The sequence below is a fragment of the Hesperophylax consimilis genome, chromosome 21, assembly GCF_061612785.1.
Source record: "Hesperophylax consimilis isolate HC1 chromosome 21, BYU_Hcon_1.0, whole genome shotgun sequence".
Classification (NCBI taxonomy): domain Eukaryota; kingdom Metazoa; phylum Arthropoda; class Insecta; order Trichoptera; family Limnephilidae; genus Hesperophylax; species Hesperophylax consimilis.
In genome coordinates, this window is record NC_142856.1 from 24,041,398 (window position 1) to 24,284,090 (window position 242,693).

At 35.8% G+C, this 242,693-nt stretch overlaps 5 protein-coding genes, 1 long non-coding RNA gene and 1 pseudogene across 7 annotated transcripts in view; 3 read left to right on the plus strand and 4 right to left on the minus strand.

Moving 5' to 3' along the window:
* The window catches only part of LOC149413766 (uncharacterized), a 2,444-nt gene extending 1,350 nt beyond the window's left edge, over nucleotides 1-1,094 (plus strand). Inside the window, exons 1-2 of the long non-coding RNA XR_016304224.1 lie at nucleotides 1-145; nucleotides 587-1,094. The exon at nucleotides 1-145 is cut by the window's left edge and continues 1,350 nt beyond it. This is a non-coding gene — a long non-coding RNA (uncharacterized LOC149413766). The remainder of the gene's footprint in view (nucleotides 146-586) is intronic.
* Nucleotides 1,095-10,237: 9,143 nt separating this feature from the next.
* POSH (SH3 domain containing ring finger posh) lies at nucleotides 10,238-41,003 on the minus strand. Its single transcript, XM_089644462.1, has 12 exons — nucleotides 40,301-41,003; nucleotides 27,530-28,071; nucleotides 26,546-26,660; nucleotides 25,695-25,933; nucleotides 23,925-23,991; nucleotides 23,088-23,458; nucleotides 22,527-22,747; nucleotides 20,641-20,895; nucleotides 17,966-18,033; nucleotides 16,264-16,421; nucleotides 14,552-14,722; nucleotides 10,238-13,161 (listed from the first exon to the last, which is right to left on the minus strand). Exons 1-12 carry the CDS (start codon nucleotides 40,412-40,414, stop codon nucleotides 12,792-12,794), a joined length of 2,691 nt encoding a protein of 896 aa, XP_089500588.1. The 5' UTR covers nucleotides 40,415-41,003; the 3' UTR covers nucleotides 10,238-12,791.
* Nucleotides 41,004-67,802: 26,799 nt separating this feature from the next.
* Nucleotides 67,803-69,561, minus strand: LOC149413768 (uncharacterized; annotated as a pseudogene).
* A 14,189-nt stretch (nucleotides 69,562-83,750) lies between these two features.
* Nucleotides 83,751-127,194, plus strand: LOC149413769 (transient-receptor-potential-like protein). The gene is made up of 21 exons (XM_089644463.1): nucleotides 83,751-83,780; nucleotides 84,449-84,564; nucleotides 85,243-85,480; nucleotides 86,261-86,403; nucleotides 92,937-93,117; nucleotides 95,076-95,267; nucleotides 96,493-96,727; nucleotides 96,872-97,024; nucleotides 97,444-97,699; nucleotides 98,055-98,188; nucleotides 101,009-101,132; nucleotides 101,267-101,462; nucleotides 101,623-101,790; nucleotides 102,317-102,542; nucleotides 103,381-103,600; nucleotides 108,187-108,443; nucleotides 112,893-113,167; nucleotides 115,878-116,001; nucleotides 118,401-118,636; nucleotides 125,186-125,305; nucleotides 127,009-127,194. Exons 1-21 carry the CDS (start codon nucleotides 83,751-83,753, stop codon nucleotides 127,192-127,194), a joined length of 3,810 nt encoding a protein of 1,269 aa, XP_089500589.1.
* Nucleotides 127,195-132,825: 5,631 nt separating this feature from the next.
* On the minus strand, nucleotides 132,826-142,767 carry LOC149413770 (putative protein phosphatase 2C T23F11.1). The gene is made up of 8 exons (XM_089644531.1): nucleotides 142,580-142,767; nucleotides 142,226-142,416; nucleotides 139,374-139,624; nucleotides 139,093-139,273; nucleotides 137,062-137,153; nucleotides 136,498-136,674; nucleotides 136,313-136,407; nucleotides 132,826-136,232 (listed from the first exon to the last, which is right to left on the minus strand). The coding sequence occupies exons 2-7, from the start codon at nucleotides 142,410-142,412 to the stop codon at nucleotides 136,324-136,326; spliced, it is 972 nt and encodes a 323-aa protein (XP_089500657.1). The 5' UTR covers nucleotides 142,413-142,416; nucleotides 142,580-142,767; the 3' UTR covers nucleotides 132,826-136,232; nucleotides 136,313-136,323.
* A 3,901-nt stretch (nucleotides 142,768-146,668) lies between these two features.
* On the plus strand, nucleotides 146,669-184,199 carry Pcf11 (Pcf11 cleavage and polyadenylation factor subunit). Of its 2 annotated transcripts, none has more exons than XM_089644617.1 (12): nucleotides 146,669-146,833; nucleotides 147,111-147,350; nucleotides 155,875-156,000; nucleotides 156,480-156,830; nucleotides 156,914-157,319; nucleotides 171,105-171,366; nucleotides 173,702-173,871; nucleotides 174,137-175,948; nucleotides 176,160-176,645; nucleotides 177,576-177,838; nucleotides 178,650-178,968; nucleotides 183,856-184,199. In XM_089644617.1, the coding sequence occupies exons 2-12, from the start codon at nucleotides 147,162-147,164 to the stop codon at nucleotides 184,194-184,196; spliced, it is 4,725 nt and encodes a 1,574-aa protein (XP_089500743.1). In that variant the 5' UTR covers nucleotides 146,669-146,833; nucleotides 147,111-147,161; the 3' UTR covers nucleotides 184,197-184,199. The 2 variants fall into 2 exon arrangements, with proteins under 2 accessions (XP_089500743.1, XP_089500744.1); XM_089644618.1 differs by lacking the exon at nucleotides 146,669-146,833 and adding an exon at nucleotides 146,850-147,021.
* Nucleotides 184,200-186,194: 1,995 nt separating this feature from the next.
* AsnRS-m (asparagine--tRNA ligase, mitochondrial) lies at nucleotides 186,195-187,963 on the minus strand. Its single transcript, XM_089644619.1, has 3 exons — nucleotides 187,707-187,963; nucleotides 186,617-187,612; nucleotides 186,195-186,467 (listed from the first exon to the last, which is right to left on the minus strand). Exons 1-3 carry the CDS (start codon nucleotides 187,836-187,838, stop codon nucleotides 186,210-186,212), a joined length of 1,386 nt encoding a protein of 461 aa, XP_089500745.1. The 5' UTR covers nucleotides 187,839-187,963; the 3' UTR covers nucleotides 186,195-186,209.
* Between the last annotated feature and the right edge of the window lie 54,730 nt (nucleotides 187,964-242,693).

Consider the following 242,693-nt stretch of genomic DNA (forward strand, 5'->3'; position numbering starts at 1 on the left):
AATGCCAGACCAAAACAAACAAACTTAACCATTAAATCAACTCGTTGGAAGGCCTTCTACACACGCCATTTTTGTTTCACACGTCTCACTCCGATCAGCGTTGCGTGTGACAAGTGTTTCTGAAGCATCTATTTTCATATAAAAAGTATGGATAGTTGTACAGATATCTTAATGCGTTGAGTACATTGCATACGTGGGTGGGTGCCCTTACCTAAAGAATACTAGTTGAAATGGTCAAACCTCTGCATCAAAACTGACCAAAATGGATTTGATGCTATTAAATTACCAAGAATTTGTTATATTTTCATGAAAACGATAAAACATATATTTAAAAAGTTAATAACGATAGAAAAATCAGATTTCCGATATCTCGACGTCATTGTGATATCATGTCATCGAATGGCAGTGCTGCAGTACTGCCGCGCATGTACCGTGGTGTCACAAGTTTTTCAGTCGGCCACAAATATGTATCGACAGCTTATATCTTCGGTATTTTCCAAAAGTCTGTTTTTCTAAAGTTCTGTCTTCTGCGTGCTCTAATAAATTAATGTGATACATTTATAAACAACATGAAATTTCATTTCAGGAGACAACCGTGTTGGATGTGATAAGGGCTCGGTCGGAGAAGATGATTGAATACGACGAATAATGAATTTTAAACACTACCAGGTAACACTATTGTTGTTTTACTTGGTTCAATTTGTATAAAATATACATATGACCTTTGCAACAAGAAAAAAGATTATATATTGAGTGTCTTCAAAGTACGGGGATTTAATCAGACCAAAACGCAGAGGTATTATTGTGTACTCAGTAAATTGAGTGAGATTGTTGCTTGAACACAAATAGGAAGAGCAGTTGTTGTAACAAGGAATTGGACCCATAATGATTGGTCATGAAACTATGGCAAGACATGTAGGAGCCGCACTACAATCTCAAAACATTGTTGCAATTAAATGCACAAAAAAAATATGCTTTGTGCAAAAAATTTGTGAATATGGGTGAGTGAATTTAGACATTATACATGTATATAAATACATAGTGTGTTACCATTATTATGATAATGAAGATAAAATGTTTGCGTTGAAAATGTCTACTATTGTTAGTTCATATTTCACAGCCCAATTGTTCCTCTTTATATTAACTCTTACTAATGGTTCGCATACACTACGACTGGACACTTGACACTGTGTATACACCGGGTTATACCGCTGTACACTCTAGAGGTAGAGTGCCGAGAAACCGATGTCAGTATCACGTTATTCGCTGCATTCCGACAGCACGGGTCTCAGAGTGCGGTCGCAATGTCTCCCGCGTTAGCTAGACTTGCTAGATCAAAATCAAGTCCGTATTAAAAACATAATTTAACATGCAGAAGGACTTGCATAGCTTTGGAAATCATTGAATTCTGTCCACAAAGACAGTCTTCAATAATTTGAAATTTGACAGTCTTTACAATACAGAGATAAGTACATAATTTGAGGATGCAATTAAATAAATTAAGGAAAAAAAATAAACGTGGACAAAGTGCAGGTGAGAGTTATATGTATTTGAATGTGGGAATTTTTCGAAAGACTGAAATAATTTATGATACCAACAGCGAAACCCAATGAAACAGGAAGCTTGGTAAGTTAATTATTTATTTAAATAAATTATATTATAAACATCTGTTGGATAGGAATGCTGCGACTCAACGTCTGTCCATAACTGACTTTACAATAGAGAGTCTAATGATTTCTAGCGAGAGTGGCTAATGTAGTAGTGAATGCGAAGCTTAAAAGGGTCGTTGTGGTTGCAAAAAAAATAAAATGCCAGTGACACTTGCGAAAACCGTTTTTTTTAAATAAAAAATATTTACTGGAACAAACGTATGGGCGCAAACAAATAATTTGTCTGAGGATGGGTTGTTTCGGAGAATTTGAACGATTCATCAAATTTCAACGTTCATTTTCGGGTTCTATTCAACTTCTGTTACAATATCGTTACAGGCTAGTCGCTTGACAGAACTAAAAAAAATAACAGAACTTTGATAATTAACCTTAAAATTTGAAGAATTGTTAAAATTCTCTGAAACAACCCGTCCTTAATGTTTTAAAGTAAACTTGCAAAACCTGTGTTTTAATAAAATAATTAAATTAACACTACGTATGAGTGCGTAGATTGTAACGTACGTTGTGTTTAACCTTGATAATAAATAATGGTGAAAAGTTTTAACTATGTACATGATGATTATGTCAGTTATTTGTATGTTGAAAACTGTTTTCATTGGAAGAACATCACCTCAACGTTATGGAAGGACATTGATAAAATAATATTATGAAAAAAATATATATACAGGGTTTTCCAATAAGAGGTGTCATTTTTTGACATTTGACAAGTAGAAACTACGCCATTATTAAAAATGGAACGATACACGCTTCAACAAAGCATTTAAATTATTAAAATTCACTTGGGTGAATCAAATGCAAATCATCTTGAGTGATGGGGCCCATTTCCACCTCGGTGGCTTCGTCAACAAGCAAAATTGTCGCATGTGGAGCTCGGAAAACGCAAGAGTTATTGTTGAAAAGCCTCTCTATCCTCAATGTGTGACTGTTTGGTGCGCTTTATGGTCCGGCGGAGTGATTGGACCTTACTTTTTCGAAAATGAGGCTGGAGCAACAGTTACGGTGAATGGATTGCGCTATCGAGAGATGATTAATGATTTTTTATGGCCGGAATTGGATGGTATTGATCTGGACAACGTTTACTTTCAACAAGACGGCGCTACGTGCCACACAAGCAACGAAACCATTGATCTTTTACGATTGAATATCAAAATAACACCTCTTATTGGAAAACCCTGTATTTATAGGATAGTATAGGTACATGAAAATTTATAAATATTTATGTAGACAATGATTATGTAAGTTATAATATGTCGCCAAAAAAATTATTTATGGGAAAACATCACCGCAAAGTCATTGCCTATATTACATGCAATTTAATCAGCTTTTTAGGTAAATAATACTGTAAATATGTAATGATGCAACATTCTAACTGATGATTATGTCAGCTGTTAGTGTGTTGAGAAAAATTTATATTGTAAAAATATCATCTTCAGCTGTTCAACTGTTCAACGGTTAAACAAGCAAGTTCTAGCAAGAAAGCTGGGTATCATTTTGACGAGCTGAAGGCAAACTATGTGACCATATATTTGGCATCAGGAAGGTTTAAGAATGCTTTGAATAAACTACAATATCAGTTGTACGTAGACCGCCGAAAACCTCACATTGAAATAATCGGACCATGTGCAGAAATGTAACGTTTGCTAATGTAAGGCAAATTTGCAGCGCAATCCACTGTGGGACTTTTCTGTGCAGGATCTGAATGTTCGTTTTTAAACAAACCGCCTGGCGTAGCAACGCTAAAAATGAGTGAGGTGATTAGGTTAACTAAATAGTGTAACAAAATATTCGATTTTGGAAACAATTCCAAACTTTTGTTTACTCGATTTGGGATTTGTAGTAAAGTTTTTGTACGCAGCCAGCAATTTGCGTGCCATCGTAAAAAAGACTAGTAATTCGTAAGATTTTATTTTCAACGACTGAATAGTGATATTACAATGTGAGTTGCCTGTATACTGACAGATTCATTTATTGACAAATCACAGAAAGGAAGACGGTCACGCCACCTCAATTAGAATGTTCATGGTGTGAATAGAGATGAAATATTCTAACTTTACAAAAAATTTATGATTTTGTTTCATGCAACAAAAATTACTATATAATTTTTGATGCACTGAATTATGTACTGTGTGATGATTATGTCAGCTGTTCAATATTATTGAACAATTTTTATTGAAAGAACATCATGTTCTGTCGCAACATAGTCAACATTGTCGATGTTCGTGTTACATAAAATTTCATCAAATGACGTATATAAATAATAAATGGTGATGAGAGGTTATAACTACAGGTGATGCTTATACTTGTTCCAGGCAGTCAAATCCCGCCAACCCGTTTGATTCAAACATTACAAAACTAACTTAGTTCATTTGACCGTATAATTATCACAATAGGAAAATTACAATAAAAACCAACATACTTCTACATAATATGAAATCCAACCCAATTAAGTTAACATTACTTTAATTAACCTTTTAGGTGCGGTATGTCCATACATATGCATGACACTTTACGCCCCTTGAGTACGGGCGTGCCGATATATAGGCCTGTCCATAGAAAAAATCTTGCAAACTTGGTCACTTATTAATTTCGGCTGTCTGTGATGTGAATTTGTCCTGCATGAAATCTGGTTAAATGAACTAAAATCTGCTTTGAATTTAAGCGTCATTGTCAAAATTGGAACTGATTGTGTGAAAAATTCAGACAACTGATAAAGTACCTACCTACTTAGATAATATTTTTAATAAAAAAGTATTTTTATTTGCATTTTCAAATTGGAACTGATTTTTCAAGAATTTAGACTAGCCCGTGATTTTTCACAGGATTATTTCAATAATAAAATTTCATAAAAATAATAAACATGATTATGTATTTTTTCATTTTTGGAATAACTTTTTTTTTATTTTTCCATTGATTATTGACACTTCTCATTATTAGGAACAAAATAATAAACGCACCTAAAGAGTTAACCTGGATGGGACAAAGGTGTCCCCCACATAAAATCAATGAATTTTTTTTAAGTGATTTTAACCCTCATGTACAAAGGAACTATATGAAGAATAAGTTCAGAATCACTTGCGCTAAATATTGCTTTAGAAAATACTTTTTATTTGATGTATGCAGATTCTGACAGCTTTGAAATAAATAATCAAGGTCAAAATCAACAAATTTTATATTAAATTAAATCAACCAATCGCTTCTATTTGTTTAATTTGAGCGATACCAAACTGACCACATAATACAGGGTTTTCCAATAAGAGGTGTTATTTTGAATAGTCCGCTATTTCGGTAGATGTTACTTTTGAAGCTGTAATTTTTTTACATTTGGCAAGTAGAAACTACGCCATTAATAAAAATGGAACGATACACGCTTCAACAACGCATTGAAATTATTAAAATTCACTTGAGTGAATGAAATGCAAATCATCTTGAGTGATGAGGCTTATTTTCACCTCGATGGCCTCGTCAACAAGCAAAATTGTCGCATCTGGGGCTCGGAAAACCCACGAGTTATTGTTGAAAAGCCTCTCTATTCTCAACGTGTGACTGTTTGGTGCGGTTTATGGTCCGGCGGAGTCATTGGACCTTACTTTGTCGAAAATGAGGCTGGAGCAACGGTTACGGTGAATGGATTGCGCTATCGAGAGATGATTAATGATTTTTTATGGCTGGAATTGGATGGTATTGATTTGGACAACGTTTTATTTCAACAAGACGGCGCTACGTGCCACACAAGCAACGAAACCATTGATCTTTTACGATTGAATATCAAAATAACACCTCTTATTGGAAAACCCTGTATAATTGATTGAAATTTATCGGAATAATTCGATAGGGATATCTCTCTTCGAGAAGAAAACAATGGGGGGATTCAAGCAACATGTATAGGAGAAACACTTTCACTGGGCATTACAAAAAATGACTAATAATTATGGTGTAAGTTAATCTAACATGGCCAATTGAGAAGAATACAATATCAAATGATTTCTTATTACATTTTTCCTACTATATTAGTATTTACCTACAACTGATGTCAGATTGAATAAATATTTAGCTAGCTACACCTATACACATATTATTTTGTACAGACATTTGCTAAACATACGGATCATAATCAAGACAAGTTATACATAATACTAAGAATATGTTTTGTAAAAAAAGTTGTAAATAAAGAGGATCAAAAAATTGTATGTGGATTCAAAAATCTTTTAAAACGATCGTCAGAAACATATGTATGATAAATATACATAAAGCGATTTTATCTTATTTATTTTATTAATCGTAAAATAAAATTTCAAGTATTTTCTAGATGAAACTAGAATTTGAAAAGGTTGTACATAATGAATCGTAACACTTGCGTTAAAAATAAACAAATGATACATCATAAATCAAAAATCTATTTTTTATATTATACTTAGTACATAGTATGGAAATGACCTTCAGAAATTGAGCCCTAAGGCTTAGCACGCACTGAGTTTGAACCTAGCGGTTTTGGAAAAGCTGAAAATGCCAAGCCGTGTACAAACACGCACTGCGGCTAGTGTTTTTACTCAATTCGATTTCATGGTGATACATTTTCAGTTATTACAAAACCGCTGCGTTTAATCGCAGTGCGTGAACCCACTTGTGAAGAAAAACAGCTTTTTTTTTTGTGTCTCGACAGTCTGGAGCCAGTGAGACTATAGCATCCCCAAATATGTTGTGAGAATTGTGGTCTTAGATCAGGGCAATACTGAGAGTATCTTCCACTCTGGAAATCCAAGATGCATTCAAATTACAGGCCATATATCTAACTAAGTTCCAGAGATGTGCTTTATTTCAAATAAATCCATCTAAAAACTTACCAAATCCATTTCAAATGGAAATGCAAAATGGGTATTTTCCGTTTTGAATTTTAAATGCTTTTCTAAAAACCATTTTGCATTTTAAATGCTTTTCTCAATGCATTTTTCATTTTGAATGCTTTTTTGAAACATTCTTCTTACTATCTCCACTCATCTTTTTTCATAAGCCCCAAATATCAGTCGGTCCTCAACCTCGCTACGAGAGATAATTTACATTTGTCAAGTTGCTCCCTGGTAGGAGCCCTGGCAATTGAGTGATACCATTACAAAAAATACTGATTCAAATACTGAACATGGGGCCATGACGCTGTAATATTAAATTTTAGATAGCAGTTTCTATGTTTTTACGTTTGCAACATTAGTCCCGCGCAAATTTTTTGTGGTTTCATAATCTGTAGTCGTGGTGTTTTTGGATTTACCATCATGGAATATGTTTGTTCTACATTGATGTCCATTATTAAATAACAAAATTGTTTAAAAATTCAATAATTATTTTAATTCTTTGACCTGAGAAACCATTTTGCATTTTCAATGCATTTTGAAAATAGGTATTTTGCATTTTGCATTTGAAATGGTTTTCTAAAAACCATTTTGCATTTTCAAATGGAAAAGTTTTGACCCATTTCCATTTTGCATTTCAAATGGTTTTGGGTACCCATTTTGCACATCTCTGCTAAGTTCACATCAAAATTGTTTTAATATCTGAATTACAGTTGACAGTACAAGGCCTATAGTGACAATGGGTAGCATACTCTCAAGGCAAATATGCCATAACTCAATTGAAACTAACGGGTTTTTACGATCGGCGCTTGGTATATTATATGTCATTATTATGGTGATACATATGAATGAATTGATTAAAATACATAAAACGTATTCTCTATTAATTGAAATACCTTATTACATATAAATTTATTTGACTTTCAATGGGTATGCACTCATTACAGTCGAATGAAATCTTTAACAGCCCATATCTAAGAATTCACTTATTCACATAACGCTGTTTTTCCGCACAAGGGCTCAATTATAGATAGGTAATATTATTGTAATACATAGTTTAATTTGTGATGTATAAAATTATAATAGTAAAGATTAGTAGTTGAGTAGAAAACATTGCAGGATATAGTTTTCTAACAAAAGAGATCGTAGTTTACAAATTATTATGTAACTCAGTGGCACAATAAGTTAAATACTAGTCATGGGGAGTTAGAGAACGAAGTACACAGTACAACCTCAGTCATTGGAACTTCCAACGTGAACGAACGTATAGTAGTATATACATATATACGTACACGTTGATAATAACGAAAGCCAAAATGCTAATTTTTTAATGTTTATCAAACTTGAGACAAATCTCAATACCCAAACAGAAATAAACCAATACGATTTGAGATATTCACAAAGTATTATCGTGTACATCTATCCTGATGATGGACACAGCAACGCTGTCCGAAACGTTGGCTAAAGGAGCAAGCACGACAAGGCCCAAAAACCCAACCCAAAAATTAATCAAGATAATGTTTAAACTGTGGGTTTCTTGTGATTTTTCCGCACACATGAACTTTTGCACATTTTTACATATTTATGAAAACCTTTAAATAATTTATATCTAGCTAGGTTCATCAAAGAAGTTGTACTTTAAATTAGGGGCAGCTGGGGATTTTAGTTAAAAATTATTCATTCATTTATAAAAAGTCAAAATTGTATTAAAAATTTATTTTTGATTTCTCACGAAGAGGGTGCTATATGAATTAGCCAAATATACATAATAATGTTTTTTTGTTCATTCTTAGATTTGTAGCAGAAAAAAGGGTTGAAGGCTTCCCCATTTATCAACAGAACCTTTATTTCTGTGAACATTTAGTTAATTTTAATTTTAATTAGTTCTATAGATTCTGAGAACAAGGATAGCACCGAAATGCTTCATGAATCTCCAGATAATCTAAAAAATTTCGTTAATAAACATCAATTTATTTAGTCAAATTTGAACTTAAGAGTCTCGAGTCTCGTATGTTGAGCTGAAGTGACTAATATTTTATTTATATATGTATTGGCATTTCCTAACAAACATATCAAGTTCACAACTTGTTATTATAATACAATATACAATTCACCTAAACTATGACTAAATATTTCATTTATAATATTACCTAAATTTAAAATATCACTTATGATAACTATGTAAATAAAATAAACAACTCTATTCTATGCGTTTGACTCGTGTCAGACTTGAGTATAATATTTTAGTCAAAATAATAAATAATACGTCGCATGTCATAGGATTGCACACAGTTCAAAATATTGCCTTTAAATGTATCTGTTAATGTTACATATGTACATATTACATTTCCACAGTAGAAACCATTGTGAAAGTATGTAGTAAGTTTTTTTCTGAAAAATGCAGATATAAAGTGAAACCTGCATAAGGTTCCCAAATCAGAAGTTTTCATGTACAAGAAGTATAGTTTTTTTTCAGTCCCACAGACTGAAATTAAAAGGTAACCTAATTTATCCCACATACAAGGTTTTCCAAGGGATTGGAAAACCTTATAAGAGGGTTTCACTGAAATATCCACTTGAGCGATCGATTGTATATATACATATATCATATTATTTATTTCGTATCATTCTTTAAAATATTAATATGGAAACATATGAAACTGCTTACTGCGGTTTAAAGCCAATGAATCCGGCTAGATTTCGCCGTTAATCCCATCTTTTTAGGTTCTTTAAATTTGACACAGTTCGACAAGCAGCAAACTTGCCGTAATATGCCAAAAATCGCTCAAGTGAATATGGAAGAACCACAAATAAAATTACTATTTCCATATTGCTAATTTAAAGTTCGATTGAATGAAAACCAAGTGACGGAGGAAGAGGAACCTGGCCACACAATCTTTAATTATACCATAGAGTGGGTATATAGATTGCACCAATAAAACTCATTATATTGTGCATTATATTTCCTGGGTGTACTTTTTTCCAAGGCTGTGATGTAGATGGATTTACGTTTTTTTGGGACACAATTTGACATTCTTTTGTGATAATCATGATGAGCAATCCTGACAATTCCAAGGGGATTTTTATTGGTATATTCACTTGTTTCAATTATTTTAATTTAATTAACAGTCTTCTGTTTTTCACCGACACACATAGAGCAAAGCTTGCTAACACTGTCCAATTTATGATTTTGCAAACATTAATTCTGCAGTTCTACAAAGAACTATATAGCTTTCTCAGAAACCGGATAATGATTGGTACCTGGGTGGTATAAGGGTGGTCCGTATCTTTTGCGTTAGCTAATACAGGTAAAATCGGCGTTATATGAGTCGCAACATACATACCAGGCTCACCTTTATTTATTTATTTATTTATTATTGGATAATTTGTATAGCGCCGCTTTTGTGAGATATCACCTCAGGGGCGCTTTACAGTTGATGCAGGTATTACAGAAAATATAAATATTACAAAAATAGAGTGAGGTTAAGTTAAGTAAAATGAAGTAAAAAAGTTTACCAGGAGTTCATACGTACGTAAGTTACATGCGACTCATTTGTCGCCACGTTAGGTAATGCGAAAGATACAGTCTGGCCCCTTTGATGAAAAGGCCCTTAAAAGCAGAATGAATTAATTAAACTCTGCTTGCAATAGAGTTGGAGAGAGCTGATGATTGATATTGTACTGTATATTTTCTCCATAAATAGTTAAGTAATAACACTGTAGAAATGTATTACAGTAGAACCCCGTTAATTCGAACCCCGATAATTCGAAAAAACGCGTAATTCGAAATTTTCGCAAAAAAAATTTCCGCTGAAAAATTTTTTCATACAAAATTTTTTTTAATTCGAAATTCGTTAATTCGTAATTCGAAATTTATTTTTGTCCGCGCACGAAAATTTGTTCGTGTAATTCGAAAAAATTTGATTTTTGCGAAAATAAATCATAATATTTCGTAAATCTGAATCTAAAAGTCAGCCGTGGCGGTAAAACGCCGAAAAATGTATTTTTACGTGGTTATACATCGTCCTAATAAGTATTATTATTTTGTAAATCTGAATCGATTTACACTGGAATGTCGTATTTTTTCAAATTTATTTCGAATATCCGAGTTTAAAGGGCCGAGAAAATGCATTTTACGCGGATATATGTCGTAGTTTTACGAGTTTACGCCAAATATCTGCACTTAAAGGGTCGGCCGCGACGAAACTCGGCCGCGTAATTTCGATTTACGCGTAAATATATCGTATTTTTAATAACTTTACTTCGAATATCCGCGTTGAAAAAATACGGCGCGACGGAAATCGGCCGAAAATTTTCGATCCATGCCGAAATATGACATATTTTTACGAATTTACTTCAAATATCTGAACTTAAAAGGCCGGCCGCGACGAAAAACTGCCGACAAAATTCGATTTACGCGGAAATATATCTTATTTTTACGAATTTATTTCGAATATCTGAATTTGAAGAGCCGGCCGCGACGGAATACGGCCGCGAATCTTCGTTTTACGCGGAAATATATCGTATTTTTACGAATTAAAATTCAGATATTTGAAATAAAGGGCCGGCCGCGACAGAAAATTACCGCGAAATCTCGATTTACGCGGAAATATATCGTATTTTTACGAATATCTCAATTTAAAGGGTAGGCCGCGACCGAAATCGGCAGCGAAATCTCGATTTACGCGTAAATATATAGCATTTTTATGAATTTATTTCGAATATCTGAATTTGAAGAGCCGGCCGCGACGGAATACGGCCGCGAATCCTCGTTTTACGCGGAAATAAATCGTATTTTTACGAATTCAAATTCAGATATTTGAAATAAAGGGCCGGCCGCGACGGAAAATTACCGCGAAAACTCGATTTACGCGGAAATATATCGTATTTTTACGAATATCTTAATTTAAAGGGTAGGCCGCGACCGAAATCGGCAGCGAAATCTCGATTTACGCGTAAATATATAGCATTTTTACGAATTTATTGCGAATATCTGAATTTACAGGGCCGGCCGCTACGGTAATCGACCGCGAAAATAAAGAAATAATTGGTATTAATACGAATTTACAGCTAAAATACCACCCGGATTTGAAGAGGCAGCTGAGAAAATCGATTTTCGGCGTATTTTTTTTTTTTTTTTTTTCATAAAATTTCGAATTACGTGGGAATTCGTTAATTCGAAATTTGATTTTTGATGTCCGCTGGATTTCGAATTAACGAGGTTCTACTGTATAAGTTTGTACAGCGCCCTTGAGGTGTTTTTGCACAAAAACGGCGCTATAAAAGTCATCCAGGTATTATTATTATTATTATAGGTACTCCAAGCATTAGGAATTTGGTTTGTTTCAATAAATCCTACAAACAGGTTTTAAGAAAGCCAAGATTGCATTGTACACACTAAACTTGCATATTATATTCATCAGTGTGGTGAATTTTTTTGATGCATTGTACTGGAGGGTGTCTGTAGAGATATTTTCATTTTGAAAATACGACAGAAACACCTATTTAATTTACGAATATGTAAAAGCAACTTTTGTTAAAGTTACTAATATTATTTCATATCCGAGATCACATTTATTTAATATATTTTGTTGCATTGTTTTCTATGGAGTTGTATTTCCTTTATAAAAAAAAAAAAAACAGTACGCTATAACTTTAGTCACAATAACTCAGTACAGTTCCCTAGTATTTGAACATCTTTGAAGTAGATTATGAAATAATATATCCAACAATGGATATAGCACAGTTCCCTAATATTTGAACATGAATGAAGTAGCTTCTCTCAAATGCAACAACGGACAACTCAGTACAGTTCCCTAGTATTTGAACACCTTTGAAGTAGAGTATGACATAATATATCCAACAATGGATATAGCACAGTTCCCTAGTATTTGAACATGAATGAAGTAGTTTCTCTCAAATGTAACAACAGATAACTCAGTACAGTTCTCTAGTATTTGAACACCTTTGAAGTTAATTCTCACATAATACAATATCCAACAATGTATGTAGCACAGTTCCCTAGTATTTGAACATCAATGAAGTAGTTTACAACAAATTCAGCTGTGGAGATCTCAATAGTTTTTTAGTATTTGAACATCAAAGTAGTTTTTCTCAAACCGAACAACGGAAAACTCCCTAGTACTTATTTTATTATATAAATGAAGTGGATTCTCACAATGGACATAGCACAGTAGTTTCTCACAAATGCAGCCGTGGATATGTCAATAGTCCCCTAGTATTCTCACAAATGCAGCCACGGCCATCTGAGGGGCGTATGCTAATGAAGCAAAGGGGGGGCCGGCTCAACAAAGGAAGCAGGGAACAAGCCGGTCCTTCCCGTCCTCTCGAGGGTTCCTTTGTACCAGCCGTCCCCCCACTTGCGGTGCACCAGCACGGTGTCGTCCACCTTCAGCTCCAACTCGTACTCCGAGTTAGGCGGGTAGGCCACGATGCAGCGGAAGCGCTCCCTCGTCAGCACCGAGTCCTTGCTCCGCAGCTGGTGGCCGGAGCTGACTAGCGGGTCCTTGCTGCGCGCCTGAAGCTGCGCCGGCTGACTGGACAGCAGCTGCTGGTTGGTGGTGGCATCCAGGGACTGAGACTTGCGGTGTTGTTGGGGCGGGCGCGGAGTCCACACTACCTCGTTGGATCTGCAATACGAGCTACAGTTAACTTGGAAAAAAACAAATTTAAATGAAATCAAAAAAATACGTTCTTTCAGATAATATTAGTAAAAATAAAGTTAACCCTAGTGTTTTTGAAACTATATTGCATTTGTTTACTGATGGTTAAATAATTTTTTTAATCAATAGTAATATATTAATCTCTACAAATCAGTTCCACTTGCAAGAAAAAATACTATGGTTCATAGTTACATGACATTTTCAAGAAGCTAAGTGCAGTTTTTATTTCTTTTTTCTAACAATGTGCATGCCGCTAAAACTCAAAAACGAGTCCCGGTACGCTCAAGTGAGTTATATGTTGTGGTAGCCCTCTATCCCTCATCCATGAAGAAGGTTCCTGTTTGTACCTGAAGGGCGTGCTTTTGAAGATATAAGGGCTGGAAGTTTCGCCCTCTAGAAATTTCTAGAACAGTCCAGAACATTTGAGAGTATTCGAGAGCATTCCACAACATTCCAGAACATTCCGGAATGTTTCCTGATAAACTTTTAGTAAATTCGTAATCGTGACAATAGCTGTACCGATTGGTATCTCTAAATAGTATAAAACCAAGTCTATCTGCGTCTGTCTGTTTGTGTGCTTAGTTCTTCTAAACTATACAACGGAGTTTGATAGGGTTTTCACCATCATTTAAAGAATTTCTTCCAGAAGGTTTATATAATATAATACATGGATATTATATTTATTGAAAGTAGAGAAAAGTCGAGCAACGCCATGTACCCGTCAGCTTAGTATATTGTGATGTTTCGTAATAAGTTGGTTTTTCAAGCGATAGATGGCACCAGTCATAAAGCTTACTTCAGAGTCCGACAGATGTCGCTAGAGTGTAGCAATTGCCTGTGGGATATTATTGACAGACAACAAGCTTCTAGAAACAGAGAGAATTACCAACCCTCGGGTAATGAACAGTGTAGCTAAATCCAGACTTATTTATTGTAACGTAAATAAACGCAATTATTGTAAAGAACCTATTACTTTTCACAAGAGTTCCCAACACTAAATCTGCAAGTAAAACAGAGATATAACATATATGAATAAAACAAAAAAGTTAAATTCCCACAAAAAACGCACATAAAAGCAGTTGAAATAGATAAATAAAAGTGCATTTAAATAAATTTATTGTAATTATTTCAGCTGGGATATAACTGATAAAGGTAGCTAAAACTTTAAAGTCAATTTTCTCAAAATCAACATTGTGTCACTTAATGAATTCCGGCAGTAAACTGACGAAATAAGAATTGATAAACTCATGTATAAGGATATCTGTTAATGTTTGAGCTGTCACGATACGTACTATAATATATACTAAGTACTATAAAACGTGATTGATTTTGGATTTGATAATATTGAAGAGCCTACCTGTCAATCTGCGCCAGGGCCGCAATGCTGGGTCGAGGGCGAGCTCGGGGCCCGGCCCCCAGCGTGTGGCGCCCGCCGGGGTTCTGGCGCAGCCCCCGCGCCGGCCCCACCGTGCCCCCCCCGCCCCCACTGCCCACCTCCTGCAGCAGCTGTGACGGGCACGAGCCAGACCTGCCAAACACACACAGACTGAACATACAACACACAAACACCAAGCACAAACACGGTTAGCTGATGCGGTTAGAACACACGCTTTCTGTTAACAACACAAAATTATTTATAATAGCTGTATTTATTTTATTTCATCAGGAACAAAATATTACAAATCATCACTTTAAGACGCCACCTGACTAATAAAGGGGGTTGGTTCGAGGCTCACACTTTAATTGATTCCAACGAATTCGTAACTACAATATCTTTTTTATCAGACGGATGTAAATTATTTATATTGTTACATATAAGATTTGTAACAAGGTGTGTATGCATCACTTTACTTACATCGCATCTATGGTCTTGGTGTATGGGACCTTTAACTACCTACACATTGTCATTTTGCTATTGGTCAAATTGACAGCCCTGGAATTCTGACTTGGAGAGTTGCCAAACCTGAGGGAGCAAGGATCTGTGATTTGCATTGGAAGCAGTCGCGATTCTTTGATCACCAGCCCAGAGCAGCGGGCATTCCTCTTGGCTGAGGTTCGACGAACACATTCGCCAATTTTTGTGAGCATCAGCTTTGCATATGGAGCATTGACCATTGGATTGATGGAATCAGATGGCATCTGCCGATCCTCATTGGTTAAGAGGGACCCTTTAGGAGACCAGCAGCGTGAGGCTGTTTTGCATTGGACTACAAGATTATTTTTTGGATAAATTATAATCTACTACTTCTCATCAAGAACGAACTGGTATCACACCTTCATTTTACCTATGCAAGCCCTTTACCAGAAAGATTTAATAGTAGGATGCTAATTAATTTCTTTTTTATTATGTCTTTTTTGTGGTAATACATTTTTAGTATTCTTAAATATTTTTTATTTCTAGACAATAAACCAATCCTTACTTTTATTTGTTGCCACTTAATACTTTATTTTTTTAAAGTTGTTTCCTTTATGCGTTCATACATTTCTATTGAAAAAATATTTTTTTCAGTAGTTTGCATTTATATTTTTTATTGAGTAATTTATTATTTTATTTGTATTCCATTCAAGCGAAGCGATAGGAAAACTTTCAATTTATCTGAAACATATTTATTGGTATTCATAACGTACACTAATTCGTTATAAAGATTAATCAAAAAAGTGTTTTGGCATTAAGCTTCGCCTTAAGGATTTAATTGAACACATGCACCTAAAATAATTTTCATAACTAAATGTCGAGATGATTTTGGAAATAACATCAATAATTATAAACAGATTGTATAACAGTTGATGATGACGCATTTCACCACAAAGCGACATTACACTCAAATCAAATAGTATTTAATTAAACATACTTTCATAGTTAGAAAAACATACAAAATGCATAGAAAAACACAGGCCCTTCTCCCAATAAAAATATAGTACTTGCATAATATCCACCCATGAAATCAAAATGCACAAACAGCAAGACATCTGCAACCGTGGTGGTAACGTTACCTCTCTCTTCACGAGGCCCGAGCATGTTGGAGCGCATCTTGTCCCCACCCGTTCTAGTAGTTTAGTGTATGTTACCTGACGTGTACGGGGTGCGGGGGCGGGCTGTCGCTGAAGACGGGGTTGTCCTGGCAGACGGGGGCACTAGGGGGGCTCTTGCTGCGCTTCATGGCAGCCAGACGCTTCATCAGGCTCATGCTGGAGGGCATCTTGTCACTTTTGCTTTTGTCCTTCACCTGGGGACGCGATACAAAAACGAAAAAAATATTTTATCGAAAGAATTTGTTAGAAGTCGATTTGAGTACAATTTTTCTGTCAGGAACGCACTACAATTACAAAGCGTTGAAAGAATACAAAATAAATTCTTACACTTTTTAAAATGGGTATTCCAGAAATTTTTTGAACTACAAAACACTCTGATGATCTGAATATGCTTACATTGTCAGAAAGAAGGATTTATACTGACTTGCTGTTTGTACACAAAAATCTAAGGACGGGTTGTTTCGGGGAATTTGAACAATTCATCAAATTTCAACGTTCATTTACGGCTTCTGTGAAAGTCCTATTCAAATTCTGTTATTATATCATTATAGGTTAGTTGCTTGACAGAACTGAAATAAAACAGAACTTAAAAATATCTTTCACAGAACTTGAAAATTAACTTTGAAATTTGAAGAATTGTTCAAGTTCTCCGAAACAATCCGTCCTAAATGATGCATTTGATAGTTCAGAATTGCTTGCATCGATAAGCTTCCAGATTGCACTACGTAATAATAGAAGTCATGATTTATTTCAGTGAAGAAATTCTGGAACTACAGGAGTTTTCCAATAAGAGGTGTTATTTTGAATAGAGCGCTATTTCGGTAGATGGTACTTTTGATGCTGTCATTTTTTGACATTTGACAAGTAGAAACTACGCCATTAATAAAAATGGAACGATACACGCTTCAACAAAACATTGAAATTATTAAAATTTAATTTATCAAAATGCAAATCACCTTGAGTGACGAGGCCCTTTTCCATCTCGGTGGCTTCGTCAACAAGCAAAATTGTCGCATCTGGGGCTCGAAAAACCCAAGAGTTATTGTTGAAAAGCCTTTCTATCCTCAATGTGTGACTGTTTGGTGCAATTTATGGTCCGGTGGAGTCATTGGGCCTTATTTTTTTGAAAATGAGGCTGGAGCAACAGTTACGGTGAATGGATTGTGCTATCGAGAGATGATCAATGATTTTTTTATGGCCGGAATTGGATGGTATTGATCTGGACAACGTTTACTTTCAACAAGACGGCGCTACGTGCCACACAAGCAACGAAACCATTGATCTTTTACGATTGAATATCAAAATAACACCTCTTATTGGAAAACCCTGTAGCTACCATTATGTAATGTACTCCACATTGCCAGAATAATAGAGGGAAATATGTATGCAATAATGAGTCAGTGAATTTTTCAATTTATCACTAAATATGTAAATAGAACAGATTGTTACTGGCGCAGTTCAGTTATGTATCAAAAGAAAAAAAAACTATAAAATTTTACTATTCCAATGTAAAAGCCCCCAAAAGGGGTGTATTAAATCAAAATAAATATTGTTGAGTAAGCGCACTAATATTGTTGCGCACTAATATTGTTGCGCACCAATGGGCTGATGTCTATGATGATAATGTGACGGCACTAACTATTCAGGGTACAAAGAAGGTGCAAGCAGAGGCGCTTGGAACTCCCACACTGAATGGGTAGGAAATTAGTTTTAGTGTAGTCACTTATAGTAATGTTACCTTCTCGGAAGATTTGGCTGCAGAAACTGCCTTGGGGGTGGAAGACCAGGGGAACATGGGAGATGTATCTGAAATATAACAATAATACTAGATAACAAAATCAATCTTAACCCCTTGAGCAATTTGAAACATATTTCTTCCACACGTGTTTGACATACACAGAGTCTTTTCGGGAGATATTTCTCCCAGCCTGATACGGACTCATAAAATTCATGCCATCTTATTTTGTATTACAGTGAGATATATGATTTAAACAGTGTTAGAAAGAGAGAACAACACGCTTTCAGTCTGCATAGTAAAGTTCATCATAGACACTCATAGAATAAACATTCTTTAAAGTTGATCTCTGGAACTGTTCACCTATTTTGAAAGAGGTTAGCTTATATTATGTGCCTAACAAATACACTTGTGGGAGATCCCATGCACTTTTTTATGCTCCGAAAACGGGGACTTCTGCCTATCAGAATGCCAAAGAACTGCCAATCAACAGAGCGACTCAACTGCTTAAGGATTCTGCATTAACCATTGACATTGTCAACGACAATGTTTTTGTGGCATATATCTTTTGATATATGCCACAAAATAGTCAAATTGCCCCTGTGACCTTTTTATACTTACACATGCACCTCAAATTTGTAATCTTCTCTGTAATATATTGGTGAATAACCATTTAATGGAGAACATGAAGAAATAAAAAATATGTTGTGTGTCTGAATTAAGTCACCCCCATAGACATATGAATATTAGTAGACCTGCCCTAAGTGATTAAAAGCGTATTATCCCCACTCCCCATACCGGTTCCATTGGAGCCGGCTGTGCTCGCGTATGGCCTCAAGTGAAATTTGAAAACGTGACGTCATCATTCTTGTGCGAACTATGGTCGAGGCATCATCGGTTCATTTTACGAAATAACACGGCAAAATGTTGACTTGTACTATGAAAACTTGTAAAAATAGATTTGAAAAAGAGAATAAACCCAATTGTCGTATTACATTCCATATATAAGCATTATTTTACTTTATTTTAAGCATATTCACATCGTATAATATAGATCAGTTTTAGAAACATATATTATCACATCGAGAAACGTCTGGACGCGAAACACAAAGCTGGTTGGTTGCTGGGAAGTAAATTATGAACATTTATAAAAGTGTCTTAACTAAATACTTAAACGAAATATTCGACTCTGAAAATAGAACCGAATTTTTTTGCCGAATTCGGACTTCGCAAATTTGTTCATAACGTGGCGAGTAATTTGCGCTCCCATGTAAAAATGTCTATTCATTCAAAAGCAGATTTTACTTTTAAGAAGTAAATGGTGATATTATAATGCGAGATGCCTATTTACTGTCAGATTGATTTATTGACGAATCACAGTCAGCCTTACTCCCTTCGTTCTTCAACAGTTGATTTTACCCCTCGCCATTATCTTCTCGTCTATTAATTCCTATGTCTGTGGTCACCCCTTATTTCTTTTAGTGTAGGTAATGGTTGTTCAAAACTCTCCGTATTTTTGTGAAACATCTCTCTCTCTTTGCGTACATACATATCTATCTTCATATCCGGCAATATCGACTCAAGGAACTAAGATTATCAAAGTTAAAAGAAATGAGAGAAAGGGGTGACTTGATTGAGACTTTCAAAATTTTACATCTGGACATTATAGTTGCCCTGGCATCTGACAAATCTTTACCACCAACACAAACGTAAATCGCAGTGGACACTCGAAAAAAATTAACAATACACCTTTTGTGTGCAATTCAAGGAAACACTTCCTTGCAAGCAGAGTAGTAGATGCAAGACAGAAACTTCCACAACATGCCATCGATGCTATGTACTAATATAAACCAATTTAAACTGGATTCTTATATGGAGATAAGAAAGGATTAACATAAAATTTAAAACAACTCAATTACAGTGAAATCAGATATGAGCCATCAGCAGAATGCTGTCCGCTCATTAACTCTTTGCACGCGGCCGTATCAACTGTTGTTACGGCAAAAAGTCTATACTCACACGCGGCTGTATCAACAGTTGATACGGCAACTTTGACGGCCGATATTCCCGCTCTCTTTTGTCATAAATGTATTTCTTGCTCACTTGGACATTTGTAGAACTATCACGATGCTGACATCTACAAGAATTTCTCAAAAATAAAATTGTATTTCATAAAAAAAGATCGATAACCAAGTGCGCCTCTTCGCGCCTTTTAGTCCTTTAGTTTACATTTTTGTCAACGGATGGCGTTAGTACTAGTTTGTCATTCACAACTTTTCATAACTAAGAATGATAAGTGATCATGGTGTCCCACTTGTGTCTATAAACACAGTGGCCTAAGTACACACACACCGAGAGTGGTTTATTTATGACGCCGAGTGAATGGCGGGACCACATTCAAAAGATATGGTACGTCTTTGTATGAAATTTTATGTTTTTGTTTTTATAAACATCTAAGAGTGTTGACACACGAGGATTTGTTTTCATATTGTGGAGAATAATCTGTTCTGTCTATATAGTCCAATAAATCATGCCAGAATGCTATAATTTGACATTTAATTGCATGCATAGGTATTTGAAAAGATGTACCGCGTACGGGTATAGATAAAACGGAGCAAATTAACGCGTTCAAAAGGTTAAATAATAACAATAATACTGTCTGATAAGTGATTACTCACTGGCGATGGGACTGGCGGCTCTGGGGGGCAGGTCGGGGGGCGCAGGGCCATTGAGGGCCCGCTGAGAGGGGCCCGCCACACCGGGGCCCGGCCCGTTGGGGCTGGCGGGTGGCGGGACGGCCCCAGGCCCGGGCGGTGCGGGGGGTCGAGCCGCCACGGCCACGTAGTTGCCCGGGAACACGCCACACTTGTTGGTGCGGTTGGAACATCCCTTGTACCAGCCATCTTGGCAGCGTTCCAAGACCATGTAGACACCTGCAATTATTATAAGGTATTATTGTAGAATATATATAATGCGCTACTTTGTCATAATACGGGCCCATTTCTGAATACATCTTTATAACAATCGGACAATTTCAGAAAAAGCCTTTTAGTAAAAACACCATCTCCAAGGGTGCTTAGCATTTGTTTTGTAGGTTGTAGTTCTCTGACAATTAAATTACTGCAATAACAGTAACCCGCAGACACTCTTCGTTTTATATACAGTGTGTTAACCTCTGAAATGCCGAGCTATCGTGACCTAAACCTCTGTATTGCGCCGAGGGTAAGAATCCCACAAACAGAAAGTATTGTTTTCAGATTACTACGGTTCTCAACGGATACAATTTTTTTGTATCCAATGGGTACTTTTGGCACTAAGCTATCATACCCTTAAATTAAATATACCATTCCTGAGAGAAAGTCCAGTTATATCCAATTATGTCCTAAATCCTGTATCTAAATTTCGCTAATAAACAATTAGTTAATGTTAATTAAGTGTTAATCTCAAGTGACGTACCAGGTAAGTATTGTACTGTATATTATCTCCATATATAGTTAGTAATAACATAGTAGAAATTTATTATATACTTGTACAGCGCCCTTGAGGTGATTTTGCACAAAAACGGCGATACAAAAATCATCCAAATATTATTATTATAATATAGCTCACTCTCCTCTCAACATATTATTATTAATCTTGGGTCGATCATGAACTACCTGATCGTTGGTACCTACTCAGGAACCAATGAGGTTACCTTTTCAAAAAAGATTCGATTGTCAGTACCATAGACATAGTAGACAAACAATACAATAGACGAGCCAATCAGGGAAAGGGAAACAAACCAAGTAGGGGCAGCGTGACCATCTCACTTACAGTGATTTGCCATTAAATGAATCTGACAGTGTACAGGCAACTCGAATTGTAATACAACCATATGGTCCTCTAAAATAAAATCTGCTTATGAATTACTATTCCTTTTTACAATGGCGTGCAAATTTCTATTAATTTGGCTGTCTATGGTTAACACCCATGTCCCGTGATGAATACCGGGTGTGGGAAGCAATAATAGATGTATAAATTTCTATTAATTTGGTTGTCTATGGTTAACACCCATGTCCCGTGATGAATGCCGGGTGTGGGAAGCGATTAGAGATGTATAAATTTCTATTAATTTGGTTGTCTATGGTTAACACCCATGTCCCGTGATGAATGCCGGGTGTGGGAAGCCATTAGAGATGTATAAATTTCTATTAATTTGGTTGTCTATGGTTAACACCCATGTCCCGTGATGAATGCCGGGTGTGGGAAGCGATAATAGATGTTTAAATTTTGCAGACCAGGCATCTCGTTCTCACGACAGCCAAATAGAGATGGTAGACACCTGAAATCCCTGAAATCTAAAATAGGCAATTATTTACCTAGGTCAAAATAAAGTACCTGACTACATCTAAAGTTTCAAAATATTCTGGTAAAAAACATTTTCAATACCTTCTTATTGCCCTCAGTCCTTTATTACTTCCTGTTGCCCCCAAGGCCACCACCGCCCCGTGGATGTCTGGAGCGGCCCCAGGGGGGGTAATATAACCAACTATGGAAATCACTTGAATATATAGCTTTTACTAACCGCCTTTCTTTAATTCCAGTTCATCGGCCTTCTGGGGTTTGTAGGGGTAGAGAGCCACATAGGCTGCGGGCAGTTGGCCCTCCGCACTGCTCGCCCTCCTGTGTCTGTCCAGGGGGGTCTGGAGCCCCCCCCGGCGGGCCCCCTGACCCCCCTCCCCTTCACCCAACCGCAGCAAGTCCTGCACCTCGGGCTCCACGGCTGTCAGTATCTCCGCAGAATGTCTGGAATAACGATTATAATACTAAAATGAATACGTAATATATCATCTAACAAAGGGGTTTAGAAGAACAACCTCAATTATTACAAAAACATTAAAAAATTTAGAGTAGTTAATTAAGTATTAAATGTACATACATAGTAATAAATGTTCACTGGCGTATAAAGTAAACAGAAGAGGACCTAACCCAGATCCCTGTGTTGCACCATAACGTAATGGAAATTCCTAAAGATCACTTAAACTGACATCTTTCAGCCTCGAAAAGACTGCACAACCCAGATGTACATATATAAATGGCATTAATATAAAAATATCTTATAATTTGAAAGCAATTTTGAATATACCTGTTCTGTGCAGTGGCCTGAGGGGTCTGTTGGGGTGTGGTGGTCAAACTGTGCCTCTTGGTATCACTCCTATGGTGGGTGGTATGCCCCCGGGCCAGCCCGTCCTTGGAATGGCGGGGGGACACGTCGGCACCCAGCTGCGCCAGCTGGCGGCTGCTTTGGTACGTGTTGTGCATGTTGCGGTGTGTGGTGGTGTCGGAGGGTGGTGGAGACGCGGGACTGGAGCTCTCTGAGGAGGTGTCCGGGGCCGAGGAGCTGCCGCCCGGAGTGGTGGTCGAGGAGCTGGAGTCTGACGGGTAGTTGGATGTGACCAGCTGGATTAGATCGGGGGCAGTCTGAGTCGTCTGCTGCTGGCGGTATACGTTGTGGATCTGAAACATTGTTTATTGGATTTCATTGGAACGGTAAGCAGACAAAATAGAAAACTACTCTTGTTTCAAGCTCACATATACATGTAAGTCTGTTTTTATACACGGTGTCTGGACACTCGTAGCACAAGCAGGAATCTGGTGAATCTACATGACGTAGAGAACCCAAAAAACCTTTTTTTGTCAAGGTCTATGCTTCAACGCACTTTAAAGAGATTAAACAGTTGATATTACCCCCTAGCGAAAGCATTTCCCAAATTTGGCTTAAATAATTGCTTCAGTATCGACTGAAGAAATGTATTGTCACAAAATCAACTACAAAATTCCCGCTTATATTACGAGCTTCCGGACACTGTATACAGTAAGATGAACAAATTGAACACATTTGATAGTGCAAAAATAAGCACTATTCGGCCTTACGATAGTATTGCAGTAGATGTGCGATATAAAGAAGATGTGCGAAGGTTACCTGATCAGTTCTCTGCACGCCGTGAAGTGAAGACTCTACAGACGGCAGGATAGGACCGCTGCGTAAACTGAAAGGGCAACAAAATGCAACATTAACAAAAAAAATAGGCCAAAGAAATTTTAGATACCGTGTACAACTTGGCGGTTGCATACGTTGGCCGCTAACGTTGGTCGGCCAGCCAGATTATTGTCAGTTTTCGTGCACACATCAAAGTATCTTGGGGCCAGCCCGCAAAGAGCGTTCACATGCGCGGTCCTCAGTTTGCTACACGCGTTCAGCGCAGACATTTGTCTTTATTTTTGCGTGAATGATCATTTACGTTTACAGAATTCGATGACTAATAATTTAACGTGCCATACAAAAAAATTGCAGATTGCAAAAATTGATAATTTCTACATCCTTCCAGATTTGACGGCCTCCGTTATTGAGGGGTGAGAATCTCGACTAGCAATCTGAAGGTTGTGGGTTCAAATCCCGGCGTGCTCAAGTAAATTCTTTTTGATGAATTAGTGTTATTTCACAATCCATTCAATTCAAAATAATATAGTATAGGTACTTGCGGCATGTTCCAGAGTGGAAGATACTCTCAGTATCGCCCTGGTGTAAGACCACCATTCAGAATTGAAATGTTTAAATGGCTTTATCCACTATTCGTTGGCTTACTGCCAGAAGTCATTAACTAACAAAATATTGATTCTGAGATTTACGACTTTAAAGTTTCATCTACCTTCAATTAACAGTGTTTGCAATTTAACACTGTTAATTGACACATGTAAGTTTTTTTTTTCTCTAAGTCGCTTATGTAAGTAAGTGACTTATGGAAAAATTACCAATGTAAATGACATTGGAGAAGCAGTTGATTTAAAATTTCAAATTTAATTTAAAATTAGTGTGAATTAATTTTTAAAATACATATATATGAATTAATTAATATTTAATATATATAATGGACAAAAGAGACATCTCTGGTCATTTTTGGATGGATTTTGCTCTGCAGGTGAATGGTAACGGATTACCGACACCTTTTGCATTGATCAGTTGGATTCATCCGGATTGTATCATTTGTCAAAAGAGGTCTATTTAAGACAAAAATAATTGAAATATTTTTTTGTCACAATAATGTGCAGTGCTTATTATTACAATGTGCTGATTCACCATCATTAATATTCTACTCTCTTGAGAGCTGGTTGATCTTATAATCTCGTAGTGCGAATTCAAATATATTTGTGCTGAGTTGCCGTCTGCCGCAGAATTGAAGATCAAGGAACAAAACTCATTGCAAGAGGGATTCTCTGGTGAGTCTTTCTGTTTTTTATGTATTCGGTGGCTGGTTATAAGTTGTCTTCTCCTGCAGAGTGAATTCATTGATCAATCCATTTTTTTCATAGGGATTTAGAATATTCCCTGATGATCTGTGCTATTTACAAGCCAGATTATCACCAGACATTGAAAGTTACTTACTGTAATTTATAGCAAGTTGCATGCAAGTCGTAAGAGGCATGAGTTTTTGACCGGTCTAATCGTGTCCACGCAAACTTACAGCCTTTTCACAGCTTATGAAATCAGTTTGAGATACTTACCGTAAGAAATAGTACCTAAACGCACCGATGGGAGATGCCAAAAATTTAAAGACCATTAAAAAGGTACGTTAAGTATTGTCTCGAAAACAATATTAAAAAATAACATTAAAACATTGAAAATTTTTTTTTTTAACAGGCTGGCAGGGAGTATAGGTGGAGCATTCCAGAATAAGTCGGTAAACAATCTTACTTGCTGGAGAGCTTCATGAGTGCCCGCGCCGGTGCGTTCATGTCCACAAAGGCGATCGGGAAGATCCCAATGCGCTCGTGCAGCCGCCCCTCGGCCCAGTTCTCGTCCACCCGGCGGATGACCCCGATCATGGCACCCTTCTGGAATGCGAGGCAGCCCTCCTCGTCAGGGGGGGCCATGTGGAAGTCGTACAGGGCCTTGCACTGCGGGCTGCCCGACACGGGGAGCGGCACCACCACCTGACAAGATACAACCAACGGGTTAGATTGATAAGCAAGAACATCATAGTCATTGACTAATTTATTGCACAGATGCATGCGCAAACTATCTTAGGTTGTATTCTGCTTTTCCAGTGTCACCCAAGAAGAGGTAATCGAAATGTAATATTACCTTAGCATAGAGGTCGTGGGAAAATAGCTTATTAGATTACCTTAGCACAGGTGAAAGGGAAAGTTTGTTAGTTGTGCTTAGCATAGGTCATGGAAAAGTTTGTTAGGTGACCCTAGCATGGGTCACAGAAAAGTTTGTTGGGTTAACTTAGCATAAGTCATGGAAAAGTTTGATGGGTTACCTTAGCATAGGTCACGGGAAAGTTTGTTGGGTTACCTTAGCATAGGTCAAGGAAAAGTTTGTTGGGTTACCTTAGCATAGGTCACGGGAAAGTTTGTTGGGTTAACTTAGCATAAGTCATGGAAAGGTTTGATGGGTTACCTTAGCATAGGTCACGGGAAAGTTTGTTGGGTTACCTTAGCATAGGTCAAGGAAAAGTTTGTTGGGTTACCTTAGCATAGGTCACGGGAAAGTTTGTTAGGTTAATTTAGGATAGGTCATGAGAAAGTTTTTTAAGTTACCTTAGCGTAGGTCATGGGAAAAGCTCCTTGTTTGCCCCCGCACTCCCCGTAGTACCAGTGGGTGTCGATGCGTTTCTTCAGCAGGATGGCGTCTCCCTTCTTGAAACTTAAATCCCTGGAAAGCCAATCACATTATATTATTTTCATTTATTATTCCAACTATTAATGTGATTTTGTTTATGTATGGTAACTAACTAACAAACACGTAGTTTCACCATACAACTCTTCCTTGACACACACCTCTTGCTTCATTCACATCAATACATCTATTCATACATACAATTCTGTAATTCTGACTCTTGACATGACCCGACTCAAGTATTTGGTTCACTTGATCGTGCCATGTCTTCCTCGGGCTTTCCCGACTTTTACTTTCGAGTCATAATGTACAAACCATCTAAGCGTCCCTTTCTTAATTTTATTCAATTCACATTAGCCTTGCATTTTTTCCAGATCTCCACATAAGTAACAATACATTAAATGCCTCAAGGACTGCATTTCAGAAGCATTCAGTCATGTCAATTTAAAGTAAGAGAAAATTTATTACCGAGACGAGGTATTTTGGCAAAGCCAGAACTGATATGGAATTAAGTTATTTGATTGATGTCATATTGTATGTTTGATTGGATTAGTTTTAACGTACAAAGTGCTATCACTTTGTATAATACAGCAAATTTTACTTTAATTTTGTTGCCTAAATTAACAACTAATAATTTTTATTTAATTTTACATGTTTCGAGTATATAACGTAAAACTACAAAGCGATTGCTTTCTACGAAAATGCTTTAAATATTTATTGTTAACGGAATAGAAGTAACATTAAAAGACATTATTTGGAGTAACCCAAAAGAAATAGGTTTGCTAGAAGGCTTTTAATTGTTCCTTCAAAGTTCTCTCAAAGTATTCTCACAGATAGCATTGACCCAGAGGGAACACTTTAGTCCCTTTTGAAACGTGAAATAACTAAACCAGGAAAGCACTTACCCTGGCTCCTTTGAGAGATAGTCGTAAACGGCACGTGCGTGTGGCGCTCGGCACTGCGGCTGATGTTGTGGTGTGGGATTGGAACTGGGCTGATGTTGTGGCGTAGGATTAGCACTGGGCTGATGTTGCGGCGTGGGATTGGCACTGCCGGGCTGATGTTGTGGCGTGGGCTGATGTTGCGGGGTGAGGGAAGGGTTGACTTGATGCTGTGGGTTGGGGATAGATTGATGTTGTTGCGTGGGATTGGGTTGATGTTGTGGATTAGGATGATGTTGTGAATTAGGATGATGTTGTGGATTAGGATGATGTTGTGGATTGGTATGATGTTGTGGGTTGGGGTGATGTTGTGGCGTGGCAGCGGGGGTGGGCGTGAGCGCGGGAGTTGGCGTGGGGGTGAGGAGGTGAGCCTGCTGGGTGCGAGAGGAGCGCATTCCCTCGAGGATGCGCATGAGCAGAACATTGGGCGGCAGCTCTTCCAGACGTATCTCCACCAGGACCCGACACTCGGGACATCGTAATTCTTTGTGGGATTGCAGAATCTCCTGGAAATACATAATAATAGTATTTATTTATTAAAGCATAAAGATTAAAGCATAGTTTTAAATTCTATGTTACTCCAAAATTTTAAAAGAAAGCAGAAATGAAAAGAAAAAGTTTTTGTTTAAATAGTGTAAGTGAAATCATTAGAGTATTTGAAAAGATTCATGCTATTTTGGTTATATCTGCCTCAGAGGAAATTCGAATAACAGAAGAGCCGTCACTTTTTCTCATAAATATATCACAGTTTTTTGTCCACAGGTATTGATATTTATTTTTCAGCTTTAAGATCCCTCGTTTTCTTTATAAGAAGATTGTTAGAAGGTGTGAGGTGGTCGTTGAGGAATGTGCGGCTTGCTACTCCTGGAAGGCCGATGACTGCTGAAGTCGAGGTCCAATGGTGATGAGCAACTGCCAACAAAACTTTCTTGCAATCTTACCGAAGATGTACAATAATATTGGACGTGGATGGAACTTAGGGATTTGCCGTTGGCCATGACCGCACTCTTTAAATAAAATCTATGTCCCCTTTTTGCAGTTGAAACCCAACCTTCTGCGATATATTCGACATGATATCATGAAGGTTTACACCTCTTGTAGTTGGAACTCCGTAAATTTCAAAATTACATAGTCAAATTGTTCTTGTTGATTAATTTTAATATTGACGTCCTCAAAGCTAACATTTTGTTGTTTAACATTTCAATTTGTGAAGATAAAAATTCCACTGACTTTATGATAACTTGATAAGTTAATGGTGAATGGTAACAAGGATTTATCGAATATTTATTTGATAAACTTGTCACAATCTGTTGTAGCTTAATACGCAAAAAAAATATAAAAATAGCACTTGATTTCAACATAAGGCGAAGCTGAATGCTAAATCACTATTTTGATTAATCTTTATAACGAATTGGTATACATTATGAATACCAAAAAATATGCTTTTGATAAATTGAAGGTTTTCCTATTGTTTCGCTTGAGTAGAATACAAATAAAAAAATGAATTACTCAATTAAAAATATAAATGTAAACTACTAAAAAAAGTATTTTTTCAATAGAAATGTATGAACGCATAAGGGAAACAACTTTTAAAAAATACCGTATTATAGCTAAGATTATCTGTGAGAGTTTCACTTGATTAACTTTTTTGCTTTCTTATAAAATTATTTACAAAATAATTAAAAACCAGTTTTGTGCTTGAAATCGAATGTTTCTAGTCTACGTTTGTCAAGCGACGATAATGCCTATTACCTACAATATAAGGTATACCAAGAATATACACATTTTTGTCTTGTAGCTTCCTCTTAATTACTACAGTAAATAACTATTTATGTGGTAGGAGATGGTAAAAGATGCATTAAAGTTCAATTTTTTTATCAATCAAAGAAATACGCATAAATTATTAAAATAACTAAACCCTCAAAACCTATTTTGTGAAAGTGCAACTCAAAACCCTGACTTAAATACTTGTAAACATTAGATAGACAAGTTGAAATCAAGTGTTGTTTTTTAAATGCAGCGGAATTCAACAAGTTTACCATTTATTTTGTTATTAATGTTTTATCAGTGCTTTTATATCAGATAAATAATTACACTTTGTAGATTGAGAAAAAACTGTAACGATTTAGTACCGGAGTTTTTGATTCGGATATTTATTTTTATTGATAGTCACAATAATCACAAAGAGCAAAGTTTATAAACTGTTAAACGTTAGTAGGTAAAAAAAAAGTATCGAAGAGTCCAGAGTTTTGTGTAAAACTAAATAGATTTAAAAACAAACCTATCGGTGAATATAAAATTATACTACAAATTATTATTGGACAACAGATTGCTGGTTAATTCTATCCCATGTTTCAAATTTGCCCATCTTTCATTGCATCGGTGAGGGTAAGGAAACAGTAAGGAATCAATATAAACTAAAGACCCCGCGCAAAAAGTCCCACAATGGCTGCGCTACAAACCGTAGCGAACTTTTCTGTACAGGGTCTTACAGCACTCGGTCAGTGTAGAATCGTTACCGGACCGTGAGACAGCAAAAAAAAAATTGAACAATATTGTTATTAAATACATTATTAACCCTTCAGTACTTTATCACTTTTGTACAGTTTGCAATGATTTCTGTGTATTTCAAATGCGTTATATACATGGAATTTTTCAATTTTCGGTAAAAAACCAATACTGTTTTAGAAACTAGATAAAATTATCTTTCCGGTATGCATTTAAAATAAACATTACTATTTCAAAATGAAATGAAAAATGTTGTCAAATGCTAACATATTTACTTAAATTTTTACTCCAATCATGAGAGAACTCGATATTTCGAAAACACATTCATTTTGTTTGGGGAATTTTTAAGAATACTGTACCTTTGGTTTTATCACGTTCAAATTATTTATTTATTTATTTATTTATTTATTTATTTATTTATTTTAGGAACATTAACAGTCTTAGTAATATAATATACATAAGAGAATAACAAAAAACAGACCAATTATTAATGTTCACAGATATATATAGAAACATAAAACTAACCTGCAAACGATAAACCTATAATATGCCTACCATAAACAGCAATAAATAAAAGTGATTTTAACTATACTTAAATAGACTTGGGTTGGAACGGGAAAGGGGAGGAGAGGGATGAGGAAAAGTTGCCACGCAGGTAATATTAAAATATTAGGTACAATCATTTTAACAGTGGTTAATATGAGTTAGAATGTGATACAATGAAATTCTGTAGTGATAGTAACTAGCAGTGAATATGTCAGCACGAGTGTCTATATTTGCAAATTTATTATTATAGTAGTTACATGTCCTTTGCATAAATTCATTTTGGTTGGAATTGGTATTGCATCTATCAATGTAGAAAAGGGTATTTTGTCTGCTGTATCGAATTGGCGCATGGAAATTTATTTTGTTCAGCAACTCCGGGCAGTCAACTTTAGAGTTAATAATTTTATACAAGAGCATCTGATCAGCGACAATCCTCCTGTTGAGTAGTTTCGTGATTCGAAAATGTTTCTCGATTTCGTCGTAAGAGTTGTATATGTTAAATGATTTAAAATTGAGGAATTTGAGAAATCGTTCCTGAACTCTTTCTAACCTGTTAACATAAACAATATAGCGCGGGTTCCAAACCGGTGAACAGTACTCCAGGTGAGGACGAACATGTGAATTGTAGAGAGTCAGATATGTCTTAGTATTTTTGAAAAATTTGCATGTTCTCAGTACAAAACCTAGACTTTTTGATGCTTTGGTGACAATGTTATCAACGTGTTTATCAAAGGTAAGTTTAGAGTCCAAGAAAACCCCGAGATCACGCACATAGTCTTTATTTGTTAAAATCGATCCAGAAATGGTGTAATCATGCAGTATTTTCACACGGTTACGTGTGAATGTGACTTTGCAACATTTAGAAATATTGATAAAAAGCTTATTTCTGAGACAGTAATCCGTCAGTCGATCAAGATCTGCTTGTAAACGCGCAGAACAGTCCGGGGAGCTTATAGGAAGGTATATCTTCATATCGTCAGCAAATAGTAAAATTTGAGCGTTGTGAAAACATGTCGTAATATCATTAATATAGATAGAGAAAAGCAAAGGACCCAAAATGGACCCCTGAGGCACACCGGAAGTAATGATTTTCCAGACCGAGGAAAATCCACCCACTGTCACAGCCTGGGATCTGTTTGTTACGTATGAGGATAACCAACGAAGGAGATCTCCATGAATACCATGATTAGCAAGTTTTCTAAGCAGAATGTTGTGGTTGATCTTGTCAAAAGCCTTGCTATAGTCGGTATAGATTGTATCAACTTGCACACGTTTATCCATGGAGGCAGACAAGAAGTTTGTAAAAGTTATAAGATTAGTAGCAACAGAGCGACCTGCAAAGAATCCATGCTGAAATTCGTTGATCGAATTCTTTACCACAGGGAATAACTGGTCATAGACTATGTTTTCGAACACCTTTGAAAAAATGCAAAGCTTGGAAATGGGTCTATAATTATCTGCTTCACACTTATTTCCCGATTTATGAATTGGTGTGATGTAGGCTCTTTTCCATATATCTGGAAATGTACCAGTCTTGATCGATATATTAAACAGTATTGATAGCGGGAGTGACAAATGATTTGCGCACTCGGTAATGAACAGTGGTGGGATACCATCCGGCCCAGCTCCCTTGCTAGAATCGAGCCGTTTTAAATATTTGGACACGAGGTCAGCATCGATAAAAACTGATCCCATCGCACAAACCTGCTTAACTACAGAGTCATCGCAGGAAATCCCCAGAGGGTCAGCCGGTTCGTAGACAGAATGAAAGTAATCAGCAAATAAATCACAGACTGCCTGTCCACCCTCGGCTGTTACATCCTTAAGATTTAATACGCTAGGAATAGATGCTGATAGTTTTTTTGATTTAACATATGACCAGAAATTATCTCGCTTATGAAGGCCCAGAAATCAATAATTAAAGTCATAATGCGCAAACCATTTAGGTTCTCTAGCGATGAGCTCTTTAAACAATTTAACGTACTTGATGTTCGTCAAAACTATATAAAAAAGGTTATTATCCATGTGCATAAAAATCTAGACAATATTAATAAAATTGACCATAAACATATCACAAGAAGCCACACCAGAAATGACCTTATGATCCCAACGAGCAATACGGCAAAGTATCAAAAGACACACACATACTTGGGACCTAAACTGTACAACAAAATCCCCCCTGAATTAAACATAAAAACTTGTAATATTTCCTACATAGGCCCAATAATAACTAAATGGTTGATTGGACTGGGTAGAGGAGAATCTGAAAAAATGTTAAAAAACGTCACATAATAAATAGACATAGACTAATCACACACTATATATATCTTCCATTATTCTAATTATTGCTCATACACAATTGAAACATACACAACACCTCAAGTTCGAATCTATTATAAGATTGTAACGATTAAACATCACAAATTAAAACATTAATGAGATATATTATAGACATAGACAAATCACACACTTACTTTCACATATTTTTGGTTCCTTGGAACGGGCAATTTGCCTAGTTAGGAACCAATAATTTCGACCTGATAAGGTACAATAATTTATAATCACTAAAAATATTTTAATTATATCTTGTATCATATTGTACTGTGTGTAAATCTAAAGGAATAAATAAAAATAAATAATAAAAAATAATTTTTACAGATTTTTACGATATGAAATACATATGCGAAATATGAATTATTCATTTTGGCTATTTTTTTGTATTTTATTAATGGATTCCAGTATAAATATTTGAGGCCAACTGGTATGAATTATTTTTTTCTTTCTAATATCAAAAAAATTAAGCATTTCAGCATAATAGAAAAAAAAAGAAAAAAAACTTTTATAAAATATTTACACCCGGTCATATATACGACCCTCAAACGCAGGAGGGGTTAAGTGAAATTGTTATGTTATGTCTCAATGAGATGAAACAATGAACAGATTTTTGAAATTCACATATAATATTGCTTTTGAATAGGAGAAAGGAATTGAAGAACAAAATTGAAAAGAAGAACAAAATAAATACTTGTATGACAGGAATAATTTAATTCCTTTTAATACATAAGTATGACTCATATTGCGTTAATTTTATTTTGAATATCTGCTAGAATCAATCGCGCAATATTCAATAACAATTAAATTTGAATAGATAATATTTTTAAATTTTTATGCATAATTTTATACTTCAAAGACAGAAACAGTTCTGATGTAAGCTTTTTAACTAAATAACCATCACGCCGTATCATAGGCAGAGAGTATGGACCTCCAAACAACTCTGTCTTGGCACACACTCCTCGCTTCATTCACATTCATACATTGTCTTGTAGCGATCGATACTACTGGTATGTTCCAGAAAGAACGCCCATATTAAAATGCACAGACTTTGAATCTTCGAGACCTTTTTTCGCAAAACACATTTGGTTACGTAGTGTTACTACTGGCCGCCGCCGTATACGAGTACCTACTTGCGACGTCCGAAGCGAACTACCCACGACAATAATATTGCTGGTTTGGCGAAGTGCATTACGCGCACTCGCCAGAAGTGTCTAGACAAAGGGTCTAGGCATAATCCAATGCTGCAGAAACAACTAGAAGAATCTAGTTCCAGCTCATGCCCGTAGTTTAACAGCGGTCTCACACAGCTACTACGACCGCTGGCCTAGCTATATAAATAGGCCCGACGCAGCGAGTAGTCAGTCTTCAGTCAACTACCTCGCGCGCTTGTAACCTTGACCTAGATAAAGCCTGCATTCCACGCTAAATAATATCGTGCCTACACGTATTTATCCCATAAAATAAATGCATTATTATTGTGAACTAATTGCTATTGTGCATTCTTAAATAAACGCTCCAACTGAGTAAAACGAGACATTCATTTAGTACACCGAGATAACTACAGTCTCATACATACTCTTCTATTGTTCTGACTCTTGACCTGGCCCGACTCAAGTATCTGATTCACTTGATCCTGCAATGTCGTCCTCGGGTGTCCCCGACTTCTGCTACCATTTGCGTCAAATATTCTGCTTAAACTCCTTTCTTCGCTCATTCGATATACTTGCCCAAACCATCTAAGCGTCCCTTTCTTAATCTTACTCACTACGCAAACATCAGCCTTGCACTCTTTGCGGATCTCATTCATTGCGATCTCAACAATCAGTTATAATTTGTTTACGCCAATAATGGCTAATTGTAGATTCATAGAGAATTAGTTTACTGACAATGAATTTTGTTCCCGACCCCAGTTTTTCCACTCCTTCATACCTCTCCCCTGTGTCCGGGATTCAGTCTAAAACCAACAGCCGTGACGCAAAGTGAACGTCATACCACCTATAAAGCATCGCATATCAATCAGAAAATCATCACAAACGCATCGCAATAAATAATAGTTGCTAAACCAAAACTATAGTGAAAGTAGCATCCCAACAAGTGGATGTTCCTCAACCTCTGGTACCTTCTACCTTATAAAATTTATTGCACAAGTAACGATATCAACATAGAATAATTGATTTGTTTATAAGAAGGTCCACGGCTTGAGCATAATTATTGAAGATTGCATTATGATACTCTTCTATTGTTCTGACTATTGACATGGCCCGACTCCAGTATCTGATTCACTTGATAGTGTCATCTATGCCTCGGGCTTCCCCGACTTCTCTTACCATTCACATTTGCGTCATATTTAATTTGAGAGGCGGGTTAATCATTTATTGGATAACAAACACCCTATGCCATAGGTTACCCCAAGTGATTCGCTACATTTGAATGATTTTGCAGGGGTGCCCGGGTTCATCGGAAGAGGTTTGTTCAGGATGAGCCCGCACGCAAGCGACATATTAATGTAAAAAATATATATTCTCCTTCACTCCTTTCCTCGTTCATTCGCTCTATATGCCCAAACCACCTATTCAACTTTATTCAAAGAAATTCATGTTAACTCGCTTCCAACAGACAATTGTTCATTAAAAATCAACCGGACGTAACAGCACACAACCTAACACAATGCAGGTGGCAGACAACAAACCTAAAATGGAGGTAACAATCCAAACAAACATTAAATTATACAATTAATATAATATACACTGCATATACAGCACACTTCATGCAGCAAAGAGTATGTTGTCTCTTATTATTCGTGGGAAACATTATATGTTTCGAGGGCATCATATCAAAAAGAACAGAAAAGGTAATTCAAGATTGGTTTATATAATTGAAGACGTTGCACAATCAACAATGAATGGCATATTTGCAAAAGGATAAATAAAATTGTTAATAAGCGATTTTGTTTACGAATTTTAATTCAAAGATGCAGTTATTCATCATTACAGGAAACACAATTAAATAATCAATATTTATTATAAAAGTAAGTGTACAATGTGCATCCTGCTAAAACTCAGAATTTAGTACCGGCAGATCATGGAGTTATATGGTGTGGTAGCCCTCTATCCCCCATCCATAAAGAAGGTTCCCGTTTATATCTAAAGGGCATGCGTTTGAAGATATGCTGGAAGTTTCGCCCTATAGAAATTTCTAGAACGGTCGAAAACATTTGAGAGTATTCGAGAGCATTTCACAACATTCCCGGAACATTCTGAATATGTGCAGAATGTTCGGGAATAGTCTGGAACGTTTGGGAGCATCCCAGATCATAATGAATTAAAAACGGGATTACATGTCGTTTTCCTGATAAACTTTTAGTAAATTCGTCATCGTGACAATACATTGTATCTCTAAGTAGTACAAAACAAAGTCACTATCTGCGTTTGTCTGTTTGTTAGTTCTTCTAAACTACGCAACCGATTTTGATAAGGCTTTTACTATCATTTAGAGAATTTCTTCCAGTGTGTTTATATAAAATACATGCATATTATATTTATAAAAATTAGAGAAAATTCGAAAAATGCTGGGTACACTTCAACTAGTTTTATAATAAACTAGCGGACGTGTACCCAGCGTTGCTCGGGGACTTATGAATGGTTTGGGGTAAAGTTTTAGTGTTGTGATGATTGTTAAGATTTGTTTGGGCTTGATGAAGTCTTCAATAACAGACGCATGGTTTTTTTTTTTGTTTTTACTGCACAAAACTGCATTTCACCTTATTTAATGTTACAAAGAGTTAAATTATTCCCGACCCGGACAAAACACTTTTACAAATGGTATGTAGACCATAATGACTGCTTGTTACTATTTTATAGGAGAGAAGAAGAAGGAATCCAGTCGGCGAGGCTTTTTATAATCTAACCAAGTAAAACACATTGACAAGCTAATTGTAAACAAACACTGTCAAAGAAAGCCAATTGATAAGGCAAAACATCTGTTTTATCTGTTAGCCCTAGTTTTACCTCTGACCGCTAGGTGCTAGGGAGGAGCCTGTAAAGTATCTGGTGGTGAACTTTGCTAATGGTTCGTACATTTTTAACAATGATGAAATGAGTTCATTTTTAATAAAATTATATTTGGTATCTGTATTCCATTTTATTTCAGATAAAAAAGAATGGGTTCTATTTTTTTTTTAAATCTATATTCTTCATATTCTGTTTCATTGTATTCAGATAAAAAATAGGGTTCCATTTTTTAAAAAATTGATATTAGGTATTCAGAATTAGCATACAATATTATTATTATGAATCTATATAAATAAAAATATTAATGTATGTTTGTCACAAGCGTGTGTTTTCATGTACCCATATTATACAGATATCACTTATGAAGGTAAAAACGTGCTTTTTTTTAAAAAAAACAGCGCAAACACTTGGACAAAAATCTTAATTTTTTTTAAACAGCGCCATCTGTTAGATGTAAAAGCAACAATCATTGGTGGCGTCCCCATTACTGGCGCCGCCTGAAGGATGCATTAGGAACTAGCAGGTGACATTGGCGGGAGATTTAAACTAAGAATTACACACGAACTTGGTAAGAAACGTCGATTTGGCTGCAAAATGGTAATGTTTATCTCCCACTTTATAGGTTTTAAATAAAGCTAAGTACATAATATAAGTTTTATTGTAAGGTAAAACTTTTTCATTATGAATCTATATAAATAAAAATATTAATGTATGTTTGTCACAAGCGTGTGTTTTCATGTACCCATATTATACAGATATCACTTATGAAGGTAAAAACGTGCTTTTTTAAAAAAAAAACAGCGCAAACACTTGGACAAAAATCTTAATTTTTTTTAAACAGCGCCATCTGTTAGATGTAAAAGCAACAAGTGCTATTGTTTTCTATCTACATAGACAGACTGAGCCACAGTAACGCGTTGCGGGGACAGCTAGTTACAAATAGTTATCTATGTTTTAACTGAAAAAAAATTGTGCACATATTCTGTTTATTTTAAAATTTTAATATGATTATCTGTAATATATAAGATGTGATAAATCAATGTAAACAACATTATTTTGAATTTCCGTTATGCTTTTTCCGTTTCCTTTTGTGGTCATCGTTAGGGTAGGCAGAGAGGATGAACTGTCACATACATCCTTGACTCTTGATACACACTCCATTAACATTCATACATGCACATTTAATAATGACTCTTGACATGAACTGACTCTATCATTTGCTTCATCAGTGCCATCATGTCTTCCCAGGAGTCCCTAACTTCTTCAATCGTTAACTTGCACGTCACATATTCTCCTGGCACTCCTTTCTCCGTCCATTCGCTCTACATGTATACATTTTCCAGAAAATATATTTAAAATAGGCAGAGTAAATATTTATTTAACCGCTGCACTTTTCACAGGCAAATGCTATGGAAATTACATTTCGTTTCACCTTAATTACCACAAGAAACAATTATTTAAGTCAGGGGACATTGCAAAAGATGCGTTAAATTTCCATCTTTATTCAATCAAAGTTCAAAATTTCCAATAACCAACACACGTTTCTCATGGTACTAACTACCAGAATAGAACACGTCCCGATTAGACAAACTGGATGAAAAAAGGTGTCATGTAAAACGGGCATAAGTAACTACGAAACTAATAACCTATTTTTTGCATGTCTACTGACGTAAATGGTTGTTTCTTGTAATAATTAAGTTGAAACGAAACGTAATTTCCACAATTTGTGCCTTTCAAAAGTGCAGCGGTTAAGTAAAAATTTACTGAAGAAGGTATAACATATACACGGTGTCCGGAAACTCGTAGTACAAGCGGGAAACTGGAGAATCTACACCACATGGGGAACCCAAATAAACATCAAGTTTTTTGATTTGAGCATTTTCACAAAAAAAAAAAAAAAACCAAAAAAAAATATTTTTCGGCTATTTTAGGGTTAAAGTTTTTTCTGGTGTTTAGGGTTGAACAACAGATGTTTTAACCCTGCAGAGCAGAAATATTTTATGATTACACCGGATTAAATGAAGGGTGATTTCAAAATAATGCTTCAAATCCGAGTTTCTTCATTTGTTTTACTTTCAAATAGTTTTAATTAGTTGGGTACTTTGATCTTCAGTAATAATTTATAAGAATTTGATTAAAAAAAAAATTTAAAAAAATCAACTTCTAACTCGATTTACTCGATAACGAAAGCTCAAATCAAATATATACTACAAAATCGACTCCAAATGTGATGTAGATTCACCAGTTTCCCGCTTGTACTACGAGTTTCCGGACACCCTGTATATATATCATGTGGGATAGTATATGCAAATCAACCGTTTTGTGGCAGATTGGTCCAAAGCCTCGGGTTCGCATCCAGGCGCCGTCTGCAAGCTAAATCCTTTATCCATTGCACAATCAAAGTTTATCGCTTTTAATGACAGTAGTAGGGAGAATAAAAATATTTTCAGGTTATTCAAAACCCGAAAATGTTTGCAATTCTTTAAAAAAAAAAATTATATCCAGAATCAAAATAAATCCTAAGATTTGGACGGTGAATTCATATATCTATACCGATGGTTGGCTACAAAATAAAGTCACTTTTGGACCTTTTATTATGATATTAGTATGATTAAGTGACATGATTAAGTATTAGACCAAGCCTACATACCTACTTATAATTACTCAGAAATATACGCAAAAAGAGAAGTTTATCAAACATTAACAAATAATTATCTAATCTAGAAGCATCTACAGATATTATTTGGTATTTGAAGATTCCATAGAACTAAACACCAAAAATATCAGGAAATAATAAATTAATGTCAGAGAAACAACAATTAAGATATTTTTTATAATTTTAAAAACACAAAATTCCAGGGTACGAATAACCTGACAATATTTGAAAAACTCCTACTACAATCATTATAAGCGGAAATGGTTGTATTTTGGTATTTTGTTTATGCAATGGTGGAGAAGTTAGCTAGCAGAGAAATTGAACCCACGACACCAGGAACCCGACGCATTTGTCCAGTGAGTTACCAACCAGTCGATAGGAAGGATAATACATGAAAAAATGTGTTGCATGTTAGACGTGTCATGATAAAGCGAATCATATACTTTAAATGGATCTTGCCGATATTATAAAAAGACAACATATTCAGATCTACTAACTTATTTACGCAGGCAGCCGAAATAGGAACTAATGATGAAGGAACATTTTTTTGAATCCCAGTATCTAGTTATCTTGGCAATGTTCAAGGAATGATTCTAAAGGTATGTTTACCTTACTCTTGATTGTTTGATTTGGAGAAGATGCATCACAAACAGATGGGAATATTTTATTGGGTGAACAAACCTTGAGACACTTGATGCAGAAAGTGTGCTGACAGGGCAGGACCCGCGAAGAGGTGTCCAGCCTGTCGAGGCACACGGAACATTCCAGAAGATCGTTCAGTAATACCTCATCCATAGTCACTGAACTAGCGCGAGCACTTCCTTACACTTGCACAAACACTTCACAACATGACATCACTTTACTGCACAGGCATATCATCCCCGAAGAAACACGCGCAACACACTTCCCGCCCATCTGATGTTGCAATCAGTCAAGTGCTACAACTACTTCACTCCCGAACTGTCAAATTCTGGATATATCTTTAGTCAGGAAGGTTAGGACACTTCCTCTCCGAAAGGATGCGAGATTACTCACTCTAGACAATTCATGTCGGCTTCATTGGCAACAGGAAACAAAACACAATTCTCTACTCATCGCACCAGTCAGCCAGTGTCACATAGAGCAATAATAATAAATTATCTCGATTCGTCGAATCCTCAGGAAACTACAACAGCGGCAGGCATCTCGCGTGGTCTCGCCTGTCACTTTTCTCGCAAGATTTACAATTTACAACGCGAACGCAATAAAGATACTGTAAACCAATGTCACACAGACTTATCTCCAGATTATGGAGATGTTATTATTCAGAGAGAGACAAGATAGCGCTCGTATTACGCCAATCCCACAGGATATTTCGGACATATTTCGCCGCCTACCAGTGCAAACGCTTTGCGCAATTTGTTGCGCCGATTCGGTACTGCCAGAAGCGCCGTAGCAAGATCGGACAAGAACGAACCTTTTTTTTCAAAGAATACTCACTAAATTGTCTATGGAATACATTGGGGTACTTTTCATAATATTGTGTATTGTCTATTATGTGCATAATTTTGACAGTTTGTTGTTGACATTTCGTATGATTATTTTGATTTTTGACGTTTGCGTATTACATGACAAAGGGTTGGTAAATCAGTTGCTCCACTGCCGTCTCTATTACGTTGCTCTCATAAATTATCAGTTCTCTGAGAGATATTGACGTTCGTCAAGTTGCACTCTGGTAGAAGCCTAAAATATTTAGTTAGATTTTTCTATAGTGTAAAATACAAAATTTGATGTTCAAAATCCAAACTCTAGTCAATTTTACTGCAGCGGAGAATAGTATGCTAACAGTTTTTCGTTAAAAACTCAAAATCTTACCCCACTTTACTCGTTATTTTTTGCTCGATGTCTTATATTTATATTTTGCACATTTTAAAAATATGGTTAGGGGTTATTGAAAATATTATAATGCGTGTGAACATTGAGTTAGTATTCAAACATCAACGTATGCAAAACACTTTTTTGTTGGACATTTTTTAAATTATGGTGTATCCTTATTTTAAAGTCTTTATTTGTATAAAATTAAGGCTCATTTTCTGCTCATTCAAACTAATTAGAATGACCCAGGATTTGCAAAATAATTTCAACTCGAATTTCAGGGTATGTTTTAATAATTGAGCGAAATTAGTGCTATAAATAATAACGTTATATTATTTTTCTCCAATAATTAATCAAAATGACTAGTGTACAAATAAATATCTTATTATTATTTTTTATTTTGGCTTTCACCCATTAAGGCGAAGCTTAATGCTAAATCACTATTTTGATTAATCTTTATAACGAATGCGTGTACATTATGAATACCAAAAAATATGCTATAGATAAATTGAAGGTTTTCCTATCGTTTCGCTTGAGTAGAATACAAATAAATTACTCAATAAAAAATATAAATGTAAACTACTAAAAAATTATTATTTTTCAATAGAAATGTATGAACGCGTACTGGAAACAACTTTAAAAAAATACAGTATTATAGCTAAGATTTTCTGTGACAGTTTCACTTGATTAACTTTTTTGCTTTCTTATAAAATTATTTACAAAAAAAATAAAAACCAGTTTTGTGCTTGAAATCGAACGTTTCTAGACTAGTCAAGCGATTTTAATGCCTATTACCTACAATATAATGTATACCAAGAATATACACATTTTTGGCTTGTAGCTTCCTCTTAACAAATAAATAATATAAATACTAAACATAAAGTAGGTACCTAATTAATTATGTTTTCGGCCGCATAATAATAATTTAACTAGCCTTCTTGTTCTTAGAGTTGTAAGTAAATCTGGTACTAAAGTGCTTATCTAAAATTTCAAATTAGGAACTATAATGCTTGGAACAGATATACTTCTACTACTACTTCCTTTATTTTGATTTTAATTTATGAAATATAAGCCATTAAAGAATTCAATTTTTTGTGGTTTAAAAGGCAATTTTGACTTTTTTTGTCAATTAATGGTTATAATTAAAAAAATATATCTTTCCCAACCTGCTATGCAAGTATAATGAAATGTAAAATAAAAATTAAGACATCGTAAAAGAAGCTTTTTTGGATCAAAATTTTAAATTTATGTGCTATAAATTTGCGTTCCAACGTAAATCAGTCGTTTATCATTTAAAACCTCCTCAGGCCCCGCGTCTCCTGGGAGCGACATAAAAAATCCATAAAAGTGGTGTGATTCCAAGGATAATATCAATTGCAAACTAGTTTCGAGTTTGCAGTGTTGCTCATAGATGTCAGTAACTGTTTTAAATTGACATATTTTTCAAATAAATGTTTACACAACGGTTTTTTGACAGTTTAAAAATGGCAGGTCTGGGGAAAGGACGTTTCGCTGGTTCAGAAATTGGTAAGTTTGTTATATTTACTATATTTGCAGCTCAACTGATACTATGTGCACTTTTTGGTGTTCTATTATGTTTATTTTATAACATCGAATTGATAGATTTTCAATGTTTTGTCATTCATGTCTGTGAAAAATGGCCAAAGTTGTATGTCTCCAGGAGGAGACGTCGGGTCTTAGTGTCAAAATTTTTCAGACCTTAACCATTTAGATATATTTGGTATTATTCACGCATTTCTTTCATAAATATTTAATAACTTTTACAAGTTAGTTGAGAAAACAATTCAGATAACACGTTTTTAAACACATTTTCGTATGCTAATTCATATGATGTTTTCTATTTCCAGATTCTGATGCATTTATTAATTTTGTCAACTTAGAGATGGATGGAAATATTTCTGAATGTGACCTCAGCGATGATGAGAGTAACGACCCTGACTTCAATGAAACTACTGCAGATGACGTGATGATATCTAATGATGAAGAGTTAGTCAACAATATTGAGGAAATTAATACAACGGAATCCACGACCCTCAGCAGGCGTGAATTTTGGAAGAAATCTGGTTATTTTTTTCCGCTTCCTCCAGCACCAGAGTACGAAGAATTGCCTTCCAATGCTGTAAATTTGACTCCATTCGAATACTTCAGTAAGTACATCCCCCACAATATGTATATTGACTTGCAAATACATACAAATCAACGGTTTTTGGCTGAAAGGGGAATACCATTGAATTGCTCTTTGGCTGAAATGAAAACATTTTTTGGGGTAACCTTAATAATGTCATACCTAAAATATCCCAGAATTAGAATGTATTGGGCAGCTAAGACTAGAGTTCCAATTATAGCCGATAACATGACGAGGATTAGGTATTTTAATATCCGAAATAATTTAAAAATACGTGATGACGCTTTAGCGTTGCCAGAAGAAAAGGAAAGTAATAAATTTTGGAAAGTTCAGCCATTAATTAAAACTATCCAAAATGGATGCAGACTGAATCCACGCTCATCAGCGGTATCCATTGATGAACAGATGATACCGTTTTGGGGGCACACATCAGCAAGGCAGTTTGTGAGAAATAAACCGAACCCATGTGGTTTGAAAAATATGGTGGTAACTGCTTCTGATGGTCTACCATTTGATTTTTTTATATATCAAGGTAAAGGAGATTCAATCATTGTCGGCGATGAATATGAGAAATTGGATATTGGAGGCAAGACGGTTATACGCCTTTCTGAGACTCTTCCACCAGGAGTTACCATATACTATACATGGACCGTTACTTTACTTCCATCAGACTTTTGGATTTACTTCACATTAAAGCTGAATGTCAAGGTACTTCAGGTGAACAGAATTCCGAAAGACTGCAAATTAAAAACAGACAATTAAATGAAAAAAGAAAATCGAGGGTCCATTGACCAGTCCGTGAGAAATGATGGCCAAATAGCTATTATTAAATGGTTTGACAACCGCCCAGTTACATTGATTTCTAGTAAAGAGGGGAAAATTCCTACCGATCTATGTCGCCGGTGGTCGAAAAAAGACGGTCGATATATAATGGTCAATAGACCAGCACTGGTGAAAGCCTACAACACAAACATGGGCGGTGTTGACATGTTAGATCGGATAATAAGCACCTACAGAATAAATGCACGAACCGAAAAATGGACAGTCCGATTATTGATGCATTTATTTGATTTTTCCATAGCTGCATCTTGGATAGAATACAGACGAGATCAGATAGCATTGAAAACCCCGAAGAAGGATATTTTGGATAACTTAGATTTCAGAGTTCAAATCGAAGAGCATCTAATCCACAATCATTCACAAGCACCTGATCCTAACTCTGATTCCGAATGGGAGCATGAACCAGCACCAAAGCGTTCCAAAGCTGCTGTTCCACACCCGCCAGATTCTCTAAGGAAGAAAAATGTACTTCACATGCCAATTTTCCCGCATCCACCAACCAAAAATCGTTGTCGCTTCCCTGGGTGTAGCTCTAATGCAGCCCGCGTACAGTGTTCAACATGCAAAGTTTTTTATGTGTGCAGGATAAAAGAAATTTTTACCAACTGTACCATGAAATTTAAATAAATTTATATTATTTTTTTCCCTTCAAATTTATAACTTTATTTTGCTTAGAAAGGTAGGAATTCACTAGAATAACTAATTAAACCTTTTTTTTAATATAAAATACTTATAATATGTCCCTCAACTTTAATAAACGTTTTGCAAATTCATAATAATGTTGTTTTATTAGATTTGTGAACTAATATCAAATAAATAAAAAAAAACAAATTTTACATGCTAGAGACCCCGCGTCTCCTACAGGACACATATGATTTTGGAAAAACTATACATAGTTTTTTTTTCCAAATTTTATACATTTCTGTTATTTTTTTGAAAAACAAATACACAAAATAAAAATTAAATTTTAAACAGTTTTTTCCCTGGGCCCGAGGAGGTTAAAATTAAGGCCATCGCAATGGTCTTACAAATTGTTTTTTTTTATTTTTTTTTCACTATACGAGTATTTTAATATAAAATTATAATTTTATATTAAAATTATTTTCTTAAATAATTATCATTGACTCGCAAATAATTTCCATTGCTTCTAAAATCGTGAATAATCTAATTCTTTGATGGTCTCTATTATATAATTTGAAACACCATTTAAAAAATATATCACATATCCGTATTAGATATTTTTTTTCATAAAAAAAATATATTATTCGGTTTGGTTGGGTATTTTGGACTCAAATCAAAATTTAACTTTTGTATAAAAAAGCCTAAAAGCTAAGCGCCTTCTAAATGATTTTGCTCTAAAACGGTGCTGAAAGGATGAGCCGAGAATGTAGTACCTACCTCCTACATTAGTAATTATCTGTCAGATTTCCCTAGATAAGTTTTTGTATTGTAGCAGAGGTGGACTAGTAAAAACAGATAATGTTAGCCGTCGTATTTTCTAAGAAATTTTAATAATTAATTAATCACAATAATTAGACCCGGAAGATTGACGGAAGGAAGACTAATTATTTGCGAGAATGGCTGTAGGCTGCAGAGGGATGATCCATTCAAAGGATTTCTTTTTTTATTTGACACATTCATCATGCCGGATGATACTATTTTTAAAAAGAAACGCGGGCGCCGAGAAATTTGAATAATATGTATTTTACATAACCGTTTCTGTCACTGTCGCTGTTACCCTGTAACAAAGATATTAGAAGAACGAGATGTGCTATGAGCAGTTCATAATACTGTTAGTCCAGTCAAGATGTACATCCGTGCTTGCAAAAGGTCCAGTCATTCTGAATTTTTTATATGTTGTTAGGACCTAAACCAGTATTAAAAAAAAAATTTTGCAACTTCGAAAGTGCTGTGCGAGCGGCGGTGGACCTAAAAAACCAGGAAATTTTCGGATTTTTTTCAGTTTTTGCTCAATATCTCAGTAAAGGAAGGGTCTGACCGGTAAAGTCGGTTAGATACTTTTAAAGAAGACTAAATTTGCTATAATTTGAGACCAAAGCAAGCTATATAAAGCCATTGGTTTTCAAGATACAGTTCTTCAAAATTAGGCAATTTTTTCCAAAAAGTGAAATTTTTTCGAAATGGTCACTTATTTTGTAAAATAATTTCTAAAATACGCATCTCACGTCAAATATTGTATCAAACAAAGTTGTTGTAAATTTAATAAGCTTTTATTTAAGACTAGATTGATATCTGTAGACTAAACGGTTCTCTCAAAAATGGCAGATAACCAAAAACAGTCAAAAGTGGATTTTGGGTGAAATGCAAATTAACTTTTCTCGCGTCTTTTTATGGTTATATTGTGCTGTGAAGTAAATCCATTAATCATCGTAGGTTTATCCTAGGGTTATAATACAATTACGACTATTTCAAATTTCAAGTACCCATTAGTACCTATACCCATGGGTACCCATATGAATGGGCACGCATATTCACGAGCTGTTCGAGCCCACATTTTGGCAAACCTCACACTGGCCAGCATTGTTTTTTATGAGGTTGACATAACTCCTGAGGAGCGAGACGAGACTGAAAAATTGCTGCGAGACACTGAAAGGTCTCTCACTATATCAGCAGAAGAAATTGATACCTACCAAATACTAAAGGCAAAATTTAAAAGTGCCTTGGATAAAATTAAAGCGAATGGTCCAACATCACAGTTGTGGGTCCAATACTTTCGTATGACCACTTTGATAAAACTATTCATCCAGGCAGAGCGTGCTTGTGATTGGAACCTTCATTTGTACACTGTCCACAAGATGCTCCCTTTTTTCCACGCAGCTGGACATTTTTTGTATGCTAAGAGCGCGCACCTCTACCTTCAGGATATGATAGCTCTACAAGATCGGATGGATAAAAGTGAATACGACATGTTCACAAAAGGATCCTTCACCATTTGCCGGTCTGACAAGTTTTTGTCTGGGTTGTGGTCAGACCTAACAATTGAGCAGAAGCTGATGCGATCCATGAAAACCTACGGTGGGTTGACCCAAGGAAGAGGAATCTCCCAAAGTGTTCTGGCAAGGTGGACAACAGGAATGGTGTTTATGTTGAACATTTGTGAAGAACTGGAAAGTTTTTGCAGCTTATCATGTCATACTGGAGAGCAGCATGTAGACATGAGACCTTCTCGAATCATCCGAGATAATAGTGATATGGAAAAACTAAAAAACTGGTTTGCTCTCCACCCTCCATTTCCCAAAACTGACAGTTTAATTTCTATCAGTAGTGGTTTACTGGCAGGTCCTGAAATTAATTGCCACACAGCCCAGAGAGTTGGAACGGAAGGAGTAACGAAAATTGTGGTAAAATGTACGACAAGGTAGTAATAAAACAGAAAAATAAAGTAACCACGCTGGCATCGATCACCTCAACGGTTAAACTGCCCTACAAAAACAGAAGAGTGGCTGTGGATCCGCTCACAATTTTTCAGCGAGTGTGTATTGTAAAGAAATCTGGAGGATTTACAGGATGACTTCAAGTATGAGTTGGCCCCGTTCCCGATGTCTCTGTTCAATGAACAAGGGATGCGCAAGGGCACAAAATCTACTCTGTACTCTCCCTTCACTCCTCTTTCCAGCCACACGCCGATAGATGCCAGCACTCACGTCATTTTGGATGTTGGCTACCTCTTGCACAAGGTCGTGTGGCAGCGGAAAAGCACGGTTCGAGCACTTTTGGCGCGTTATACCACCTACGTCCGAAACCACTTTGGGAAGAACGTCTCCATCGTTTTTGACGTCTACCCGAAGATGCTACAAAAAAAAACCACCAAAACAGCGGAACGACTCCGGCGCTACGCAGCTCATTCCAGCTACGAATTGACTTTCGATGAAACCACAGTAATTCAAATTGCTCAAGAGCATGTTTTGGGCAATGAAAACAATAAGAGACGCCTTATAACTCTTCTCTGTGACGCCTTTCAGAAGGAGGGAGTAGAAGTGGCTGTTGCCGAAGAAGATGCTGATCGATAGATCGTCATGATGGCGTTATCAAAAAAAGCAGATGCCGATCGGGTCGTCATAGTGGGAGAAGATGTCGACCTGCTCGTTCTTCTCAATGGTTTAGGCGCTGAAGAGACAAACGTCTATCTTTAGAAGAGCACGAAGGGAGAAGCTGGTTGCTGTCACTACTCTACGACCTCCTACAACAACCAGGACTCCCGACAATTACCAGCAACGGTACTATTTACCCACGCGTTTGCCGGGTGCGATACCACCTCAGCACCGTTTGGCCAAGGAAAGACCAAAATCAGCACACTTCTGAGCAAGAGTGAACCACTTGCTGAGCAAGTGGAGGTCTTCCTTCGGCCAGACTCTACCTAACAAGCCGTGAGTGAAGCAGGCATCAAGTGCTTCATGGCTCTATATGGGGGTGACATCGCGAGGGATACTTTGGATTTCCTGAGGTATAAGACGTTTGTCACTTCAACAAACATAAACCTCGCCCGTTTGCCACCGACGGTAGATGCTGCAGGCCACCATGCAGCAAGGTGCTACCTCCAAGTGCAGAAGTGGCGGGGAGTCAACTTGAATCCCACTGAATGGGGGTGGAAGCTGTCTTCTCAAGTACTCACCCCCATCCCCACCACGATGGATCCCGCACCTCCTGCCCTTTTGCGAAAATTTTCGTGTAAATGCAATAAAGGATACTCTGGGAGCTGCTCGTGTAGAAAGGCTGGGCTCCACTGCTCAGTCCTCTGTCAGTCATGCGGTGGCAAATTTTGCATTAACGTCCCGGATGTGGAGCTGAAATGCTCGGACGATGAAGATGACCCGACTACAGACTGGGCGCCTCTCCCAGCTAAGATAAAAAGAAAGACATGATTTGGCAACCAAGACACAATACCTACATGATTTATATTAGTTTTATTTTTTTGTGTACATGTAGTTTGTCCTTATAGTAGGTACCATGATGTTTGTACAAGCATTTTGGTATGTAGGTATATAAAACAATGTTTGAAGATGACGTAATTCCCGATAGATGTAATATCTTTTCTTTTTTTCATCAAATATCTGTTAACTGTTTGATAAATAAAACCATAAAAAGACGTGAGAACAGTTTATTTGCATTTCACCCAAAATCCACTTTTGACTGTTTTTGGTTATCTGCCATTTTTGAGAGAACCGTTTAGTTTACAGATATCAATCTAGTCTTAAATAAAAGCTTATTAAATTTACAACAACTTTGTTTGATACAATATTTGACGTGAGATGCGTATTTTAGAAATTATTTTACAAAATAAGTGACCATTTCGAAAAAATTTCACTTTTTGGAAAAAATTGCCTAATTTTGAAGAACTGTATCTTGAAAACCAATGGCTTTATATAGCTTGCTTTAGTCTCAAATTATAGCAAATTTAGTCTTCTTTAAAAGTATCTAACCGACTTTACCGGTCAGACCCTTCCTTTACTGAGATATTGAGCAAAAACTGAAAAAAATCCGAAAATTTCCTGGTTTTTTAGGTCCACCGCCGCTCGCACAGCACTTTCGAAGTTGCAAAATTTTTTTTTTAATACTGGTTTAGGTCCTAACAACATATAAAAAATTCAGAATGACTGGACCTTTTGCAAGCACAACCCCCTTTTCATGTTTAACTTGACTGGACTATGTGTGGAATTGTTTTGCCCAGTGTCGCCGGTTTTGTTCACCAATACTACTGCACACCTTCGCTTACGCTAAGGTATCCGCCCCTTTTCAAACTTACACAAAAAACGAAAAGTGTCAGCTACACTACTCGCTTCGACGCTTCGACGAAGTCCTCGACGAAGTTAGCCGAAGTTCGAAGTGCGTGCCCACACACTCGTGCAACTTCGCGAGTAACTCAGTCCAACTCAGTCTCTCGGACTCGAGTCCTTTGACTCGGGCGCATTTACCGACAACAATCGGAAGTCGGGCGAAGCGAAGCGAAGTTGCCCGAAGCGAAGTGAAGTTCGTGCCCACACTATCGTATTCGGTCAACTTCGATCAACTTCGCGAGTAGTGTAGCTGGGCTTTATCGTTTAAGCCCAGCTACACTACTCACGAATTACTTTTCATCACGAATTGCGTTACTCGCGAAGTTGCACGAGTGTGTGGGCACGCACATCGAACTTCGGCTAACTTCGTCGAGGACTTCGTCGAAGCGTCGAAGCGAGTAGTGTAGCTGACACTTTTCATTTGGCACTAATACATAGAACATATTTCTGTGTGCGTACACGTCCCGATACCATTGGCGATTAACAATACATACAAATGAAGTCTAATAGGGATAGCAATAATACAAAATCGCAATGTCGATATTTAAATGAAAAATTTTTTCAAGTTAAAACTTTTATTTGATGAAAAGTTCATATTCTCACAACAGATAAATCGGAATAAGTGCGATACATAACAATTCTCATCATTTTTTTTTGCATCTAATCTATAATTAAATTTTGTCCGTACAGTTTTTTGGTTTTGTTCAACAATTTAATCACAATAATACTCACAGTGTGTTTTTGTTGTTGTGAAAATCCAAAAAATGAGATTCTCAGTTGTTAGTTTATTTTGTATTTGAGTACTTCACAAGAGTCCCATCTGCTCCCAACCATCTGTAGCTAGTGAGCCTAGGGCTTCCGCAATTGGGGTATGTTGTGAAGCTTCAGGTGATGGGGTGGGGAAGAAGCTGAGTAAAAGGAAGGTGGGGAAGTACCCGGTTATTCAGATCTAGTCGCCAAACACGGCTTAACCATTCAAATCATTGTTTCTATTCTCAATGGTGGTCTTTAACTAGGATTATACTGATAATATTTACATTTCTGTTTCATAGTTAATAATTTTACAATAATAATGACAAGTATTTAGGGCAACGCTAGGTGCTCTACCCGTGTTAGGGCCTTTATTTCGCGATTTCATATTTTGTTTCAAGAACTATTATTTATTACCCGTGTTTTAAAGTTAGTTTTTTTTTAAATAAGATGTAAACAGTTGTTTTCCTCCTCTTTTGAATGTCAAGTGTGTTCAACAATTCCAACAAATTAACAAAAATATATACACATATCGTCGCATTAATTCGTAGAATGCGTAACTCCCAAATGTAAAATTTTACAGGAGGCATAAAAAACCTCGTAGTGAAAAAAAATGAAAGACGGCTTATTCTTTTTATTTATGTTTCGAACATATAATATATTTGGAAATTTATTTTCAATCATTAAACTTTTGTAAGTTAAGGCTTTCTATTTCAAATCGGAGTTAGGAAGTTTACGTAAAAACCGAGAATGGAGATACGCATTTTACAAAAGATACATACTTTTCTGCGAACAGTTTTATGAACAACCTAGCGGAAAATTTGGGAGATAGGAATTTTACATTTACAAAATAAAACACAACAATGTATGTGTATGTCGAGGCAGTCTATTTAGATGCATTTTAATGATGCGGAAGGTTATCGTTAAAGGAGTGGTAATCCTTTTCTAATGTCTGTTTTAAGTCTTGTAAATGCTGGTACTTTTCCTTCCTTAAGGGATTAAATCTGACTCTCAAGTGAAATCTTCAAACTCTGGAGATCATTACAGATTCGGCGACGGTTTTGTGCTGGGTGAGATCTACACTGACCGGGAGTAGTCGTGTCAGAGATGATCGTTAAGTGACGCTTGGAGTTGATGAAGGAGATTGTAGAAGAATTTGATCTGACATTGTCGATCACCCTTGTTGTCCTGTAGAAATAAAACTGATGTACTTACTAGGGTTTGCAAGACCCGGGCAAAGAGTAGCCATGACAGGAAACGTTGTGAAAGAGACTCCTCACAGTGTGAAGATAGGTGGGAGAGACTTGAAAGTGGAACTGGTGAGCAAACATGTGCTTTAAGCGTAGAAACTCTTCATGCTCAGCATCACTTTGGAGTAAAGTGAACGCTTCATCTTGCCCGGCTGGTCGATCCCGAGGCGAGAAGAAAGGACGTCGATAGATGCGTGCGTTCCTGTGTACAATGCAGGACAATTGACCCTCCACCATCATCCCATGAAGCGGGTAATCTTAATGTTGTGACAACCTGGAGTCGCTTGGCAATTGATGTTACTCATTTCGGTAGGAAATGTTTACTCACATTTATCGATTGCGGTCCAAGTAGATTTGCCGTGTGGCGGGAAATCGAGTCAGATAATGCAGCTTCGATTATCAGACATTTGGAAGAAGTGTTTCGGGAAAGAGGCCCGCCCAAAGTAGTTCTCATGGACAATGGTACTGCATTTTGTTCCTACAGTGTTACAGATAAGTGTAAGAGATGGAATGTTCGTCAAAGATTTTGCGCGGCATACCGACCAGCTGGAAACGGTATAGTTGAACGACATCATCAAACAATAAAGAGAACTGCAGCCAGAAGTGGAAGCGATCCCCTGCAGGCAGTGTTTCGGTACAATCTTTGGCTGCAAAAAGTCAGGATGATCGAGGTATTGCGCTGTCTAGTATAGTTCACACTTCACACTCGTGGAGACACCCTTCTGCGCAAGTGAATATAGAAGAGGAAGTATTGACTGAGCTCTAAGTGGGCGATCTTCTTGCGGTTAAACCAGTAGATGGGAGATGCACATCGTGCATGGAAGGGTGACAGGACTTACTTCAGTCAACAACATCGAAGTAGATGGCATACCAAGACATGTGCTTGACCCGCGGAAGATGCCTGACAGAGAACGGACTGTGTCTGAGGAGAGACGAGATGGAATTGCCGCACGTTCCACCGTCAATATTTTGGGTTTGTTTGAAGAGGACAGTGAAGAACCGGATCCGGATATGCATCAGGAGGAGATCCATTTGCAAAGAGATGGTGACCTTGAAGAAGAGATAATCACAGAACAAGGACCTATTAGGTATTTACGAAACCGCAGAGGCACATAAAACAAGAGAGCTACGGCAGAGCGTCACACGGTGCAGAAGACGTCAGTTTAGACTACAGATACAAAACACTATTCGTGACTTCACAATTAAACTAAGGTTATAAAATGTTCAAAATTGATTAATCAACTTATCTCAGTTAATTTCACGGTAAAACTATTACACCGTAAATAAATTTCCTCAGTCAAAAACACAACAAGCGTGCACGGCTCACCGGCCAATACTGAATTAAGGAGTTACGAAGTATTCGCGAGTAAAAATGGCACCATAATTTTACGCAGTTTTCTAATTTGTGTTTATCTAAAAGGTTAATTTTTTTTTAAATTTTCGAGTTTTACTAGTCGATGCGGGTCTAATTTTAACACCAGATGGCATTAAAAACGTATTTTCGAAAAATTTGGAGTTACGCAGTCTACGAATTAATGCGACGATATATATGTACGAGAGGTATTTCATTTAGTTAACAAATATTTTTTAAATATATATTATTGACCGGTAAAGTGGAGATATTTGTTTAATGCTTGTCGCTTCGACAATTTTGCTGTTACGTTTTTAACTAAGTAATGTAAACGGATATCAAGGTATTTTTCGAAAACGGCTTTAGCGAGTTGAACTCAATGATTGTCCATTGGTGATTGGTCATATTGATGAAAATAAATATTTTCAAAAACTTTCATTCCAACGAAATGACATGGCTTTGTTTACTAGTTCCTGTTTAATATTATTTTTTGATTTAATTTTCAGTTTATTTTCATCTAAAATGGCGTTCTTTATTATCACTTCCATTGTTTTGCAAATGTTTATAACATCAATGGAAGGGAAAAAAGGCCACCTTTATCTTTTAACTTTATAAATCCATGATGACTTGTAATTTCGTTTGCAATCAATGCACCGACACAAGTATCACATTTTAATTTTCCACATAGAAAACGAACAACAAAGCCAGCTATATAAGCTATCACCTGAGAACTAAATTGTGAAGTATCTCTTACCAGAAAATCAACTTCATCATCAAACAATGCCTGTTCGTGGAGTAATTGTACTTCATCATCAAAGTTCTCTAAGAGATTTGTTTTATCAGTGGAGATATTAATTTTTTCAACAGCAGACGAGCAGTGGCGTAGCTAGGTAACCAAGGGCCCTGGGGCAAATTAAAAAATGGGGCCCCACTGCTATGTAAACTGATTAGGTTTTATCAAATAAAAATATGAAATATACAAACACTTTAAAAATGCTAAGCTACTTAAGCTCTGTTTTGTGCACTGCAGACTGCAGGGTAGGTAATAAAAATATTAAACAGTAACAACATAAATAACAATTAATACTGGGTGTAGGTTTGGTTAATAAAACGAAACAGAGAAGATTCAAGGGTTTTATTTTACAAAGGTCGGGCCTACCAACTGACTAAATAACAATTATATTTACAATTTTTTCGTAGCTTTAGTTTTCGCAAAAGTATCAATGACTTCGTTTAAATCCAGGCTTGATGCGGTTTTGTTTTCAATTGCTATTAGCGATAAATGTCGGAGTCGAGTTTGGCCCATCTTATTTCTAAAATAATTAATTTTATTTTTTTGGTAAACTAATGTTTAAGACAAGATTTTTTATGCATAGCACAAAGGGTAACAATTATTTTATAAGCAATAATTATTAGCCTGAAACACTCATCCACATTGAAAAATCTCCTGATAAAAGATACATGACGCCAACGGGACTTGACGGGTTCAAGTCCCGTTGGCGAGATTGCGAGATTTTTCAATGTGGATGAGTGTTTCAGGCTAATAATTATTGCTTATAAAAAGTGACAGGAATTGTAAAGAATAATAACATTGCTGTAAATACTTCCGTTAGGTCGCATTCTAGCACTCCATATTTGCTCATTATTTCCTTACATAATTGATGAACAGTCCATGCTTGAGTTAGTTGAGGTAAAACTAGATGGTAAATATTAATAAATTGAAGTGAAAAACTAGGTCCTATTATATCTGAATATTTTTGGAATTCGTCACACTTTTTTAATAAAGTTGCTTCATCAACATGTAATAAAAATTTGGTGTTAGAAAATCAAATATATGACAGACTGCACTCATACCAATAAAACGTGTATCTAATTGAGATATTACTGTGTCTAGTACATTATTGAAAATCTCAATTTTAAATTTTTTTCTCGGTTTAGAAATCGATGATCAGCAGCTAATTCATCAAAATGTTTTTTCTTTGAAAATGCCTTTTTTTCTTGAAAATGGGAATCAATACCATATTTTCTTGCAGTTTCAGTGGCTTTGCACTTGAATAATTCGAAATCATTTCTATAAATTTGCAACTTTGCTTTGGTCTCCGCTAAAACTTTACTCGCCTCGCCCAAATTGATGTCGCATTTTTGTAAAGTTTTGGATGCATAATTGATGTCGTTCAATACACTGTGCATGAATTCGCAAAGCAACACGAACTTGAAATTTAGCATTTTTGTTTTAATACTCTCTGCTTCACTACGCTCATCTTTATTAGGACTCTTTAGAACTATTTCTGATAATGCTTTGATAATATCAAAATAACGAAGTTTTATAGCAGATATCGTATTGACCCAACTGGACCATATAGTCGGATTTAGTTTTTTTAGAGTGGTGTCGGATTCGCCAGTGAATTTTGACAGTAGATCCCAACGTTTGATGCTGTTTCCGAAAAAGTTATACAAATCTTGCAACGTTGCGAAAAAATCTGTATTTCCACACAACTGCTAACGGCATCGTTTATCACCAAATTTAAATAATGAGTGGAACAATGTACGTACTCTACTTTAGGCAGAGTCTAGTATTTTGGAATAACACAACCAAAAACGATTAACTGGCCCATATTTAGAACAAGAAAAGTAGTAGGATTTTGAAAAACACCTATTGTTCTGGTTGATGTCTGTTGGAAAGGGGCCTGAAGGCTGTAAAGCCCCCATATCAAGAATTTGACGTTTTTCGTTATCACTTAATATTTTGTTCGTGAAGTTTCCCAAGTCATAGAAGATCGTACACATTTTCGAAAAATGTAGAGGTCTGTGGTTCCTCCAAACTGCTCCAAACTCTCCACTCTTATGTGTGTCATGCACGTTCACATGATCGGCGGCGGAGGTATCTCCAACTGCAATAATTGTCGAATCTTCTTCAGTAGGCTTCTCAACCAACACTGCAGTTACCACATTATTTGAGTCACTATCAATGGAAATATTTTGGCCAGATGTACTTGCAGAAGGCTGACTATAAAACTTGGCAATTTTGGGCAATTTTTGTTTACTATCTTCTCTTGCTTGGCGTTGTTTGCGTTTAAATGCACCACTGGGTTTCTTCTTGTTATCCATATTTTAATACGCTACAAGTGTCGTTGGGGAATGACGCACATATCACTATCACTGCCAACCTACAGAAAGAATTTAGGGGAATTCCCTAGGCATAACTTTGGAATTTCTCTCAACTGAGTTGTCATGATTAAAGTGGGGTTGCAAGTTGCAACCTGTCATACTTATTTTGAAAATGGGAGATATTTCCAAAAGTTCAGTTTGGTCAAGATTTCTGGTAAGGATTCGAGGGCCCCCTGAGCTTGAGGGCCCCGGGGCACTGCCCCGCATAGCCCCAAGGTAGCTACGCCGCTGCAGACGAGCAACATAATAAAGATATATCTTCCAATTATTTACAATTTCCTGTTTGGAAATCTATCAGTTCTGACTTCACAATTTTTTTTGTAAATTGCTTGGAATTGCCGAGGCGTCGGGTTTGTATTACACCCCCCGTGGGCACGTATATGGCCAAACATCAGTTCAATATGATCTTGGCTCAATTTATATGTTGGAAGATACTGCAACTTTTTCTCCTTTTCGATGAGTCTTAGATATAGCTCTTTCAGACTTTTGATGCATATTAAGAAACCTAAAAACCCTCTCTTTCTACTAGAATTTATCACCTTAGATCCGTCAAAAAGAGTTAGAGATTTAATATACATTTCTGCATTCACCAAAAATTCAAAAACATAATGTTTATTAAACATATTTAGTGGCTTTTTGAAATGAAGTTGACTCATGTTGCGCGAATTAAGAACGTCGAATAGATTGTTGATAGTTCTTAAAAAATTAACGGTACCTTCAACGTCTTGAAAGTCACAATTGTTTAGACCCGTACAAAATGTTAGAGCATCTTCGACACTGTTGCTAAACAATTGAGAAGCCAAATTAACTTTCATTTTTTGATTAAAAAAAAAAATGTGACCATGTCTAACTTTGTTAGCCAAATGAAGGTGTTCTTTTTCTTGTAGCTTATTTAAATTTTGTAAATGAGACCACTTAATAGACCTGTTGTGACAATCTTTAAATACTCCAATTGCTTCAAACGCATTTCGAACTTATTTTATCATGTGACATGCATAAAAAAAACATAAACAGGCTGTTTTGAAACAGGGTGGTCAAAGCTAGTTGTCATTTCACCAGTATCTAATAAACACCCTAGCTGTTTTGCCATTGTAGTATTGGCTGGGCATCCATCAAAAGTCAATGATACTATTTGGACTCCTGTTGTACGGACCAGTTCTAAGCACTGCTTAACTAAATTAGCGCGCTGCTCACCTGATACACCGTTAACTAAAAATACCCAACTGGAAGTTTCCAGGCACCATTGATTGCAGTTACTAAAAAAACTAAGGCGTCTTTGGCCTCAGGTAGATAATCGTATTTCCGATATCTACATATTCATGCATCTGTGTACCATCCCACTCTGAATGTTGCCTAATAGCCATCTCATCCATTATCAAATTGCATACCATACTATAGTCGGTAGAGTTAACTTTTGCATTTAGTGCGTTGAGAGACTCTCTTGTAAAGCCTGGACGTGCATCAACAGACATGTACCACCGTTTTATAGTACGTGTATGAGGCAAACATGCCTCGAACTTTTTTCTGGCATATTCATATGCCTTTGGCTAATAAAAGTGAAGTGTTAACGCAAACGTTTTGAGTCCGGCAGTATATTTTGTTTTAATCGTACGTCCTGATGTTAGCCTTGTGTTACACCGAGTCATTAGGTCTCTGACTCCAACGTCGGAGCTTTCTATCAACGATTGTTGATCTGCATTAATCAATTTTCTTTCTTTTAATGCATTCATAACATCTGTCATTGACATCATTTTCTTTTTATATCGCCTCTTGGTTGCTTGAAGACGTTTTATATGCAATTTTTGAGATCCAATTATACTTTTATATTTTTCAATCAATAACAGCAACTTTTTTTCTCGAGATGAATCAATTGTTGATGCTTGTCCTGCAGTTGTAATGTGCGTAGATGGTGTTTGCGCTGCAGCTGTAGTGATCGAAGTAGATGTTGTGGGTTCACTTGAAAGCTGTAACTAACCAAAATTACTGGTTAAAAAGGCAGAAATTGTGCATTAATCAATTTTCTTTCTTTTAATGCATTCATAACATCTGGCATTGACATCATTTTCTTTTTATATCGCCTCTTGGTTGCTTGAAGACGTTTTATATGCAATTTTTGAGATCCAATTATACTTTTATATTTTTCAATCAATAACGGCAACTTTTTTTCTCGAGATGAATCAATTGTTGATGCTTGTCCTGCAGTTGTAATGTGCGTAGATGGTGTTTGCGCTGCAGCTGTAGTGATCGAAGTAGATGTTGTGGGTTCACTTGAAAGCTGTAACTAACCAAAATTACTGGTTAAAAAGGCAGAAGTTGTGCATTAATCAATTTTCTTTCTTTTAATGCATTCATAACATCTGTCATTGACATCATTTTCTTTTTATATCGCCTCTTGGTTGCTTGAAGACGTTTTATATGCAATTTTTGAGATCCAATTATACTTTTATATTTTTCAATCAATAACAGCAACTTTTTTTCTCGAGATGATACAATTGTTGATTCTTGTCCTGCAGTTGTAATGTGCGTAGATGGTATTTGCGATGCAGCTGTAGTGAGCGAAGTAGATGATGTGGGTTCACTTAGCTGTAACTAACCAAAATTACTGGTTAAAAGGGCAGAAATTTGTACAAACGGAGAAAAAATATTTATTCTTCTTATGCTTTGTAAAAACTAAATAGAAAACACACCGAATCATAAATAAGTGGCAGTTTAAATGTAGGAACAGCCCACGCAAAAAGGGTCCGAATTTTTGTTGCTGATTTAAAATCATTTTGGCCAAAGTGAGACGAGCAAATGATGCTACGGCGAGTCGGAAACCAGTTTCCCCTTTTCCCCGTTGCGTCAATCCATTTTTCTTTAATTTTTCCGTCCTTCGGAAATCTGAAACAATTAAAATACTATATGTTACAACATCTAAATACGGATATAAATTATACTGTACCTAAGATAAATAAATTATCACGCTTTTTTGTTATGCTTCTCTCTGTCCGCGGAACCCCCCCTCATCCCTCTCTCACCCCCCCCCCCCCCAACCCTCTTCTTCGTTTCCCTCCCCACCCAAATAACCCTCCCCTATCAGATCACTCGTCCCGGATTCTCCTTCCCTTCCTGCCGTTAAACTAGATGAAATACAAACATTTTTCAAACTGATAATGCGCCAAGAAATATACATATTTCATAACGCCAGAGCTCACCATAATATTTATAGAAAACTTCACGGGCATGCCCATAACTATACACCAAAATTTCATCCCAATCGGATGAAAGGTATAGGAAATAATTTCATAATGCTACAGCTCACCATTATACTCGTATATAGAAACCTCCGCGGGCTCGGGTACAAAAAATCACCAAAGTTTCATTGAAAATCGGATAAATGGTACAGGAACGCATGCGAAACACGAAACAAACAAAGAAACATTAATTTTAATAAATAAAGATTTTAAAAGAAAAGCATTGCATTTGTTTCTACCACCAATCAGCATCTACAATAATAATTATCTACAAAAAAATTCAAAAGAAATAATAAGTTTCTATGTATTTTTATATGGCCCTGCTAATGTTACGAAAAATCGAATCGATATTAAAAAAAAAATCACGTCCCCATCACTAGCCTCTAATGGCGGCGAAGTTAGCTTTCACGGGGCCTTACGTCAATAAAAACTTTGAATAATCATTAAAAATTTACAAAGTACTCTAATTTTGTACTTACCGGTGAAATGAAACTCCATTTATCTTAAAGTTAACATTACTTGTCGCGTTTTTGCATAGTTCCACTGAACAAGACGGCATTTTGAATAAAACGGGCACAAACTTTACACGGTTACGACATAAAATCAACTAAATGAACGAATTCTTCCCGTATTCAAAGTACCCTAATTAGGTAGCAGTGTTGCCAACGAAGGCGCTTTATCGCCATTTAGGCTACTTAGAACGAGAATCGGCGACGAAAAAATCTAACTGGTCGCCTATTAGGCTACTTCAGAGACAAGTTATTTAAATCAGCCAAATCACAAATAATAATTTAAAATAAAACAAAACATAACAAAAACCTTTTAAACAAAAATACACCGGTATTTGTTTGGCTGTGCGGAATTTTTTCATTCTGTAACAACCCCCCCCCCCCCATGGATTTCAAATATTTTGTGGGGAGCACTCAATTTGAATTTTCTTTGTGGGTAATTATGTTTTACAAAAATTCTCTAACAACCCCCCCCCATGAATTTCGATATGCGAGTTCATTAGAATTACTGCAATTCGGCTACATTAGGCTACTTAATGTTTGAAAAACGACGACATTATGCCAAGATCCGTTGGAAACACTGTTAGGTGGTACTCCGCCAGACTCCGCCTACGGTCCGGCGGCCAACATAGCATATCTCGTTCTTCTAATATCTTTGCCCTGTAACATATAAGAAATAACTAATCAAAAAGCAAAAGACATGTCAGTGATTTATACCTATATTGTATTAAAAAAGTATTGGCACTGGTGTCAAAATCGAGAGAGGAAATAGGGGAATACGTTTGTATGCATAAAACGATACACGAACTGCCTCTTAAGCCCTCTTCACACCATACTTATTTTTCATCAAGTTTGTATATTTGACAAGGTTGTGACAGCTATTGTTTTGGCCTTTGCGTTGCCGTGTTTTGGTGGTTTCACATATTACACGAATTCATATTACACGAATCAGTACCGATCAAGATACGGTGTCCAGGTAGGCAATTTCACCAAGGCATGGTTACCTATAAAATCATTATGATAAAAGGGTTTCATGATAACTCAACACACTGCTGGCTCTAAACTCGCGCGCGAAGTCGCGCCGTGAATTCACGCCGTGAATATACGCCGCGATCCGCGCGTGAACTGTGTCCATCCACACTCGCAAAGCTTCAGTCTTGTTCGCGACTTTTACGAAGATGGACGACGATATGATTTCTGCTGCTGCCGTGTCACTGCTTGCCATTGCGTTTTACAATTACCTTTGTGTTAAAGAAAAGAAACATATAAGAAAGAGATGGAGAAGAAGACGTTGGTGGATGACACGAATCCATCGCAATAGAACCAGGTAAATTTATCATTTTGGAGCATAATTAGCGTAGTATTTAGGCCATTTGATTTGGTGTATATTTTTTATTATGAATACCATACCCATATACTTTACTTTTTCAGTGCAACAATGGATAAACAGTTGAGCGAATTATTTTTTTTATTTTTTTTATTTTTTTTTATTTATAATGTATTACAAAAAACATGGTAAGTAACACATTATTCCCAATGAGTTGAGATAAAACTCATTACGGGAAGTACAGGCACATAAAATACATTTTACAAGGATATTACACTTTTAAAAAAATACAACATATTGAAAAGGAAAAGAAAAATAAATAAAAAAGGAAAAATACATTGTTAAGAATAGATATTTTAGAAATACTGAGAGACATCTATACACATGAAACATAGTAAACCAACATATGAAAGCGAGCGAAAATTCACTGGTTTAAAAACATTTTCAGGAAATAATCTTTAAGCGTTTTAACTAATATTTTTTTGTTAGTTACTGATTGCTTTATTTCATTAGGTAATGCATTGTATTGTCTATATGCAATATATTGTAATGAGTTAATACCAAATTTTGTTGTGTGGGTAGACGATGCTAGGTGTATTAGATTTTGGGACCGTGTTTTGTGCTGGTGTATGTCTGAATTAAATGCTGGTTTGATGTTAGCGTGTGAGGATCTATGTATGATTTGTAATATTGTACAAGTGATATTGTATTTAGTTAGAACCGTAAAAGGAAGTATGTTTGTCTTTAAATATATATCTTTGATATGTGTATCCCACGGTAGACGGTAGATATTCCTTATTGCTCGATTTTGAATCACTTGTATTTCTGATATTTGTTTTTTAGTAATAGTGCCCCAGATACTAACTAAATAACTCAGATGGGAGTGAATCATCGCATAGTATGTGGCCCGTAGTGGAGATGTAGAGAGAAGACCTTGGAGTCGGTACAGTACGCCGGTTATTGGGGATATTTTAGATTTCACATGCTCAACATGGGAATTCCACGAAAGTTTAGAGTCTATTAATAGCCCTAAATATTTCGTGACTTCTATATTTTGGAGCTTCTCAGTTCCAAGTGTGATATTCATGGGCACATAATCCTTATTACCGAAAGTTAGGTAGTGCGTTTTTTATATTGAGGCTCAATTTATTAATACGCAGCCAATTAACTAGAATTGAGACATCTACATTCATTTGAGACTCCAGGTCACTCAGGCTTGTACTGTGATAATAGATTACAGTGTCATCCGCATAAAGTTGGAGGTTTCCAGAGATACCACATTTAGTTATGTCATTGACATATAGCAAGAAAAGCAGAGGCCCAAGAATTGATCCCTGTGGCACTCCACATGTGATTTTACCTAAGCCACTCGAGACACCTTTGACTTCAACAAGACAAAATCTATCACCTAAGTAGCTTCGGAGGAGATTTAGGGGCTTCCCAACAATTCCCAAATATTCCAATTTCTTTAAGAGTATTTCATGATCGACCGTATCAAAGGCTTTTTTGAGATCTATAAATATGGCTGCCACATATTCACCCTGGTCTATATACTGTTGAAGGTTGGAGATAAAATCAAAGGCGGCACATTGAGTACTAGAATTTTTCCGAAAGCCATATTGTTGTAGTGTAAGGATATTATTCGCAGATATGTATTTTAGGAGTCTATCTTTGATTATGGTCTCAAATACTTTTGAAAAAACCGATAGAAGTGATATAGGACGGTAGTTAGAGATACATGTTTTACGGTCTCCTTTGTGTATAGGTATTATCTTCGCTAACTTTAATTCATTTGGAAACTTTCCCGAGGACAGTGACCAATTAAAAAGTTCTGTAAGGTGACCCGCTAATTCTTCTTTACAAGTCTTAAGAACTGATGGTGTTACTCCATCGAGTCCCGGTGCTGCTTTCAGCTTAGTTTTAGAGATGATCCTCAGTACCTCATCTTTGTTTGTCCTAGCCATGTACAAGGATTGGCAAGCCTTCGGTTCCACAAATACGGTATTACAGTCATCCGGGAATGACGGAATGGTAGCTGCTAGCTTTTTTCCTATTGAGAGAAAAAACTCATTAAATGCGGATGCTATTTGGCTCGGATCCTTAATTACGCAGTCATTTACCACGAGGGATTCTATTTCGTTAGTTGGTTTATGTGTTCGGTTTGATAGAATAGAGTTTATGATTTTCCAGGTTTTAGTGGGGTTATTTTGGTTTTGTTGAAAGCTGTTCGCATAATATTTGTGTTTTAGATTTCGCCTATAATTAGTAATGGTATTTCTCAATCTCTTTAGTGTTACAAGAGTAAGATTACCAGGGTCTTGTTTCCACTGCTTGTGAATCTGGTTTCGTTCTTTGATTAATGTATTTAATTTGGAATCAAACCACGGAGTATTCAGTTGTACCCGACTTCTTAATCCTGTTTTTGGTGTAGTTGTACCTGATTCTATTGCCTTTTTAATGTGATAATTGAAACTTTTAAAAGGGTCTTCTGAGTTGCTTAAGTTGATCGTGAAATTGTTATCAAGAAGATAGGATTTTACTGACATACTGTTGATGATAGGTCTCGTAATCCGGGATTTGGTTCTATTATTAAAACATTTTTTTAAGTTGTTCTTATAATCAACAATAAGTATATTATGGTCACTAAGTGGATCATCAATATTCGATATAGTAGTCTGAATGTTTTGCCTATTTGATAAGCAGTGACTCTCGTGGGAAATGTTTTGTTATGTATTGAAAAATTGTAAGATTGTAAGATGTTGCAAAAATTTAATGAAGAATGTGTGGATATGGATATGTCAATGTTAAAGTCTCCGAATATTAATGTATCTTGTCTACTTTCGTTCAGTATTTTTTCTAGATGTATTAGAAAATCCTGCATATTTGTGTTGGGTTTTCGATAGATAGCATAGATGTTAACTGGTTTCCTATCACTGCTACTAAGCGTTATACCTAAAAAGGAATTTTCATTTGAGAAATTTTCAATAATTGCACACTTCATAGTATCAATCACATATATTGCTACGCCGCCTCCTCCTTCGTTGGGGCGAGAAGCAAAAACACTTTTGTAACCATTCAGGGAGTAAAACTTTTCCTCTCCAATCTTAAGCCACGTTTCCGTAATGACGAGCACGTGTACAATGTACCGCGAACTTCTTACTTTTTCTTCGATCTCATCAAACTTATTACGGATGCTTCTCGCGTTCATATACATTATTCGTAGACAGTTCGTCACGGGATTATAATTCTCGATGGTGAGGCACTTATGCTCATGTATGTTACACTCCATAATCTATAGTTGCAAGGTCGTTCTTGAGTGCAGCGATGTAGGCCGGGCAGTTGTCCCTATCTCCAGTTGAGTGATCAGCAGGCTTACCAAATCTGGTGCATGTCGCGCAAACTGGTTTGATGGTGGAATTTGGGCAGGACTCACCAGTATGATTCTGTTGAGCACAATGTCCACATGTGGGTTTGGTATCTCTGCAATACTTGTATGAGTGACCAATCATGTGGCATTTGGTGCAGACAGTAAGGCCAATAAAATCTCGGACGCGGCAAATAGTCCAGCTTATAAATACTTTCTCTTGCTCGACTAGAAATTTACGTACGGTAGCGGGTACTGCGTAGATACGGTGACAAGCGTTACCTGTGCGAGCACCAGCCAGGTGACTTAGTTTACAGCCTGCAATAGTTTCTTCAATGTCTTCAACGTTGGGAATGCCAGTGAGAGCCATCCTTAAAAAATCTTCGTCGGTCAGGTCCCGGGGAACATTAAAGAATATCAGTCTCGGTAGACGCTTTGACGGTAGTCGGGCCTTCAGTTTGCTCGAGTTGTCGAAGCAAGGTGCATTTAATAGCTTTTGTTGTTCGCCCGTGGTTGCCGTATTGATCAAGATACCTTTATTTCTTATTTTTTTTATTCCCGTGACCCGAACGCCTAGTTCAGATGGCCGAATTGTATCTTCAATCATTTTTTTCGTACCGTCACTGTCCTTTGTGGCGTCCGCATCCGTTGGAAAGATGCAAACGGCAGGTCTTGGTGGTCCGACGCGATGTCCTTGTTGAGTGATTGGTGGGGGTTGGTGAGCATCATATGGCTGTTTTCGGACGATGTCAGCAAAAGAGAGGGTAGCCTCCGTTGCCACTGCCACTCTCCGCATTACAGGCCCGAGATCAGACTCTAATTGTATGATTTTTTGCTCAATGTGCCTTTTTTCCCTCTTCTCGTGGCGTATTTTTATTTCTGCCATTCTAAGTTGTGCTGTAACTGTAGCTAAATCCGCACGCATCGTCTCGCGCTCCAACAACAGCTGAGATACGGATCTGAAAACTTCCGATACGTTTCTAGCGATCCTCAGCTGCTGGTCTTTTGAGACCTTAGATTGCTTCTCTGCTAACACAAGTTGAAGAGCTGTCAAATGTGCTTGGGTTTCATTGAGCACATCTACTCCTGAAGCGCAAGGATATTCCGCTTCGGTGACGTCCGAGCCTTTGGAAGACGTAACCGAGCTGTTTTCATCCGCATCCTCAATCGTGACGCACTTTCCTCCTATATCCTCTGGACTAGGAGACATCATGGTGCTTATGTGTCGTTTTTTAGGACGATTCATTATTATACACTACTTTATAAGGACACATAAAAAAAACAATGTTTGAAACAAAGTATTAGTTCTGTTTAGCTTTGCGCCTGAAAATTCGTAGGTGGGCAATCTGTCTAGCTCTATGTAAATCAAAACAAAAGTCGCCGTATCGAGTTTTTATATCACGATTTTTTTTATATTTGCACTAATTGAGCACAAATAACTTTAAACAGTTTATCACTATGAATGTATCTACGAAATCCACTATCGGTTTTACCGAAAAGTTTCTGTTTTATTCACGAAATTATCGGATATGTTTTTTTGTAGGTTTTGGATAATTTTATTTAAAAGAAAAAATACACAAATGTATACTAAAAAGTATTTTGCGAGATGAGAGTAATCTCTTTCGACGCACAATTGTCACTTTAAAAGGATTTAATACAGAGAATTTAGATAGTTTCGATTGTAAACAAGGGGTATCACAAATTCACAACACAAACGCAACCAATAGGAGCCCTGAAAGGTGAGCTCATAATTAAAGCGGCCAATCTGCGCACTTTATCCGTTGTACACAACACTTTGGTTTGGGATGCAGTGAATTTTATAGTTTATATTATTAAAAAAACAATGGTAAAATGTTAAAAAGTCACTGGAGAACACTACCACGTGTTGAACTTTCGTTGTTTTTAACGACGATTACGTTTTTTCTTCCGTCGGATTTATTATAAAGTTGTTTACTATTATTAACGATAGCTTGACAGAGCACGACGCTTCGTAGGTACTTCGTAGATTTATAATTAATAATTAGTTGCTGAACCATCAGGAGAATTTGATAAGTTTACGAGAATGTCTCAGTCGGATTTTGATAACTTATTAGGCAAAGTTTTACCAATGATAGCCAAAGAAGACACTCAATTAAGACCATCGATCCCAGCTAAAATACGCCTTGCCATTACATTGCGATATTTGGCTACTGGAGATAGTTTCGAAAGTCTCCACTATTTATTTAAAATCTCACCTCAACTAATATCGAAGATTATTCCAGAAGTATGTCATGCTTTGAATGAAGCCCTAAAGGATGAAATTAAAGTAAGTAAAAAACAATTGATTATTAAAATTGTTTATTAAGTATGTATTAATTAAACACTTACAGCACTATTCATAAACATTAATTATCTTTTAAACAATAGGTACTTGAAATAATAATTAAGTTTTTTTAGTTTTTTTTTATTTATGAATTTTGAACTTTTTTTTAATTTGTACTTATTTATTGATCAGTATTTTAAAAAACAATGAATCTTTAAAAAATTAAGCATTATAGTACGCGGCGTCAATCACATTTCGAACAATATTTGTGTATTCTTGATTAGCCGGTCGAATTCATTCATTTGAAGTGATGATAATCTGTGAAGCAGCAGAGGTTGGGTTTTGTTCGGGAATATGGATTTCTGGAGGTGACAAGTGGTGGTGCATTGATGGATCGGAGTAACTGCTGTGTGAAGTATCTGCTCTCTGATAGTGTGATGTAAATAGTTCTGAATGAGTTGAAACTGGTGAAAATGATGCTGAAGTACGTTGTTCATGACGCATAAACATATTGTATATGTCACAAACAAATTGCGTTCTTTCGTCCTCAGGTAATTTTCTCAACTTTTTGGCTATAACTTTGCCATGTAAGTCACACTCATCGTCTTCTTCAATTCGTCGCCTCTTTAAAGTTTCTTTTAGAGTAACCAGAGCATCCCTAACTGTTTCTCCAGCAGCCACAAGTTCTATAGGGTTATTACGACGACGAACTGTTGGTGTTCTTATAGGTAGACTATCTTCTTCTTCAGTTGCTCTCGTAGATTGACTATCGTCTACAGTTGCATCAAAACTCTCCTCCTCTTCGTCGATCACCGACGACGATGATCCATCCTGAAATAGATAAATATTTAATTAATGTATTCTTTTATTTCTACAGATGCCAACGAGAGCAGAAGAGTGGCTGGATATCGAAAAAGGATTTGCACATAAATTTCCTCATGCTATCGGTTCAATTGATGGAAAACATGTAGTCATAGAATGTCCAATTAACTCAGGATCGGAATACATTAACTATAAGAAAACATTTAGTATTGTATTGTTAGCTTTAGTAGATAGTAATTATAATTTTATCTTCGCAGACATAGGCTGTCAAGGCAGAATCAGCGATGGTGGGGTGTTAAGAAATAGTTCATTGTGGAAAAAAATATGTCGTAATGAGTTAAATTTACCAACACCGCGTCCTTTACCAATTTCAAACCAAAATATACCCTATGTTTTTTTAGGAGACGGTGCCTTTGCACTTACAGAACATGTTATGAAACCTTATCCTGGTAACCATGATTGGGGATCGCCAAAACGTAAATTTAATCAAAGGTTATCTAGTGCTAGGGTTGTAGTTGAAAATACGTTTGGAATACTAGTGTCAAGATTCAGAATATTTAAAAAACCAATTAAATTAAATCCTGAAAAAGTTACACTTCTGACATTAACATGTATATTATTGCATAATTTCTTAAGAAAAAGTTCCACTTCCTCGAAGATTTATACTCCGCCCGGAACAGTGGATGTAATTGATGAGAACAACCCATTAATTATACCTGGTTTATGGAGAAATGAAATTGGGACGGATTGTGCGATACGTCGAATACCTCATTTACCACGCCGACCCGCTCTAAGCGCTCGTGATATAAGAGACGAGTTCACGAAATACTTTGAAAATAATTAGTTAAGTAAATGTTGTAATTTTAAAATAATAAAGATATATTAATACTTACAGTACTTGTTGTTTTTTTGCATTTCGCATTATCTCCAAGAAATGAGTTCATGGTTTCATAAGCAAACCATATGGGTTTGTAAATATCACTTGAGCTCGCACCGCTGTGGATAGAATCCTTTACTTTCTTTCTATACGATCTATAGCTCGACATAAGTGATTCCTTCTTTTTCTTTAACTCAGCTATGGTATATCTAAAATAGCACTTATGCGTGTCCAGGCATCATGAACCATATTATTATTTTTATGATCCTTGTGTTTCGACTGCCAGAGTATCGGCTCAGCTTGAACACACTCCATGAGGGTCAGTTCTAGTTCATTACACCACGTAGTGTTCATCTTGAAATCCAATCGCCAACGCACGCACAACCACTCCCTACGATGCATAAATGAACCACTCACTAGATCAATATCTTCGGGTTTTTAGTACTGAGCCCATGGGTCCTAATGTTTGCCATAGATAAAAGTCTGTAACTGAAAAATATACGTCACTACTACACATACTCACCATCGACTAGGATAGAAACTATAAAAAAGGCGTAACCATAGACAATATAATTCTCATTTGGAGCCAATCCCATTCACCAGCCTAAAATTTTGTTCTGAGATGAACAATCAACCTGTCGTAAAAATAAACTAAAATGACTTAAAATCCTTTAAATAAAGGAAGAACATTTATAAGATTATCAAATATGAAATGTTTTTTTACGACAGTAACGAATTTTGATATTTCTCTGCTTTTAACAGAAAAATGAAAAACACAGAAGATTTTTGTATTTCGTAATAAATTCTAATCTATCAATCCGTATTGACCATTTGCGAAAAAGACTAGGGTACTCCTTAAAACTCGGAAACCGATGTCGAATCGATGAATTGAAATGAAAGAATCCGTACATCCTTTCACATCGCACTTAACATTTTTTGACATTTTCATGTTTTGACAGCGGCCTATAAACATGCATGAAGTTCGCATTGGTTTGTGGAAAATATACGTCACAGATACACAGCCATAGAGATTTACCGTGTCTTTTTTTCTGACCCACTTTTTTCTCGGAGTTATACCCCCCGCATAAATGAACCACTCACCTACTGCGGAAAACTGCGAGTGTGGATGCGTTCACGTTCGCGGCGTTCGCGCGCCGCAAACCCTGCGGCCCGCGCGTCGCGGGCCAAAAAACCGACAAAAATCGGGGAATGGCGCGAAGCGCGAACGCGAAGATTCCGAAGGCGTGAACAAGATCCACACTCGCGTTTCGCGGCCTTCGCGGCCGTTCGCGCCGTGAGTGTAGACAATAACCATTCGTCCCACAGACCGCGGAAAACGTAAATTTCTTTCTAGTGTCTCGAGTGAAAGAGATAAAATGATGACCTCTCAAGTACCTTTCTAGATCGCTTGTTCGATAATAGTAACGCGGGTGTGCTTGCCTCGCAGTGAAGTCTTGTGGACAAGTTATAGACCTTTGAACGTCTGAGAGACGAATGTTTATGAATAGTGTAACTTTTGACGAGACTGCTAGTTATTTTGAAAACATTGTTTTTGATGAGTTCTGGCTATACAGAGTAAAAGTAAGTATATGATATTATTCTATATGAGTTATTGTTTATAGTTACATCTTATTTTATCGTTCAAAATGTATTATTGTGTGTATTTCACATCAAATCTTTTTATTTTATTTTAGAATGGATGATCGGCAAATTGATGACTATTTGAATCGTTTATCTGATTCTGGTGATGATGATTTTACCAGTCAGCAAAAGGATGTAGAAATCAGTGATGTCGAAGATCATGTGAAATTAGATGAAATGGTCCCGACAGTGATAACGACATGGTTACGTAAAAGACACGAAATTCCAACTTTGAAGAGATGCCTAAAAATGAAAATCACAGAAGTTTTAGATGAAATGCCTACCATTGCCAAACCTGGTCCAAGTTGTACTCAAAAAAAAGTTTGTGGTTATTGTGATTATAAAAAACGGCATTTGACAAGGTTCCAAGGTTGCAAGCAATGCAAAAAGTATATGTGCATGGACTGTCACGTAACGAATCGGACACGTTCAAAACTCCCGCGAATTCAAATTAGTTAGCTGTCAGCAGTTTACCATTGTTCGCTGTGCGCATGCGTGCACGGTTAGGTTGGTAAACTGCTCATGCTCGACACACGCCGGGCTGACGAAATCACCAACGGCCCCACACTCACAATCTAACCTTGGCCTTGTCAACATGTGTGTTTTGCAATCAACCAAGACGCTATCGTAGCGCGCCTAAATTAACGGCTACTTTTGTACAAGTACTTTTGAAACCTGTACCTAATTTCTGTGCCAATTTACAATGGAGAACTGCACGCGCAATGGCGCGTACAGTATAGAAGATAACCCTCCATTTGTGGTTCAACATGTACGTGAAACCTACTGCAAATTCATGTAAGCTGATTAACTATCATTACCCTTTATGTGCCTTTTTATGACTTGAATCATGCCTACGTACAAACTTGCCAGCCAGAACTTTAAACAGAGAGAGATTGTTCCTAACAAACAACTAGGAATATTTAGGATGTTAATAATTCTTCTCACTTGTGTATCTGTTATGTAATCGTGCTTTGTGAATATACTTTCATACCCCCATTCTTGTGTTTCCTTTGACGAATATGGAGTGGTTGGTCTGGCATTTTTCCCTCGTGTAAGAGCCCTATTGGCTGACCTAACGCCTGACGATACGGAACTCAATCTCTACCACCTGAGCTAACGCCGATATGTTCCAAGGCACCCTTTTTGCAATGGACCCCTCGCAGGGAAAATTGCGCTTTTTACAGGACCATCGCGGCCTCATTGTGTGGAATGTACCGATGAAATTTAATTTTATCTCGTTTATTATTTTTTTGTTACCTAATTAAACATGCCATACTTAATTTATTCACAAGTACCCCAAAACTCGTCACTTAAATTTAGTCGTCTGTGAGATGAATGTTAATGAATAATGTTCCTCTTAGATAAGGTTATGAATCTAGGGTTAAAAGGTGATTTAAAGTCATTAGAAACGATGAATTCTTTTTAACCTAACCTAAACTACTTAAACCCGTTAATAAAGTTTTTGTTTCATCATTTTCCACGACTATATAACTTTTAAAGATGTGATGAATTATCATTGTGATGATTTATCCGGTCACCGATAAAAGTTCAATCGAAGAACTGGCTAACAAAAACATCGTGTAAAGCAGAGGTTCTCAAAGTGGTCTGAATGGACCCCCAGGGGTCGATATCGGCTTGCTGGGGTCTATATCAACGAGAAAAAATTTGGGGGACCACGAGATTCAAATGGGGGTTTTTACTTTACTTATTTACATTTACTTCAAGTCAACATTTAAGAGTTCTGTAAATGACACAATAGGCCTAACACAAATATAATAGACTGAGAAATTACTTATTTGATATTTGTATTTTTATATTTCGTAATTGTTGTTAATTGAGGTATATAAATAGAGTCTACGTTCCTTTTCTCGTCAGAATTAATATTTTCAAGTAATACATTGTACATTGGAAGCAGCGAATTTTCCTAGTTCCCCAACTTGTTTTTGAAAAACGTCCGGGGTAATAATGACGTTCAAAATTTAAATGTACTTCACACAGACTTCAAAACTAAGTTTGAGGACATTTTGACTATGGAAATGGCACGTTGGAGAATCGGATATTATGTGACAAGAAGAACTGACCGGAATAAGCACTGACAAAGAACTTAAGGGGCAGTTCTGTAGGGCCAGCTACAGAAATAAATTCCCGTTGCTTATCCTGCTTCATTTTCATCGTGTAATACCTCAAAAGGCGGCCCTGTCTGCACCACAGTGTAAATATACAGGAACTATACCGCCACCCGGTTGTTGGACAGGCAAGGGAAGGGAATCTTTTTACGAAAAAAATAAATGATTATTCAGCAGGCAGGGGGTCTACGGTAGAAAAAATTTGGCAATTTGTCTACGGGGCAAAAAAGTTTGAGAACCTCTGGTGTAAAGCGAAGATTTTTCAAATGGGTCCCCATATGCGAGTATGAAAAAATAATGGTGTAAATCTAGCATTAGGGGCGTGTTTTCACGGATGAAATGATTTTGCCAGACTTGATATAAACGGCATTTGCAATCCTGAATTTCTGGATACTCTTTTATGTCCACGATAAATTTACCAGCACTAGGCAAGGCTTTTTATTTTTCTAAAGGGCGTGATAAATATACCAATGATCATACTTTTAGGAAGAATTATTACATTTTTAAACCAACTTTCTTCTGAGGTGGACGTTTTTAGGTTAAACTTCAGTGACTTCAAGATTGTAATAAACTGGGCAGCGTCTCAACTGATGTAATTAATGTAATGCTATTATTAATTTTAAATGTAATTGGATACACTGTTTTTCACAATAAATAAATTTATTTATGTTTTATTTTAGTAATTAACTATATATTTATTGTTATGATATGTTAATAAATTAATAAGTTTATCTATTAAATAATTAACAATTAATTGATTGAAATAATAAGTGGTTCAACAATTAATCAATTCATTCTTTAAGATTAATTTAATAATTAATCAATTATTTCTTCAATATTAATTTAATAATTAATCAATTCATTCCTTTAATATTAATTTAATAATTAACCAATTAATTCTTCAATATTAATTTAATAACTAATTAATATATTCTTCAATATTAATTAATTAATTAATTCTTCAATATTAATTTAATAATGAGTTCATTAATTCTTCAATATTAATTTAATAATTAATCAATGAATTCTTCAATATTTATTAATCAATCAATTCTTCAAAATTAATGAATCAATTATTTCTTCAATATCAATTAATTCTACAGTATTAATATAATTAATTCAATACTTCATCATTTTCGGAGGGGAATATTCGAATCACTAGTAATTAACAATTAATTAATAGACAATTCGTTTATAATTAATTAAGTATAAGTTATTTAACAATTAATTAATGACTAAATCAATTCGTTAAATAAATTATTAATTCATTAAAAAAATGAACGAACTCATTAATTAATTAATAAATCAACTTATTATTAAATAAGTAAATATAGGATAGGATCTTTCGAATCACGGTCTAGTTGGGAAACCAAGGTCTATTTTGGGACTCCTGTGGTTAACCGATGGTTTTTTTTATATTTGCCATATTTTAAATTATGGACTTTAGTCTTTCCAAGTTACTTGTTGCACTGGTTTGATCCTCTACCCTTCCCAGATAGGGGGATCGCTAATTAAATAAGACCACACATAAATACCCCCCGAAAGGGTGGATTTCTCGCACTCGCCTCTTTCAGGTACGTTTGATACCATCTCTATTGAAATACATTATTACTAAGACTGTATATTTTTATTGTGAGTAGCTGTAATGTTATAAGTGGAAAAAATACTCATTATACATATATTCTACTCAATGTATTAAAATAAGGTGTGTGTTATTTGTGTTCGCATCTATTTCAAAGGATCTCATAGGTGAAAGGAATCTGGTAGGAGACAGACATTATATTAAATTAATATCATTATTTTGGAAAAATACGTTTTTTTTTTTAAATCAAACGCTCCAACCATTTTCATCGTCCATTGTTGAGCACTCCTGTTAGATTTCCCACATTTCTTTCAGAAATTGTAACTTTTTGTAATGTTTGTAATTTTGCAATACCTTCGAGTATTGAAATATCATTCCATGTAGGTTCTCTTTTAGTATTTAATATTTTCCCGTGTATTTGGGAAACAGCGTGTAAAAGTGTAAAATTACAGATTCGACAACAAATTACCTACTTATTATTGCAATTTTTCTTTGAACAGATTTCAAGCCAATTGTCAGTAAGTAGGTACCTAAAACGAAGTCAAAGGAACTTATCGAAATTTGTACTTGTTTAGTCTCTACGTGGAGCATTGAAATGCATTAATTTGTTGTAGGACGGTACCTATTAGGTATGTAGGTAAATATTTCTTGTACTTTGAACGGGTAGACCTAGCATCCAAAAAAGTATGTTTCTAATTTTCTCTGATTACCTACTTAACGTACCTACCTACTTAATTATAAACCACACAATATTTTACGTGACTTTTTAAATTTCAAATAAGGAACTTTGTCCAAAGAAACGTCACTCATCTCAATGACAATTATTTTATGAAACTTTCTTTAGGCAGGTAGGTACCATAATATTGAAAAGCCCTGTCAAAGTTAGCCACCTAGTCATAAATAAACCACACCTAATCTAAGTTAGCCATCTGGTCAAAGTAAGGCTTGCTTGAATAATAAAGTGGATGCGGCAGATTTTCAAAACCGAAAACGGAACGTACATTAAAATTTACCCACAGATGAAATAATGTCAAACGGTCGAGGTAAAACAATCATCTCCCATAGTACTGTGGCGACCTCGGGGACAAGTTGCTATATTTTTAATTTTTCTATCAATACTTCTTGACACTGCCGTTTTGCAACCATTTCTTAAATGACCAACCAACACTAATTTGACATCGCAATCCGGCAGCAACCAGTAATCAAATATTCATAATGTGGTATTTTTGCCCTGTTCGTAAATCGAGCTTGTAGCCGCACAACTCAAAAGCGTGAGTACCTAGGTCCTAGATCACTAAACAACGAAGGACGTTGCCAATTAATATATTTCAAATAAATTTTTTTTTCAACTTGGCATCTGAAAGCATCATGGCATATATTTTTTAAGAGCTTAAAAGTAATCAAGGGAAGTATGTTATGTCAGTAGAAATTCGGGATGCGGCGTCTTATGGTACGCATACATTTGCGAACCTGAACGCGAACCGAGCCACGAATTACGGGAATGGAACGAAACATCTGCAAGCTGCGTTTCGCAAAATTTGAGGTTCAGTTCGGCAATTCGGCTCGCGTATGTATGTATGCGCAACATTATGTTAACCTTTCGGTAGCCTGAATACTCTGGCTCCCGCCAAAGGGCGTGCAATATAAGACTAACGTTTTAAATAAATGCCCAACCGTAAAAATCCACTGGTCTAAATTGGGGTTTCTTCTACAGGAAGATGTGACTGGTAGAGTCATTTTTAAGGTCACTGCGATGTCTCCGGTACGTCATCGAAATCTGATAAAAATAACTTATGAGCGTTTCCAAAACATCTTGGAGGTGTCTACGGTTGTTCTGCATTTTAAAGTAGGGTAAACTACTCTATGATTTCCCACAGCTAAGCAGCCCACCCTCACTTTGATTTTCCTTTTTCACTTACATATGTAAATATTTCACCGAAATCTTAACAGAATGTCTGTTTTAGTCACAGACATATGAATATATAGACTAGAAATTAAAGATGAGGGGTAAAATCAACTGTTGAAGAACGAAGGGGGTAAAGCTGACTGTGATTCGTCAATAAATCAATCTCACAGTATATAGGCATCTCGCATTATAATATCACCATTTAGTTCTTAAAAGTAAAATCTGCTTTTGAATGAATAGACATTTTTACATGGGAGCGCAAATTACTAGCCACGTTATGAACAAATTTGCGAAGTCCAAATTCGGCAAAATAAATTTCTTCTATTTTCAGAGTCGAATATTTCGTTTACGTATTTAGTTAAGACACTTTTATAAATCTTCATAATTTACTTCCCAGCAACCAACCAGCTTTGTGTTTCGCGTCCAGACGTATCTCGGTGTGATAGTATATGTTTCTACAACTGATCCATATTATACGATGTGAATATGCTTAAAATAAAGTAAAATAATGCTTATATATGGAATGTAATACGACAAATGGGTTTATTCTCTTTTTCACATCTATTTTTACAAGTTTTCATACCACAAGCCACCATTGTGCCGTGTTATTTCGTAAAATGAACCGATGACGCCTCGACCATAGTTCGCACAAGAATGATGACGTTACGTTATCTAAATTCACTTGAGGCCATACGCGAGCACAACCGGCTCCAATGGAACCGGTATGGGGAGTGGGGAATAATGGTGCTGCCACACGCAAAGCTCACATCAACAGATAATATAAAGCACAATAGCGCTCGCCATACAATCCCATACAGACCCGACACACGTAAAAAGATAACGCGCTATAAGTGTGGTTCTGAACTTCGCTAACCGAATTTATTTTACGTAACCGCTCCCGACGCGATATTTGAAAAGTTATGCGTCCCCCTCTCAGCCGTAAAAAGGAGAGGGGGTCATTTTAATTACGGAGCTACCAACTAAGTTCCGTGTTCCCTTTGACAGCCATGACATAAGCAGCCTAATAATGCATTTCTTATTTATTATGTTAGCTCATATCGTCATGTGTGCTAGTAAATTTAGAAACATAAAAAAAAATTTATTTGGCAAACATACTTAACATATATTTAAAATATAAATATAATCAATATTTGAATATGAAGTAAACAAATTTTCGCCCTTTCAAAATTAATCATATTTTTAACTCAGTATGTTTATATGGTAATATCGTTCGGTTTTTTGATAAAGTTGGACGGCCTGATACCTACATAGAGAAGCTTCTAGTTTGTTCGTTTGTTGATTGTTTTCAATTGTTTTCCTGGGTAATCTGGTTTGCTCTCGTCAGCTCTCGTGCTCTCTTCTCGTTCCCTGCCCTGGTGTTGGTCCTTGCCGCCTTTGCCTTCGACATTTTTGGAAATCGACGTGAGCTTATTTTACAATAATTTATTATATGTCGCTTGCGTCGATCGGCGTGCGAACTGCGAATTTCCTGATTCGACGGAGAGGTTATGTCAGGTTATGTGAAAATGCGCTATTTACGCGCAGATTGTTTAAAATCTAAAAAGTTTATAAATAGCATTTATAATTATATAGTTGGCGGCATCATCATCTGAGGATGAGCTGTCCAACAGATCCAGCAATAGGCGACAAGTATCATCCATTTCGAAAACGCGCTCAAGCTGTCAGTAAGTAAAGTTGTCACTTTGACAGATGAAATTATGTTCCTCGGCCGCTCTCGAATTCAACTGACCCCCTCTCCTACCATAGGAAGAAATATTTGATAGCGTCGTGTGTCGGTAGAAAAGATGATGCGCTGTACATTAACTTTTGATGTGAGCTTTGCGTGTGGCAGCAGCTTAATACGCTTTTAATCACTTAGGGCAGGTCTACTAATATTCATATGTCTATGGTTTTAGTTCAATTTGAATCGACAATCTGCCGTATATGCAGAAACAGCCACGTGCGTCGTTGAAAATTGAAATCAGATTTTTAGAACTTTTTTTCAATTATGTTGATATTTCTTATTATATCATTATTGATAATAAAAGAAAATAATACCGTGTGTACCATCTTCAGGTTGTTTTTCGGATCACTGAAGTGGGCAATCATTGTCATTATTGTGGGAATCACTATGTACAATTGTACAAGTAGGCACAGCTTTTTTCTGTTAATTAAAAAAACATTTAGCTGTGGAGTAATATAATCGATGAAAGGATTTGATAGGAAATTAAGTATTAGACAACTTTCTGTTTTGTTGTAATTTGGGTTTGTAGGAGCAAACCTATGCTAATTCAAAGTCAAAATATACTTAACCCCTCCAGCGTTTTAAGGTCATATATGACCGGGCGTCATATTTTAGAAAAGTATTTTTATCTTTTTTGTATCATGCGGAAATACTTAATTTTTTTGACGTGAGAAAGAGAAATAAATTAATACCTAATATAAATTTTCTAGTTTGCCTCAAATATTTAAACTGAAATCCATTAATAAAATCCTAAAAATAGCCAAAGTGAATAATTCATATTTCGCGCCGCTATCGTAACAATCGGTTTAACTTTATGAATTATTTAAATTTTTTTTAATATATGAACGAGATAAAAGTGAAGTTAAAGTTTAGAAATTCCCCAAACAAAACGAATGTGTGTTTCGAAATATCGAGTTCTCCCACTTTTTCTACGATTGGAGTAAAAAATATTTAAAATGTGGTTAGCGTTTTTGACATTTTTTCACGTTTGATATTAAAATTTTATTATTTACAAACACTAATGTTTATTTTAAATTCGTACACCGGAAAGATAATTTTATCTTGTTTCTAAACACTTATTTTTTTACGGAAAATTAAAAAAAATGCATGTATATAGCGCATTTGAAATTTTATTTAATTTTTAATTTATCTAATTATTTAAATATTACATTCAATTACAATAATGACGTATTGCCATCTCACTGTAACGCCTGTGTTGAGATGGCAATTTACAGAGTGGTTGTTAACTAGGTTTTTGTTTACACAATATTATGAAAATGTCAGATAAAATAAAATCAGTATTTTATTTTATTTTTAAATTATACAATTCAAGATTGAATGTAGAAGATGAAGACGAAGCGAAAATAATTTTAAGTAATTAATTAATAAAATTTCACTTTGATCAAAAGGCATAATATACATATACAGGGTTTTCCAATAAGAGGTGTTATTTTGATATTCAATCGTAAAATATCAATGGTTTCGTTGCTTGTGTGGCACGTAGCGCCGTCTTGTTGAAAGTAAACGTTGTCCAGATCAATACCATCCAATTCTGGCCATAAAAAATCATTAATCATCCCTCGATAGCGCAATCCATTCACCGTAACTGTTGCTCCAGCCTCATTTTAGAAAAAGTAAGGTCCAATGACTCCGCCGTACCATAAACCGCACCAAACAGTCACACGTTGAGGATAAAGAGGCTTTTCAACAATAACTCTTGGGTTTTCCGAGCCCCAGATGCGACAATTTTGCTTGTTGCCGAAGCCACTGAGGTGGAAATAGGCCTCATCACTCAAGATGATTTGTATTTGATTCACTCAAGTGAATTTTAATAATTTCAATGCGTTGTTGAAGCGTGTATCGTTACATTTTTATTAATAGCGTAGTTTTTACTTGTCAAATGTCAAAAAATGACAGCTTCAAAAGTAACATCTACTGAAATAGCGGGCTATTCAAAATAACACCTCTTATTGGAAAACCCTGCATATACACATTTTTTTAATATGTTATGAAATACACAGGAAAAATTCCAAACTGAACAAAAATTAAAGTACTGAAGGGTTGAGAGGGCAATCATTACCTATTTTACCCCTACTTTTGCATTTCGCACTACGCCAAATACCCAATTATAGTCTATCAATGAGGTATCTTTCTTCAGCAGATGTAGTTGGTAAGGTAATTTGCAGTATGTAGAACGATCTGAATCTCAAAAAAAATCTTCTGTCCTGTCTTAGATATCTTTGGTAGGTCTAGGAACGTCCTGTTTTTGTAAGTAGAATAAGATCATAAATAATGCGTTTAGCATGCTCTCATTGAGTGGTCCCAATTGGCGATGTAATAATGTCAGTATGTGTTGCATAATCGTCTAGCCTTGACCAACCAGTGCAGCGTGCACGAGTGCCCTAGTCTGCCGGTAAATACCTGCACTAGCCATGCATTGTGTATTGTGTAGTTAGGCTATCAGGCGGACTGTCAGCAGATACTAGTACGTATTGTACGTATTAGTGCGAGTTGCAGCTTATAGAGGGAGTTATGTACGAATACGAGTATTGTAAAGAAGCCCCTCGCTTGTTCGGTGGAATTGCGGGATTACTCCTCGGAATGTCCGACATGTTTCCTGAGCGTTTAATCGAATGTTTTTCTTAATCTTTTTAATGCACCAGTGGCTTCATAAACTGTAAACTGCATATACGCATTAATAATACTTTGAAACTTGTTAAGTAGAAACTGTTTACGCTAGCCCCTGCGATATGAAATCTGTAGGTACTTTATTTGCACTATGGAACATTAGTACTTCGGGTAGGACATATATGTATTAAAAGGGCAAATATTGTACAACAAAAAATACATACCCAATGATCGTGCCACTGATGTGATTTTCATGCGAAAACTTGATAGCCCTGTCTCGTGCCATTTGAAAACTTGATAGCCCTGTCTCGTGCCATTTGAAAACTTGATAGCCCTGTCTCGTGCCATTTGAAAACTTGATAGCCCTGTCTCGTGCCATTTGAAAACTTGATAGCCCTGTCTCGTGCCATTTGAAAACTTGATAGCCCTGTCTCGTGCCATTTGAAAACTTGATAGCCCTGTCTCGTGCCATTTGAAAACTTGATAGCCCTGTCTCGTGCCATTTGAAAACTTGATAGCCCTGTCTCGTGCCATTTGAAAACTTGATAGCCCTGTCTCGTGCCATTTGAAAACTTGAAAGCCTGTCTCGTGCCATTTGAAAACTTGATAGCCCTGTCTCGTGCCATTTGAAAACTTGAAAGCCTGTCTCGTGCCATTTGAAAACTTGATAGCCCTGTCTCGTGCCATTTGAAAACTTGATAGCCCGGTCTCGTGCCATTTGAAATGTAAATGAAGTTCGGCCCTGGTCGTTGTCAAGTTTGCCGCCAATGTGAATTTCATACGTGATTGATTGCCTAAATTATTCGATAACTATTTTTTGTCTAGTAGGCATATTATCTATAGCAGGGATGCACAACGCTGGGACCAATGTAATACTTTTTGGTAAATAAAACACAAAAAAATCGAAAGAACGAAAATACTGGCTGAGAGGCGTACAGGGTAATTTTTATCCAGAGACTTGCAGGGAGATTTGCTGTGGAAATGTTTTGGTTCTTGCTTTTCAGGTGCGGTCACTGTTTAGAAATGTGTTTTCACATTCGCGAGTTAGGGTTAGATCTCTGAAGTCATTATGAAGCAATAAAGGGTATGTGACAAAATCACGTTAACATCTCCTCCGGCATCTAGCTCAGAATAATACTTAAATATATTGCTGTTTTTATACTTACCTCTTCAGTCGTGTGTTCTGCCTTCTCGCCAATTCGTGTCACTTGGGTGGGGACAAGGGAGGTGAATTTAATTAATAAAATCTATTAATTATGAGTCTCTATTATAATTAGGTTTGTCAAGTGTTAATACTAAATCTAAATTATACTTAGATCTACTTACATCTTAGATAACTTAACTAGTTGTCATATGGTTCGGATTACTTCTCCACTTATTCACATTGTCATTGTTCATGGTTACTACACTGTTGTCACTGAGTTGGTTCTGTTCGTTGGCCTTAGTAAGGCCGAAGTCCTAGGTGGCAGCCTCTGCAGTTCTGCAACTCAGGCCTCCCGGCCGCGTCTGGTCACCGAGCTTTCTTCGTCTCCCGGCCGCGTCTGATCACCGCACTTTCTTCGCCTCACGCCCAGCATTACGTCGCCGGGCGGAGGATAACATATCTTGAAAATAACTTTCTCTAACTCGACTGTAACTTCTTCATCCACCGCCCAGCATCACACCGCTGGTCGGGGAACGCGTACTTCACCACCACTCCTGTCTCGGTCTCCTCTCTCTCCCGCATCGATCTTGACTGTCTTCCTTCCTGAACTCGTAGGACCTGTCGCCCTATCCCGCACTTCTCACTTACTTCTTTAAACCCCCCGTCTGTCAACACTTGTCTTTGGGCGCACACTGCGGGACACTCTCAGTTTATAACTCAAATTTATTTGTGACGAAATTTGATTCGTCACAGGTACTTATGCCTGTTAATAATACATAAATTGAACCCACTGAGAAAGGTTGCGCATTACATTATAATTAAGTAGGCCGTATCGATCAGGATGGCTTTCATCCTGTAGCAATTGAAGGGGAACGGAAATTTATTTATTTTAATATCAACGGTATAAAATATACCATATAGGCACCTACAGTAAATTATAAACAGTGACATCAGAAAATATACAATTAATGCAAAACTTATAGGTAGACTAGGATAGATTAGTATTGATTGAAACATATGATAGTATAGATACATGATATAATATATTACAATAGCTAAAATGAATGCATTTATTTTCAGGTTTTGGTTGAAAGTAGGTAAGTGTTAATCAAGCTGTTGGTTCACCTTATTGACCCAAGTTTCCTCAGTTGCCCCAGGCAGTTCTTTTTATATACATATTTATTTGACTTTTTACGTAAGTGTGAGAAGACTTACATTTTATTGGTCATGATTTAAAATATATGATATTAAAGCCTTTTTGTACCTAGCTTCTGTGCAGTTAAACAGATCCGCTACATCTGTGTACCTATTACCTATTTCATGTAATCTAGGTACAAGCGAGTGTTTGAAATGTTCAGTCTTAGAATTGTTACAATTAAAGAGGGTTTTAGAACGAGTAGCTCTTATGGGTACATGAAATTCAATGAGGTTAATTAAATCAAGGCTTTCTATACTACCATTTACAATTTTGAACATAAATATTAAGTCGGATATAATTCTTCGATCTGAGAGTTTTAATAAATTTAATTTTTTCACTAAGTAATTATAGTTCATACTTTCAATGGGAATGATTAGTCTACGCCCCATCTGCTGAGGTGATTAGCAATAACATCACTTGATATCCCAAAGACATGATGTTTGTTGGGATGAATTCCGTAAGCCGACTTCTAACAACGTTTTCATAATATTGAATGATTTTATGAATGTTTTATTCCAGGATAGTAGGGTACCGCCAAATGGTGCCTTCCTAGAGTCAGCAGACGGAAGAGACAATGGCGAATGACAAGAAAGACGTTGAAGCGGTGAGTTCACCATTGAAATATTGTTCAAACATATTTCGTATATCCTATAGCAGAGATTGCGTAACTACATAATTCTATTAAAACCAATGATTCAAATTAAAAACCTTGCTTGTTGAGACGCAACACCTCACCTTATGAAAATGAAGAATGCGAACGAAATGGGTGTGTTACAAACATTAAAACATTCACACCAGAAGGCATTTTGGTTAAAACCCTCCTTCACACAGAGATCACCCAAAATATAACATGTTTATAAAAACTCATAAATATACCATACGGCAACATTATAACTGAAGATTTTCGCGCACTTTACTTTATTTATAACAGAAAGCATTACATTTACGCTATAAAAATCGGTTAGTTTCAGTGTTTACGTATTTTTAAAAACTTTTGTGTGCTACCTTCAAAAACAAGCAAATGAAATTTTTTGAAGCAACAAACAATGTAACAGCAGTTCAAGATAGGATCCTTGAAGAATTCTTGATTGGAATGCATGAGGAGAACTCTTTCACTTTAACGTCTTGACATCTACGAAAATCTTTTCTTTTATAAGGTCACCATAATCCGAATTTTCAAAAGCTTCACCAGAAGAAGTTCGATCTTATATATTTATAACAAAGAAAATCGTAAAAGAAAAATGACACCAGGTCGTTTGTGTTCACCTCCAGGGGCGAGATGGCGTCAAGAAGCCCATGGAACTGCCCAGCCTTCCGAAGTCCCTCACGCTGGAGGAGAAGAAATACCTCATGGCCGTGGAGAGGTGTGACATCGCAGGTGTCCGAAGGTAACCTTATGTATATTTAAATATGTGGGTGTGAAAAAATGAACATTCGGATGAGTCGTGCTTGACAGAAACTTAGTTACATCGGACGAATTAAGATTTCTATTACGCAGATGTTATCACCATGCAATAACAGAGCTATCAACGCCCAGTTGTTTCGCAGAAATTCACATGTGTCAAAGTCGTCAAATGGTCATTTAGCGCATTTTTTATTTGACATTATGAGGACAACTATCACGTTGTTAAGCTTGTCAGCATATTACAATTTTATATAAAGCTGAACAGCACCTAGGATCGTCGTTTAACGGGTACCTTTCAAATGTCAAAAAAGTATTATGGCGCTGAAAGGCCATTTGATGACAATGTTACATTACATACAGAATTTGAACAATTCATCAATTTTCAAAGATATTTTTTCATGTTCTGTTAAATTTCTATTCAAGTTCTGTTTTATTTTAGTTTTGGGAAACAACTGGCCAATAACATAACTTAAAAACAACCTTTATAGAACTTGAAAATTAACTTTTAAAATTGATGAATTGTTCAAATTCCGTGAAACTACCTGTCCTTATTAGTCACCTTGAACATAAAATTTGTTTGTCACTCATCACAAAATGAACCAAAAGATTCATCATTGTGAATTTAAAGTTTTAGTTTATATTGTGCTATTTAATGTTGTAGGATGCTGCAGCGTGCTCATCGCAAGAAGACCATCGACGTGAACTGCCTTGACTCTTTAGGCCGCGGTGCGCTGACACTGGCCATCGAGGGAGAGAACCTGGAGATGGTCGAGCTGCTGGTGGTGATGGACGTGGAGACCAAAGACGCTCTGCTACAGGCCATCCACTCTGAGTTCGTGGAAGCCGTGGAGCTGTTGCTGGAGCACGAGGAACTCATCCACAAAGAGGGGGAACCCTATGTTAGTACTTGTTCCATGACAACTCAACGGTGACCAGATAACTCATCTAAATGACAATTCAACACACCTTTGAAAAATGATATAAAGTCATTAAAAGCGATGGAAAAAACTAGCCTATGAACGTTACCTAACGTAACCTATTTGTCCTAGTTTTTTTCACTACTTTTCATGACTTGACTGTATTGAGTTGTCCGGTTACCGTTAGCAGGTCCGGCCCTACGAGGGCGCATTTAGAGAAGTCCGCTCCGAGCCCTGAATTTTCAAGGCGTTGATAATGTCTAACATCTAACAATCCTAACACACACCCTTAAGATTATTTTTCACAAAAACGACGCTACACAAAAACACAAATCATCCCAATATTATTAATTACAGTGATCACCTACCTAGGCAGTCTACTGGTTTTGACAAGGGGTGTCAAAATTTTACTCGCGCCCGTTGCCGTTTATCTTCGGGCCGGTCCTGACCCTTAGTAATAGTATTAAATAGTAATGGTAATAATGGCTTTTGGGGTACTCCCACCATGGTCGGTGAGGTTATCTACGCTGCCTATATCGAGAGCATGTTTGTATTTTCTCCGCTTAGAATGCAATTATTTATTGACTGAAAAAAAATTCAACTATTTAAAAAAATCATGCAACTGTGAAATAAGACACCTTGCCCAAATTCTGACCAAACATTTATAAGGCCTGTGATTTGAGCTGTCGAATTTTTTGAAATGTTCATCTCTTTAATTTCAAAAGATTTCTACATAAATAAAAGTACTTAATTGTGTTTCAGAGTTGGCAAAAGGTTGATCCAAACATCGCGCAGTTCACTCCGGACATCACTCCGCTCACCCTGGCGGCGCACAGAAACAACTACGAGATCATCAAGATTCTGCTGGACCGAGGGGCCACGCTGCCGATGCCCCACGATATCAAGTCAGTATTAGTGCTGACAAGCATTGTTCTTCTGGCCTTTCAGCTTTTTTGGGGACTTGTAAAATGTATCGATTTTTGCAACTTTAAATGAACGCCCTAAGCTTTGAAAAACTGAAAGATTATGAAGGTAATACAAGTGGTTACCTACAAAGTGGTAGGATTACAAGAGATGATTTTAGTTGGGGCGATTTGATTTGAAACTGTTCTTGTCGAATCTTGTTTGCAACAGATTATGTGCGTTGTTGTTGCAATTATTGATGATTGCTTCATAGGACCCCTTCGCAGTGGTACTTTTGACGATTCCTATTGCTTGGAATTCTACGTTGTGTGCTTGTCCCCGTTTCCTGGTTACATTTGAAGTCTATCCGGAAAGTTTACTTTCCTATCTGATCTTGTGGTTACCGTTGGATTTGCAATTGTTGGAACTAGATCTGACATAGCTGTAGCTTGAGTTGGAGGAGTTGCAGCAAGATATATATTATAGTTATAATCTTACGCTCGTAACGGCAGCCCGCACGGTACTGTCTTCGCGCTCTCGTTACACCGCAACGTAACACTTTCATGACGGTAGAAGAGTTGTTGAGTACGCTAAAAAATGAAGTTCAAAAAATACAAACCGTTAAAGACTCGAAAACCAAAACTAATATCGAAAAAATTATTATTGATCTTGACAATGAAGTGAAATCTGAAATATTAAAAATGCAACAACAAATAATTCAACTACAAGACAAACTTATCAAAAAAAAACGACCAACTGGTGGGAAACTTTGAAAAAATAATGAAAAGCGCATCAACACCATCCTATGCACAGGTATTATCAACAACCAAAGTCACTCCTGGAGAAGAAGAGAGATTCTCAATCATCATTTCGTCGACCAAAAATAATGCTAAAGCAGAAGAAATTGAAAAGATAATAAAAAAAGAAATAAATTTAAGCAACATAAAGATAGGAATAAATGGTTTGAGAAAAACAAAAGAAGAAAAAATAATAATATCATGCCCAAAAAAGGAATATGCAAATACCTTAACCGCCGAAATAAAAAAAACTGAATACCGATTTGGTGGTAAATGAAATTCAAAAGAAAAGACCAAAAATAATAATAAAAGGATTAAAATCCAATCTTACTGAAGACGAAATAGTTTGCGGAATAATTACCCAGAACGAAGGAATTGAAGATGTTTTCAAGGAAAGTGAAGACAACAAAATCACACTTATAACGGAGATAAAAAACACAAACATAAACGAAAAGCAGCGCCAGTTCACTAGCTACATCATGGAAACTAGTGGCAAAATGCGAAAAAGTCTCCTCGCACTCGGTAAACTAAATATACCGTTTCAACGAGTAAAAATTGAAGATTGCGATCCACTGACTCAATGTTTTCATTGCTGTATGTTCATGCATACGGCTAAAAGATGCCTACACCGAACCAGCCCTCCAATTTGCCCACACTGCATGGGCGATCACATCCTTTCAAAATGTCCGGGAAGAGAAAAAACAGTACCAGCATGTGTAAACTGCACCAGACAAAATTCTAAATATGGAGAAAAAAACACCACGGACCACGCAGCCAACAGTATTAGGTGAAACTATAGAAACAAAATGCTGAAAATTGCGAGGGATCGCATCGATTACGACTAATGATGCATATTATTAATTACAAGTGTAACGAAAACCTAAATAATATGCACAATATTTCAAAAAAATATTACGAAAAGCCCGCCCGCAAAGTGTTAACACGCAGTGATAATGTACAAGCCAACACATATAATATTATAATTGCAAATGTGAAGTGTATTCCCAGCGCCAACATTATTGTTAATTTTATTACTACCTCAAAATGAACGACTTTATAATAAACGCAATAGATAATTCATATAAAATAGACGAAAGGATTTTTGACACGGTAAATAATACAAACGATTTTATAGATATAAAACCTACAGCCAGCCTAATAATAATACACATGAACGTTAGATCTTTGGAAAAAAATTTCGAAGAATTTCTAATAACTATTAAACAATTAAATAGACTTGACTGTATAATATTATCAGAAACGCATTCATCGAGTGAAATTAATTATAATATACCGGGTTACTCGTACTATGCAACAAAATATAAAATTAACAGAAATAGCGGCGTCGCCATATTTGTATCAAATATTTACGCTGTCACAAGTGTAAATGAAATAATGGTGAATAATGTCAATTTATTAAACTTGGAGATAAATTTTATGAATTATTCATTTAATATCATTGCTATTTATCGGACACACTCTTCTGCTATAACCACATACATAGAAGAATTAAAAAAAATAGTACAACATCATAGAAACAAAAAAACAATACTCATCGGAGATATTAACTTAAATATCGCTAATGACTACTCCTCTAACGATAAAGATAACTATTTAAATATGTTAGCAGAATTAAATTACATTTCATGTATAAATTCATACACCAGAAACATTATCGGACAACGACCATCTTGTATCGATCACATATTCACAAACACCAAAGATATACAAAATATATCATCTGCGGTAATTAAAACATCTGTAACGGATCATTTTGCATGTATATTTAAATATGACTACAAACATCAAAACCTCTCATCACCAACCACAACGGCCGTTAATAATACTGATAAATACAACTATAGTATTAATATAAATTCTCTCACTAAAATATTAAGTAACGAAAAAGAATGGCAAGAAATATATCAATGTAACGATGTAGAAGAATGCTGCAAAATATTTGATAAAAAACTGAGTTTTCACATAAATGCTTGTAGAAATATTAAATCTAACAAAACATCTTCGAAACTAAAGCCAATCAAACCATGGATAACTCACGGATTAATCATCTCAATTAGACACAAAGAAACACTCTACAAACAATATACAAAACAACCGGAAAATATAACATTACAAAAACATTTCAAAGCTTATAAAAAAAAACTTACATATCTAATAAAAAACACAAAGGATGACTACTACAAACAAAAACTTGAATTATCTGGAAATGACAGTAAAAGGATTTGGTCCATCATAAATGAAATTGTCGATAAAAAACATTTAAAAAATAAAACAATCAACAATGTAAATCATAATGATTCAAAAATCTGCTGTAAAGATAAACCTCTAGAAGCCGCAAATGTATTTAACAATTTTTTTGCTAATGTAGGAAAAAACCTCGCTAAAAAAATCCAACAAGGCCTTACCCCAAATGACCCAAATACTACAGTAAATAATGAGCATAAATTTGAATTATTTCAACCAACAACACCAGAAGAAATTGAACAAATTATTACAGGTATGAAAGGAGGTTCTGCCCCTGGTTTTGATGGGGTCACAATACAAACACTGAAATGTATAAAATCACAAGTATCAAAACCATTAACTCATATAATCAATACAAGTTTTCAAAGCGGAGTTTTTCCATCCATATACAAACAATCTGTAATTATACCAATATTTAAAACCGGCAATCCGGAAGAACCAACCAATTACCGCCCTATTTCTTTACTATCAAACATTGCAAAAATATTTGAAAAAATTGCCAAAAAAAGAATAACTCAGTTCATAAAGATTAATAATATAATTCACGAAAACCAGTTTGGATTCATGGAAAACAAAAGCACAAAAGACGCCATTGCTAAATTATCTAGTACCATACAAGACGCTTTAGACAAATCATTAAAATGTGTTGGTATATTTGTTGATCTCCAAAAAGCCTTCGACAGCATATCTCATGTCAAACTAATACAAAAATTAAAGATCGTAGGTTTTAATGACACAGCATTAAGTTGGCTAAAAAGTTATCTTCACCAAAGAACACAAGTTGTAAAAATTAATCACGCATCTAGTCTACCACTCACAAGTGATTTTGGGATACCACAAGGTACTGTTTTGGGTCCTTTACTTTTTATCATGTACGTAAACGATATTTTCAAACAAAACCTCAGTGGAACAGTTATATCTTACGCAGATGATACAATTATCATAATTAAGGGTAATGACTGGAAAATTGTAAATGAAAATGCAAATAATGACATCCAAATCCTAAAAAACTGGTTCGATACAAATCTACTTACAATTAACGCAAAAAAAACAGTTTATATACCATTCACAATAAATAAATTCAAAACTAACCCCAACATTCATATAATAATACACAACAAAAAATGTAACAAAGATGTTTGTAATAAATCATGTACCATACTAAACCAAACAACTGAAATAAAATACCTCGGTGTAATTGTAGACCAACATATGAAATGGAACAGACACATATGTGAACTTGTTAAACGCATTAGAAAATGTATCTATATATTCATTAGATTAAGAAATGTTCTCAAGCTAAACAACCTGAAAAAAGTCTATTACGCACTAGTCCAATCATTACTTCAGTATGGAATCATTGGCTGGGGAGGTGCATATGAAAAATTTTTAAGCTCTGTTAAAGTGGTACAAAAACTAATTATCAAAGTAATTTTGAAAAAAAAAACAACTTTCTCTTCTGCATCATTGTTCAAAATTTTCGAAGTACCAAAAATTGAAGACCTCTATAAAAAATATGCAATATTACAAATATATAAAGAAACTGTAGTAAAAAAACTTAAATTTAACTCATCCTTAAGGCATAATTTTAACATCCAAATTCCTCTATTTTCAACACAACAAATGCACAATAACTACATTTACAAAGGCATAAGATATTTTAACACAATGTTTGCGGGGGGTTTTTTAATCAATCCTCGCCGTAAAGCGGGCAATTTTTATCATATTCGCGCGCAAAATTCCGTTTCATGTAAAATAGCTATAACTCCTGAACTATTGATCGAATTTAAATAAAATTTTCAGTATTTTACCTTATTCAAAATTTTTTATTATGATCTGGTCACAAATTTTTATATTTTTGAAGAAAAAATTACGATATTTAAGTTTAAATTTAAAAAAAATTGAAAAAACTGCACTTTTGTCGTATTGTCTATTTAGTCATTTTATGCACATTCAACATAGTATACATATATTTTTAAATACACACCACTAAACACAATATTGTTTGAAAGTATGAAATCGTTGAAAACAATTCCCTTTATGTAAAGGTACATCATAGAATTTACACATGTACCGGGTTTTGCTACGTATTTTGTGTACCGCGCACACACGACATCGCCTTCGTAGATTTTTAGTTTTACCAGGGCCTTCAATCTTTTCCAATATATGTTTTCGCATATCCATCGATAGTCTTCCTGCAGGATCAGATTTTGAAGATTTTTTTCGGATACCAGATGTTGATGGTGTTGGTTCCGGGTCTTGACTATTATCTGACGAAATCTGATCAGCCACCCAGTGTTCTGCGAATTCCTCAAAAAATTGTTTATATTTTATTTTCCTTTTTTTTACGGAGTTATACACAAAAAATGAGTTGAATAATGCACAATTTATTACATACATCGCTAGCCTTTTTGTCCATTTGGTGGTTTTTCGTAAAATAGAATAATACGAAAGATATTGGTCTGCTAGGTCAATGCCTTTCATATATTTATTGTAATCGATTATCATTACCGTAGTCCATTTTACAGGGTATTTTTTATGAAAAAATATCCCTTTATTATGTAACAAATAAATTTTCGAGCACAGCACACAAATACTTTGTACGAAATTTTTAAAGCGGAATGTAGACAGAAAAGAAAATAGAGAACGTCTTGAACGAAACAATATCGCTTTAACACTGAAGAAATATAAAGATTTTAAAAAAAACGAAACATTTATCTTACAGTTATTTTATTTCATGTGCATGTTTTATGACCACAGTCGGCCGGCTACCCGACCCAATTCCACGAATTGCCAGGTACCTAGTACACGTGTCACGAGAGCTGACGCATAATTTTTACTTCACAGAGTAACCAACATCATACGTTACTCGTTATATATTGTTACTCTAAGTGTACCTACAACGCATCTCCCGCGCTTTACCAATAGTGTACAAATACGAAAAACGCTTTTAAGCGTCTCCCGCTCTCTGCCAACAGTACGCAAAATACGCTTTTAAGCGTCTCCCGCAAACAATGTGTTAATAGTCTTCCCGAAGAAGTGAAAAAAATACCAGATTTTATTTTATTCAAAAAGAAGGTCAAATTTATCTTTAAAAAAAATTAATATCACCTATCAAATGTTATAACTTCAATTCATGTTACAACCAAAATTAACGTCACAATCCTTTAAGTTTATATTTATTGTACTGTAATTATGTTAATTTCTGATATAAACATGAAATAATTGTCAAATAACTCCTACGCCAAGCTCAAGAGCTAGCACTCTTCATTGGAGTAGAAATTCAATAACATATGTTTTACACTATTACCCATTATTACCTAATTTTATGTACAATGTAACAATGTTATAAGTTAAACAATAAAAAAATATAAGCAAGCCGGTTTTAGACTGAATCTGTACTTGTCATTATTTTGTTACAATTTATTCATGCTGTTGTTGCAAATGCAACTTGAATTATATAAAATGTACAGATGCGGCTGTGATGAATGCATCCGGCAGTCAGGAGAGGACTCCCTGCACCATTCGCTGTCACGGCTGAACGAATACCGCGCGCTGGCCAGCCCGTCGCTGATCGCACTCTCCTCACCCGACCCGCTGCTTACGGCCTTTCAACTCTCCTGGGAGCTGCGCACACTAGCCTTCGCTGAACAGGTTCATAATATGTATAGCCTTATAGCATTGCTTGTTACGCAACAGACTTTTCGACGATTACAATTTTTTGTACAAGTCACATAATCGAACTATTTAGGTGAACATCACCCCGCCATGATTTTGATTGACGTCCTGTCTCGTCAAATAGGCATTGCAACGAAACGTTTATCGTCTCTTTCTGGGGCGAAGTTTCAAACTTTTCACACTGTTTCATCCGAATTGGATTGTGGTCATTTTATTGGGGAAAATTTCATCAATCATTTAACGAAACGACGTGAAACATCTTCTCATAAAATCCTGCTAGATTGGTTCACACTTCGCTGAGGCACGATCGGGAGTTTTCAGGAATGAATATCGTTAAAAAATTTGGACGAATTAAAGTTTATTTTTCTGATTCTAATCTTTGTACTAAACATGTGCCATTTTAATATTTTCAATCATAATTATTGATCTTAAAAATGATCTAAATACGCACATTTCGAAACGGTTCCAAGCGACGACAACATCATTATGATGTGGAAAACACCACTGGCTGGTAACACGTCTGTCACCAACGTTTCTTGACACAACGTCAACGCCGCCATACCATTCACAAATAAAAACGAACACCATTCATTTTGGCAGTAAACGAAAATGGCACATTTTAAATCGTTATAAAAAATGTATTTGTCAACATAAAAACATCTTTATTGAAGTGAAACTTCTTTACGCGCGTTATGCAATTTCGAGGACCGGAGTAAAACCAACTCATGACCGTCATCAAAAACCGTGATCATTTCGCTATAGGAGCCTAGCCAATATTATATACCTACTTTCGGTCGCTCTCCAAACTCAGCTTCGCGGTCTAGAGGCAAAGCTCCCGATTGTCGTCGTGAAGAACCGAGGTTCGATCCCCGCTTTAACTAATTTTTGAAGTGAAACTTTTTTACGCGCGTTATGCAATTTCGAGGACTGGAGTAAAACCAACTCATGACCGTCATGAAAAACCGTGATCATTTCGCTATAGAAGCCTAGCCAATATTATATACCTACTTTCGGTCGCTCTCCAAACTCAGCTTCGTGGTCTAGAGGCAAAGCTCCCGATTCGTGAAGAACCAATTTTCGATCCCCGCTTTAACTAAAAAAAAATTTTCTTTTTGTGATTTTTTTAATAATAATTTTTTTTTAAAGTGATAAAATGCTCTCGTGCTGCGACTTTTAGATATTTTGACTATATGATATTTTGGTCGAATACGTAATAACCGCAGTCTAGAGGCAGAGCGTTCGACACTCGTTATGCAGGACCCGGGTTCGAATCCCATATTTTTATAACTTTTAATTTTTTTTTATCAACGATTTGTAATGTAGTAAAAAAATAGATAAATTTGTTAATTTAAATTTAATTTACCTTACGGTATCTATATGTTATTTTGGTCGAAATGTAGCTTACAAATCGTGCAGGTAGAGTCGCTCGGTATATTGATTAATTATTTTTATTTTGATTCATTAAAATTACTAATCAAGGCCAATAACGCCGCGTCGCGCGAAATATCACTCCTCGCGGTCTAGAGGCAGAGCGTTCGACACTTGTTATGCAGGACCCGGGTTCGAATCCCATATTTTTATAACTTTTAATTTTTTTTTTATCAACGATTTGTTTTTTTACTTATAAATATGTCAAAAGACATAAAAAAAAGAGAGAATGAAATGAAAAGAGAGAGAGAAGAATACTAAAAGTTTCACTTCCGTCGTGCGTAGGCTTGCCACACACTGTATTTTATCGTAAGTTTTTCTTAATTTTTTTCGAAAATAAAAAAAAAACGTGAAAATACCCTGTATTACGTATATGGATGCAATGGCTACAATACGTAATTATGTGTGCAATAATCGTGAATGTCTGCATTAAACTCATTAGAGCACACCGTGATGTGATTGATCTAACTTAAGAATAATAAATAAATAAGTTATGTATTTTTTAGGAATGCAAGAGTGACTACCTCATCCTTCGTCAGCAGTGTCAGCAGTTCTCAGTGGACCTTCTGGACCAGTCTCGGAGTTCGCAGGAGCTGGCCATCATCCTCAACCATGACCCCGACGACCCGCCCTACGAGGAGGGCGAACAGATGAAGCTGGCCCGCCTCGAGTTAGCCATCAATTACAAACAGAAGAAGGTGAGCAATTAAATCAAGCCAAAAAGACATTGCTATATTTCTAATTAACATTGCATAGCTACTGAAGAAGAGGAAATGAAATGTCCGCCACGAGTTGAAACAAAACACCAAATTACAAATAATTGAAAATTATACTTAGTTAGCAAGCTACTGAAAAATCCCTGATATCTATATATATAGTATATATCTGAATACCAGTACACTTTTGATTGTTGAAGACGGAAGTGGCGCCCTTTGTTACTATCAAAAATGTTAAAAAAAACTTTCCAAATTTCTCCAACAATTTCTAGTAATTTTTTTCCGATTTTCCAATTTCCCCGGAAGATTTTCCCAGGAAAATAAAAATTTCCAAACAACACATGACTTAGCCGTTATTATTTTCATGTGTCTTTACTATAAAAACCTTTTTTTTTGTTTGTTCAAAATCTTAAATTTCCAAAATTTCTTCATCGATTGCTTTGAAATTTTGATAAAACGATGCATTTGAATACGCATGTGTTTTTATATTATTTTGATAATAATAATAACAATGATTGGATTATTTTTATAGAGCTGTTTTCGTGAGAAAATCACCTCAATGGCGCGTAAAAAGGGCGGATGTAACCTGTGAAAAAACATGATTTTTTTATACAGCGCCATCTGTTGATCGTAAAAGCAACACGCGCTATTGTTTCTCTATCTGCACAGACAGATTGAGTCACAGTAACGCGTGACGGGGTACAGCTAGTCTCGGAATAAAACTGTAGGTAGATTTGTTAAAAAAAATAAAACCACACCGGGACGAAATACTCTTCTTCATATATAAAGATTCTAGAGTTTTAATTAGGACGGGTTGTTTCGGAGAATTTGAACAATTCATCAAATTTAAACGTTCATTTTCGGGTTCTGTGAAAGTCCTATTCAAGTTCTGTTATTATATCATTGTAGGCTAGTTGCTTGACAAAACTGAAATAAAAACAGAACTTGAAAAAATCATTCACAGAACTTGAAAATGAACTTTGAAATATTTGTTTTATCGTCTCCTGTAAAGTTTTCATATTGTGGCTTGAAGGGTTTTACCAAACCACAGTCGATATAGAAGATTTTATGTACTAAGTCCGAAAGTCAATGAGATTGAAGCAATTGGTGATTATTTCATAATATGTGTTAAAAGTAACCTCTATGAACCGAAAACAATCGCCATATCTAATTGTAATACAGGTAAAATTCTGTTACTCTATTTTAGTTTGTGGCCCATCCCAACATCCAACAACTCCTGGCTGCCATCTGGTACGAGGGTGTGCCGGGTTTCCGCCGCAAGACTGCCGCCGAGAAGATGACCATCATCGTTAGCGTTGCGCTCCTGTTTCCTTTCTACTGCTCACTCTACATGATCATGCCAAACTGCTCCACTGGAAAACTGATGAGGAAACCTTTCATGAAGTTTTTGATTCACGCCTCGTCTTACTTGTTCTTTTTGTGTAAGTCCATTATTTTTTTTAGATACATGTGTCCTTGGAGTGAATGCATTTTTGGAGGCATTTATGCAAAAGAAGAGACGTTTTGTATTTTGTTTTATGCTAGATGAGTGATTGGGTATAAAACATTAATTTCGTATGTTTCAGTGATCCTGATATTGGTGTCACTCCGTGCGGATGTTCAAGTGATTCATTTGTTTGGGACGGAGCACATGAAACAGGCTCTCGAAGATTATCTGAACCGACAAAGAGGGAATGGTCCCACCTACCTTGAACTGTTCGTCACTGTTTATGTTATAGGTGGGTAAAAACAACGTAGATACACATCATTAATCAATCATCAATAGTTAAGAGTAAAATTAAAGTGGAAGAATTTTTTAACAATGTTAAGAAATACAATTTACTATTAACATTTAAGGTCTAAGGTCTTCCTTTCCTTTGTAACATTCATTAGTGTTTCTGACAGGATATAAAGTATTGCACTGAAGTCAAGTAATTTAAATATTAAATAGTAATGGACCCAAGAGAGATCCTTGGGAAACACCGATGGAAGGGCTACTCAATTTGACCTGAAGCCACCGACAATTAAATGGGACTAAACCATATCGTGCGGCAATAACATCTTCTGGTGTCCTCTCTTTTCGGAAGTTCGCTATTATCGGAACAATCTTCACCGATTGATTGGAAAGAAAAATAAATATACCTACTTAATTGTTTAGGATTCATTTGGGAGGAGACGCAGGAAATTTACCTCGAAGGCATCCAGTCGTATCTGCGCAATATGTGGAACTTCATTGACTTCACGCGCAACTCGCTGTACGTGGGTGTTGCAGTGTTGCGCGTGGCCGCCTACCTGCAGCAGAGCGGCGAGATCGCGTTGGACCCTAACACGGCGCTAATCCCGCGTGAAGACTGGGATGCCTTCGACCCGCAGCTCATCGCGGAGGGGCTATTTGCGGCGGCCAACATATTCAGGTGGGCCATCGAGCAATATACATCAAACTCTTGCTGGACGCGGTACATTATAGTGGTTAATGACACTGACATTTCACGATTTAAGTACGCATATCGTCGGTTTACTGTCAGAAGTCATTAAGTGACATTTTTTAGTAACTCTCTAACCCCCTCAATCGACATCAGTATGGCGTAGGAAAAAAGAAAATAATACTCACAGATTACATTCCTGAAAAATCTCTCTCTTTTATAAATGAATGGCTGTTTTTCAGTTGTAGTAAACAGCGATCTGCCTTGTTCCTACTGTTTTTGCCTTATATTTTCCTTTAATTAACGTTTGATGATATTTAAATTTAAAAATCTGATGATATTTCAGTGCACTGAAGCTGGTTCATCTGTTTTCAATCAACCCCCACTTGGGACCGTTGCAAATATCTCTGGGAAGGATGGTCATTGATATCGTCAAGTTCTTCTTCATATATAGCTTAGTCCTCTTCGCTTTTGCATGTGGTAAGTGCTAAAACAAGGGGGGAGTTTAGGGGTTTCAACCTTCCCCCCCCCACCCATTGGCCTCAATGAGAGAATAGCACATACAAGAATATTATTTGAACCATCTCTTCAACCAATGAAATGTAAATAATAAGGTGCTGTAAGTAGAGGTCCCAAAAATTTGACTGGTTGTAGCAAAGTCCTGTTTTAACTCGACCGTTTCTGTCTTTCTGTAAATTTGTTTGTGCGTTCTGTTTCCATTTTCAAAATTCTTCTGCATCCATCTTATTACGCATGCAAGCCTTACTTTGACCAGATGGCTAACTTTGACTAGGTGGCTTACTTTGCAGTAAAGATTCTTTTTTCAAATGTGAAATCGTCATGTTTATTTGAACTTTATTATTCACATCATGGTACCTACCTGCCTGATGAAAGTTTGAAAAAAGAATTGTCACTGAGATAGCTTGTATAAATTGGACAAATTGTAAAAAATTGCTTTTTTGTAATTTGTAAAATACATGATTTATAATTAAGTACCTACCTACTTACAAATGTTGATGTTTTAGGAGGAAATTTTGGTTTTTGTTTATTAAATAATAAATAAAAAGTAACATGCTTTTTGGATGCTAGGTCTTCTGTTCATAGAACTACTAGTTATCGTTATGATATGAAGATGGTATGCATAAACTGATGGTATCCTACTGTACAAAAAATATGTATACAGGGTGTATCGGCACGTACCCGACAAACTTTAACCAGCTATTCCTTAGCATATTTGGAGTAAAAAATCTTATGAGCACTTTGCTGTCCGGTAACGTTTTTTTTTAATAAAAAATTTACTATTCATATTTTCACCACATGTCACCACTGTTTTATCCTTTGTCAAAGTTTGAAAACCCATCTGGCAATATTTTATTCGAATTCCGTTGAATAATGCACATGTGTACCTATATTGGCTCACTTTTACAATCACAACGAAATGGCACGGCACCATTCGTCTCATTTTTAACTATTATTATTTAGTGTGTGCGAAAGAGCGAAGACGCTTTTCGACATACTTGCTTATAACAGCTGTTGAACACGAAAAGCAATGCCAATGACAGTGATGTAGTGTGGAAATTTTTAATTTTTTTGTTTTTAATTGAAAAAAAAATGCTACCGGACAGCAAAGTGCCCATAACATTTTTTACTCCAAATGTGCTAAGGAATAGCTGGTTAAAGTTTGTCGGGTTAGTGCCGATACACCCTGTATATATATGGGACGTGTGGGATTGCACTAACCTCCCCACATCCTGGAATAAAAGTTATTATTATTAATATTATTATTATATTATTATAAATCCCGTAAGCACTCATCTTCCTTGTTTCATGGTTTTCCTTCGGCAGTACCCCAGTCCTTTTAATGGTGTTCGCATTGGTTGATATGGGTGTTATGCGATTTCTCCTTGTTCTGGATCGTAGTTATCTCGGCCTTATTCCCAGAAAGGCAAGACTTTGTCATCTACATATAATAATGTGTTTCACTTAATTTTCACAACTGCATGTTGTTTTCCTAGAATCCTGTTAATAGTCCTACTAACTCCCACAGTAAGTTTCCATTCACATTGAGTATGTAGTTGCCTGACTCGTTAAGGATTTAGACCGTCCATGGAAACTTAAAAAAGTATAAGTAGAAAATATCTGTCATATCACCATTTTTTTCTCTTTTATCCGGTGTAGGCCAGCACCACCAGATGTAGCCACTGTCTCTTCATCAATCCAACCCAAATGTATACCCTTTCAGACCTGAATTGAAACTGGCAGTAGAAGAACATATTTGATGGTTGATAACAATTGGTAGAGTTATTAGAAAAAATTTTGTTGTTTTTTTTTCAATGCTTTAGAAGTTATTGCTAATTTCATTTGAAAGAACATTAGGTCTGAGAGGGCGTGTTTCTTTTTGTAAAAGTATAACATTTTATTCAATTGAAAAAATACCTTCAAAACATACATTTAAAAAATCAGCAAAATAATGGTCGAGATTGAAATCAAAAGTAGCATTTCAAAATATAAAAATGACCATTGCCTAAACTAGTAACAGAAAACTAATTTAAAGAAAGCTTGTGAAGCCAGTTATACCAGCAATTGAAAAACGAAAAATGACATATCTTTTCACTCTAATATTTTGATTAAGTATTTAATTTGTAATAAATTATACCCACTTAACCTTTCCCTTACTGTTCTAAAAAAAATCCACGCGTTCCGGTGCTGTGTAGTCAATACATATCTCAAAATAAGCGATTTAATATCAGAAAAATATGAATATTCATAGCTAATCGATTATGTTTATTATATTTTATATCAAACGTGATAATAATTGTAATTTAATTGCTGAAAACATGAAAAAACCATCGGCAGATGCTAAAGAAACGTGCCAGGGGTCAAACGACGGCTGGCGGCTGGCACAAACACAGCTGTGCGGTCGTAGGCATAGATGGTCTAAATCAAAATACAACTGCAGACGTGTGGATGACTCATGTTCCCGCATAGCGAATTAAAGCAGGACATCAATAGCGTGTCATTTCCACGCACACACTTCGCGTATTAGTATCACACGGTTGATTGTATTTTTTGTATTTGTTCCTGATTTTTAACAAAAATCTCTGATTTTTAATTGAATTTGAAAACTATTTAAAATATTATTTTTTAATTCAGTGCATAAATGTATAACGGAGGAATACCTAAAATCTGAACCCAGAATATATTATATTTATAGAGTTATTAAAGTTATTAGAATTAATGTGTAGTAAATACACACCACAGATAAGAAAAGGTTAATGATGTTTGATGTGTCTATCTTAGGACTGAATCAGTTGCTATGGTACTTCGCGGAACTTGAAAAGCGCAAATGCTATGTTCTGCCCGGTGGTCTTCCGGACTGGGACAATGCCGGGGATTCTTGTATGAAGTGGAGGAGTTTTGGGAAGTAAGTCATCAAACTTTCTCTGAAACTATAATCAATAAAATCATATTATAGGATATGGGTCATAGTTGGAAATCGTAATGTTTTACCACCTACGTCAGATTTAATTTATTATTAATTAATGTTTTCTTGGACAGTGTATTCGAGGCCTCTCAGTCGCTTTTCTGGGCCTCTTTCGGCATGGTGGGACTTGAGAACTTCGAGCTGGCCGGCATCAAATCCTACACGCGCTTTTGGGGCCTGCTCATGTTCGGCTCTTACAGCGTCATCAACGTCATCGTTCTGCTCAATCTGCTCATCGCCATGATGTCTAATTCTTATGCTGAAATTGACGTAAGCATGAACCAATACTTTCACTCGTTTATATAATCCGCCTTCTACTCTATTATTTCTTCACAATACGAACTTATTTTTTACAACGTTTTAGTTATCTTTTCTTTCCTATTTTTATCGGTGTTTGGTTTTGCCTAATTGATTATAATGTATTGTTAAGGAACATTCAGACACCGAGTGGAAGTTTGCCCGCACGAGGCTGTGGATGTCGTACTTTGAGCAAGGAGCCACGCTTCCTCCCCCATTCAACATATTCCCAACGCCGAAACTCCTCTTTAAGATGCTTGGAATTCGCGACAAGGACAAACTGGCTAGAAAGAACTCTAAGGTACACAACAAATTTATTTCCGATCTTTTATTCACACCACAACTGGTTGACTGTTGACAACTGTTGACTACAAAGACGTGTCAAAATCTGAAAAACGCGTGTCCCTGCATGCCCCTATATGAAAAACACGGTTTCCTGTATGAAATGAAAACTTAATATTCCTATGTTGGTAGGTACATGTTCATTCTTCAATTTTTTTAGTCTTCATTATGCACCGGGAAGAGATGCTCCAGAAATCAATAAACCCGCGATCCAATTATCACTTGGCATTTAAATACTGTTGGAGCAGGACACAGACATCTACACACTTATCATTTACACACCGCGTACGTTCTGTCTGATTTTCTTTCTAGAATACCGCCTAGGACTAAAATAGAAGGAGAATTCAGGTCAACTGGTACTTTTTCAGAGATTCTCATCGTTCCCAGAGCGACACCTACCTAATACAACCATTATAAACACACATATAGTCAAACGACGAACCATAGAATCGCAGAAAAAACCATTAAATAATTTGTTTTGGCAGATACGCGACAAGGAAGAGCGTGACATGGGGGTGCGCTATACCGCAGTGATGCGTGCACTAGTGTGGCGCTACGTGTCGGCCATGCACCGCCGCACGGACGAGGAACCGGTCACCGAGGATGACATCAACGAGGTCAAGGGGGACATCTCCACTATGAGATACGAAATGCTCGAGGTCTTCGAGAAGAACGGCATGGATGTGTCTTTCACCGACAGACAGGACAAAGGTTTTGAAATATATTAAATTAAATGTCATTGCTATTGGTTTTAAAAAATATATTAAATTAAATGTCATTGCTATTGGTCTTCAAAGACCTTTCATTATACAAATTAAAATTACCCCCTTGTTCTAAAAGCTGGCATAAGAGTGGAAAATGGATTCACTTCAATCTTTTTATTTTGATTCATTATGTTTCTTAACTCGAACAGATTCTGTTGACAAATGATTTAGTCTGAATAATTTCTTCCTTATCTGTACCACGTTTCTGATCATTAGTGTTGAAATTCTGTATAATCTCCCGCCGTTATTTATTTTACGGTCCATGAATTGTTCAGTAGTTTTGAAGATTTATATATTTCACCATTATTATTGGTTTTGCTGTCCCACCCTTTATATTCACATTTTTCGTCAGTAGAACATTGCAGTATCGTCAGAATACAAATTAATATAGGCCTGATTGATGAACGTTTTTAATACATGTTTTATATGAAACAATGGTGGTCTCAGTATTGATCCTTGAGGGATTCCATTGTTTAGAGATTTGAGTTAATTATAAGAACGCATAATGTATTCCGTTGTCTCGCATTTATCTTTGGCAAGAAGATTGACAAATCATGTCGTTATTAATATATATCTGAAATAGTAATAGTCCTAGGAGGAACTCTTGAGGGACTCCATAATTGAGTTAACTTAATCACAAATAATATTATGTTCTGTTGTCTAGTAAATATTTGGGTTAGAAGCAGTTCCAGTAGGTATATAATATATATTATACTTCCTCGAGGGACTAATGGAAATAAGCTGACCATATGTCTGAATATGTAATGTGTTCTTTTGCCTTCCAGCAATCCTCGGCAAGAAGATGAAGGTGTGGGAGCGCCGCCTGATGAAGGACTTCCAGGTGGCCCCGATAAACGTGGAGGAGGAGGGGGCAGAGATAGTGGAGGCTGTTCCGCCCCCCGAGGGAGAAAACTCGCTGGACCGCTTCAGGCGCGTTGCCAGGATGGCCGCCAGCACATCCTCCTCCAGCAAGTGGGGACAGATCATGCAGGGAGTTTGCATCTCGTGAGTGTATACATTCTTGTATAATACTTAGCACATCCTCCTCCAGCAAGTGGAGACAGATCATGCAGGGTGTTTGCATCTCGTGAGTGTATACATTCTTGTATAATACTTAGCACATCCTCCTCCAGCAAGTGGAGACAGATCATGCAGGGTGTTTGCATCTCGTGAGTGTATACATTCTTGTATAATACTTAGCACATCCTCCTCCAGCAAGTGGAGACAGATCATGCAGGGTGTTTGCATCTCGTGAGTGTATACATTCTTGTATAATACTTAGCACATCCTCCTCCAGCAAGTGGAGACAGATCATGCAGGGTGTTTGCATCTCGTGAGTGTATACATTCTTGTATAATACTTAGCACATCCTCCTCCAGCAAGTGGAGACAGATCATGCAGGGTGTTTGCATCTCGTGAGTGTATACATTCTTGTATAATACTTAGCACATCCTCCTCCAGCAAGTGGAGACAGATCATGCAGGGAGTTTGCATCTCGTGAGTGTATACATTCTTGTATAATACTTAGCACATCCTCCTCCAGCAAGTGGAGACAGATCATGCAGGGTGTTTGCATCTCGTGAGTGTATACATTATTGTATAATACTTAGCACATCCTCCTCCAGCAAGTGGAGACAGATCATGCAGGGTGTTTGCATCTCGTGAGTGTATACATTCTTGTATAATACTTAGCACATCCTCCTCCAGCAAGTGGAGACAGATCATGCAGGGTGTTTGCATCTCGTGAGTGTATACATTCTTGTATAATACTTAGCACATCCTCCTCCAGCAAGTGGAGACAGATCATGCAGGGAGTTTGCATCTCGTGAGTGTATACATTCTTGTATAATACTTAGCACATCCTCCTCCAGCAAGTGGAGACAGATCATGCAGGGTGTTTGCATCTCGTGAGTGTATACATTCTTGTATAATACTTAGCACATCCTCCTCCAGCAAGTGGAGACAGATCATGCAGGGTGTTTGCATCTCGTGAGTGTATACATTCTTGTATAATACTTAGCACATCCTCCTCCAGCAAGTGGAGACAGATCATGCAGGGTGTTTGCATCTCGTGAGTGTATACATTCTTGTATAATACTTAGCACATCCTCCTCCAGCAAGTGGAGACAGATCATGCAGGGTGTTTGCATCTCGTGAGTGTATACATTCTTGTATAATACTTAGCACATCCTCCTCCAGCAAGTGGAGACAGATCATGCAGGGTGTTTGCATCTCGTGAGTGTATACATTCTTGTATAATACTTAGCACATCCTCCTCCAGCAAGTGGAGACAGATCATGCAGGGAGTTTGCATCTCGTGAGTGTATACATTCTTGTATAATACTTAGCACATCCTCCTCCAGCAAGTGGAGACAGATCATGCAGGGTGTTTGCATCTCGTGAGTGTATACATTATTGTATAATACTTAGCACATCCTCCTCCAGCAAGTGGAGACAGATCATGCAGGGTGTTTGCATCTCGTGAGTGTATACATTCTTGTATAATACTTAGCACATCCTCCTCCAGCAAGTGGAGACAGATCATGCAGGGTGTTTGCATCTCGTGAGTGTATACATTCTTGTATAATACTTAGCACATCCTCCTCCAGCAAGTGGAGACAGATCATGCAGGGAGTTTGCATCTCGTGAGTGTATACATTCTTGTATAATACTTAGCACATCCTCCTCCAGCAAGTGGAGACAGATCATGCAGGGTGTTTGCATCTCGTGAGTGTATACATTCTTGTATAATACTTAGCACATCCTCCTCCAGCAAGTGGAGACAGATCATGCAGGGTGTTTGCATCTCGTGAGTGTATACATTCTTGTATAATACTTAGCACATCCTCCTCCAGCAAGTGGAGACAGATCATGCAGGGTGTTTGCATCTCGTGAGTGTATACATTCTTGTATAATACTTAGCACATCCTCCTCCAGCAAGTGGAGACAGATCATGCAGGGTGTTTGCATCTCGTGAGTGTATACATTCTTGTATAATACTTAGCACATCCTCCTCCAGCAAGTGGAGACAGATCATGCAGGGTGTTTGCATCTCGTGAGTGTATACATTCTTGTATAATACTTAGCACATCCTCCTCCAGCAAGTGGAGACAGATCATGCAGGGTGTTTGCATCTCGTGAGTGTATACATTCTTGTATAATACTTAGCACATCCTCCTCCAGCAAGTGGAGACAGATCATGCAGGGTGTTTGCATCTCGTGAGTGTATACATTCTTGTATAATACTTAGCACATCCTCCTCCAGCAAGTGGAGACAGATCATGCAGGGTGTTTGCATCTCGTGAGTGTATACATTCTTGTATAATACTTAGCACATCCTCCTCCAGCAAGTGGAGACAGATCATGCAGGGTGTTTGCATCTCGTGAGTGTATACATTCTTGTATAATACTTAGCACATCCTCCTCCAGCAAGTGGAGACAGATCATGCAGGGTGTTTGCATCTCGTGAGTGTATACATTATTGTATAATACTTAGCACATCCTCCTCCAGCAAGTGGAGACAGATCATGCAGGGTGTTTGCATCTCGTGAGTGTATACATTCTTGTATAATACTTAGCACATCCTCCTCCAGCAAGTGGAGACAGATCATGCAGGGTGTTTGCATCTCGTGAGTGTATACATTCTTGTATAATACTTAGCACATCCTCCTCCAGCAAGTGGAGACAGATCATGCAGGGTGTTTGCATCTCGTGAGTGTATACATTCTTGTATAATACTTAGCACATCCTCCTCCAGCAAGTGGAGACAGATCATGCAGGGTGTTTGCATCTCGTGAGTGTATACATTCTTGTATAATACTTAGCACATCCTCCTCCAGCAAGTGGAGACAGATCATGCAGGGTGTTTGCATCTCGTGAGTGTATACATTCTTGTATAATACTTAGCACATCCTCCTCCAGCAAGTGGAGACAGATCATGCAGGGTGTTTGCATCTCGTGAGTGTATACATTCTTGTATAATACTTAGCACATCCTCCTCCAGCAAGTGGAGACAGATCATGCAGGGTGTTTGCATCTCGTGAGTGTATACATTCTTGTATAATACTTAGCACATCCTCCTCCAGCAAGTGGAGACAGATCATGCAGGGTGTTTGCATCTCGTGAGTGTATACATTCTTGTATAATACTTAGCACATCCTCCTCCAGCAAGTGGAGACAGATCATGCAGGGTGTTTGCATCTCGTGAGTGTATACATTCTTGTATAATACTTAGCACATCCTCCTCCAGCAAGTGGAGACAGATCATGCAGGGTGTTTGCATCTCGTGAGTGTATACATTCTTGTATAATACTTAGCACATCCTCCTCCAGCAAGTGGAGACAGATCATGCAGGGAGTTTGCATCTCGTGAGTGTATACATTCTTGTATAATACTTAGCACATCCTCCTCCAGCAAGTGGAGACAGATCATGCAGGGTGTTTGCATCTCGTGAGTGTATACATTCTTGTATAATACTTAGCACATCCTCCTCCAGCAAGTGGAGACAGATCATGCAGGGTGTTTGCATCTCGTGAGTGTATACATTCTTGTATAATACTTAGCACATCCTCCTCCAGCAAGTGGAGACAGATCATGCAGGGTGTTTGCATCTCGTGAGTGTATACATTCTTGTATAATACTTAGCACATCCTCCTCCAGCAAGTGGAGACAGATCATGCAGGGTGTTTGCATCTCGTGAGTGTATACATTATTGTATAATACTTAGCACATCCTCCTCCAGCAAGTGGAGACAGATCATGCAGGGAGTTTGCATCTCGTGAGTGTATACATTCTTGTATAATACTTAGCACATCCTCCTCCAGCAAGTGGAGACAGATCATGCAGGGAGTTTGCATCTCGTGAGTGTATACATTCTTGTATAATACTTAGCACATCCTCCTCCAGCAAGTGGAGACAGATCATGCAGGGTGTTTGCATCTCATAAGTGTATACATCGTCTATAATACTTACTACGTCCTCCAGCAAGTAGTCAGATCATGTAGGGTGTTTGCATCTCGTGAGTGTATGCATTCGTCCATAATTCGCATTATCAGTTTTTTTTGTATTTTCTCAAACTTTAGAAATGCTGAAAGAATGGCTCGTTTTGCTCTTAACCCTTTCGATGCGTAAACCGACTAAAGTTACCTTATTAGTTTCCTATTTCATTGCGTCCAAAGGGTTACAATAGAATTGGAAATTTGGTGGAGGTCCTTCAATCCTTCTTTCGTTTCAGCTTGCATGATCATCGGTCTTTTATCTGTGACAGGAATGGATTCATACGTCTCTCCAGGATACCCTGACCCCCAGATTCCTACCTACCCCTCATACATTCTTCCTTTTCTTCTTCCTAGAATTTCCTCTTCTTCCTTTACTTAAAAAGACCCTCCACATAGCATCCTCAAAGATGACATGGGTTGTAAGGGATTTTTTTTTCTTAAAAAAGGTTTACGGCATGCGAACGGCGCGGACGGTTCGATGAGCTTTAATTTCACCCGGAATATTTTCATCATTTCGATTTTGGGTGTAAGTGTCGATGTAAATGTACCACTAAACGAAACCCAGCAAATAATTGATATCGTGTTTGGTTGCAGGTCCCAGATAGGGCGCTGCCGCAGCCGCGAGAGCTTCAAGAATCAGCAGAACTTGCAGCGCGCCATGGAGGAGGCGAGACGGCTGGTGCTCCGCTCCCCGCTGCCGGGCGGGTCCCGCTGTATATCCCCCGTGCTGATGCCCGAAACCACCGCCTCCAATCTGATGCAGCTCATCCGCGAGATGGAGCAGGAGGCGGGACCGGGCACATCGGAGCCCGCCGCACAGCCCAAAACCACAGTTCCACCCTGGCTAGGAGGTAATTACTCTTAACTATTCATTTGCAGACCAACCCCCTCACTGTGTGTTCCCACTAATCCGGTGGTTTCAAAATAAAAATAAAATAAAAATAAAAATTAAAACAAAAAATATTTTTTCCCTGGATTCCGAATCAAATTTCACTAGATTTTTTTAGATTTAGGGATACTACCTTAGCACGTCCAAATTCGTCTGGAAGGGGGTGTGAGACATATGAAATAACGAAGGCAAAATAAATGCATTTGTAATAAGCATTTACTTTGTGGCTTGTCAGAATTTACAATAAAAATATTTATTTATTTATTTTATTTATTTATTTATTTATTTATTAGATACAAATAATTACATACATATTAAGGAAGCTTTGGCTGTCCAACTAGGAAATTTTCCCGTTTTAGGACAGCCAAATTGCCTGGTTTAGTTAACATTTGTACACGCTGCTGTTATGAATTATATTTCCATACTTTACATTAATAGTTACGCTAGTAATTAATAATAATAATTAATAATAATTAATTAGTTATTGATTCTGTAATTCTAAAACAGATTCAAACTCGAAAACGTAATTTACATACTTGCTATATAGACTACCAAAAGGCTTTCGATAGTGTCCCGCACTCGTGGCTGATCAAAATATTAAATATATATAAAATTAACCCCATTATTATTAACTTTTTGGAAAATATTATGTCCTTTTGGAATACCAATTTACTTATCAATTTAAAAGGTAAGAAAATAGTAATACCGGGCATTTCAATTAAAAGAGGAATTTTTCAAGGAGACTCATTGAGTCCTCTTTGGTTTTGCTTAGCATTGAATCCTCTATCTAAAATGTTAATTAAAAGCAAGTTTGGAATAAAAGTTAAGGGTAATACAGGGGAGAGTAGTACAATTTCGCATTTATTATTTATGGATGACATAAAATTATTTTCGAATTCTGAACAAAATTTAGAGAAAATGATTGAGGTAGTTAAAAACTTTTCAGATGATATCAAAATGACTTTTGGTTTAGATAAATGTAGAACGATCCATATAGAGAAAGGCAAAATTGTAGATGGGGACGAGAGTATATTTAGAAATTTTCAAATTACTAGTATGAAAAGGGATGAGGTTTATAAATATTTAGGATACCCACAATCAAATAGATTAGACCATACTAGTATTAAAAATGATATTAGGATTAAATTTCAAACTAGGATCAGGAAAATTTTAAAATGCAATCTATCTGCTAAAAATTTAGTAAAAGCAATAAATACTTGGGCAATACCTCTATTAACGTACTCATTTGGCATAATTAAATGGTCTAATACAGATTTAGATAACTTAGAAAGATTAATTAGAACTACGCTAACAAAGTTTAATTGCCATCATCCAAATTCAGCTATAGAACGAGTTAATTTACCTAGAAATTTAGGAGGTAGAGGTATAGTCAAAATAACTTCTTTAAAACATAATCAGGTAGAAATGCTAAGAACTTTTTTCCATAGGAAAGCTCATAGCTCAGAAATGCACAAAATAATTTGCAAGGCAGATAGAAATATTACACCTTTAAATTTATACGATGAGAATGCCAACATTTTTATAAATCCCAACCAGGAATTATTAGATTCCTGGTCAAATAAAATTTTACACGCAAAACACTTCAATTATCTCAACCAAACATATGTTGACAAATTTTCGTCAAACAAATGGTTGAGTATTGGAGAGTTGAGCGCAGAAATTGAAGGATTTATGCTTGCCATTCAGGATAGAGTCATTAATACTAAAAATTATAGAAAGCATATAATCAAAGATACAAATCAAATTGATGATTTGTGTAGAAAATGTTTGGCTTTTCCGGAAACTATAGAACATATTATATCTGGATGTTCTATATTAGCACCGTCCGAGTATACATTTAGGCACAATCAAGTTTTAAAAATAATTCACCAAAATTTGGTAATTAAACATAACTTGATTGACTGCCGTAATATAGTACCATACTATGAATACGAACCAAATTCATTTTTAGAAAACGAATTTTATAAGATATATTATGATAAAACTATACTAACAGACCGAACGATTAGTCATAATAGACCCGATATAGTTTTACATGACAAAATTAAAAAAATAACTTATATCATTGAAATCTGTTAATGAAAAAATTAGAAAATACACAGATTTAGGAAACGAAATAAAAAGAATTTGGCATTCTCAGACTATAAAAATATTACCATTCGTTATTTCGGCTACTGGCATTATACCTAGCTCTCTCATTAAAAATTTAGGCGTATTAGATCTATCAAAAAATTTATATATAAAGATCCAAAAGTCGGTCATTTTGAATACATGTAGGATAATGAAAGATTTTTTAAATATTTATGTTGAGGGATCAGTAGGATTTATAGGCCCTGTTAGAAGTACTACCGAGCCGAACCCTCTGATATGAAAATATCTGGAGTCGGTGAATTTTTTTTTCCCATTTTATCTCTGGTGAGTTGACGTGTTGTTGTTCTTGTATTGTTTTGTATTTATTTTACTTATATAATGCACTTGCATAGTGTTGATTGACTAGCTGATCATTTGTGGAAAAGTGAGTGGAAGGGTTTAGTTTTTCCTATGGGGAAGATTTAACCCGGACAACAAAATCGGAAGCATAAAAAATAGTCTATATACATATATATTTATCAATGTAATCAAAATAAAAACTTTTTCAGACATATTTGTACACCCGAATATTAGTTTTTTTTTATGAAAACACCTGATAAATTTTATCAAGGTACATGTAATAATATGCAATTAAGGAACACAGTATCAGGGTACATGATAACATATTGGATTAATTCAATTTATAGTTACAATATAAGAAAAATATTAGGTGGGTTTCTTAATTTGATCGCTGTTACTGTGCTGTGTATTAATTTACATAATCAAGGTACATATAATATAATATACATAATCAAGAAACATATAAACAAGGTACATGAAAACATATTGTATAAACATTATCAATCACAAAAATTATCAATCGCATTGTATAAATCAGATGCATGGTAGGAATTTTTTATTTAACTGCCAATAACAATGAATAAATGTGAGTACAGAACATGTTTGTTTATCTGTTGGTCATCATAAGTTCGCTTTCGACTCTTCCTAAGTCTAGAAGCCAATAATAAACTAATTTACGCAGAATTCTTATGCTTTTAAAATATATAAATTTGTTTTAGACCACTGAAACAGTTTTAATATTCTCCTGACGAAGGAAGGGTGCTTCCAAAACCGGTAGAGTGTAATATTAAAGTGGTCTAAAACAAATTTATATATTTTTTTGCAAAATAAATGGTCTGAATCGTATCGAATGACTCAATAACTGAAAGAATCAGACAATTTCTTGTAATTATAGAAAAAAAAACAATATTAAATAATATTAAACCTGACAAGTCTCCAATAAAAAACTTAAAATTCTTTTTTTTAGATAAACATCGTTATTTGTCAGTGTTGTCAAAAAAACAACATCACCTACATTTTAGATGTGTACTGGCAATCCTGAAAATATACTGCCAACAAAATATGACTATGAAATACTAGTATATATCGAATTATTTGGCGTTTACGTAGCTTAATGGTTTGAGCAGCTGACCGGCAATTCAAACCGGCTGCATGTTCAATTCCCGTCGGCAGCATTTATTCTTTCAATTTATATGGGTATTTCAGGCAAATAATTACTGTTTTTAATTACATATTTCTTGTTGAAAGTAGGTAGGTAGTAGGAATCTACATAATTAATTTGTTTTGCCAGAGTTAAAAATCACAATCATATTTTTTTTAACAACCATTATTTAAGTTTACTGGCAATACCACTAGTATTTTCATATCATGTAAATCAAAGGTTTAAAATTCCCTGGATTTTGTTGTGACCCTTCCATCTCATGACTTTGAAATCTATGTGGAAAATGTATTATTTATGGCTATGTGATTGGAACGAGTACAGTTCCGCTGAGTTGAACCATCTTCACCCTGATGTCCTGATGATAAATGATAGGAGAGAGCTCCAGAAGAAGATGAAGAAGATAAACAATATGGTAGAATCTTATCAAGCCAATGATAATGTGTTTATATATTTAGAAAATTTCTACATAATCTACCATATGTAGTTTCCCCATAATAGCTGGTTACATTCAGAGAAACATTATTTTAAACATATCCTTATGGATACGCTTTCGTTTATGAGGTTTATAATACTTAACACCAAATGAGCCAGGCATATATTCTTAAAATGGAAAAAAAACAAAATGACAGAGCGGAAACTGCCGCCTCGGGAGATAGGTGCAGCTGTTTGGAGGTAGAAACATTATAAAATATATATTTTTTTTAAATGGCAGCATATAAGGGCTGGGTGCGTACGGGAGCTACACAATACTATTGGTAAACGTACAAAGGTAATGAAGAAAAACTGAAAAATTTGCAGGGAAATCAACCCTCTCCGTGGGCGCAGCAAAGAGCCCCATGCCCTCCAGGCCGGTCTCCAAGGCGCCCAGTCTCGCGGTAACCCCTGCGCGAGTGCTGAGCCCCACCGCCGTCAGCCCCCCGAGCGGTACCCCCCGCGCCAGCCCACTGCACCCAGCGCAGCACCCACCGGCCGTCACCCCCAGGAGCAGCCCGGTAACCAGTCCCCCAGGGCCTACGCCGGTTACCAGTCCAAAGGCTGCGGCTAAACCGGGATCAGCTGTTACTAGCCCCAAGGTAATCAAGCGTTTGGCATTTGTGAGTTCAAAAATAATCACATCAGTTTATTGTTATAAATGTATTTATTATTTATTCTGTAAATGCTCAATAGAACATGGTATTCATAAAAATACCGAGAAAAAATACTCCTAAAATAGAACTGGTGAGAAGAGCATTAGCTGAAAGTGTCTTTTCTGAAACCGAGTTTATTCTGCAAATTCTTACCAATATTTGCAGAGTAAACTCGGTTTCAGAAAAGACACTTTCAGCTAATGCTCTTCTCACCAGTTCTATTTTAGGAGTCTCTATGGCATAAATATACCACTCTCTAGATCGATATCTTCCGGCTTTTTGTATCCAACAGAATTATACAGTACTTAACCGCAGATATACAAGCAGTACCTACCGTGCGGAGCAGAGCAGTAGACAAGGTAGAGGAAACTCAAGGCCATTTAAAAAAAGATGCGACCATAGACAACATAATTGCTCTCAGCCTACTCTATTCATTCACTAGCCCAAAAAAACTATTATAAAAATAAAAATGTCCTTGAAGCAGAAAAATGTCGAAATGTTTTCCAAGGGCAAGGTTCATCTGACTAAGAAAATAAACTTTTACAGTGCATTTCCTTAAGATGAAACTTGTTAATCTGAGAAGAAGAAACCCAAAATGACAAGAAATTTGCAAAAACACTGAAGAAAATTTCCAAAACATGATTGTCCGACAGTACGACGAAAAATTCCGACATTTTTCAGCCTCATGAACTCATGGTTACATATGTTTAAAAATCTTTAATTTCACCAAAACAATAAGATAATACAGGACAACACTAATCAATAACATGAATAAGTTTATCGATATAATAAATAACATTTATACGTTGTGGAGGAAGACATAATGTCAAGTATGAAGCATTGTTCAAAAAACCGAACGAATAACCTAAAACTGTTAATTCACTTTAAACTTGAACTTACGTAGGTAGGTTGAATATAATATGTTTGTAACTCGCTAACACTATACTGGCTTATATTGTATTTTTATCACGAACAACTTTAACACGCAATATTTTCGACGGAAATGATAGTATTTCGGCAGAAAATGACAACCCGCGTGTATAAATAAACCACTGTCATTTTGTTTGAATGATTTGAAACTGTCAAACGTCAAAATTCCGTCATCTCTTTCTGTTACACGAGTCATTATGGTAGAGAGCGAGAGATCAAACCAATCCTTCTGTTCTCACCAATGAGATCTGAGCTTTTAGCCATATTATTCGTTTTCTATAAGAATTTTGAGGTGGGCGTGGCGGTTTCAAATGAGTTTCGAGGCCAAAGCTTAGTTAAATGCCCCTGCTCTATGGTTAATTTATAGAACAAAAGTTGAAGTCAATTCAACTTTTAAATTCTATTCCATAGAAAAGCCTGTTTTCACTGATCTATTTCAAAGATTCTATGAAATAGATCGTAAATTAAATCATAAAATAGATCAGGTGTGATCCCAGCTTAAATCAACTGTCAAAAAAATCGCTTTTGGAATAATAGACCATACACACGATCCGACTTGCAGAACCCGACATGTCAGGTTGGATTGTTTGTAGGCAAAACCTCCGACCGAGATATTATTATTCTCTTGTCGGGATAATAATAATTCTTTTTGCGGTTCAGAATGTTAGATTCTGCAAGTAGAATCATAGAGGGACTCATAAATAAACCACCCACAAGGGCCTGTAACAACCAGAGATGTGCAAAATGGGTACCCAAAACCATTTGAAATGCAAAATGGAAATGGGTCAAAACTTTTCCATTTGAAAATGCAAAATGCAAAATGGTTTTTAGAAAAGCATTTCAAATGCAAAATGCAAAATACCTATTTTCAAAATGCATTGAAAATGCAAAATGGTTTCTCAGGTCAAACAATTAAAATAATTATAGAATTTTTAAACAGTTTTGTCATTTAATAATGGACATCAATGTAGAACAAACATATTACATGATGGTAAATCAAAAAATGCCACGACTACGGATTATGAACCACAAAAAATTTGTGCGGGACAAATTTAATATTACAGCGTCATGGCCCCATGTTCAGTATTTGAATCAGTATTTTTTGTAATGGTATCACTCAATTGCCAGGGCTCCTACCAGGGAGCAACTTGACAAATGTAAATTATCTCTCATAGCGAGGTTGAGGACCGACTGATATTTGGGGCTTAATAAAAAAAGATGAGTGGAGATAGTAGGAAGAATGTTGCAAAAAAGCATTTAAAATGGAAAATGCATTGAGAAAAGCATTTAAAATGCAAAATGCAAAATGGTTTTTAGAAAAGCATTTAAAATGCAAAATGGAAAATACTTACCCATTTTGCATTTTGCATTTCCATTTGAAATGGATTTATTTGAAATAAAGTACATCTCTGGTAACAACCAATGACATTACAAACAATGTAATGTTATTGATAACAACAAAGTAAAAATTAAAAATGGTGGCAGAATATTATTACTTCAAAGTTAACTTACAGACAGAGGCCATGAGATGGCAGTATAGTCTATTTCTTGAAATAATAAAAGAAATGCAATTCATTTTTTTATTCTTTTGCATTGCAGACACTACTACTTAAAAAACATAGTTTTACAGCTGTTATAAACTTCTATACGTTTACAAAAATGCAACAGTCCTGCAAACATATTATGCTTGTGAGAATAATCTACATTATAGAAATGATATTTACAGGGTAAGGGTCCTTCAGCCTCCGGAGTGGTGGTGAGCCCCTCCTCCTCGCAGGACTCGGCAGAGGACAAGAAGTCTCTGGGTGCCCTCTCCGTGGGTTCAATGGGCTCCACGGATGCCAAGCAAGGTAACACATGTCAAACAATACTACTTATTTTCTAGTATTGGAGATATCATTTTATTATTTTTCCTTACATTTATACAGGGTGTATCGGCAAGTACCCGACAAACTTTAACCAGCACATTTGGAGTAAAAAATGTTATGGGCGCTTTGCTGTCAGGTAACATTTTTTTTCCATTAAAAACAAAAAATAAATAAAAAATCCACACTCCGTCACTGTCATTTACATTGTTTCTCGTGTTCTACAGCTGTTATTAGCAAGTGTGTCAAAAAGTGTCCTCGCTCTTTCGTACACACTAAATAATAATAGTTAAAAATGAGACGAATGGTGCCGTGCCATTTCGTTGTGATTGTAAAAGCGCGCCAACGTAGGTACGTACGTACATTATTCAACGAAACTCGAACAAAATATTGCCAGACGGGTTTTCAAACTTTGACAAAGGATAAAACATTGGTGACATGTGGTGAAAATATTTTTTTTATTTATTTAATACATGTTACATTATTATGAAATTTACATAAAGTAGATATAATGAATCACCATACTAGGCGGCTGCCTGTTTCATGGTGACCAATTGAGTGTAATTAATTTGTATGAAATATGAAATATGAAATCTAGTGTAAACATATGAAATTAGTAACTATAGATGAAGCTAAAATTTTGGAAAAATTGTAATAAAAAGTAGAAGATAGAAATTAGAAAGGAGAAAGAAGTAAATTAGCATTAGATTGTAAAAATGTACATAATTATATATATAATTTTTAATATGTGTGCATGCAAGCACACATGTGTATATAGCAGCAGACATACCTATATACATATAACAGCACATGTATACATACACCCATATGACGCATCCTCACGCATATAAACAATATATACACCTCTATCTGAGTACTTGGAATAGGCTACTAACACTATAACAATCACACATCAAAAAATCCCCGAGCGCTTTCCTGAAACTGTCGTATTTGGCTATTGATTTTATTTCTAACGTTAAATTATTGAATATTTTTGGAGCAAGAAAGTTAAATTGTCTTTGTGCCATTGAGGTTTTTATTGGGGGAATAGTATAATTCGATTTGTTGGAATATCTTGTATTATGGGTCGATTCAAAAATATTTTTTTTCGTATGTTTGAATTTATAGTATGAATAATAATTTTTTTATTAAAAAAAATGTTACCGGACAGCAAAGTGCCCATAACATTTTTTACTCCAAATGTGCTAAGGAATAGCTGGTTAAAGTTTGTCGGGTACGTGCCGATACATCCTGTATATATATATTTTTTTTTTACCATTACATTTTCTTTATAATCTATTTATTAAATTAATTTTGTCTGCTTTTCAGAATTTCACTTTAAAATAGCCAAGTTTCACACTAATCCTTTCAGAATTGTGGAATGAGAGAACAATAAAGAAAAATACAGATTTTCTGTATCACAAAATCTAAACTAACGAAACTTCCAATAGCATAAATATATAAGTTTGTTAATAATAATATGTAGTTATGGCATTAACTCTTTGCACGCGGCCGTATCAACTGTTGTTACGGCAAAAAGTCCGAACTCATACGCGGCTGTATCAACAGTTTATACCGAAACTTTGAATGCCGATATTCCAGCGGTCATTCGACATAAATTTATTTCCCGCTCGCTTGAACATTCGTAGGACTATCACGATGCTGACATCTACAAGAATTTCTCGAAAATAAAATTGTATTTCATTAAAAAACATCGATAATCAAGTGAGCCTCTTTGCGCCTTCGAGTGCTATAGTTTACAATTTTATCAACGGATGGCGTTAGTCCAATTTTGTTATTATATTATGTGACATAAAATTTAAGTGTTCAGTTTTAGAAAAAGTTTTCATAACTAAAAATGATAAGTGCTCATGGTGTCCCACTTGTGTCTATCAACGCAGTGGCCTAAGTACACACACGCCGAGTGAATGGCGGAACCACATTCAAAAGATACGGTGCGTCTTTGTATGAAATTTTATGTTTTTGTTTTTATAAACATCTAAGAGTGTTGACACATGAGGATTTGTTATCATATTGTGGAGAATAATCTGTTCTGTCTATATAGTCCCATAAATCATGCCAGAATGCTTTAATTTGACATTTAATTGCGTGCATAGATATTTGAAAATATGTACCGCATACGGGTATAGATAAAATGGAGCAAATTAACGCGGTTAAAAGGTTAAACAATCGAATCTTATTTTTTCTGTCGAAAATAGGGGTTTTTCTTCTTTTCAACATTAAAACTGTTTGGGTAGCGTTTGAGATAATTTGCCTCCAGTTAATAGTTATCGTTTTTGTTACTGATAAAAAGAAATGTTAAAAAAAAAAATTATGAACAGTATCACAAGCTTCAAATTCACTTGAATCAAAATACATTTCAGATGAGCCAATGCCTCTGGGCGCTGTGCCTCGCCAGGCTGGAGACTCTCCGCCTCGCGTCATCAAGAGGAAGGCTGCGGCCCCCCAGTCTCCCCCCGGCGGGGCCCAGTCCCCTCCCGGCGGGGCCCAGTCCCCCAGCAGGACTCAGTCTCCCCCCGGAGTGCCCAGGCCTGTTGCCCCCGAGATTAAGCCCACGGAGGGAGCGCTCCCTCCGCCACCACCCAATCCAAAGAAAGAGGTAAAGAGATTAAATAATTAGGTCAGTACTACCGACCTAATTTTACCTCTTTAACACCACAACAAAACATTGGTTGCACACTGAAACATTTAAAAATTACCCTTAGCGATGGGTTGCACATGAAACATTAAAAAAATAAACCTTTGACACAGTAGTACAATAAAAGTATCCTTCATTGAGTGCAAAATATAAAACCTTTGAAAAATTACTACTAACATCGATTGCACAGTAAAACACCTGTAACATTGGTTACACAACAATATATTTTTTAAATTTACCTCTAACATTGGTTGAACAACAATATGTTAAATGTTTACCCTTAAATTGATTCCAAAGCCCGACAAAGGGACCGTGACGAGAAATAAGCAGAAAAATGTATAGATAAATAATAAAATATTTGTATTCCTTGTTCCTAATTGCTCTCCCAATCTGAGCAGAAAAAAATTATCGAGCAGGTATGTGGTATTCACAAAAATATTTCAATGTCATAAAATTTCATGGTCACGCACCGAGACATCATGTATTTCTTATATTAACGCTCATCGACATTCTTATTTGTGTTTTTCATTGGAAATCATCCTGTTTTTGTGTTCATGACGTCAATTGATAAGCATTTAGCGTCATATATTCTCCTTACACTCCTCTCGTTGTTCATTCTTTCTACATGACCAAACCGTCTAAGCGTCCCTTTCTTAATCGTATTCTTTACGCTTACATCAGCACTTCTAAATCATCATTCTTTGCGGATCTCCACATTTCTCACACGATCATACATGGTTGATCTCATTTCTACAGCATTTTAGTCTACTCTCATCCTTCTTCTGCCAGTTCCATGCTTGTGGACTGATAGCTTCGCTTCTTTGGACAATTTTTTGTTAGCGCCAAATGCGTTCAGTCCTCTATTAAAGGAGTTACCTGCATTTACCCTTAAACAGAGTTGCTTGGCGGTCCGTCTTCTCTGCCTACCCCTGCCGAGAGAAGGCGTGATGGTTAGTTAGTTCGTTAGATAAGCATTTTCATTCATGTTGTCCATTGGTGTCCTTTCGCCAGGGCCGGTTTTAGTACTATCAGCGCCCTGGGCGAGATTTTTACGGCGCCCCCTAACTGCAATTCAATTCCATATGAAAAAAGGCAATGGGTATAATGGAATAACCGTTTATTAAAAAAAAAACTATTTATTTAAAAAAACTTCACTTTTCTAGCCTTTCTATCGGCGAACTCTTTTATAAGGTTATCAAAATCGATATTTTCAGCAATTTCATTTTCGATTGACAAAGTTGCCAAGTTTGTCAATCTAGATTGTGATATTGTCGATCGCAGATAGGTTTTAATCAGCTTAAGCTTAGAAAAACTCCTCTCCCCACTAGCAACCGTTACAGGTATAGTCAATAATATACGCAATACTATCCACACATTTGGATACAGTTCTTGTAGGTTGCGATCTTTGATAAAATTTAAAACATAAGCAGGGGTAACCACATTCTGATTAGGCAAAAAAGATTTCAGGCTTACGAGTTCATCATACAACATACAACCATCTATATCAGATTTAGAGTCTACAGTTAATTTCAATTGGAGATTACCACAGAGTTTGACAAGGTCGGGTTTTTCCGGAATCTGTTTTATATTGTACAAAAAAGACCAAGATTCCGAGTACTCATTTAACTGTTCAAATCTTTCATTAACTGAAATTAATGTAGTGTCCAAGAGAGAGTTGAAAAATTCAACCTCAAATTTTTTTTCTGGAGACGTTATAGGCTCGTCGTGGGCAGTTTCACCAGCTTGACGCTTAACAAATCGAATTCTTGTTGTGTCTCTAAACACAGGTTCAATTTCTAGTTCTTCAGCCAATCCCTTCGCAGTTAAAATGGCGCTTTTAAAGCCAGTATTTCTATATTCTTCCAAGAAAGTGCAGCATTTTTTCAACATTTCTGTACATTTACTGATATCCATATCTGTTGATTGTAGAGATTTACTAACGACATTAATTTGAAAACGTATGTCATACCAAACAACCAACGAAACTATGAAGCTGAAATCTTTTAACTGTTCGGCTAGAGTAGTAGCCTCATGAGAGACTTGAACATCAGTTTTCTGAGTTTCAATAGCCAAAGTAATTAAAGCGTCATGGATGGCACTAATTTGATAACGGACTGATTTAACACTGTTTATTCTTGCTTCCCAACGTGTGTCACTGAGCTTTTTTATAGTATATAATCCCAAATGATCAGTTAGAATTTTCCATCGATGAACAGAAGCTGAAAACAATGTGAACAACCTCTGAAGTACCCCAAACAAAGTGACTGATTTTACGGATGACTTAGCGGCATCGCATAGTATGAGATTGTAGCTATGACAACCACAAGGTACATAAACAGCTAAGGGATTTATGTCCAGAATCCTCCTTTGAACCCCAATATTTTTCCCTTTCATATTCACTCCGTTGTCATAACCCCGACCCCTACAGTCGTTCAATTCCAGTCCGTGTTTATTTAAAACATCAATAATAACTTCAGTCAGTTTTTCACCAGTCGACTCATTTACAGGTATAAATTCTATGAAATGCTCTTTTACTGATACTTTATCGTCATCTGATGATAAATCAACAAATCGTATTGTCAGTGAAAGTTGTTCTACATGACTAATGTCCGGAGTACAGTCAGCTATAATAGAATAATATTTTGATTTCTTTGCGCGAGATATGATTTCTGACTTTATTTTTTCACCGATCAACTCTATTAATTCATTTTGAATGTCTTTTCCGCAGTAGTGGTCTGAAACATCACCCTTCATAGCTAATCGCAAGTGCTCCTGCATAACTGGATCAAATTTGGCTAGTAGTTATACTAAGCCCAAGAACTTTCCGTTATTTGGCGTATATAGTTTGTCAGAAGTACCTCTGAACGCCATATTGTTTTCAGCTAAGTAAAGTGTAATATGCATCAATCTAGACAAAACATTATTCCATCTGGTAGTTTCCTTTCTAATCAAATGTTGCTCTTGGCAATCTATTGTTTTTCCTGTTTTTAATCGTAGTTCAGTATCAACCCATGAAAGGTAAAACTTGTTGTGTGAAGTGCTATTCTCATGATTTTTTAACATTTCAGACAAGTGTTTCCAGTTGTTATATCCTTCAGATACTAAACTCGACGTTGAGCTACTATCAAATAGCTTGCAACAAAAACAATAAATTCGATCCTTAGAAACGGAGTATATTAACTAACGACGCTGAATTGTTTCATTGTTCGCTAGTTTTTTTATGAAATGAGAATTAGAGAAATGTCGCCCTGTATCGTTCTTCCGATAATTTTCAATGTGAGTTTGCACTGGGCCACTTGTTATTATATGATCAATTAATTTGCTATTTCGAATGAGTGGCCAAGTGGCTGGATCCGCTATATTCGGGACAACAGTACTAACGTCATCTAGCATTTGTATTTGTTGTACATCACCAATGGAGTCATCCTGAGCAGCATCTGTAATTGTAGCACAACTTGTTCCCTCACTTCGGGAAACTTCCTTCACAATCTCTTCAGCAGCTATCTGATCTGACTTGTAGACAGAGGCTCCACTACCGATGAATTCGTTTGTATTCCAGATGTAGATGCCACATTCAGGTCTTGATTTTTTGTTGTGATATATTTATCTATATTCATAAACTTTTTTGTTTTTTGAAATTCCTTTTCTTTTTCTGCTTTCCGTTTTCTATATTTTGACCCAGATGGTTTTCTTTTGATAAGATCAACGTGTTCAGACATTTTTTTTACCAATCAGGTAAGTAGTAATCAATAAAATCTGCAACAAATTAAATCTCTGTAAGTCGAAACATTTCTAAAAATAAATTGATTACAATAAAATTTCATTACAACGCTATCCAGCGAGGACTACCAAAAACGCATTACATTTGGGATAGCGTTAAACACGGGAAGGAAGATCAAAAAATCTAGTAACATTGACATGGCAGCAGAATATTTGTGAAATGTTTTATTTACTAGCTTGTGTTTCGCAATAGTGCTTAGACTTGAAAGAAAAAGTCACGATCATCCACTTTTTCCCGTGGGAATGAGATTTTTCCCGCATTGAAAGTAGGTACATAATCTATTTATTTCCTCGGGATTTATATTATTTCCGTATCAAAATTTCATCAATATAGTATAATTAGTTCCAAAGATTTCCCCGCCCCAAACGTATAAACATACAAGCAAATGTTATAGAGATCGATATATAGCAGAGAGAGAAAAATATAGTAGTAGAGAGTGTGTAGTATAGTACAGCGTTTACCAACTCATGATCATAGAGAAATTTTGCTTTGCACTCAGAACATGGAAATAGTTTCTTTACAGAGCTAGCCCGAAAATGATTAAATTGAGATGATTTAATAGAAAATGATTCATTGCACTCAGAACATGGGAATGATTTCTGCCCCAATTACCTCTAATAATTTTCTCAATGTATTTTATTTTAGAGATGAAAAACATTTCATTCGGAACAAGGAAATGGTTTATTGGCAGAACTCGCGAGAAAATTATGATTTTTTAAAGATTATTAAAGAGAACTTTATTTTTTTCCCTCAAATCATCGGAATGGTAATTTTTTTCACAACATGGGCATGTTTTTTCACAGAAGAAGTCACTATAACGTAATTAATTGAAGCGAATTTACAATAAACTTTAACACCTCCACTAAAATGGAAAGCATTCATTCCCGAGCTCGATCAAAAGCTAAGCTTTCTTGATGCCTAAACTTATAACTTTGGAAAAAAGCACCTTTCCAAATACAGCTTTTTAAAACATGAATAGCTGCAGCCAGAACACTTTCAAAAGCTTAGTATAAGCTCGGCTTTCCGACTATCTGTTATCCCTTCTTAGCCTTTTGGCTAGGATGGCTAGGATCATTATTTAACATGAATGGAGGTAAAACTTTTATTCATTTTAACTAATTATAATGTTCCAAATAAAATTTAACAATAAGGAAGGCTAATTTCCATTGATATTGTATTATTTTGAAGCGCCAACGCCGCCAACTCTTTTTGAATAAAAATGAAATATTAAAAAGAGATGGATAATGTTTTTTATTGTTTTTCTCTATGGTTGCCAATTGGTTGGGAATTCCCGGTAAAATGAACCGCATGCGGTGCAATCGAAGGTTCCATTCTAGATTCTAGCGTTGCAACCATAACAATTTTTTCCTTATATTTAGGGAATTTACGAGTAAGTAGTTAAGTAGGCCTCGTTCAAAGAACGAGGGATATAAAGGGGCGCGCCGGGCGCCTGTGGCGCCCCTTTAAATCCGGCGCCCTGGGCGGTCGCCCAACCGCGCCCTACCCTAACGCCGCTACTGCCTTTCGCTTGAAAAACTTTGCATGCTTATGCAAAGTTTTTCTTGGGTCTTTTGCATCATATTATTTAAATTGGTTAGTATAAGGGAAAAATATTAATATCGGTTGTAGGTCTGTCTGTCCGTGTTGTCTCTGGTTCAATGAATGTTCAATGTTCTCGAATTTGTTTTGAATTTAAGTTTAATTTTCAGAATTGAAACTTTATTCAAATTCATACAAGTTATAAAGTACCTACCTATCAAACATATAAATTTTGTTATCCGTGCTGTTTTAGTTAGTCCTGCGTGAAATCTGATTCAATTAATTCAAATTTGCTTTGAATTTAAGTGTCATTTTTTAAATTGAACTGATTGTGTGAAGAATTCAGACTTCAATTTCAAAATTGGAACTGATTGTATGAATTATTCAGACAAGTGATAAAGTATCTACACACATAATACATATAATATTATAACAGAGAATTATTTTAATTGTGCCATTTTCAAAATTGGAACTGATTTGTCGTGAAATCCACTGACGTTCGAATTTCACTCTGTTAATAGCTAAAGCTGTGGGTAAACCTAACCTAACCAAGAATACTTTCTATTGAGACGCAAACATAATGAACGTTTCAAGAGGGGTGGGGAACCTGCAGCCCGCGAAGCTTTTTGGGGCGGCCCGCAAGCACTTTCGGGGGTGGCCTGCTGACCAGAAAAAAATAATAGTAAAAAAAATAGCTTTCAGAACGTAAGAACGGCTTACTGTCATGGTGTTTCAGATACATTTTTATAAAACCCAGAGAATGGTATAACATAACTGACAAGTACTTACATATGCACCTACGAAAGTAGTGTATACGTTAGTATAATTTAGTTTTTTAACTCTTGACAGGCCAAGATGCTAAACAAAACGTCTGTAACCAAGTGGGTCTTCCGATGACCCCATGCATTTTTCTGTCTTGTGGTCTTTTAAACTATAAAAATCCTAATTATTTAGTCAATTATCAATGTATTGTATGTATTTGCGCAGAAATTCGTAAAATACTAAAATTATATGTCAAATATTTAAGCTAATATAAGGAGGATAATAATTTTGGGTACTACCTACTCCCCCACTTGGCTACGGGATAGTTAAAGAAGTCACTTGTTTGTGAATTTGTGATGTTCACAAACAAGTGTGAACTTCACAAAGTGTATTCAGAGGGTGACATGTAAGGTGTGTGTTTTCTGTAGGTGGTGCCAACAGTAGAGGTGACCCCTGCACCGGCCACCCCCAGTGTGGTGGAGAGGGTGGCATCCCCCCCACCACCTCCCCTGTCACCGCGTCCCTCTTCCCCAGCTGCGGCATTGCAGGTAAACCAAACAACTCATTAATTAACAGTTTAGCTTTTAACTGTCATTTTTTTTTATTTAAAACCTTTGAAACATGTTCGATATATATGTAACAGTTTTAATAAAAATTAAAATACAAGGCAAAGCCTTTGCATAGGTATTACAATGAAATGATCACATTTATATGATTTAAGAATTATATATAAAATTAAGATATGCATTTTATTTTCGAAAATAAATGATATAAAATGAAATTATAAAAAATAATAAAACAGTTAAATGTAATAAAAAATCAACCTGTAAAAAGACTTTTTTTACTTTTACAGATTATTATTATTATTATTATTATTTTTTTTATTTTTTTTGACTGAGGATTGTACCTTCCTCCATACGGACTGGCTCTTAACTGCTGTTCACTTTTAAAATGTCTTTAAAAAGTCTTTTTTTTTGGTTTGACTGAAGGTTGAACCTTCCTCTCCAGGGATTGGAGTCAAAACTGCTAACACCTAAGTCAAATTTTAATTGGATTGCACCAACTGACCTCCAACTCTCTAAAACTACCAAATCCAATCTGCTTATCGCGTCCTAATAGTGGAACAAGTTTCGACGAGATATTAGTATGCAGTAGCGCCTCTAACTACAGCTCTAGGTTTGCAATGGGGTACTGAATATATGCAGGTGCCATGTCTTTGGCTAGGGTTTGGATTTTTTGTGACAGAGTCTAACGCTCATAGAACGTCATCATAATCTTCTGTACGGCGAACGAACCACACCAATTTATTTATGAACTCATCTGTGGGAGAGCAAAGTACTTCCTAAATGCGGTGGATGCATAGACTAAATTAGACTAGACACGGCATATTCATTTAAAAATAACCCCAACACAATTTTGGTTTGGTTCACATGCACATTTATGAAAAGGCCCACGCATTGTGTCGCAATGCGAAATGGGCACTGTGCATTGCGTTTTACCTTTTGTTGGTCTATTTTGCTTCTCAGCTATGCTGGGCAAGTTCATTTTTTCAATCACAAAAATAACCGAGTTCCAAATATTTAAATTTGAATTATGTCCATATTACAACTCCTCTGACAACAAATTCTCCGTGGTTTCGCTTACGAGTTTGAACGCTTGTACAAGGAGTTTAAACAGAGTTGGGTTGTTAAGTTCATCTCCATATTTGAGACGTACGCTACGTGGCGTTATTTTTAAAATTAATTTAACCTGACAGGGCTAATCTAGTATAATACATCAATGGGTGGATGAAAAAATCTATATGTTTTTGTGTGTCCCATAATACAATTACAGGATTTTTAATAAAATAAATAAAGTACGTAAAACATCAACAAATTATTGAAATCCCTATGCACATTCGAGAACTTGAATTCAAGTGGCAAACTAACTACATATTTATACTTCTATGTGTTGCTGAAAAAACAAACATGGTGTCATACATAACACAATCTGGGAACCATTTATTGGATAACCAACATTTATTGGTCACCCCAAGTGGTTCGCCTCGTTTGGTGACTTAGCAGAGGTGCCCGGGTTTATGGGTTGAGGTATAACTAGGTCCTACTGAGAGACTGATTGAGGGAGACTTTTCGACCTTTTCTCCAGCCAGACTCTCTCGAGTCATCGCCTTGCATCGCAGTATCTGCCCTTTCTTTTTTAAAAGATTGTTTTGAATAACTTTGAGTGTGTAACCCACCGGAATACATTTCAGGTGGTAGTGTCGGCTCCCTCGTCACCTCCGGACGACGCGGCCATCGCAGGTGGGCGCCTGGGCTCCTCGTCCAGCACGGAGCAGCTGCTGCCCTCACCGCCGCCCTCACCCACCCCGCTCCGCCCCCAGATCAGGATAGACGACGTCAAGACCATCAAGAGGCAGCCCAAGACAGGCTGGCTCTAGAATCTTACAACCAACCAACCAACCTACCACCAAATTGGAAAATCCTTTAACACCGAGAGCCTCTGATATTTTGCAACATATTTCTCACATTGCATTACATTCAATCCCAGATAAATTCGATGTTTTTAACTTATTTCAAAATACCATTTGTGAAAGCTTGAAAGACTCGCATACATTTACGAATTGAAACGCAAGCCAAGCCTCGAATTATGGGAAAGGAACGAAGCAACAGCAAGCGGCGTTTCGCACCTTTAATTCAACGCTCAGCTCGCATTTCGGTTCGCAAATATATACGCAGTATTACAAATACATTTTTTAAAGCCGAAAGTTAAAATTTATGGTCATGTGTATGTGGATGAGATATCTGAAAAAAATTAAATTTTCTTTGAAAAATGTTTAGATCTCGACAACAGCCGAGAACACCACCTATCGGGTCCAAAACTGTCCTATCTTTCTACCATTTCTTAGAATTATTTAAAATTATGCATGAGCGTCTATGGTAAACTTTTATATGCAAATTAAAAGCGTGATATTCTCTCTTCATAACACTGTTTAAATCATATATTTTACCGTAATAATCAGGCTGGGAGAAATATCTCCCAAAAAGACTACCGTTGTTTTGACGCTTGGGAGAAATATCTCCCGAAAAGACTATGGGTGTTTTAAATCCTGGGAGAAATGTCTCTCAAAATGACTACAGGTGTTTGATGTCCGGGAGAAATATCTCCCAAAATTTCTCTATTGCTCAAGGGGTTAAGGTTCTCACATCCAATAGCTAAAAGTCAAAAAATCTTCCTCGTCTTGCTTGAACGATCGTTTCAAATTGCCTCGGAGTATCCAACACATCATTTGTCCTGACGATCCCAAAAGTCAAAACAATATTTCACGAAATTGATTCAAAGTTTCCGCCAGAATTGGATACGCGTTAGGTTATTAGGTATGCTTTATCATATATCTAGGCCCCTAGCACAAGTATATTGATAAAGGTTTTATCGGTAATATCAGTTATTTGGCAATGTTTCCAAGATTTCACGTCGACTTAATTAAGCAGATTTCGGCCATTCGTAAATGGAGATACTTACAAGCAACTTTTATGAGTGTTTTTTGTTTTGTGCATGATGCTAAGCGTCAACTACGGGTTTGACATCAGTTGTACGCTACTAACAGTGCTGGTAGCACTCCACATTAGTTGCATTTGCATGACATTACTATTGGTTTGACAGAAATGACGTCCATGTATATCCATGTTTTTATTTATTTTATGTGAAAGGATTTAGCGGAGTAGGCGTGTATTGAGATTGGAAAGAAAAGTCAATTTGACATCATTTTCATGTAGTTCCTTGGCGGTGATGAATGCCTTATAATTAACATTTATTTTGTTGCATGGGTGAACCCAAAATCTTCTTTTAGATAGTTTTTTATGCTTGTAAATATAAAGAAGAACAATATTATTGTCTTCGTCACTAGTCACTTGACTTCATATTAATTCCACGGCTGCACTTGAAAAAATAATCAAGTTCACAGTATTAAGAAACAATCTTTAAAGAGTAGCATATCAGTAGGCTACTTGTGGCTGCGTCACAGTTACGTAGCTTGTGATAATCTCTGTCTACGAAGGGTCTTATTTGACATGAATTGTTGTTTGTTCGTCAGCGATCTGCGGTTGTGTTCAGAAGGGTTGATAACCGTTATTGCGTACAAAATTTTTATCATTATGCTTTTGCTAAGGACCCTAATCTCCTCGACAGATAATTATCATACAATAAACCTATTAATTTTAATTCTCGGACAGAGCTTTATGAGGCCTGTGTCATGATAGGTACAGAGTCCGTCGTGGGAATCGCACGGTTTTCATCAGATGTACCCGGTCAGTTTTGTTTAAAAAAAATTTTGATTTAGTGACGAAACATAGTGTAAGTAGTAAATTTTTTGTTGGCAGTTTATGTTTTCAAGATCGATGTTGACCATTTACATTTATGCATGATTGTAGGCCAGTCCTGAAAACTTTGAGTAGCATCACTTAATATCTGACGTGGAATCTGAACGATTTCCCGCTGGATTTTTGTTTTGAGATCTTCAAGGCAGTCTTGTCAACATATACTAGGGACTTGGGATACCCCAGAAAGAGAAGTCGTATAAGCTCAGATCAGGGGAGTGAGGAGACCAGTGAATATTGCCATGTCTGGAGAAAACTTACTTTTATATCACAAAATCTACTTTTTGAAGGTTTGCAAACTTTCGATTACGCTTCGGGTAGAAACGATGGTTAAGGCTAGATCAGAGGTTCCCTAAGTGGTCTATATAGACCCCCAGGGGTCGATATCGGCATGCTGTGGGTCTATGTCGGCGAGAAAAAAATTTGGGGGTCCACGAGATTCAAATGGGGGTACATACGAGCGGACCCCCATTTACCTCAACTCAATATTTAGGAGTTCCGTAAATGACACAATAGACTCAACACATATAATAGACTGAGAAATTACTTATTTGATATTTGTATTTTTATATTTCTTAAAGTTGTTAATTGAGGTATACACGTTCCTTTTCTCGTCAGAATTAATATATTCAAGCAAAAAATTGCACATTGGAAGCCGCGAATTTTCCTAGTTCCCCAACTTGTTTTTGAAAAATGTCCAGGGTAATAATGACGTTCAACATTTAAATGCACTTCACACAGACTTCAAAACTAAGTTTGAGGACATTTTGACTATTGAAAAGCAACGTTGAAGAATCGGATATCATGTGATAAGAAGAACTGACCGGAATAAGCACTGACAAAGAACTTTTAAGGGCAATTCTGTATGGCTAGCTACAGAAAGAAATTCCCGTTGCTTATCCTGCTTCATTTTCATTTGGTGTAATACCTCACAAGGGTACCCCTGTCTGCACAATGTAAAGACAGAGCAACTATACCGCCACCTGGTTGTTGGGCAGGCAAGGGAAGGGAATATTTTTACTAAAAAAATAAATGATTATCACATGGGACGTTAATAGTTTTATGAAAATTCAATATTCGGCAGGCAGGGGGTCTACGGAAAAAAATATATTTGCCAAGTGGTCTACGGGGCAAAAAAGTTTGGGAACCTCTGGGCTAGATAAATAAATGAATTAATTCAATCAAAAATTTCTTCCAAAATGTCAACGACATAACGGCATTTGTATGGAAGTCTATTTGAGAAGTTCCGTCCAGACACCTCTTTTACGGTGTAAAAGTTTCTACTTCTACGGCCTCTTCTTTCTTTTTGTAAAGCCAGTTTTCAAGAATATTATTTAATCATTCCTATTATAGTCACTCCTATTATTTTTATCAATCATTGCTATACTATGATGGCCCTATACATGCAGTAAAATATTTTAAAAGCTTTTCTGAATTATATACATAATCATTGCCTTATTCCAAATAATATTATGATGTGATTTCTAATATAATATTATATTATAAAATGTAATGACTGGTGATTATAAATTTTCTGTACATTCAGACTGAATTTAATTTTGACTGGAATTATAATAATATGACATCTGCGATTGTTTTTTAAATATACTCTATATATATAAATTAATGTTTCTTTGTTTGTCCCCTATAGACTTAAAAACTACTGGACCGATTTCACTGAAAATTTCAAAGATTGTTCTTATTAGTGTCAGGTGTGTTTAGAGAGTGGTTTAAATGGTAAAAGAAGTCGGGGACGCCCGGGGTAGACTTAACGCACCATCTCTCTGCACTGGAATGAGATATGTAGTCGAATAAAAGTTGATACATATAATGTAGTTTTTTTAATAGTAACAATGTAGATGTAGATGGAGTGTACAAACTCAGCTACTCTGGTTGTGACAAGGTTTATATAGGCCAGACAGAGCGGACGATTTCCAAAAGGATAGCAGAACATTTTCGTGCTTGTAAACTTGGCCACCCTGATAAATCGGCAATCGCCGAACACTTAATTGAAACCGGCCATTACTTTGGATTTGCTCCCGAGGTCCTGGGAAGACCCAAAACTTATAGATCACGCCTGATTATGGAGGCAATTGAAATCTACAAAAATCCATTTAATATCAATAGAGACGACGGAGCTAAGCTCAACAGCTCTTGGTATCCGGTAATTGACTACAAAGCTAAACGCAAATAACATGTCTAAAATTTGCCACAAGATGTCGCCACTTCCGTTGGCATTTCGCACTTGGATGGGCCCCAGGCTAACGTAAATACTGTGCTTTCACTTAAATTGCAGTTCCCTTGTACTGTAATACCTACAAGCTCGTAGTGGATTGAAGCTGGCGGCACGGTATCGCTTCCAAGTAAATAAGCACAAACTCGACAACCAACAATTACACATCTTCGGATCTGCCCTGATGATGGACACTGCAACGCTGTCCGAAACGTCGGCTAAAGAAGGAGTTAGCGCAACACGGCATAACACCCCAAAAACAAACAACAAAAAAGTAACAATGTAGTACATATACAGTAGAGAATGGTGGAAGTCGGACAAGACGTAACACGATCAAGTGAAATAAAAACTTATAAAAGGTAAACATTTCAATTCTAAATAATAATATTATTTACTCCTTAAAAATATGCCCAGTTTTCAGGTAGACTAGAATTCATAACCTCAAAACTTTTCTCCAAACAATTCATAACCCAGAGCAATGCCGGGTACACATCAGTTAATAAACAATAAAATACAATGTTGTTTTATTCAATTAGATATTAACAAAGGAGTAAAACCAACCTTTTGTATGGTGTATAAGTGCTGCCTGCTTACAGCGAAGATTGGTAGAGTTCCATACTGAGTACGAAAGGAAAGAGGAACTAAAGAACTCACATCAATATTGATAAATATTTCCATAATACCGATGGATAACTAAATATGTAGTACTAAAAATTCTTTGTGTTTCCGTAATTAGCTGTAATTTATTGTAGACTGTACTGTGAAGCTTGTGGAGGGGTTGGAACCTGCAATGCCTTGGTTTTGAACCTGAAATGTCTAGGTTTTAAACTTGCAATACCTCGGTTTTGAACCTGCAATGCCTTGAATTTCAACCTGAAATATCTCGGTTTATAACCTGCAATGCCTTGTTTAGACCCTGAAATGTCTGGGTTTTTAACCCGCAATGTCTTGGTTTGAACATGAAATGTCTGGGTTTTTAACCTGAAATGCTAGGGTTTTGAACCTGAAATGTCTGGGTTTTTAACCTACAATCCCTTGGTTTGAAACTGAAATGTCTGGGTTTTTAATCTGAAATGTGTTGGTTTTGAAAATAGAATAAAGAAGACACTAGAAATGACTTCCATGCAGATTAGAATGGTAACTAATGTCACCACTGACTTAGTACCTTTTGGTTCTAGTCCATTTAGCATGCGTTCCGTCTCTCTTACACTTGCCTGAAATCTAATAACGCCATTCCATTTGAATTCTATGGTTTTGAACTTGATATGCAGGGCCAGCCCTAGACCAAACAGTGCTTGGCGCTAGTAAAAGCTTCAAGGGCGATGTGTTAGGTTATTATCAGCGCCTTGGCAAGCCAGCACACGGAGCAGACTGCTCCAATTGCGCCTGCACAGAACCAGCCCTGCTGATATATGTAATAAAAAGGTTAAATACAACAAGGAGAAATAAATAACGCCATATGTTCCTACATAAGTTTTGTATTTTTCTTAAAAAATTATATATAATTTTGTGAAAGAACTACAGTTTAAAATACATAGGTACATTTGAAGAGTATTTTTTTGACGTATATTCCTTTAATTAGGAAAGTATTCAAAATAATTATTTGTTTAAAATTCTCACCGAGTTCATTAAAAATTAAAAGTATACACATTTTGAATAATAAAAACTAATAATTGAATTAATTAATAGAAATGTCACGAGAGTAATTAAAATGAACAAAAATAATTGAATCAGAAAGACGCCCTTGAAGGCCAAACGATAAAATGGTTTCTTTGGAATTAATTATCTGCACGCATCAACTACCAGACGACCTGCACACACGCACACGTACAGGCCACGTGGACATGGAATAGCATCCCCACTCACACAACCGCATACAGTAATACCTCAGTTAACTCCAATAGCCTCCTTAAAACAAACTATGTTATACAGGGTTTTCCAATAAGAGGTGTTATTTTGAATAGCCCGCTATTTCGGTAGATGTTACTTTTGAAGCTGTCATTTTTTGACATTTGACAAGTAGAAACTACGCCATTAATAAAAATGGAACGATACACGCTTCAACAACGCATTGAAATTATTAAAATTCACTTAAGTGAATCAAATGCAAATCATCTTGAGTGATGAGGCCCATTTCCACCTCGGTGGCTTCGTCAACAAGCAAAATTGTCGCATCTGGGGCTCGGAAAACCCAAGAGTTATTGTTGAAAAGCCTCTCTATCCTCAACGTGTGACTGTTTGGTGTGGTTTATGGTCCGGCGGAGTCATTGGACCTTACTTTTTCGAAAATGAGGCTGGAGCAACAGTTACGGTGAATGGATTGCGCTATCGAGAGATGATTAATGATTTTTTATGGCCGGAATTGGATGGTATTGATCTGGACGTTTACTTTCAACAAGACGGCGCTACGTGCCACACAAGCAACGAAACCATTGATCTTTTACGATTGAATATCAAAATAACACCTCTTATTGGAAAATCCTATACAATTTAAATTTAAAAAAAACTATGTTTTACAATTTAAATAAGCTAATTGAATTTATTTATTTTTAAGTTTATTTGACAAAAAATTATTTTGATTTCAAAGGGACAGTAATATAAAGATCTAAACTTAACGGCAAATTCAAAAAAAAAATTTTTTAAACCGAAATAAAATGTTAAATTATTCACGTTTTACAAATAGCCGAGTGTACCTTTTCGGCCAGTAACTTTTATTTATAATCATTTTATTCTACTAAACAATACTGAAGGTACCTACAACAAACTTAACAAGGGTCCACATTCGGTTTACAGAGAGAAATAAACGCTATAGAGGCCGTAACAGTGAATGTATGTACCTGTCTCGGTCAACAGAGGTTTTACTGCACACACTGGCTGGCTGGACCACACACATATAATAATATATACAGACATACACACATACACACAACACTAGTAAGCGCCTCCCTTCTATATACATTATGTAGTTATTGCTTTGTTTATCTAGAAATACGGACTTCTCTAACCAATCAAGTGTTTACGCAGGCGGCATTACTTCATTCCACTTCACTTCACTTCATTCCACTTGCACTATTATCTTACTCGAATATACCGATTCACTCAATAACCGGGTTAAAACAAACAAACAGTCACAACACACCATTGATTCTCTATTACTTTTCCAAAAATACTAGCCATGAGGGAACCAAAGTTATTATGTATTGTTTATTACAAAGGTGCGCAGTAGCGTCTCGTAAGTGTTACATATACAATGTAGTATTTACAGTGAACAAATAACAAAAAAGTTGTGGTAAAATCAAAGAGCTCAATATCGAATTAAAATTAACATAAAAAGTGCAATTCCACGAATTATTAAAAACACCTTATTTGAAATAAGTGGCATAGCTAAAGGATGAAGAATAAATGAAGCCGGGAGGGAAGTCACAAAGGCCCGGGAGAGGAATATAGTCAAGAGATATTAGTCCCTCGGAAGAGGACCAACTGTTTAACCCTTTCTCGAACAGTGTTCGTCTGAAATCAACGTGAAAATGCGGTAAGGTATCCTCACTTTCAGCCCAAAATTCTGTTTTTTATGATATATTCTCTGTTACAAATTATACAGCCTGGAAAATGAGAATATGCTTCGTACTTCGTTAAGAATTTTTAATTCATCTTCGTTTAAAAATTAAAAACCCTCGAGGCTGAAAGCTTTTAGTTGCTAAAAGTAAAGTTAGGTTTTTTTAGCATTTTACAGTAAGCTAAATGATTCTAAGCCAGATAAACTAAAACTGTAGTACTTTAATATTAAATTTGTCATGTCTATTCCTTTCCTGCAAAGCAGAAAAGAAGCCACATTTCTCAAGTAGCTATCAAATTATTATTATTAGAGAAGGGGGATATAAAGTGTTTTTATACAAATTACGAGCGACAATAACAAATTTAAATTTTTTAAATGTGAACACGGTAAACAGAATAATAATGTAAAATCATTTAAATGTGCCACGTGCCGAAATGCTTAAGGTTAAACGTACATTATAATCTACGCGTTCATAGGCGGCGTTAATATTATAATTTTATTAAAATACGCTTTTCCAAAGTTATGCTTTACAATACTAAGATGAATTATTTGTTTGAACGCGTAGATTATAACGTAAGTTACGTTTACCCTTAATTACAATGTTCATAAATACAACTTTTTTGCCAAGAGTCAACTTGAGACACAAAACACATAAAAAAGTAAGCAACTAAGTTCACGCCATCGAAAATACTGTCATTTTCAAAAAATACTGTTTTCTTTCTGAAAATAATAATTAGACTCTTTTCCTTGCAAACTTTCAGAAAAAAACAATTTGTTAATTTTGAAATGACTATGTATAGCTTTAACTCATACAGCCCGCTGTTGAATCAAAATGTCGGAGAAAGGGTTAATCCGATTCAGTGTATTTATTGTAAGGAAGTGAGGTTAGAGCGGGATTGGGCAGGGGATGGCACAAAGGCCAGACAGACCATTATATGTAATGTTACAGGTACAGTTTATTCAGCTTCCACAAACAACGTCAGCATGTGAAACTCCCACCATATTTACAACAAGACACCTAACATTAGCGCTGTGAATATCGTTTTATTAAAATGTGTATTGTCCTTTTGCTTTTAAAACTATCCGCACATTTAGTTTAGTAGATTTTCTTACAAAATAGGAATTTAATCGGTATGTACCAAAATATACATCAGAGTGGGATGTCTACGTAAACTAGCATTCCGGCGTAGACCTAACACATATTTACAGGAGACACTTTGTCCTTCAACTTCAACTCTCTCAACCTCGACTCGTCTCAACACAGCGCACACTTCCGTAAGCAGTGGCATCTCTCTGCATGGTGTCTGCCGCAACTGAAACAGTATTAGGCATTAGTTGCGGGCGGGCAAACTCTACCGGATATGCTACCTGAGGTGCAGAAGGAAGCACTCACTTGCTGGCCTGTTATGCTAGGCCCTCCTCCGCGTGATCCTCCTTGGCCTCGGTGGTCTCCCCGTCTTTGCTCGCTTCCTTCTGCTGCAGCTTGGCCTGCAAGAATACATTATTCACAAACTATTCTTCTCCCTATATAAGTATGGTTATGGTTCGTGCAGGAACAAAGTGTCCAGTGTTACAGACCTGCAGCTGCTGGAAGGTGATGTCTTTGGTGAGGCAGACGAGCAGCACTGTCATGTTGTCGCAGCCGAGGCCGCCCATGCCGCAGTCAGGAGCCAGGCACAGCTGCATCAGCTTCTCGCACACCTCGCTGGGCTCGCACCCCTCCTTCAGCGCTTCCCGGCAGAAGTCTACCACGTCCTATAAACACATTCAAACAGATAACTTAAAGCACCTAAACATCATAAACGTCCCTGTTCTGAGCTACCTCGGCGGCCTCAATCCAAAGTAGGATCAGCCTAAGGTAAGTTTTTAAAAACAAACAACAAAAATAGGATCAGCCTCTCCGCGCACAAAAATGTTTTTAATTGGTATGTGAAGATAAATGGGAAAAAGATTAAGTACTACATGTCTGTTGACAAGATCGAGATAATTTATTAACTGAATGGTTAGTGCATAAAGCTCGAATATGTTGGGTTGGAGCAATGCCACACTCGCTACAAATGACCCTTTTAATGCTTATTGTTGCGGGAGATTTTCCCTACACCCTAAACATAGGTCTTTATTGAGTTGAATTTTTAATCTCACCTGACTGGAGAGCACGTCCCAGATGCCGTCACAAGCAATGACCAGGAACTCCCAGTCGTCTGTGATGTTCTGTATCACCACATCGGGGAATGCTGGAAACAGAAACGCACCATGTCATTGTAATACCACACAATAAGTCTCAATGTTCCCGGAGAGTTATTCGCAGAAAGGTAACAAGTTACTGATACGAGTGCATTCCAGGCTGCAACCTACAAAGTAACTATTGTCCTAATCTTTAATCTTTATGGTCAAAATTGTAAACGGGTACTATGTATAGACAGCCCTGATTTACTTAAACTCAAAGAATTTCATTTACTTACAAGAGCTAAACGTTCCAAAATCCTGTTTATATATAACAATATCAGGACTGAACATTTCAAACCTTTGCTTGTACCTAGATTGCATGAGGTTAGTACATAATATGTACGTATTTAGAGGTGACGGATCTATTTAACTGGACAGAAGATAGGTGCAAAAAGGCTAAACTATAATATCTTAGCAATCAATATTACTCTAACCTATTTTTTAACAATTTATAATTTCATTTATACTTGTATCTCTTACTTTTACATCCCTCTACCTTCTTAATTGGAAAAAAAAAGATTTTTTCAAATTCAAAACATAGGTATATTATTTATGCATAGGTGCAAAAAATGAACAAAACCATTAAAACATGATTTTCACACAAAAAATAAATTTGTTATACATGTGAATCCATATTGTACATATTCATCTGACCACACTCTTTTTTTGCTTGACATAGTATGAAGGGATTAAAATATTAAGAAAGGTATCAAACGAAGTACCATCACGACAGTTACAATTCAACTACTGGGTGCACCAAGTTCCCTGCGTCACAGATAGGCCAAGCGATGTTGCGTTATCACCTAGCCAATGATGGACAAGCGGGGCGTGTCATCACGAATCATATGTCTTGACCTCCGCCGAACCCGCGCGACTGACTCACGGAACTCCTGGGGTTCGATCAAACCCAGGTTAAGAACCACTGCTCTAGAGCTTGCAACAGTCTGTTTCGACACAGGATATCCCTAGTGAGACATGTGTAGTAAAAATATGTGTAAACCCTACTATATACAGGGTTTTCCAATAAGAGGTATTATTTTGATATTAAATCGTAAAAGATCAATGGTTTCGTTGCTTGTGTGGCACGTAGCGCCGTCGTGTTGAAAGTAAACGTTGTCCAGATCAATACCATCTAATTCCGGCCATAAAAAATCATTAATCATCTCTCGATAGCGCAATCCATTCACCGTAACTGTTGCTCCAGCCTCATTTTCGAAAAAGTGAGGTCCAATGACTCCGCCGGGCCATAAACCGCACCAAACAGTCACACGTTGAGGATAGAGAGGCTTTTCAACAATAACTCTTGGGTTTTCCGAGCCCCAGATGCGACAATTTTGCTTGTTGACGAAGCCACCGAGGTGGAAATGGGCCTCATCACTCAAGATGATTTGCATTTGATTAACTCAAGTGAATTTTAACAATTTCAATGCGTTGTTGAAGCGTGTATCGTTCCATTTTTATTAATGGCGTAGTTTCTACTTGTCAAATGTCATAAAATGACAGCTTCAAAAGTAACATCTACCGAAATAGCGGACTATTCAAAATAACACCTCTTTTTGAAAAACTCTGTAGATGTGCAATAAATAAATAAATAATTATCCTTTATGATATATTTTTACCCTTGATATTAAATAAATAAACGATATCGAACCTCTGATAGGAGAGGGAACCAGAAGGAGCAGATGAAAATGTATACAGGAAAGCTACATAATATTCTTATTTTTCCGCAATAATAGCCAATTCAAACAACCATTTATAATAATATATGTAGACTAAGGCAATGGGCAAGGAGAGAAAACAATGGAGAAGAAAAAATGTTAAATTATTTCACCGTCTTATTAAATGTAATTTCTTACGCGTTACTATTGATACATGCAAATTGGGGACAGTATTATGGTTTTTGTATTTACTTTTACAGCAATAAAGTATAAAGATAAGGTTAGTTACCCGTGACAATCTGTTCCTGTGGCGGCAGGTTGGCGTTGGCCTTGAAGCCAAAGTCCCCGAGAGCGCGAGACAGGGCGAGGTTGCCGTTGACCCGGTTAAACTCAACATGGCCGCCGCCCGCAATGATGCGCCGCATCTCCCCTTCGTTGTTGGGCTTGTGGTCCACCGACAGCGGTTCAGCCTAGACATGCATTACACAAGGTTAGCATTGCTAATTTGAGGGAGACCTATCTCAAAAGCTGGACACCAGAAGACTCGGAAGAAGAAGCAATCTCTCTTACCTTCCCGTTAACACTGGCAACAGCGCGCGAGTCTCCAACGTTAGCACAGTACAAAACCTCATTCTTGACCATGACCGCCACGGCTGTGCTGCCGGCCACCTCCTCGCGCAGGCTCTCCTCGCGCTGCATGGCCGCATCCAGCTCCAGGAAGCCCTGCTTCAGGGCCTCTTCATACTGCCCGCTGCTGTACTCTGGCCTCCGCACTATGTACTTGTGCAGGTGTTTGCCGGCATACTGCGCTATGGTGGCTCCTATACAAACAACACATTAGTTATGCAGCTACAGAATGCATAGACATTTGTGTTATGGTGTATAATGCACCGTCACACTTGATTGATCTCTGTGTGAGAGACAATCTTTCTCAGAGGACCAGGCTGATGCGTCAAACAGACTGAATAAAATTGTTGAGTTGTTAAGACAAAGCATTCAATGCTCTGGGTCCACATTCTAGGAATGACTTACCATTTAGTTTGAAGTCAGAACGCCAATAAATATGAATATTGGTTTGTTCTGTAGACCATTTTAACAAGTTGGATTGCGTTTGGTTAATAAAGATATTTTCTGTTGGGATATCATTATTTTCATTGATATATCTTATAAATACTAATATCTAGGTGACATATTATACACCGTTTTGAATTTATTGCATTATTTTGTGTTCTAAATTCACAAAACGCCACACTATTTTCAATTTTTGTGGTCGTATAACAAATTATGGACATAGAAACAAACTGCCACTATTATTTTTTTTTTGATACAAGAACTGAGTATTGCTTTGTTCTTCGTCCACAATGTTCCAGGCGGGTCAAAAAGGATGTGTAACATACAAACACAAAAGAAAACAGGGAATGGCGCATTATTAGTATTGTTTTGTTCTACATCCAGATATGGAACAAACAAACACATTTTGTGGATTTGGAACAAAAAAACTCAAAATCTTACAGTATCTGTTTTGTTTTTACTGAATATATAATCTTACAGTATGTGTTTTGATTTTTCTGGGTATATAATCTTACAGTATCTGTTTTGTTTTTACTGGATATATAATCCTACAGTATCTGTTTTGTTTTTACTGGATATATAATCCTACAGTATCAGTTTTGTTTTTACTGGATATATAATCTTACAGTATCTGTTTTGTTTTTACTGGATATATAATCTTACAGTATGTGTTTTGATTTTACTGGGTATATAATCTTACAGTATCTGTTTTGTTTTTACTGGATATATAATCCTACAGTATCTGTTTTGGTTTTACTGGATATATAATGAAGAACGACTAGACATTAGTTTTATATGAAAAAGTCTATTTCATAAAAAAAGTTGAACAAACCAATATTCGGCTAGTGAGAAATTGACTTTTAGAAAAGGTTACTTAATACGATAACTTATGTAAAGCGCCCTTTAGAAGATGGAATCACAAAACAGTGTTATAGTGCTCAGAAAGTGATATTAGTAATTCATTCAAATACCTAAAATATGGATAAAAGTGCTCTAATATGAAAATGCATAATCCAATATCTTAGGTTCTTTGAAAGGTTCATTAAATTTCAAGTTCTGTGAAAGTCGTATTCAAATTATGTTGTTATATCATTATGGGCAAGTTTGCTTCACAGAAATTAAATAGTAACAGAACTTTCACAGAACTTGAAAATTAACTTTGAAATTTAATGAACTGTTCAAATTCTGTGAAACAACTCGTCCTTATTATTACTCTTGTAAAAATAAACACACTTAATCATATTTTAATAAAGTAAATAAAAGATGTTGCTTGGCAAAGATAACGGAGGAAACATCGACCCGCCTTGTGTAAATCTAATAATCCAATATTTTATTTGTTTTTCTTTATATCAAGACTGTTTGTTTCAATAAGACTTGCACCGTAGTAGGAGGGATGGATTCATGGTTCGTCACTCCTGGACTTACTGACCCGCAACTCGTCTGCAGCAACTCGTCTTGTACCTCCGGTGTGTCATTTTTTCCAAAATCTGTATATTTTTTTATCATTTTTTTACTAAATGGCCCAACACTGACTTCAAATTCAGTTTACGGAGTTGCGTTAAAAAAGTAGGCTTTAATTTCGGACAATAATTTTATCATTGAGGTTTGGTGAGTACTGTTTAAAAAAAATATTAAAATATATGTATTGTTTTCGAGGATATGACTGTTTAAAATGAAATCCACTATCTCAAATGGGACCCTTGTATCTTTCTAATAAAAACTTTCCAATATTCTACAATACGATTCTATTAAAAAACCAATCAAAATCGCAGGACATTACAAATTGGTAAAAATGTCCACATACAAGTAAAGGGTTTCACAAGATAATTTTATCAAATATACTCAATGGTATTATAATTAGTAGTAAATAAATAATAAATAATCTTTACTAGGACAGTAAAGATTATTTAATCTAACTCCACAGTTATTATTATAGGCGACAGTAATCTTCTAATGGCCTGTAACACTAACTTTGCCAATGCTTGGTTGTGCAGGTGGGATTAGTGAGATATGACACTACACAATCTAAGAATCAATTATATAACAATTTAACTTGAAGATATTAAATAATCCAAAAGTGACATCGACAGATTGAGAGATGTCAATCTGCAAGAGAGATGGATATTGGACCCTAATCAAGATTAAGTGAGCAGGTATCTGTACTAGTTAAATACTGGGAAGTGAGACCTACCAACATGACTAGGTTACGGAAAATAAGGTAATGAAATCTACCTCCGTGACCATCGTAGACGGTACTTCCCAGTATTTATCTGTACTAGTTAAATACTGGGAAGTGAGACCTACCACCATGACTGGGTTACGGGTGCGGGCAATAAGGTAATGAGACCTACCTCCGTGACCATCGTAGACGGCAAAGAAAGCCGTGCCCGGATCGTCAGGCAACGACAGGATGTGGGTGTGCGAGTCCTCCATGGACACGCGCCAGCCCTGCATGCACGACGCGCCAACCTTGAAGCGCGCATCTTGCACGACGGTCGACTGTTTGGCCGTCACGGGCTCTGACAGCGTCTGCCCCATCTATCTGAAACGCAACATTTTATTTCACCACACGAGTATTGCGTCAAACATATTCTGACGTTGCAGTACAGTATTGGTGATGCGTCATTAGCGCGCAGCTCGTGTATTGTTCCGTGTTATTTCGTTCTAAAACAAACTGAGCATGTACCCACTTGCCATTTACTTACCGATAACGGTGGAAATCTCCTAGAAAACAGACCTCTCAAAGGTCGTGAATAAGACGGTCTCAGGTTACTTTTCCGACATATAAAAAATAATTTGACAAAGAAGAGAAAGAATATCGATAACTTGTGCGAATTTCTCTTGGTTTATCATACCACCATATCTTTATTCACGCGACATTTGACAGATTGTTGATAAGTATACACATAAATATACCACTCTCTAGATCGATATCTTCGGGCTTTTTGTATACAACAGAATTATACAGTACTTAACCACAGATATACAAGCAGTACCTACCGTGCGGAAAAGAGCAGTAGACAAGATAGAAAAAACTCAAGGTCATCTAAAAGTAAGATGCAACCATAGACAATATAATTGCTCTCGGCCTACTCCATTCATTCACTAGCCCAAAAAATATATTTTAAAAATAAAAATGTCCTTGAAGCAGAAAAATGTCGAAATGTTTTCCAAGGGCAATGTTCATCTGACTAAGAAAATAAACTTTTACAGTGCATTTCCTTGAGATGAAACTTGTAAATCTGAGAAGAAGAAACCCAAAATGACAAGAAATTTGCAAAAACACTGAAGAAAATTTCCAAAACATGATTGTCCGACAGTATGACGAAGAATTCCGACATTTTTCAGCCTCATGAACTCATGGTTACATATGTTTAAAAATCTTTAATTTCACCAAAACAATAAGATAATACAGGATAACACTAATCAATAACATGAATAAGTTTATCGATATAATAAATAACATTTATACGTTGTGGAGGAAGACATAATGTCAAGTATGAAGCATTGTTCAAAAAACCGAACGAATAACCTAAAACTGTTAATTCACTTTAAACTTGAACTTACGTAGGTAGGTTGAATATAATATGTTTGTAACTCGCTAACACTATACTGGCTTATATTGTATTTTTATCACGAACAACTTTAACACGCAATATTTTCGACGGAAATGATAGTATTTCGGCAGAAAATGACAACCCGCGTGTATAAATAAACCACTGTCATTTTGTTTGAATGATTTGAAATTGTCAAACGTCAAAATTCCGTCATCTCTTTCTGTTACACGAGTCATTATGGTAGAGAGCGAGAGATCAAACCAATCCTTCTGTTCTCACCAATGAGATCTGAGCTTTTAGCCATATTATTCGTTTTCTATAAGAATTTTGAGGTGGGCGTGGCGGTTTCAAATGAGTTTCGAGGCCAAAGCTTAGTTAAATGCCCCTGAGTATACATTACATTAATAGCCAATAGGTCGGTTTGAATAAATTTATCTGTGCAAGTACTATTTCGTTAGGAGTACTTGCTTACAAAAACAGTATTGCCATTCGAAACCGTCAAAGTCGGTGGCACAACCGTTTTATAAAAAATACAAAACATTGACAGAAAATACATCGTTTTTATTTATAACCGTTTTTAAAGTGCATCATTATTCAATTCTACTGCTTACGTTGAACGCGTAACGGAAATCGCGAAAAGAGACAGTCAAAATATTAGTTCTCGCTTTGAAATAATTGCATAAATAAGTTTATTTATTTTAATTTTAAATTAAAGCTAGGAATACAGTTTTTCAAATCAATCATTTATGTGATTTATTATTCAGTTCAATAATTAATAGTATTTCTGACCGGTAAAACACTAAAAAATTGTTTTTGAACCAGCCGATAATTTTTATAACTTACGCAATGTAAACCAATGGCACAGTGATGTGATTTTCTTTATAATTTTATTTTTATATTCTTAATTTGATCACTACAAAGTTTTTTTTTAAATATTGAGTTTAACGAACGAAACCATAAAGGGGCAGGTTTTTTTTAATCCAAATGCACATGCCCAGTATCGGCCCCAAGGCAACGATTTGTATGCACCAATGACTAAAAAATATACCCTGGTGTACTGTCTGCATAAATCAACTATCTAACTGTCTGTATTCAACAAATTATTTTTCAGTTTATTAAAACAAGTTCTGCTGTATAATTATTATCACGTGTGACAGCTGTTTCGCCTTCTGAAGGTATCATTAAACTTTTTATGTAAATACCTCGCAATAGTCCAAACTGTCTGGAGCCAGTGACACTAATTGGGGTATGTTGTGAGGCTAAAGATAGTGGGGACGAGAAGGAGGTGAAAGAGGAAGGTGGGGAAAAGGAACGTTTCAAATCTGAACGGTGGTCTTACACCAGGGTGATACTGATAGTATCTTTCACTCTGGAACGTTCCGCAAATATGCTATATATTATTTAAAATTAATAATTTGTGAAATAACACAAATTAATCAAATAAAATTTACTTGCGTACGCCGGGATTTGAACCAGTAACCTCCGGATTGCTAGTCGAGAGATAAAATGAAACGAGTGGTGTGTATTCAAAATACCCCAATACAGCAAACAATCATTGGGTTCTACCTAAAGGTTCTTTAAGGTTTCGTTAATGGGATTATGATAACATAACACGAATAATAATTAAAAATTACCGATTCCATTATTTTACAAAAACATCATTATTTATTTTATTATAATTTATTCTACTAAGATATTTTAAAAATTGTAATAATTATAAAGAATATAAGTTACACTGTACATATATTTTTTACAACATTTTTACAGTTACAGGTATTGTTGGTCGTGTATACCTTATCAGAAACTATATGTTTATTGTAATCAATTATTTTAAAGGGTGTGTTCCAAGAAACAATTATTTTTAACCAAAGCAAGGGAATATTTGACGGTAAAATCTGTCTGCGGTATTTTGAAGTAAAAGTGTTTTGCTAGTCATTAGAATAATACTTGCGGTAAAAATACGTTCGTGTTTTTACCAAAATGACATTGAAAGTATTTTTCCCCGTACCAAATACCCTAAATATTAATAATACGTCTAACTCCAGTAAAATAGTAATATCAACAACTCTGGCCGCTTGAGGCAGTAGCACATTGCCATCAAAATGTATGGGATATGTAAGAAGTTGGAGGTATTGTTTACATTATAGGGTATTTGATGATAGTAATAGTGTCCCTAAGGAGAAGTATTATAAATTGAGTTTTTTAATGTATATTTTGGTTTTCATTTTCACATTCAAATTTCTTCTCATTTGAGTTTTACATCAACATAATTCGATTTTTATCGTATTTGAAAAATATATACACGGTGTCCGGAAACTCGTAGTACAAGCGGGAAACTGGAGAATCTACACCACATGGGGAACCCAAAAAAACATAAAGTTTTTTGATTTGAGCATTTTCAAAAAAAAAAAAAAAATCAAAAAAAAATATTTTTCGGCTATTTTAGGGTTAAAGTTTTTTCTGGTGTTTAGGGTTGAATAACAGATGTTTTAACCCTGCAGAGCAGAAATATTTTATGATTACACCGGGTTAAATGAAGGGTGATTTCAAAATAATGCTTCAAATCCGAGTTTCTTCATTTGTTTTTCTTTCAAATAGTTTTAATTAGTTGGGTACTTTGATCTTCAGTAATAATTTATAAGAATTTGATTAAAAAAAAAAAAAATCAACTTCAAACTCGATTTACTCGATAACGAAAGCTCAAATAAAAAAATATATACTGCAAAATCGACTCCAAATGTGATGTAGATTCACCAGTTTCCCGCTTGTACTACGAGTTTCCGGACACCCTGTATAATTAAAAAAAAAAAGATCGTCTTTTAGTTGATTGTAACAAAATCCACTTTTTTTTCCAAAAAAAATAATGCAGTTACACGTTTTTCAAAGATAAAATAAAAAATATTACTGGAAGAATATTTCAAAAGATTCAAATTCGGACGTGCATTCAAGCAACAATAAAATGTAATTTTTCTCATCGTAAAACAAGGATAATATTCTTCGAAATTGACATTTATCATTTTAATTCTCACATCATTATTATAAAAATCTGAAATTAAAAAATATAATATAAAAATATGTAATATATATGTAGGTACAAAATATGTAATATATATGTAGGTGTATATATAGTATTAAATCATATTGTTTATGAGCATTTTAGTCTATGAAGTCTGTATTTATTTATGCTATATTCAGATCACCAATCACCATGCACCATAGACACAAAATTACAAAAGTAGGAAAAGACGAACGAGGCGAACGCTTTGCGGACCTCCATTGAAAAATTTCACTGTTAACTTGTTTCTTGCTTCAGTTCGTAATTTGTTCTTGTTCGCCAAACATCTAAAAAGTGTATTTAATATTTATGTTGACCTAGTTACCCATTATGTGCATATTATCATGGTGATTATAAACCTTTGACTTGATATCGGTACACTATTACATTTTCTGCCTGGTCGTTTCACGCACAAGGCGTCGCCATTTTGATGTGGCAATAGTAATATAACAATCTGTTACATTTTTACCATCGTATTTTGGTTATTTTTCATTATTCCTGACTTCGCCGGCAACCTTATCAATTATTTTCATAAGTGTGTTAAATTTCGTTGCATTATTTTAGCTGTCATTCTTGAGAATTTTATTAACGACTTCAACTAACTAGTGTTTTTTTGTGTTGTAGATATTCATACAACGGAGAAGTGATTATTAACCCGGTACTCGACGGGTCCGAATGAATCTCGACAGTACGCGGAGCCAACGCAAGAAGATGTCGCAGGAAGCAGGGGACGACTATTCCTCGAGTCTGGGGGACCTGACGATGAACAGTAAACCCCTGATCAATATGCTCACCATCTTGGCTGAGGAGAATTTGGAGCACGCCGCCGTCATAGTACAGTCTGTGGAGAAACATCTGGACCAGGTGAATCTCTTGCTATATTCTAATACACACATCTGTACACATTGCCCTTGAATATTGTTGGAATGATGTCACTTTGATAGGGCCCTATGTTTCTATTTTGCTTTCTAAAATATTACTGAAGTCATGTAAATTGTTTTTGTAATAGGACAGCCTATTGTAGGCTTCTGTTGGAAAATGGCATATGTAAAAACCCCTTGTGCATATTTTTTAAAGTAATTTTTGTTTTCAAATCGATATGTAGTCTGATTTATTTGGCTGCAGTAGAATAGTGTTGTATTTTTAGTACAAATATTGTGTTAGGAATATGGCTACAATCATGATCAGATAACACAATTATTAGAATCAATATTTTCTCCACCTGTTTTAGCAAAGTTTCAGAATTTATGGTAACATACTGTTAATGGGTCATTACTTTGGAATGTAGAGTAACCATTTTGAGTAATTCCTTCAAATTTGTCAGGTTGATTTATTGATTACATATTTCGAGTACAAATGAAGCAATAGAAAAAGCTGTCTTTTCCCCACATGGATATAACACGTATCATATTTTATTTAGTCACTCAAACCTTTATTTCAAAGAAATATTTTGTTAGCTATAATTCTAAAAATATCTCTCATTTATTCATACATATTATCTTCCTAGGACTTATGGTTGTATGTATCAGGTTTGGGCCTGATCTTGAATCCAAAACAATTATTCATGTTGTTAAAGTTAGAAATGTTATTATTGAATAACAGATTGTTTTAGCTCGGTTTCTTCATTTTCAGTCGTCATTCATTATAAGATTTGCCCATTTAGAAACTAGTAACCATTTCCATTTAATTTTAGATCTTGGAACAACAGAGATTGACAATATTTGGAAAATAAGCCACTGTTTACTTTACATAGTCAGGCGTTTGTTTGATCTTCATTAATGTGTTCTAAATTTCCTTATTGATGACAACAGCATGCAGATTACTACTAGTTGAGTTTGAACATTTGATTGCATATACATATTATAAATTTTCAAGAAAATGGAAATATTGGATTAATTGTAACTTTAATTTGTTTGTTCGCTTTTGAGAACAGCTCATATGGTCTCACAGAAATCGTAGTATCTTCTCCTTACTATCAGGATGAGAAATGTGATCTAAACGGTGTTAGAAAGAAAAAAACACAATGCTTTATATTCAAATCTAGAAATTATCATATGAATGATCATTTACTACTATTTTTTACCATTCTTTTCATTTTTTAACTCAACCGATTTGATTTTATCTGTATGTAAATTAGTTTATACGTCCCGTTTCAAGGTGGTAGCCGTTTTAATTGTTCGGTAAAGATTATTTTTCAAATGTGATACGGTTTTCTTGTTCATCATTAGCTTTTTTTCCCAATATTATGGGACCTAACTGACTGAAAAAAGAAATTTCATTGAGATAGTGATGTTTCTTTGGACAGATTTTATAATTCCCATTTCAAATTTAAAAAAAAGTTACATAATATATATGGCTTATGATTAAGGAGGTAGGTGTTCAAGTACCTATTTATGAATCTTATGATTTGAGGGGCAATTTTGGTTTTGAGGTCTGCTGCTCGTAGAACTACTAGTATAGATATGTAGCTTTTGCATATTTGGGAATACATGTTGGGAAGATTGTTTCCATTGAAGGAGACTGGATTGTCAATTTGATCCCTTTTAGACATAATCAGACATGTTTTGGTTTTTAACATTGCTAAAAATGATTTAGGAATATATTAATAACACTATTTTTCAAAAGTATAGTTTTCAATTAATTAATTGACTAAGCATAGATAGCGACGTCCTGTTTTAACTCCATTTGGCATTTCATGTCTGTAAAATTGTTTGTTACTTTCCGGTTCAAGATGGTGACCGTGTTGGAAACCATCTTGTTATCCCGCCTGAGTTCGCATGATCGTGGTTTCTACTACGAACTGTCAAATCAGATAAATCAATATTATGGTACCTACCAGTCTGCAGAAAGTTTGAAATAGGAATTTTCATTTAGATGGTGACAAATTGTATAATTCCTTATTTGAATTCATTGTAGAACAAAAAAATATTACATAAATAATTTATGTAACATAATTTGGTAGGTAGGTATTTAAGTACCCACTTGCAAATGTTATTATTTCATTTATGATCTCGGAGGAAATTTTGGTCTGCATTTATTAATTAACACATTAACTTCCAACTACCAGATAACTCGTAGATCGCGTTCTTTGCTAGGACGCTGACTACGAGATAACTCATAGTGCGTTTACTTGCCGTATTCGCTAAAATACTATAAAATTCGTAGTATATCAGTGCTAATATGGATAGATGGCTTCTGGGAAGAGAACAAAAAATCAATGCTAGCTTACAGAAGAGAAAATTTATTAATAAATGAACAGAAAATATAATGATAAAAAATTTATTTAAAATGAAGTAGTAAAAGAATATTTAAATTGGCTTTTTAGACCGGAATTCTGAAAATTGCCGTGGCAGTCAACGTGTTAAGAGAAAATTAGAGACACACTTTTTTGGAAACTAGGTCTGCTCTGCACAGAGTTACCAGTGGTAAATAATCATATTGACAAATTGATTAATATTTATTTAGCCAGTTTGAACCATTAAAAAGAAACTTGCAAATCTGGTGCAATTTTAGTAGATTTATAACCCTTCAGGCCTCTGGCATATTGACCATTATATTTCTAAAAGATACTGTCAGAAAGTGGGAGAATTTTTGTGTATTTCTGCTTCTCGATAATATCCAAATAAATGGGATATTTCTGAACGTATCTGAAAACTAAAAACTGTTTTTGAAAGGTTATGAAATACACTTTCAATTTTTATTATTAGAAATGATCATACAATTTTGAAATCAAACATAAGAAAGTTTCCAAAAGGGCTCAACTTAAGTTTTTCTTCTAAACGCTGACCTAAAATTACAAATGTATTATAAACATTACTGCAACCTCACTTTTTTTTGTCTTTTTCATATAAATATAATAAAAAAAAGTTTCAAAATTTGTTCTCAAATTGCGGTCGTAACCTTCGGTTTCATAGAGGTGTACATTTTAATTATTCTGTGCTTAATTTCTAAATTTGAATATACAGCTTACTGTTTTCTCTTTCTAACACCTATTAGTTCATATTTCTAACCATGACGGTAAGGGAGACAACAATCTCTATGAGACCATACAAGGTGTTCCGAAAAGCGAACAAATTGACTATTGGAATTTGTTCCCAAAACCGAACAAATTAGCCTGAAAAGTTAATACATTTAAAATGTTACCGAAAGAAAACGGTAATTATGTAATTCCAAAAAGCATCTAATCATTAAGTTTTCCATGTCTTCAAATAACCGCCTTCATCATAAGAATAACCCACGCTGAACTTCATAAGGAAATGTAGAATAGAAACATTGTTTTTTTAGATCTTTTATTGCCGATTGGTCAATAGTTAAAAAATATAATATTAAGTTTTGTTTTGCGTTAATAATATTTTTGCTGTCACATTTGAAAGCATTTTTTTTTGTTATGTAGTTAGTTTACAAGCAGGAACAATTATACTTTTGTTATGTAGTTCACTAGCAGGAACAATTATATTTTTGCTAAGCGATTGAAGTTATAGTTTTTTAGGATTTGTCACGAAATTCATCACAGTTAAATCAGTCACGAACATTAAAAAATATTTGTTTGCTGGATATTTTCATATAAATTAATATGGCCTGAGAATAGTACTAGAATTATGTAGCGGGATATTTACTCTCAGGAAGCTAGGTCTGATAGTATTCAGTTATTTTTGTGGGTTTCTGTCCCGAGCTATTGCATCTTCGGCCCACCACTCTGTATTTTTGTGGGTTTCTGTCCCGAGCTATTCCATCTTCGGCCCACCACTCTGTATTTCTATGGGTTTCTGTCCCGAGCTATTCCATCTTCAACCCACCACTCTGTATTTCGTGAGCTTCTCATAGCTTATAAACATACATAGACATTTGCAGAAAATTATGAAAACATGTACGGACAAATCATTTTAAAGAGCGCATTTTGAATGTATTAATTTGTGCACACCGATTTCATTGAAAGTTTCTAAACTATTTATAAACTAGTTTGAAACACTTCCCGCAGTCCCCTCTTACCCCGCAAGTGCCCAAATATACTGAGTGCAGAGCGGTGTTTCTCAATTCTGGTTAACACGTTGACTGCTAACTACGAGATAACTCGCAGATTGCGTTCTTTGCTAGGACGCCGACTACGAGATAACTCGCCATATTTACTTGCCATATTCGCTAAAATACGATAAAATTGGTAGTTTATCAGTGCTAATATATAAAAATTTTAATATAACTTTTACAGAACTTGAAATTTGTTAAATTCTGTGACACAACGGGCCCTTTTTTACAATTTAATTTGACAATGTTATTTCATATTTTTTGTTTCATTCTATGCGTTTCCTAACAATAACCAAATTATTGTTCGTTATAATCTCTTTAAAATTATTTACCTGCATATTCGATTTGGATTGTAACGTAAAACTCTTTGACTATGAAAGTGAATTATTTAATCGAAAACACAATTAAAATCAAAATAGCCCATATGTTTTGTATATTCAACTCAATATTTATCGAACATTGCATAAATTAAATTGCAGTAATGGTTTTTTAACATCTCTCGTTCCATAATTAAATTGGAGTATTGCGGAAATAATTACTTAGATTTTTTTTTAATAAAGAATAGCAGATAACATCTATCTTATGTTACGAGGGATTTTTTTTCATTCTATGAAATTATCATAAATTAAAAACGTGACGAAATTAATCACCAACATGGTACAATAATTATTATGCTTTTCATGCTCGAAATTATGCTTTTTTTTTACGTATGTATGCAAATTACTACAGTTTTTAGATAAAAAGTACGATATACAATAAAAATGCGATAACTTGGACAAATATCGACAAATTTTAATGTTTTAAAAAAACTACACATTTACAACTACTAAAAATATAACATAAAATTATATTGCTAAAAGGGATTTTACAGCGAGCACATGCGATGTTGACTGCCTTATCTCATTGGAATCCCTTTTTCAATAAGAAAAATGGTTGCTCGTCTTGTTATCCCCAGTAAGATGACAATTAAGCTTTTATTTCGTTCACAATAGTTGGTTTCCACTTTTTGCCCGAGAATTCGATTTCAAATTTCCTGTATTAAAAAATTGTGCAGCATAACATTTCTTTGACAATATTTTCTAGAAGTAACGAGTTGAGAAATAAATTGAAATAGGCTGTTATGCAGTTTTGTATCAGAAGAAGAGCGCATCATCAGATTCTTTTGTAAAAACTGTTGGAGGAATAATACAAAAAATGCATTCGTTTTTACAAAAAAAACATTTGTCAAACAAATGTTTCGTCGTCCGTAGTGTCGCTGTCATTTAATACATCGTCTGCAATAGAATGTTTTTGAAAATAATTTTGTTGGAGTTACTCCTCATTTGGTATTATTAAAACAAACATTTTGTTCGTTTTTACAAATTTATATAAAGTTTACAAAAAATTAAAATAAAAACTTTTCTAAGAACTTTTGTCAATCAAAGGTCTCGTAGTCTGTAACTGTCATTTGATACATCGTCTGCAATAGAACTAACATCCGACATGGTGAAAAATATCAATTCACAGGATAAACAATAAATACACTTATCAAGACACGTGCCAACCGTAATATACCGCACAAAAATGTAACACATGCTCTGCCAAGAACCGATAAACACGTTTTAAAGCATACAGCGTAGCGCCGCGTCGCAATTTTCAATTACTTGCAATAGCACTATCTACTGCTACGGTTAATGCATTATACCCCATAAAATTTCAAAATCAACATAATATGAGCGTATTTTATTTATCAGCATTAAAGAAATGAAAATAAAAAACTAATTTGCTTTCAGGCAACAATTGATTAGGAAAATGAACAAAATACAAACACAGATTGCAATCTTGCTGTGAGTTGTTTTGTAACTGTCGTAAATTATACTGGTTTTACTCACCAAAGAAACCACAGTGTACCAGACCACACTATATGCTTGATCATAAATGGATTAAATAAATTCACAAATTACTATCTCTACAGTAATTTTGAAATTTTAATTTAATTCTCTGTAATTTGTTTTCCCGGAGTAAATTATTATTATATAGGGTTTTTCAATAAGAGGTGTTATTTTGAATAGCCCGCTATTTCCGTAAATTTTACTTTTGTAGCTGTCATTTTTTGACATTTGACAAGTAGAAACTACGCCATTAATAAAAATGGAACAATACACGCTTCAACAACGCATTGAAATTATTAAAATTCACTTGAGTGAATCAAATGCAAATCATCTTGAGTGATGAGGCCCATTTCCACCTCGGTGGCTTCGTCAACAAGCAAAATTGTCACATCTGGGGCTCGGAAAACCCAAGAGTTATTGTTAAAAAAACTTTTTATCCTCAACGTTTGGTGCGGTTTATGGTCCGGCGGAGTCATTGGACCTTACTTTTTCGAAAATGAGGCTGGAGCAACAGTTACGGTGAATGGATTGCGCTGTCGAGAGATGATTAATGATTTTTTATGGCCGGAATTGGATGGTATTGATCTGGACAACGTTTACTTTCAACAAGACAGCGCTACGTGCCACACGAGCAACGAAACCATTGATCTTTTACGGGAAAAGTTTCTTTGAATATCAAAATAACATCTCTTATTGGAAAATCCTGTAGTAATACTGAAATGAAAATGTTAGTCATCTTACCGTCAACAAAGTTGTCCCTAACACCTTAGAATAAGAATTTGAAAAGCTGCTTATCCATTATAATAATAATATTTAATGTAATACACTGGAATTTCATGATATTTATCTAGACTTTGGTACATATAAGGAAAAATTATGAAGAAACATAATGGTCATATTGTAATTAAAATAAATTAAATATTCTTTCATAATAAAGCCAGTACACACATTTTATATAATTTTCAATAATGGTGTTTTTCACGTACATGTATTTTTTTTGATGTAGAAAATTGTAGCTACTAAATTTGTCAACGTCATATAATGATTAGCCTTCTCTCGCATTCCAACAATACTGCAATGATATCCTTCCTTTACACACACACACACACACATTAATATGTTATCCCACGCAGGTGTGAGTCTCCACTTCCGAGTCAACTACTGGTGTACTGTATGCATTGTTATCATTATTTGAAACCATCAATTTCTAATAAAGAATTTTTCAGTAAACCGCAGTACTTATTTTCATTTCTGGTATTAAATCAGATACAGAATAACGAAACCTTGTTTATTTTTCCCTGTTTACCTTAGACCGCTTCCCGGAGAGACAGAAGTATGAGGGGTCAGCTTGTTGTATACTAACTGGGTTCGGCTTGCTGTGTACGGTTGTCCTGTCGCTAGGTCAACGCGAGCCGACCACTCCTACTCCTGTCTCCCTCGGACCGGAGGTCACCAACTTTACCTGCCTTAGAGTTTGTGATTCCCTCCATCCAAACACATTCACATTCTTACATGGCTTTCAATAAACGATTTGAAAGTATGTAATGGTTTTATCGTAATAAAATATAAATACACAAGAGAGCTACAATTGGTGTATGCAGAAGAGATGGAAAAACACACAGCCTTGTTGACTACCCCAAACTACTTATGTTATTTTTCTTTGAGCCTTAAGTTGGTTTGATTCACCTCTGTGAATCATAGTAAGTTGGTGATCTCTGGTCAGAGTGGTGCCCTTATCAAATACAGTGAAACACACATATAAGGTACCCACATAAAAAAGATCTAACGCTTACAAAGTTTTGTTTTTCCCCGATCTTTGAAAACTAAATAAAAGACCTGCTTTGGAACCCACTTGTATGGTTTTCCCAAAGAGACATATATATTTTTCTGTTACTTACAAATCTTATAAGAGAGTTTTACTGTAATAAGATTAATAATATCTGCTATAATTTGCCTGACAACGAACAGTTAAATGTTATGTTTAAAAAGAAGTACCTCACACATCTTCCAATAGAAACACACAAATACACCAAGTGGCAAATGCCTATCAAACAAACAAATTATTAAGTACACAATTATGCCGTATATTTGATGCGACGCTGCTTAGAAGTGCGAAATGATGGGTAACAAATCGCCCATGGCACTTGCGTAGTATTGGTAGTTGCATTCTGTTGTACCATCAACCAACACGATGGAAGTGGAACACCGTTCCCTGAAGAAGGAATGTGGTAGCTACACTACACCAGGACTAATCAATCTCTTACGATCCTCTGAAGTGAGACTTACGAGAGGAAGTTGGCATTCACTTTGGTGTCAAGTAAGCCAGAGTTGGTTGGATGGGTAGGTGAGCCCACTGATTTCTTCCCTATTACACCAGTTAATCCTTGAAATATACGACATGTGAAGGAAACGAGAGCCACCGCCTTAGGTCATGTCTCCGTTGCCTAACCCTGTGGTGGAGGAAGATCGCTTTGGTGAACTAGACCTTTTTGTAGGTGCGGCCCGAGATTAAGCTGCCAGTCTTATATTTGGTGGATTCCATTATAAAGAATGTGGGTGGTGCATACACGCAGCTCTTCTCACAAATCATCGTCTCCATGTTCTGCAAAGTCTTCAAACAGGTAATTAATCAATCAATTCTGTCATACAGTACAGTGGCTTGCTACCATTCTCAATCAAGTCTCCACCTTGCCTCATGTTTCTTTCGACGCTATCTTATTGTGGAAATTTAAATTCAAATCAAGCTAATGTTCCTTTTGGCATCCTTGTCTTTCTCTAGTTTTATTTTTTTTGCTTTAAATTTAAATGTATCGATTGATTCCAGTACATCTTTATTTTTTACTAGTTTGACTAGGTCATCTGTAGTAAGTACTATGTTTTGGTTAGTTATTTTGCGAGAGAAACGATCGAGCCTACGTGATGTTTTAGTTAGTTATTTTGCGAGAGAAAGTTTTAAACACTTTACTTATTTTGCAAGAGAAACGATTGAGCCTAAGTGATAATGATATTGACTCTTCAGCTAAAAGATCATGTTTTCACTTTCATGAAATATAGCAGTTTGTCTCTTACACCATTTTAATTTTGAATGTGTGTGATATAGGTGGATGAGAGGACGCGTTCCCAGATGTTCAAGCTGCGCGAGACATGGCATGATGTTTTCCCCTCCACCAAGCTCTACCAGCTGGACGTGAAGGTGAACATCATGGATCCGGCGTGGCCCATTCAAGCCCGCCCATCCCCGTCCGGCAGCAACATCCACGTCAATCCCAACTTCCTGCAGCGCACCGCCGCCACCAGCCCCGAGGAGGACACCATGCGCGCCGCCGTGGCCCGCAAAGAGCAAGAGTTGCTCCAGCTTCAACGGAAGAAGATTGAGATGGAATTGGAGCAGACTCGCAAGCAGCTATTGGAGCAGCGCAAGGCTCTGGATAGGACCACAACTACTAATCAGGTAAACTAACAACCCACCAGTCCACCTAAAGATAACCTGCACTTAATGGTGTGTTGTGCTGTACTAATGTACATTGTGTTCAGGTGGCGCCTCGTCCCAGGCCGGTCCCCGTCAGCAACAGCAACACTCCACGTATCGCCCCGGCCAACCCGGCTCTGGTGAGCTCCGCGCGGCGAAGAGATCCCCGCCTGACCCGGCCTCCCGCCGCCCCACCTGCCCCGGCGCCTGCGCCCTCGCCCCCCAAGCTCCCGCGCCACCACAAGTCTCGTGTGGACAAATTACCACCAATACCTCGCATGCCCAAGACCGAGGCACCCCCCACTTTGCCGTCTCCCACCCCCAAACGAAAGAAGGAATCCGTTCGCAACAAACACAAGAAGCCCAAAGAGGAATCTCCCAAGGAAAAGCCTCGCAGCAAGGAGCGGTACCCCCGCCGCCAACGCGAGGCTCCTGCGCCCCCCGCAGGCCCCCCTGCCCCCGAAGTTCCAAGTAAGGCACCGCCTTCTCTCATACTATTATATTTGCTTATGAAAACCATTGTTAATTCTTTATTCTGTTGTACACGCCGAGCTGAGATAGCACTTATGCTCTTAGCTCACTTTTGTAATAGGATCCTAACGAAATCTTTTGACACAAATAAACTATGTTATTATTTTGATATTAATATTAGCCAGTTTAAAATGATGGGTGGTCGATATAATTAATATATCGATATACTTAATATAAGATTGTGATAAAACAAACTGTGATAGCCGTAATGCTAAATAAGAATATGACTGCATGGTCCCCATTTCATGCCAACATACATTATTATTTGGCTTAGTAAAACTATACTGTAAAAAGGTTATCTTAGTAAAATATTATAGTTTTTAATAAACGATATTAAAAATGATGTGTATTTTATTAACTAGTATACAATAACTACTTTGCTTCGTAACTTAAACCCACTACATATTGAATAGTGTATGTATGTTGTTTAGCTATCTGAAATATATTATTTTATGTTGTGTGGACAGATGCACTAATTATCACTTAATCACTCTACAAATATGGGTGGGAGATGTGCATGCATTTTGTGTAACTTGTTAATTATATTATTCCATTAATATGTACACCCATTCCTTGCTGTATAAGCTATTTCACCTGTCCCTGAAACCATATTAATGAGAATCGTAAAAAAGGTGTATTATTTGTTGCCATTTGATGGAAAGTAAGGTATCATTGTAAACAATTTTACAATCACACTTGCCTTACTATTAAACATGGTGAAAGTTTTATTCAATTGACAAACAACCGTGTATGTGACAACCTTACTAATATAGGAATTGACATAAAATAGTACATGGAAAGACATTACTTATCCAGCTAAGGAGGGTGGTTCTGTTCTATAAACTTGAAATAATAATAATTTCTCATTGAATTTCGGAATTTTTCAAAGGTATTTTAAATACGGGCGATTCTACTTCTGATTCTGATTGTTCAAGTAAAAAAGATAATAACTTTATTCGAAAATTCAACGTTTTAAGGTAGTTTTCAGGTACAAAAGTTGAATTTGTATGGAGAAAATAATATTCTTCTATGGAAAAATATTTTTGTGTAAGAAAAAAAAGTTATTTCGAAAAGAGTTATTTATCTTTTTTTAATTCTACCATCATGTAGAATCACCTACCGAAGTTTGTGCACTTTACCCCCCGGACACCCTGTATATATCTTCATTTTGAAGACGCCGTAAAAACAAATCCCATTTTAGAAAATAGATAAAATTATCTTTTAGATTTTTGTATTTAAAATATACAATATTTAAAAATTGCAATATTTTATTTTCAAACATGAAAAAGTTACTTCTACAATACATATTTATTGTTTTTGTTTAATTCATAGTTTATTTTTTTTTATTTAATGTAAATAAAATTTAATATTATTATTAAGTTCTGCAAGCATTTTTTGGTTTTTGTTATTGTTACAGCTGTTTTGGCTTTCAAGGGCAGTTTGAAAATGGCCTCGAAATCCGAAACAGCTGTAACAATAACAAAAAATACTTGCAAAACTTAATGATAATATAATTAAATTTGAATTACATACTTTAAAAAAAAATCTATCATACATGGTTACCAATATGTGCATTAGGCAATTATGTTATAAAAAATCACTTTAAGGAAATTCTTATAAAAAATAGATCATAAAATTAAATTTGAATATTGGTATTATTGTTTTACCCCATTTTATGCCATAAAATGAAAGTACATTTTACAATGAGCATATTGTATAATTGTTTGACTAAATCTGACGAAAAATAACACAAAAAAGTTGTAAATGACAAAATAACAAATATTACAGTAAATTGACCATTTTGTGAACAAAAACATGATTTATGAAGATATTACAAGAAGACATGTAAATAGCTGTCACCATCGATTTCGGCGGTAAAAGAATCTCATAACGCACATGCGTGTAGTCATTGCTAGATTAAAGAAAAAATGTTAAAGAAATTTTTTTATTATTACCAACTCGAATATAAACTTTTACAGTCTTTGTACAATGTGTATCAAAAACAAGTTTAAAGTTGTGAAGTGATTTTTTATTAGTAAGGCTGTTAGGAGAAACTTTTCAGGATGCCATTGTAGCCCAGAATTTTTTTATGTATTCGAAAGCAAATATTTAATCTCATTTAATTTTTAACTTAAGTAGTCATGGAGTTGCCAAAACCAGCTCTGGTAATTTTTGTAGATTTCGAGATAGACGAAAAACAGTTTGTAACACCTTCAATATAAAAATAATATACATTTTTGTTGTTTGTTTTTGGGGTGTTATGCCGTGTTGCGCTAACTCCTTCTTTAGCCGACGTTTCGGACAGCGTTGCAGTGTCCATCATCAGGGCAGATCCGGTAGATCCGAAGATGTGATCTACCGGATCTGCCCTGATGATGGACACTGCAACGCTGTCCGAAACGTCGGCTAAAGAAGGAGTTAGCGCAACACGGCATAACACCCCAAAAACAAACAACAAAAATGCTTTTGGCCATGAGAATCTAAAAACTTACCATAATATACATTTTTCGCTTAATATCTAAATAATAATTATTATTGTGTATAAACTATTGATATTTGCAAAACAATAAATTATGTTTAAGTTCAATTAAATGGTTTTTTTGCCACTGACAATGTAGATTCCAATATGTGTAGGTAAATAAGTAGCAACCGCAAGCGGTGTTTCTTTGTATATACAGCATTACATGATTATTTTATTAATCGAGAACTTTTTAATTTCATTGTTTCATTTTGGGGCCAATATTTTTTATTTAACTAGCTGAAGTCCTCGGCGTTGTCCAGGCTTTACGCAGAGTTTTTCCAAATCACATGTAGACAGTGACCGTCAAGAGTGCAAAATTTCATCAATCTCGAAATAAAATTGTAGATTTGCATAAAAAACAAAGCCAGGCCGCCGGCCCACCACAGATACACCCTTCCTTATGTAATGGATATAGATTTCGTAATAATTGAAAATGTTAGGTGTCTCTAGTTACAATGTGACACATAGGGCCTTACTAATAAACGTGTTTTGCATTTTACACAACTACTACCACTAACCCCTCAGGCTAATTTGTTCAGTTTTGCAAACACACGTCTATTACCCGTGGTCTCATAGAAGTCGTTGTATCTCCCTTACTGTCATGGTGAGAGATATGAACTGAAAGGCGTTAGAAAGAAAAAACACAACGCTCTGTATTCATAATTAGAAGTTAACCAGAGAAGAATTAACATATTTATTGTTTTTGTGTTTAATTCATAGAATTCCATTTAATTTTTTTTGGATTTTTGAATTTTTTAAGCGGAGATATTTATGGATCATAATGAAAATATAATTCTTAAGTCTCCCTTAGCTAAATATATAATATACTATGTCAGATATGTAGACGATATCTTAATATGTTGGAAAGGCACCAACCGTCAATTAGATATCTTTATTAATTGGGCCAACACTGTTAATAATAAAATTTGCTTTACAGTTGAACATGAGATCAAAGGTAAAATCAATTTTTTAGATCTAACAATTGGAAAGAGTAATAATAGACATACTTTTGAAATATTTAGAAAACCAACTTTTACAGACACTACAATAAATGCAAATTCAACTCATCCTTGGTCTCATAAATTATCAGCTTACCATTCAATGGTACATAGACTCATTAACATTCCATTGGACAATAAAGCGCATGAGAAAGAAAAGGCAACGATACAAACCTTCGCGGTTAATAATGGATATAACATAAATAACATTGAAAAAATTATAAAAAATAAGAAATATAAAAATAAAATTAATTTAATATATTCGGCAAATAATAAAAATAAAGAAAAATTTACATGTCTCGAATTTATCGGTCCAATATCCATAAAAATAGCAAAAGAAATAAAAAAATGCAGTCTAAATATAGCTTTCAAAATCAATAATAACATAGGAACAAATCTTAAAAACTCTAAAAGTAGAAATCCTAAACTTAATAATAGTGGCATATATGAATTAAAATGTGACCACGCTGACTGCAACGCTACTTATATCGGACAGACGGGAAGGGCTTTCTCAACTAGATTTAAAGAACATATAAGATGTTGTAATAATAAAAGCACCTTTTCAAAATTCGCAGAACATCTCTTAGTAAATAATCACGTCCCGCTTGAAAACAATGAACTTAAACCCTTGCACATAGAAAGAAAGGGCCTTAGATTAAATTTACTTGTTCAATTAGAAATCAATAAAAGAACCAATGACCCTAATATGTATAACATTAATTAATAAAATAAGGAAAATTATTTATTCCCCGCTTCTAAGTATGTTCACAAAACCTAAACAATATAACACATTTAAATAAATTAATAACTGCTACATCATTATTGAACAATTAAGAAAACATTAATGTGGGGAAAACAGACTTCAAAATACCCCCACAGAATATGAAATCTATTGTCACAATTATTTTTATCAGTAAATTGGTTTAACCGGTAATAAATCAGTTTAAAATTTGGGAGGGGGTAAAACGAAATCATATTAATAAGTCGTCTAAACGTGGATAAACCACAGTTTGAAAATGGCCTTGAAAGCCGAAACAGCTGTAACAATAACAAAAACCAAAAAATACTTGCAGAACTTAATAATTATATTATTAAATTTGATTTTAATTAAATTTTTAAACATGTATATCGCGATGAAACCAAAGGGTTTGAGAAAAAAAAAGAAATTTTGTGAATTTTAAAAATTATTTTTATATTAAATGACAAAAAAGTGAGGTGACAATGATGTTTAAAATACATTAAATATGTGCTTTTTTATAAGTTAGCTTTTTTATATTAGTTCAGTGTTTAGACGAAAAAACTGAGCCATTTAAAATATCAAAAAATTATATGTATATTTCTAATAATATAATTTGAACTCATATTTCATAATTTTTCAAAAACAGTTTTTAGTTTTCGGTTACGTTCAGAAATATTCAATTTATTTAGATTTTATGCCGAAGCGGAAAAAAAAAAAATTCTCTGACTTTCTAACAGCATCTTTAAGAAATATAAGGCCTGAGGGGTTAATATATGGTAAACGGTTGTTTTATCAGTTGTGTAAAATTTAAAACATGTTTATTAATTATATGTAATTCATCGTTGGATAGAAAATAAATGTTCTTAAATAACTAGTTGATGACTTATGCAATGCAAGATGGGTGTAGTTGTTTTAGCTATTGTGAATATTAAATTTATAGAACCCATTTTCATCTTATTTGTGTGGTAATAATTATGGTTATTTTGTCTTTTATTTACCTGTTTTAATGAAAATACTACAGGGTTTTCCAATAAGAGGTGTTATTTTGAATAGCCCGCTATTTCGGTAGATGTTACTTTTGAAGCTGTCATTTTTTGACATTTGTTTGACAAGTAGAAACTACGCCATTAATAAAAATGAAAAGATACACGCTTCAACAACGCATTGAAATTATTAAAATTCACTTGAGTGAATCAAATGTAAATCATCTTGAGTGATGAGGCCCATTTCCACCTCGGTGGATTCGTCAACAAGCAAAATTGTCGCATCTGGGGCTCGGAAAACCCAAGAGTTATTGTTGAAAAGCCTCTCTATCCTCAACGTGTCACTGTTTGGTGCGGTTTATGGTTCGGCGGAGTCATTGGACCTTACTTTTTCGAAAATGAGACTGGAGCAACAGTTACGGTGCGCTATCGAGAGATGATTAATGATTTTTTATGGCCGGAATTGGATGGTATTGATCTGGACAATGTTTACTTTCAATAAGACAGCGCTACGTGCCACACAAGCAACGAAACCATTGATCTTTTACGATTGAATATCAAAATAACACCTCTTATTGGAAAACCCTGTATTTTATGGATTACATCAAATTTGGCCTATTGGTCATTTTTTATGTTGATTACTAATGAGATTTTTGTGGCTAGCTTAACCTGACTTGTTCGTCAGCGTATACTTAAGGGATATATTAAAAAATCATTTCTCTGAATATAATTAGCTATTCTGAGGAAACTACTCATGGTAGATTATATACTATTTTTATAAATATGTAAACACATTATCTGGTATGGAACTACAATTTACAAAAAATCATTTAGCAAAAGCATGTTAGTTATTACGAAAGTAGAATCAGCTTGGCGCACGGTGAAAATTTTGCATCGGCGATCAAAAATTTAAAATAATACAAACGATGGACGTTTTCATTTGGTGAGGGGATTATTTACATCTTGTGAGAAATGTGTCTATAGAAAACATAACTAACTAACTGACGACTAATAAAATATTTCTAATTTTACCATTAAATTAATGGTACATATTTAGTTTACACTTTCATGGAAAGCTGAAATTTTTGCGGTATAACATCGTAAGAATGCAAAGACAGTAACTTTCTTTTTAAACTGCCTTTTTATGCCAATTGGTTGTACCGATGCTTCATCAGTGCCGATTTTCATGATGGGGTATTTTCTCAAACTAAGAATATCGTTAAAAATGTGTGGAAGATTTATTATAGTTTATTTTTCTGATCATTATACTAAAAATGTGTAATTATTATTGATTTTAAAAACAAACTAAAACTGCACATTCCAAAACGATTCCAACTGGCTACAACGTCATTATGATGTAGAAAACGCCACCGGCTGGTAAGACGGCTGGCACTAACGTTGCCCGGCGTGATGCCAATACCGCCCATATTCAAGAATAAAAAAAGAAAATTTATTTATCAACATAAAAATACCTTCATTTTTGTAAATTTTTCGTGAATAAAGAGAATAATTTCGGGAGGCGAATTTAACGGGGCTCAACTAGGGTCAATTTTAATATCAAGTGGCTCCAAGTTAATTTATTTTTGATTACACTGCTGTTATTTCTTAACCCTCCAATGGGCAATGTACTTTTACCCCTTTGGATGGGCAATGTGGCCTAGCCAGGCCATATAAGAGGTGTGGGCTATCGAACTAGTTTTAGATAAAGGCAGGTGTGCAAATCTCTAAATAGTATAAAATAAAGTCGCTATCCACGTTTTATAGTTCTTCTGAACCACACAATGGATTTTGAAAGGTTTTTCACTATTTTATTTAGAGTATTTCTTCCGGAGGGTTTAAATATATAATTTGCGCATATTATATTTATAGAAAGTAGATGTTTTATAATAAAGTCGAAAAAATATATTTTCGGGCACTACATTGCTAACTCTGTCTAAACCTTATGAGATACATCAAAATGATGTATTACGGAATTGTATATCTTAAAAAGGCCTACATATAAGTCCTTAATGGTATATGTCTATCTCCTAAGGATAACCCCCCAGCAACACCGGGTACACGTCAGCTAGTAGTGTATATGAACTTGTCAATATGTTGTATATGGTTCCAGGATAACTCAACACAGTGACAATTCAACACACTTTTAAAAAGTGATATAATGTCATTAGAAACAATGAAAAAAAAAAATTTTTAACCTAACCTTCTTAACCCAGTTAATAAAGTTTTTGTTTCATCACTTTCCATGACTTTATATAACTTTTTAAAGATGTGATGATTTATCCGGTCACCGTTGTATATGTGTTCATAACGGGACAAACACTCTGTTTGCGTGTATGGTACCAACGATAGCAATGCCTTTTGCCATCAGAATTCTGGCCAAATCGAGTTACGTAAAAAAGTCTCAATATACTGTTCGGCTGGTATAGTGATACTTGTCAACTAAATGCAACACCATTTGTGCACCTCGATTCACTTCACGATCAGCATCTGGAAGTATTCCGGTGTAAATTTGACCTCCGAGCGGATAGTTGGTATTTGAATTGCATATATGATGGCCTGTCCAGGCTGTGTGGTACAACAGTCTTTGAAGTTTTTGTTGAAATTTTTTTTTTATTCTTCTAACTAAACGCAAACTCATCGACTCACTAGCACCATTTGATGCAGCTCGCTGAGTTATATAGTAATATTGATACCGCTTGTCAAAAAGCCAACTAAAAAAAATAAATTTAAAATGGCTTGGCCAGGCCACATTACCATCGGAGGGCTAATGTCAATAGTGAGATCATTTTATAGACCTGATGAAGCGTGGGACAAGCAAAAGGTTTTTGTGGCTAAAATTAATTAGTGACTTTAAAACAATGTAAATGGTTTTTTAATACCATATTTAGAATGTTTTCTGCTACTAACTAAGATTAGTATTGGCTAATCAACCAAGAGGAAAACTGGGATTTGTGGTGGTAGAGATAAAAATTAAATATTTTCATAACCCACCAGAATTTCTCACAGTTCGAAAGTCAATTATTGTTTTTGTTACAACGAAGTTTGTATGTTGTATTATCTGCTGGGTGGATTTAAGGAAATCTATTTGGTAATTCTTTTTAAAAATTAATCTTTTTACAAGTTTTACTTTAGTAATGATTTAATTATTAGCCATTTATTTTTCAGTTACATACTTCAAAATTTTGTAATGCTGCGTACACATTTGCCAGCCGAAGCGTGAGTCGAACCACAAATCATGGGAAAGGAACGAAGCAACCGCAAGCGGCGGTTCGTGTTGTTAGCGGTTGGTTCATTTCTTTCCCATGATTTGTGGTTCAGCTCAAGTGTATATGCAGTATAAGATGTGCAATTTTTTGATTGTGACATCTAGAAATTGTAGATTCATTTTGAAGTAAGGAATAGCTTAACCCTCGTATCTGCGTTTATAACTTGTTATTTTTTTTTAAAGTGTTTGATTCTCTCCAACTGACAGTACATAATTTTTTAACATTTAACACTGTCAATATTAGTTGTTAATATTTATGAATATACGTATTAGAAAATGTAATTGGTTTGGTAATGTAATTATATTGAGTGTCTTGTTTAACAATGAATGTTCTCATCAGACGAAACAATTATCATAAACAAAAGAATAAATAATTAGTAGAAGTAGAAAACGTGTTTTGTTTTATTCATTTGATAGCGATTTTGATCTTTGTTGTTTATTAATAAATTATTTCAATATTTTTCTGATAATGTACTTGATGCTTATAAAATTAATTTAACCTAAATTTTTAAAGATTTTCACCAATGTGTATTTGTCGAATGTGTTGAGTGCGGTGGATTTTTTTGGGTATTTTTGTGTGGTTTTATTTGATAAAAAGTGTTTCAAGAGTGCCTGCTTACTCTGATGAAGAATACACAAGAAAAATTCATTTCTTCCTTCTTGTCAATCATACAGAGCTTATATTAAACTGTTTTGGATCGACCCAAAGAAATAATTTTTGGCCTCAATTTGGGTATTCTATATCACTGCTTTCCACAGAACAATTAAACTCAAAGATTGGACATACGAAAATTAAATGCGGAAAAAAAACTTTGAACAAAGATTTCTTCATTTCAGGTGTCTTTTCACAATTAAGGCGCTAAGCTGTTTATTATTTTATTGCGATATTGATGACTATTCAACAATCAGTGAGTTTTATTGTTCTATGTTCATTTAACCTATTCCACCGAGAAAATGTACACAATTTGATTGTTAGAACATTTTTACTAACTTAAATAAAAAATAATATAAAAATAACAAAGACAAATTGTCCGACTTTATAATATTTGCTTGCTGGGCATTATTATTGTTAGTTTTACATAATTATGTATAGAAAAAATCACAGGTGTAGAAGTGTAGAACTTCTGTAGATGGTGTATGGTGTTGGATTTTACCCGAAACATAAGTCAAGAAATTCCCTTAAATTCAATTTTCCCAACTTATGAAGAGTCTTCATTTCAAATCCATTCTCCAGTTTTTCCCTTAAATTCAATTTTCCCAGTGAAGAGTCTTCATTTGTCTTCATTTCAAATACATTCTCCAATTTTTCCCTTAAATTAAATTTTCCCAACTTGTGAAGAGTTTTCATTTCAAATCCATTCTCCAGTTTTTCCCTTAAATTCAATTTTCCCAACTTATGAAGAGTCTTCAATAGTCTGCGCGTGCCAACTGTCGCTTATTATTGTCATTTAACCCCTAGAGCCTCCGACATTTTGCTACGTATTTCTCTTAGGAGAACTGTCAAATTAGAGATTCAGCCAAAAATATTTTCGCATTACAATTGATTTCAGATAAATTCGCTGTTTTCAAAATAATAGACTGTTCTTGAAAGCGGATGATTACAAATCAACGCATGCAATTAAAAACTGTAATTACTAGTTGACACGAAACTACAAAACATATTTAATTAGATAGAGGTATGTATTACAAAAATTATCATCACTTCACTTTTTTATGGTTTATGGTAAATTTAATGCAAACTGAAAGCGCCTTATTCTCTGTTTCTAACAATGTTTATATTTTTCACTGTAATACAAAATGAGATAGTATTATTTTACTAGACTGTTAAGGCTGGGATATATATCTCCTAAAAAGACTACTCGTGTTCGTTGTCTGTGAAGAAAATCTACCAAAATTGCCAGAGGGGTTGAACTCTCAGAATTGATTTCTGGAGGTAAATAATCAGTTAAATCTTTATGATGACGCGTGGTTTCACTGAACTAGGTCCAGTGGACATACTTGAAATTTACTGCGTTTAGTATTTCACATAAGTTCACAAACATGTCTCTCTAGGTTTTTTTTTGTGGAATATATGATAGGTGCAAAAATCTTTCACTAGCAAAAGACAGATCTCATGGAATGTTATCCATTCGCACACAAATAACTTATTATTTCAACAAATAAAATTATTCACTGTGTTTTTTGAGAAAGCAACCCGTGAGATAGTGAATGTAGCAACACACAAGTATAAAAAAGACAACCCATTGCCAGTAAGTCTTCGCATACAGCATTTCGTATTCGTCTTAGTATAAAGGAGTAAACGTCATCTCAGTCACACTTGTGTTGTAGAATGTAGACATTCACAGCAACTTTTAAGTACGTAAACGCTGCCCGGTTCTATATCTATTTGGTTCATACACACAATTTTTTAATGTGTATCTTTGTCATAAATCAACAACTTTTGAATTAAATTTTAATGTAAATAGTGTTTGTGACTGGCCACATTTTGGGTTACTTTTGCTAGACGTGTCTATTTGTATTGTAATGTCATTGCTTTAATCCAAGTATATTTTCTTATTTGTAATTTCATTATCACTATCCATAATTACACAATGGTACACTTTCTGGGTAAACTGGCCTTTAACTCCCACAATTATAAGAATAGAGATATTGTCCATGTAACATAATGAAGCAGTTCATTTATTCGAAATGTACCGAAAGTAGCGGAGCAGCGACGAGTAACGAGTACTGACATAACATCTCAAATAGGAGCTCCCATTACACGTACTTACGCCTCGCTGGGTCAATTTATAGGATGTCCACGACTATGATTTCTTCTGTCCCTATGCGCGCCGTACAATAAACGAGATGGCACTGCCGTCTTCTGTCTAAGTAAAAAAGCTATCTGAAGAAAACTTAGGTCATGGCCGTGAGGGAAACAGCACCGTGAATATTATGTGTTTGACAGAGATGGTGTGATAGATCGGTTTTGCATTTTGCACGCAAACAATAGTTGTTTTTAAATTCGGAACTTTTAATTTTTTTCTGTACCTAAATAACAGCAAATTCAATTAGTAGGTACATTTATTATCATACGATATTCCGTGAAATTATTCACATTAAATGATCTCAAGAAATGCCCTCCTTGTAGGTTTGAAAGGAATCGAATGTTCTTTTGTTTCTAGCTCATTTAGAACACTTGTTCTGTCTCTCTTACACTTGCCTGATATTATTGCCATCCCATTTGAATTTCATTATGAATGAAACAGTTCTGCATAATATGACATTTAAGCGGAGAATCTTCAGCCTTTTGGATCATTTGTTGTGTTTTTCTTTATTCTATGGTTCAATTTTACAATTAATTAAAAAAAATCTGTTAATAATGTACAGAACTCTCTCACTAATCCATCCCTCCAAAAATCGGGCATGCGTCTCATTAGTAAAAGTAGCAGATTGTAGTGCATACTTACGAAATATGGTAAAAATAAGCAGGTATTTTTTAAAAACAAACAAACACCGATATCCATCTTTTGTAAAATTAACATTTTTTCATTTAAAGTTTAGGTGTCATGTTGCGAGATGACTCCATTTTGTAAACTTATTCAAACAAAAACTTAAAAAGAAATTTCTTAAAACAATAATTAACACTTTAACAGCCGTTCTGGAGCCTCACTTTTTTTTCTTCCTTTTCACTTTTTTGTATTTATGAGGTGTTCTAATATCCAGCATCCTTGTGGTGGGTGATTTTGCACAAAAACGGCGCTAAACAAATCATCCAAATATTATTAAATACTGAGGATTATAAAAAATATATTTTTTTTACGTTATGTGCCAATAACTTATATACGCGCACTCGACACTTAGCCTGTGGCACACTAACGAGGCGGCGCGAGTGATTCCTCGTCCCTCCGCACCCGCATACCTCATGTATATGAATTGCCTATGTGTAAACATTCTGATAAAGCGTATCTCGAAAAGATCTCAGACCCTTCATCAGCTTCTTTTAGGCTCGTGAACGACCGACAAAGTGTTGCAGTAATTAAAATGCACGGCTGTTTTAGTGTTAATCCCGGTGATTGGTAAAATGATCAGCGAGAACAAGCTAGAAGCTATAGTAACTGAATGAATAAGAGTAAGATAACCCAACCCGTCGCATCGGTGTACAAAGCTTATCGCTCGAGTCTGGACACTCGGTAGACTACTGAATTTTGTGCTTTTTTTTCGGATAATGGAGTGACGAATTACTGAGAAAGTACTGTACTAAAAAAATCCTGGAAGACAAACCGGCTATTGGCCGTTTTGTGGTGTAAATCTAAAGCTACGCCGCCGACCTGGAATGGGTTAAAAAACACAGTTAATGGCAATATTGAGCTACTTGTTGTACATTTCATTTTCTTTTCTTGCACTTTCTACAAAGTTCGGCCTGTTAAACTTATGCTGATGTTTTTGCTCACCTTTCTCTATCTATATAATATTCTTTCAAACGCAGCTAAATTGCATGGTTAATATTAGGGGCCTGGCTAACAAATTGTATTTGTGAAGTAAAATCTAATGCTACGTATACATTTGCAGACTGAGCCATGAAATACGGGAAAGGAACGAAACAACTGCAAGCAGCGTTTCGTGCCATTTGCGGTTGCTTAGTTCCTTTTCCATAATTTTAGGTTCAGTTCGGCAGTGCTGCTCACGTATGTATACGTAGCATAACGGCAGGTTTGTATGTCTCGGTAAGTTAATTGATAGAATTCTTGGTCCTTCGTTCAGTCACCACGGGAAGTAAAAATATGGATTTTGAAAGCACTCCCCTGATATCTGCATATACAAATCTATCATTTGACGCATTCGTTATCAAAGAACTGTCTGTTCCGGGGAATCAGTTTCATATTCGTGAAGAACTGATTTGATTTACTAACGACTTAAGTCAGAATTTCTATCAATACATAAAACTGTACCTAGAAAGTGAAAGCGACGATTACTAGTCTACTTTTCGAGATTACGTTATTCGTTAAAATATTAACTACAAAGTCATGTTTTTGTTTGTATTACAAAAATATAAAAATTCTTTGAGCGTACCAATTCACACAAGTAATCTGTAATTTAACTTTGTAGGTACAGAAATGGGTGTTGGTATGATTCCGAGTTTCAAGGTGAAATGACAACCAGCTGGTAACTAATTGGCATCTTTATGGAAGAGTTGTAATTGGCCTGACAAATGATGTAATGACCTGGATGATTTCCAGCTGTCATCCCAGTGGCAGTGGCAGTGGCTAACGGTGTGGGGGACGTAGACCTTCGCACCCTCCCCGTTCCTGTGCTCCTGGCGGACCTGCCTCCCCTGGCGTCTCTGACCCCCTTGGTCCCCCTGGCCCCCCTTGCCCCACTGGCTCCCGCAGTCCTAGAAGTCCCTGTGGAGGTCATCAAGACGCAGAGGAAGAGGACATCTTCGCCCCCAGAAATTAATCACGAACCCCTCAAGAAGAGCAAATCTGAGAAACTTGACGCGTAAGTTTTTAATTATTTCACTTTCAGCTTGCATCTCAATTAGTGTCAATAAACAGGGTTTTCCAATAAGAGGTGTAATTTTGATATTCAATCGTAAAAGATCAATGGTTTCGTTGCTTGTGTGGCACGTATTGCCGTCTTGTTGATAGTAAACTCTGTCCAGATAAATACCATCCAATTCCGGCCATAAAAAAATCATTAATCATCTCTCGTTAGCGATCCATTCACCGTAACTGTTGCTCCAGCCTCATTTTGGAAAAAGTAAGGTCCAATGACTCCGCCGGACCATAAACCGCACCAAACAGTCACACGTTGAGGATAGAGAGGCTTTTCAACAATAACTCTTGGGTTTTCCGAGCCCCAGATCCGACGATTTTGCTTGTTGACAAAGCCGCCGAGGTGGAAATGGGCCTCATCACTCAAGATGATTTGCATTTGATTCACTCAAGTGAATTTTAATAATTTCAATGCGTTGTTGAAGCGTGTATCGTTCCATTTTTATTAATGGCGTAGTTTCTACTTGTCAAATGTCAAAAAATCACAGCTTCAAAAGTAACATCTACCGAAATAGCGGGCTATTCAAAATAACACCTCTTATTGGAAAACCCTGTACATCTACATTATTTACATTATAATCATTGTCACTCTTGAGGTTACTGTGCATTCGATCAGGTTGTAAATATTTCTGGTGACAATGATATTACGCACTTAAATGATGCACCATAAATTTCACTCGAAACATATTAAAATATGAAGTATTCTCACGGGATTAATATCTTGAAATCACCATATCAGCTCCAAATTTTTTATGTATGCCTAATTACAGAGGCAGTAGAAATTCACAAAAACCTTATCAACATTAACCCCTCAGGCCTCTGGCATATTATGTGAGAAGGTCAGAGTATTTCCGCTTCATAATAAAAATCAAATAAATGGAATATCCGAAAACAAGCGTTTTTGAAAGGTGATGAATTACACTTTCTAATATTATTATTATAATATGTACTTAGAAATAAACATAATTTGTGAAATATTGACATTTTAAATGCAATGCACGTACTTTGGACCAAAAGTTACTGAAAATGAAAAATGAAATAAAAACACATTTTATTAGATAAATGTATTACATCTCACTTTTTGTCGTTTCCTATAAAAATCATTAATAAAAAATTTGTACTTTCATAATTTTTTCCAAATAGAGGTCGTATCTTTAGTTTAATAGAGGTGTACATTTTAATTCTTCTGTGGTTAACTTCTTGATTTGAATACAAGGTGTGGTGTTTTCTCTTTCTAGCATCATTTAGATCATATTTCTTGCCATAACAGTGAGGGAGACAACGATTTGTACTATGAGACCATGTGAGCTAATCTCAAAATTAAACAAATCAGTTTGAGGGGTTAACGGGGACAACCCTTCATGCTATCTGGTTTTGGATAATTATTCGAAAACTAATTGCCGAAAAGCACATTAAAGACTATTAGCAATGGCAACACGGTATAACTTTTACACAAACAAGCACATTTTTCACCACAATATGTAATGTACACATGCCCTTCGATGATGGACTATGCAAGGCTGTCTGAAACGTTGGCTAAATTGCGAAGAAATGTAACATTACTTATTACCCCAAAATTCAATCATCGTAATGCATAGACTAAATTAGACTAGACACGGCATAATCATTTAAACCGCACATTTATGAAAAGGCCCACGCATTGTGTCGCAATGCGAAATGGGCACTGTGCATTGCGTTTTACCTTTTGCTGGTCTAGAGTAAGCTATTTTGCTTCTCAGCTATTCTGGGCAAGTTCATTTTTTCAATTACAAAAATAACCCAGTTCCAAATATTTAAATTTGAATTATGTCCATATTACAACTCCTCTGACAACAAATTCTCCGTGGTTTCGCTTACGAGTTTGAACGCTTGTACAAGGAGTTTAAACAGAGTTGGGTTGTTAAGTTCATCTCCATATTTGTGACGTACGCTACGTGGCGTTATTTTTAAAATTAATTTAACTAGACAGGGCTGATCTAGTATAATACATCAATGTCGTAATGCTTTTGACTGTAAGAATCTTAACACTTCCAGACCATGCCCGAACCCTGTTCGGTATGCATTTTTCTTCCAGTTGGCTGGCACTTTACTCACCTTCTATCCCCAACCGGCCGAGTACGAACTCCGTGTAGATATTTTCGGCTAATCGGCCGAGTATGAATTGTGTTTGGTTTGCATATTTTTCCTATAGCGTGATTAGCACGCGTCCAAAGTCTCGGCTTGGAAAGTGTTAAACATCTGGTTACCCTTTCATAAATTTTTTGGTTTGTATCTGACAGCTTGTTTGGAGCGGAGGACGTGGATCTCAGGACTCTACCTCCGGAGGAGGTGGTGAAGGAGGCGGTGAAGGAGGTGGTGACCGTGCCGGCCCCCGACCTGGCGGCGGTCAGGGCCAAGCTGGCCGAGGCCACCCGGAGAGATCCCCTGGGGCGCCCCCTGTTATTCACTGGTCAGTTCTACATAACAACAATCAATTTATACAACTTACTTTTGTGATAGTTCACCTCAAATTCGCTTTAGTGACAGTATGATGGTAAAACCAGTTAGGCTACCATGGTGTCTGAGTGATTGGGCCACCATTTAGCGCTATAAATTTGTTTTTGTTGCACTTCAGTAATTTGAAATAATTTGTGACATAAATAATTATTTAAATATTTTAAAGCAAACCAAGCCCTTGATTTTACAATGATTTATTCTTTTTTGCGTTTATCCAGATGAAACAAATGAGCGCAGAAAATCCCGAAATTCAGAAGACACGGACATGAGGCCTAAACCCACCGTGGAACTGGACGGAAACAGCCTGGACGGGAACATCAAGATCATCATGTCACAGGCGGAGGAGCAACTCAAGACCGGGGACATAAACAAGCAGCAATACAATGTCCTACTCATGCAGGTGCTGCAGCTCAACGAAAGACAGAAGCTAAAGGAAGCGAAGCAGAAAGAATCTCTAGAAGCCAGCAAGAGGAAGCTGAACAAGGAATTACAGCACGGGCATGCTTCCCCGCGTAGCGATAGCGCTGACAGCATGCGCAGCCCCTCCCCCCCTCTGCACATGTACGGGGATATTGACGAAAGGGTTCCCTCCCACTCCGAGGGCAAACGCGCCCCTCTCCTGCCTTGTCCCCCCACCATGCCTGACTATGAGATGAGGAAATACGGGCCATCTCAAGGGCGACCTCCCCTACATGCTCGTGGCTGGAGAGGCGGGTGGAGGGGAGCCCGGCCAGAGTGGAGAGGTAACTATCGAGGAAATGCTCCCTGGAGGGGGCCACCCCCTGCTAATGGGGGGTCCATGCAAGGAGGGCCGATGCAAGGAGGGCCGATGCAAGGAGGGCCGATGCAAGGAGGGCCGATGCAAGGAGGGCCGATGCAAGGCGGTCCCATGCAAGGCGGTCCCATGCAAGGCGGTCCCATGCAAGGCGGTCCCATGCAAGGCGGTCCAATGCAAGGCGGTCCTATGCAAGGGGGCCCCATGCAGGGTGGCCCCATGCAGGGTGGCCCCATGCAAGGTGGCCCCATGCAGGGTGGCCCCATGCAAGGAGGTCCCATGCAAGGCGGTCCCATGCAGGGTGGTCCCATGCAAGGCGGTCCCATGCAAGAAGGAATGATCCCTCTAGGGCCGATGTCAGGTCCCATACCTGTGGTGGGTCCCCTGCTGGGAGTGCACATGGGCCCCAGTCCCCTAGCGCCATATGTGAATGAAGGCCGGACTTCCCCTCCTTGGCTGGGAACACCGGTCCACAAGGAAGGACTGCCGCCAATTTCTCCCGAAGTCTTTGACTACATCGCCAGAGATACCATGAAGACCATCGCGATCGACGGTGTGGCGAGAGAGATACGCTACTACGGTACCACGGCTGTAGTGATGCTGGACTGGGAAGACCCGAGAGATATTTCCTTTCAGCCCGGCCAGAGAAGACTGTCGCTTGATGATGAGAGCTTCACATTACTTTTCAACCAGGATTACAGCTCGGTAACTGTTGATGGTCAGCCACACCGAATTCGCCTCGGAGCCCCCACGAGGGAGTTGTTCATAGACGATGCCTGGTTCGAATGCTTCTTCGGAGGCCCGGCGGTTCCGATACTCCTCAATGGAAAAGTGCGAACCCTAAAGTTGGAGGGACCAGCCCCTCAAGTCAGTATCGGATCTGAACGCCGAACGGATTTGGTTGCGGGGAAGATCAAACTAATCATAGATGCCACCACAATGGTACCTGTTTTTCTGGACTCCAAACCGCAAACCTTCTTCATTGAAGGGATTCCACACTCTCTTCGGTTCGTGGACGCCCTTCGAACAATCTTAATTAATGAAACCCCCTTCAAGGTGGAGTTTGGAGGTCTGCCCAAACCCATTTATGTGCACAAGCGCAAGCACTTCATCAGGTTCTCGGTGCTGCCGAGCGGCGTCAAGGTCGGGGAGGTGTACATCGCCAACATGGAGGGCTTCCAGCCCACCCCTCCGCCACTCAAACCAAAGGAAGAGCCCGCTCCTGTTGCACCCAAAGTCGAGCCACACAATTCAGGTGAGAAACTCACAGATATCTTATACCAGTGCCACAGTCATTGTTAAATAGATTTATGAAATAGTCATGTATCAAGGCTTATAGCAAAAAATATTGCATCTCGGTTGAACTCGAAAATATGTATATAATGATGTGAGTAAAAAAAAGGAATACAAATTAGGGATCTCCATATTTAATGTGTTGTATGTATTATGATGTGTGATATTTGCAGGACTTTCATCTGCACGTTTGGATATGCTGGCCAGCATAGTCCCGTCCCATGTGGCGCCTCTCTCCGGGCTGGGAGGTTACAGCATGGGCACTCCTGACCTGCGAGTACCGCCGCCAATTAACGTGGGCGACCTCTTTGCCAAGCTGGTGGCGTCCGGCATCCTGGGCGGGGGCACACAGACAGCGGCCCCCATCCCCCCCGCCCCTCTGCCCGCTCCCGCTAAGCCTCCCAACCTGCTGCGGCCCGAGACGCTGAAACTGCGCCAGAGCGGGCTGGTGAGCACTCTCCACGCGGGCATGCAGTGCGGCAGTTGCGGCGCACGCTTTCCTCCGGAGCACACGGTGCGCTACTCGCAGCACCTGGACTGGCATTTCCGCCAGAACAGGGCTGACAGAGACTCGCAGCGCCGCCCGCACTCTCGTCCCTGGTATTATGACATCTCGGACTGGGTGCAGTTTGAGGAAATAGAAGATTTGGAAGAAAGAGGTTATTTGAGTTTTTTAAATTATTTATTTATTTATGTTTCATGTCAATAATAATAGTAATACTTGGCTAATTTGTATAACTCTATTTTTGTTAAAAATCACCTCAAGGGCGTTGTACAAAGACATATATAATCAAATGAATATAGCAGGCTTACAACTAAGATTTGTAATACATAATACATAACTTGTGACTTACATATAAGACTTATAGCTAGTGACTTAACGACATACATATTTACTAAAAGCGACTTACAACTAATGTACTTTTTTATATTTAAAAAACATGTTTTGGTTTTTCCCATGTTGTCATCGATAACTTATATAAAAAAACAAAACTCCATGTGCATTGGTATAAACAGATAACATATGTATATTATAATATATATAACATATATGTTGATAGATTTAAATATATATATTTTCGCTTTTGTCTCTCAATATCTATACATACTTATTTCTTTTTTTGATGTGATAGGTTCTTTAAGGTAATGATACACTGTGCCCACACACGCAACATATGCAATACTATGTTCCCAGGCCGATGTGCACACTTGTCCCACGCACACAATGCAAATTTGACTCATTGGAAAACCTTATGGAAAAACAAGTGAATTTTAATAATTTCTATGCGTTGTTGAAGCGTGTATCATTCCATTTTTATTAATGGCGTAGTTTCTACTTGTCAAATGTCAAAAAATGACAGCTTCAAAAGTAACATCTACCGAAATAGCGGGCTATTCAAAATAACACCTCTTATTGGAAAACCCTGTATATATAAACCTTCCGGAAGAAATTCTCTAAATGATAGTCAAAATAATCAAAATAACTAAGCCCAAAAACAGACAGAAATGGATAGTGACTTTATTTTATACTATTTAGAGATTGGCTGTCATAATTATTATGCTAATAAACTGAATTGTTCATTTAACAGAGAAGAGTTGGTTTGAGCGTCAGATGGAGGAGAGCGAGGCCGTGGGCTCCGGGGCGGCGGGCGCCGCGGAGGAGAGTACGGAGGGGGAGGAGACTGGGGTGGCGGCACCCCCCCCGAGCGCCCCCCCTCACCAGCTGCGCTGCCCGCACTGTGGAGACCCCTTCCACCAGTACTACAACCAGGAGGTGGAGGAGTGGCAGCTGCGAAGAGCCGTGCCCTACAAAGGGGACAACTACCACCCACTCTGTCTGCAGGAGTTCAAGGTGAGACCAAGGTTCCCTCTAATTTTTTCTATGTCTGTGCGGTCCATCGGCGTATCTGTTAAGGCTGACGAATTTTTCTTCAAATTATGTATCACCTCGGAAGGGTGTATGCGTTATTTCTCAGGTACACAACAATGAAACAGTCGCAACAAAAAGAAATAGTACCTCTCTCTAAACTTCTTCTAAACAAAATACGGAAATATATTGTGCGAACCTGTCATAAAATATCAAAAATTTTATACCTTACGCAAAACGGGGGTGACACATTCCTTTCTTCGAGATGTGTGCGGAAGATGAAAACATGCATGCGGACAATTTTTAACATATGTGCGGCCGCATAAGCACAAAGGGAACTTTGTGTAAGACTACCCTCAGTAATCAGATTATAATGCACAATATCTGGCAATACCTTAAATTTTAAAAATCTTTATTCAAGAAGTAAAATTATGTTTTAGAAAAAGCGTCACAACAGATATTACGCAATAACGATATCTAATGTCTGGGCATGACATAATGTCTTCTAACTGTCTTGAACTTGCAGCGTGGAGGACATTATTCTATTTTAAACTTGCTTTTGAATAAATATTACTCACGAATGACTATTTTCTCAAAACTGTGCCAACAGGGCTTTTTTGCCTTAATCTTTGATTCCCGTCAATTCCTATTTTTGAGGTTGATACTTCCAGATTTAGTAATTGTCTTCATTACTGAAAATTAATATCTCGTTGTAGACCTTCTTAAATCGGTAAATGATTTAACCTTAGTAAATTAGTTTCATATTCCATGCTAATATTGATGTTTTTGTCTGCAGGCTGGAGAAGAAAAACCCAAAGAGGAGGTTCCTGAAACAGATGAAAAGCAACAAGAAGAAGAACTCAAAGAGGAACCAATACCCGAGGAACCTATGGAGGAAGAACCCACCGTTGAGGAGGAAGAAGAAGAAGATGAAGTGCAATTGGTGGAAGAAGACGACGATGTGGTCATCAAGGCAGAGCCCGTGGTGCAGATAGTGGTGGAAGACGACGTGGAGACAGACGAGGAGACGGAGAAAGAGCGGGCGGCACGGGATGCCGACCCCCTCTTTGCAGACTTCAAAACCATGAAGATCAAACAGGAGCCCATCGATCCCGGTATGTCAATCTTTTGCTATTATTCTCATATTTTTTACAAAGATCACAATTCAACACTATGCATACTGTCTTGGCGTAAGGAATTTGTTAGCTTCGTCCAGGTGGCAAGTGATGTGTGTCGAATGAACTAGAAAAGTGCCAAAATACTGGCATCCCCATCATCTATGGTGACTAGGTGGCAACTGCTAAGATGTTGTGAAGATGTAATGGCTTTAAATAATGACTCATCCGTTAAAGGCGCCATTTTGGTGCCGGAATTTCCGTAGGAAAAATCCTTTGAACGGTGCCAAAAATCGGGTGCCACCACACAAAAATCTTGGTCATCATCATACATTGTTATAAGAGTTTTGTATTGAAAATTATAAGAAATTTGCAGGTAAAATTTTTTTTTTCTTGAGTATTTTTAAATAAAGTAACTTTTTATTTTATTTTCGTATTTATATTTACATGTTGCCAACGTACCTTTGGATCGCAGAGCTCCCGCAAAATAATACCTTCGTAGTGTGCCAAGGGTAAAAATCCCACAAACAGAATGTGTTAACGTCAGATTACCAATTGGATTCTGGCGCTCAACGGATACAAATTTTTTGTATCCATTGGGTACTTTTGGCACTTGAGAAGTTAATTCTATTGCTAGATTATTTTGTTTTAATGAATATCAAGGGAATCAAAATCATTCATAAGGGTTAACCTATCATAAAATAATTTCAGTTATTTTTGTGTATATTTGCATGATACATTCCTTGCTTTGGGATGTATGCGGAAGATGAAAACATGCGTGTGGAGAGTTTTTAAAAGATGTACACCTTATAAGGATTACATTGATTACAAATAGGGAAGGAGAATTGTAATAAGGAATAGTTTGCCATTTTTAGCTTCAATTTGACCACAGTACGTTCTTGTTTCATTGGGTCACGTAGTTTGTTTATCGTGGTCTAATCTATGGCACTTTACACAAAATTGCGGTTATCATTCATATTAATCTAATCTTTTTTTAATTTAATGCTCTGAAGGTGCACTTGAAATAACTTACATACAATTATCATTACACTCATGTTCTTAGTGGAAAATTACATAGCAGTTTTTACTTTATTACATACTGTATTGGGGAATCTTTGACGGGACGTTACAGGTTTCGCAACGAATTAACACAGTACTCACACAGATGCATTGCTTAAATGACAAGATTATTTATTGATTGCGTACATTATGTTAATAATATAACTTGTTTTCGACTTCAGAAAACTTCTAAGTAATTTGAAAAAGCTCCTTCTTTAGTATTCACACAAATTTTTTGTTTAAATTTTAAAGCATTCAAATCAACTTCTCATCCTTTTATCACTAATTAGCTGACATGTACCCGGCGTTTCTGAGGGTTATCCTTAGAAGATAGACATACTCCTCCTTGGATTTTTCTGTGGGCCTTTTTAAGATATACAATTCCGTAGTACATTATTTTGATGCATCTCACAAGGTTTAGCCAGCGTTAGCAATGTAGTGCTCGAAAAAATATTTTTACCACTCGATTATAAAACACCAATATTTGTCTTTCTATAAATACAATATACGCGTATTATATATGTAAACCATTCTGGAAGAAATTCTCTAAATGATAGTGAAAACCCTATCAAAATCCGTTGCGTAGTTTAGAAGAATTAAGCGCACAAACGCAGATAGCGACTTTATTGTATACTATTTAGTGAAGTGAATAAATTGGCGTAAAAAATACAAAAGGCTGTTTCTTAGTTATGCTTTTTAAGGACATCACTGTCAGGACTTATTTTTTCTAGCCGTAAGCAGCACTAGGTTCTGCAATTTAATGACACCGTCCCATCCTCAGAGACTTGATAGATGCACAGAGCGAGTCGAAATATATATGTAATATACATTCTCGTTGCTTGAATATTGCGTAAACACACACAGCAAGCAACTGTGCTGAATGGATTCTGTTTAATTCCATATAAAAAAAGCTAGAAAGAATTTGATTTCTTACATGCGCATTCAGTCCCACCTGCCTAGATTGAATACGTATTTGACAAGAGCATCCAAAGTATAAAAATCGACTATAATGTTTATGGGAGTAACGCACAGAGTAGCATACCCTATTATGAAATGAAAAAATTTAGTACAATTAGAAATTTGTTTAAGTGTCGTATTTGACAGTTTGGCTTGAATAACTGAAACCGAATTATCGAAACATTAAGGACGGGTTGTTTCGCGGAATTTAAACAATTTAAAAGTTGATTTTCAAGTTCTGTTATTACATCATTATTGGCCAGTTGTTTTGTAAAACTGAAATAATAACAGATCTTCAAATCACCTTTGAAATTTGATGAATTGTTCAAATTGTGTGAAACAACCCGTCCTTAATATTACTTGGATTACATATTTAATCTTATACTGTAATTGCATCTTATTCGTGGGCTAATCCATAGATGGTATACTTATTCGACAATTGTCCGCAGCATCCTGGAATACAGCTCCATTATTTGGGCCCCTTCTGAACAAAACCATATCTTAGAAATAGAAAAAGTACAAAAAAGGTTTATGCGTTACCTGTATATGAGGGAATATACATACTATCCATTCCTGTATCCATCCTTGTTCTTAACAGGAATGCTCGATTTTCAATACATTAGAAGCCCGCAGAAAAATATTTTTAGGCAAACACTTTTTTAAGTTAATCTCTGGTACAATACACAATCCGCCTATGTTGAAAGAGGTTAACTTTTATGTCCCTAACAATTATACTCGAGGGAGATCCCATGCACTCATATATGCTCCGAAAGCGAGGACTTCTGCCTATCAGAACGCGCCAATAAACAGAGCGACTCAACTGCTTAACGATTCTGCATTAGCCATCGACATTTTCAATGTCACCTACAGACAGACAATTCAGTAACTATCTTTTAAAACTGCCTCTGTTAAATTTTTAATTTGTAATCTTCTCCATGATATATTGGTGTATAACCGTTTTATGGAGAACATGAAAAAATAAATAAATAAAGTATGTATATACATAAGAACCCCTTCTACAAAAAGTTGCCAACCGCCACTGGCCTATGTATGCAGATATGCACCAATCTACACACAATGTTGTTCACATCAACTCGAGCGACTTGCACCAATATACATACACACAATGTTGTTTGCATCAACTTTGGGCGACTTACACAATGACATCTTACACATGGTGACCGGGTATGTCATCAAAATGTCAATTCAACACACCTCCAAAAATGATGAAACAAAAATTAGGTTAAATAACTATTAAACCTAGTTTTTGTTTCTTCACTTTTTAAAGGTGTGTTGAATTTTCATTTTGATGAAATATCAGGGAATACTTATACATATATGCACCAATATACACACAATAGCGTCTTCAGCTTTGTTCAAAATAAAAATGTCCTATTTTGTTTTCTGGAGTTTATTTACTCCATTTTTCTTAGTCAAATTCAATCAACTTAATAAAAAATAAATTACGCAACAAAAAGAATGCAAATGTTACAAGTCCTCTGTATAGAACCTTCTTTGAACTCATATAACTGACGAGATTATTTATTGGCACCTCTACAAGCCTTTCGAGCCCCGACAACTCCTCAAATCTGCAGATTAAACGTGTTATCCGATTCTTAATCTGCAGATACCAGAACATATATTTTTAGCAAGCTGCTGACTCATATGTATTTAAAAACAATAAGCCAGCAAAAACCTCATATTCGACATTGATGATTATATGCTTATCAGTTTTCAAATAAATAAAAGAAACTGACTTGTGTTTTTATTTTTATGATTATTTGCACCTATCGTGGCGGTGTCCCTTTTTTGACTGACATTGATTTATCTATGTACATATTATTATTTAAATCAACAAGAAATGTGTAATTATTCTTGAATTATGTGCAATCACGAACAAACTAGTACCTCCGAGTCCATCACAGCGTCGATGCAAGCTCAGTGTCGTTGATACACGCAATTACTTCATAGGGCTCTCCATCAGTCTCCTCAACAAAGGAATTTCCATGCAGATGATAGAATATTGCTGTTTATGCAGAATAGTTGAGGGAATTTCCTCGATATAAATTTTTGTCACGTCGGCTGTCTCAAAGCAATCTATCCCATCACGTGCCACGTATCGTCACAACCTGTGTGTTTTAGAGCAACTCTCTGGTCACAACAATGTAATCCACTCCATATTTTACTAAATATCAATTATTCTTCAGCCACTAATTGTAATCTCTTAAAAACTGACCAGACCAATTTATACTTACCTTGACTTAACAGAAGTAACTTCAGCTGGCAATGTTTATTTGCAGATGAGCTGAAAAGATTGTAAAAGTCACAATGCATCCACATTCTAAAGTTTGTAACAAGTCACAGATTTTTAATCAGTATATACAATGCTAGTGTGGCTTGTGATCAAGGTTTACAGTTTGAGTGGATCAGATCATTGAGTCATGTTAGTGCATATTCACAGAATGTACCATCAAATTCATGAATGCCCTAGTATCATCATTAGTCCACGTGCGCCTCCTTCTTTGATCAAAAGGTGTGAAAACAAAAAACTTATTTTCATTTGATGCTTGGATCAACCCCCATAAAACGATACGATTATTACAAAATTAATATTTGATGAAATTTATCTCTGGAATGACGCAAATGCTAGTATTATCAGGGAAGGGTGTCTCAAAGTGATTTAGAAGCGCATTTCAATCGCATACATCGTTTTGAATGTAAATCAGCTAAGTTATAGCTACTTAGCCGCGCAATGATTTACAAGACAATGTACGCGGCCAAACGGCGCTGCTAAATCGCACAATGTGAAACTAGCCTGAGTTCTTCGATTAGCAATGTGAAAATAAAGCGTGAATTTATTTGTTTGTTCAGATGACGAGCCAATCATCACATCCATAGAGGAGACGGTCACAACCCTCATTGACACCACCCACGCAGCCGTGGTCAGCTCCATCGATGGCAACGTCCAGCTGCCAACAGTTAACGCCGCAACCGTGGCACCCAAGATTCGCATCAACATTACCTCCACTCCGGCCGTGCAGAGGACTGCCACCCCCCCTCCTGCTGCCCCAGCCCCCGCAGAGGAGGAGGAGATCCCCCCACCGGCCCCCCACGAGGCAGTCCTCAAGCCCGACCTGCAAGGGGTCCCCCTGGAAGTTTGCCCTCCCAGTGATCGCGGACGGGAACTTTCAGCATTGTGCTCCATTATGTAAAACAGCCATCACCATATTATTACTGACGCGTGCAATATTTAAAGAACTTTTTAATTGACTGTCAGTAAAATATATATAATATTGTTATTTTGTATATCAGCCTTAAACACACACGTGTGATTGTGTGAAATTGAATTTGTTGTTAGTTTTTATTTTGTAGTTTTAGTTTACTTTGTTGTGTATTATATAATAAATAAATCATCTATTTATTAATAGTATTTCTCCGCGTTTCTTCTTGTGCCTGAAAACATGAATCCATCTTCCCCGTCCCTTCCCCCATTGAAACACAGAAAGGGTAGTTATTTAATGGAAAACATCAACTAAACGATGATACAATAATACATACAAGACATCATAATACTTCACACTTCAATAATATCTACATGGTTTAACATGATGTATGCAACGATAGAAACTTTTGCATGCCTCACTGTTTACAATAAATTATATATATATTGTTAGAGAAGTGGCAAGCAGCACTTTAAATTCAGGTAAAACAGGATTTAATATTGGTAATCCTTGCTCTGTGTATTTGAACTACAGATTTTATTCTCGTTTGAAAATATTGTATCTATAAAAATTTAAATGTTTGTTTGTTCGAAATCTTAACTCTCCGAAAGTTCACTGATCGCTTTGAAATGTTGACACAATGTTGCATTAAAATACCTATTTTTTAGTTTTTGTATACCTATATTATATAGATGTTTTTTTTAAAAACAGCGCCATCTCTTGGGCGTAAAAGCAAAACGCACTATTGTTTCTCTGTATGCACAGACAAACTGAGCAACAGAAACGCATGGCGAGGTACAGCTAGTATATATTATTTTTTTAGAAATTAGAGCAGTATAGCGTATCATTTCCAGGAGAAAATGTCACCAAACAGGCATGGGAGAGTGAAGTTAATGCAATTCAAAACAATAAATTGTCAAACGACGGGTTGTTTCGGAGAATTTGAAAAATTCTTCAAATTTCAAAGTTAATTTCCAAGTTCTGTTAAAGATTTTTATCAAGTTCTGTTATTATTTCAGTTCTGTTAAGCAACTAGCCTTTAATGATATAATAACAGAACTTGAATAGGACTTTCACAGAACCCACAAATGAACGCTGAATTTGATGAATTTCCTAAATGTTCTGCGGCAAATAAATAAATAGGGGAGCAGAATAAGGAATTGGCGTTTGAAAGGAAATAAATTCAAATATCTTTCATTATAAAATGATGTGGGGACCTAACACCCCATAGAAATACAATTAAAAAGATATTTGTAAGAATAAAAGTTTAATAAATGATAGTGTTTGCCAGATCCACAGGAATTAGGAAAACAGGACTGAATTATTAATTCAACTACCGGACTAAGATGCTATCAGAATAACCTGTTGGGTAGGCCGCCTTTTGTACTAGTGACTAGCAGAATGTATCCTTACTGAATAATAAATGCAATCATTAAACCGAGGCAATTATCTTAATGTAATAAATCATCAAGGAATGCCAAAAAAGTAATTGCTCCGAAGCTGTCGTACTAAATCGACACAGAACGAGATAGGTCAAGTTGTCTTGTCTCTAACTTAATTAGCCAATAGGTTAGTAAGCCACATGTCTGAAATGGTGACCGGTATCTCATCAAAATTACAGTTCAACATACCTACAAAAAGTGATATAAAGTCATTAAAAATGATCAAACAAAAACTAGTTAAACAGGTTACATAGGTAACTATTTAACCTAGTTTTGGTTTCATCATTTTTATCACTTTTTAAAGGTGTTTAATTGTCATTTTGATGAAACATCATGGAACTGTCTTAAATATTGATTTCAGAAAAAGGGAAAAGCACAACACAGCTCAAAAAAGAAGTTTCAGTGGAATGTGGAAAATTGTAAACAGCAATATCCACACATAGGAGATATTACTAAGTGGCTATGGCCCGAGCGCTTACGGAAGCTTCGCAGAACATCTCCTTATCAACGATGATAAGGAATGGAAGTTTAGACTCAATCTAGTGGCAGCAGCTGTATGATATTACATGGGACAGTTGTGTGGCCAGCGCGGGAAGGGAATGGTGTCCTTGATGTTGTGGATGTGGCAGAGCAGCTGCAGGTAGCGCTCCAGGCCCAGTCCGAAGCCGGCAGTGGGTGCGCCCCCGAAGGAGCGCAGCTGCAGGTACCAGTTGAGGCGCTGCGAGGGCAGGCGCCCCGCCAGCAGCTGGGGGCAGTTTTCCCTCACACTGCCGCCCACCAGTTCCCCCACCAGCGGCACCAGCAAGTCCATGGCCAGCACCTAAATATCATACGAGAGGGTTCAACCGGTCTGCTTGTTGCATCAGACTTACATATAGATTCAAGTCTAGTCGGAACATGCTGTGTCTAATCTTACGCTGCAGAGGGAATGGACAGTGCCCTGTCAACATCTCTAGGAGACAGACTTACCTTGTCAGGTTGGTGGGGGCAGGCACGGGCGTAGAAAGGTTTACTGGCGGCCGGCCAGTGCGTCACAAAGGTCGGCACCCTCGTAAGCTCCACCAGGCGCAGCTCTTGCTCCTTGCTGAGGTCTCCTGCCTCTCCTTCTCCCAGCATAGTCAGCGCCTCTTCAAGGGTCACACTGATAAAGGGTTTCTCCAGCCAATCCAAGCCCTCATTTTCTCCTCGCAACAGCGATATGTCCGCACCGCATCTCTTCAATACATTACGAGTGACATTCTTTATTAAATTTTCTGTGATATTTTTAAGAGTTTCGAGGTCTTCCACAAAGGCCACCTCCGCTTCGAGCATATAGAACTCGGAGAGGTGCAGCCTGGATTTAGAGTTCTCCGCCCGAAAAGTAGGGCCGAGGGTGTAGACCTTGCTGAGGCCTTGCACGGCCGCTTCCAGGTGCAACTGCCCGGAGACGCTGAGGAAGGTCTTAGATCCGAAGTAAGCATCGTGCGGCGCGTCTCCCGGACCTGCCATGGCCTTCACCGTGGCCTCGCAGTCTGGCTGAACCCGGAAAACCTCTCCTGCGCCTTCGCAGTCGTTGGAGGTGAGCAGGGGCGTGTTCACGAGCAGGTAGCCCCCCGCGCCCAGCTCGTCGTGCAGGGCGCGGGTCACGGCGTCCCGCACGCGCAGCACGGCGGCCGCGGGGCTGGATCGCGCGCGCAGATGTGGGTGCTGGCGTAAGTCCTCTGCGGGGCAGATGTGGCGAGCCAGCAGTGGTAGGCCGGCCTCGGGTTCGCAAGGGGCGCGCACCGTGACGCTGGTGGCGCGCAGCTCGGGCTGACCGCGCAGCGTGCTACCCAATTCCCCCGCCACCTCTACGGCCGAGCCCCACGACAGCTCCTCTGGTTTCACGTCCCGGGGAAGGAAGACTTGCAACCGCTCCAGGCAAGATCCGTCACTTACGTCAAAAAACACATTTTTCTTCTGGACGCGAATAGCCTTGACCCATCCCTGCGAAAAAACATATTAACGTAATACTACAAAAAATATACATAGTAATGGTAACGAAATAAGATACCGTTTCATTTGGTTAGGACAACAACACCTGAATAATTGTCGTGGAACCTTCCGCTTTATTAGAGTAAATGTCAGAAATACGACATATTTTGTGAGACCTTCTGGAAATGGTGAGTGATCGGCTATTTAGCAGAGTACTTAATAACTTTCTGGCTAACATTTTTAAAGTGATCGAATAAGCGTTTAGTTAGATAATATAAGGCGTTGTCTTTTATTTACTGCAAAATGAAAATCAACTTATTATGCTCGAGAACACAAATTACAGCATTCAGGATTTAGGTAACTTTTTTCTATGCTTGTCATAAATAAACCACTCTCTAGATCGATATCTTCGGGCTTTTTGTATGGCGCCATTTTGTCACCCCCTTAACCACAGATAAAACGGTCGTTTGGTCCAGACAGGTAAATATATGGTGGACCATAAAGAAATCTCAAGGTCATTTAAAAAAAGAGCAAACATAGACAATATACCTGCACCCAGCTAACATCGTTCATTCACTAGCCCAAAAAAATTATATAATAAAAAAATACTGGAATGCAGGAAAAGGAAAATAAAAAAAAACCCACAGCTATGCACACATCAAAATATTTTTTATTTTCAAAAAGACAATGGACAGTAATACAAAACAGGGTCAGTACAACCGATGTATTGAGCATTGATTTATCATTGAAGTAGAAGATAAAACTAATATATCTAAACAAAACATGAAACAGAACAAGACACAAAAAAATAAAAAGTAACAGTCTCAACTAGGAATCGAACCCAGGATTTCTGTCTTACTGCAACAACTTAATAGGATTTAATTTGACTTTGCACAAAAATACAAGAATATATACACAAAATAGCACTAGAAGTTATTCAAGTTCTCCTGCAAGGGTTTCATATAATTTTCACAGCTTTGTCGTCAGCAAACATCATTGAAAATACTGGTACTTACATGATGTAATTCTGGAGAGGTTTAAATGAACTTGTTTGATGTAATCGTGGCTTTGTTTAGCAATTTTAGTCTCCTAATACGTGGTATAAGATCGCGTCGGAATACGGATAGGTCTGAAAAGGAAAATTAATCAAATTATTAGCCAATGAAGTACATTAAGGAATCATGAACATTGTATCAAAGAACGAGAGGTTAGTACCTGTATTTAACAACGTGATCGGGTCCTTCTTTCAATTGGTGGAGATAGACCGGATATTTTATGATGATTGGAAGATTAAGCGTTGGCAACGCATTATTTTTTAATCCCAAAAGTACCGTATTTTTTATTTCAATCGCGAAATGGCACACACAAACAAACGTATTTCTTGCTGCTTCTTCCTAGCACTGGATTATCGAATCCATTTGAGCAACCTTTAACACAACACGGCATTAATTTATCACCTTGAAGAATTCTAGCACGCAACATTATTTTTAGATGGGTGAAAGAAAATTCAAAATATTTACGCTAAAACCTTCAACTGAGTTCAATCTGCGAAATGACGTCTTGGAAATTACCGTTATTTTTTTATCGGAGCATAACACATGTTTAGCTTCTCTTTCTGTTACACGAGTCGCTACGGTAGAGAGCGAGAGAGCAAGATACAATTTTTGCTCTGAGCCAATGAGATCTGAGCTTTCAGCCACAACAGCTTTGTCTATAAGAATTTGGGTTGAGGATAACTCCTCCCATCAGGGTTACAAGGTTATGCGAGAGTTATACGCCCCTGATGCTTGTGCTTGTAGTGGCTTATGGCGTCATAGACAATAATCTTTGGTGTCAAATATTTCTAGTGCAAATATTGCAAGTGCTCAGAAGCAATTGGCAATTATTATTGCGTAGTTCTTGAAACTTCAAGTCAACATCAAAATAAAAAAAGAGTTTTACCTTTCTTAACCTTTTGATCCCAATCGAAGTAATTGGAAAGAAAAAAAATTGCAAAAATAAATTACGAAGTGTAATAATTCTCATTTTTTTAAATGGGGGCATAATATTTGAAAGTAAATAAGCATAAAACAAATTATGTATGAAACTAAAAAGAATTATGGTAATTATTTGGCATTGCTGGCCAATACGTTTTATTTTTAAATAAAACCGTTCAGTCACCTTAATAACTATAAAATTAATACCTGCATTTTGAAATTTTTTTTATTTTAACATTCTTATTTTTAATTAGGTAAAATGAAAATTCGGATGGCAACCATATCTAATAATTTCTGGAGATATTTTCATACGTTGGTATTCATGATACTACACGCGAGGCTAGAAAGTTATACACATTATGAAGACAACTTGAATAATGTTTAAAAATTACAGGCCGCCTCAGAACAGGAAACCGTAGTGAGGAAGACTGTGAATTAAAAAAAATACTTATATTATACATTATAATTACATCAGGTACAAATTTTGCAATTGCAACAAATAATAAAAAAATAATAAAAATAGTAGCCTTGGTAATGTAGTCACATCACGCCAGGTGACGTTGGTGATAGCCGTTTTACCAGTCAATGGCGGTTTCTATGTCATAATTACGTTGTAGCCAGTTGGAACCTATTCAGAGTATGTAGTTTTAGATCGTTTTTGAAATCAATAATAATAGATGAAAAGATTAAAAATACATATCTTTAGTACGGATTATCGTACGGTTACGATTACGATTATGTAATTAGAAAAATAAACGTTAAATTTTTCACACATTTTTAACGGTGTTCATAGTTTGTGAAATTACCCCGTTGGCCAAGAGCATTGGCGCCAACGGCGTTCACACCAAAAGCGTCGGGCCAACGTGTACTAGGGGCATACAAGTTTGGTGCGGAGCCTCGCATGTTTGGCCGTATCCATTGATGGTTTTGAGTTTTTGGAGTTATCTGGACTATCTTTGGCTTATTGTTAATACATTTGAAAGTTATACCCATTTCACCTCCCTGTATCCGGCTTTCCATTGATATAAATATGTTAAATAAAGTACATTTAATACATTCCAAAAGTTTTTTTTTTTGTTGTAATTTTATTGTAAAACAATCTCCTAACAATTTTATTTTTATTTATTTATTTAATACATGTTACATTGTTTCGAAATTTACAATAAAGTAGATATAATGAATCACCATACTAGGCGGCTGCCTGTTTCATGGTGACCAATTGAGTGTAATTAATTTGTATGAAATATGAAATCTAGTGTAAACATATGAAATTAATAACTATAGATGAAGCTATTGTAATAAAAAGTAGAAGATAGAAATTAGAAAGGAGAAAGAAGTAAATTAGCATTAGATTGTAAAAATGTACATAATTATATATATAATTTTTAATATGTGTGCATGCAAGCACACATGTGTATATAGCAGCAGACATACCTATATACATATAACAGCACATGTATACATACACCCATATGACGCATCCTCACGCATATAAACAATATATACACCTCTATCTGAGTACTTGGAATAGGCTACTAACACTATAACAATCACACATCAAAAAATCCCCGAGCGCTTTCCTGAAACTGTCGTATTTGGCTATTGATTTTATTTCTAACGTTAAATTATTGAATATTTTTGGAGCAAGAAAGTTAAATTGTCTTTGTGCCATTGAGGTTTTTATTGGGGGAATAGTATAATTCGATTTGTTGGAATATCTTGTATTATGGGTCGATTCAAAAATATTTTTTTTCGTATGTTTGAATTTATAGTAGGAGGATATATTTTTGACGTATAAGGATTTTATGTTGAGTACTTTGAAGTCGTTAAATAAGTCCTTCGTGGGGTGAATATAGTGTACTTTGTAAATAGTCCACATTATCAATTTTTGAGCTTTAATTAATGGATCTAATATCGTGTTAGAGCATCCTCCCCAGACTATTATACCGTAAGATATAATTGATTGGCATAAAGAAAAGTATACCGTTTTTAGTGTATTTTTATTTAGAATATTTCGTAATGACCTGAAGATATATGCCAGTTTCCGTATACGGTTTGTAACATTTATTACGTGATCTTCCCATCGTAGTTTATTGTCAATTATTACACCCAAATATTTAATGGAATCTACTCGTTCTAGTGGATTGCACAGACAACTAGAGTTATCTCTACAAGAATGTATTTTTAGTGTACGATTGATTGAAGGCTGACTAGGAATATTAAGACTAAACGTTATATATTTCGTTTTAGTTATGTTTAGGGTGAGTAGATTATCATCCAACCACTGTTTAATAATTTGCAATGTTAGATCCGCTCTATGAAATGTTTCTTCCCATGTCTTACTTTTTAGTACTAGGGCAGTGTCATCGGCGAAAGTGATTATATTGCCATCAATAATAGATAGTTTACATAAGTCATTGATATAAATGAGAAAAAGTGTGGGACCGAGTACACTGCCCTGTGGCACACCAAAGTTAATGCTAGTTGAGTGGGATGGTTTATGCGATGGTAGCTTAACACATTGCTTTCTGTCTGTGAGGTACGATTTGAACCAATCAAATGCCTTATTCTTTATTCCGATTTTTTCGAGCTTGGCTAGAAGGATTGGATGAGATACTGTATCAAATGCCTTAGATAGAAATACTGATGATCCAGAAATACTGCCAAACATTTATCACCTTTGTCTAAGGCTTGTGTTATATGTGATGTTAGTTCTAAAATAGCTGAATCTGTATTTAGTCCTTCTCTAAAGCCATACTGGTTTGACGAGAGTATGTTATATTTTGTAAGATGGTCGATAAGTCTTTTTATTACTATTTTTTCAATAATTTTTGATAGTGATGATAATATAGAAATTGGTCTGTAGTTTGTTATGTCAGTAGGATTTCCGGACTTAAAAATTGGTTGAACTAGGGCAAGTTTGAGTTTGTTTGGGAATTCACCTTTAGTGAGACTGAGGTTAATGATATGTACTAATGGATGGATTATAAAGGGTTCAACTGTTTTTAGTATAGTTGAGGAAATTTTGTCATGATTGCACGAATGAGAGGGCTTTAATTGTCTAATAGTTTGAGAAATTTCATCGTAGTTGGTCGGGTTTAAGGTGAGTATATTATCTGTTTCACTGGCACATTGATTGATAATGTCGGCAAGGGCATTTTCATCGGTTGATGTCTTATTTAAAATCTTTGATGCTAGATTTTTACCGATATTGCAAAAGTATTCATTTATGTGATTGGTCACAGTGTCTGGATGGTCATTTAGAGAGGTGTCTTGGCCGTCGATGTTTAATTTATTGATTGGTTGTACTGGGTGGTCAGTGTTAGATATTTATTTGACGATATTCCAAATTTGTTTGTTATTATTACCGACTCTGGACAGTTTTTCTTTGTAGTAGTTTTCTTTTGTGGTTTTAATGATATTATTACACATATTTCTGTACTTTTTATAAAATATTTGGGCTTGAATGTCTGGATTATTGAGTAAGTTTTTGTGAAGCTTGTCCCGTTTTTTAATACAAAAAATTAGGCCATCTGTTATCCATGGTTTCAGTTTTTTATTTTTTGAATTATTCACATGGGATTCTTCAGTGACATCCTCAATATGTTGCAAGAGAGTTTCAGAGAAGGTATTAAAAGCAATGTCTACGTCTGTGGAGTTTAGAGTGGAGAGCCAATTTTCTAAAATAATTTTAGAAGTTAGTTTCTCGAGATTAATGTGTTTCTTTTTTATATTACTACGTGACGTTTCGGTAGTGGGTTTATTATGCATAAAACCAATTGCTATTGAGAAATGGTCCGTTATGGTTGATTGATATATAATTCCCTTTGCATTTTTTTTAGATCGTAGAAATATGTGATCAATACATGAGTTACTAGTATCAGTTACTCTAGTAGGAGCATTAATATAAGAAATAAGCCCGTGTTGAGTCATGAGATTTTTATAGTCGAGTGTTTGTGATGCTTTTGGTTTAAGTAAATCTATGTTAATGTCACCGATCACCATTAGCTCTTCATTTGGTGTACAGTTAAATAAGGCCAAGTCTAAGGATTTAAGGAAGGATGAAATATTTTGGTGTTTAGGTGACCTGTATAGTGCAAGAATTGTGGTTTGGATGGTTTTTATTTTAAGGCAGTTGGCATTATCAATGAATAATTCAGAGATAATCGGGTCCAGCTCAGATTTTACATAGACAATTACTCCATCTGACTGTGTCTTATTATTTTGTGTATTGAAAACTGTAAATCCTGTAATGTTTTTGTGAGTGTAATTTGATTTGATCCAACATTCAGTTAAAATAATTATGTCAAAAATATTATTCAAATCGGCAAGTGTTACAAGTAGGTCATTATAGTTCTTATCAATGCTTCGAATGTTTGTTGAGAATATTTTTAATCGTTTATAGGGTTTTAGAATATTTATGCACTTTGAGGCATCATTGGTTTCAGTAGAAATCACGTTATAACCAGATTTCAAGGTTAAGGGGCACGTTGCCATTATGATGGGATTTAATCCCTCAATAGGTAACATGATGATAAAAGGAGTAGTAATAAAAAGAGTTATGAATTACAACATATTATTTATTTCTACAGCGTAAAAAACCAGAGCAAACTAGAGATCTCAAAATATTCATGATTGAATTTAATCCTAGGGCGTGTGCGTCGGACCGAAGGCCTTCCGCATCGGACTTTTTAATAATAGGTAGCAATGTTAAATGGTGTGACTAGAAAAGTGAATTAAGAATAAGTAACATGAAACGTGCGTGTGTGTGACAAAAGTATTCTGACCTGTTATAAAGAGTAGAGGGCGCCAAACATCATTTTACATGACGTTAAATTTAGATGAGAAAGCAATGACCAGCAAGACGATTATAATATGTTGCGTCATTGTTCCCCAAAAGATCGATGTCTCGAATGTTCGTCCAATGTCGTTTGTCGCGTTCGCTGCGTCTTCCGGGATTGCGTCTACAGCCGGCGGGAGCCGTATTGGTACTGGCCGCTCGGGCTCGCTCGAGTTGCCGTCTCACCTCTTCTTGCCAGAATTCAGTGTTTCCATACTCCGAATAATCTTGAAATATAGCGGGTAGTAAAGAACTGCTACAATGCCCCCTCAGCCAAAAGACTTATGCCTATAAGTCTGAGGTTCGCCTGACACCTCGTGGCCAACAGGCCTTGAAACCACTCCTGCAGTAGAAATCAGTAGTTGCGTAAAGGAGGGCAGCAAGGGGCTTCAAAAATGACGACATGAGTTTCCGACGTCTATGTGGTGGAGCACCTCAGGTTCCAAGTTGTCCAAACAGGGCCCGTCCATTTCAGTTTCAGAAGTTGCCAGAGAAGGACAGCAAAGACGGACAGCATACTAAGATGATAAGTGATACTTCAGTCGCACCAGCACGAAAATGAAGAAGAAGCAAAGCAATCCAGATGATCCTGATGAGCGCATCATGTAGTACGTTGAGGGAAGATGATGATTGACTTGTTCAGTAGCACAGCACGGAGATGAAGAAGAAGCAGAGCAATCCAGATGATCCCGATGAGCTCATTATGTAGTAGGATGAGCGGAAGCAGAAGAAGTCTTCGTGAGAATGTTGGATGTCTAGCCTACCCGAACTGGTCATTGATTAAAGAAGCTAAAATTTATTAAAATAGCAAGCCCTTTTCAAGGAAAGAAGGTGCACACCTTACAAGCAAGAATTATAATATATTTACTAATTGAAAAAGGTGATGCTCAAGTTGAAAACCTGAATAAAAACTCTAACAAACTGTTTTGTATTAAAAGTGACAGTTGTACATAGGCGAGGTAACCAACAATGAAAAATAAATTCCAAGGCCCAAAAAAAAAAATAATAGTAAAACGTCATGATGACAAATGCAATTAATATTCAAAGGAAAATTTTCTTAAATAAGAAGAATTTACCGTAATATCGAAGATAACAGCTGAATAGTGTATAACCATACAAGTGAATGAAGCTAATAATCAAACCAAAAGCAATGGTAATTAAAAGTTTTGCACTACTTGACAATAGATGGCAGTAGTGTAGAAATAAATTTTAGATAGAAAATCAATAAATTTTCTTGTTAAAAAATATTGAATAAAAATCTAGAGTTTATAGAGCAATTATATAGAAATTAATCTAATCATAATTATTTTATTTTCAAGCACATATTCTTCCGTCACAGAGCGAGCCAGCGAATGACTGAAGAATACCGTAGAAAATTGACGAAACACATGATTCGTTCCATACTTTTCCGAGCTCTGGAAAAGCAGGGAAGGAATCAAATTACGAAGAAAATGTTAAAACATGCACTACAATTAAATATGTAAAACATAAAACCCATTACAGAACCAACCACCATAAACCTGTGAAAGTGATAATGGCTTACCGACTATTGATATTGAAATTTTCATAAAAAAATCAACAAAAATATCTTAATTGTAAGCCTGATGAGGGCTATCATGTGCTAAAGAGCCTAAGCCATTATAATGCCACAATAACTCTCCAAAATAAGTGCTGAGGTGACAGCATCAAGATAGAAGTATATTTCCTTCAACATACTCCAACACAACAGAAGAGCTGGTATGCTAATGTGTGAAAACAAAAGCACGAAGCTCATGAGCTTATGATAAGGTCACTCAACAAGACATGACAACTTAATAAGTAAGGTCGAGCGCAAAATAAGCACATCTTAATCAATGATACTGAGAAAAACAGCGGTAAACAATAATCATAACGATGAGAGCGGATCCTCTTAAGAGAAATAGATGTGTATGACAATTTTCAGACAAAACACAATAAAAATAGATAATAATCATTAGAAATGATGACATAGTAACATACAAAGCAGGTTGAAAAAGAGGAATGGAATTCTTCAGGGAAAGAAAACCATTACTCCCAATCAACAAGGTATCAAAAAGGAAATAAGTTTCCTATACCCACGTGATCAGTGTAGGTACCAGAAACCCGTTCACTTTTTCCCTTTGTAAATAATAATAAAAACAATTAATTTTCTGCCCTAATTAAATCTTTAATATGGAATGTTCCAATAGGCTTTCCCTTCATATCTGCCAGTTTGTAAACGACGGCCGAGACCTTATCAATAATTTTGCTTCTTAAAAATTTTGGAGCAAGTTTAGCGGAGAAATGCTTAGAAGCATCGGACAACACGAAAGAGCGTCTCCAAACAATATCACCAACTTTGAATTCCACATGCCTTCTACGAAGGTCATAGTGAACCTTATTCCGTTCGTAAGATTGACGTAAACACGTCCTAACTTGGCAGAAAATGTCATTTAGCTCAGAAACGTCTTGAGCCCATGTGTCACGTTTCAAGAATGTTAAATCTTCCGAAGAAAAATCAGGTGATTTGTAATCTTTGCCTGAAATAATGGCTTCCCTGCCAAAATTTAAAAAGAAAGGGGTGTAACCCGTTACCTCATGTACAGCAGTGTTAATAGCAAGCTCTATTTCAGGTAAATGATTTGCCCAAGTTCGATGATCCGTTCCCACGTACGAACTTAAGGCTGTAACTAAAACTCTGTTAATTCTCTCTACAGGATTATTCTGTGGATGATATCTACAGTTAAAAAACATGTGACGTACATGATATCTGTCAACTAAATGTTTCAATTCTTTCGAAATGTATTGGGGACCATTGTCTGCGATGATGCAATCCGGAACGCCAAATTTTAGGAAAATTTCATCCTCTATAATAGCAGAGACATTTTTCCCATTCGCACTTCACAGCGGAAAATTTTTTGTAAATTTAGTGAAGAAATCAGCGACAACTAATAGATATTTATAACCTTTCTTGTAGGAGCTGGGAAGAGGTCCCAATAAATCTGTCGAGATAACCTGCCAAGGACGCTGGACCAACTTAGGATCTCCCATAAGACCGGGTGCAGCCTGATTTGAACTTTTCTGTCCTAAACAAGTGTGACATTTAGATACAAATTTCCTTACGTCTGAAGACATTCTAGGCCAGTAAAATTTCAAACAAATCCTATTCAGAGTTTTCATAATCCCAAAATGGGCAGATGTAGGAGGTACGTGATGTAACGCAATCAACTCTTGTCTTTGATCCTTAGGAACAACTTCCTTCCAATCATTAGGCTTATGCAGGGCTTCCATACTCTGCACATGCTTATATAAAACTCCCTCTACAAGTTTCCACTTAGAAAATAGCTCAGGTTTAGCTAAAACGTCACGACACATTTTATTGTACCACCGATCAGTACTAATAATGGGAGATTGAACAATAGATGAAATAACTAAAGGATCGCGAGATAAAGCATCTGGCACAACATTTTCCTTCCCTTTCCTGTGTTCAATAATAAAGTTAAATTGCTGCAATCTGACAGCCCACCGAGCTAATCTTCCAGAAGGTGATTTTAAGTTTACTAGCCACTTCAGACTATAATGATCCGTAATTACTTTTACAGGGATGGGTGACCCTTCAATGTAACCCCTGAATTTCTCCAAAGCAAAAATTAACGCATTAAGTTCTTTCTCAGTAGTAGAGTGGTTCCTTTCCTGAGCCGATAACGATCTACTAATGAAGGAAATAGGGTGTTCCCTGTTTTGTTCATCTAATTGAGAGAGTACTGCGCCTAAACCTTCGTTTGATGCATCACAAGAAATAGTAAACGGTTTATTAAAATCTGGGCATGCTAAAACCGGAGCTGCGACAAGAGTTTCCTTTAATTTAGAGAACGCCGCCTGCGCTTGATTATTCCAAGAAAATTTTTTACCAATGAACTCTTTTTTGGTTAAGTTGTGTAACGGAGCAGCAATAATAGAAAAATTTAAAATAAAACGCTTGTACCATGATATAATACCAATGAAACGTCTCAAACTCTTTTGTGAGGTTGGTACCGGAAAATCAACCACAGCCTTAACTTTGTCTGGGTCAGTTCTCAGACCATTATTATCTATTACATAACCAAGATATTTAAGAGATTCTCTACAGAATACTGACTTTTCAAAGTTAATCGTGAGACCCGCCTCGAACAGTTTACGTTTCACAAGTTTAAGTAATGCTAAATGCTCTTCAAAAGTACTGGAAATTACAATAATATCGTCTAAATAAAAGAAAACTTTACCATCAAATTCTGGGCCAAAGATTTTACTCATGAGCCGCATCATTCTCGAACTGGCTCCATGAAGACCGAAAGGCATAGAAGTAAATTGAAAAAGACCCCTTTTAGGAATAGTAAAAGCCGTTTTTTCCCTTGAACAACGTTCTAGTGGAATTTGATAAAATGCATCTTTTAGATCAATAGTGGACAGAAAACGAGCTCCCCCCAAGCTGTCTAAAATATTTGAAATGTATGGTAACGGAAAAGCGTCCCTCTTAGAGATCGAATTAATTCGTCTGGAATCCAAGCAAAGGCGGTAAGTGCCATTTTTCTTTGGTACAAGTAAGACGGGACTGTTCCAAGCACTACTGCTCGGTTCAACGACGCCCATCTCCAACATTCTATCAAGTTCCTTGTGTACAACCGGGAGCAGGTGAGGTGAAACCGGATAGTAACGCTGTTTTACAGGTATACTATTCCCAGTGTCTATGACATGTTCCTCTAAATGCGTACGACCAAGTTTGTCCCCAGAAATTGAAATATAATCTTTAACTACATTATCAAGTAAATTTTGTTGATATTTGGATAAGTGATGTTTGTCCACAATATCTCTGACTTCAGAAGTAACCCGAGGAGCAGATTTTACTACCTTCGTATTCATAAACTTAGAAATATCCGGACAAATGTTAAAAGATTTCCAAAAATCAATACCGAGAATAACATCCGTCTTTATATCTGGCATGACAACAAAAATAAACTCTTTTACAACATTATTACATGTTATAGGAAGCGAGATTTTCAAGTTACAGCAAACGGAATGACCCGTCGCAGAAGTTAAAGAAAATGAATTATTGAGCTTAGCCAACTTGGCACCAAGTTTTAAAAGTTTTAAATGAAAATTATTACCGAGAATGGAAACATGTGAACCTGAGTCCAACAGGCCAGAAAAAACAGTTCCGAGTGTAGAAAAGGATACGAAAGGACGGCCGTCCCTGTCAGCCCTCCCTCCGTAACCTGATGCTCCTAAATTTCTGTAGAAATTCCTGACTACCGAAAGCCATTCTTGCCACGCCGGATCGAGAGCAGTGATACTGGTGGAGACGTCTTCCGCCAGCGGCACAGCTAACGTCCGGCTCTCGCGTTTTTTGACCTAACGCAAGTGCAGTCAGGAGTCTTAACGCCTGGACATCCACAGCGGAAGCAAAGAATCTCCTCCCTGGAATTCACGTTATAACGTTTGAAAGACATGTTTTTATGAGAAGAATTCACATGCCTGAAAGAATTAGGTTTAGAAGGAGCATTTGTATTTGGTGGCGCCTTTACGCTGGCAGTTGAAGGGGTTTGAGGGGACTTTGAACCTTTCCTCTGGTCAGAACGACTGTCTGCCAATTCAATTAGTTTGCCCAATCTTTTTAGGGTAGTTATGTCCGGAATGGAGTTTAATGCAAGTTTCTGAATATATCTGGGAAGCATATTGCACTGGAGAATTTCCAAAATTTCTACATCAGGCAATTTCTTGTTTAATCTTTTATTTAGTATGAGAACATTAGTGATAAAGGTGCCAAGTGAATCATTAGGTGCTTGCATAGTTGACCTCAACTGTGCAAGGAGTCTACGGTCATAATCGAGAATTTCATATTCCTCCTTGAGGCCTCCCACAAGGTCATCCCAGGATTCGAAAAGGGAGCGATTGACCCTCAGCCAATCAAGGGCAATCCCATCAAAAAGTTCAAACGCGCCTAAAAAAAGATTGTGCTTACTTACAGAGCGAGACAGGGCGAGTTCTTCAACACGTTCAAGAAACTTCCTAATGCAAGTAGTGCCATCATACTTGATATTCCATAAATGCAGTGGAACCAACGGAGATGTGGGAACAATAATGTCTGAGTCCTTGACGGAAGACATAGCGGATTCTTTTACTTGACTCCTTGTATCAGGCATTGTGACTAGATGTACCTAAAGATTAATTGGAAAAAAGAAAACAGCAAGGCAACATTAATCACGTCCGAAGACGGCAATAATAAAAAGATCAAATTCCCAAAAGAGGAAAAATGGGTGTAAAATTATTTGTACCTACACATCTAATGGACAAAAGTTCAGAAATGGACATACACCAATACTACAATTTCAGATGTGGGAATCTGGAACAACTTACAACAATAAAAAAAAAATACGAGATACCCCCCAATCTCGCAGAGTACCAACGGACAATAAATAATTTTAAAAGGATAAAAGTAATAATAAAATTTTTAAAATCGTCTTCAATTTCTAAAAGAAACTCGGCTAGGGGACGACGCAATCCAGGAAGACACACTCCAAACGACATTAAAAACACGAAGAACAGGCCAAATACTAATGTCACACATGAAAAAAAAATCAATCCAAAATGCTAACCTAATTAAAATGTTAAAAATATCCGAGAAAAAACCACGTTGGTGCGCCATTATAACCAGATTTCAAGGTTAAGGGGCACGTTGCCATTATGATGGGATTTAATCCCTCAATAGGTAACATGATGATAAAAGGAGTAGTAATAAAAAGAGTTATGAATTACAACATATTATTTATTTCTACAGCGTACAAAACCAGAGCAAACTAGAGATCTCAAAATATTCATGATTGAATTTAATCCTAGGGCGTGTGCGTCGGACCGAAAGCCTTCCGCATCGGACTTTTTAATAATAGGTAGCAATGTTAAATGGTGTGACTAGAAAAGTGAATTAAGAATAAGTAACATGAAACGTGCGTGTGTGTGACAAAAGTATTCTGACCTGTTATAAAGAGTAGAGGGCGCCAAACATCATTTTACATGACGTTAAATTTAGATGAGAAAGCAATGACCAGCAAGACGATTATAATATGTTGCGTCATTGTTCCGCAAAAGATCGATGTCTCGAATGTTCGTCCAATGTCGTTTGTCGCGTTCGCTGCGTCTTCCGGGATTGCGTCTACAGCCGGCGGGAGCCGTATTGGTACTGGCCGCTCGGGCTCGCTCGAGTTGCCGTCTCACCTCTTCTTGCCAGAATTCAGTGTTTCCATACTCCGAATAATCTTGAAATGTAGCGGGTAGTAAAGAACTGCTACAACGTTACCGTGGTTTTCTATTTGTAGATTAATATCAATCATTTCGTTTGACTAGTACCAGCTAATTGTATCACGAGCATGTATGAAGAGTATGAGAAAGTGTGATAAATAGATAAGAACAAGGTTAGTGAACAAAGATGTAATTAGAGCAGAGTTAGAGCATTTCCAGTAACTTTCTTTCCAAGATAATAGTATTGAGGTAAATGTATTAAGTGTTGTCAAGAAACAACCGCAAATATTAATACTGGTGAGAAATATTCGTGTTAATAAAAGTGGTATTATTTGTTTATATGGTGAGAATATCGAAAAATAGGGTAAAACATTAGAATTTGTGACAGTAGTTATGTCAAAACTAGAGGAATCTGTTAAGGAAGGTATGAACACATTATTTGGATAAATACATTATTGATGGTGGTGTAAATCATATAAAAACATGTGAGTAGGACAATACGTATGGAATGATCTACTGTTTTCTTATAGAATATTAAAGAGGCTTTAGTTTTTACCAAAATTAATAAACTATGGTAAGAGTAATTACAAGATAGATTAGCAATTTTTGCAATAGTTATGCTGTTACAAGAAAGTACGAATATGTTAATTTGAATGGTTAATAAATGGAAAATAGTTGTATGGATCATACAAAAACATGCTAGGAGAAAAATATTTTCAGAAAGATCTATTTTTTTCTTAAATAATGTTAAAAAATAATGTGTTTGGATGATAAGAAGTAAAATATGGTAAAAATGTTTAACAACAATATTAGCAGTTATTATAAAAATTATGTTCGTACAAGAGAAATCTACTAAAGAAGGTAAGAATACATTATTTTGAGAATTTAAATTGTTAAGAGTGATACGAGACAAATAGAAACTTGCAAGGAAAATAATATTTATGGAATGAACAAATTTTTGCTTAAAGGGTACTGAAAAAACTCGAGTTTCAAACAAAAGAGATAAAATATAGTAAGAATAGTAAGTAGCAAGATTAGCAATTATTACAATAATCATTCTGTTATAAGATAAAAATACTAAAGACAGTAAAAAGGCATTATTTTGGGTATATACTTTGTTACTAGAGATCCGGCACATATAAAAACTTACGAAAAAAAAGATATCAGCCGAATGATTATTATTATTATGCGGCACAGTAAAGAATGAAATACCTTTTATCAACCGTCACAGTGATTGACGTTTTTGTCGATCGAGATCAAGGAGATTTTTTATTGTGATGATTTTGGAGGTGTCTGTTTGTCTCAGCAGAATACGCCCCGAAGCCGTCCAGGAGTGTTTATAATCGTTTTCTTTGGAAATTTTTTTTGCTTGCGAAAGTAGATATTTTCCTTTTTGTGTCAGGTGTTCGGACACATAAATACGTTTGGCTTCTTGTAACTTATTATTTAAAAGAATATGTAATAATTTTTATAATGATTTAAAATAAGAACTGCATAAAGGCAAAAAACTTATTAAAGTGTTTTTAAAACTTATTAAAGTGCAGATTCCCTAAAATATTTAAAAAAAATCCCCACCCTTCCACCCCACCCACTCTAAGAGAGAGAGGCGTAAAACAATAAAATCCAATCACGTGAACACTGCGGTACGTGACGTATATAAAAAAAATACTGTTTATATAAAAGTATCTGTACGCATTTCATTCATTTAATGAACGGAGACGTTTTCAGACGCTTAAAATTTGATAGATCATATCTAAGGTCATAATGTTTTCTCTTGGAGAGAAAATTAATACCCTCACTTTGAGCCTTCCCACAAAGGCTGTTTTGGGACCAATAATGTTAAGTGTGATGTTACTGACGCTTGCCCTTGAAAATGTCTGAGTACCCTGAAAAATAAATAATAATAATAATAATGTTTATTTCAGCTGGACAGAGCGGTGTGTGCAATGCTCTGCCTGCCATAAAAGTTTACATTTAAGTTAATACATAAAAATAAAATGAATAAAGATATAAATAAAAATAATAAATAAAAAAATCAATACATTGATGTGCACATTAGGACTTTATGGTGGCTTGAGTGAAATTCTCCATCTCCGGTGTAGAGGCGCTCCCTGCCACTGGGCAACGGCCTGGACAAGAGTGTTGTCCGATCTCTGGTAGCGCTGACTCGTCCCGGCTATTCTGTGGCGCATCAAAGCAGCGAACCCATGCACCCTTCCTTCGGTGAACATCTGTGAAGCGCTGCATCGCCAGGGGAGGCCAAATAGGGCTCTGTATGCGTGGTTGTACTGTACTCGGAGTGTGTTCATGACGCCTTGTGTGTATGTCGTCCATAGCTCGCTAGTGTAGAAGCTCATACAATATGTTTGGAAAAGTTGCTTCTTCACCGGAGGACTGCATTTGTTGAATCTCCTGGCAAGCATGTTAGCTCTCACACTCAGTACTCTTCTTTGACGTTCTATGTCTTTTTTATCATTTAGGTCATCGGTGATGACATGCCCCAAATATTTGATTTCGCTGCAAATTGTCAGGTTGGCCCCGCCGAGACGTATGGGTGGAATGACAGTGGGACCAGTATTTGCTTTAAATATCAGCAGGGATGACTTTTTAGCATTGTACATCAGCCCATGACTGTCAACGTAAGCTTCGCATATTGCCAGAAGTTTTCTCATCAGCGTTAATAATGTTAAGATATAAAGATAGCTAAAGACAGCGTTAATAATGTTAAGAATTATAAATATAAATAATCTTACGAAAAACACACCAGTCGTCAAATTGTAGTTAAAAGTTGCTTAGAGCGCACGCATCTCCAGTACAGGTAATATAGGCTTCGATAATAATGACAAAAATCGTGCAATCTTGAAACTTTGGTCATACGTGAAGATTTGCAGAGTGTGCCCAAACTAAAGTGAATTTTTTAAACACATTGTCATATTTGTATACTGAATGTCTGTTGATGGTATTCAAACTAGCCAAATTTAAGGATATTTGGAAGACCATAACTCCTAAAAGAAGTAACTTATCAAGAAAAGCAAAACGTAAGAATATGCCAGAAGATGATACCTATATTATATTTAAATCTATTTGCACTAGTGTCAAAATACAGATAGGAAATAGGGGAATACGTTTGTATGGACAAAACGCTGCCCTCGATTCCTCTCACGAGAATAATGATAGCGTAAAGCAAAGATTTTTAATTTGGGTCTCGATACGAATACGGTATTTATAATCAGATCAGCCTGAAAAATACATCCTAAAAAGCACTCATTAAGTGAAGAGTAAGTGGGATTTGTAATGTCATTATTAGATTACTATTTAACTACATAATATCATTAATACATTACTATTTAACCACATAGGTACCTTTTTCAGTTTACATTGGCTGTCTGTCAGGATAAGGGGGTCTAAAACGTATTTCTTGATATCCGGAAAGTCGCAGAGGTTGATAGCGTTGAAGGTAACTAAGTACTCAAACCTCTTCCCGTTCCATTTCCATGTTCGTGATTTTGCCTGAAATTTTTTTTTAAAATATGATTACCGCTATTCTATTCTATTGAATAAAAAATATTTTATTCAATAGAAATGTGTGAACGCATGAAGCTAACAACTTAAAAAAAAAAACACTATTATAGCTAAGATTATCTGTGACAGTTTCACTTGATTAACTTTTTTGCTTTCTTATAAAATTATTTACAAAATAAATAAAAACAATTTTTTTGATTGAAATCGAACGTTTCTAGACTCCGTTTTCAAGCGATTTTAATGCCTATTACCTACAATATAAAGTATACCAAGAATGTACACATTTTTGGTTTGTAGCTTCCTCTTAATATGTATTTTGTTTTACTATTTCATGTTATAAGCTGTAATTAATTTTAGCTAAATGCCTTACCGCTATTATTGGTCCATCCTTAAAGTTCGTGATATTTCCGCGAAAATAGGCCTCCCCAGTTATTGGTTCCAGGACACATTCAATACACACATTTGCGAATTTACTTTTTGTACCGGATACTGAAAGTGACTCAGTAAAAGTCTTGTACTTTCCCTGAAAATTCGGAAAACATAAATAATTTTTTGTCGCATCTGTTTTTAAAGTAACATAGTAAAAAAAAACATAATTTTTGCATTAAAAACGGTGCCTGGAAACTCGTAGTACAGGAGGGAAACTATATATTTGGTGATTTGAGCTTTGTTGAGTCCGATGTTGATTAAATTTGAAATAAAATAGCTTTAGGATACAAATATCAATAAACACAAATCGTTGCACCTGATCTAACAGGAAGAGGCCGGAATCTTTTATTACTCCCTCCTCGTATTCCTGTATCTACCTTATTTCTGTCTTTTAGGCGAGGTTTAGTCGGCAGTCGGCAGACGGCAGCAGCAGACGTCACTACTTAACTGTATGAACTTGTATTGGACCGTTTCCGACACACCACTACAAATGCCGCGCGGCACTTGTAGTCGACGACTGACGCCTAGCGGCAGACGGCACTCGAGTGCAAGCATAGTACTGCCGTCGACTTTTGACATAATGGACGTGTTTTCAGACGGAGAGAGCGAAAGTCTTATTAATTTAGTGTCTAAAAATCCGTGCTTATTTAATTGCAAGAATATTAATTATAAAGATCAAAGAATAACAGAAAATGTTTGGAAAGAGATCGCTCAAGATCTCAATAACACCAGTAAGTGTTTAATTTTTTTTATTATAAACTTTACTAACTATTGTGTACGATTTACAACCCTTCTTTGCCAAGATACTTCACCTACTTGGGAACAAAAATATTCTTTTAGTGTGTCTCGGATCGCTAAGCCTCCAACATTAGCAAAACCTCTTGAACGCGCCATTCTGATCATATTATCAGATGGTGTTTCTTCTTCATTGCGGTGGTATCTTGGAACCTGTAGGTTTTCAAGATAACCATCTCGTAATATATTGTGCAAGCAACAGGCAGACATTATTAAGTCGTCACAAGTTTCTGGCAAAATCGGTATAGGTATATAAAATACTCTAAAAACTTGAGATAATAAACCGAAAGCGTTTTCGACCACGCGCCGAGCACGACATAGCCTGTAGTTAAAAATATCTTTCTGGTTGTCATGTCTTGCGATTCTTTGAGAATAAGGCTTCATCATAAATAAATCAAGAGCAAAGGCTTCGTCTCCAATTAGAAAATGTGGCAAAATATCATTTGTTCCTGGTAACTTTTTTGGTACAGGAAAATTTAATGCATTGTTGTGTATTTTCTTTCCCATTTCTGACTTTTTAAATATACTGCTGTCTCCTTCTTTTCCATACGACCCCGCATCAATTGCAATAAATTTGTAGTTTGAATTAACTATTGCTAGCAATACTATGGAGAAGTAGTCTTTATAATTGAAGAAAAGAGATCCACTGCGCTGTGGTGATTTTATACGGACATGCTTGCCATCGATGCTACCGACGCAATTTGGCATGTTCCATTTTTCCCAAAAGTCTCTTTCGATTCTTCGAAAATCGTTTTTAGTAGGAGGAGGCATACAAATTGGAACAAGTTTTAGTCGAAGTAAATGTAATACTTGTTGTACTCTTCTTAATATATATGATCTTGATATACGATAATGAAATGCCAAGGAAGCAAAACTTTCTCCTGTTGCCATGAATCTGAAACAAACGAAAACTAAATATTAAATGTACATATACTTATACTAAATTACTGACTATGCATAGACCATAAAATAAATTAGGATAAGATTAGGAGATAGGAGAGATCATCTAATATTGAATATTTAAATTGCAGGTGAGGATTGTAAAAAGCAATGGAAGACAATTCGCGATGGGTATATGCGTTTTAAACGCAAAAATAAACTTCCCACTGGATCTTCAGCTCCGAAAAGTAGTCGAACAAAATGGAATTTGTACAGATTATTGTCCTTTTTAGAAAATGTTCCGCAAGAGAGGTCTACTATTGGTAACATAGATGATGAATCGGAGTCATCACAAATCACCGCTGAAGAGTCCTCAGAGTCGGCACAGATTAATACTCAGCAAGGGAATGACGACACGTATTCTGTACCTAATATCGAGCAAGGGAATGCTGACACACGTCTGAAGATAATATATCTGTTCCTCTTATCGCAGCGTACAAGCAAATAAGAAAACGTCCCCATAGCAAGAGAGATGATATACTATAATTTTTGAGAGAGAGAGAGAGAAATCACGGCTTTCGCTGTTGAAAAATACCTCTCAAAATGAAAAAAAACAGATGAGTTCAGCTCGTTTGCTAATCATATTGAGCACGTTTTAAAGAAATTACCAATTTTGCTTCAAATAAAAAAACAAAAAAGATATCTTTGAAGTTCTCACCAAGTACGAGATAATGGCCGTAGACAATGTAGCTAGTTCAACACCATCTACTTCAAGCGCTGATACCGCCATGAGAAGTGCTTCTGATGATAGTAGCTACACAATAGTAAATGTGTATTCGGAACCGACCGATTTGTCATGTGCACAAAATGAAGGAAAAATGGATTATATTAATAATTATTCGGAACCAAGTGAAGAAATTTCATCATTGCCGGAATATTTAAACCAGTAGCTTAATATAACTAAGGACAGGTTGTTTCACAGAGTGTGAACGATTTATCAAAATTCAAAGTTAATTTTCAAGTTCTGTTATTATTTCAGCTTTGTGGTTCAACTGGCAAAATATTGATTATAATAACAGAGCTTGAAAAGAACCTTTGCGGAACTAGAAAATTAACTTTAAAATTTGATGAATTGTTGAAATGCTGTGAAACAGCTCGTCATTTCTTCTGTGTAATTCATTACAAAATAATTTTAATTTGCTTACCTTAGTGTCAAGAACAATTTTTCTTCTGGCGATATTGTGTTTCGCCTTGTTTTTGGAGCAAGATCATTATAAATTAAAGAGATTACAAAATTAAACTGTTTTTTATTTAAACGGCAATAACTTCTTAAAATGTCTTCACTCTCTTCTAGGTGTTTTTTTTATCAAAGTTTCATAAGCGCCTTCTTCCAGTCTATTTAAGTACAATGGCAGTATAGGCTTTCTACTTGAGTAGTAATACAATAATAAATCATCGTCATCGTCTTCTTCTTGCAATAACACTTGCAGCATTTTATTATTCATAACTATATATGGAAGACACAACCGTCAGCAGTAATGCAGCGGACGCAACTGCAACAGGAGAAAGTTTTGCTTCCTTGGCATTTCATTATCGTATATCAAGATCATATATATTAAGAAGAGTACAACAAGTATTACATTTACTTCGACTAAAACTTGTTCCAATTTGTATGCCTCCTCCTACTAAAAACGATTTTCAAACCTTTTTTCAAAATTTTCAAAATTTTTTTGAAAACCTACAGGTTCCAAGATACCACCGCAATGAAGAAGAAACACCATCTGATAATATGATCAGAATGGCGCGTTCAAGAGGTTTTGCTAATGTTGGAGGCTTAGCGATCCGAGACACACTAAAAGAATATTTTTGTTCCCAAGTAGGTGAAGTATCTTGGCAAAGAAAGGTTGTAAATCGTACACAATAGTTAGTAAAGTTTATAATAAAAAAAATTAAAAAACTTACTGGTTTTATTGAGATCTTGAGCGATCTCTTTCCAAACATTTTCTCTTATTCTTTGATCTTTATAATTAATATTCTTGCAATTAAATAAGCACGGATTTTTAGACACTAAATTAATAAGACTTTCGCTCTCTCCGTCTGAAAACACGTCCATTATGTCAAAAGTCGACGGCAGTACTATGCTTGCACTCGAGTGCCGTCTGCCGCTAGGCGTCAGTCGTCGACTGCATGTGCCGCGCGGCATTTGTAGTGGTGTGTCGGAAACGGTCCAATACAAGTTCATACAGTTAAGTAGTGCCGTCTGCCGTCGGCAGCACTGCAGTCGACGTCTGCTGCTGCCGTCTGCCGACTGCCGCGTGGCACGGAATCGTACCTTTAAGTAGTGCCGTCTGCCGTCGGCGGTACTGCAGTTGACGTCTGCTGCTGCCGTCTGCCGACTGCCGCGTGGCACGGAATCGTACCTTTAAGTAGTGCCGTCTGCCGTCGGCGGTACTGCAGTTGACGTCTGCTGCTGCCGTCTGCCGACTGCCGCGTGGCACGGAATCGTACCTTTAAGTAGTGCCGTCTGCCGTCGGCGGTACTGCAGTTGACGTCTGCTGCTGCCGTCTGCCGACTGCCGCGTGGCACGGAATCGTACCTTTAAGTAGTGCCGTCTGCCGTCGGCGGTACTGCAGTTGACGTCTGCTGCTGCCGTCTGCCGACTGCCGACTGCCGCGTGGCACGGAATCGTACCTTTGGATCGTTGTGTCCGATTTCGTTATGCACGTATTTTCTTATTTATTCAACCACAATTGTTTATTTAGCTTATTTTATGATCCAACTAGCTGACTTGTACCCGCCGTTGATGAGAGTTACCCTCAGGAGATAAACATATACCATTGTGGAATTTTCTGTAGGCCTTTTTAAGATATACAATTTCGTAGTACATTATTTTGATGTATCTCATAAGGTTAAGTCAGCGTTAGTAATGTAAGCGCCCGAAAATATTTTTTACGACTTGATTACAAAACATCAACTTTTCTCTACTTTTTATAAAGATAATATGCATTTATTATATATGTAAACCTTCCGAAAGAAATTCTCTAAATGATAGTGAAAACGCTAAATCCGGTGCGTAGTTTAGAAGAACTAAGCGCACAGACAGACGGACGCCTATAACGGCTTTGTTTTATACTATTTAGAGATAGTGGATATTTTATAAGAAAATAAGTAGAAAGGCTAAAGGTGGCCTCTCAGGCACGTTGCGCAAATGAGTATGTTTATGCCCGTCTCAAAATTAGATTACTTTGTCTATAAAACACTATAATATTACTTATTATTTAAGGCAAAAAATATCGAAACGAACAATAAAGGTTTATTTATTGATTCTCTATGTGACATATCACCAGTACTGCTTGTACTACACTTGTACTGCGAGTTTCCGTGTATATTTCAATCACTTCTCTGTCTACTAAAATACATTTTTTGTCAACGAAATTAGATTAATAATATATTCCATATCTTGGTAAAAAGCAGTCATTTTGTGGTTTGACAAATTAATGAAATAAAATAGTAAAAACTTTGTTTATAACCATGAATTTATATAATTTATTACAACCCCCCTATTTTGCTTAAGGCGATACACTACGTCATGTAATATTTTGAATCGAGCCGCTATCAATAACACCCCTTACGTAGATGGCGATAAAGTTTAAATTTCCGCTTAACACCATCCGCCTGTTTTGATTTATGCAAGAAAAAAACATGGCCAAAAAGTACCTTTTATTTTATTTTGTGGATGTTCAGGCACAAATATTTAAATGTTTATCGATCATTTTATAAATAACTTAATTTGCCACATTATACAACAAAACCATTACCGAAAATGGGTTCGTAAGTAGGAGATTTTGAACTTTAAAGCATTTTTTTTCTGGGCTTATAAAAAGACTTATCTAAAAAATACTCGATTATTTCAAAGGCCAAGATGTATTCTACTCGCAGTACTTAATTGAAGCATCTGAAACATTTCTAGGTGACCAAATTTTCAATCCAAAAACAAATGATTTTAAATTACTACGTCGCGCATCGCCTTAACACAAGCATAAACGAGTGTACAAAATTAAACTAAGCAACAAACAACAATGAATGATAAACTATTGTTTAAAGACAAGGTTTTATGCGTGGCACAAAGGATAACAAATCATCACAAGCAATAATGATTAGGCTGAAACACCTATACAAATAGAAAAAAATCTTCCGAGAAAAAGTAAATGCCACAGACAGGAATTGAACCCGCAGCCAATGCTGTAAAATTTTTTGTAAAAGAAACATTTTAAATAAATTAAATAAAAATACTTGATTTTAGGTAACTTTATAAAAAAATATAGATAATTTTTATAACTGTCCTGATGATGGTACGGAGGTACTGAAACCGGTAGGCAATAAAATTTATCCAAAAAGTAACCAAAAAGCAAGCATTTTTATTTAATTTATTTCAAATTTCAAGTCATAATGTGTTTGCTTCTTTTGAAAAATAAAACATTTGTTTAGTTTAATTTTGTACCCTGATGATGCTTGTGTTCAGCGAAACCGGTCTGTCGAAATAAATGACATAAATTAGTTGGTATAAAAAAAGTTATTATTTTATTAAAGATAAAGTTATGTTTACAAGACAAGGTTTTTGGTCAAGGGTGCGAGTTCAATTCTTGAAATATTTATCTTAGAATATTTCTTAAAATTATGTTTTGTTTCAGGCTAATAATTATTGTTTAGCATTGAATCCTCTATCTAAAATGTAAATTTTTTTTTATTGTTGCTACATTATTTTACAATATTTATATTCTAATTCAGTAATGTTGGCCTCACTGGGTTGTTTACCCGTGCTGAGGTCCCCATTTTATAATATAAGAATTTATACATTTAAAAATAAAACAACATTAAAATAAAGATAAATTTAAACTAAAAATAAAGATTACAAATTAAAATATAATTATCACACTAAAAGAAAAATATTAAAAAAGAATGGAAATCGGCATTTATAATGATTTATGTGTTTGTGCGTGTTGCGTGTTTTATATATTTTTTTGTGTTGCGTGTATATGTTTTATTCTTTTATGTTATAGAATTTTGGTAATATTGTCTTTTTTGTTTTTTAATCCATTTTTTTATTTTGTGTTTGAATTTATTTTTATTTTCCTCAATTTTTGTTTCAAGTGGAAGACTGTTGAATGCTTTAATAGCGTGGTATTTATGGTGTCTTTGTCCAAAGGTAGTGTTTACCGTCGGAGTTTTTATGTTTTCTTTGTACGCTTGTCTGCCCGGTCTATTAGTGATATTTTGTGTTTGTTGGGGTTTGTTTTTTTGGTCGAAAATGTAGTTTAGTAGTGTTTTAACATATAATTGGCGTATATCAAGTACGTCACAGCTTTTAAATATTTGGTCTGTGTCGGTTAGTTTATGTTTTTTGAGTATTACCTTTAATATCGTTTTCTGTGCGATTTCTATTTGAGCGATAGCTGCGTTTGTTGCTCCTCCCCAAGCAATTATTCCATATTCTATTATTGATTGGCATAGTGCATAATATATTGTTTTCAATTGTTTTATTTTATATATGTTTCTTATGTTTAGGAAAATGTGTATTGTTCTGAGGAGTCTATTTGTGATTTGTTTGATGTGATGTGTCCATCTAAGATTATGGTCAATTACGATTCCTAGATATTAATATAATTAAAAGCAAGTTTAGAATAAAAGTTAAGGGTAATACAAGGGAGAGTAGTACAATTTCGCATTTATTATATATGGATGACATAAAATTATTTTCGATTCTGAACAAAATTTAGAGAAAATGATCGAGGTAGTTAAAAACTTTTCAGATGATATCAAAATGACTTTTGGTTTAGATAAATGTAGAACGATCCATATAGAGAAAAGCAAAATTGTAGATGGGGACGAGAGTATATTTAGAAATTTCCAAATTACTAGTATGAAAAGGGATGAGGTTTATAAGTATTTAGGATACCCACAATCAAATAGATTAGACCATAGTAGTATTAAAAATAATATTAGGATTAAATTTCAAACTACGATCAGGAAAATTTTAAAATGCAATCTGTCTGCTAAAAATTTAGTAAAAGCAATAAATACTTGGGCAATACCTCTATTAACGTACTCATTTGGCATAATTAAATGGTCTAATACAGATTTAGATAACTTAGAAAGATTAATTAGAACTACGCTAACAAAGTTTAATTGCCATCATCCAAATTCAGCTATAGAACGAGTTAATTTACCTAGAAATTTAGGAGGTAGAGGTATAGTCAAAATAACTTCTTTGAAACATAATCAGGTAGAAATGCTAAGAACTTTTTTCCATATGAAAGCTCATAGCTCAGAAATGCACAAAATAATTTGCAAGGCAGATAGAATTATTACACCTTTAAATTTATACGATGAGAATGCCAACATTTTTATAAATCCCAACCAGGAATTATTAGATTCCTGGTCAAATAAAATTTTACACGCAAAACACTTCAATTATCTCAACCAAACGTATGTTGACAAAATTTCGTCAAACAAATAGTTGAGTATTGGAGAGTTGAGCGCAGAAATAGAAGGATTTATGCTTGCCATTCAGGATAGAGTCATTAATACTAAAAATTATAGAAAGCATATAATCAAAGATACAAATCAAATTGATGATTTGTGTAGAAAATTTTTGGCTTTTCCGGAAACTATAGAACATATTATATCGGGATGTTCTATATTAGCACCGTCCGAGTATACATTTAGGCACAATCAAATTTTAAAAATAATTCACCAAAATTTGGTAATTAAACATAACTTGATTGACTGCCGTAATGTAGTACCATATTATGAATACGAACCAAATTCATTTTTAGAAAACGAATTTTATAAAATATATTATGATAAAACTATACTAACAGACCGAGCGATTAGTCATAATAGACCCGATATAGTTTTACATGACAAAATTAAAAAAAATAACTTATATCATTGATTTCGCTATTCCAAATTCCTGTAATATTCAAAAATCTGTTAGTGAAAAAACAAGAAAATACACAGATTTAGGAAATGAAATAAAAAGAATTTGGCATTCTCAGACTATAAAAATTTACCATTCGTTATTTCGGCTACTGGCATTATACCTAGCTCTGTAATTAAAAATTTAGGCGTATTAGATCTATCAAAAAAATTATATATAAAGATGCAAAAGTCGGTCATTTTGAATACACGTAGGATAACAAAAGATTTTTTAAATATTTATGTTGAGGGATCAGTAGGATTTATAGGCCCTGTTAGAAGTTCTACCGAGCCGAACCCTCTGATATGAAAATATCTGGAGTCGGTGAATTATTTTCCCATTTGATCTCTGGTGAGTTGACGTGTTGTTCTTGTATTGTTTTGTATTTATTTTGCTTATATAATGCACTTACATAATGTTGATTGACTAGATGATCATTTGTGGAAAAGTGAGTGGAAGGGTTAAGTTTTTCCTTTGGGGAAGATTTAACCCGGACAACTAAATCGGAAGTTTAAAAAAAAAAAAAATTTTAGTTTTATTTCATACATTTATTCTCCCCAAGATTTATACTCACTTTCATAAATATTTTTAGAATATCCCGTATATTAACAACTTACGTAGTAAAATTTCCCTGAAGAATATGCATCCAAGCAAACCACGTTTACGATGTAGAATAGAATCAGGGAGAGGCTGAAAATAGCCGCCTTCATTTCGTGATATTTAAAATTAGTCATAACTTTCCGAAAAATCCAACAGATAAATATTTTTAAATTATAAATGAATCAGCAGTTACTATGATGACCTATCAGTATAAAATGAGTGCAAATGTATTTTTAACTTCGCCAGAGTAGCGATTATAATTAATTGAAACATAAGCAGGAATTGAACAATAATCGCACTGTGGTTCGCATTCAACAGCTCGTGGTCAATATTATTGTAGGTTTGAGGCTCACATTTTAATTAATTCCGTCGAATTCGTAACTTTAATGTCCTTATTTAGCAGACAAATACCCACGTATGTAAGTTTATCATATATTATATATATTTAAGATTAATAAAAACAGTACCTTATCATATCAGTGTTTAACGCAGCAGCACGGCTCATAACCGGGGTTTCAAAATATTCGCACATTTCAGAACACCTTCGTAACCTTCACTGGCTCAAGTGCCCTGAAAGAATCCAGTACAAATTATGCTGGATGGTGTTTAAATCCATTAATGAAATGGCCCCACCCTACATCTCTGAACAATGCGTCCCGGAAAACACTAGTCTGAGGCAGTCAACTCTTAGATCAGCAACATCAGCAGCTGTAGGCAGACTGATAGAACCTAAGCGCAAGCCAAACACTAAGTTTGGTGATCGCGCTTTCGGAGTATCTGGGTCGACGGCTTGGAATAAACTCCCTCCAGAACTAAGATCCATAACAAGTCCAACAGAATTCAGCTCTAAACTAAAAACTTACCTTTTTAAGCTGTCATACCCTTAAATTAAATATACCATTCCTGAGAGAAAGTCCAGTTATATTCAATTTTCCAATTATGTCCTATATCCTGTATCTAAATTTCTGTGACCTACCAGGTAAGTATTGTACTGTATATTATCTCCATAAATAGTTAAGTAATAACATAGATCACTGTAGAAATATATTATAAGTTTGTACAGCGCCCTTGAGGTGATTTTGCACAAAAACGGCGCTATACAAGTCATCAAATTATTATTATTAAAATATTTTACGTAAAACGGTTTGAAAATGTTATAAAACTAGCACCAGTTACATTTTTTCTAGAAGGTGAATTAGTAACTTTCCGAGGTATTTACTAATAAAGAAATATTTCAGTAAGTAATCGCTTATTGTCCTTTGCGTTTTTTATTTACTTGCCACCCTACACAATACCTGTTTCGAGATTGGAAGCAATAATATTTTTCAAGCAAAGCAATGTTTAGATTCTGAATGGTAGTTTTTCACCAGGGCGATACTGAGAGATGCATCATAAAATAGTTTTAATATTGTATTACAGCAAGTCGGAATTAAATATAATTTCCCTTTAAACTGCACGAAAAACACGTCGATCTTCCACTGTGCTATATTAGAATTAAAATAAAAAAAATAATCCTAATTCTAATTATTAATAGATTTTCATGGCGTATCGCGGTAATCTACACCTACTGATGGTTGTCAGTTGTCACACATAATAAAATTATATGACAACATCCCAAACCCAACGACGACCACAGAGTATTACAATATTTTTTTTTATTTTTTGGTAGAAATCAGTCACTTTGTAGTCTAACATATAAATTAAAATAAAACAATAACTTTGTTTGTAACGAAGATTTATTTTATTTTTATATACCGACCGGTTTCGCTTAACACAAGCATCTTCAGGGTATAAAAGTAAACTGATCAAAAATTTACAATGTGTGAGCTTACACACGGTGTCCTTAAACTCGTAGTACAAGCGGGAAACTGGAGAATCTGCAGCACATGGGGAACTCAAATAAAAATAAAGTTTTTTGATTTGAGCATTTTCACAAAAAAAAAACTAAAAGCAAATATTTTTCGGCTATTTCAGGGTTAAATTTTATTCGATGATTAAACGTTATTCGATGTTACGACGTCGACGCAACAGATATGAATTATTATTAGCATAGGTAGGTACTCACAATGTGAAGCGATGAGCTCCAATTCAAAACACAAACACGTCGCAAAAAAACTTTCAAGCACATTTGGGTCCGTCTTATAATGGACTCGTACACTCTTTGAAAAATGTCTGGGTTAATTTTTACCTCGTCGAAAGCATCAATGATACGAAATCTTAGAGTATCAACATCGGGACAGTCTGTTCTGTAGACTTTCGCATTTATAAAGCTCCACAAAAAAGTCCATTGGAGTCAGATCAGGTGACCTTGCTGGCCATGCGGTAGGTCCAGGACGTTCTATCCAGCGGCCCTGGAACTTTTCATCGAGGAATCTTCGAACTTGTAGCCCAAAGTGAGGCGGAGCACCGTCTTGCTGAAACCACACTTTTCTTATGGTTATGAGAAGAATATCTTCAAGAAGTTCGTGCAGGTCATTCTGCAGGAAATGCAAATAAAGTTGTGAAGACAACCTTGCTGGTAGAAAACATGGCCCCAGCATCTTGTTTCTTGTGTATGGGTCGCTTCGCATGAGGACTCCACTCCACTCCACGCATGACGTGTCTCCACTGATGCTCATTGCGAGAATTGAACATTCCGTCTCTACTGAATGTGCTGTCATCTGTCCACAAAATATATTCGATGAATGCTCCGTTTTGAACATTCATCTGAATAAGCCATTGACAAAATACTCGTCTATATTAATGAAATTAAACGCTTGAACACATCGGTAATGGAACGGGTGTTGCCGCCGAACGGAATGAAATTTTGGAATAGTTCTAAGGATCACGTTCTGAAGCGAAATCAATAACCAAATCTGCATAAATAAGCATTTGTGGGAAAATCATCATTTTTACGGACATTGCAAGACTTGGGTTCAAACTATCAGAGTTGCTTTATCAGGTTCTACGCCGCCGAACGGAATGAAATTTCGGAATCGTACTAAGAATCACGTTCTAAAGCGAAATCAATATCAAAATCTGCATAAAGAAGCATTTGTGGGAAAATCATAATTCTTACGGACACAATTGAAAAACTTGGGTACGAACATTGAGAGCCGTTTTATCCGTTTAGCCGTTTTATGATTTTCCCAAAAATGCTTCTTTATGCAGATTTTGATATTGATTTCGATTCAGAACGCGATTCTGTGTAAAGTTTCAAAATTTCAGTCCATTCCACGACATAGAACCTCAGAAAACAGCTCTCAAAGTTCGAACCCAAGTCTTTCAATTGTTTATTTATTGTTTATTTTGCCCGTACGAATGATGCCTTTCCCAAAAATGCTTCTTTATGCAGATTTTGATATTGATTTCGCTTCAGAACGTGATTCTTAGCGAGTTTAATTTTTTTTAGTATTTTCCACGCCATAGAACCTGAGAAAACGACACTTAAAGTTCGAACCTAAGTCATTCAATTGTGTCAGTAAGAATTATGATTTTACCACAAATATTTCTTTATGCAGATTTTGATATTGATTTTGATTCAGAAAGTGATTTTTAGTAAGATTTCGCACTTCGAATTTCAAAGTATCAAAGTTCGAACCCAAGTCTTTCAATTGTGTCCGTAAGAATGATGATTTTTCTACAAATGCTTCTCTATCCAGATTTTGCTATTGATTTCGATTCAGAACGTGATTCTTAGTAAGATTTCAAAATTTCAGTCCATTCCACACCATAGAACCTGAGAAAATGGCTCTCAAAGTTCTAACCCAAGTCTTTCAATTGGATCCGTAAGAATTATGATTTTCCTACAAATGCTTCTTTATGAAGATTTTGATTGATTTCGCTTCAGATCGTCATTCTTAGCGAGATTTCAAATTTTTGTCCATTCCAGACCTTAGAACCTAAGAAAATGGCTCTCAAAGTTCGAATCCAATTCTTTCAATTGCGTCCGTAAGAATGATAATTTTTCTACAAATGCTTCTCTATCCAGATTTTGCTATTAATTTCGATTTAGCACGTGATTCTTAGTAAGATTTAAAAATTTCAGTCCATTCCACACCATAGAACCTGAGAAAATGGCTCTCAAAGTTCTAACCCGAGTTTTTCAATTGCGCCCGTAAGAAAGATGGTTTTCCCACAAATGCTTCTTTATGCAGATTTTGATATTGATTTCGATTCAGAACGTGATTCTAAGTAAGTATTCAAACCATTCCACGTAATGACGTGGAAAACCTCAGAAAACAATCTCAAAGTTCGAATCCAATTCTTTCAATTGCGTCCGTAAGAATTATGATTTTTTTACAAATGCTTCTCTATCCAGATTTTGCTATTGATTTCGATTCAGAACGTGATTCTTAGTAAGACTTCAAATTTTCAGTCCATTCCACACCATAGAACCTGAGAAAATGGCTCTCAAAGTTCTAACCCAAGTCTTTCAATTGTGTCCGTAAGAATTATGATTTTCCCACAAATGCTTCTTTATGAAGATTTTGGAATTGATTTCGATTCAGAACGTGATTCTTAGCGAGTTTTCAAATTTTTGTCCAGATTTTAATATTGATTTCGCTTCAGAACGTGATTCTAAGTAAGTATTCAAACCATTCCACGTAATGACGTGGAAAATCTCAGAAAACAACTCTCAAAGTTCGAACCTAAGTCTTTCAACTGTGTCTGTAAAAATTATGATTTTCCCAACAATGCTTCTTTATGTAGATTTTGATATTAATTTCGCTCCAGAACGTGATTCTTAGAACGATTCCAAAATTTCAATCCGTTCGGCGGCAAAGAACCTTATAAAACAACTCTGATAGTTCGAACCCAAGTCTTTATATTGTGCCCGTAAGAATGATGCCTTTCCCAAAAATGCTTCTTTATGAAGATTTTGATATTGATTTCGCTTCAGAACGTGATTCTGAGTAAGTTTTCAAAATTTCAGTCCATTCTACAACATAGAACCTGAGAAAATGGCTCTCAAAGTTCTAATTCAAGTCTTTCAATTGTGTGCGTAAGAATTATGATTTTCCCACAAATGCTTCTTTATGAAAATTTCGGAATTGATATCGATTCAGAACGTGATTCTTAGCGAGTTTTAAAATTTTTAGTATTTTCCACGCCATAGAACCTGAGAAAATGACTCTAGTTCGAACCTTAGTCGTTCAATTGTGTCCGTAAGAATTATAATTTTACCACAAATGCTTCTTTATGCAGATTTTGATATTGATTTCGCTTCAGAACGTGATTCTTAGCGAGCTTTTAATTTTTTGTCCATTCCAGGCCTTAGAAACTGAGAAAATGGCTCTCAACGTTCGAACCCAAGTCTTTCAATTGTGTCCGTAAGAATGATGATTTTTCTACAATTGCTTCTTTATCCAGATTTTGATATTGATTTCTATTCAGAATTCGATTTATAGCGAGTTTTAAATTTTTTTTAGTTTTTTCCACGATATAGAACAGAGGTTCCCAAACTTTTTTGTGTCGTAGACCCCTTGCCATGTTTTTCTGTTTTTTGTAGACCCCCTACTTACCTGAAGTGGATTTTTTGTAAATTTCTAACTGTAGTGAAGTTTAGTGTTAAAAACTTTAAGTAAAAACACATGTTCAGTTTTATACATTTATTAATTGAATTTAAATTAAAGCTACTCAAAATAAAATTTTGTATCTGTTATATAAAATAAACGTAACATAAAATAAACTAAGCAATATGTAAATGTTTTTAGTGGGAAGGATGAACCTGATGTTTTAATAATAAATTATCAACATTTGGCGTCAATTTTGTAAGGTTTAATCTTAAGTCTCCTCGGCTAATGATGTCCAATCTGTTTCTTTTTTTTTGTTAGGAGATTGGTAACAGCGCTGAACCCCCTTTCCACTAGGTATGACGATGGAAAGGAAATTAAAAATTTCCTCGCTATATTCCATAATACGGGATAAGTAACGGGTATGTTTTTTTGCAGCCAGAAGTGTTGATATCCGTGCTTAAACTGAACCTTAAGTTCTTCGTTTGTACTTATTTCAGTCAGTTCCTCTTGTTTCATGACATTCGTTTCTTCTATGTCACCATATGGGTTAATTATCCACGGTGGTATTACCATAGTCAAAACATCCTCAAACCTAGTTTCAAAATCTGAATAGAGGGCATTTAAATGTTGAAAGTAGGTTGAAACGTCGTCTTCCTGGCAGTTTGTCTGTGACAAATTGGAGAACTGGGAAAATTTGCTCCATCCAATATTTTGCTTCATTAGTTTAACTCTGGCAAGAAACGCTGATAAGATGGACTTTGTTTTAATCAAATTTAGACTGTCGCCTTGTAACTGCAAATCAACCATATTAAATTTTGTAAACAAATCTGTTAAATAGGCGATGTCTGTTTTCCACTTCATTAAATTGTCTTTTAAAATTTTATCTTTAGTATCCAGAAATTCTAAAATAGTCTCCAAAAGTGCAAAAAATCTTGTCAAACATAAGCCTTTCGACAGCCAGCGTACTTCAGTGTGAAGGAGTAATTGATGAAAGTGTTCGTCATTTTCTTCACACAACTGCGCAAATAACCGCATATTCAACGCGTTGCTTCGGATTCGGTTTACTGCATCAATGACTAATTGAAGAGATTAATGTAATCTAACACTCAAATTTTTAGCAACTAAATGTTGTCGATGGATGACACAATGTATTGCTAACACCCCTGGCACATTTTGTTTTAAATAGCTTATAAATCCACGATAACGTCCAACCATGGCAGGTGCTCCATCTGTAGCTACTGACATTATATTTGATAAAGGGATTGCTTTTTCAATGAAGTAATCCGTCAAAACATGAAAAATTGATTCACCTTTAGTGTCGGTTAAGTGTAAGTAAATAGGTACTATCAGTGTATGTTGAGATCCACTATCGTGGACCCCCATTTTCATTTCATGGACCCCCAATTTTTTTTTCGCTGACGTAGACCCCTTGCAGGTTGTCATAGACCCCTGGGGGTCGATATAGAGCACTTTGGGAATCACTGATATAGAACCTGAGAAAACGACTCTTAAAGTTCAAACCCAAGTAAAGACAAAGGAATTGTGTCGGTAAGAATAATGATTTTTCTACAAATGCTTCTTTAACCAGATTTTGATATTAATTTCGATTCAGAACGTGATTCTATGTAAGTTTTAAAAATTTCAGTCCATTCCACGCAATAGAACTTGAGAGAACGGCTCTCGAAGTTCGAACCCAAGTCTTTCAATGTGCGTTAAAATGATGATTTTCCCACAAATGCTTCTTTATGCAGATTTCGATATTGATTTCGAATCAGAACGTGATTCTAAGTAAGTATTCAAACCATTCCACGTCATAGAACCTCAGAAAACAGCTCTAAAAGTTAGAACCCAAGTCTTTCAATTGTGTGTGTAAGAATTATGATTTTCCCACCAATGCTTCTTAATGTAGATTTTGAAATTGATTTCTCTTCAGAACGTGATTCTCAGAACGATTCCAAAATATCATTCCGTTCGGCGGCGTAGAACCTGATAAAATATCTCTGATAGTTCGAACCCAAATCTTTCAATTGTGCCCGTAAGAATGATGCCTTTCCCAAAAATGCTTCTTTATGCAGATTTTGATATTTATTTTGCTTCAGAACGTGATTCTTAGCGAGTTTTAGTATTTTCCACGCCATAGAACCTGAGAAAATGACTCTTAAAGTTCGAACCTAAGTCGTTCAATTGTGTCCGTAAGAATTGTGATTATACCACAAATGCTTCTTTATGCAGATTTTTATATTGATTTCTATTCAGAACGTGATTCTTAGTAAGTTTTCAAAATTTCAGTCCATTGCACCTGAGAAAATGGCTCTCACAGTTCTAACCCAAATCTTTCAATTGTGTGCGTAAGAATTATGATTTTCCCACAATTGCTTCTTTATGTTCAGTCTTCGCGTCTCTCAGCGAACACGTACGGTGTAAACCATAGTATCCATAATATCGCTACACTTGGAATTGGGTAAAAAACTAAAAGAAAACGAGAACAAACTTAATGAAGTTATAAACAAAAATACATACCTAGAAAAATGTAACAAAGCACTGGAATATAGGTTTCAAGAGATTGAACAAGCAGAAAAAAACTTTTATATTGAATTGTTTGGTCTAAAAACTAAACACCAATTGCGACAACATTGAAAAAATTTGGAGACTTCCGAATAGAACAGACTCCAAACCGGCTAATGTAATAGTGAAGTTCTTACGTCTAAAATACCGAGACGAGTGGTTACAAAAAAAGAAAATCATACTGACAAACAATGATATACACGAAAATGGAAATAATGGCCGAATTTACAACAACGAAAATCTCACTAAAGAAAAAAAAGACCTCCTGTACATCACAAAACAAAAAATGAAAACAAAATATAAATTTATATCGGTTCAAAATGCAAAAATATTAGTAAGAAGTGAAGGTGAAGGCAAAATCATCCACATCAAAAATGAGCGTGATATAAACAGATATATTTAACAATAAAATAAAAAAAACACCTTTTGACTCGGAACACTTATTTTATCAGTTATAAATTCACGTCATGGAAGATTCAACACTATTTCAAACTCATAAATTTATCAAATGCTATAATTTGGATAGCTGGATAAATGATACAAAGATTAAAATGAGGTTTGTGGCTATTCACCTAAATATAAGATCACTAAAAAAGAATTTTAATTCATTTATTGCACAAATTAATGACGTTCTGCAGTTTATTGACGTAATCTTTCTAACGGAAATAAATACTAAAAACGAAACAATATCTATGTTTAATATTCCAAACTTCATCGCGATTGCAAATACTCGAGAAAAAAGAAGAAGAGGAGGACTTATCATGTACTTAAAAAACCATCATACTTTTAAGGAAACAAACATTAATTTTAAAAGCTGCGAGACAATCTACGGAGAAATAACCACCGTTTGTCAAGATATCATAAACATACTTGCAGTATATCGTCCGCCGAGCAGCAACAAGAATATGTATCTGAAGGAACTAAAGCAAATATTACAAATGACCTCATCTGATTCAAATTACTTGTACTGTGGTGACATTAACTTGAACTTATTGGATACCAAAAATAGTGTAATTACAGAATATCAAAATCTACTCACTGAAAATGGTTTAGAAAGTGTAATATTAGATGTGACCCGGGATGAAATATTAAACGGTAAAAATGTTTATTCATGTATCGACCATATTGCAATACGTAACCGTTGTAACACTGTATTTTCATGTATTGTAACTAACAAAATATCCGACCATTATATAACAGGAGTAGCTATCGGGAAAGAGGTACTTACAAAGGATTTAAATAAAAAAAAGGGAAATCATTGATAGTAAAGTGGTATATTCTAAATTAAAACTAGTGAATTGGGGAAAACTATTACAAACTGAACGTCCCTCAGAACTGTACTATACTTTGAAAATTATATTTGATAATATTTATTCGTCCTCGAAGAAAGAAATATCATTTGAAAATAATCTTAGGCACACCAATCCATGGGTTACTGAAGAAATTAAGAACATGATTTAAAAAAGAGATTATCTTTACCGAAAATGTAAGAATAGCCCAAATAACCCGGTATTTCGTTTAGAATATTCTCGATATAGAAACAAAACAAACAAACATATTAATATTACTAAAAACGCATTCCACAAAAATGTAATAAATAGCTTTAACGGAAACCCGAGGAAACTCTGGGACGAAATAAACAACCTAATAGGAAAACCTAAACAAAATTTAGATAAAATAATCCTTCAACATATGGGAAATCAAGGAGACACAAAATTTTTATGCGATAAATTTGCTACAACATTCGTAAATGAAATAAAAGACATAAGACACAATTGTACTACAAAATTCTTAGATCGTAACATGTATACAACTCCTGCTATTATGTCAATGAGATTTAGACCTGTAACAGAAAAAGATATAAAAAATAATTAATAATATGGATGTTAAAAAGTCAGAAGGCAACGACCAAATAAGAATTAAAGACCTGAAGTTAATTGCTGATAATATAATTCCAGTCCTTACTAAATTAATAAACCTTTGTGTAAATAAAAGCATCATGCCTGACGAACTTAAAACATCCATCATCAGACCTATTTATAAATCAGGAAATCACAAAGATTTCACAAACTATCGACCAATTGCGATTCTCTCGTGTATTGATAAAATTATTGAAAGGGCTATTTTTAACCAAATACAATTTTTTATAGAAAAAAACAGAATCATAAATCCCATACAGTACGGATTTCAAAAAGAAAAAAGTACTACACAATTACTTACTAATTTCACTGACCATATAAATTGTCATTTAAATGAAAAATATTACGTTGGTATAATTTTTATAGACTTTAAAAAGGCCTTTGACACATTGGACCATCAAACATTACTAAAGGCAATGGAAGAATGTGGTATTAGAGGCCCTTTAAATAAAATGTTTGAATTAAAGTGTTAAAATTGACGGAAATTTCAGTGATGAAATGTTAGACACTGGAGTAGCAACAGGGTCGATATCGGGACCTACGTGTTATATAATGCAAGTAAACAGATAACCTAACGTAATAAAACGTTGTAAATGTTACATGTTTGCAGATGATACTTGCATCATATGTGCTGACAGAAATCTACAGAAAATTGAGGAATTTTTACAAACAGACCCAAATAACATAATTAAATGGTCCCACGACAGTGGAATTATTATTAACGCAAAAAAACAAAATATATGCTTATACACTCTCCATATGCAAGTTGTCAGGATAAAGAACTGCATATAAAAAGTCATTCATACGATTGTTTTCACACAAAAAACCAATCTCTGCCATGTAAATGCCCAAACATAGAAAAAGTTTACCAATATACATACCTTGGTCTTACAATAGATGTCAATTTTAACTGGTCAAATCACATTGAAAATGTATGTAATAGATTAAGATCCATATTAGGGAAATTTTATCACCTAAAAAACTTTGTTAATAAAAATATATTATACTGTATATATAATGCATTAGCGGAATCAATTATAGGATACGGAGTAAATAGTTACGGTTTAACGTATAAAACGTACTTAAATAAAATAGAACAATTACCAATCCGTTTCCTAAAATTGATATCAGGCAAAAAAAAATACAATTATGTGAAGGCGAATATAAAAAAAAGTTTTCTTTGTGTAATGTGCTCTCTATACATAGTAGGATAGATTACAGACTAACGCTAGATAGATTCTGGAATACAGAATTCAAAAAACCTGAAAACCATAACTACCCTACTAGGCATAGAGAAGCACAAATGTTTATTATTAAAATATCGAAAAATGTATACGGAGATAGAACAAAAATACATAAAATTCCGGAATTGTTTAACTCATTACCGGGAGATATTAAAAATGAGACATGTCATTCAAAAATAAAAACGAAAATTAGATCGTTCTACCTGCGTCAAACATAAAAACAATTAATATTGTGGTACCAAGATATCAAGTTGAAATTAAATATATTATTATAAACTAATAAATAGAAAAAGTGAGAGATTTCTTACAATTAAACTGATTGATCAGTTTTGTAAGATCTGAGTAAGAGAAAATAATATACAAATAAAAAAAACTGAATAAACACATATAAAAAAAATTGAAGATTTTGGAATTGATTTCGCTTCAGAAAATGATTCTTAGCGAGCTTTCAAATTTTTTGTCCATTCCAGGCCTTAGAACCTGAGAAAATGGCTCTCAAAGTTCAAACCCAAGTCTTTCAATTGCGCCCGTAAGAAAGATGAATTTCCCACAAATTCTTCTTAATGCAGATTTTGATATTGATTTCCACTTCATAGAACCTCAGTAAACGGCTCTCATAGTTCGAACCCAAGTCTTTCATTTATGACCGTAAGAGTGATGATTTTCCCACAAATGCTTATTTTTGAAGATTTTGTTATTGATTTCGATTCAGAAAGTGATTCTATATAAGTTCCCAAAATTTCAGTCCATACCACGCCATAGAACCTAAGAGAACGGCTATCAAAGTTCGAACCCAAGTCTTTCTTTCTTTCTTTCCAAGTCCTTATAAATGATGTTTTTCCCACAAATGCTTCTTTATGCAGATTTTGATATTGAAATCGATTCAGGAGGTGATTTTATGTAAGTTTTCAAAATTTCAATCCATTCCACGCCACAGAACCTGAGAAAACGGCTTTCAATGTTCGTACCCAAGTATTTGAATTGTGTCCGTAAGAATGATGATTTTTCCACAAATTCTTCTTAATCCAGATTTTGATATTGATCTCGATTCAGAACGTGATTCTATGTAAGTTCCAAAAGTTTCAGTCCATTTAACGCCATAGAACCTGAGAGAACGGCTCTCAAAGTTCGAACCCAAGTCCTTCAAAGTCCTTTTAAATGATGTTTTTCCCACAAATGCTTCTTTATGCAGATTTTGATTATGATTTCAATTCAGAACGTGATTCTATGTAAGTTTTAATAATTTTAGTCCATTACACGCAAAAGAACCTTAGAGAACGGCTCTCAAAGTTCGAACCCAAGTCTTTCAATGTCCGTAAAAATGATGTTTTCCCCACAAATGCTTCTTTATGCAGATTTATTTATTGATTTCGATTCAGAACGTGATTCTTAGTACGATTTTTAAATTTTAGTCCATTCCATTTCATAGAACCTGAGAAAACGGCTCACAAAGTTCGAAACCAAGTTTTTCAAAGTACTTATAAATGATGGTTTTCCCACAAATGCTGTTTTATGCAGATTTCGATATTGAATTCGATTCAAGAGGTGATTCTATGTAAGTTTTCGAAATTTCAATCCATTCCACGCCATAGAACCTGAGAAAACGGCTCTCAAAGTTCGAACCCAAGTCTTTCAATGTCCGTAAAAATGATGATTTTCCCACAAATGCTTCTTTATCCAGATATAAATATTGATTTTGATTCAGAACGCGATTCTTAGTAAGATTTTTAAACTTTGGTCCATTCCATTTCATAGAACCTGAGAAAACGGCTCACAAAGTTCGAAACCAAGTTTTTCAAAGTACTTATAAATGATTTTTTTCCCACAAATGCTTTTTTATGCAGATTTTGATATTGAATTCGATTCAGGAGGTGATTCTATGTAAGATTTCGAAATTTCAATCCATTCCACGCCATAGAACCTTAGAAAACGGCTCTCAAAGTTCGAACCCAAGTCTTGCAATGTCTGTAAAAATGGTGATTTTCCCACAAATGCTTCTTTATCCAGATTTAAGTATTGATTTTGATTCGGAACGCGATTCTTAGTAAGATTTTTAAATTTTAGTCCATTCCATTTCAGTGAACCTGAGAAAACGGCTCACAAAGTTCGAAACCAAGTTTTTCAAAGTACTTATAAATGATGTTTTCCCCACAAATGTTTCTTTACGCAGATTTTGATATTGAATTCGATTCAGGAGGTGATTCTATGTCAGTTTTCGAAATTTCAATCCATTCCACGCCATGGTACCTGAGAAAACGGCTCTCAAAGTTCGAACCCAATTCTTTCGATGTCCGTAAAAATGATGATTTTCCCACAAATGCTTCTTTATCAAGATTTTAATATTGATTTTGATTCAGAAGGAGATTTTATGTAAGTTTTAATAATTTCAGTCCATTACAAGCAATAGAACCTGAGAAAACGGCTCTCAAAGTTCGAACCCAAGTCTTTCAAAGTCCTTAAAAATGATGTTTTTCCCACAAATGCTTCTTTATGCAGATTATGATATTGATTTCGATTGAGAACGTGATTCTTATAAAGTTTTCAAAATTTCAATCCATTCTACGCCATAGAACCTGAGAAAACGGCTTTCAATGTAAGTACCCAAGTCTTGCAATTGTGTCCGTAAGAATGATGATTTTTCCAAAAATTCTTCTTAATCCAGATTTCGATTTTGATTTTGATTCAGAAGATGATTTTTAGTACGATTTAAAAATTTTAGTCCATTCCATTTAATAGAACCTGAGAAAACGGCTCACAAAGTTCGAACCCAAGCCTTTCAAAGTCCTTATAAATTATGTTTTTCCCACAAATGCTTCTTCATGCAGATTTTGATATTGATTTCGATTCAGTAGGTCATTCTATGTAAGTTTTCAAAATTTCAGTCCATTACACGCAATAGAACCTGTGAAAACGGCTCTCAAAGTTCGAACACAAGTCTTTCAAAGTCCTTTAAAATGATTTTTTCCCCACAAATGCTTCTTTTTGCAGATTTTTATATTGATTTCAATTGAGAACGTGATTCTTAGTAAGTTTTCAAAATTTCAATCCATTCCACGCCATAGAACCTGAGAAAACGGCTTTCAATGTTCGTACCCAAGTCTTGTTATTGTGTCCGTAAGAATTATGATTTTTCCAAAAATTCTTCTTAAACCAGATTTTGATATTGATTTCGATGCAGAAGGTTATTCTATGCTAGTTTTCGAAATTTCAATCAATTCTACGCCATAGAACCTGAGAAAACAGCTCTCAAAGTTCGAACCCAAGTTTTACAATTATGTTCGAAAGAATGATGATTTTCCCACAAATGTTTCTTTATGCAGATTTTGATATTGATTTCAATTCAGAACGTGATTCTTAGTAAGATTATTAAATTTAAGTCCATTCCACTTCATAGAACCTGAGGAAACGGCTCTCAAAGTTCGAACCCAAGTCTTTCAATGTCCGTAAAAATGATGATTTTCTCATAAATGCTTCTTTATCCAGATTTTAATATTGATTTTGATTCAGAAGGAGATTTTATGTAAGTTTTAATAATTTCAGTCCATTACAAGCAATAGAACCTGAGAAAACGGCTCTCAAAGTTCGAACCCAAGTCTTTCAAAGTCCTTAAAAATGATGTTTTTCCCACAAATGCTTCTTTATGCAGATTTTGATATTGATTTCGATTGAGAACGTGATTCTTATAAAGTTTTCAAAATTTCAATCCATTCTACGCCATAGAACCTGAGAAAACGGCTTTCAATGTAAGTACCCAAGTCTTGCAATTGTGTCCGTAAGAATGATGATTTTTCCAAAAATTCTTCTTAATCCAGATTTCGATATTGATTTCGATTCAGAACGTGATTTTTAGTACGTTTTTTAAATTTTAGTCCATTCCATTTAATAGAACCTGAGAAAACGGCTCACAAAGTTCGAACCCAAGTCTTTCAAAGTCCTTATAAATGATTTTTTTCCTACAAATGCTTCTTTATGCAGATTTTGATATTGATTTCAATTGAGAACGTGATTCTTAGTAAGTTTTCAAAATTTCAATCCATTCCACGCTATAGAACCTGAGAAAACGGCTTTCAATGTTCGTACCCAAGTCTTTCAATTGTGTCCGTAAGAATGATGATTTTTCCACAAATGCTTCTTAATCCAGATTTTGATATTGATTTCGATTCAGAACGTGATTCTTAGTAACATTTCAAAATTTCAGTCCATTCCAATTCATATAACCTGAGAAAACGGCTCTCAAAGTTCGAACCCAAGTCTTTCAATGTCCGGAAAAATGATGATTTTCCCACAAATGCTTCTTTATCCAGATTTTAAAATTGATTTCGATTCAAAACGTGATTCTTAGCAAGATTTTAAAATTTTAGTGCATTACACGCTATAGAACATGAGAGAACGGCTCTCAAAGTTCGCACCCAAGTCTTTAAATTGTGTCCGTAAGAATGATGATTTTCCCACAAATGCTTCTTTGTGCAGATTTTGATATTGATTTCGATTCAGAACTTGATTCTAAGTAAGATTTATATATTTTAGTCCTTTCCATTTCATTGAACCTGAGAAAACGGCTATTAAAGTTCGAACACAAGTCTTTCAAAGTCCTTAAAAATGATGTTTTTTCCACAATTGCTTCTTTATGCAGATTTTGAAAATGATTTCAATTAAGAACGTGATTCTTATTAAGATTTTTAAATTTCAGTCCATTCCACTTCATAGAACCTGAGAAAACGGCTCTCAAAGTTCGAACCCAAGTCTTTCAATGTTCGTAAAAATGATGATTTTCCCACAAATGCTTCTGATTCCAGATTTTTATATTGATTTCGATTCAAAACGTGATTCTTAGAAAGATTTTAAAATTTAAGTCCATTCCATTTAATAGAACCTGAGAAAACGGCTCTCAAAGTTCGAACACAAGTCTTTCAAAGTCCTTAAAAATGATGTTTTCCCCACAAATGCTTCTTTATGCTTTGGTGAAAATTTCGATTCAGAACGTGATTCTGAGTACGATTTTAAAATTTAAGTCCATTCCATTTCATTGAACCTGAGAAAACGGTTCTCAAATTTCGAACACAAGTCTTTCAATTGTGTCCGTAAGAATGATGATTATTCCACAAATGCTTCTTTATGCTGATTTTGTTATTGATTTTGATTCAGAACGTGATTCTTAGTAAGATTTTTAAATTTTAGTCCATTCCATTTCATTGAACCTGAAAAAACGGCTATTAAAGTTCGAACCCAAGTCTTTCAGTGTACGTAAAAATGATGATTTTCCCACAAATGTTTCTTTATCCAGATTTGAATATTGATTTTGATTCAGAACGTGATTCTTTGTAAGTTTTAATAAATTCAGTCCATTACACGCAATAGAACCTGAGAAAACGGCTCTCAAAGTAAGAACCAAAGTCTTTCAATTGTGTCCGTAAGAATGATGATTTTCCCACAAATGCCTCTTTATGCTGATTTCGTAATTGATTTCGATTCAGAACTAAGTTCTTAGTAAGATTTTTAAATTTTAGTCCATTCCATTTCATTGAATCTGAGAAAACGGCTATTAAAGTTCGAACCCAAGTCTTTCAATGTCCGTAAAAATGATGATTTTCCCACAAATATTTCTTTATCCAGATTTGAATATTGATTTTTATTCAGGACGTGATTCTATGTAAGTTTTAATAATTTCAGTCCATTACAAGCAATAGAACCTGAGAAAACGGCTCTCAAAGTTCGAACACAAGTCTTTCAAAGTCCTTAAAAATGAAGTTTTCCCCACAAATGCTCCTTTATGCAGATTATTTTTTGATCTCGATTCAGAACGTGATACTATGTAAGTTCCAAAAGTTTCAGTTCATTCTACGCCATAAAACCTGAGAGAACGGCTCTCAATGTCCGAACCCAAGTCCTTCAAAGTCCTTATAAATGATGTTTTTCCCACAAATGCTTCTTTTTGCAGATTTTTAAATTGAATTTGCTTCAGAACGTGATTCTTAGTAGAATTCCTAAATTTCAGTCCGTTCGGCGAAATAGAACCTGAGAAAACGGCTCTCAAAGTTCGAACCCAAGTCTTTCAATTGTGTCCGTAAGAATGATGATTTTCCCACAAATTCTTCCTTATGCAAATTTTGTTATTGAATTTGATTCAGAACGCGATTCTTAGTAAAAATTTTAAATTTTAGTCCATTCCATTTCATTGAACCTGAGAAAACGGCTCTTAAAGTTCGAACCCAAGTTTTTGTCTGTAAAAATGATGATTTTCCCAAAAATGCTTCTTTATCAAGATTTTATAATTTATTTTGATTAAAAACGTGATTCTATGTAAGTTTTAATAATTTCAGTCCATTAAACGCAATAGAACCTGAAAGAACGGCTCTCAAAGTTCGAACACAAGTCTTTCAAAGTTCTTAAAAATGATTTTATCCACAAATGCTTCTTTATGCAGATTTTTTTATCGATTTCGATTCAAAACGTGATTCTTAGTACGATTTAAAAATTTGAGTCCATTCCATTTCAAAGAACCTGAGAAAACGGCTCACAAAGTTCAAACCAAAGTCTTTCAAAGTACTTATAAATAATGTTTTTCCCACAAATGCTTCTTTATGCAGATTTTGATATTGAAATCGATTCAGGAGGTGATTTTATGTAAGTTTTCAAAATTTCAATCCATTCCACGCCACAGAACCTGAGAAAACGGCTTTCAATGTTCGTACCCAAGTCTTTGAATTGTGTCCGTAAGAATGATAATTTTTCCACAAATTCTTCTTAATCCAGATTTTGATATTGATTTCGATTCAGAACGTGATTCTTAGTAAGATTTTAAAATTTTAGTCCATTCCATTTCAAAGAACCTGAGAAAACGGCTCTCAAAGTTCGAACCCAAGTCTTTCAAAGTCCTTAAAAATTATGTTTTTCCCACTAATGCTTCTTCATTTAGATTTTGATATTGATTTCGATTCAGTAGGTGATTCTATGTAAGTTTTCGAAATTTCAGTCCATTACACGCAATAGAACCTGTGAAAACGGCTCTCAAAGTTCGAACACAAGTCTTTCAAAGTCCTTAAAAATGATGTTTTCCCCCTCAAATGCATCTTGATGCAGATTTCGTTATGAATTTCGATTCAGAGCGTGATTCTGAGTACGATTTTAAAATTTCAGTCCATTCCATTTCATAGAACCTGAGAGAACGGCTCTCAAAGTTCGAACCCAAGTCTTTCAAAGTCTCTATAAATGATGTTTTTCCCACAAATGCTTCTTTATGAGAATTTTGATATTGATTTCGATTCAGCAGGTGATTCTATGTAAGTTTTCAAAATTTCAGTCCATTTCACGCAATAGAACATGAGAGAACGGCTCTCAAAGGTCGAACCCAAGTCTTTCAAAGTCCTTAAAAATGATGTTTTTCCCACAAATGCTTCTTTACGCAGATTTTGATATTAATTTCGATTCAGAAAGTGATTCTTAGTATGATTTTAAAATTTTAGTCCATTTCATTTCATAGAACCTGAGAAAACGGCTGACGAAATTCCAACCCAGTTCTTTCAAAGTCCTTATAAATCATTTTTTTCACACAAATGCTTCTTAAAGCCGATTTGATATTTAGTTCGATTCAGGAAGCGATTTTTTGTAAGTTTTCATAATTTCAGTCCATTACAAGCAATAGAACCTGAGAGAGCGGCTCTCAAAGTTCTAACCCAAGTCTTTCAAAGTCTTTAAAAATGATGTTTTCCACACAAATGCTTCTTTTTGCAGATTTTTTTATAGATTTCGATTCAGAAGGTGATTATAAGAACGATTTTAAAATTCGAGTCCATTCCATCTAATAGAACCTGAGAGAGCGGCTCTCAAAGTTCGAACCCAAGTCTTTCAATTGTTTCCGTAAGAATGATGATTTTTCCACAAATGCTTCTTTACGCAGATTTTGATATTGATTTCAATTCAGATCGTGATTCTTAGTAAGATTTTTAAATTTCAGTCCATTCCACTTCATATGACCTGAGAAAACGGCTCTCAAAGTTCGAACGCAAGTCTTTCAATGTCCGTAAAAATGATGATTTTCCCACAAATGCTTCTTCATGCAGATTTTGACATTGATTTGGATTCAGAACATGCTTTTTAGAAAAATTTCAAAATTTCAGTTCATTCCACTTCATAGAACCTGAGAAAACGGCTCTCAAAGTTTGAACCCAAGTCTTTCAATGTCCGTAAAAATGATGATTTTCCCACAAATGCTTCTTTATCCAGATTTTAATATTGATTTTGATTCAGAACGTGATTCTATGTAAGTTTTAATAATTTCAGTCCATTACAAGCAATAGAACCTGAGAGAGCGGCTCTCAAAGTTCTAACCCAAGTCTTTCAAAGTCTTTAAAAATGATGTTTTCCACACAAATGCTTCTTTTTGCAGATTTTTTTATAGATTTCGATTCAGAACGTGATTATAAGAACGATTTTAAAATTCGAGTCCATTCCATCTAATAGAACCTGAGAGAGCGGCTCTCAAAGTTCGAACCCAAGTCTTTCAAAGTCCTTAAAAATGATGTTTTCCCCACAAATGCTTCTTTTTGCAGATTTTTTTATTGATTTCGATTCAGAACGTGATTTTTAGTACGATTTTAATATTTTATTTCATTACACGCAATAGAACCTGAGAGAACGGCTCTCAAAGTTCGAACCCAAGTCTTTTAAAGTCTTTAAAAGTGATGTTTTTCGCACAAATGCTTCTTTTTGCAGATTTTGATATTGATTTCGATTCAGAACGTGATTCTTAGTAAGATTTTAAAATTTTAGTCCATTCCATTTCATAGAACCTGAGAAAACGGCTCACAAAGTTCGAACCCAAGTCTTTCAATGTCCGTAAGAATGATAATTTTTCCAAAAATTCATCTTTATCTAGATTTCTTTATTGATTTCGATTCAGATTTTTATTCTATGTAAGTTTTCGAAATTTCAATCAATTCTACGCCATAGAACCTCAGAAAACAGCTATCAAAGTTCGAACCGAAGTCTTTCAAAGTCCTTAAAAATGATGTTTTTCCCACAATTGCTAATTTATGAGGAATTCGATATTGATTTCGATTCAGAACGTGATTCTTAGTAAGTTTTCGAAATTTCAATCAATTCTACGCCATAGAACCTGAGAAAATGGCTCACAAAGTTCTAACCCAAGTGTTTCAATTGTTTCCGTAAGAATGATGATTTTTCCACAAATGCTTCTTTACGCAGATTTTGATATTGATTTCAATTCAGATCGTGATTCTTAGTAAGATTTTTAAATTTCAGTCCATTCCACTTCATATAACCTGAGAAAACGTCTCTCAAAGTTCGAACCCAAGTCTTTCGATGTCCGTAAAAATGATGATTTTCCCACAAATGCTTCTTCATGCAGATTTTGACATTTATTTGGATTCAGAACATGCTTTTTAGAAAAATTTCAAAATTTCAGTCCATTCCACTTCATAGAACCTGAGAAAACGGCTCTCAAAGTTTGAACCCAAGTCTTTCAATGTCCGTAAAAATGATGATTTTCCCACAAATGCTTCTTTATCCAGATTTTAATATTGATTTTGATTCAGAACGTGATTCTATGTAAGTTTTAATAATTTCAGTCCATTACAAGCAATAGAACCTGAGAGAGCGGCTCTCAAAGTTCGAACCCAAGTCTTTCAAAGTCTTTAAAAATGATGTTTTCCCCACAAATGCTTCTTTTTGCAGAATTTTTTATTGATTTCGATCCAGAACGTGATTATAAGAACGATTTTAAAATTCGAGTCCATTCCATCTAATAGAACCTGAGAAAACGGCCCACAAAGTTCGAACCCAAGTCCCTTATAAATGATGTTTTTCCCACAAATGCTTCTTTATGAGGATTTTGATATTCATTTCGATTAAGCAGGTGATTCTATGTAAGTTTTCAAAATTTCAGTCCATTACACGCAATAGAACATGAGAGAACGGCTCTCAAAGTTCGAACCCAAGTCTTTCAAAGTCCTTAAAAAGGATTTTTTCCCCACAAATGCTTCTTTATGTAGATTTTGATAATGATTTCGATTCAGAACGTGATTATTAGTAAGATTTTAAAATTACAATCCATTCCACGCCATAGAACCTGTGAAAACGGCTTTCAATATCGTACCCAAGTCTTGCAATTGTGTCCGTAAGAATGATGATTTTTCCAAAAATTCATCTTTATATTGATTTCGTTAGTGATTTCTATTCAGATTGTTATTCTATGTTAGTTTTCGAAATTTCAATCAATTCTACGCCATAGAACCTCAGAAAACAGCTATCAAAGTTCGAACCGAAGTCTTTCAAAGTCCTTAAAAATGATGTTTTTCCCACAATTGCTTCTTTATGCAGAATTCGATATTGATTTCGATTCAGAAAGTGATTCTAAGTAAGTTTTAGAAATATCAATCAATTCTACGCCATAGAACCTGAGAAAACGGCTCACAAAGTTGGAACCCAAGTCTTTCAATGTCCGTAAAAATGATGATTTTCCCACAAATGCTTCTTTATCCAGATTTTAACATTGATTTTGATTCAGAACGTGATTCTATGTAAGTTTTAATAATTTGAGTCCATTACAAGCAATAGATCCTGAGAGAGCGGCTCTCAAAGTTCGAACCCAAGTCTTTCAAAGTCCTTAAAAATGATGTTTTCCCCACAAATGCTTCTTTTTGCAGATTTTTTTATTGATTTCTTTTTTTTTTTTTTTATAGTGTATACCTCACAAGAGTCCCAACTGCTCCCGTCTGGAGCCACCGAGACTATGGCATCCCCAATTGGGGGATGTTGTGAGGCTGAAGGTAAGTGGGGAAAGGAAAGAGAAAGGTGGGGAAGTACCTGGCTATTCAGATCTAGTCACTAAACACGGCTAAAGCCATTTGGAGCAACGTTTCAATTCTGAATGGTGGTCTTACACCAGGTCGATACTGGTAGTATCTTCCACTCTGGAACGTGCCGCAAATATACTATATATTATTTTAATTAATTTATTGTGAAATGACACAAATTAATCAAATAAAATTTATTTGCGCACGCCGGGTTCGAACCCGCGACCTTCGGAATGGCAGTCCAATGCGTTACCACTGGACTATGCCGGCCGTTCGATTCAGAACGTGATTTTCAGTACGATTTTAAAATTTTATTCCATTACACGCAATAGAACCTGAGAGAACGGCTCTCAAAGTTCGAACCCAAGTCTTTTAAAGTCTTTAATAGTGATGTTTTTCGCACAAATGCTTCTTTTTGCAGATTTTGATATTGATTTCGATTCAGAACGTGATTCTTAGTAAGATTTTAAAATTACAATTCATTCCACGCATAGAACCTGAGAAAACGGCTTTCAATATCGTACCCAAGTCTTGCAATTGTGTCCGTAAGAATGATGATTTTTCCAAAAATTCATCTTTATCTAGATTTCTTTATTGATTTCGATTCAGATTGTTATTCTTTGTAAGTTTTCGAAATTTCAATCAATTCTACGCCATAGAACCTCAGAAAACAGCTATCAAAGTTCGAACCGAAGTCTTTCAAAGTCCTTAAAAATGATGTTTTTCCCACAATTGCTTCTTTATGCAGAATTAGATATTGATTTCGATTCAGAACGTGATTCTAAGTAAGTTTTCGAAATTTCAATCAATTCTACGCCATAGAACCTGAGAAAACGGCTCACAAAGTTCGAACCCAAGTCTTACAATGTCCGTAAAAATGATGTTTTTCCCACAAATGCTTCTTCATGCAGATTTTGATATTAATTTCGATTTAGAACGTGATTCTTAGTAAGATTTCAAAATTTTAGTCCATTCCATTTCATAGAACCTGAGAAAACGGCTCACAAAGTTCTAACCCAAGTGTTTCAATTGTTTCCGTAAGAATGATGATTTTTCCACAAATGCTTCTTTACGCAGATTTTGATATTGATTTCAATTCAGATCGTGATTCTTAGTAAGATTTTTAAATTTCAGTCCATTCCACTTCATATAACCTGAGAAAACGGCTCTCAAAGTTCGAACCCAAGTCTTTCAATGTCCGTAAAAATGATGATTTTCCCACAAATGCTTCTTTATGCAGATTTTGACATTGATTTGGATTCAGAACGTGCTTTTTAGAATAATTTCAAAATTTCAGTCCATTCCACTTCATAGAATCTGAGAAAACGGCTCGCAAAGTTCGAACCAAAGTCTTTCAATGTCCGTAAAAATGATGATTTTCCCACAAATGCTTCTTTATCCAGATTTTAATATTGATTTTGATTCAGAACGTGATTCTATGTAAGTTTTAATAATTTCAGTCCATTACAAGCAATAGATCCTGAGAGAGCGGCTCTCAAAGTTCGAACCCAAGTCTTTCAAAGTCCTTAACAATGATGTTTTCCCCACAAATGCTTCTTTTTGCAGATTTTTTTATTGATTTCGATTCAGAACGTGATTTTTAGTACGATTTTAAAATTTTAGTCCATTCCATTTAATAGAACCTGAGAGAACGGCTCACAAAATTCGAACCCAAGTCTTTCAAAGTCCTTATAAATGATGCTTTCCCACAAATGCTTCTTCATTCAGATTTTGATATTAATTTCGATTCAGAACAAGTTTCTTAGTAAGATTTTAAAATTTTAGTCCATTCCATTTCATAGAACCTGAGAAAACGGCTCACAAAGTTCGAACCCAAGTCTTTCAATGTCCGTAAAAATGATGATTTTCCCACTAATGCTTCTTTATCCAGATTTTAATATTGATTTTGATGCAGAACGTGATTCTATGTAAGTTTTAATAATATCAGTCCATTACAAGCAATAGAACCTGAGAGAGCGGCTCTCAAAGTTCGAACCCAAGTCTTTCAAAGTCCTTAAAAATGATGTTTTCCCCACAAATGCTTCTTTTTGCAGATTTTTTTATTGATTTCGATTCAGAACGTGATTTTTAGTACGATTTTAAAATTTCAATTCATTCCACGCATAGAACCTGAGAAAACGGCTTTCAATATCGTACCCAAGTCTTGCAATTGTGTCCGTAAGAATGATGATTTTTCCAAAAATTCATCTTTATCTAGATTTCTTTATTGATTTCGATTCAGATTGTTATTCTTTGTAAGTTTTCGAAATTTCAATCAATTCTACGCCATAGAACCTCAGAAAACAGCTATCAAAGTTCGAACCGAAGTCTTTCAAAGTCCTTAAAAATGATGTTTTTCCCACAATTGCTTCTTTATGCAGAATTAGATATTGATTTCGATTCAGAACGTGATTCTAAGTAAGTTTTCGAAATTTCAATCAATTCTACGCCATAGAACCTGAGAAAACGGCTCACAAAGTTCGAACCCAAGTCTTACAATGTCCGTAAAAATGATGTTTTTCCCACAAATGCTTCTTCATGCAGATTTTGATATTAATTTCGATTCAGAACGTGATTCTTAGTAAGATTTCAAAATTTTAGTCCATTCCATTTCATAGAACCTGAGAAAACGGCTCACAAAGTTCTAACCCAAGTGTTTCAATTGTTTCCGTAAGAATGATGATTTTTCCACAAATGCTTCTTTACGCAGATTTTGATATTGATTTCAATTCAGATCGTGATTCTTAGTAAGATTTTTAAATTTCAGTCCATTCCACTTCATATAACCTGAGAAAACGGCTCTCAAAGTTCGAACCCAAGTCTTTCAATGTCCGTAAAAATGATGATTTTCCCACAAATGCTTCTTTATGCAGATTTTGACATTAATTTGGATTCAGAACGTGCTTTTTAGAAAAATTTCAAAATTTCAGTCCTTTCCACTTCATAGAACCTGAGAAAACGGCTCACAAAGTTCGAACCCAAGTCTTTCAATGTCCGTAAAAATGATGATTTTCCCACAAATGCTTCTTTATCCAGATTTTAATATTGATTTTGATTCAGAACGTGATTCTATGTAAGTTTTAATAATTTCAGTCCATTACAAGCAATAGATCCTGAGAGAGCGGCTCTCAAAGTTCGAACCCAAGTCTTTCAAAGTCCTTAAAAATGATGTTTTCCCCACAAATGCTTCTTTTTGCAGATTTTTTTATTGATTTCGATTCAGAACGTGATTTTAAGAACGATTTTAAAATTCGAGTCCATTCTATTTCATAGATCCTGAGAAAACGGCTCACAAAGTTCGAACCCAAGTCTTTCAAAGTCCTTATAAATGATGTTTTTCCCACAAATGCTTCTTCATGCAGATTTTGATATTAATTTCGATTCAGAACGTGATTCTTAGTAAGATTTTAAAATTTTAGTCCATTCTATTTCATAGATCCTGAGAAAACGGCTCACAAAGTTCGAACCCAAGTCTTTTAAAGTCCTTAAAAGTGATGTTTTTCCCACAAATGCTTCTTTATGCAGATTTTGATAATGATTTCGATTCAGAACGTGATTATTAGTAAGATTTTTAAATTTTAGTCCATTCCATTTCATAGAACCTCAGAAATCAGCTCTCAAAGTTCGAACCCAAGTCTTCCAATCCTTTAGAATGGTGATTTTTCTACAAATGCTTCATTTACCAGATTTTGATATTGATTTGGATTCAAAACGTGGTTCTTAGTAACATTTCAAAATTTCAGTCCATTCCACTTCATAGAACCTGAGAAAACGGCTCTCAAAGTTCGAACCCAAGTTTTTCAATTGTTTCCGTAAGAATGATGATTTTTCCACAAATGCTTCTTTATCCAGATCAAAGTTCGAACCCAAGTCTTTCAAAGTCCTTAACAATGATGTTTTCCCCACAAATGCTTCTTTTTGCAGATTTTTTTATTGATTTCGATTCAGAACGTGATTTTTAGTACGATTTTAAAATTTTAGTCCATTCCATTTAATAGAACCTGAGAGAACGGCTCACAAAATTCGAACCCAAGTCTTTCAAAGTCCTTATAAATGATGCTTTCCCACAAATGCTTCTTCATTCAGATTTTGATATTAATTTCGATTCAGAACAAGTTTCTTAGTAAGATTTTAAAATTTTAGTCCATTCCATTTCATAGAACCTGAGAAAACGGCTCACAAAGTTCGAACCCAAGTCTTTCAATGTCCGTAAAAATGATGATTTTCCCACTAATGCTTCTTTATCCAGATTTTAATATTGATTTTGATGCAGAACGTGATTCTATGTAAGTTTTAATAATATCAGTCCATTACAAGCAATAGAACCTGAGAGAGCGGCTCTCAAAGTTCGAACCCAAGTCTTTCAAAGTCCTTAAAAATGATGTTTTCCCCACAAATGCTTCTTTTTGCAGATTTTTTTATTGATTTCGATTCAGAACGTGATTTTTAGTACGATTTTAAAATTTTATTCCATTACACGCAATAGAACCTGAGAGAACGGCTCTCAAAGTTCGAAACCAAGTCTTTCAAAGTCCTTATAAATGATGTTTTTCCCACAAATGCTTCTTCATGCAGATTTTTATTGTGATTTCGATTCAGTAGGTGATTCTATGTAAGTTTTCAAAATTTCAGTCCATTACACGCAATAAAACCAGAGAGAACGGCTCTCAAAGTTCGAAACCCAAGTCTTTCAAAGTCCTTATAAATGATTTTTTCCCCACAAATGCTTCTTGATGCAGGTTTTTTCTATTGATTTCGATTCAGAACGTGATTTTAAGAACGATTTTAAAATTTAAGTCCATTCCATCTAATAGAACCTGAGAAAACGGCTCACAAAGTTCGAACCCAAGTCTTTCAAAGTCTTTATAAATGATGTTTTTCCCACAAATGCTTCTTCATGAGGATTTTGATATTGATTTCGATTCAGCAGGTGATTCTATGTAAGTTTTCAAAATTTCAGTCCATTACACGCAATAGAACCTGAGAGAACGGCTCTCAAAGTTCGAACCCAAGTCTTACAATTGTGTCCGTAAGAATGATGATTTTCCCACAAATTTTTTTTTATGCAGATTTTGTTATTGATTTCAATTCAGAACGTGATTCTTAGTAACATTTTTAAATTTCAGTCCATTCCACTTCATAGAACCTGAGAGAGCGGCTCTCAAAGTTCGAACCCAAGTCTTTCAAAGTCCTTAAAAATGATGTTTTCCCCACAAATGCTTCTTTTTGCAGATTTTTTTATTGATTTATTTTTTTTTATTTTTTATAGTGTATACCTCACAAGAGTCCCAACTGCTCCCGTCTGGAGCCACCGAGACTATGGCATCCCCAATTGGGGGATATTTTGAGGCTGAAGGTAAGTGGGGAAAGGAAAGAGGAAGGTGAGGAAGTACCTGGCTATTCAGATCTAGTCACTAAACACGGCTCAAGCCATTTGGAGCAACGTTTCAATTCTGAATGGTGGTCTTACACCAGGTCGATACTGGTAGTATCTTCCACTCTGGAACGTGCCGCAAATATACTATATATTATTTTAATTAATTAATTGTGAAATGACACAAATTAATCAAATAAAATTTATTTGCGCACGCCGGGTTCGAACCCGCGACCTTCGGAATGGCAGTCCAATGCGTTACCACTGGACTATGCCGGCCGTTCGATTCAGAACGTGATTTTTAGTACGATTTTAAAATTTTATTCCATTACACGCAATGGAACCTGAGAGAACGGCTCTCAAAGTTCGAACCCAAGTCTTTTAAAGTCC

What these genes read in the sequence shown, in the direction of transcription:
- LOC149413769 (XM_089644463.1), top strand. Translation starts at nt 83,751, where the DNA reads ATGGCGAATGACAAGAAAGACGTTGAAGCG. An exon ending in ACAAAGAGGGGGAACCCTAT is followed by an intron (nt 85,481 to 86,260) that starts GTTAGTACTTGT and finishes ATTGTGTTTCAG; the next exon opens with AGTTGGCAAAAGGTTGATCC. An exon ending in TCAATTACAAACAGAAGAAG is followed by an intron (nt 95,268 to 96,492) that starts GTGAGCAATTAA and finishes ACTCTATTTTAG; the next exon opens with TTTGTGGCCCATCCCAACAT.
- AsnRS-m (XM_089644619.1), bottom strand. Translation starts at nt 187,838, where the DNA reads ATGTTAGCCAGAAAGTTATTAAGTACTCTGCTAAATAGCCGATCACTC. An exon ending in GTTCCACGACAATTATTCAG is followed by an intron (nt 187,613 to 187,706) that starts GTGTTGTTGTCC and finishes GTTTTTTCGCAG; the next exon opens with GGATGGGTCAAGGCTATTCG. An exon ending in GCCCCCACCAACCTGACAAG is followed by an intron (nt 186,468 to 186,616) that starts GTAAGTCTGTCT and finishes TATGATATTTAG; the next exon opens with GTGCTGGCCATGGACTTGCT.
- Pcf11 (XM_089644617.1), top strand. Translation starts at nt 147,162, where the DNA reads ATGAATCTCGACAGTACGCGGAGCCAACGCAAGAAGATGTCGCAGGAA. An exon ending in TCTGCAAAGTCTTCAAACAG is followed by an intron (nt 156,001 to 156,479) that starts GTAATTAATCAA and finishes TGTGTGATATAG; the next exon opens with GTGGATGAGAGGACGCGTTC. An exon ending in AGTCGAGCCACACAATTCAG is followed by an intron (nt 175,949 to 176,159) that starts GTGAGAAACTCA and finishes TGATATTTGCAG; the next exon opens with GACTTTCATCTGCACGTTTG.
- LOC149413770 (XM_089644531.1), bottom strand. Translation starts at nt 142,412, where the DNA reads ATGGGGCAGACGCTGTCAGAGCCCGTGACGGCCAAACAGTCGACCGTC. An exon ending in TTGCCAGTGTTAACGGGAAG is followed by an intron (nt 139,274 to 139,373) that starts GTAAGAGAGATT and finishes ATGCATGTCTAG; the next exon opens with GCTGAACCGCTGTCGGTGGA. An exon ending in ACAGGAACAGATTGTCACGG is followed by an intron (nt 137,154 to 139,092) that starts GTAACTAACCTT and finishes TTCTGTTTCCAG; the next exon opens with CATTCCCCGATGTGGTGATA.
- POSH (XM_089644462.1), bottom strand. Translation starts at nt 40,414, where the DNA reads ATGGATGAGGTATTACTGAACGATCTTCTGGAATGTTCCGTGTGCCTC. An exon ending in GCGTGCAGAGAACTGATCAG is followed by an intron (nt 23,459 to 23,924) that starts GTAACCTTCGCA and finishes ACAATGTTTCAG; the next exon opens with ATCCACAACGTATACCGCCA. An exon ending in CCGCACCCCGTACACGTCAG is followed by an intron (nt 14,723 to 16,263) that starts GTAACATACACT and finishes TGTGTTTGGCAG; the next exon opens with GTCTGGCTCGTGCCCGTCAC.